This window comes from Zingiber officinale, chromosome 5B, assembly GCF_018446385.1.
Source record: "Zingiber officinale cultivar Zhangliang chromosome 5B, Zo_v1.1, whole genome shotgun sequence".
In the NCBI taxonomy this organism is placed as follows: Eukaryota; Viridiplantae; Streptophyta; class Magnoliopsida; order Zingiberales; family Zingiberaceae; genus Zingiber; species Zingiber officinale.
The window spans coordinates 126,682,372-126,967,440 of record NC_055995.1 but is presented as its reverse complement, the minus strand read 5'-3'; the positions used below and the strand labels follow the sequence as shown (position 1 = coordinate 126,967,440).

At 37.8% G+C, this 285,069-nt stretch overlaps 25 protein-coding genes, 1 long non-coding RNA gene and 2 pseudogenes across 37 annotated transcripts; 11 read left to right on the top strand and 17 right to left on the bottom strand.

Annotated features, from left to right (window-relative positions):
- Positions 1–2,379: 2,379 nt before the first annotated feature.
- Positions 2,380–4,193, top strand: LOC121987848 (protein LURP-one-related 5-like). Of its 2 annotated transcripts, none has more exons than XM_042541568.1 (3): positions 2,380–2,714; positions 3,407–3,652; positions 3,762–4,193. In XM_042541568.1, exons 1-3 carry the CDS (start codon positions 2,439–2,441, stop codon positions 3,894–3,896), a joined length of 657 nt encoding a protein of 218 aa, XP_042397502.1. In that variant the 5' UTR covers positions 2,380–2,438; the 3' UTR covers positions 3,897–4,193. The 2 variants fall into 2 exon arrangements, with proteins under 2 accessions (XP_042397502.1, XP_042397503.1); XM_042541569.1 differs by having other exon boundaries at positions 2,383–2,708.
- Positions 4,194–19,836: 15,643 nt separating this feature from the next.
- LOC121985897 lies at positions 19,837–35,533 on the top strand (annotated as a pseudogene).
- Positions 35,534–38,346: 2,813 nt separating this feature from the next.
- LOC121985895 (rapid alkalinization factor-like) lies at positions 38,347–38,949 on the bottom strand. Its single transcript, XM_042539606.1, has one exon. The coding sequence runs from the start codon at positions 38,894–38,896 to the stop codon at positions 38,546–38,548; it is 351 nt and encodes a 116-aa protein (XP_042395540.1). The 5' UTR covers positions 38,897–38,949; the 3' UTR covers positions 38,347–38,545.
- Positions 38,950–41,649: 2,700 nt separating this feature from the next.
- On the bottom strand, positions 41,650–42,206 carry LOC121985896 (rapid alkalinization factor-like). The gene has a single exon (XM_042539607.1). It carries the CDS (start codon positions 42,160–42,162, stop codon positions 41,830–41,832), a length of 333 nt encoding a protein of 110 aa, XP_042395541.1. The 5' UTR covers positions 42,163–42,206; the 3' UTR covers positions 41,650–41,829.
- An 846-nt stretch (positions 42,207–43,052) lies between these two features.
- Positions 43,053–45,622, bottom strand: LOC121985893 (pentatricopeptide repeat-containing protein At4g15720-like). The gene has a single exon (XM_042539605.1). The coding sequence runs from the start codon at positions 45,582–45,584 to the stop codon at positions 43,833–43,835; it is 1,752 nt and encodes a 583-aa protein (XP_042395539.1). The 5' UTR covers positions 45,585–45,622; the 3' UTR covers positions 43,053–43,832.
- A 2,038-nt stretch (positions 45,623–47,660) lies between these two features.
- On the top strand, positions 47,661–73,388 carry LOC121985892 (coiled-coil domain-containing protein SCD2-like). Of its 3 annotated transcripts, none has more exons than XM_042539602.1 (18): positions 47,661–48,201; positions 48,384–48,580; positions 49,550–49,625; positions 49,805–49,846; positions 50,023–50,079; positions 56,272–56,321; positions 56,395–56,422; positions 61,022–61,093; positions 61,170–61,280; positions 61,364–61,424; positions 66,978–67,100; positions 67,191–67,309; positions 67,609–67,666; positions 70,717–70,761; positions 70,972–71,012; positions 72,026–72,152; positions 72,818–72,914; positions 73,026–73,388. In XM_042539602.1, exons 1-17 carry the CDS (start codon positions 47,863–47,865, stop codon positions 72,886–72,888), a joined length of 1,617 nt encoding a protein of 538 aa, XP_042395536.1. In that variant the 5' UTR covers positions 47,661–47,862; the 3' UTR covers positions 72,889–72,914; positions 73,026–73,388. The 3 variants fall into 3 exon arrangements, with proteins under 3 accessions (XP_042395536.1, XP_042395537.1, XP_042395538.1); XM_042539603.1 differs by having other exon boundaries at positions 72,818–72,918; XM_042539604.1 differs by lacking the exons at positions 72,818–72,914; positions 73,026–73,388 and having other exon boundaries at positions 72,009–72,124.
- Positions 73,389–73,640: 252 nt separating this feature from the next.
- LOC121987037 lies at positions 73,641–75,536 on the bottom strand (annotated as a pseudogene).
- Positions 75,537–102,337: 26,801 nt separating this feature from the next.
- Positions 102,338–120,709, top strand: LOC121985891 (lecithin-cholesterol acyltransferase-like 4). The gene is made up of 11 exons (XM_042539601.1): positions 102,338–102,795; positions 105,429–105,520; positions 105,669–105,787; positions 107,291–107,426; positions 107,542–107,593; positions 108,055–108,155; positions 109,472–109,654; positions 116,360–116,517; positions 119,172–119,226; positions 119,862–119,915; positions 120,167–120,709. Exons 1-11 carry the CDS (start codon positions 102,555–102,557, stop codon positions 120,566–120,568), a joined length of 1,593 nt encoding a protein of 530 aa, XP_042395535.1. The 5' UTR covers positions 102,338–102,554; the 3' UTR covers positions 120,569–120,709.
- A 19,695-nt stretch (positions 120,710–140,404) lies between these two features.
- LOC121985890 (F-box/kelch-repeat protein At5g60570-like) lies at positions 140,405–146,202 on the top strand. 4 transcript variants are annotated; one of them, XM_042539600.1, is made up of 4 exons: positions 140,405–140,702; positions 140,794–140,957; positions 143,832–144,730; positions 144,908–145,658. In XM_042539600.1, exons 3-4 carry the CDS (start codon positions 143,875–143,877, stop codon positions 145,195–145,197), a joined length of 1,146 nt encoding a protein of 381 aa, XP_042395534.1. In that variant the 5' UTR covers positions 140,405–140,702; positions 140,794–140,957; positions 143,832–143,874; the 3' UTR covers positions 145,198–145,658. The 4 variants fall into 4 exon arrangements, with proteins under 4 accessions (XP_042395534.1, XP_042395533.1, XP_042395532.1 ...); XM_042539599.1 differs by adding an exon at positions 145,978–146,202 and having other exon boundaries at positions 140,406–140,702; positions 143,832–145,202; XM_042539598.1 differs by having other exon boundaries at positions 140,406–140,678; positions 143,832–145,658.
- Positions 146,203–147,222: 1,020 nt separating this feature from the next.
- Positions 147,223–163,476, top strand: LOC121985889 (nucleolin 1-like). The gene is made up of 16 exons (XM_042539595.1): positions 147,223–147,358; positions 148,281–148,342; positions 148,429–148,474; positions 148,562–148,626; positions 150,727–150,846; positions 151,405–151,491; positions 151,613–151,741; positions 156,120–156,218; positions 156,700–156,792; positions 159,805–159,882; positions 159,993–160,081; positions 161,995–162,112; positions 162,255–162,343; positions 162,579–162,654; positions 162,724–162,815; positions 162,964–163,476. Exons 2-16 carry the CDS (start codon positions 148,310–148,312, stop codon positions 163,247–163,249), a joined length of 1,500 nt encoding a protein of 499 aa, XP_042395529.1. The 5' UTR covers positions 147,223–147,358; positions 148,281–148,309; the 3' UTR covers positions 163,250–163,476.
- An 838-nt stretch (positions 163,477–164,314) lies between these two features.
- On the bottom strand, positions 164,315–168,259 carry LOC121985887 (glucose-6-phosphate/phosphate translocator 1, chloroplastic-like). Its single transcript, XM_042539593.1, has 5 exons — positions 167,304–168,259; positions 166,986–167,211; positions 165,634–165,856; positions 164,957–165,170; positions 164,315–164,638 (listed from the first exon to the last, which is right to left on the bottom strand). The coding sequence occupies exons 1-5, from the start codon at positions 167,832–167,834 to the stop codon at positions 164,627–164,629; spliced, it is 1,206 nt and encodes a 401-aa protein (XP_042395527.1). The 5' UTR covers positions 167,835–168,259; the 3' UTR covers positions 164,315–164,626.
- Positions 168,260–168,384: 125 nt separating this feature from the next.
- Positions 168,385–169,414, bottom strand: LOC121985888 (early nodulin-like protein 1). Its single transcript, XM_042539594.1, has 2 exons — positions 169,181–169,414; positions 168,385–169,111 (listed from the first exon to the last, which is right to left on the bottom strand). Exons 1-2 carry the CDS (start codon positions 169,353–169,355, stop codon positions 168,606–168,608), a joined length of 681 nt encoding a protein of 226 aa, XP_042395528.1. The 5' UTR covers positions 169,356–169,414; the 3' UTR covers positions 168,385–168,605.
- A 323-nt stretch (positions 169,415–169,737) lies between these two features.
- Positions 169,738–170,364, bottom strand: LOC121987036 (CRIB domain-containing protein RIC10-like). Its single transcript, XM_042540947.1, has 4 exons — positions 170,313–170,364; positions 170,134–170,222; positions 169,971–170,052; positions 169,738–169,895 (listed from the first exon to the last, which is right to left on the bottom strand). The coding sequence occupies exons 1-4, from the start codon at positions 170,356–170,358 to the stop codon at positions 169,738–169,740; spliced, it is 375 nt and encodes a 124-aa protein (XP_042396881.1). The 5' UTR covers positions 170,359–170,364.
- Positions 170,365–175,682: 5,318 nt separating this feature from the next.
- LOC121985884 (external alternative NAD(P)H-ubiquinone oxidoreductase B2, mitochondrial-like) lies at positions 175,683–180,465 on the top strand. The gene is made up of 10 exons (XM_042539589.1): positions 175,683–175,869; positions 176,063–176,330; positions 177,080–177,286; positions 177,560–177,810; positions 177,944–178,160; positions 178,279–178,383; positions 178,895–179,167; positions 179,276–179,397; positions 179,948–180,067; positions 180,216–180,465. The coding sequence occupies exons 1-10, from the start codon at positions 175,793–175,795 to the stop codon at positions 180,301–180,303; spliced, it is 1,728 nt and encodes a 575-aa protein (XP_042395523.1). The 5' UTR covers positions 175,683–175,792; the 3' UTR covers positions 180,304–180,465.
- A 16-nt stretch (positions 180,466–180,481) lies between these two features.
- Positions 180,482–181,877, bottom strand: LOC121985886 (probable histone H2A.3). The gene is made up of 2 exons (XM_042539592.1): positions 181,504–181,877; positions 180,482–181,280 (listed from the first exon to the last, which is right to left on the bottom strand). Exons 1-2 carry the CDS (start codon positions 181,693–181,695, stop codon positions 181,065–181,067), a joined length of 408 nt encoding a protein of 135 aa, XP_042395526.1. The 5' UTR covers positions 181,696–181,877; the 3' UTR covers positions 180,482–181,064.
- Positions 181,878–182,004: 127 nt separating this feature from the next.
- On the bottom strand, positions 182,005–185,685 carry LOC121985885 (60S ribosomal protein L10a-like). 2 transcript variants are annotated; one of them, XM_042539590.1, is made up of 6 exons: positions 185,543–185,685; positions 185,322–185,357; positions 184,249–184,468; positions 183,367–183,532; positions 182,566–182,771; positions 182,005–182,329 (listed from the first exon to the last, which is right to left on the bottom strand). In XM_042539590.1, exons 2-6 carry the CDS (start codon positions 185,324–185,326, stop codon positions 182,276–182,278), a joined length of 651 nt encoding a protein of 216 aa, XP_042395524.1. In that variant the 5' UTR covers positions 185,327–185,357; positions 185,543–185,685; the 3' UTR covers positions 182,005–182,275. The 2 variants fall into 2 exon arrangements, with proteins under 2 accessions (XP_042395524.1, XP_042395525.1); XM_042539591.1 differs by having other exon boundaries at positions 185,322–185,375; positions 185,543–185,638.
- Positions 185,686–188,635: 2,950 nt separating this feature from the next.
- LOC121985883 (probable uridine nucleosidase 1) lies at positions 188,636–192,860 on the top strand. The gene is made up of 9 exons (XM_042539587.1): positions 188,636–188,843; positions 190,874–190,989; positions 191,087–191,146; positions 191,396–191,578; positions 191,724–191,828; positions 192,126–192,222; positions 192,304–192,411; positions 192,506–192,641; positions 192,748–192,860. The coding sequence occupies exons 1-9, from the start codon at positions 188,768–188,770 to the stop codon at positions 192,854–192,856; spliced, it is 990 nt and encodes a 329-aa protein (XP_042395521.1). The 5' UTR covers positions 188,636–188,767; the 3' UTR covers positions 192,857–192,860.
- A 528-nt stretch (positions 192,861–193,388) lies between these two features.
- Positions 193,389–197,008, bottom strand: LOC121985882 (fructose-bisphosphate aldolase 1, cytoplasmic-like). The gene is made up of 2 exons (XM_042539586.1): positions 196,853–197,008; positions 193,389–194,689 (listed from the first exon to the last, which is right to left on the bottom strand). Exons 1-2 carry the CDS (start codon positions 196,878–196,880, stop codon positions 193,641–193,643), a joined length of 1,077 nt encoding a protein of 358 aa, XP_042395520.1. The 5' UTR covers positions 196,881–197,008; the 3' UTR covers positions 193,389–193,640.
- Positions 197,009–199,442: 2,434 nt separating this feature from the next.
- On the top strand, positions 199,443–200,428 carry LOC121987847 (putative protein TPRXL). Its single transcript, XM_042541567.1, has one exon. The coding sequence runs from the start codon at positions 199,550–199,552 to the stop codon at positions 200,273–200,275; it is 726 nt and encodes a 241-aa protein (XP_042397501.1). The 5' UTR covers positions 199,443–199,549; the 3' UTR covers positions 200,276–200,428.
- Positions 200,429–203,741: 3,313 nt separating this feature from the next.
- LOC121985879 (mRNA-decapping enzyme-like protein) lies at positions 203,742–217,436 on the top strand. 2 transcript variants are annotated; one of them, XM_042539584.1, is made up of 8 exons: positions 203,742–204,014; positions 204,139–204,179; positions 204,361–204,410; positions 205,808–205,952; positions 215,657–215,713; positions 216,151–216,256; positions 216,399–216,836; positions 217,158–217,436. In XM_042539584.1, exons 1-8 carry the CDS (start codon positions 203,856–203,858, stop codon positions 217,218–217,220), a joined length of 1,059 nt encoding a protein of 352 aa, XP_042395518.1. In that variant the 5' UTR covers positions 203,742–203,855; the 3' UTR covers positions 217,221–217,436. The 2 variants fall into 2 exon arrangements, with proteins under 2 accessions (XP_042395518.1, XP_042395519.1); XM_042539585.1 differs by having other exon boundaries at positions 203,877–203,983.
- Positions 209,127–209,748, bottom strand: LOC121985881. The gene is made up of 2 exons (XR_006113291.1): positions 209,481–209,748; positions 209,127–209,395 (listed from the first exon to the last, which is right to left on the bottom strand). It is a non-coding gene; the product is annotated as an uncharacterized LOC121985881 (long non-coding RNA).
- On the bottom strand, positions 209,750–211,971 carry LOC121985878. Of its 2 annotated transcripts, XM_042539583.1 has the most exons (3): positions 210,162–211,971; positions 209,940–210,058; positions 209,750–209,835 (listed from the first exon to the last, which is right to left on the bottom strand). In XM_042539583.1, the coding sequence occupies exon 1, from the start codon at positions 211,857–211,859 to the stop codon at positions 210,354–210,356; it is 1,506 nt and encodes a 501-aa protein (XP_042395517.1). In that variant the 5' UTR covers positions 211,860–211,971; the 3' UTR covers positions 209,750–209,835; positions 209,940–210,058; positions 210,162–210,353. The 2 variants fall into 2 exon arrangements, with proteins under 2 accessions (XP_042395517.1, XP_042395516.1); XM_042539582.1 differs by having other exon boundaries at positions 209,940–211,971.
- Positions 217,437–219,799: 2,363 nt separating the features above from the next.
- On the bottom strand, positions 219,800–220,591 carry LOC121987035. Its single transcript, XM_042540946.1, has 2 exons — positions 220,191–220,591; positions 219,800–220,034 (listed from the first exon to the last, which is right to left on the bottom strand). Exons 1-2 carry the CDS (start codon positions 220,589–220,591, stop codon positions 219,800–219,802), a joined length of 636 nt encoding a protein of 211 aa, XP_042396880.1.
- Positions 220,592–246,731: 26,140 nt separating this feature from the next.
- LOC121985877 (bZIP transcription factor 12-like) lies at positions 246,732–250,079 on the bottom strand. Of its 2 annotated transcripts, XM_042539580.1 has the most exons (5): positions 249,415–250,079; positions 249,115–249,186; positions 248,730–248,759; positions 247,248–247,308; positions 246,732–247,126 (listed from the first exon to the last, which is right to left on the bottom strand). In XM_042539580.1, exons 1-4 carry the CDS (start codon positions 249,979–249,981, stop codon positions 247,285–247,287), a joined length of 693 nt encoding a protein of 230 aa, XP_042395514.1. In that variant the 5' UTR covers positions 249,982–250,079; the 3' UTR covers positions 246,732–247,126; positions 247,248–247,284. The 2 variants fall into 2 exon arrangements, with proteins under 2 accessions (XP_042395514.1, XP_042395513.1); XM_042539579.1 differs by lacking the exon at positions 247,248–247,308.
- Positions 250,080–251,017: 938 nt separating this feature from the next.
- On the top strand, positions 251,018–258,376 carry LOC121985876 (polypyrimidine tract-binding protein homolog 3-like). 2 transcript variants are annotated; one of them, XM_042539578.1, is made up of 15 exons: positions 251,018–251,217; positions 251,437–251,519; positions 251,605–251,676; positions 251,780–251,856; positions 253,185–253,269; positions 255,798–255,930; positions 256,153–256,217; positions 256,295–256,344; positions 256,436–256,477; positions 256,809–256,860; positions 256,993–257,047; positions 257,125–257,138; positions 257,301–257,408; positions 257,491–257,634; positions 257,727–258,376. In XM_042539578.1, exons 2-15 carry the CDS (start codon positions 251,463–251,465, stop codon positions 258,114–258,116), a joined length of 1,344 nt encoding a protein of 447 aa, XP_042395512.1. In that variant the 5' UTR covers positions 251,018–251,217; positions 251,437–251,462; the 3' UTR covers positions 258,117–258,376. The 2 variants fall into 2 exon arrangements, with proteins under 2 accessions (XP_042395512.1, XP_042395511.1); XM_042539577.1 differs by having other exon boundaries at positions 251,019–251,217; positions 256,990–257,047.
- Positions 258,377–259,149: 773 nt separating this feature from the next.
- On the bottom strand, positions 259,150–259,983 carry LOC121987846 (ethylene-responsive transcription factor RAP2-6-like). The gene is made up of 2 exons (XM_042541566.1): positions 259,686–259,983; positions 259,150–259,610 (listed from the first exon to the last, which is right to left on the bottom strand). Exons 1-2 carry the CDS (start codon positions 259,939–259,941, stop codon positions 259,267–259,269), a joined length of 600 nt encoding a protein of 199 aa, XP_042397500.1. The 5' UTR covers positions 259,942–259,983; the 3' UTR covers positions 259,150–259,266.
- A 2,578-nt stretch (positions 259,984–262,561) lies between these two features.
- Positions 262,562–270,722, bottom strand: LOC121985874 (3-phosphoinositide-dependent protein kinase 2-like). Its single transcript, XM_042539576.1, has 11 exons — positions 270,119–270,722; positions 269,183–269,363; positions 269,012–269,064; positions 268,830–268,931; positions 268,654–268,759; positions 268,499–268,577; positions 266,413–266,578; positions 263,809–263,946; positions 263,554–263,720; positions 263,049–263,271; positions 262,562–262,966 (listed from the first exon to the last, which is right to left on the bottom strand). Exons 1-11 carry the CDS (start codon positions 270,293–270,295, stop codon positions 262,883–262,885), a joined length of 1,476 nt encoding a protein of 491 aa, XP_042395510.1. The 5' UTR covers positions 270,296–270,722; the 3' UTR covers positions 262,562–262,882.
- A 617-nt stretch (positions 270,723–271,339) lies between these two features.
- Positions 271,340–274,082, bottom strand: LOC121985873 (origin of replication complex subunit 3-like). The gene is made up of 2 exons (XM_042539575.1): positions 273,349–274,082; positions 271,340–273,277 (listed from the first exon to the last, which is right to left on the bottom strand). The coding sequence occupies exons 1-2, from the start codon at positions 273,803–273,805 to the stop codon at positions 271,563–271,565; spliced, it is 2,172 nt and encodes a 723-aa protein (XP_042395509.1). The 5' UTR covers positions 273,806–274,082; the 3' UTR covers positions 271,340–271,562.
- Between the last annotated feature and the right edge of the window lie 10,987 nt (positions 274,083–285,069).

Below are 285,069 nucleotides of genomic sequence, written 5' to 3'. Positions count from 1 at the left end.
AAAGTCCAACGGAAAGTTGGCAAAGACCAAGTGGGTCAAAAGGTTGATCGGGCACTTGATAGAGAAGTCCCAATATGTCACGGTTGATCCGAGATTGGGCAAGGGAACCCTAGACTTGAATTAAGCAAGTTAGGTTTGGGCATTCGATCAAGTGATTGATTGAGTGCTGCACTAATCGATTAGTGGATCAATTAACTGCACTTCTCCACGACGCAAAGGCATTCTTAATCAATCCACTGATCGATTGAGAGTTGTGTCAATCGATCAGTGGATCAATTGAGCACACTTCTTCGCGACTCACAGAGACATTCCCAATCAATTAAGTTGTGCAATCGATCACAATTGGGTGCATTTTCGTCGCGATAAACAACAGCCTCTTGATCGATCAGTTGATCGTTTAAGAGAAGTTTTTCATGAAGCACAATAGCTTCCTCATGAGAATGTGATTAATTAGGTAATCAATTGGGAGAACTCGCGAGCGAACAATGGAGTTCGTAATCGATTGGGTGATCAATTAAGAAGACTCGTAATTGAATGACTAATCGATTAAGTGACAAAAATAAGAGACATTGTGAAGTTTGGATGGCTGTATGCTCTCAGATAAATGTGATAATCGATTAGGGGTAAGGTCAATCGATTGAGAGCCCTAATTCACGGGATATAAAGGCATCAACGAAAATTCAAAAACAACTCTTCTTCTCCACTCTTCACCTTCGATCCTTGAGTTTTGGAAGACAAGTGTTGTTGCACTTTCCAATTGATCAAGAGGCATTTACAAGCTACAAGAAAGTAAATAAGGTTTTCATTTGTATTGTGTATTTTCTTCTTGTTTACATTGTATTTCTTGTTTGTGAGCTTGTACAAGGTTTCTTCATCTTTGAAATGTTTCCGAGAAGAAGTATTTTCATAGTGGAGAGTATACTCCGTGTGGATTTTTGGATTAGTCACCTCGTTGAGGTGGATACCAAGTAAATCTGAATGTTAGCATTGCTTCGAGTGTTTTCCACTATAACTTATCATCGAAGAAGCGATTGGAGGTAATCACCCCCCCCCTCTAGCTCGCTGAAGTGTCCTAATAAGACTCTCGATCACCAAACATCCGGTCCTTCTTGATCCACTTAAACTTTACCCTTGTCAACTTTCCATTAAACTTTCGATCACCAAGTGCCCATTCTTTCTTGACTCATTTGGATTTTTTTTTCCTAGTCAACTTCCCGTTGGACTTTTCAAATTAAGTATTTGGTCATTTTTAACCTACTTTAACTTTTTCCTTGTAAACTTTCTATTAGACTTCTTTCACATATTATTAAATATCAAAATTCAAACTGGAACTAACCGAGTTGATTAACCTTGACCAAGTTAATTACATCAACGTTATAATATACATACAATTAAAATTTTATCCAACTCAAGTCAATATTAATAAATAATATATTATACTAGCTTCGAATTATAGATGTGAAATATGATAAGGCTTACGTCAAATATCCTTCATCTTCGGTCCCATGCGATAAATTAGACATTGAGTAACCTAAATGGGAGGATTATTTATCACACTCACGACTTCAATCCTCTCCTAAATTCACCGGTACCCACTCAATTAAGTCGTGCGGTACTAGATATGAATTTTATATAAAAAAACTAGTGATAACTTTTTGTTTTGTTTTGTTTTTTTGTGTGTGAACTGGCTATTAATTATAGCTACCCTGGTAAATGTTAAGTGCAATTGTGATTCAATTTTATACTTATAGGTAATTTATATATTAAAAATAGTTTTAATATTTCTAATATTTTTTTTCATTTTTCACTTTTTAATTATGATAGATAGATACCTTTTCCTAATTACGTCTTGTCCATGCACGCTGTCGATGAAAAAAATTTGTAATATGATTTTAATTCAATAATATTTGCAAAGTTGAATATATAATATATACAAAGCTATTAATTTTTTCCTTGGTTTATATAATTAAAATCAGAAGAGGAAAGACGGTCAACTTAAATTTCATGACTAGAAATAACGAAACTTCACATTATTAGCGTAGTCCCCACGTTTCTCACGAACAAAGCAAATTATGGCTTCTTTTCTCTTGCGATTTATATTCTTTTTAGAAAGAAAAAAAAATTATCGCTAATTAATTCGGTCAACCAAAGCTTCACTGTTAAGAAATAAATCGATGTGCATTAATTAGGTGGTGATATTTGTCTATATTTTATTCTTAAATTTTATTATATTTTTATTTAAAAAATCATTTTTATATAATTTCCATAATATTTCTACCACTACTATTAAAACGTGCCCGATATATTTTTTTTGTCAGAAAAAGTGTGCTTCATTATTGACGACTAGAAAATCGATAATTCGATATTTATTATATTCACGCATACGCAGACGTCACGCGTATGGGGAGCGCGGTATATAAAACGCAAGCGGCCAGAATATGCGGCACGGACAGACACACTGCGTGCGGGAGCTCAAAAGCATGGAATCGTGGCCGGAGACGTGCAGCACCTCGTCGGCGCCGGCGAGGCGGCTGACGGTGTGGCGCAAGTCGCTGCTGTTCAACAGCCACGGGTACACGGTGTTCGACGACGCCGACGGCCGCATCGTCTTCCGCGTCGACAACTACGCCCACGACTGGCGCCGCCACACCCTCCTCATGGACTCCCACGGCAACGTCCTCCTCACCATCCGCCGCTGCCGCCCCAACGTACGCGTGCGCGCGCTCTCTCTATATATATATATATATAACTGTTATACTGCGCGTTTGAGCATAACCTTTCCTATGTCTCGACCATTTGCATTAATAGTTAATAGTCATCAGTGATTTACCTCTTCCCTATTGATTTAGGGACGGTTCTTATGGACACCGACGGCAACGTCCTTCTCACCATCCGCCGCTGCCGCCCCAACACGGGCTATCAGACCACCTTCTATTTTTTTTCCTTTCTCCCGTCACAAATCCGGCAACTCCTCCTCAACTATGTCGGCCTCAAGGGCCCGACCTCAGGATAAAGCCCGAGTAGGCCATAACGTGGCTCCGTCCTTGTCGACATCAATAGTGTTCGCAGCTGGATTACTTGTCGCACTATAACTTGTCGATCTCCTGCGCATGCTAATGTCAGAAAGGGAGATGATAAAATTTGATGAAAACATCAATTGTCGTGTACTCCAACTGGCATCTTGCAAGCTCATCATATTCTTTAATTAGGGTTTGCATGGCGACATGTGTCTTAACTTTTTTTAGGTCAGTGTAATACGTTGAGCACTCTTGAGTAGTACTGGTTATGAATATTTTGAAGATCGACTTTTTGAATGTGTATAAATTGTAGGATTAGTCGATGAACGGATACCTAGAATATTATCTCTTTGATATGTAACATAATGATTCTCTTGGCATTCATGCAGATACTGAACTTGAGGGAGAGTTGGAAGGTCTACGAGGGAGACGAAGATACACAAACAATGAGCAAGGATGAGAGGCTTAGGCCACTGTTCAAGGCGACCAAACACTTGGGGAGTTCGAGTTGCTCCATCTCCATGTTCGCGGACCGTGGATCGGTTAAATCGTTAGGCGGCTATCGAATGAGTTGGTCGAGGGAGAAGGAATGGTCCAAGATATATCAGGCTGATCCAAACACACTTGTAGCTGAGGTACATATTAGTTAAGTAGCTAGCTAGGCAAATTAAAGATATGGATAATTTGGGTGAATTGGGTGTTAGTGAATTAATGTGATTTTTTTTTCACTTGTTAATTTGGCAGGTGAGTAGGAAGTATGGATCATCGGTGACGAAGAATTTACTCGACAAAGATGTTCTTGCGCTGACGGTGCACCCGGGAATGGATCAAGCTCTAACAATGGCCATGATTATGATAACGAATTCAATGAGTGGGTAGTAATGCTTAATTAGAGCAAGTAGTTGGATCAAAGATAAGAGGGTTCATTAATGAGTTGCTTAATCTCCTTGGTGCTATACCATGCTTTGATTCCTTCATTTACAAATATTAATTAGTGTTCATGTATAGAGGAGAAAATTCTGGTATATGTTAATTACTTTGTTCATGTGATGGATATATATACAGTGAGGAAGGGCTATAATATATAATATGAGAACAAATGTACAATACAAAAGATCTCTCGGTTATCTTTTATCTACAAACATAATCTAAGATGTCTTCTAGGCTTGGGAATGATTGATTGATGAAATTTTCACAAGTCTAATCGTTTTCATATATAACTAAATCATATTAAATTCATCTCAAAACCGAACCCATATGTTACAATTTTAGATTGAGTTCATCAAGTTAAATTACTAGATTCTTTGCTTTTTAGTGAAACAATTAAGAAGCGGGCATGCATTAACGAGAGTTAAGCACACACCGAAGAAGAAGAAGAAGAAGAAGAAAGTTAAAGGATGACTCGAAAGTTACTTGAACTGAGATAAAGTTTACATTATTATAGGTCAATCATTGAAATGGGGATAAGCTTGAGAGTGATGGGGACAGTGTCCATGACTTTCTTACTAATTCTTAATTATATTCTAATTAATAATGGCGAAGTGGTGATGACAAATAGGGAATAGTTCGGGGATTGGATTTGACATTTTAGTTTTTCGTGGCCCTACCACTTCCAAATTTGCGTTTGACTTTCTCTCGTGTATGCATCGCGAGGGTAGGCAGGTGCATTGCATGCATGTACAAACTAACTCAGCCGGCATCACCTTTTGACTTTTGCATGCCCGAACCCAATCGGTTTTGGAAATTTTCCAAGGAGATGAGATGGTTGACTTAACCACTAGATGGTCGGTCAGGACACACGAAAACAATGTGAATTGAGGAAAAAAAGTGCATAGACATCATTACTCGAATTGATTGAAAATCACAATAAAAATATATAGAAAACATCATGTATTATAATTATAAGATAAAATATCATATAATTTTATTGGCATGAGATTTTTAAATAACATCTAAAATAAATTTATAAGAGTTTAGGTTCAAAATAAATTTTAAGTGATAAAAAGTCTAAGTAGATCAATGATGATCAGATGATTGATGGAAATTTTGAGGAGTGAATTCTAAATAATGAAAAATTTAAGTCAAGGATGACAGAATGGTTGGCGAAAATCCTAGGAAGGGAACCTTAGGTAGTGAAAAAATCTTAGAAGAGAAAGTGACATCGATTAATTGAATATTTAAGAAAAAATTTAAATAATATCATACTATTATAGAGATTTATAAATTATTTGTATCATCATAATTAATTCAAGCAAGGTTGTCTTTTCCTAATAGTTTGCCCATATAATATCCACAGGATTTATTTTTAAAAAAATATGATATTTGACTATGTCATAAAAAATAATAATAATAATAATAATAAAAAAAAAGAAGTAAGTAGCTAGGCCACTTTCGAAAGAAGTCATAGGGATGGTATGTGATAATGCAATAAAGGAGAAATTATTAAGTATATTTTTTGGAATAATTGCATTGTAGTACATAATTTTCATCAGACAAACCCTCACCCTCAATTTTGTTATCTTCTAGTATGTAATACATGAGGATAGGATTGACTGATGAAAAATGTTTGAAATTTGGATTAGACAACTTTATTAATGTTATTTTTTTCCCCTTAAAGCTTGATGAATGTATTGTATGGTGTTGTTGGAATGTCCACTTCAATTTGTTTCAATCAATTCACTTGAGTTTGCTTTTCAAAATTAATTACAAATTTAGAATTGACTTTTTTAAAATTTATTTAAAATTATTTCTAAATTGATAAAATCTTACATAATTTTTTCAAAAGTAAAAAAAAATAAAAATAATTATTATTTTCAAGATTTAAAAATGACTTTTAATTTTGTAAACAAAAAAATTATGTCTGGTATTTTTTAAAAAGTGATTTGAAGTTCTAATAATTTCAAAATTAATTTGAAATCCTTTTTTTATGAATTATTAAAGATTTTCATATGCTAAATTTAAATTTAAGACTATGGACTTTGTAACTTTGTTTCATCCCATGAGCTTTGTTGTGAAACCTTACAATGCTCCATAATTGCATTACTAAAATTTTAATAATTTTATTTCTAAAATTATCATAGTTGAGCATTTTTGTAAAGTCCTTTTGTTTCACAATTTTTTGATTAGTTCATTTATTAAATTAAAAATATTAATTTGCTGACGAGGTTGATAACTATTAGGGTGTGTTAGTGGGGTTATCTTTGATAATCTTGATTATCTATCTAAAGTTATCAACTAAAATCCTATTTTATTTAAGTAATCGATGGTTTCCGAGTAATATTCTATGTCAACATATCAGCAAAAAGGATATGAAATTTGGAATCAGAAAATTTAAGAAAATTGAAATTTTTCTTGATTTCTAGATTAATAATTTTTTTTATTAAAAATATCCTCCGGTAAGAGAAAAATGGTGAAAAAAAGGAAAACATAAAGGAAAAAAAAGAAAAACATAAAAAAATATAAAAACACTTTAAAAAGGGAAAAAACGTTAAAAAAATGAAAACACGTAAACAAAATAAAAAATTTAAAAATGTAAACAAAGAAAAAAATAAAAAAAATACATAAAAAACGTAAAAAGGTTTAAAAAAGGAATTTTTTAAAAACAGAAATACGTAAAAAAACATTAAAAAAAGGAAAAAAATTTTAAAAAAATATGTTGATTTTGTGAAAGTAATATAATAAAATATTAAATTAAAATTTCTAAATAAATAAATTTTTGTTAAACCAAATAATATTTAATTATATTTTATCCTCCATAATATTGATTATGTGATTAGATGATAATAATATAACTCAAATTATATATAATAATTTCAAACAGGCATACCATATTAGAAGACCTTAGATATAATCGAATCATTTATTCATATTATTCATTCATATTATAGTTAGAGGCAAAGAGATCATTTTCTAAGAGACGATTAGTCTCATGAACTTTGCAACATTAAAAAAAAAAAAGTTTGAAACACGTATTTTGATGTGAGACTAATAATTTTAAATGATAGCATATAAAAGATTAGATGAATATCACACAACTTTATACGAGATCATATATAAAATGTTGGCATTTCTACAGGGTACCTAATTGGTTAAAGATTGACAGATACATTATAATGAGATAAGAGAATAATTTCCAATAGGCACATGCTCTAAGAAGAAAAAATCTCTCCCACCTCCTATGCTAATATACAAAAGTTTGCCCCTAGGCAATGGTACAGCGACAAGGCACATTCTTAGTTTCTCAGGTATTTAAAGATCGAGCCCTAACTTTGGCAAATTAACTAATGAAATTTTCTTAATGGGCGATTGATCTAAGAATGATAGACTTATTAGAACTCGTGCGATCTAGGGGATCACTTCTTATCTTGATCACGTGTTCGTCATTTGAATGTAAATCAGAAACTTAATCAAACTTGACGTCACATGCATCACTCTAGGGGTACGTTTGGTTGGGGGTTATTCTTGATAACCTTGGTTATCCATCCAAGGTTATCAACAAAAATCCTGTTTGGTTTAGGTAATCGATGATTCCCGAGTAATGTTCCACTCCCGACACGTCAGTAAAAGGGGACATGCAACCAGAAATCGGAAAACCTCAAAACTGAGGTTTTTCTGGATTCCAGGGTTAACGAATTTTTTTTATCCAAAACACGCTCGGATAAGAGAAAAATGTGACAAAAAAGAAAAACGTAAAGAAAAAAAATGAAAAATATAAAAAATAAATTAAAAAAACATAATAAATAATAATAAATAAAAATTGTAAAAACACTTAAAAATAAAAAATAGAAAAAAATAGAAAAAACATAAAAAAATTTAAAAAAATGAGGGAAAAAACATAAAAAATAAAAAAAATAAAAAACGTTAAAAATTTTAAAAATAATAAAACAAAATGTTAAAAAAACATAAAAAAATAAAAATAGAAAAAATGTAAAAAAAACATTAAAAACCTAAAAAATAAAAAAAGTAAAAAAACTTTAAAAATAAAAACATAAAAAACAAACAAAATAAAAAAAAAATATATATATATATATAAATAAAGAAAAACATGAAAATATAGTAAAATATAGTATAATTTAAATAATAATAATAATAAATATTATTATTATTATTATTATTATTATTATTATTATTATTATTATGTATAGTTGGTTTTATAACTGAGGGTAATATAGTAAAATATTAAACTAGATTATTCATTAAAACCTTCAAACAAACAAGTTTTTTCTTGCATTACCTAGATTGATGTGTTTGGTTGAAGTTATCATGTATAACCTTGGTTATGTGAACCAAACGCATCCTAGGATTTTACCTAGTATCCACCTCATAGGTGACTAATTCAAAGTATACTCTTAGTGATCTCCCTCTACTATGAACATCTCCTTTTCGGATATCTCACGGAATTGGAGAAGTCTCTTACAATCTTGTTCTTACAAGAACACAATAATACAATAAGAAACAAGAATGCAAATATAAATGAAAGCGAAAATGATTGTACAATGAAAACCTTACTTTACTTGCTCTTTAATTGCTTTGGACTGCTTCTTTATGGTGGGAAATATAGTAGCATTTCATCTCCAAACTCTCAAGAACCGACCGCTTCAAATGTTCACAAAACTCTCTTTTATAGAGTTGCATTCAGGCTAATTTTCACCTACCAATCGATTGTCATATTGGATCCGGCCGTTTAAATCCACAGAACAACTATTTTTTACCTACTAATCGAATGGTGAGACTCGCCAATCGATTGGTTGCTTCCAATAGATCAAACCAATCAATTCGAAAGCATTATATTAGTTGTAAATAAGCTATCAATCAATTGACCGAATCGATTGGAAGCTAGAAATTGATTGGCCCAATCAATTGGAAGCTAGTAATCATTTGGTGTCATCAATTAGGTAAAATTATAGATAACGAACTCCGTTTTGCATAAAAAATTTTCTCGTTCTTATATCCGACTCAAAAATTATGGTCTTCAAAAGCTTGTTCTGTCGGAACTTCATCGTTGCCTAACATTCAATCAACCTTAATCTGCCAAAACTTCACGCCTCATGCTAACACCCTATTGGACTTCCAACCATCAAGTGTCTGGTCAATCGTGACTCACTCAAATTTTTCTTTTGCCAATTACCTGTTAGACCTCCAATCTCCAATTATTTGGTTAATTGTAACTCACTTGGACTTTCTTTTTTTCATGTCAACTCTCTGTTGGACTTTCGATTGTCAAGTATTTAGTCAACCATGACCCACTTGCAATTGGACTTCTTATCTTCATGTCAACTTCCTATTGGTCTTCCAATCACCAGGTGTCCAGTCAACCGTGACCCACTAGACTTTTCTCACATCATGCCAATGCCATGTTGGACTTCTAACATTATCTAAGATCTAGTCAATCTTGACCTACTTGACTTCTCGTGTCAACTCTCTGTTGGACTTCTGGCATCGTCAAGTATCCTATCAACCTTAATTTAATTGATATTTTACTAGCATATTGATCAAACAATGAAACTCAAACTTGAGCTAGTTAACTTGAACTTGGTCAACATTAACCCGAGATCGATTACACCAACATGGTTGATGGGTCGACCGCTGCGAGTGTTTCTTGATTTACTTTGATGGTCGTTTGAAAACTTTCGTAGAGTTGGACTGATATATATATATATATATATATATATATATATATATACATCCGTGACTAAGTGATCGGGGCGCTCAGAAGTAATTTGGGTTCCTCGAATGCATTCATATGCTCCCCTATCGCTTATTCGCAATGAGTGTTCACGACTGGGTGTTGGGGTGAAGGTTTAAAATCTCGACATGTGCAGAGGTTTCAGTCTCAAACGAAACGATATGGTTTCGGTATTATATCATGCTGATACGGTTTCGATATTTTTTTATTTATATATAGTAATTATTAGATAAATATATTTATTATGTATAATTTAAAATGAATTGTATATTGACTTTATATGAGTTCTCAATTATTGAACAACTTAATATTATTAGAAAATATAATTAAATATAATTTTATTTAAAGAAAATTGATTTATCAATAGCTCGAATTAAAATTGATACATCATAATTATATAAATTAATTATTTATTCATTAAAATAGTTAAAAAAATATCAAAATATCAATTATACTATATAAAAATATAAAATAAAAAAATTATCAAAATGTAAATATGATTTATTAGAATTTTTAAAATTAATTAAAATTTTTAAATAAAATTTAAAATAGTAAAAAATAAATTTGTATAATATCAATGAATAAAACTTATTATTTTTTTAAAATTTTAAATATATATATTTTTATATTTTTTTGGGATAATTTAATTAGAGTTTATGAAATATCACACCTCGGTTATGAATTATTTAAATTAATTAAATATATTTTTTGCAACAGCAACAGTATCGCATGCCCGATCTTGTGAGGCATTTGGGCACCCTGAGTGCATTCAATTAAGAACACTCCAATCACTCAGTTGCCGATGTGGGTTGTGTGTGTGTGTGTCTATATATATATATATATATATATATATATATATATATATATATATAGCTACCCATCTTACGCTGCACATCCCTTAAGCACCTAGTGTAATTATTTTATTTTTTTAGCTCTTGATTATCCTAATTAGATTTTGTCTTTAGGGTTTAAGGGTTATGTTATTAGTATTAAGCAAAAAAAATTCAAATAAAAAAAAATTAGGTGCACACGAGATGTGCGACGTAAGATGGACAACATATTAAAACTATATAATAGACATGAATGATACCTTACATAACCGTTGGCGAACATCCAACGTGGATGCTCTAATACGACCTTTAGTTATTTTTTTATTTCTCTCTCATCTGTATGCAATTTTTTTCTCTTTCCTGCATGCAAGGTAATGTTGATGCTAGTGTTTAAAGACCAGTACTGGTTTGAAACCAACACCAACCATCATCACATTAGTGCTGATCTTTACGACCAACATTGCATTAGTGCTGATCTTTAAAGACCAGTACCAAGATCAGCACCAGCTGATTGTCTTTGAAACACTAGCTGATGCTGGGTTTAAACTAGCATTGGTATTCGTCTTTAAAGATCGACACCAATGTAGTGGTACTTGGTGTTGGTTTCAAACCAACACCAATGCTGGTGTTGGTCTTTAAAGACCAACATCAACGGTAGTGCTAGTTTGTATAAATCAGTACCACCTTCCATGTTGCTTGCACTTACGAAAGAAAAAAGCTATATGCAAATAAGAGGGATATATATATATATATATATAGAGAGAGAGAGAGAGAGAGAGAGAGAAATTTGATATGCTAAACGAAGCTTTGTGCGCAATCGTGAGCGAAATCTGACGTGGGCTATCTTACACGGCTAAAATCTAAAATTTTTAATCTCTCTCTCATCTTCATGTAAAAAATTTTCTCTCTTTCTTTTTAAATTAAAATGAAATTTTATCTTCTCTCTCCTATTTTTACATGCAAAAAAATATTGTGGTAATGATGATACAACGTTGTAGCAGCTACTATGCAGTGGCTGCTACAACTTATAGCAGCTACAACGTTGTAGCTGCTACAACTTGTAGTAGTTAGTATGCAGTAGCTGCTACAATGGTGCAGAAGCTGCCACAACAGTACAAAAATTGCTACAACAGTGCAGAAGCTGCTACAACGATGCAGAAGCAGCTACAATGATGTAGTAGCTGCTTCTACAATGGTGCAAAAGTTGCTACAACGGTGCAGTAGCTGCTACAACGGTGCAGTAGCTGCTACAATGGTGCAGAAGCTTCTACAATGGTGCAGTAGCTGCTACAACGGTGCAGAATGTGCTATAACGATGCAGTAGCTGCTATAATAGTGCAGTAGCTGCTACAACCGTGCAGAAGTTGCCACAATGGTACAGTAGCTGCTACAACGGTGCAGAAACTGCTATAAGGGTGCAGTACCTGCTACAATAGTGCAGTAGCTACTATAACGGTGCAGAAGCTGCTACAACGGTGCAGTAGCTGCTATAACGGTGAAGAAACTGCTACAACGGTGTAATAGCTGTAGGACCGTTGCGGCCGGCTAGAATGGGGGGTTGGATAACCTGCAAACACAAAAACAAAACCAACCTTTCTCGAACTCTTTAAGCTAACACTTGCATAATAAACAGAGCAAATAAATAGAACATTAAAAGATGAGGCACAAGATATTTACTTGGTTACAACCGATGTGGTTGTTAATCCAAGGAAGATTAAGCACTAAAATTCCTTCAGGCGGAGAAACCTCTTACAGCGTTGAAGCACAGAAAACAGAAGCTCAACTACAACTAGAAGTGCACAAGAGTTGGAATTACAAGTAATGAGTTCGTTGTAAAGCTTGAAATAATTTATATTGCAATAACATGCAACAAGATAAAAAAAATTAAATTTCAAAAATTCCAATTTTCAATTTCTACCTCCCCCTAGACTTATACTTTTTCTTCTCCCCCTTTAATCACATAAAAAATTGGGGTTACAAAAAAATCTAAGGGTTGACACTTAAAAAATTGTGGAAATCTATTGCAATTGATCTTGTCCGAACGCTGAGTCGACGGACGCTAGGGACGTGGCGCTCTCCTCTATCTCCAACCAGCTACACAAATCTCCGGCGAACCTACAAAGAAGTAGAGCCGGGAAGGGGTTCCCGGCGACGACCCTTCGACGCTCAAGTCAGGCAAGAGGAAAACAATGAAGTGGCTCCAAAGATGAGAGATCGCATACCTCCGGTGAAGTTTGTGGGCTCTTATATAGAGCTCTAAGGAGGCTTGTGCACACCTACCGAGGCATACACGTGTCCTTTACCATACCGCAGTATGGGCTTACCAGAGGAGCATGTCTGACACCATGCTGCTACAGTCCGAGAACCTTTCTGATGGGACGGTAGAACCTTCCGTCGTAAGATTCTGCGTATGACTTGGTCGTCGAACATGCCTGTTGTCAGAACAATGTCCCCTTGTCCTTTTGTCTCCTCTCTCCACGCGCCGAGCGTCCATCCACTCGGCAGGCATCGGTCCGACCGGGAAGATTCCACTCCATCGCGTGCTTGGTTGAGACTGTTCCTTCACAGCATTGCTGCCTTACGCCTCGGTCGAGCGGTCTACCCGCTCGGCCCGGCGAACCTGTTCACCATGAGCGTCGAAGACCCGACTCCCCATCGGGTTGTCTTTGATTCCGCTCGGACCCGTTCGGCCGGTCGACCAACCCCTTCTCCGATCGGTCAGACCTCATGCTGACCCTCTTGACTTCTGACCTCCACGTGTCATTGGCTCGCCACCAAAGGGGGTCCTCCGATCTTACTGTCGGATCAGCAATGATTTTTTGGAAAACATTTCTAAGTCAAGGAAAATTTCTAAGTTCAAAATAACTTTTTGAAAAATTTCTAAGTTTTCGTCATCAAAATTAAGAACTTTCTTAAGCCGAAAACTTTATGCAAGAAAATTTAAGAAAATTGATAACATTTACACAAATTTCTATGCATTTATTTATTTATTTATTTTATTCTAATACTTTTATTTAAATTTCCATTTTAATTTATCATAACTTCTTAAATCACACTTTTTCAAATTTAAAGCAACCAATATTAAACATGCAAAAAATTATATCATGTTAATTTCTATTATTAGTTTGTCGAAATTCTTTAATCAATAAGCTATTTCTTTTAACTTAATACTTTTTATTATATTTTGAATTTCACAAAAATATTTTGATAAGAAGAGTTCTAACTTGATAAAGTTTTTCGACAATATTTCTAATTCACAAAATTCGTTTGACAAAATATTTTGTAATTTGCAAAAATCTTTCGAGAAAGTAATTTGTAATTCGAAAAAATATTCAAAGAAAGCTTTCGACAATATTTATAATTTGCATAATTCTTTCGAAAAAATGTTTTGTAATTCATAAAAGTCTTTCGGCAAAATTTCTATACTTGAAGCACCCAATATATTTTGGATATCATGCGCCACTCACACAATAAATCTTATACTTGAAGGAATTTCTAAGCTTCCTATGTTTAATGGAGTGATCAAAAAGGCAAAGTCTTTCACTATTTTCATTTATGCACACCACAAGACTTTGACATTGATGAGAAAGTTTACAAAAAGTAAGATAGTTAGGCCATGAGTCACTAGATTTGCAAGCTCTATCCTAACATTACAAAGTTTGCTAGACAAGAAGCAAGAGTTGAGAAATATGATAACTAGCAATGAATGGGATAACACTAAATGGTCTAGGAGTAAAAAGGGGAAAGAGGCTTTTGATGTTGTTGTTCCAAATGAATTTTGGAACTCGATGGATTTGTGTTTGCGGATATTCACTCTATTGATAAAAGGTCTTAGACTTGTTGATGGAGAGGAGAAACCATCCATGGGTTTTGTGTATGGAGAGATATTGAATGCAAAAGAGGAAATTCGAAAAACATTCAAGGAAGAGAATGATTATTTGTCGATTTTAAATATTATTGATTCCAAAAGCAAGGGTCGTCTTGATGGTCCGCTTCATACCACAGCTTATCTTTTGAATCCATATTACTTCTTCAAGATCAAAGTATAAAAGATGATCCTTTGATAACGGACAATATGATTGTTTGTGTTGAAAAGTTCTTTCGCGAAGCTCAAATGCAACATCATGTGATAAATATTGAATTGCCAAGGTACACTCAAAAAGAATGTGCTTTTGGGAAGAAACTAGCAATAAGTGGATGTCATTTTAATGATCAAAATTACAATCCAGGTATGTTGACATTATTCTTGATTTCCTTTCATATTAATATATTATTGTTATCATATTTGGTCTCTTTTTCAATATTTTCCAGTAAGTTGGTGGGATTTCTATGGCAATGAGACACCAAATTTAAAAGTGATGGCAAAGAGGGCCCTTGGCTTAACTACTATTTCATCCGCCTGTGAATAGAATTGGAGTGTCTTTGAAGGAGTAAAATATTGTTAATTGTCTTGTTATATTTTAATTTGATAGTTGTATAATAATTTATAAATTACTCTTAACTTTTTTTATTTTCTTCTTATCTAGATACACACCAAGAAAAGAAATAGATTAGATGCTACAAGGATGAATAATCTAGTTTATGTCCAATTTAATGCAAGATTGATGAACAAGAAGAAGGGCAAGGATAAATTAGAGACTTTACTTGCACGTGTAGAAAGGCACAATCTTGGATAGTTGAGGGTTGTGATGATGAAGTTGAGGTGGAGATTGTCACTTTACATCCAACAAGAGATACTAATGCTAATATTATAGGGGAGCCCGATGAAAACAAGTTTGTATCGGATAATACAGAAGATGAGATGAATGAAGATAAGGAGATTGAATTAGAATCAGACAAGGAATTAGATAATATCTAGTTTTTTATGTTCTTTTATTGTGAAAACTGAAAACTAATTGATATTATAAACTTTGTGACTTTTGTCTTTCTAAAAATGTGAAAAATTTATGCATGAACCTTAAATTTATCATGTTTAAGTATTATTTGATCTATTTATTTGTTTAAGATAATTAAATTTTATTTAAAAATAAAAAATACTTTTTTACGCTTAAAATTGTCCTAAGCTCTCTTAAGCTTATAAAGCTTGAAGCTTGGACTCAGCACTTTGTCGCGCTTCACGCTTTTTAAAATATTGCTATTAAAGTTTTAATTTGTTAAATTATAGTAGCTTATTATTTATTGAAAAAAATAAATTAATAAATTATCTTTATTGTTATAGTTTCTAATAACATGCGCTAGGATGTTGTAATTATATATGGTTGTATATCTATTTCCTTTATTTATATGTTTGATTGGTTTAGTACATTTCTTATATTGAGGTGTTTGTTATTTGGTTTAGTGCATTTCCTATGTATCAACAGTGGTTAGAGAAACACAAGTTTTTGTTTATGGAAATGGAAAGGACCTCCCTCCTTCTAAGGTATGTTTTTTCTGTAATTTTTGTATTAATAATTGTTTTCAATAACTTCAACAGTCTTGTCAACCCTCTCCCTCTATCTACACTGGAATTTTTTTATGTTTCTTCTTCTTCCTTTTCAGAATTGGCTAAATTTTTTTTTTTCAGAATGCATACTTTCATTTGCCTAACTTGTTGTGTGTTTCTTTCAGTGAATCCAGTGTTAGAGAAGATTTGCCTTGACTTTGGTTTTGATTTGGTCTCTTCCCTTTACTCCAGTGTCAGAGAAGCTTTCACTCAACGAGAATGAGTCATCAAAAACTTTTTTTGTTTGATTATATTGTAATCAAAGAATTGTGTTTTGATACCAAAGACGGGGTTGCAATGGTGGAGCTAGAAATCACATTATACCCAGGCTAAAAATGCTCGGGGCTGATATTGGGGGCTGATATGAACTGATGGTGATATGGTACCTGGGCTAATAGTGGATAAATTGACTTATAAATTAAAAAATATGAAGTAATAATTGATAAATTAATGTGACATTTGGATGGAACCCCGGGCTAGAGCCCGGGTACCATGAAGCTTGGCTCCGCCCTTGCGGGGCTGATATCTTATTTTTAGTTTACTGAGACTAGGAATAGAGCAACTGGAAATAGCTAAAGACGGGATGTATTGATGTGGAATGGGCATTCTGTTTGGTTTTTCTATATGGTGATGTCTTTTGTAGAATTGTGAGTTTGTGTTGAAAGGTGGTGGAGCATGTCCTTTTCGGATTGCATGAGTTATGAGTGATTTTATTTCTATCTAAAGTGTTGAAGAAATTGACTGGTTCCATATCAAGCCTTACCTACATAGGGCTTATGTAGATAAGCTCAGGGTCCATCTCCAAGCTCTTCTCGGCAACAACTACACGGATCGATCGTCAAAAAAAAAATTTACCTTGTCAAATAAAAATTTTGGATTGTTTGAAGAAGGTGGAGGCTAGTCAATTTTTGGATTGCTTGAGTTATGAGTGATTGAAGAAGGTGGAGGCTTGATATCATAAGATATCAGGCCCTCTTTGGGAAGGCCTTGCGGTGGGAAGAGGGCATGATATCATAAGATATCAGGCCCAAAGAACCGAGCCTGATCTCGGGTTCGAGCTCGGCTCGTTTAAAGGGTTCGCCAACATGTTCGTTTATATGCTCATGAGCATGATCTCATGTTCGAGCTCATCTCGTTTAAAGGGCTCGTGAACGTGTTCATTTATAAGCTCGCAACGCAAAGAGAATATCGATTGGAAACAGAAACTCATTGTGAATACGAAACCTAAAGAGGGCCTGATACAAAACCCATTGTGAATATTGTTAAGTTTCAGTAATGAGCACAAAATCATGCCATTGTGAATACGAAACTCAAAGAGGGTTTGATATCATCTTATCTTATTAGGCTCACCATGGGCATGAATATCTTATGATATCAGGCCCTCTCGGTGGGCCTGATATCTGGTTCGGGAAGTTGTGTTCATTTTGATACTAAAGTCTATAAACGAACATGCTTGCGAGCCTTTAAATGAGCCGAGCTCGAACCACTTTTATGAGAACGAGGAGATTTTTTTTCCCCTTTTTTTTTTTAAAAAAAGTGTGCACTCTGCCTGCATTTGGGAGGTCCATAAAAGGTTCCTTAGATATGCTGCTGTTAGCTTGTTCTGATCAACTTTTATGCATAGCCAAGTGTGAGTTTTTTCAATTTCAATGGATTGTAGGGAAATTTGTACTATGATTTTTAATTGTAGCATGAGAGGTTTTATCACTTTTACGAGGAAACTCTATCAAATACATACATTTATTCAAATCTGTCAAAAACATTCATTCAATTAAATAAAGAAGTCTACTGTCAAATACATTCATCCAACTCAATAAAAAGTCTACCGTCAAATACATTCATTCAACTAAATAAAGTCTATTAATTAATCACTGATATAAACAATGCCCAATTTTTTTTTAATCTCTTCACACATCTCGGCAATCTTAACTGCATTATGACGATATTCATCAGCTAAATCTAACTAAATTTTTATCAACTTCGCTAGTTCTTCAATCTGCTTTATTTTTTTTCAACCAGAACTTGAAGATGTAGTTGAAGTGGATCCCGAAGTTTAGCTTGAACTTTTTTGGACAGTAGGGGCAAAGAAAGCATGTTGTTTCTCCTTGTATGAATTAAAAGTTCTAAATGCTTCCTCTTTACTGAGATATGATCTGTGCAATGCACCGCTATATTTGTTAACTTGAGTATAAGTTTCTTCCCAACTAGCATAAACATCGAGGTTCCGTCCAACAAAAACCACATATGTTTTTCCCTACATTATAATAAACAAACATTTCAAACATAAATTCTACTCATATAATATAGATTGTGAAATTCGAATAGAAAGCTAAAATCAAATCAAAGGGCTCACCATTTGAGAACTGAAATCAAGCTACAACACCGACCTATTTAATTTGATATGAAAGTAAAAATTATTCGGATCAAACATATTGCAAACAATAGCATCAACTTATACATATGTACACTCAAGATTTATCATTCTCTTCCCATAATATGTATTATAAAAGGTCAAAAACCAGCAAGAAACAAATATGATTTGCATCCAAAAATCAAATAGAGAACTACATGAGTTCTTCTCCTTCGGGTATCATAGTTCTCAGTGTGATAAACTTCAGCTTTCTATTCCAAAATTGGATTCATTTATGGGCACTGCTACAATATCCTGATGTAAGACATATCTCAATTGTAAAAGTGTTCTAGTCGCAAAAACATATCTCAAATGCCAAACACTTTGACTAAGAAAAACAAATTGCACAAAAATTGGGCATCGCCAACATTAAAACTAAAAAATCATCACTCAACAGAAACTATAGAAGCTTTTACCGGAAAAGGATTTTCCAGGCGAGAAAAAACCTAGCTGTGCGGTTTGGTGCGGGGGGTTGATCGTGGCGTAGGGAGAGCTTGCGTCAGCAAGTGATGCCCTCATTCGTCGGCAAGTGATGAGAGACAGGAAGGAGAGGGCTTGCGTCGAGAGAGAGCTCGCTGATCGGAAGAGGACTCGTTGCGAGAGAGATAGTCGTAGCTTCATCAAGAGGGGGCGACACAAAGCCGGGAGAAGCAGGAGAAGCAACCCACCAAACCGCAGGAGAAGCACCGAAGGATACCAACTATATATAAAGCGGTTTCAAAACAGAAGCTCTAAGGAGAACGTGAAAAAATCGAGGAAAGTAGGCCACGCTAACTCGCACAGTGATCAACTATAGAGCATTCATAATAATAAGATATTTGAAGGCGAGCATACATCTCCTATTTGTATAATACATACCTAAAGTACTTAACATAGTTGGTTTTTATGATATTACTGTAATGGATCGGGATCAATTTCCATTATATGTCAATTCTTAATGTGTGTGAATGAATCGTGGATCATTTGACACGTATAAAAGATCACTAGATAAAAACCTCTGTTATTTATCTACCTGGTAGATCAGGTGAGACAGTCTTAGAGGGCTCGAGTAAGAATACTACTTATGTTATTTCCCGATGTTTAAATAATATTTAAACAAAAGATAGTAACAGATAATATCAAAGAAATATAATTAGTTGATGTATTGATAACATCAACTAAATTTGGATCACTTATCTATTAAATAACTAAAATCTACATGAACTAATTGATTCATATTATCATATAAGTGTTATCTCATCTCATATTTGACACAATATATTATTCATGTAAGCGTTGACCATTTCGGAGCCCAGAGTGGAATTTCCCCATCTTTTTGAAATTTAGAACCTAAATTGGAATATGACAAAAATTTTGAATCAATTTGAAATGTTCCTTTAAAAATATCAATCCCTCCCCGTCTTCCCTTCTTCTCCTTCTTCTTCTTCTTCTTCGATCGCGAACGCCGCCTGCGGCCTGTGGCCTGCCTCCCGCCCCTCTCTCTTTCTCTCCCATCTCTCGTTGCCTTCCACTCCAAGAAACCCCATTGTCCTTCCCCTTTCCCCAAAACCAATAAGGGTTCTCAATCGCCACTCCTCGATCTCCTTCCCCATTGCCCCTCCTATTCCTCAGATCTCGATCCGCCGCCGCTCCCCTCGCAAGTCGGATCTTCCCGTGCCAATTAGGATCCGAGGTCGTACCTCTGCCCGGCGCCTTTATTTCCCTCCGATCTGATTCCTGGATCTCGTATATCGCCTCCCGCGGTCGCCAAGTTGGCGCCCCAACGCAAGGCGCAGCGCCACATGGGTGGTGGCCAGTTTCAGCAGGGCGCCGTCGCCGCCGGCGCGGCGGCCGCCCTGTATGACCACCACCCTGGCGCCGCGGCTGGTCCTGGCGGCGAAGATGCTGTCATGGCGCGGTGGCTCCAATCCGCTGGGCTTCAGCACCTGGCATCGCCCATGGCGTCGTCTGACAATCGCGCGGTTCCAAATCTCCTGATGCAGGTGAAGCCACCTTCGTCTGACTCCATGCTTCTTGATTCTTTTTCGTATTGCCTGATGAATAGCTTTTGAATTTTTCTTTAATTCTGAATAGTTCAGTTGTAAATTGTAATATTTTCATGTTTATTTTTACACTTACTCGTTTTGTCTGGCATTGACTAGAAAAATTGTTTCATTTGCATTATTAGAATGCATTTCAAACTTTTTCTTGTTCTCTGTTGTACCTAACACACCGAACAAAAGATGATTTTCTTTCATTACTAGTCTGTCTGAATATTTTTCTTTAGACGTCTTAGTGAAAGGATCTGTAGAAACTTTGTTATTCATATTCGTTTGAATGTTTGAATCGAATGTTAGATTATTAATTTGGAATGAGTTAGTAATTGCATGTTTGAGAGATGGGTTTGGCAATTGGCAGGGATATGGACCGCAGACAATGGAAGAGAAGCAGAAACTTTTTAAGCTTTTTAGGAATTTGAATTTCAATGGGGAATCTGTTTCTGAACCCTATATTCCAACAGCACAAAGTTTGGGTGGCCCTAGTGCAGCAGATGGTTTTTATTCACCTGAATTAAGAGGGGAATTTGGAGCTGGACTTTTGGATCTTCATGCAATGGATGACACTGAGCTTCTTTCAGATGTATGTTCTCAGAGTTCTTGTGCATTCTTCCTTCTTTTAATTTCTTAGCAGAAATTTAATGGTTTAGGAAATTCACTGTTTGCTGTTTCAATATCCTAGTACAAATTTAATGTATGTTATCAATGAAAGTTTGTCAAATTAGCCTTGGAGCAATAACTTGTTAACAACAAAATGGCTATCTGCTTTCATCTAGTAATTTCTTGTAGTTATCATTTCTTATAAGTACTTGTTTTCTCATTTTCCCCTTCCTTTGCAGCACGTCTTTTCAGAACCATTTGAGCCATCCCCATTCTTTGCCACGAAAGGCCTTGATGATGAATATAATGGATCTCAACCACAAGGGCGTTTGGATGGTAATATCAAGTCATTGGACAATGAAAAAGAGATTAACACCAGAGAGAACAATGTTGCCAAGATCAAAGTTGTGGTATGCTAAGAAATTTGGGAACGTGCTTTCTTTAAAGTGTTGTCACCTAAGATGCTAACACTCCTTTTTATTTCATTAGTCACAGTTTCTTTTTTCATTTTTTTTTGGAAAGTGCATGCTTGAAAGAGCAATATGCTTTAATATCAGTTCAGCACACCTTTTTTTTTTGCGTAAATTGATCTGTTAATAGAATGTGATCATTAAGCCTTGAAGCAAAGAAGATTCAGGTATCGACTCATTTTATTAGGGCTATTTTTTTTTTCTTTTATTCTTTAAAACTAAAATAACATTGTTTGGCTAAGGAAATTCAGATAGATACCTATCTGTTCTTTCTCTAGCGACACTGGATATATGGCCACAAATAACATCTTATCCCTATCTTTTGCCTTGGGTGGAACTCAATAAAAAAAAAAGAAAGAAACAGTGTCCACGGATAATTTATTTTGAAGATTCGTCGCCTTGATTTCATTGTCTATAGCTTAATGTGCCACATATTGTATCTTATCTCTGTCGACATGCAAGAAGGCACGAGATCTCCAGAAAACAATCCACGAGTGAAGATACGGTTCTTGACGCTCCTCTGTGAGTGATGAAGAGGGTGCGAAGCTAGGGCTCCCCGCAACGAAACTTCTTGGAGGTACGCCTCTTCCTCAGCCTTGTCCCCTTCTTCGTCAGCCTTGTCCCCTTCTTCCTCCTCTTCCTCTGTTCCCTTGTCTGTCTCTTCCTCCATGTTGCATGCCTCCTCTACTTCATCATTCTCGAAGCAACCGACACCCAACCTGTTGGGATCTTTGTATTGGTGCAATCTGAGCGCGGGCAGAATGACGGTATACTACCGTTTTGGTTGAGTCGAGGTTAGAGTTAGACTCTATCTCTTTAAGACGGATTTGCCCCGTACATGGTGCTCACGGAACACGGCAATCGTCTCACAAGATACAACGACTTTATCTTGCGATAGCAATACTGCAAATCGCAAAACCTCCGAACCAAAGAAGGCTTCTCGAACTTTCCAATGCAAGTATGGAATGCAATGCTTGTTTTGCTTGGAAGGCATTGAGTGAGTGAAATGAGGATGTGAGGGACTTTATTTATACTAAATGAAGGGGTATAAGAACCTCTTGGTTCAATTAGATCTCATCCATCCATTTTGAATTGGATGATGTAGATCGCATCCTGAGGCACACTTCCTCTTCATAAGATGCCACCTTTTAACTATCCAAAAGGCACTTAAACCTTTTAATTTCTCATTTATAATTTCTAACACAACCAAAACAGAGTGATAGTGTTCTAGAAGCGTATCGTTCTGGTCTCTGGCTGCAACTTCAAAATTGGTTGATTTTTTTTTAATCGGCGCTCGGTATCAGTTTACGCAAACTAATTTTGGGGTGATCGGCCTAGCAAAAGTTTTCCACTAGCCATTAGAATAAATCGGAAAGCGCTCACGTTCTTAGGTCAATCGTCCATTAATAGAAATTCATCTGTTAATTCGTCGATTGAGACTTGATGCTTAGATGTCGGGAAACTGAGAAGGTGCCTTATTGCTGCACCATTCCCCAGGGTTGAATCTTTAAACCTTATAGTTTGTATGAAGACTCTTCATCATGATTACATCATCGATAGCTAAATATGCAGTATGACATTAACATAATCAGTTGCTACCTGATTATTCTATAGATAGCAAACTTGCTAATCATACTTATCTAGTTAACCCATAGTTACATAACTAACTTCTCTAATTGGTAGTAACTTGTAAGCAGGGTTGAAAAATTCATTAATATTTTGATTCTATGAGATTGATCATCTTATCAAATCAATAAGATTTTAATTTTGCATATCTTGTGATTGTGAATATTGGCAATGTTAGTGTACGAACACCAACATTTATTGATGTTGTTTTCAGAAGAATTTGTGCTGTGCATGCCATCTGAGAATAAATGGAATATTTCTAATGATGTGATGATAGTCTATGTGGTTTTTGTCAGTGTAATCATTCAGGAAGATGGATATTACAATTTTACCTGTCTAAGTGATAGTCTGCTTTTGTTCCTCAAAGCTTCTTAGCCCTGGTTCATATTGAAAGAGAAATGAAGTGGTGAAAGAAGCAGATCCATGGGACCTGACTTTGTTTAAAAAGTGCTTGATCAAAATGGAGAAATGACGTAAAAACATTTACTAAATACAATTGGAAGAACATAAAACATTCTTAAAATTTAAAAGCATCACATTTATGCACATGCTAAATTCCTTCCAAATGAGAATTTATATGTTGAAGTGCAGTAGTCCCCCTTCTATTTTTTTTTTTAATTTCTCATAAAATTTTGCTCACAGGTTAAAAACACATAGATACTCGTTATCAGCTTAAATATTTATGATATGAAGATATTTGTTAGTTTTTATAATTTTATACTGCATTAGATGTCCAGTTAATTTTTTTTCCTCCCATTTCTCATCATTTATTTTAGGTACGTAAAAGGCCTCTGAACAAGAAGGAGAGATCCCGAAAAGAGGATGATATTGTCACTGTAAATGACAATGCTTGCTTAACTGTCCATGAGCCTAAGCTAAAGGTATTGCTTTACTGCAGAAAATTTGACAGTTTGGCTCTAGTTAAACAGTTATCTGTCTGTGAGAAATGTTGTTGTTGAACTTGTTCTAAATGCATGACTGAAAATGTGGTTGGCAAGACCAAATAGTAAACACCTATAGTTGTTATAAGGTTACTTGGTTATTTTGCCATCATCCAACTTTTCATGTCTGTTTTAATGTGGTAGGTTGATTTGACTGCATATGTGGAGAGACATGAGTTCTGTTTTGATGCTGTTTTGGATGAGCATGTTACTAATGATGAGGTAAGTGAATTAGCTCTCTCTTTTTTCATTCTCAATATATTTGTGCACTCATGTATCAAATCATCAACAAGTTAACCCCTTCTATAGCATTAGAGTATTTTTAGCTGTTTCTGATAATTATTTTCCTTAAATATCTTCATGCAGGTATACCGTGCAACAGTTGAGCCAATTATACCCATCATCTTCGAGCGAACAAAAGCAACCTGCTTTGCTTATGGTCAAACAGGTATCTTTAGAAATATGATGACCTGGATCTATCATCTTTTACTCACAATAATTTACTGGTTGTTTTAGTCTCTTTGTCTTATCTTACTGATCTTGCTTCATTAATTTTAGGCCTTATTTCTCTTGGAGAGATAGTAATTTGAAAGAATGAATATATAAAAAGATGGAAAGGTGGAGGGAAGGAAGAGATAGTAATATGGAATGAAGATAGAAAAAGATGGAAAGGTGAAGGGGAGGGATGCCAAGAAAATTATTCTCTTTGAGTAGTATCCTTGAATGAATGGAAATGAGGAAGATGGATCATTTTGTTTAATTAACAAGTGTTAATTTGTTTTCCATATGATTTTGTGTGGATGAGTTAAGAAGGATGGTGTTTTTCATCTGATTTTGGGCAGATGAGTTAAGAAAGAAGGAAGCTTAAATTCATCTCTTTAAATGTGTGTCTATCATTTTCATTTGATGAAGGAAACAAGAATAGATGATTCATCCTTTGATTTGTTTCACGTTCTGAATCTATCCTTCGACTTATCTCTTCAAGGAGAGATACTTGTGTTTTATTGTAGGCATTTTAGACAAGGGACCACATGCGATATATGGTCCCTTTAAGTGGTATGGGTGCCTAGGCAGGCCAGCTGGTGCCTATGTGGGATTGATGAGCTATCTATGTGATGAAAAGAAAAAACATTTTCACTAAAGAAGGCTAACTCTTATTATTGTGAAAGACCAAATTAAGTTTGTGATGAGGTAGAACATAACTTGTCGCTTAGAAGTGTTAATTTTAAACATTTATTGAATAGTTTAGCTATTTAATTATGTGTGCTTCTAATAAATATTACCTATTCTACATTGTTATATTATATATGTTACATTGTTTGATTGACATATACTTTTCTATATGTAAATATGAATTGGATCAATTAGCATATTATGTTAGCTAGTTTTTTTTTCAATATATTTACTTTTATTTATTTTTGTAATACCAACCGTAATGCAGTGGACTGACCATCTGCTCTTTGAAACTACTCTTAAACCTTACATGGCAATTTACCTTTGTAGTGTTTTCCCCCTTTTATCAGGATGTTGAGTGAATACAATATTTTATGCCCTTCAAATTTAGATTTAATAATTTTTTGTTAAATTAAACAATATAGTACTGTGGAATTGGATGAAGAGAAAAAGAACTTAAATCTTTTTCATTATTTTATAATTTACAAGAAGTCCAACTTAAATAGGAGGATGCAAGAGACATTAGAAAGAAAGATTACAAACAAAAGGAAAATAAAAATCTCTCTTAATTACAGATTTAATTCCTTTCCTTCCATGTCAATCTCTATTAATCACAGATTTAATTCCTTTCCTTCTATGTCAATCTCTCTTAATTATCAAATCAAATCAGATCGGAATATTCTTTAATGTTGTCAAATCAAATCAGAATATTCCTTAATAATGTCAACACTCCCCCTCAAGTTGGTGCAAAGATATCTATCATGCCCAACTTGTTGACTTGAAATTCAAATGCTTGTTTCAACAAGCCCTTAGTCAACACATCTGCCACTTGCTGTGAAGTTGGCACAAATGGCATGCAAATTATCCCTTCATCGAGTTTCTCCTTTATAAAGTGTCGGTCAATCTCAACATGCTTTGTTCTGTCATGTTGAACTGGATTTTGAGTAATGCTGATCGCTGCCTTGTTATCACAGTACAACTTCATAGGGAGATTAATTTCCTTAGTAAGATCTTGTAGGACCTTCTTAATCCAAAGAACCTCACAGATACCTTGAGCCATAGATCTAAATTCTGTCTCGGCACTGCTTCTTGCAACTACACTTTGTTTCTTGCTTCTCTAAGAAACTAAGTTACCCCAAAGAAATGTACAGTACCCTGAAGTTGACCTCCTATCAGTGATTGATCCTGCCCAATCAGCATCAGTATACACTTCAATCCCTCTCTTATCAATTTTCCTAAAGAAGAGACCTTTCCCTGGATTCCCTTTCAAATATCGAAGAATTCGATATGCAGCTTCAAGGTGCTCTTTAAATGGAGAATGCTCACAGCAAAAGCAATATCAGGGCGTGTGTGTGACAAGTAAATCAACCTTCCAACCAATCTTTAGTACCTTCCTACATCTGCAGGAGTTCCCTGTTTGACTTCTCCAAGCTTAACACTAACATCTATTGGCGTTTCTGATGGTCTGCAGTCATTCAATCCAGTTTCTTTTAAAAGATCCAGAATATACTTCCATTGGATAACCACAATGCCCTTCTTGGATCTTGCAACTTCCATTCCCAGAAAATATTTTAGTTGGCCCAATTCTTTAATCTCAAATTCTTTTGCTAAGCTTTGCTTTAATCTGCTCATTTCTTCAGCATCATCACCAGTCAATATTATATCGTCCACGTAAACAATCACCACTGAAATCTTGTTTTTGGTGGATCTTTTAGTAAATAGAGTATGATCAGATTGACCCTGAATATATCCTTGACCTTTAACAAACCTTGTAAACCTGTCAAACCAAGCTCTGGGGGACTGTTTGAGTCCATATATAGACTTTCTCAGCTTGCACACTTTACCTCCAAATTTCTCAGTGAATCCAGGTGGAGGTTCCATATAAACCTCCTCTTCTAGGTTCCCATTTAAGAATGCATTCTTCACATCTAGCTGATTCAATGGCCAATTAGCAGCTATAGATAAAAGTATTCATACTGCGTTTAATTTAACAACCGGAGAAAAAGTCTTAGAGTAGTCTACTCCATAAGTCTGAGTGAACCCTTTAGCTACAAGGCGGGCCTCGTACCTCTCCAAGGATCCGTCTAAGTTGTATTTCACAGCAAATACCCACTTTCAACCAACAACTGTCTTCCCATTAGGAAAATCCACATTCTCCCAAGTAGAGTTCTTCTCCAAAGCTTTCATCTCTTCAAGAATAGCTTCTCTCCACTCAGGAACATTCAGGGCTTCCTGGATGCTGTTAGGAATGGATACACTAGACAATTGTGAAATAAATGTACAATAGGAAGGTGAAATATTTTCATACGACACAAAGTTTGACAGGGGATATTTTGTACAAGATCTAACACCTTTCCTAAGAGCAATGGGAAGATCCAGTTGACTAGTAAACTCAGGATTACCTGGAAGATTGGGTCCTTGTGAATCATGAATTTCATGATTGAACCTCTGATTGGATTCTTGAGGATGCTGGGAATTAGGGCCTTCCTTCTTCTTTGAATAGACCAGACCTTTATATCGTTTCCCATCCATTTATGTTATTTCATATTGTTTATTTTGAGATGGCATTATCACAGAGTGTTCTTGTTTGTCGATAGACTCAATATTTTCCCCATTTTCTACCTCTTTTAGTGATAGAGCATCATTAGGAACAAGTGCAAAGGTTAAGTCAGATTTATCAACACATTCATCTTCATTAGGTTTGTTCTCCCCCTGAAGATGAGTGTTTTGGTATGAAGTTTCCTCAAGAAAAGTGACATCCATAGAGACAAATATTTTTTTTTGAAATTGGATCAAAGCATTTGTAACCCTTTTGATTGTTGGGGTATCCTACAAATATGCATTTATGTGCTTTTGGATCAAGTTTTGATTTTCTAGGATCAAAATTTTTTAAAGGGATGTTTTTCACTAACCGAGAATTAGGAAAGCATTCTGTGAAAACCTGGATTGGACTTCTAAACGACAAATTTCGAGTTGGCATTCGATTAATCAAATAGGTTGCTGTCAGAACTGCTTCTCCCCAAAGATACTTAGGAACTTTAGTTGTAAAACTTAAGGCTCTAGCAACTTCAAGGAGATATTTGTTTTTCCTTTCAGCAATCCCATTTTGTTGGGGTGTATAATTACATGAACTTTGGTGCACAATTTCTTTCTCATCAAAAAAATTTCCCAACATATTGTTAAAGAATTCCATTCCATTATCACTTCGAAAAATTTTAATCTGAGTCTGAAATTGAGTTTGAACCATGTTATAAAAATTTTTGAACATCATTGCAGCCTCAGATTTTTCTTTTAGCAAAAAAATCCATGTGACCCTCGTATGATCGTCAATGAAAGTAATGTACCATCGTTTCCCAGAAAGAGTGGTAACCCTAGAAGGACCCAAATATCACTATGAATCATAGTAAAATGTGCTGATTTTTTGTATGGTTGAGGTTGAAAAACATATCGATGATGTTTTGCTAATTCACATTGAAACACTGACTGCTCTTTATTAATAAACAGCTTGGGAACCAACAACTTTAAATATTGAAAACTAGGATGACCCAATCTATAATGTCATAACAAAATTTCACTATTATTTGGAACAGAAATATAGTTGAAACAAGTTTTACGCTGAGCCTTCATTAAAGAGGTAAAGCCCACAATCCTGTTTAGCATCCCCAATCATCTTCCCCGAGGTTAAATCCTGAAATTCACAATGCGAGAAACAAAAATTAGCTCTACAATTATGATTATGGGTGAATTTACTAATGGATAGAAGATTGTAGGAAAGGGTGGGAACATGTAGAACATCTTTCAATGTTATAGATTGAGAAATAGGTACTAGTTCTTTTCCTGCAACAGTAGCAAAAGAACCATCTGCAATTTTGATTTTTTGATTCCCTGCACTTGGTGTATAAGAAGAGAAATATTGCGAAATACTAGTCATATGATCAGTAGCACCTGAATCTAAGATCCAGAAGCCATTAGATTTGGTACATGCAAGAGTACCGATGGAAACAATACCTAAATCAGCAAGGGCACATGAAGGATTAGAATTTCCTAAGGATTGGGACTGAAATAGTTTTTGTAAGTGCTCCATTTGTTCCTTAGTGAAGGGAAAAGGTTCTGAGGAAGATTGCTGCTTTGGATCAGAATGGTTCACATGAAGGGCACGACTTTCATGTGCTCCCCTTAACTTGTTATCACTGCCCTGTTTCTTCTTTCCATATGTTGGTTTTCCATGCAACTTCCAGCAGTTTTCACGTGTGTGCCACGGTTTTCTGCAATAGTCACACCAAGGCCTTTGCTTTTCTGCACCACGAACTGCAAGAGCGGACCCTTCCAGTTTTGGTTTTGATTCAGGAATATTTTTTAGCATCACATATCGTCTTGCTTCTTCCCTACGTACTTCTGAGAAAACTTCTCTTAGAGGAGATAAAGGCTTTCGTCTCAGAATACGCCCTCGAACCTCATCGAGTTCCTTGTTCAAACCAGCCAGGAACACAAATACCCGGCCTCTTTCTATTTTTTTTTTTATAGCGAGCACTATCATTTGGATTTTCCCAATCTTCTTCTTCAAACAAATCCAACTCCTGCCAAACAATCATCATTTCATTATAATAAGCTGTTACCTCACGATCTCCTTGCTCCATTTTCCACTGTCGAGTGTTTAATTCGAACAATTGAGAATGATTGTCCAAATCTGAATATGTGTCTCTAACAGCTTCCCACACATCTCGAGCTGTGGGTAGAAATATAAATGGCTTTCCAATCACAGGATCCATAGAGTTTATTAACCAAGCAGTGACCATAGAATTTTGAGACCGCCACTGCTCGAATCTTGGATCCTTTGTTGTTGGAGGTTTAATTTCACCATTTAGATACCCAAGTTTTCCTTTGCCGTTTATTGCCAATCGTACTGTCTGAGACCACTCAAGATAATTTTTTCCATTCAGTTTATGAAAAGTAATCTAGAGAGATCCAGTAGAGTTGTCAGGAAGAAAACCCGCCATCGGTTGAGCATTTGCTTGGGCTTTTGCCTCCAAAGGCATCATCTCACTCCCAGCATCTGAAGATGTTGGACCAGAGCCAACCATGGCTGCCTTGAAATTCATCCTTACATCCTATTGGTCTGATACCATGTGGAATTGGATGAAGAGAAAAGAACTTAAATCTTTTTCATTATTTTATAATTTACAAGAAGTCCAACTTAAATAGGAGGATGCAAGAGACATTAGAAAGAAAGATTACAAACAAGAGGAAAATAAAAATCTCTCTTAATTACAGATTTAATTCCTTTCCTTCTGTGTCAATCTCTATTAATCACAGATTTAATTCTTTTCCTTCTATGTCAATCTCTCTTAATTATCAAATCAAATCAGATCGGAATATTCTTTAATATTGTCAAATCAAATCAGAATATTCCCTAATAATGCCAACAAGTACTGATGAAATATTCCCTACCTTCATTATGAATGTTCGTATCAAACTGAGTCTTTAAAATGCCTTAAGGGTTGGATAAGAAAGTTTATGGGATAATTTATGTAGGTTTCAGCTGCTTAAGTCATATGTGGAGCTGGTTCTTTAGCTATAATATGATAGGCAACCCTAATTCTGAATTAGAGGTCAAGATAGCTTGTTGACTTCACAAATCGTATGTTACATGAGCATCTTTCAGAGATTATTTAACCTGACTTTCACTTCTTTCAATTAATTGTTCCTGTTCAAATTATATACTTTCTTATCTTGTGGATAAAATGAATGGACCTAACTTGGTACTAATTCTAGAACTGCTATCCATGGGCTAAATATTCCACTTGGTTTATATTTGTTTAGGTAGTGGAAAGACATATACCATGCAACCTCTGCCTCTCCGAGCTGCAGAAGATATTGTTCGCTTGTTAAAACAACCTTTTTACCGCAATCAAAAGTTCAAACTATGGCTTAGTTACTTTGAGATATATGGTGGAAAGCTCTTTGATCTTCTTTGTGATAGAAGGTTGGATTGTAATACTCTGACATGAACTTATTTTATTTGTCTCTATAGTGGTTATTTTCTAAATAGCCTACTTTGTGTTTACTTGCCACATTCCATGTTGTGATAGCGAAGGTGTTATTTCAAATGGTGCTGTGTTATATTCATTGATCAAAGTTAAAGGTGGTAACGACAAATTTCTAAAATATTATTAGATTTTGATACCATTGTCTATGGCATGGTGGTTTGTTTTTCTAGGTATTTATTGATATCCATCACCTCATTTCATTTACAAACTTATATTTATATTATCAAGAATTATATCTATTCAGTCATAAGATATATCATATCCTACTAAGTTGTTGTTCAACTGTTATGACATGATATCTCAACTAATATTAATTAAAGTCAACTTAGATGCCATATCCTTATAATTTAAACCAAAGAACATGAATAAAATTAAAGAGACCCATGCTCTAATTGACATAAGAGTATGTAAATAAAGGGTGATACATTTTAAGGGCAATTATTTGTTTGTTAACTGGGAGAACTAATTCTCTCTGAATCAATCAAAAATGTTTCTGCACAAATGGAGCTGACAGATAGCAATTAGCTATATTTAAATAAAAAAATAGCTATCACCATTTAATTTAGCATTTTCTTTAGCTTTTAAAAGAGAATTTTAGCCTACCCCACTTAGCGAGATAAGACTTGTTGTTTTAAAAGAGAATTTAATAAGATAATGATTCTTTCTCTTTTTTTCCCGTCTCTTTCCCTCTGGAGAAGACTACATGAGCGAATCATTATCATTTCTCTCCCTTTTGGCATGGCTTCCTCCTCATTTTCTACCCCTCTTGGGAAACATGGCGTAGAAGTATAATAATTAAGCTCTTTTGCTGTATCCCTTTTGGGAAACACAGTGTAGAAGTAGTGTAGTATGATAAGCTTTATAATTAACCACATTAAAACTAATTTCTTGTGAAGTTATTAGAATGAATACATGGAGTTATGTGATACCGCCATACATTTGGCAATAACATGCTTTTATCCTAACTAATCAATACACACATTTTTGAAAGAAAAAAAAAACCTCCTATGCTATACGAAAGAAAGTATTCTGATGTCTTCCTGATCCCCATTCCAAAAGCTATTTGTTCTTAGATTAGTGATAGCATTGCAATTCATTTTGACAATGTTGGCAGGAAGCTTTGCATGAGAGAAGATGGAAAGCAACAAGTTTGCATTGTTGGACTACAGGAATTTGAGGTCACAGATGTTCTGATGGTTAAGGAATTTATTGAGAAAGGGAATGGTGCAAGAAGCACTGGTACAACTGGAGCTAATGAGGAGTCATCGAGATCCCATGCTATTTTGCAGCTAGCTATTAAGAAGCATAAAGAAACAGAAGATAGCAGACGACAAAAAGAAAATAATGATTTGCGAGGTGTCAAGGTGGTTGGAAAGATCTCTTTTATTGATCTTGCTGGGAGTGAGCGAGGTGCTGATACAACAGATAACGATCGCCAAACAAGGTCAGTGAAGAAGGGGTCCATTTTTTGTTTGTTTCTGTATATGTTTGAGAATTTGGATCCATCACTTTAATTGGACTGTTATATTAGTTTTTTCACAGCTATCTTTTACATTCTTTAGAATTGAAGGAGCAGAAATAAACAAGAGCCTTTTGGCATTAAAGGAATGCATACGTGCCTTGGACAATGATCAACTACATATCCCTTTTAGAGGGAGCAAATTGACCGAGGTGCTTCGTGATTCTTTTGTTGGCAATTCAAGGACTGTTATGATTTCATGCATTTCCCCTAATGCGGGTTCGTGTGAGCATACTCTTAACACATTGAGATATGCTGATAGGTATGGAGGTGTCTTATAAAGTATGGATAAATTATTGTAGCCATTTATAATTTGAACTTTTGGCAGAGCAGGGTTAAAAGTCTTTCCAAGAGTGGCAATCCTAGAAAAGATCAGGCTCCTGCACCATTGGTTCCTTCGGGCAAGGAATCAGCAACTTCATCGCAATTTACAGTTGAAGTTGATGATCTTGCTGAGCAAAATCAAGGTTCGAATGTAGTGGAACTGCCGAAGGGTAATGTAGACAATCTTTTTCAAAGCTCTTCTGAGCTTGATAGAAATTCTCTTGGAACAATGAATTACTTCCATGGTGGAAGGGAAGAGAAAGTGCAAATTCCAGGTTTGCTTGATAGTGAAAGAGCTGAGGTGAAAAGTAAGAATGTTGGTTGTGGCAATAAACCATATTCTATTCAGAATTCAGTTGACATCCAAGTTGAAGATAAAGTACCAAAGGTTTCCCCACCTCGTAGAAAATTACCAAAAGAAGAGAAGGTTGAGAGACAGAACAACTGGTCTAGAAAAGAGAGTGGACCTCAGCTGCTATCTTCTAGTCATAAGCAACAACAGGTATTTGATTCTACTTCTGATATCCCATCAAAAAAGTATGATCAGGAAGTTTCATACCATGAAGATGAAATAGATGCACTACTTGAGGTATTAGTTATATGTCTATAAATTTTGCTGATTATTGCTGGTTTGTCCCCTCTGAAGTCCTTAAATGTTGTTGTGACTTCCAGGAAGAGGATGCTCTTATAGCAGCTCATAGGAAGGAAATTGAGAATACAATGGAGATAGTCCGTGAAGTAAGTTCAGCATTTGAAACCATTTTTTTCACTTAACTAGAAATTATCTTAACTTTCAAGTGCAGAAACATAAACAAAATTTCAGCATCATACTTCACCATTTGAAATCATTTTTTTCGCTTAACTAGAAATTATCTTGACTCTCAGGTGCAGAAAGATAAACAAAATTTCAGCATCAAAACAGTGAATGATGCTATCCGGTTGGCACACACATATATTTTGTGTGTGTTTGTTTTTAACCTTTTGGTTTTGTGTTGGCTGTTTATATTGCATATCTGGTGGCAAACACAGATTGACTAGATATTGGAGCTACCTCCTTTGGACCTGTCTTTTCAAATTTATTGAAATGCTTCATGAACATTTTATATGTTAATAAGCAAGCATCCCTAAATGGGTTGGTCCTAAGTGGATAAGAAAAGGAGTTGACAATAAACAAAATGGAGTAATTATAATTAACTTGAAGAATAGTCCTGCAATTCGCTACAAATACGAACCATTGTCCATACTCTCTTTTGTCAAGCATCATTGATAGGCATATTATGATGAGTATAGAGAAAATAGTGTTCATCGCTATTTGGTACCCTACAAAATGCCATTTTCAGTGGCTAGTATTAATTTGAAAAAGCTTAAGCATTGTAAAAACTGATATGTTATATGACCTTGGATCTTTAACCTTCACTTGACCATGATTTAAATACTAAACATCTACCTATAAAACCAAGTCCTTATTCCTTCAATATTTATACTTATAGGATACAGGTAGTCTTGCATGATTTCTTGTACTAGTCTTTTTAAGTGATGCATGTATTTGAATAACATGTGATTATGAGCACATCGCATGAATATGCTTTCTTTGCTTCTTTGGCGTGGATGTTTCATTGTCCTATACAAATAGAACTCACTAAACATTCAACGTTTTTTATACTTTATATCTGGCTTATTCGTATGGCCACAATAAGCTGCATTGACAATGCTTTCCAGAGAGGCAGTTTCATATTTGTTCACGTGTGTCTGTTGCTCTAACTCGGTTTGGTTTTCATTTCAGGAAATGAATTTGTTGGCTGAAATCGATCAACCAGGTAGTTTTATTGACAACTACGTGAGTCAGCTTAACTTTGTTCTTTCACGCAAGGCTGCTGGGCTGGTCAGCCTCCAGGCCCGGCTAGCAAGGTTCCAGCAACGCCTGAAAGAACACGAGATCCTGAGCAGGAAAAAGCCTCCCAAATAGTTTCCTTTCAGCGCGCCCATTTTTGGGGACTTCCTCCCTTTGCTATTCTTTCTGGCAGACCACAAGAACCAGCCACCCGTACGAGAAGCTTTTGCCTTCTTAAACTGGGCATTGGCTCGGAGGCCTTCTGGCCGGGTGGAAGGTGCATGGACCGAGAGTGTGCGGCGCTTCACGTTCCATCCGCTTGAATCCTGGATCATGTTGTTTATGATATGTTGTTTGTTCCAAGCTACTTTTAATGTGCGTATATGAATGGTGAGGATGCGTGCAAAGTGTTTCGTGATGTGAGATAATAGTGGTTACAAAGGCTTGGTTATCTAACCAGGATGTTATTTTTAATATCAGGTTGAATATTGCAGCAGGATGTGCTCGAACAATGTTCTATATAATTTGCAGCAATTACTTTACATGCCTCTTTCAGTAAAAGCTCATAAGATTGCCATCTTCGAATTTGTAGACTTGAATTACAAAAATCATCCGGAGATATAGAGAAGGAATGATTTTTTTTAAAAAAAAAATATTAGGTGCGGCTGAGTCGGAAGAGGCGAATTAGGTTGGTGAAGACGTAAAGATGACATGCCGAGCAAGCTGATGACTTGAGTTCACGAAAGAGATGATTTCAAAGAAAGGTAAAACTCGATTGATTTCAATTTAGATGAATTTTAGGGCCATTCTCGGGATTAGTCGGGCTGAAGAAAACATGTGTCAATTAATTGATAGTTGAGTTGACAATTTAATTTGCTCAAAGAAATCATAAATAGAATAATTCTATTTTGGATTAAGTTTGGAGTTAATTGACTGATAACATCATCTAATCAATTAATAGTGACTGAGTTGATCATTTATTAATTAATGAACTAAATGTTTCTATTTTTAGTTGAGTCAAGTGAACATTGATATTAAAACTGCATTTAATTAATTGATGTTATAATATAAAAAAATAGAAGAGAATCATATTGATACGAAAAAGGTCGGACGATAATAATTGGATGACCTAATGGTTATAATACACAATAGAATAGTTCAGAAAAAGAAACGGTCGAGGAAGGCTATAAAAAGGAATAAAAAAGAATATTCAAAGACTAGCATTCCATGACATAAGGTTTCTCTCCTTTTTAAAAATTATCCAAGAAAGTAAAAAATATAATGGTGCATTTAACAGTGATCACAAAAGAATTATACCCCATAAAATAGGAACAAAATTTTTAAACAAAGTGAAATCTAAGTATTAGTTTGATTGTTCTTGTTCATTTAATTTTTTACAGTATAATTTCTATTGGATTAACCTCCTTGCTAAATTATTTAAGCGAAAATGCTAGGTCCCCGGAGCTATGGTGTCGTGATAAAATATTCAAGTTGTCATCCAAGTACCCACGATTCAAAATTTTTCCTCTAAATGAGGAGTGTAAATAAAGGATGCTGGGCTTCTGGGCTGGCCGCCGCGTGCGCTTACTGATTTATCCTGATAATCGATAAAAAATTTCCGTGGGATCGAATCGATCATCCTAAAAATAGTTAATGATACTAACTGAAATTATTATTTTTTTTTAAGTAAAAATTCTAGGAAGCTTTGTTGTTGTTCATCTCCTTTAGGTATTCCGGCCACGCTCTAAGTCTACGCTGGTCCCAATAAATAGTTCTGTCGTCACATTCAGCTTATTTCGAGTTCTTCTTTTCTTCCATCTCGTGACCATTCTTTGCTTCAAATTCTCATCAGTAACTGAGCAAACAAGTTTTATATATTTCTTTAATAAAGATATACAAATTCAATTTCCCATTCATAATTTTTCTAGGTTCCATTCCCCCAAGTTTTGGAAATAATAGCATATATTTTTACCACAACTAATACAGTAATTTCGATTGAAAATGGTATACGAGTCTGCTTAGGCATACTCGTTAAATGGATTAAAAGGATAAATTTGATAGAATACAGAGTGTTTTGATTTTTGCCCAAAGTGAAAGACCTCTGTGGAATGGACCCTTCTCATCCTCCATTGAATAGGGCAAATCAAGCTGTGCTTTGTTCTCATAGAAATGAACTTGAAAACCAAGACAATGAACAAACAAGTATTTCCTCTTCGAGTACAATAGAATTTGAAAGTAAAGGTGAAGATTGATGGGCAAATGAACTGAGTCCATATTTATAGTAAAAAAAAAGAAACAGGAACAAGAATCACCAAGCATTAAACTTCATAGTTATACCATTGATTTTTCTTGGATCAGTAGTCACCACCAACAGCAAAGATAGCTGTATCATAACTTTTCTGTTCTTTTTAAAAGGAAAACCATAACAAGGCATATTCTCACTGAACAAAGAAGCTACTCTGACTAGTAGCAAGTCAAACTAAAATTGCAGCATCCTACTCTTTAACATCTTTGATAAGGTCCTTAATTTCAAATCCCTGATTTTGTCAAACAGGCAAATGAAAAGCTACAACAGTGAGATAAATACTAACAAGCTGCAACTCAACAAGAATTAAAACAAAAGCCTGCTCAGAATCTCCTTTGATAACACATGCAGTGAAGATGGTTGCCAATATTACTTAAAAGCTCCAAGTAAAACACAATTATTGAACTTTACAAGGTAAAATTTTGAAGTTTTGGAAGTTAAAAAAATTCAAAGTCGCAGCTTTTAATCTCTCTAAACACAAGTCATGGGCACTATATAAACTCTCATTACACGCCATGTCAAGTTGCACAGAGCAAGTACTTCAAGTAATTGTATCTGCCCCACTATTAAAGCTATCGTACAGTCACAAACAATTCAATAATAACTTATGCAACTAACTTTTCAATGCCATGTCCCCTTGCCTTTATCTTTGCTTTTCTCATTCTTTAAATTTCCTTGTGGTTCCTAATGACTACAAGGAAATCTTGGTCATTATATTAAAGATCAGAGAGGGGATCAACAATATCAATGGCTTCTTCTTAAATGCCAATAATTCACTCCCATTACCCTTACCAAGCTCAATGTGCTACCAATAATTAGAGATGCATAAACAAATCAACCAAGGTGAGGAATAGGTTTGCTTCAATTATCCCAATTCCTTTTCTCTCATCTCTTCCAGGTGAACTTCAACTTTGCACAAAACCCACTAACCATTAGAAGATCAAGGTGAACTTCAACATAAACAGTGGAGTTTCATAGCTAGAAGCAGCAAGAAATCCAGGAAAGATTAACCAAATAAATCTAGAGGAAGCGAAATAGTTGGAGCGCAGAGAAGGAAAGGAAACTGAATTTTAACAGAAAATGATTTTTACACCGTTAATACAGCAATAGCATCAGTTCATACCAGCAAGAATAAGAAATATTTTAAAAATCAAACACAACGACCAACTACTACATACCAAATTCGTCAGTTTTCTTCCACAAAAACCCCTCTTTCCCAGAACCGAGCAGAGATCTAGGATTTCCCCTTTCATCCACGGCACTGGCTGATGGTGGAGCAGCTGCGCGAGTAGGGGTTGGCCTGGGCGCCGGGGCGGCAGTTGTAGTAGGAGGCACCGCGGCGGGAGCACGGGGTGGTGTCGCGCCTGAGGGCGCCGTAGCTTATATATCCAGAGGTGGACAGGATCCGGCGGCTCACCTCTGATCCGAGGTCGAACTCGTCGCCGGCGAGGCAGTCCGCGATGGAGCCACGGCAACCGGAGATCCAGCCGAGGGGAAACGCGCCAGGAGCCCCGCCGGCGGATGCAGGGCCAAGGAGAGAAGCGCTTAGGAGGAAGGCAAGAAAGACGAGGGCGCCGGCGCTTGGTTGTAGCTTCGCCATTTGGAGTGGAGGGCGATTCCTTTCCTTGACAGGGAGGAAACAAAAAAGGAAGTTTTTTTTTTAACACTACTATAATTTAAAGGTATTTATAATATAATTTAATAGCTCATTAACACTACTAAAATTTACTCATGCTTCCTACAGTGAACAGAATGATAATATAATTATATTTGGAAAGAAGAAAATTACTTTCCATCCGATTTAGACAGATTAAAAAAAATATCCACAGATGAATTTGTAAATTCTACCCATTAGATACAAAAGAAAATAATTTATCATTTTTTTACAAAACAAACAAGTGAAAAGTTGCGTCCTAGCATTTTTTTTACAATTTTTATTTTCATCCTCGCGAAGAAACATCGAATTCTCTTGACGGTATCCTTTCATAGTTATTGAGTTTCTGGCACTTGAAGCTCCACCAACAATTAATTAAGCTACAGAGGAACCAGACAGATTAGCGACAATGGCACAAGCTATCGGTCGGTACCTTTTCTTTTAATTTTTGTCCTATTTATTGACTTTCTTTTTTTTAAAGAAAAAAAAAACTCTTTAGATTTTTTTTTTTAAAATTATACACTATGTATTCAATCCTTCAAACTTAGTTCCATAAAAAAATTTTACCTATTAGTAAATTTAAAAGTGCTCATAATTACGTTTGATTTGTGTGTTTTTTTATTTTTATTTTATTTTTTTAAAAAAACGTGCATTTCAAAAACTATAGGGGCTCTTTGAAACCTCATTGTGTTCCTTTGGATTGTGCCATGATGGCATCATCCCAAGCAAGTGAGCCTAAATATTATTGATTAAATTCCCACTTTATTAAATACATTTTCTTTTACATGCAAGCATAAGATTTTTTTTTCCCCACGGTAAAGAAAAATGTTTTTATTATTTATTTCTATGCGTAATATGAAATGCATGTATTTTAAATAATATTTTATTTTAAACAAACTGAGAAAAAAAAAAGACGCCCTTTATTATTAGAATAATTGGGCGTCTTATTTCACCATTATATATTTATTTTTCAAAAATATTTATATTTTGACGTTATTATAGAAATTAGAGGTTCATACATGTCAACTTTAATTACCACTGATAAATTATATTATAGCTACTCTACATCACAACTGCTGTAATATGAACATTTTATCTCTATTAATATTGATCAGAATTAGATTATAAAAACACTTAAACTCTTATAAATATTAAAAACATTGTTAAAAAATTATTGTATCACGTATTCTATCCCTTCTTTAAATTTAAAGTATCTATACCAATTTGTTTAAGATAAAAAAATTAATTTATTAAATTTAAAAATTCACTTTTCGCTATACCATATATCAGCTTTTTTTCTTTCTCCTCTATAATATTTAAGGAAATCATTTGTTAAATTTAGAGAATTACTATTCATAAATATTAAATTTAGGAAATGAATAGATAGCTGATGTAAAGATGTTTAAGTCATTCTATTCAAAATTTAGAATAAAATTTTTGGATAAGGTAACTAACATTTATAAATAGTATTTTTCTAAATTTAAAAAATAAATTTTATTTTTTAAATATAGGAGAGAGAAAAAATAGGAAAACTGATATATGATAGAGTAAAAAGTGAATATTTAAATTTTAACTTTTTATCATAAATTATATATTTTAGATAAGAAAATTGATATGGATGTCCTAATCCATACAATATATATCAATTATAATATAGATAATTTATTTATCATCTTACTATTTTATTAAAAATCTCCTCCCTTTACTAACTACTTTTGGTGAAGCCTAAAATGAATTTACGTTACTGTCATTTTTTTCTATTCACATTAAAAATAATTTCAAGGTTTATTAGTAATTTCACAAGCGAAACAATCAGTGATCTAGAGTTCAAGACTCAGCTACGACGTATTATTATGAATTTTTCTCATCATTAATTTTCTCTGGTTGTTTTATATAAAAAAATATAATTTTCTTTAGTCTCACATCTTAGAATTGACAACAATATGATCAAAGAAACTTCTATAAATATTTTAGGCTGACGATGTTAAAAAATATATTTTTCTTAGTTTTTTTTTTTAAATAAGTATAATATTAAATTAAAATAATTTTTTTGCATAGAGAAACCCGTTGTAGAAGTTTATTGCTGGGATTCTCTAGCGTCACCCTTGCACTATTGTATGGGTCTGACGAATCTTATCCAAATAATTAAAATACTAGTGCACGATCACACTAGTATAGATAATATATGCACAATAATAACTATGAAATACGAAATCATAATTATAATTATATAACAATTTTTTTTATTTTTTCTTAATGTTGTTTTGCAATGTTACAAAATGACGCCGACAAAGGATGGGAGGGGGAAACTGACGCATGATGGATTTGCTTATCCACTATTGTGGCCGTTGACATGTCATTGTGACTTGGCCTTTTCTTTTCTTGTCGCTCATCTACAAAATAAAATAAAATAAACTAAAATAACTTTCCTAATAAATGTCATAATCAAAATTAAAAATATGCTCGATTGAGTGACCGATGTGACTCGATTCCGAGATTTTGTTTTTATTATTACAGATTTGAATCTCTATAATGAGACTGAATAAATATAAATATTAAATAAGATTAAAGTTTATTTTTAATACTTCAAAACGAATAAATTGATCGAATCACATTTGACTAAATTGGACTGGAAAAGCAGGGGATTTTAGAAGACAAGTTAATGCTTATTGTTCTTTAATGAAGAATTAAGAACAAGATTATAGAGACTTAATTTGATTTCATAGACATATATATATATATATATTTATTTTTTACAGCGGCAGTAACACAGCACGCCAACTGTTCGACCAAAACACCCAACGGAAAAAAAAAAACAAAAAAGCGCGCGGCACGACATCGGAACTCTTCACCTGACGACCATGGCCGTCCGTCCGTCATCAACCGCGGCACTGGTTGATGGCGGAGCAGCTGCGGGTGTAGGGGTTGGCCTGCGCTCCCGGGCGGCAGTTGTAGTACGACGCCCCGGACACCGAGCAGGGCGTCGTGCCCGGGTTCAGCGCGCCGTAGCTGATGTAGCTCGACGTCGCCAGCATCCGCCGGCTGACCTCCGTCGCCAGGTCCAGCTCCTCCCCCGCCGCCAGGCACTCCGCGATCGTCCCGCCGCACCCCGCCAGAGACGGGATCCACCCGAGGGGAGTCCCGCTCGCCCTGCCGGCGACCAGGACGGCGACGAGGAGGAGGAAGGCGACCGTTGTGCCTCTAATCGCCATTGAGGAGCAGCCGAAGGCTTGCGAGTTGGGATTGGAACTTGGACGAGGGCCAATGCATGGCTTTATAAATTATGGAGCTATTTCCGCTTTGCTCTTCGTTTTTTTTATATTTTTTTTCATAATTAGCCCTCGAAATTTGTTGAATGGCTCTGTGCAAATAATGTGAATTCGTGGGACAAAGTAAAATCAACACGGGGAGAAGACTTCTCGACGTTTGGTTGGTAGATGGAACTAAAGAAGGTTTGTTTAAGGGCATATGTCTTTACTGTACACTGCCAAATATTTTTGTTTAAGTTGAGATCAGTGATATGGTGGTTAACAGGTGATGTATCTTTGTCGAACCTTTAATTATAAGGTAGTTAGTGCATGGTTGGTAAGGGTTTGGTGTGCTCCCCTAATAGTAAATGCTAGCTTCCACAATAGAGGTTTAGGATGTTCAAATCGCGCACTCGATCGATCGAGCTTGGGTTAGGTCGTTTATGGCACCTCGTCGTTATAAATGAGTCAATTCGGATCAAACTTAATAATATTCACACTCATTGAGATAATTTGATGAAAAAGAAATAGTAGAAAGAAAAACTTAACTAAACAAAATGATGCTTGCTAAATCAATAGGTTTGGCCACCCAATTTAACTGAAAAGTCTGAAATCTGATTCGGTAATCTACTTATAGATTCTTACGCAATGTTGCACTTTGCTGTGTTGTTTTCGGTCCACACTGGTAATAACTGGTCCCAAATCACTTTCTTTTTAAACAAAATTAAAGAAACAGTATCTTTTAATATCGAAAAAGCATCTAATTATTGGACAATTGCGTGAGGTTGGGAGCAGTTTGGGACTGTGATATCTCATCCACAACAAACGGAAGGTAACTCATCCACAACAAACGGGAGATAAACTAAGTAACAAACCATTGCGGCTAAAGATGTTAAGGCAGATAAATCAGAACTCTCGCAACTATTCTACCAAACTTTGTATAAACAAGATGCTAATCAAGTTATCATTCACCATAACAATCACCAGTAGTTCAGCAATTGCACTCACCGAACAATTAATGCCATGGCGCAATGGGCTGTAGCATCAATCTAACATACTGAAGTCTTTGCTAACTAGCTCCATCGGTAAAGACTAGGTGCAGAGATCAACTCCCAGCATTCATCAGTATCGTAGATTTGAAGAAACTAAACGTTGCAATCAACCGTTTGATCTTTGCTAATCGGTATGTTAATATATCATCCTGACTCAACTTTAACAACTGCATTCAGTTTCATCATGCACTTTAACCAGTAAATCTTATCGTAGCTATCCAGCACCTGCACTTAGTTGTATCATCCTTGTCATGCGGATGTAGTCCAACAATTGCGACTCAGCTGGATCATTACACAATCTACTATTGCCTCACTGGCCTCTTGATTCTTGTTCAAAATTTTCACTAAAAAAATTGCATCAGATATCATCAACAGCGAGTGAATCCGTGCCCCTCATTCAAGACAAATTTTCAATGGAATCATATTTCTCCATCCAGGTAACATCTTTAGGGGAATACCAAGTATCAGCCAGCATCAGTTTCATTCATGGCCAAAAGATACTGTTGCATCCTACCTTCTTGGCACTGTTGCATCTCTGAAATGTGAGATTTGAGAGAGACCACCACCATTGAATCGATGCAATCACCAGTAGTCCCGACAAGTGCATGACCCATTCCTGAATAGGTGGAACCTATTCAGGTCCCTCACCACAATCTCCCTCTCAACAATGTCACTGACCAGTTTAAATGCCTCATGGCAGTCCCTGCACATCCTCAAGTTCTTCATCACCCTGATGGTCATCCCTTTAGGTGTGACTACCAGCCCAAACCCCAGAGCCAGTCTCTCACTGTGCACTCCAACCATTACGCCTTTCCCTTCCTCTTCAAAATCTAATTCCCACCCATTTCCTCTGCCAACATATCCTCTCTCCCTCATTCTCACTTCCAGCTCCTTCAACAGCTCCATCACCTCATCCTGCCTCACGCTGGCCGACGACACATCTCCTGTACGGAACACATAAACCACATCCTTGATCTCAACCCAGCTACAAGCAGGATCCTTTTTGATCCCTCGCCTTTGCATCTCTGTCCAAATCCTTGTTGCACCATCCATCTTCCCTGCTGCAACATATGCATTTGACATTGCCACATATGCACCAGCCACATCTCTGTTGAACTCTGCAAGCCTCTTCCCTGCCTCAACTGCTATGTCCAGGCGCTGGTGCGTCCTGCAAGCTGAGAGCAGGGAGCTCCACAACATCAGAGCATCATCGCCTTCGGCTTTAATTTGATTGGACAATTCATAGGCTTCATCGAGACGGCCTGCACGACCAAGCATATCAACCACACTAGCATAGTGACTTGCTATTGGCGTTATGCCATACTTGTCTCTCATCGAGTTCAGGTGCAGAAGGCCAGTGTCCACAAGGCCACAATGGTTGCAAGCATGGAGTACGCCAAGAAGAGTGATGCTGTTGGGCTCAATACCTCGAGCAAGCATTTCGTCAAACAGTTGCAGTGCGTGATCCCCAAGTCCGTACTTTGCAGAGGCGACTATCATGGCGGTGCATGGAATCAAAGAAGGACGATCAATGCAATCAAACACCTTACGTGCAAGATCAATGCATCCGCATTTTGAGTACATATCGATCAATCCATTCAAGATAACCTCATTTGAAGCATATCCTCGCCGGAGAACCGAAGCATGCGCAGTCCTCCCCAGGCCAAGTTTTCCGGTGCTGGCGCAAGCGCTAATGACGCTGGATAGCATGAAGTGGTTGGGCAGCAAGTGCGCACAAGAGCTCGCTCCAAGGAACTCGCCGAACAGAGCAATCGCCTGATGCCCGCGCGCATTTTGGGCGTAGGCTGAAATCATCGAACCCCAAGTGACTGCGTTCCGCTCGACCATTTCGTCGAATACCATACGAGCATCGTCGACATGATTGGACTTCCCGTACATGTTGACAAGGGCAGAGGCGACGAAGACATCCGACCGACTCCCGCAGGTTTCGCTCCGGGCGTGGATCGCTCGACCCGACTCAATGTCAGAGAGGTGCGAGCAGGCGTTGAGAGCAGTCGCGAAAGTGAAGGCATTAGGACGGGCGCCGGATACCATCATGTCGGAGAAGAGGGATACGGCGCCGTGGGGCTGGGAGGCATGGACGTAGCCGGCCATCAAGGAGGTCCAGGAAACGACGTTCCGCTGGGGCATTTCGTCGAACAATCTGCGAGCATCACCGACGCCCTCGCACCGCGCGTACCCGTGGACGAGATGGTTGAAGGCGGAGACGGTAAGGGCGCCGGCCTTGAGGAAAGCCGCGTGTGAGGAGGCGACGACGACCAGATCAGACGAACCTCGTAGCTGGCGAACTACGGCGGCGGATTCGAAAAACATCAGGCAAGAAAATCTCAATGAGCGTGTATTTGGACATAATTAAATCAAATTAATTCGTTTTTAGCAATTTGGTAACCATTATTTAAATAAAAAAAACCGTCTCTCGATTATAAAGAAATAAAATTATTTGTCAGCATAAAAATTAATTATTTTATTTATCATAAAAATTTATAATTTCTAAAATTCACTTTTGATTATTAATATTCTATTTAAAAATTGAGCAAAAATAAAAAAGCGTCCATCATCTTATGATGGACGTCATATTCCTAATTAAAATTAAATTGGCGTCCTATTTAATTTGAATGGTTCAAAAATATTTTATATTATTTCATCGGCACAAATATTTTTATATTATTTCATCGGCACGTAGAAGTTAATATATTTTTCCTATAACCTACATAAGTTGGTTACTAATTTCTACTATAGTGACTATATAGTATTTGATTTTACTATTTTTTTTTATTTTTAATATATAATTTTACTATTTTTTTTTTAAGTGATAACATGATTAACATAATATTTAAATAAGTAAAATAATCCTTGAAGACTCAATACTCATTACATTTCAAATGAATATTATTTAATCACGATCGATCTTATAAAGTTAGCACATAACTTCTATACATTGTAGAAGATAGTATGTAACTTTTATACGGTGTAAAAACTAGGTTCTATAATTTTATAACATTTTAATTTTATTTTTCTAAATGATAATTTAATTAAAATAATATTTCAATGAGTAAAATAATTATTACATATTTTATGACACTCGTTATATTTCAAATGAATATTATGTTATCATGATTAGGATGATAATGAGTCAGATTTAAATCTGACCCCATATTAAATCTGTTCCATTTGGGGTCGGTTTAAACCTGGTCAAACAGATTACGGGATGAATCTAAACCCGTTGACCAAGTTTAGAAGTCGACTCGGGACAGATTAAGAGTTTCAATGAACCCACCCTAAACCCACCTTATATATATTATATAGTAATATTTATATTTTATATTTATATTATATAATATAAAATATAAAATATACAATAATAATAATTTATTGTTGACTTGCATCTTTATTTTTTTAGTTTAGCGGGTGGCTGGTCTAATCTGCAATGGACTCGTTGGGTTTTGACAAAGGTCAGGGTCAAGGCGATGCGGGTTGAAAATTTAGATAGGATGAGTCTAGGTTCGAGTCCATTTTTTCTGGCTGGGACGGATTCTGAGATTGGCCAAACCCGACCTAAATCCGTCCTGTTACCATCCTTAATCACGATCTACCGTGTAGAAACTAGTATTAACTTCTACAAATCTCATTATTGTGTCAAAAAGGCGAATACGCTCGCCCCCAGCACCCCCGCCAATCCGTCCTAGAGCCAACACGGAGGAGATAAATCATCGATGACTACTAGCATTTGGAATAGTGATTAGCACATAAGAAAGGTATTTATCTCGATTTTACCGAAATTCAAATCTCAGACCTCATGGTGATAACATCTCATGTGCTAGCCACTAAATCCATCCTAGAAGATTAGATCCGAAGGGAACACGATGGCAAAAGCCCCCATCAACCTGTCCCAGGGCTCGCCCCCAGCGCCCTCGCCAACCTGTCTCAAGGCCAACACGGAGGAGGTAAATCACGGGCGGCTACTAATTTTTGGAATAGTGACTAACACATAAGGGAGACATTTACTCAGCTTTGCCAAGATTCGAACCCCAGATCTTACGATGATAATATTTTATGTGCTAACCACTAGATCCATTCGAGGGAAGAGATCCAAAGGGAACACGATTTTATGAATGATGGATATCTAAATCAAAGGCGGATTTAAATGACCCAATTCGTAGGCCGATTTTTTACTGTATAAAAAATATCATGTAATATTAATCATTATACAATTGTCATGATTGTCCGGGACAAGATGACTGTCTTCACGAACATAATCGATTGTGAGCAGAGACACGGGACGACTCTCGCGCAAACTAATATACCAACTTTGGTTTAGCGGGGCCCACGCTCAAACTTAATACGGGACCGTTAAGGGGAGCTAGTTTGAGTAGGAGGACGACTCGAGATCCTACCCGTTGAGTACCTTTCGTTTTCCTATCTTTTTGTTCTACTCTCGCGTCAAGGAACGAACCATCATCGCCCCGTCTCTTTCGTTGCAACCGTTGCGCTCTCTCCACGCCCACCGCACACCTCTCCCTCCCTCCCACGACCCTTTCAATCCAGGAGCCGGAGTGAGGTGAAACCCTAGAGATTGCCGGAGGCGATCGAGATGGAGCGCTACAGGGCGGCGGGGAGCCCCGCGTACGGGCGCCAGCAGAGCATCTCGAGCCCCTCCGGAGAAAGGACGTCGCCGACGTCCATGTCGCCCGTCTACCCTAGCCAACTCAACCAGCAGCAACGTCATGTCCGCTCAGGCTCCGCAGGTGTTGGCACCTTCCGCCGCGCGCAGAACAACGCCGCTCGTGCCGCCGCCCAGCGTCTCGCCCGCGTCATGGCGCACCAGCACGCGGACGATGATGAGGAAGAGGACGAGGAGGACGACCTCCTCTCTGGCCCTCCTATCGAACTCTCCACCCCTCGCCGCGCAGCCCGGTCCCCGTCTCCTGCAGTACATTTCGCGCTATTGTCTCTGTTTCGTTAAAATATTTCGTACAATGTCTAATCATATCAACCGTTAGTCATTACAATGCATCTTTTTTACTTGTGATCTGAAGTCTACTTGGTAATTTCCATCACGAGGGAATGATTTGTGAGAAATTGAGAAATGATTGCACTTCTGGTTCGTTTTAGATAAGTCGCTACCTCGCCGACCAAACTCCTGTTCGTCCTACGCCTGTCGGTCGATTGGCTGTGGGTTCAAAGCCAGTTACAATTATCCCATCCATTAGGTCATCACAGAGACCTCTTACTTCAGCGGCATCATCCGACTCTCTCAGTAACAGTCAAAGATCAGAGGCAGCTTCACTTTCTGTTCGAAGAGACAAAGTGTAACGTTTGATTATGCAAAGTTTGCTTCTTTTTATATGTTAACTTTTAACTTGCTACTTATTATATTCCTCCATGTTATTATTATGGTTAATTGCTTTGTTGATTATGGATTGCAAACAACAAAGATAAACAATTAAAACTATCCAATCATTGCTGAATATTGGATTTTATGGGATTTACTGATTTTTCTGTTACGAATGTTAGAACAATTCATCAATTTGCTACATTTGTCAACATGATATACGATGAAACTTTGGACACTATGAGTGTCTAATTTATTTTCAATTGACATTGAAATTTTCTCAATTCATCACTCTTTGGATTCACTTCATTCTCTTGATTAACTATCATCTATTTAGATAACATTGAATTTCCACCCTTATTGATATGGATTTACATTCTGTTCAAATGGAACTAAACCAAACAAACGGAGTTTATCTTTGTGGTTTTTACATAGCGGGAACTGATCTGAATCCCTTAGAAAAGCTATGGAACCGAACCAAGCTTTATTTGGTTCAAACCAGCTTGAACCAGATAACTACAATTCTTATTTTCAATATATATGCCCGATCCTTGATAAAAAGAAATTTTATATATATATATATGCTCATAGTCTAAATTATAAAATAGTAAATATCTTCTCTTGCTTCATTTCTATTTGGAATCAAGAAAATTAAATCTAACCTAAATTTTGTACAAAAATTCCAAATCGCCACAAATTCTTGTAAGTGAAAACCAGGAAGCCACATACATTATACATTAAGATATGTATGCAATGTTTTTCTTATTGTGTAAGTAGAATAGTTTTACAGCCATTTTCATTTTCTTTTCGTTGAATTTGAAGTTTGGACCATTATCTAAGACATCTAAATATATCGACCTATGCATCATATGTTTAGATTGATATTACTTTTGGTTGTTGCATAGCTTTTGAGTCAATCTGATTCTTGGCCTATGTTTGTGTTTAGGATGTCTATTGACTTGGGTCATCTAAGTATGAGACAGCCAAGCAGTGCTCAATCATCATCCAAATCCCAAGATGAGGTAACCATCTTCAGAATTATTAATTTTTAGATGCATGTATCAAACTCTTGGGGTAAATCTGTAGAACTTCCAACAAAGTTTATCTATTAATAAAAAAAATAATGTATCATCAATGTGTTTTTTTTTTTGTAATTTAATATATATATTTCCAATTTAATTCATCTTCTTTTTGGTCTCAGATTGAGAGTCTACAGGATGAAAGTGAGAATAATACTGAAAAGGTGAGAGAATAACACAATCTTTGGTATTTTTTTGGATCTGGTGTTTTGTGTGACTGGATGACCCCAAATAGTTACGACTAACACTAATAGACAATGATGATTTGTTTGGTGTGATTAATATTCTCAGTTTTTTTTATTCGTTTTCCTCATGCTGATTTTTGTATTCCCATCTTCAGCTTGCAGAAGATATATACGATGAAGCAGAGTCAAAAGCTGGACAAGTTGAGAAACAGGTTCTTATTTTTTGTTGACAGATTTTATCTTGATATTTTAGATTTTTAGTTTTGTGTGTCATCTGTAACATCTGACAATCTGTTTTTAGATATGCCTTGGATTTTCAACAATGCCATTTGCCTTAAGCCTAGAGGGAACTTGTTCCATTTTTTCAAAAGAAACACATGCCTTATATTAGTTGAATTGATAAAATATAAGAGACTTGTTTGATTAATATTTTATTAAGATGTTCATCCCTGCAAAAATAGCTTGGGTTCAATTTATGGAAATATCTCTGATTTCCATTTGAAACAGCAAAGGTGGCCCCTCTATTGACGTGATATTGGCTGTTAATCTTGCTTTATGTTTAAACCAAGATATATATTTGATTATTCCCCATAACAGCTCAACCATGAACTTGATTTAGTTGAATTGGATTGTTTTTTTTTTCTTATTGGCAAATAAGGTTCATTTTAGCATCACCTCTGTCACGTTCCTTTTTTGGTAATGAAATAGTATAAATCTGGTTATACCTATGCAAGTGGAATTGTAGACTTTGAATCAGATTTAGAAGCAAAAAGTTGATGACTTTTAATTGAGTTGGTTGTTTGTCTTTAATACCTTTCTTTTTTTTTTTTTAAAAGGAAGCTCAGTTTCATTTCAAATGGATGTTTATGAAAAAATTAAACATATGAACTACTTAGGATCTTAGCTAATTTGTTAAGAAGACAAATTACTTTTCCTTTTTTGCACAAGTTGAGAGACAAAATGCACTTAGCAAGTGAGTCCTTCATAAAAAGAAGCTTTGTAAACCTATATATTACTACACTGTTGACAATTCAAGTTCAAGTTACGTTGAGCTAAGGTTGTCTTTCCCTTTATTCTTCTGCTTCCTAGAATCACATCCTGAAAAATAAAATTTGTCGGGAAAAATAAAATTGATGAACACCGACACCATCTCCTGAAAAAAGTATGTGGCAAAACAAACCTTATCATACCCTAGATAACCCAACACATCAAAAACTCCATCCACATTGTCATGCCAGTTATGTTCCTTTAGTTTGTATCCAGCTCTTCCATAAAAGATCGCAACTTTCAAGCTCTCCCGTAAAAGACCACAACTTTCTCACTAATACCATGAATCTACAAAATTGATCATCTTTAGTCTGCTTTATACAAATCTATTGCAACTGTTGAAGCAATCTCAGTAATTGGAAAGAGATTAGAAAATTATTTGGCCTCAATTGGCACCTTAGACAAACCAACAACTAGAACTTTGCTTCGTGCAACAGTTCTAGTTTTACATACACCTCACCAAGTAGTCACTCCACTACATCTAGTGCTACCAACTCTATGACCTTGATTTGTAATGTCTTCATGACCACGAGTGATGGTGGTGCCAGACCACCATAAGTTGGGCTTATGATGGTCTCACTCTCATGCTTCATATCTTGAGTTGGAAAACAATATAAAAGATTTAATTAGAAATGGAAATCTAATAATTTCAATTCCAACACTTCCTATGCTATGAGACTCTCTAAATATGTTGATATATCAAAACCAACGTGGAATTGTAGTATATTCACTAAAACTCTGCAACATTTAGCAAAATCATAAGCACTGAGAAGGAAATTTCAGATTCATTATCAAAGCATCTGGCTAAAATAATTTGATCTTTTAAAATCCATAGGAAAGGCTTTTTTTTCTTCAAACTAGAACAAAATAGAATCTGCTCTCACGCTTTGATTCCATTAAATTGGCAAGCCTCAAATGGGTTTACCTGGCCATTAGTATGGCATGTTCCACACAGTCACACGATGATCTCTTTATTCATAATCAACTATGCTATAGTTATTAAAGGTGCTCGTCTAGCTACGCCTAGGAGCAAGGTGTAGCCTGACGAACCTCTTGCTCTTGGTCGCCTTAAGCGTGCATTTTATGAGAGGTGACAAGCGCACTTGAGGTTCAATTTTTCTTGCCTCATTGAGTGAGACCTGCATGCCAAAAAAAAACTTTTTAAAGCCCAACCCATACCTTTAATTACCTTTTTAATTAATTACAGAGCATGCACGTGACACTTATTTATCTGCTTGTGAATGAAACTAGAGTGACTTTGAACATGAAAGTATAAATATTTAAGGAAATATTAAATAAAATTATTATAAAAAATAAATTTTAAATATTTTTTTGTTTTGTGTGAAGCTTCATTCCAAAAGAAGAAACATGTTGAAGCAAAAAAGACTAAATGATTTAATATTTATCAAGTATAATAGGGCTTTGAGGTGTCGATATGATATGCATGACACTGTCATCTTATTTCTTTGGATTAGATAGACGATGGTAATGAATGGTTGAAGGGGGGATTGAATGATAACAGTAAATAATTTAGTATTTGATGATGACAATGTAACTTGGAGTGAAGTTGCACGAGCTTCTAGAGTAGGTGGAGATGCCTACAATATCAAATCTCGAGTTTCATCTTCTTCAAAAGAAGTAAGGACAACTACATCAAAAGGAACTAAGAAAAGAGCTTCTACAATTCAACTTATTGAGGAAGAGGAAGAAATCGGTCTTGAGGAAATTGATGAAGATTCAACTATACAAATCTAAAACAAATGTAATGATATGATTGAGGAAGATGATGAAGATTTTGATGATTTAGATATTTGAAGTTTTTTTCTTCTTTAATTTGAATTATGCATATAATGTATTTATTTGCTATGAATTTTATATTTATATTATTGTTTAATATTTTATGGACTATGGATTTGTTAGTGAAATATTCTGGCAGAAATTCTCTATATATGTTTGAATTGTAAAAAATTATACTTAGAGCTCCTTACTTCAGTTAGCCATGCGCCTCACCTTGCATCGTGCGCCTCAGGCCCCATAGTACCTATGCGCTTTTGGGTGTCTCGTGCCTTAAATAACTATGAACTATGCATCAAGATGAACACATAAATAGTACCTCCACTTACTATTTGAAAAATTAAATCTTTTTATAATAGTAGCACATCAAGATCAAAACATTTCTTCTATACTTTTTGTTTTCAAATTCAATAAATGTGGTTGATCATATATTTCATTAGTTATATGATTTAGAGTATCATTTCCTATATATGGGATCCTAACCCTTTTTATACATTGATAATACAACTTATTCTTTATAAATAATTATAGACTTCTCTAATAAAAACTCTTATCAAATTTTTCTAAACAAAACTACATAGACTTTTAAAAACACTAGTTATGCTATCATATCCCATAATTTAAGGAATATTTTTAGCCAATATATGGTTACAAAATCACGTCACACTCCCCCTCAAGTTGGTGAATCGATGTTCATCATTCACAGCTTGGGGACATTACTTTGAAACACTGAGTGCCAATTTCAATGTGTTTTGCTTGAATCATGTTGCATAGATTGAGAGCTATGCTAATCGCAGACTTATATCACAATAAAGTCTCATTGGACCATCCCGCTTAATCTTCAAGTCTTCTAAGATGATCTTTAACCAAAGTAATTTACACACACCATGAGCCATTGCTCGGAATATCATCTCTGCATTAGACTGCACTACCATATGTTATTTCTGGCTGCTCTATGTCTTTTAAATAGAATATGGTTTCCTCTTGATACTATAATACTAAGGAGTTACTTGCAAATGAGTTTCTTTTGAGTTATACATAGTCTAATCAAACTAACTGTGTATGCTATGTCAGTTGTGTATAAGACAAATAAATAATTTTTTCTACCAAATATTGATACATTTCTTTATCAACTATGGCCATTGATGCATCTTTATCTACCATTTTAAATTTGAGATTTGAGTCTATTGGAATACTTGCTACCTTGCATGCCGTCTTGTTTGTTTCTTTAAGGAGATCTATAATATATTTTTGTTGAGAGACAAAGATGTCCTGCTTAGAGTGAGTCACATCATTTCTGACATATACTAAGAGTGTTGTGACAATCTTGAATAAGGTTGTTTAATAAACAATGTATGATCCCCTTGGCTTTATCTATACCTCATTACAATCATATCTCTTGCAAAATCATGCCCGTGGTGATTACTTAAGTCTATATAAGACTTTCATACAATATGAGCTTCTAAATTATTTCCATATCCTAGTGGGACCTCCGTATAATCTTTTTCCTAAAGTTTTCTATGTAAAAATGCATTCTTGATATCAAAACTCATTCTCAAGATTTAGGTTGGATTCTTGGATTTTTATTAGTTCAGGGCAATCATCTTCTTCTTCAAGTATGTCTTGTTAACCCTCTCATTCTCAATGATAGAGTTGGGATTTAATGCATAGATTCAAACATAAGTTTTGACATGGATTTATATACTGACTTAGACATTGGAAGTATTGACAGGTTGAGCATGAAATACCCACATTTATTTTCTATTATGGAATTTTCACTTGAAGATAAGGTGTGGTGAAGTAAGGCATTTGCTCATTGAAAGTAACATCCGCTGACACATAAAACTTTGATGGAGGATGATAACACTCGTACCCTTTTTGAATTGAGAAAGAACCCAAATATCCTAAGTACAAGATTATTTGTAGTGTGCATGTTGTCCTTGTACTTGCCAATGCCTACCGTCATGTTTTCTTGTGCTATATTCGTGTGGTGGTGCAACACACTTCTTAGACTATTAGCAATTATAGAAATTTTATTCCTTGTACGTTGGCCACATTGACGAGTGTGATGTGTTGGATGCAGCAAGCCCAAACTAACTTTGGTAGTTAGAAACATCTTGGAACATATGCATCACAAAAGAGGAAAATGTAGAAGATAGCATTGATAGATGGATTCAGTCATGCAACTTCATTACCATGGTCACACGTGGCATGATTTACAATTTATAACAATGCATGCTCTTAGCTTTTTTTATTTTATGTTTTCATATTAATTGCATGTTCACTTGATGATGCTTGCATGCTCAATTTCCAAGGCCACAAGAAGAGGGTATTTAGGATTCTTTGGTTGAGGTCTGATCTTACTACAATGAGATTTCTTTAAAGACACTTCATGTTCTTTTTGAGGATTTCAATTTTCTTTAGGTTCTACTATATTTAGTTCTATTAGGATTTTATGTATATTTTGTTGTTCATGTTTCTTTTGTGTGTGTCATCACTATTATTACTAGTTATTTATGTAGTTATGTTTTCTTTGCGAACTTTCATTATGATATGTAGTTTTTCAAGTTGTAGTTATGGAAGTATTTATTGTGTGATCTTGTAAATAGTATTCTTGTTGGACTATTGATTTTCGTTCAGAAAGTTCTGAAGAGATTATCACATGGATATCATGTGACTCATGTGGCCATGGAGGCCCACTTGTGGTGTGGCAATGGAACATTTCAATTTTGTTTGTATTTGTAAGAAAAAAAGAAAAATTATGTTCCCTTTAGATTGTATTTGATCTAGTTGTTTTATTGGATTTCTTTGCTGAGTGTGGAGGCTTTTGTATCAAATTTGTGAGTGCCTCAAAGTATATAGATTAAGTTGGGGTTCAAATTAATCTATTATGATCTACATGTTCAAAAAAAATTAAAGCAGTGGAAATGAGGATACTAAGATGAGGGTGTAGAGTTATTAGAAAGGATAAAACAGTGTTAATACTTGAGAGTGTAGGATAAAGTGAGAAAATAAGTTGAGATCATGAACATGTTCAAACGCAACCCATAGATTTTATAGTTGGAAGAGTTAAATCAATTGGACCGGAATGTGTAAGCAGTTGAGGAGATCAAAGAAACATTAGTCATGTGTAGATTTGAATATTACCAATCCTATATTATTGCATAGAGCTCAATGGAAGGATAACACTCATGTGGTTGAGCTCAAATAGTTTAGAAAATTATGACCTAGTGATCACAATAATGAATGTGGCCTTTTTATGCACTTTGCTCACAAGCACAGCTGTGTACTCACTTGCCATGGAAGCACAGGATATAATACTCATTTCACCTTTTGCAGAACAGGATCTAATACTCTTATCATTTATGTTTAATTCACATTCTTAAAAATTGAAATGGAGATATATATACATGGTTACCAAGAGAAACTTAAACTCTTGAAATGATGCATTTGATATATGGTTTTTGAGTGATTGAAAAAAGTGGTTTCCATGTTCCTTTTAGTGGTTATATTTATGTCAGAACAAACAATAAAGCATGGATAAATTTTTTGGCACATCTCAGGTAGCTTCTGTTGGTGAGGGTCTATCTGTGGAATCTCGCCTCTTTGCCAGGCAAGCAATTTTTGGATGCATTTAATTAATGATTTTGTAGCTTTTGTAACTGGATTATCTTTTTTATTTTCAGAAAACAAGAGGCCTTGCAAAAAAGAGAGGTATTTTTATTATATATTCTACATCCTATTTGTTATTTTGGAGGTATTTGTATCAGTTTCTGGCAAGGTGTTCTGGTGATGGTCATGCTCAGAGTTATAATCACTGATTTTTCAAGTATTATGAGAACTTCAGTGTGAAAATATGGAAAGTTAAATTGTACACCAAAGGTGAAGCAAACAACATATATAAAAAGGTTAATAGAAGAGGACTGAAGTGGTAATGACTGAAATCTTATCTTTATAACCAAAAAATTAATGTTAGCCCCAATCAATCCATTACATCTACATAGAGAAAGCATGATTGTTTGGGATTCATTGATAAGAGGTAAAAAAAAATTGCATTTGCTTGCATACATCAGCTAGCCAGCAGATGAACAATCTAGTTATTATGTCATAAAAAAGTAGCTCCTCGTTTTATTCTGTCTATGTTTCTGTATTTTTGTGAAATAATAATGAATTGGGAACTTTGAAAAGGTGCAACAATCAGATGCAAAGTTTACAATGATTTTAATTTTATTTACCATAAACTTAAAGGCATACAAGTAATGATAATATTACTCCATTAGTACTGCATCTGAAGTGCTAGGAAGGTAGATATAAATACATGCAAAATGTGGAGCTGTATACTAGAAATGTTTAACAAATATCATTATATGTTTTAGAAATGTATGAAGAAAATAATTATTTTTAGTTTTACTAGAATTTGATGATGGAATTTATTGATCATAATGTAAGACTTTCAAAAGTGGAACATAGAAAGGATAGTTTTAAATAAAGAGATTGATAATTAATGCCATATGGATTTGATGATAAAGAAAATAAGAATATGAAGAATTTAATTTTTGGAGGGTTTAATGATACAAACATAAGATATAGGGAGAGTAGGTGGTCGTATAAGGAAGTGCAAATTGATATTTGTTGAAAAATGAATATCATATGGATTTAATGATAAAGAAAATAAGAATATGAGAAGGTCAATTCTTAGAAAGTTTATAGATTCATGCATAAGATATAGAGAAAGTAGGTGGTGGTATAAGGAAGTGCAAATTGATATTAGTTGAAAGACAACATGGATATTGACACAATTGTGCAAAAGTGAAATTTGAATAAGTATAAAGTAGTCAATACTGAGAAAAAATGGTCAATATAGTAAAGTTTAACATATATGGACAATTTTTAGTAATCTAGAAATTGAGAATAAAGAGTAAGATAATTGAGTATCGTGGACAATTCTTGTCGATGATAAAGTAACTAAGAAAAGATTAAAGAAAAATTAATTAGCATTTTATAGTAAATGTAACTTTGGAGATTGAAAATTATGATAAATTTAGGGCACATAGATTTGTTTGTCACTATTTGGAGTTTGTAAGATTTAATAGTTATAGGTGTTAGGAGTTTAGTCTCACAAAGAGTGTTTTAGTTTTAGGGGTGGTATGTGTTAAGTCCAATATAAACACTATTTATACTCCAATAGTAAAACAACCAACACAATATTTTCTTTCCCACTTAACATGGTATTGGAGCCACTATTAAGGTTAGGTTTTTAGAAAAGTAAATAGGGGAGGTTTCAGATTTTAACGATTTGCAGTGCTCTCATTCTGTCATTTATCGATCTCCTATTACTCTCATTAGTCATCAGCGCTTGCAATATATTCCACTTACAAGTACTTGCAACATCTTTCCACTCACCATCTAATACAAACTCTAGTTTCCTAATGAGTGATGAAGCTACATTTTTACCTCATGCCTACACTTGGTCTTTATCTCCAGAACACCATCGCTATCTTCTCATTAGCTATGGTAGTAGTTGTCACTATATGACCTCATAGGTGCCAAAGCTTTTGGGCCATCAGATTTGCCTTATCCTCACCAATGTCATTATATTAATTGAGGATGAACCACTAGGACGTTGAGGTTAAGAAAATTGAGTGAGAGAGCAAAATCATTGATGGTTGGCTACGAGGACTGTGCATCTAGTCTCACCTGCACTAGGAGAGATGCACAAGTAGCCTCACCTACACTAGATTGACTAGTGGCCTTGCCAGGAGTAGTTGAAGCAACTGCTTCATCTCCTCCAAGCCTTGTCATAGTAGTAGATTGTGGACCAATTGAATAGGCACTTTTGCCCATTACCATAACGTTGTCTTCTGACCCTTTATCTACCTTGTCAACACCATTGATGACAAGAAGTCTAGGGCTCTTTATTCTAGCATCTCTTTTGTTGAGACAACACCGCTAGTGGCACCTCCATCCGTTGCTTCTTTGACCAACTATATTTTCTCCCTCTCTACTTTGCCATTAACGACCTCTACATGCTTCTTTGGCAACGTGCTTTGCTCGATTAGAGCATAGGTTTGTCACATCCCTTAATGCCTTCTTCTCCATCACATAAATTCCCTTGCCGTCTTTCTTTTGTCCACCTCCCTCCCATTCTTATCTCCTCCTTAGTGACTTACCTTTATGTTGAGAAAATATTTTCACCTAAATCTTTGAGTGAGAATATGTTGACTTTCAGCTTCATAGTCATTACTCATTAGAGAGTCATCACCCATTATGATGATATCAGGTGATGAATTACTTCCTTAATAAAGGTGAGTCCTAATAACAAGGTAAATGCATTTCTGAATAATTTAAAACAATATTTTAAATTAAAGGTGAATACTATTAATTTACCAAATCATGTATACACGGACTTCTTCAGTTTGTATGTCGGATCATTTTGCCCTCTCTTGAGCAACAAACTTTGAAGGTTTCTTCATGTATATTTCTTTTATAAAGTTATGTAAGGAAGAGATTCTTGAAACTCAACTGATGAAATTGAGGCAAGTGAAAATGATTGCTAATGCAAGGAAGAGAGAGATTGAATCAATCTTAGCTATAGGATAGGTATTCAGGTAATCCACTCTATAGGATTAGGTGTTCCTCTTAGCCACCCATCAAGATTTTAGATGATCCACATTCCTAGGCAGTGATGTATCCACTATAAGTCCTTATTTATAACTTGTTGTGGACTCACTAGAAGTAAGAGGTAATGTTTCCCATTTAGTATTAAAATATAAAGTTTGCATCTCCTGGATTATAGCTTTTCTCCACTCTAGATATGAGAATATCATTAAAAAAAATTTAAAAATAAAGTATGAAGCTATGAAAAAATGAAGGCAGAATAGTATGGATGATAATGGATAGGATTTGGGTTGGATTTCATATCCTCCGTACCCATCTCCATACTCATCTCCATACCCATCCGATATTTAACTTTCAGCCCCATTCCCATACCCGTCGGAAGATCGGGTATCCATACTCTACCCATCATCCTATTACTACCTGCAATTCTTTTTTTTAAAAAAAATAAATAAATAATTTCAAATAATTTATGAATATTTATTAAATTCTTAAATTCTTGTATTCCCTATGCTCCTTTGATCAGGTGAGGATTTCTCATAGAAAAGAAGCTGAGATACATGCTGGTGACCGAGTCAAGAGACAAACTAATTTTTTTTCCGTGGCGGGAAGTGTGTGTGTGTGTGTGTGATGGATAGGATTTTACCACATCTGTCTCCATATTCAAACTTGAAAATACCCATACCGAATATCCGATTATTTAATCGGGTCTACAAATTCCCTCCATACTCTCCTCCATTCGGGTCAGATATTGGATTTGGGGGATATTGCCATCTCTACAGAATAGGTGCTAGTGCAATAGAATCAAGTCAAGCATTGAAGTAGAAGACTTAGTGAAATCTATCATAGATCTAGTAGACATAATTCCAGAGACATCTATTGTAGCATAGTGTCGAAGAAAACATAATAATCCTAAAAAAATATGATAGTAGAGTTAGAGCCAAAGGAGATGAATAAATCAATCTCTTGAGTAGTTATGTATATGTAACAAGTATGCTCCTTAATAAAATATGAGACTTGAATCTACTCGATCATAGCTTGTGTCCACTCTAGATGTAAGAGTCACTTAAACCATCTTAAAAAAAAGAGTATGAAGCTTAGAAGATATGAAGGTAGGTCTGATTCAAATATCTATGTAGAAGACCTAGTGGAATGTCATAAATATAGGGCTTCCATAACAATAGAGAACATTTAATTGAGATGAGACATCTGTCGCTGTTTAGAGCCGAAGAAAATAGGTATACTCAATGAAAGCTATGATAGTAGATCTAGAGAGGAGATGAAATCAAATGAACTATCTTGAGTAGTTGTGGCTCTACTATATGATATAATGAGAATACAGATTAAGTTGGAATGGACATAATTAAAGACAACCAATAAATTTTATAATTAGAGGAGTTGAATATAATAGAATGGAAGTTGTATGAGATTGAAGAGACCAAAAAGAGATTAGTCTATTTACTAAACATAATTTTATTAATATAAATCACTAGTGATATAATTTTACATAGAACTCAATGTAGAGTTAAGATTCTTGTAGCTACCCACAAATAGTTGGGACAAGTTCGGTTGGATGATAATGATGCATAAATTTAATGGTGAGGTAAGATCTACGTCCAACCCAAAATAGTTGGAGGTGACAAGATATTTGTTTTTGTTATTATATTATTCTTAGTACTAAAATCTAGACTTTTGCAGGCAGCTATGAAAGCTGCCTCACAAACGGGCAATGCCACAAAAGAGATTTCTACGCTAAGAGCTGAAGCAAAGGTAATAATTGGCTGTGTATGTGATTTCCCTCTTTGATCCAATTTGTTAAACTATATTTAATAAAATATCTTTTTAGATCGCAAGGGATGAGGCAGCATCGGCATCCGAGCAACTTCAGGAGGCAGAATCAGAACTTAAATCTCTTAAGACAATGGCCCATAAGATGATATTATCACAAGAACTAATGGTTTGTGTTATGTGTTTATTCTTGAAATCCTATAAGTTTTCATTCTGACAACACATTTTCCATTTTTTAATGTATTTTAATAGGAGGAAGTTGTTCTCAAGAGGTGTTGGCTTGCCCGATACTGGCAACTATGTGTTAATTATGGTAATTCATTTTCCATATGATCTTTTTCAGACTGTAATTTACCTTTGATAATATCCTCTTACTATAATTTTCGTTAATATTCATTAACTTTCATAGCTTAATCTAAGATAAAATAAAATGTTAACATAAGGTATTCATAAGCAAGATGACTTATATGATTCTAAATAACCGACATCTAGTTTAACCAGACTACATAGGAGCTTTCTTATCATCAGGGCTCAACAAATTAAACTGAAAATATTTTTACCTGTATGGCTTTACCATGCAATGTGTCATTTCAGAAGAGCTAGCTAAAAAGTCTACATTTTGTACACTGGTATGAGAATCAAACATTAGATTATTGATCCAAGTGTCAAAAGTATTACATTGTCATGTGAGAACATAAAGTTTAAGGAATGGTTCTGCTTGAGATAACCTACCAAGGTTATTTCCTGTTGATGCAAGTTAGAAAACGTATAAAAAAGTCCAGTAATAGGGTCTAACAACTAGAATAGAGTTATAACTGTGTGCCAGTAATAGGGTCTAACAACTAGAATAGAGTTATAACTGTGTGCATTCCTTGGTAATTTTAAAACAAATATGATTCATACTAAGGTGTTGCAAAATTTTACATAGACTAAGCAATAATGTAGATTTATGCTTTGTTTGCCATCAGACAAGTATGACAATGGAATTTTATCTTAATAATGTTACTCTTCAGCTATGGTCAAAATTATTATTGCTAACTGTGATAGACCTAGACCTAAATGTAAATATCATTTAGCACTATGGATTCATTTGCAATTCTATAGTTATGAACAATAAACATAGGTAAAGGGAAATTAACCCTAATAATTTTTCCACTTCCATGGTATTAGAGCGAAGTCATCCATGCCTCTTGTTACTCTACCTATAATTTTCCTTGACCTTCCCTCTTTGTGATTGAACATCGGTGACATCTTCTCCCCTAGGTCATGATATTCTTCTTGTTCTTCCTCACGCAACACCACAGGAGCCTCCAGTCCTTCACGTATGTTGTGACTAGCATGAGCCCGATGTCACCTCCCTACTGCTACTGTATGATCTGGAGTAAATAAGTGCCACCTCCCTATTTGTCAACCAGTCCATAGCCTTTGGGTTTGGAAAATGATCTCGAAGAAATCAATCAGCTCAACCAGACACCTCTGACATCAATCATCTTCTGATTAAATTATTTTGATGCAGCCTCCTTTCGCCACTTTTTTCTTCCTTTGATGTTGTTGATTAATTGAATTTGATGACTAGGCGTTGCTTTCTTTTTCTAACACTGCTTCTTAAATCTTAACTAGATTTGACAACCCAACTGGATACACCCAACTAACCCAATTGCTCTAGTGGATCTACCTCTGTTGTTCTAAGACAGCAGAAGTTTAGGAAGAAGATTTTGTTTATTTTCCTTCAAACAACAATTTTTTTTTGCCCATTTTGTGTTTTCAGGTCATTCATCATGAGCTACCTTTAATTTATAATTTCATTGTCTCTTTGATTATTTCCTCAATGTTTCTCACCACTGATCATTCTAGTTTCACTAACTCTATGACGATTGCTGTAGAGAAATTAAATTGGAATAGTTATGCTTCATAGTTACAGCTATTCAAAATTGGTTACTGAATCAAGCTCAACTAGAGTACCTCACTACTAGGATATCCAGATTTCATAGTCCACTAGATCCTCAAGGGAGTCAATTTAATGTGCAATTACTTGCTCTTTTCTGGCAGTCCATCGATTCTAGCCTTATAAGCATCTTTAACCGCTTCTCCCGCTACAAGACTCAAACATAGGCTAGAGATTTGCATATCTCTTTGTCTAAGATAATGCCCCACACTAGTTGATTACGATATTTGTGGAATCTTTTATATCACTCCATATCTTAAACTTATGTTAAGCTTATGCAAAGTTCCTTTAAGTTGCTCATCTTGAATAAGAGCTAGAGAAAACATATGTTTCATGAGGTCATCCATTTTGCCTTTATCGGATGTGTACATATGGATGTTCCATCCTATAATGCTCAGTAGAAAAATCTACATTGGTTGTTCAATTATCCTCTAGGGGATAAGTGACTTAGGAAAGGCTATTAGACTTAAGTTTTCCTACCGTAGGAAACTTGGGCATATCAAGGATGTTTGTTACTATCTCCATAATTACCTACCTAGTCATCCTTTCATTGACTTATATACCTAGATCAAATTCAACATCTCAAGAGGGCCCATTAGCACATACTTTGAATCTAGCTCCGCTATTGCAACTCCACAAAGTTGCATTCTCACTTATTGCAATTAAGTTGTTGTTAGTTTTTCATTTCAATCCTCTATGGCCTATAATGATACATCTACTCCTTGTTTACTCAATACTTTTAGATTGTTTTAAATTTTGGCCCTCTGAGTACTTCTTTTGTAACATATCTACTCTCTCTATTCTTACACTTCCAACTTCTCCTACCAATGTTACAATATTCAATGTGTCTTACTCATGGGTTAAAGGTATTCGAGATGTTTCTCTTACACCTTTGTTGTTACTTTCCTATGTATTTTTATACATCTAAATTTTCATTAAAGTATGTCTACTAGCAACCTCACTAAATCTTTAGATTATTGCATAACATTCAATGTCATTTTCATTGTCATATAATATTTGAGGATGGCCAAGGTGGTTAACATAGGGCATGAGTCTGGTAGGTTGTGCCAATTGCGAGCTACTTAGTTGTTTTAGCATTTGTATCCAAAATGATAGTAGTGTCATTAGAGAAGCATAGGGATGCTTACATACAAAAAATGGAAGTAAATAAATACCTCTATGACACCGAACTATATTTTTGCCAAAATTTAATTTTACACTTCAGAGTGTAAAAAAACATTAGAAATATCATTATTAAGTTGAAATTATGCAAATACAAAATGAAAGTCATTAAAAACTTTTATGACTCAAAATTATATTTTGATCAAAGCATAATGTTGGTAAGCTACAAAATATATATTGAATTTATTCCCATGTATGAGTATTGTCCCTGCCTGAGATCACTAGAGGATGAGCCACCGGTGAGTTGTCCCTGATGTTGACGAAGTCATCGATCACCAAGAAGAGGAATGAGACATCCAAGATGTCCACTAGTCTGAGAAGGAGAAAAAGAGAGAGAAGGAAGGAGGGTTAGAATGGAGGCCAAGGGTGTGGCCTGGCTCAGCCACTTTGACGCTCAAGTCAATCTCTGGTGAGGGAGAAAATAGAGAAGATGAGCAACACATGATTAATTGAGTGTATATGTGCTTGCGCGTGCGAGAGGCAGAATGACTTAAGTGTTGAAGTAGACAAGCACATGCACACTCTCAATTAATCATCGACTTCTCATCCTCTCCATTTTCTCCTCCACCGGAGATTGATTTGAGCGTCGAAGTGGCTGAGTTGGAGCACCCCCGACATCCATTCTAATCCTCTTTCCTTCTCTCTTTTTCTCCTTCTCAGGATCGGTGAACATCTTGGACGGCTCATTCCTCTTCTTGCTGATCGGTGACTTTGTCAACATCAGGGACACCTCATTGGTGGCTCATCCTCCAGCGATTTCAGGCAGGAACAAGTATCATTATAAATTCCAAATGATAAGACACTTATGTACAATCTTTGACTAGGGATAGTGTAAAAATTATACTACCAAGTCAAAATACAACCTCTCGTGTTATAGTAAAATTCCAAAATTTGGAAAGTGTCTCAATACTTATAAATAAAATTGAAAGACAAAGAATACTAGTATGGCATAGAATCATATTTTGATTAAAAAAAATGCTATAACACTTCAAAAGTGTAAAAAAAATTAAAAAAATAAAAATGTCCTTATTAAGGCATAATTATGCCACAACAAAAAAAAATAAAAGACAGCAATAATTTTTATTGCACATAACCATGATTTGAGCAAAATACGGTTATGTATTTCTTGAGTGTGAAAATAATTTTAAAAAAAGGTTATTGAGCTATAATGAAGCCTATAAATAAAATAGAATCCAATGAATATTTGTGTTGCTCAAAATCATGATTTGAATGTATGACTTTGAATATAGACTTAGTGGCTATTGCAACTGTTATAGTCGCCGGCTAATTGCTGCTAACATTGTTGTAGCATCTAGTTAATGGATTCTAGAACAATATTACGATGATTTTGATTATTTTGAAATAATGTTGATTAAATTTAAGCAATTTTGACGAAGTTGATAAAGAATTTTTTTTATAAAAGTACTATATAGATTTTTTGATGGATTTTTTTTACACGTTGTAATAGCTACTTCGCGGCTGCTACAATAATGCTTGAATGAGAATATTTTTTATACGAAAACTATGGTGGGATGCCCTTTTGACTTTTTAAAATCAAAGGGCACTTTTTGACAATTCTGATAATTGATAATTAGGGGCGCTCTTTTGATATTTTCCTTATATTCTATCCCCAACTGACTTGGTGGCTAGGGTGTTTTTATTAATGTAGAGGTTCTGGATTTGAATCCCACCCATAAACTTTGATTGTTATATCAAAAATAATTATTTATTCATCAGTAAATGGTGCTTTGATCAACTCCGGCAATCAATTGATTGTCTGATCATCAAAGATGTATTGTGATGAATATTCTAGAGTATTTTTGGAAGTTCATGAAAAAGGAGTCTCAGCTGGAACTTTTTGATAAAGAGGGTCTTATTGGTGGGGGTATTAATGAAAATTAGAGCTCTTTTCCCAATATACTCATGACTAAATTAATGCATTACTCCTTTTCCTTGCTAACTTGGGGCCCAAGTTGCTTGTTGGCATGGCATTGCAACGTCTGAAACCAAGGTTGGAAACACTAAAGATTGGATCCAAGATTAATTAGTCCAAGAGGAGGCAAATCTCCTTGGATTCATTTAGAGAAAAGAACTTGAATCTTCATAAAGAGAGGGTAAAGTTGTTGTGGGAATTAATAGTGATTAAACTTGTTTGATGAATATCATTTCTGTAGAAATAAAAATATATTATATAACCATCCTCTGTATATCAGTTTGACTTCTGTAGACCTGCTTTCTGCTTTGACTCTTTACCTAGACCACTATAATAAAGTGAACTCCTTTAAAATAAATAGGTTTTAATACCTTATCGAATTTGGATCGACCTCACACAGAAACTATTAATAATTCTGTTACAGTGACTTCTCAAATGAAATTCATAAAAGAAAATTAAGATTACATTAAATGTCTAACTCAGGTTCGAACCTGAAATAAGAAGCTAGGCAATTTTCAAAAGACTAGTTGCACCTGATGTTTTCAAAATCAGGCTGGCAGTGAATTTGTGGCCCCGTGAATTCTTGACATTTTTCACTTGAACCAGGCCTAAATATGGTTCAGTCCCATTTTCTCCATTAATGGAATTAGACCAGTTTTGCTTTCATTTCCTGGACAGTTGAACTGACAGATCGATCTGGGTTTCAAACATTGATTGCATCTTTAAAACTATCCTTAGATGTGGACAATTTTCCAAGCAAGTCCATATCTATTGGCTGAAAAAAAATAACAGATACTTCTTTCAAGGCATATATGCTGATATTGCGGAAAGCAAGTTCGAATTTTGGTCATCCTTCTCTCCTCTTCCACTTGAAGTTGTGTTATCTGCTGGACAAAAGGCAAGGGAGGCCAAGGATGGGTATTCATCAGGTCAAATCTCTTGGTTCTGCACTACTGACTCAATGTTGTTGAACAACTTTTCACTCTCTTTATTTTTATTTCCTCTTATATATTCAACAGATAAAAGTGATCAAGAGGATAAGGAGGTTTCATGGAATGCAAGTGATCTTTCTGGAGAAGGAACTATTGAGAGCATGCTCTTGGTTGAAAAAGGCTTGCGTGAACTGACTTCTCTGAAGGTTTTTTTATCAACCTCATAGCTAAGTAATATAAATTGAAACCTTGGTTAAAGAAATAACAATAAAGCATGCAGGAGTTGGTATATGTGATCTAGAGTTTATAGAACTTTTGCACCTGAAGCTCACTCTATGGTACCTTTACAGAAAAATTTACATTGAATATATAATTGTGACGTTTGCTTTAGAGAAACAAAATCTGCAAAATCGTATGCTTTGTAGCTATCTGAATGCTACGGGCTGTCATCTTATAATCCCTATTTTGTGATTCCCAGTTTATTTATTTCATTGTTCCTTTGAAGGTAGAGGAAGCGATCCTGTTTATAATGGCTCAAGAACGACGAGCAAGCGCTAAATGTGGTAATGCATACTTTAACTATATTATATAACTAATTGTTCCCATTTCCATTGCTTTTGTTTATTAGCTAAGTATAAAATGGCACCATAAAACTTTGACATTGACATATTTGACAACATGATGCTATAAATCCGAAGTAGTCATAAATGTGCTTAGACCCATTTTACTTGTCAACTAATGCAAAAGATTAAAACAAAAATTAATTTTATAATCAAACTCTACTATTTGTTCAAAAACTATGAATCCTTGAAATTCTTTCCACAATGTAATTGGCAATTATAAAAATATTTATGGTTGTAACAATAATCTTTTGCTCACTTAGTGAGATAAAGGCTTGGTTGTTGTTCTTGTTGTAACAATAATCTTTCATGGTAAATACACTAAATATATTAATCAATATATGTGTAAAAGAGAAAGAGATAATTTATTTTCCACAAAAATAATCTGCTTACATGTAGGTATTTATATACATAAGGAGGGAAAGAGGATCCTATAATTATGATATGTCTGTCAATCATTAATTACAATCAATCTAATCTTTATAATCAAGTTAATATAAATCAAACATGATCCCTACAATTAAGGGACCCTCTCAAGTTGGAGCATATATGTCAATATATTCAGCTTGCCACAAAGTTTTGAAAATCATTTTCATCCTAATGCTTTAGTGAAGACATTGAAAACTTAGTTGAATGATTATGTGAATGAAGTGACAATTTTCAGACTCATTACACACCCATGAATAAAGTGACAGTTAACCTCAATATGCTTAGTCCTCTCAGGAAAAACTGGATTACTTGCAATGTGAATAGTTGCTTGGTTATCACAGTACATTATAGTGGTTCATTGTAGGTGAATTCTAATTCTTCAAGAAAATTCTTCAGTCATACATCTCTGTTACAGGGTGAGCCATGGCTCTGTACTCTGTTTCGGCAATCAACCTAGCAACAATAGTTTGTTACTTACTTTTCCATGTTACTAGATTTCCCCTACATAAATGCAATACTCAGAAGTAGACTGTCTGTCGGTCTTAGATCCAACATAGTTAGTATCAGAATAAGCTTCAATCTTTAGTGCCCATTTCTCTTAAATGACAACCCTTTTCCTGGAGATTTCTTAATATACTTAAGAATCCTAATAGCAGCATCCCATGAACTTGCTTCGGTTTATCCATTAAACGAGATGTCAAATCTCGTTACTGGTAAGTAGATGTCTATATTTTGCCTTATCCAAAAAGAACTCTCCAGTATCATCTGGCTTTGTTCCGAGAAATCCAATTTCTTTGAGTATCTTTAGCATACTTCCGTTGGCATAATGAAACTCCAGATTTATTGTGAGCAATTTCAATTCCTAAGACATATATAGGATGTCTCATATCCCTCATCACAAAGTGTTTATGTAAATACTTCTTAGTTTCTTCTATCCCACCTATATTACTGTTGGATATTAGGATGTCATCAACATAAACAATAAGGGGCATTTGGTTCTTTCTTAGGAATAGGAATCGGAATGGGAATCATAGTATTGTGGAATGAGAATGAGTATGAGTATGAATATCATTCTTAAAAGCAATGTTTGGTTAGTTGAATATTTTCTATTGGAATAAATCACAATTTTCTTTTTTACCCTTAAAAGAAAATAAGAGAAAAAATTAGATATGAGAGAAAAATATGATGAGAGAGAAAGTGTGATGGGAAAGAATGAAGAGAGGGAAAGTGTGATGAGAGAAAATGAGGAAAGAGAGTGTAATGGAAGAGAGCATGATGAGAGAAGATGAGAGAGAATATATGATAGGAGACGATGAAGAGAGAGAAAGTGTAATGAGAAAAAATGAGAAGAGAGAGTGTGATGGGAAAGAATGAGGAGAGAGAAAGTGTGGTGAGAAAAAAGAGGAAGCGAGTGTGATGGAAGAGATTGATGAGAGAGAAAGTATGATGAGAGAGAAAGCATGGTGAGAGAGAAAGTGTGTTAAGAAAAAAAAGGGAGAGAGATTGGGGAGAGAGAAAACATGATGAGAGAGAGTGCGATAAGAAAAAAAGAGAAAAGAGAGTATGATGGGAGAGATTGAGGGGAGAGAAAGTATGATGAGAAAGAAAGTGCGATAAGAAAAAAAAAAGAGGGAAGAGAGTGTGATGGAAGAGATTGAGGAGAGAGAAAGTGTGATAAAATAAGGAGAGAGAAAGTGATATGAAAGAAAAATTAAATAAATATATTTTGATATTTGATATTAAGAGGGAAAATTTTAGTTTTAGGTCAAGAGTATTTTTAGAATAAAGGAATATTTTGATTGTTGAAAATAGAGTAATGACTCATTAAAGGGGGACATGAGAATGAGTCATTACCCAATTATAAGGTTTCATTCCCTTATTTGTATTTCCATTCATGTAATCCAAACATTAACAATGACAATCAATGATTGTTATTCTCATTCCCCACTCTTATTCCCCTAAACCAAACGCCCCCTAAGAATAATAATCACATTCGTGCTCTGTCATACAAACACAGAATGATCCGATTTGCACTTTTTGAAGCTAACAACACTGATTATATTATCGAATTTATCAAATCAGGCGACTTAAGACCATAATTATATTAAATCAAATTTATATTCTTATATAAATTTTTTTTTTATAATTATATAAACCATAATTATATTATATTTAAAAAATTCTATTAAATCAAATTTATATTCTTATATATATATTTTAATTATTTTATATTTTTTACTGATTTAATGTTTAAATAAAATTACCGAAACCGTATCGGCACGGCATGATACGATACCGAAACCGTATCGTTCCGGTCTCGGACCGAAACCTCGGCACGGGTCGAAATTTTAAACCTTGATCCAAACTATTATTCCAGTCAAAGACTAGAACTCCAGGAAGGCTCAAAATTTTAAACCTTGTTTTGCAAATATAGACTATCTTAATTATAATCCTTTCTTTGTTCTTTTGATGATAACTAAAAAGAAAAACTGAACCATCAATTTCTTCAATCATGCTGCTTTACTAGATTTATCTTTCTGGTTAACAGAAGTATTTTCTTACAGGTACACTGATTCTGCCTGAAGGTCAAAATCCTGTCGAAGCATTTGGTCAGTATTCCTTCTTTATTACACATTTGACTGCAGAGAAAAAAGGACAAAAATGAAGCTCATAAAAATAGTTCAATCGAATTCTTTCTTTATGTCTGTGTTTCTTTTCCTTGTAATTATGCCATTTTATCACTCAGATGGTCTATTGTACTTTCAGTGGCATATATACTATTATCATTCAAATTGAAGTCATTATACTCTTCATTTCAGAATTGAATCAAGAAGAATCTGAAGATGTGGATTTTAAGCAGGTATACTTGTGGATTTTACTTCTAGTGACTTTTGTGTTCACTTGGTTCAATTTTTTTTCTGTGCAAAAATTCCATCAGTTTCCAGTAAGATCATAGTGGTTTTGGTTGCAGTCTGATAAACTTTAAATTTTCAATCACTTTCATCTGTATTTCTTGTCCACTATAATCTCCTTTTCCAGAAAATGTGATGTTCCTATGATGCTACAGAAAATTTAGGCTGGTTGATATAAAAAACATCTTTTTTTTTCCTGCTGTCTGTTATATTTTGGATAATCAATATGGTTTATTGATTTTCTTTGTTCAAAAACTTATGATGGGTGTTTGATTTGAGTTCGTTACAAGCTCATTGTAATAATCTGCCCTATGGAGGACTAAATCCTGTCCAGTGAGATATCAATTTAGTGATTTCTTTAATATCTCAAGGTACTATGTTCACCTTGAGAAAACTCAGGTGCATCCTTTTTCGTTCAAGAGTTCTGTTGAGATGGGATTTGTATTCCATTTTTTTAGTGCTCTAGGGTAAGTTTCAGATGTTTATTCGACTATTGTAGCACTAAGATTTTGTTCATGGTAGTCTGGGCAGGAAATGCTCAATGAACGTCTATGTTCAGAAGCAAGATTTGCTTTACTGATGACTTATTGAAAGTTTCTATTGGGTCTGGACAGGAACAAATTAATGCAACCAGCTTATTTGATAGATTTATCTTTAGATAAATAAACTCACACCTTGATCAGCTTTTACATCTTTCATTTCTTGGGCAACGAGTCATATACCATAAGATCAATAAACTAACCTTGATCAGCTTTTACATCTTTCATTTCTTGGGCGAGAATTATATTACCAATTTTCTTATAGTGATCCCTATAACAAATTGTGTTTTTTTTAATCTTGTTTTTGATGGGGATCACGTGTTTTATACATGCAGTTTTTACAACTCATTAATTTTTAAATATGGACAAATCCAAAATAGGTTCTTAACTTCTGGTTCACTTTAGATACTTTTGTAAATTAGGCTTGGTTGACATATTTCTGGAGGAGAGCAAAGAATCACGGTTTGGAAGAAGATATTGCAGATGAAAGGCTGCAATTTTGGATTGAGCAAAGCAACCACTCTCCTACATCACATGATGCAGTTGAAGGTAATCCGTGTGCCATATAACTTATTTTTTTCTTTCTTCGTCTGGCAACACAGACATGTAAGACTTAACATTGAATAATGTTTAATTAGAAAATTTCCATAGGAAACTATTCACTTGCATCTCTTGTTAATTATTACAATGCAAGATAAGTTGGTCATTAGCGCACAGGCTTAAATGTTAGGTGTAATGTTTCTGGAGCCTGCACATGAATAAATGCTTGCCTTAACAGAGTCTGCACATAATAAATGCTTGCTTTTAACACAATCGGCAGGGCCATACATCATGGGTCCTGAAGACCTGGCACAGTCAAGTGATTGGTACAATCGACAGGGCCATTGTTCTGCTTTAAGTGCATCAGGAAAATTATGAATCAAAGAATAAAAAGAGTAGAGACCGGTGGAATTCGTTCACCTATGTATGCTATTTAAACTATCCAGTTTGGTCTAGACACAGTGGGGTTTTCATTCTGGTTGCTCAACCTCGTTCGTGTAGTTGTGGTCCATTTGATAACATACTGCGGAGTTAAAAAGATGGGGCACTGTTCCTAATTGCCAAAAGAAATAAGTGAGGCAAAGGGTGTTAATTTGATTGCCATGAACTAAGTGAGAGTTTTACATCATTTTTGAGAATTCCTGACTAATCCTTCCACATTTCCAATTCTGCAGTTGAGCGTGGGCTTGTTGAGCTGAAGAAGTTGGGGATTGAGTGGCAATTGTGGGAAGTCTGCCATCGCTGAAACCAATCTTCTACTACAGCTTTGAGTTTAGTGAGATAATATTATTCATAGTTCCTTTTTGCATTCCTATATGAGTTCCTTTTTTTTTTTCAAATTCAACTATGATTCCTTGATCACAATGCATATATTTTTTACAGATATTTATTATCAAAATCTCATGGTTGCTAACTACACAAAGGAGGAACATCAATGGTGAGCTGGAGACCAAGAAAAACATAGGAGGTTTTTAAGACACTAAGCTAACAAATAATCCAACCCATTGGTGTTTTTTATATCGTATATTTTAGTCAAGTATCAACATTGTTTTGCTTCTCCCAATAGATTTGGTAGGATTTTGAGTTCACATCTTGTGTAAACCCTGTGGCCAAATCTTGAACAAAATGAAAAATTTAATGGAAACGGTCATGTTCTAAGGTAACCCGAGTCTCACATTAAGATGCCATTGATTTGCTCATTGCGTTGTAGATTTGACAATGTAATAATAACTTGCAACCTAATCAAGGGAGATTTTAATTTATTCCTCCCCATTTTGCTAATGAATGCGAAATGCAATGAATCCTCTGCTTCTCTTTTACTTTTTCACTAATGAATGAGCTGTGCTATTGAGCTCGCACAGTAGAATATGCATTATGTTACCAGTAATAATAATGTAGAACATAGATCCTTGGAAATATATGATGGTTTAAGAAACAATATTCAAAGATTCAGTGCTTAGCCTGATTATTCTAATGATTAATATGAGAATAACACAACTACAACTTGCTGGATGGAATACCAACTGGAGATTTTCTCCATTTCTTCTCCACAACTAACGTTAACTTTTTCACCTCTTCCTTGGGGATGAGCCTGGGGCTGCTCAGCATCAATCCTCCATCGACGACCATTGTAGTCCCGTTGACAAATTTACCTACAGAAAGTAGTAAAAGGTTTGCCTCAACCTACACAACTTTGGTGGTGATCTGATAAGATGAATACATGCAATACACAACACAAACCTGCATCAGAAGCCAAATATAAGGCAGCCATGGCGATATCCCATGTCTCTCCCAGCTTATACAGAGGCCTCTCAAATCCAGAGACACCATTCTGCATTTCTGCTGGTCCAAGCTTCCCCATCCCAGGAGTGTCTCCGATCAGCCCCAGAGCAATCCCATTGACTCTTATATCATAATCAGTGCCCCATTCTAGGGCTAATGACCTTGTGATGCTGTCGACGGCTGCCTATTTACGCAAGAGAAAACAGCTTGAAGTGTGTTTACCAATTCCATATAGAGACGAAGTTTAACAACACGTACCTTGGCTGCAGATACATGGATCTGGTACCAAGGAGCTGTGTAGTGCAAAGTTGCACTAATGTTCAGAATTAGTCCCCCGGCCAATAGGTCTTTTCCTTGTCCTCCTTTCTTTAGATACTTCAAAGCCTCATGGCACATAGTGTATGTGCCAACCGAATCAATGTCAAGGACTAGGAATTTCAGACCAAAAAAATATAACTGTTTGATTAGCATCTACCAAATATAGTTTCATTGAAACCATAACTAATGAACTAAAAGCTTAGATGATTGTCCTCTTTGCATCATATTTAAATGGGGTACGCAAGTATGAGCAGTTTAGTCATCCTATATATATAGGTTCTAAAGAAACAACTAAACTAACTTCCAAGATTATGCAATGGACAGTATCATCGAATATGAAGGCAGTTACCGGTTTGAAAACTGTTTGGTGATAAATCCTCTGGTGATGCAAGAAAATTTGCTGCTGCTCCATTTACAAGAATATCAAGCTTTCCAAAATGCTTAAAAGCTTCTTCCAAAACCCTAGCTGCATCCTCCTGCTTACGTACATCACCCTCAAGCCCAATGGCCTGAGAAAACGTTAAGTAGACGATTCAGCGTAATGTAGATCATAATCTAAGAGGTGATCATATATCTAAACCTTGCAGAACACAACAAAATTTAACAAGGCAATTCTACTCGCAATTCGATTTGATGCCTCATTGGATGTTTGAAGCTCAGACACAAATCAATCTAACTAAATGACTTTGTAGAAATTCAAGTAGAATTAAGAAGACTACCATTGCGTTAAGAAAACAGTCTTAACTTGGATGTTGCAGTGTGTTGTTAGATTGGAATGATCTCATCATTCCATTACAGTGTGTTGTTAATTCCACAAACACATTACCCCATTATGAAGCTCCAAGTTAGTTCATTCTATGTGTTATTCTTCACAATCATGGAATACAACATAATCAAAATTCCTAGATTTGAGCAACAAAAGCATCATAAAAGCATCCAAATGATAGAAAAGTATGCTCTGATATGTTGGTGTTGCCGAGTTTTGAGCTCAATCAAATTTAGGGTTAATGTCTATCAAAAAACTAGACAAGAAGTATAATAAAAAAACAATTGAAGAAGAAGAGTAATGTTCTGATAGGGTGTATCCCTAATCATAAGAATCACAAAAGGAGAAGATGATGAATAGGTGCTCGAGACAAAGACGGCTCACTCGGATCTCCTTAGACTGAAGCGCGGCAACCATAATGTTGAGACCTGGCGGCGGCGGCCCATGATGGAAACGACAGCTTTGTTCTTACCGAATTGCCTCGAGATCTCAAAGCCAATCCCGAAACCTCCTCCGGAGAGCCACATTTTTTTTTGGATGTCGGCCTTCGGGGTGACTCCATCGACTTCCCTCTTACGATTCAGCGATTTGATTTGAGTGTGCGCTCCGTCGAGGAAACTAGTTTGGCCTATCTATTTTAAAAAATTAGTTTGGCCTTTTAAAAATAGATAGTTTGGCCAAACTAATTTTTTCAGAATTAGTTTGGCCAAACTAATTTTTTCAGAATTAGTTTGGCCTATCTATTTTAAAAAATACTTGATTTAAGTGCGCGCTCCGTTAAGAAACTCTCAGAATTTAAGTTCGAAGGATCGTGTGCGACAAAAACCTCCACGGCCCATCCCAAATGACATGGCGGTTTTAAGTAAGAGTCCATGGCAAGCCCGGGGTAAAGCAAGATCAAGGTTTGGTCAACATATGACCATGTGGGTGTTACAGGATGCAGTCAACATATCTTCAATGTGGCAATGAGTCGAGTCGAGCCGATCCGACCAAGTTCCCGATCTCCTGAATTACTGACTCATCGACTGCCCGACTAGCCCACTCATCGAGCAACCAACCTCAGAACCTCCGGAACTCCAGGCATGCAACAACTAATTTCGGATTTCGGATCTAATTTCACAATCAAAATGCTAATATGTTTGACTTCATTTGGTTAGGGTTTCGATGTTAAGCGTGCTGTTTATTTTTGTGGTGATTATATTGTAGATGGTTCCCCTGGTAATTACTTATCAATTTTGTTTCTGAATGACATATATGTTCTTTGACTTCTATCCATCCTCTTCGTTCTCTATAGTTACTGCTTAAGTTAACTGGGAAATCATGCTATTATTAATAAGGGCAGTGCGCCCTCTCTAAGCTTGGGGATATCTATTTCACCGTCAGGGCGTAGCGCAGATGGTGGGCGCATGACATCTCTAGTGTAATGGCTAGGGGTCGATTCTTAGAAACTGACGACCGAAGATTTACCTAGCTATCATGCGCCTATAGCCTATGCACCTGCATGTACCTCCCTTCATATCTGTGGGGCCGACACTAGGAGAGTCGCTAAGATAGTGAATCTACCTTTGGGGATATCTATTTCATATGCATCGCCTTGCAATTTTGGCAAATAGGCTTCCTCGTGCTTATCGATTAATTGTCTATGCTTTACAGCGATGCCATCATCCATAGCTAGAACAGATCTGGTGATATATATCCCTTAGAATCTCGATTTCAAGCCTATTACACTATTCTTCCCTCGACTCAATAAGTATTCGGGAGTCAAGGGATCTAGTTTATTATTATATTCTCCCTAACTTTATTGGTATATGAGAGTTGAGAAATCGAGCTATTATCTTATGGACAATGGAGAGGTCACCTTAAAATTGTACTTTTGAGCACATTTAATTCTATATTTTGAATATGAATGGTAGCTCTTCCACGTAGTTTTACTTGAAGGTACTTCACCGTAGCTGTCATGTGCCCACAAAATCCAACTCACTCGTCATACACCGAGCCCCATCCTATTATCTTCCGACTCAAACATAGTCATGGATTAAGTTATTCTCTCTCCGGCACCACGGGTACTCGGGAGTCGTGAGATCGACCATTATTATTTCTCCTTCTAACTCGGACGATTATTCAAGATATGGATACATTTACCTAATGCGCCGCAAGTCTGAGTGTTTTGATAAGTTCAAAGAGTACAAGGCTGATGTGGAGAAACGTCTAGGTAAAAGTATCAAGACACTACGGTCTGATCGTGGTAGCGAATACCTCTTAGGAGAGTTTAGGAATTACTTATCAGAGGTCGGGATTCAATCCCAATTATCCGCACCTGGTACATCCCAACAGAATGGTGTGGCAGAACGAAGGAATATGACTCTTATGGAGATGGTTAGATCGATGATGAGTTATTCAGAATTACCAAATTCGTTTTGGGGATACGCTCTGGAAACAGCAGCGCACATTCTGAACTTAGTACCTTCTAAATCAGTATCTTCTACTCCCACAGAATTATGGAATGGGCGGAAGCCCAGTATAAGACATATTCGGATTTGGGGTAGTCCAGCACATGTGCTGAAACAAGATGTTGATAAGTTAGAATCTCGTACAGAAGTTCGTATGTTTGTGGGGTATCCCAGAGGAACGAAAGGCGGTTTATTTTATAGTCCTAAAGACCAGAAGGTCATTGTTAGCACTAATGCCCAGTTTTTAGAAGAAGACTATATAATGGATCACAAGCCTAGTAGTAAAATTGTTCTAGAAGAACTTAGAGAGGACACGTCTACTTCAGTACCAACAGTACAAGATGAAGTACCACAAGAGACTGCAACACGTGTCACACATGATACACAACCACAGACGGTGCCTCGTCGTAGTGGGAGGGTTGTAAGGCAGCCCGAGAGATTCATGTTTTTTGGTGAGTCTTCGGACTTGATCCCAGGCAAACATGAACCAGATCCCCGGACATATGATGAAGCACTCCAAGATATCAATGCAGTATCTTGGCAAAAGGTAATGAATTCCGAAATAGAATCTATGTATTCTAATAAGGTTTGGGAGCTTGTAGAACCACCTGATGGTGTAAAAGCCATTGGATGCAAGTGGATCTATAAAAGGAAAAGAGGGACAGATGTGAAGGTAGAAACCTTCAAAGCAAGGTTTTTGAATTTTTAAATTTCCTCAGATATTTACAATTTGTAAATAGAGAGATTTTAAAAATTTATAAAATTTTCCTAATTTAAATTAGGCCACAAGGTTTTAAAAGAGAGTTGTAAAATTTATAAAACTTTCTTTTAAAAAGAAATATTATTAGAGATGTTTTAAATTTTAAAACTTGGTTTTAAATTTTAAAACTTTTCTTTTAATATCCACATTAGAAAAAAAAAAGTTTGTAAAATTTTATTAGAAGTTTTCTTCTTTTAAATTTTATAAAAGATGTATTAGTAAAGTGTCTCTGACACAGTACCTTAACGAGCCGAGCATATCTCTGAAGTGACAGTGGAAGTTTCTGCCGTATGATCTTCTATCTGAACTAATCGCCAACCATGCCGCCTGTCAGCAGCGCATGCTCTCAAAAAGATAATATCCAGCTAGCAATGTCTTTTACTGGGCTGAGCAGGATAGCCGCTTGAAGGATAATCGTTCGGCTCGGGTTCTTACTTTCTGCTCGGATGAGTGTATTATCTGGCCGAGCGGGACGGTCGCTCGACCGCCCTTCTGTTTGTGTAGTTTGGTCATAAATCAGTTCTGTTCTTATAGCTCTATATAAGGTCAAGCGGGGAAGCCGCTCGGTGTACCCTTGCAGATACCTAGTAGTCTTTCTGAGCATCGGAAGCTCGGAACCCCGCCGAACTGTTATGCTGTCAGATCGGGTCTTCATTATCCCGATCGGGCGAGCGTGCTCCCCGATCGGCCAGTGGTACAGGGGCGTTTCACCACCTTGACTCTGACCTCCACCATGGTAGTGTGGATGGGGCCTTCCCAACTTATCACCGCATCAATATATATATAATACTATTCTTAAATATTCAGAGTCAAGTATTAATAAATAAGGACAATATTAATGCGTTAAGACTAGCATGTAGGTCAACTGATGATTTGACCTCACAAGTTATAAATATAAGATATCAAGTTGATACATGGGTATATATTAGAAAATATGTACTGAATTGATCCGCCACGAGAAGTTTTATGGATCGTTATATGAGTATCATAAACATTCTCATGGTAACTATTAGTATAAATAATCCTTAAATCTGAAGTCACTACAATTCCTTACATAAGGAGTTGTGTGCTTTGACATCGACAAGCGTCACCTGTAATAAGGTGAACTATAAAGTCGTTCACTGGTATATAATGAGCTATGTAGAGGAATGTGAGTATGTAGATGGAATTTATCCCTTTTGTATAACGGAAGAGATATTTGTAGGCTCTTAGATTGAGTATGACTACTAGTGCGACGATAAAGGGGGGGCCCGCCTGAAGGGTCGGCCAGAAGTATTTTTCGAGCCAGCACGCGACCGCTTGGATGACCCCTACAAGAGCCTTGGTGTACCTCCTTCAGGATGTAATCGACGTCTTCCGGTCCGACGCATTTGAGTAGGGGTCGACACGAAGGCCTTCCTATAGAGTTGGTCGCCGATCAATATGAACCGACCGACCCTCTTTTTTATTAGGCGAGCATCCTCTGGATCAGCAGGTATAGTTCCCAAATGCAAGAACTCTGTTAGAGTCGTCCTCCAGTCGTTCGGGAAGATGATTCCCACCATATGGTCGATGTGGGCTACCAGTGAAACTTGCTCGATCGACTGACTTATGACGATCAACACTAATGAACTGGCTAGCTTTGCTAGCTCATCCGTCGCTTGGTTCTCTGATCGAGGGATTTTCTGTATCACCACTTCTTAAAAGTTGGCCTTCAGCTTTTCAAAAGCCTCTATGTAGAGCCTTAACCGTGAGCTACTTATTTAAAAGGCCCCGGATAGTTGCTGGGCGGCAAGTTAGGAATCCGAGTGAATGAGAACCTTTTCCGCTCCCACATGTCGAGCTGCTTGTAGGTCAGCTATCAATGTCTCATACTCTGCTTCATTGTTAGTAGTCCGACAGTCCAGACGGATGGACAGCTACACCCGGTCCTCTCGAGGTGAACGACTGCCCTGCCGAGTAGATGAGCCATCCACATATATTTTTCATGTCGCTGGCGACTCGTTACTCTGGACTTCTATAACAAAATCCGCCAAGGCTTGAGCCTTGATCATCGCGCAGGATTGATATTGGATGTCGAACTCGCTAAGTTCGGTCGTTCACTTGATCAGTCACCCGGATGCTTCTGGATTGAGGAGGACTCTTCCCAGAGCATTGTTAGTCATTACTATGATTGAGTACGCTAGGAAGTACTGGCGGAGCCTCCATGCTATGAGTACCAGTGCATAGGCCAACTTTTCGAGACCGGTGTAGCGAGATTCATCATCTTTCAATATATGACTCAGAAAATATACAGGTTGCTGATCCTAGCCGTTTTGCTTGACTAAAGTCGATCCAACAGCATGTTCGTTGGATGATAAATATATCCAGAGCGACTCGCTCGCGATTGGCTTGGCTAACACAGGTAGTGAGCTCAAATACGCCTTCCGCTCCTACCGCGCTCGATCACACTCGGCGTTCTATTAGAATTTTGTAGATCAGCACAGTATCTTAAAAAAGGGCAGACTCCGATCGGATGACTTGGATATGAAACGGGACAATGCCGTGATCCGACTGGTCAGCCTCTGAGCTTCCTTCAAATTCTGAGATGGAGGCACGTTCTGCAAAGCATGAACCTTGCTGGGGTTGGCTTCGATGCCCCCTTCAGTGACAATGTAGCCTAGGAAGCGACTACTCTTTGCACCAAACAAATACTTGCTCGGATTCAACTTTATCCTGTATGCTCTTAACGTCCGACAAGTTTCGTTGATATCTGCGCATAGGTCGGTCACTCGAAGGGATTTGATGAGTATGTCATCGACGTATACCTTCATATTACGACCAATCTGCCGTTGGAACACTTTATTCATTAGCCTTTGGTAAGTGGCCCCAACGTTCTTTAGTCCGAACGACATGACGTTATAGCAGTATGTTCCGTCGGCCATGATAGAGCTGACATTCTCTTGGTCCTCGCAGGCGAGCGACACCTGATGATATCCTTGATACGCGTCGAGCATACAGATCAGCTCGCAACCCGCCGTCGAGTCCACCAGTTGATCTATCCTGGGTAGCGGATAGAAATCCTTCGGGCATGCCTTGTTTAAGTCGCGAAAGTCGATGCAAACCCGCCATTTGTTGCCCGGCTTGGAGACTAGCACCACATTGGCCAACCAACTTGGGAATTGGACTTCCCTTATGTGGTCGACCTCTAATAACTTTTCTATCTCCGCTCGGATGATCACGTTATGCTCCGCGCTAAAATCCCTTTTTGTTTGTTTGATCGGCCGAGCGTCCGGTCGAACATGCAGCTCGTGCTGGGCCACACTTGGGGAGATGTCGGGCAACTCATGTGTCGACCATGCAAACACATCATGATTCTTCTTGAGGCAGACGATTAATTCGGCCTCTTGCTTCTCCTCCAGGTCGGCAGCCATGAAAGTCGTGGCTTCTGACCGACTTGGGTGGATCTACATCTCTTCCTTTTCTTCATATACCATGGTGGGAGGTTTCTCGGTAATAGCATTTACTTCTAGCCGTGAGACCTTTCGTGATGCTTTGGCCTCGGCCTTGGCCATCTCCACGTAGCATCGCCGAGCAGCCAGTTGGCCGTCCCTGACCTCGCCCACCTGGTCATCTACTGGGAACTTTATCTTCTAGCAGTAAGTGGATACTACCGCCCAGAATTCGTTGAGGGTCGGTCGGCCCAAAATGACATTGTAGGCCAATGGTGCGTCCACAACTATGAAGGCTAATCTTGCCTGGTCGATCGACAAGACTTCATTGTCCGTGAACCCGTAGAGCGGGGTCGCCATGGGCAGTAGCTCACTGCGATCGATCTGCAGCTGATCAAACGGCTTCTTAAAAATGATGTTCACCAAACTCCCTGTATCGATGAAGGTCCGGTAAACGATGTAGTTGGCAATCATCACTCAGATGATCAAAGCATCATTGTGAGGGATTTCGACCCCTTTTAGATCGCTGGGGCCGAAGCTGATCTGAGGTCCTTCGACCTTCTCTTTGTTGCATCCGACGACATGGATTTCCAATCGTTGGGAGTACGATTTCCTGGCCCGATTGGAGTCTTGCCAGTCGACCCCTCGGCGATCATGTTGGTTGCTACTCGGAAAGCCTAGAGGTTCCACTGTACAAAAATTTTGTACAAAGGTCTGAACCTTTTCCTAGCTACCATGTGTTCTTTTAAATTAAATTTTGGATCGCCTGCGGAACTTAACACGTTTGATCCAAAACTTAATCTATTTGTTCTTTTAGGTTTTGACTTGGATCTCCTGCGGAACTTAACACGTTCGACCCAAATCACCTTAAGTTATTAATTCCATTAAATATTAATTTCCATAATTGGTTCCCAGTACTGACGTGGCGAGGCACATGGCCTTCTTGGATATGGGAGCAACCACCACCGACTAGACAAAACCTTTTATGGAAAGCTAATATTTAATTTCCTAAAATAACTTTAGGTTAACCGAAAAGAACAATCAAATCACAAGGAAAAAGAAAACAAAAGAACACAACATCGAAAACATATTGAAATACTAGAATCGCATGCCTCTTGTATTTGGTATTATTTCCAAAAATAACTAGTATGATGCGGAAAGAAAAATTACTAGTTATACCTTTTAGAAAGACCTCTTGATCTTCTACCGTATTCCTCTTCTAACCTCGGACGTTGTGTGGGCAACGATCTTCCGAGATGAGAAACCACCAAAGCACCTTCTTCTCCTTTCTTCAAATTTCGGCCAAGCACAGAGCTTTCAAAAGATGATAATCTTTTCCACCAACCAAGCTCCAAGGGATGTAAGCTTTCTCTCCTTCTTCCTTAAGCTAGATCCGGCCACCAATTAAAACTCCATGAGGAGGAAGAGGTCCGGCCACAAGATGGAGAGAAGAGAAAGGAAGGAGGCCGGCCACACCAAGGAAGAAAAGAGGGAGAAAATAATAGAGGTTGTTCACCCATGAAGGCTCCTCTACCTCCTCATTTATAATCCTTGGTCTTGGCAAATAAGGAAATTTTAATAAAAACTTCCTTAATTCTTTTGCCATGAAAAGGAAAATTTTATTTTAATTAAAATAATTTTTCTTCTCACTTGAACATGGCTGGCCACTTATTTCCTCAAATCAAGGAGAGTTTTAATTAAACAAGAATTAAAACTTCCTAATTTGTTTCCGGAGATTTATAAAATTTCTCCAATAATTTTATCCCTTCATGATTGGTTTATAAAAAGGAAATTTAATTAAAATCTTTCTTTTAAACATGTGGATAAAAAGAAAGTTATCTCTAAAAATTAAAATATCTTTCAATCTACAAATAAGGAAAGATATCAAATCTTTTCTCAATCTTTTGTAGAAACTTATAAAAGAGAATATTTAATTTTTAAACTCTCTTTTAAATCATGAACATGTTTAAAAAGGAAAGTTTTCTTAAAATTTAAAATCCTCCTTTAATCAACAAATAAGGAAAGATTTCAAATTTTAAACTCTCTTTTAATCATGTAGATGATTTACAAACAAGGAAAGTTTTTACCAAAAATTAAAACCATCCTTTTAAACTACAAATAAGGAAAGAGATTAATCTCTTCTCTTAATCTTTTGTAGAAAGTTATAAAAGGAAATTTTAATTTTTTTAACTCTCTTTTAAAATCATGATATCCACATAAGAAATAATTTTAATAAAAATCCTTTTTAATATTCTAGTGGCCGGCCACCTAAGCTTGGGACCCAAGCTTTTGGCCGACCACCTTCATGGCTCATCCACTTGGTCTTGGCCGGCCCTAGCTTGGGTTCCAAGCTATCTTGGCCGACCCCATTGGATGGGTAAGAAGGTGGGTATGCGGTGGGTATAAATCTCTATATACTAGAGGCTACGATAGGGACCGAGAGGAGGAATTGGTTTTGGTCTCCCGATAAAATTAAGCATCCCGTGCTCGCCCCGAACACACAACTTAATTTTATCAATAATAATTCATTCCACTAGAGAACTATTATTGAACTACCGCACCAATCCCAAATTACATTTTGGGCTCCTTCTTATTATGAGTGTGTTAGTCTCCCTGTGTTTAAGATAACAAATGTCCACTAATTAAGTAAGTTACTGACAACTCACTTAATTAATATCTAGCTCCAAGAGTAGTACCACTCAACTTCATCGTCATGTCGGACTAAGTCCACCTGCAGGGTTTAACATGACAATCCTTATGAGCTCCTCTTGGGGACATTCTCAACCTAGATCACTAGGACACAGTTTCCTTCTATAATCAACAACACACACTATAAGTGATATCATTTCCCAACTTATCGGGCTTATTGATTCATCGAACTAAATCTCACCCATTGATAAATTAAAGAAATAAATATCAAATATATGTGCTTGTTATTATATTAGGATTAAGAGCACACACTTCCATAATAACGAGGTCTTTGTTTCTTTATAAAGTCGTAAAAGAAGCGACCTCTAATGGTCCTACTCAATACACTCTAAGTGTACTAGTGTAATTATATAGTTAAGATAAACTAATACCTAATTACACTACGACCTTCCAATGGTTTGTTCCTTTCCATTATGGTCGTGAGCTACTGTTTATAATTTATAAGGTACTGATAACATGATCCTCTGTGTGTGACACCACACACCATGTTATCTACAATATAAATTAATTGAACAACTACATTTATCATAAATGTAGACATTTGACCAATGTGATTCTTATTTCTAGATAAATATTTATACCAAAAGCTAGGCTTTTAGTATACACTCTAACAATCTCCCACTTATACTAAAAGACTAAGCTGCCATATCTGCTGCCATTCATCTGATTCCCAACCCTTCAACATGTCCATCAAAAGCTCTCGCCTTAAGGACCTTAGTGAAAAGATCTATAGGTCATCATCTGATGCATTCTAGGCAGCAACAACTTCTCCTCGTTTATACGATTTCTCGTATTGGGTGGTACTTGTGCTCTATTGTGTTTACTTGCCTTTATAGACTTATGATTTCTTCGAGTTTGCTACTGCACTAATATTATTACAATAAATTGTAATAATCTTTGGACAAACCAGAAATCATATCTAAGTCTATCTTGAGGTTATTGAGTCATTCAGCTTTTATGGCTACCTCAGAGGCTTGCCATATACTAAACTTCTATGGTGGAGTCCAGAAAAACACCTATGCTTATCACTCTTCCATAGTTATGACTTTACCTCCTAAAGTAAACACAAAACCCCGAGGTTGACTTATTATTGTCCCTATCCGATTGGAAGTCAAAATCCATGCAACCCACAAGGACCAAATTAACTGCCTTGTAAGCTAGCATATATTCTCTAGTGCCTCTAAGGTACTTCAATATATGCTTTACTGCAATCCACTGTCCTTGTCCAGGGTTACTTTGATATCTGCTAACTATGCCCTTGGCAAAACAGATTTCTGATCTCGTGCATAGCATACATTAGGCTTCCGACAGTCGAAGCATAAAGAACTGCCTTTATTTCCTTTATCTCCTTTGATGTCTAAAGTTACTCCATCCTGAAAAGTTAAGAAACTTTTCTTGGAGTTTTGCATGCTTAAAACGAGCAAGGATTTTTCTGATATATGAAGCTTGGGATAAGTAAAATATTCTTTTCTTGCGATCACTTATTACTTTGATATCAAGAATATATACATTCTCCCAAGTCCTTTATATCAAATTATTTGGACAACCATACCCTTACTTCTGACAACATTTTGATATTGTTTCCAACTACCAAAAATGTTATCTACGTATAGTACAAGAAATACCACCACGCTTCTATCACACCTTTTGTATACACAAGACTTATCCGGTTACTAAATCCATAGAATTTGATAAACCGGATGTTCTAAGACCTTGAAGCTTTGCCTCAGTCCATAGACTGATTGAGCTTGCACACAAGATGCTCTTAGCCCTTTGCAATGAACCCTTCTGGTTGCTTTATATGGATGCTTTCTTCAAGACTTCCATTAAGGCATGCTGTCTTGACATCCACTTGCCAAATAGATAAAAGAATCCGGATAGACTTAAGCATGGCCACCAGTGAAAAAGTTTCCTTTTTTCATCAAGCCTTGCTTTGAAAGTTACTACCTTCCTGTCTATCCCTCTTTCCCTATTATAGACCTTTTTACACCCAACGGCTTTTACACCATTTGGTGATTCTACAAGCTTCCAGATTTTATTAGAATACATATATTCTAATTCTGTTATTCATTACTCTTTGCCAAGATGCTGCATCTTTATCTTGGAGTGCTTCATTATATGACCGGAGATCAAGTTCATGTCCTCCAGGGATCGAGTCCAAAAACTCTCCCAAAACATGAACCTATTTAGGTTGCCTAACAACTCTCCCACTACAACAAGGCACTTTCTGTAATTGTGTATCATTTGTGATACGTGTTGCAGTTTCCTTGTGGTATCTCATCTTGTACAGTTGGTACTAGATTAGACATGTCTTTTATTATTTCCTTAAGAACAAATTTTCTTATGGGCACATGGTTTATTACATAGTCCTTTTCTAAAAATCGGTCATTGATGCTAACAATGACCTTCTGATTTTTAAGACTATAAACCTACTTTCATTTCACTAGGATAACCCACAAACGAGTGAATTCCTGTCCAACTTATCATTGTCTCTCTTCTGCATATGTGCTGGACTACCCGAATCCGAATATGCTTCGAAATAGGCTTACGCCTATTCAGCAATTCTATATGAGTAGAGAGTTCTGACTTTGGAAGGTACTATATTCACTTCCATTTCCAGAGTATATCCTTAAAATGATTTTGGTAATATTCTAAATAACTCATCAATCTACTTATTTCCATAAGAGTCCTATACCTTCCTTTTTCTACACCATTCTGTTGGGGTATACCAGGTGCAGTTAGTTGGGATTGAATCCCTACTTCTGATAAATGACTCCTAAATTCTCCCAAGAGGTATTTGCCACTACGATCTCACCGTAGTGTCTTGAAACTTTTACTTTTGACGTTTCTCCACATCAGCCTCGTACTCTTTGAACTAATCAAAGCACTTAGACTTGCGGCACATCAAGTAAATATATCCGTATCTCAAATAGTTGTCTATAAAATAGACGAAATATTTGAAACAACCTCTTGCCTGGATGCTTATAGGATCACACAAAATAGAATGAACCAATTCCAATATATCTTTGACTCCATACCCTTTAGACTTAAAAGCTTCTTGGTTATTTTTCCTTCCAAGTAAGACTCGTAGGTTGGAAAGATTTCCACTACTAATGAACCCAAAAAGTTCATCAGCTACCAATGAATCCTACTCAAGTATAACCTAGCTTTAGATGCCAAAGATATAATTGGTTCATTTCCGAAGGTTGCTTTCTCTTAAAATTAGAAGATGTGTTACTAATTTCCATTTGTTGCATCGTGGGAGTTATTGGATTATAAATTGTCAACCAATATACCAGAATAGATAATTTCCCTATTTTTCTTGATAACAACTTTGTTATCAAAATAGACACAATATCTATAATAGTTTAGAAACTGAAATCAGGTTCTTTCTAAACTTGGCACGTAAAGGCAATTACTTAAAATCCATATTTTATTCTTATCAAAGGATAAACATCTCCCACTGCAACAGCTACCACTTTTACAGTAGTGCCCAAGTGGACGGTGATTTACCTTTCATTTAGTTGTCGGGTTTCCTGGAACCCTGCAATGAATTACAGACATGATTAATGGCATCTTGTATCTACACTCCAGGTTCTGGTAGATAACACCACTAGACATGTTTCAACTAATGAATTAAATACACCTAAATTGTTCTTAGTTCTAAGAAGACGGTCTACCTTAATGTCCAAGTCCTATTTCCAATCATAACAATTGGGACTACTAAGTCTTTTTCTATAGTATGACTACTAGGGATTGACAAACATCCTAAGAATCACAAAAATATTTGGTCAAGATCAACTCCTTAAAATCTCCATGAATTTTGTGTATACAAAATCGAAGAGGAGATTTTATTTTATTATCTCGTCAACTTTACTTTATGACGAATAAAATTAATAGTTGATCTGTCTTTGATCAAATATTTGGTCAAGACTCTTTGAATTTAAAATAACATTGATTCCTCAAACAATATTATTTAAATTTACCAACACCTCAAACACCGTGAATTTTGCATGCCACGTTAGTGTGGACGTATACAAATTCAACATTTGTAAAAGGAGGGTTTTACCCATTAACTATCTTGTCAACGTATCTTTATGACAAATAAAATTATCTCAAACACCGTTAATTTTGTATGCCACGTTAGTGTGGACGTATACAAAATCAATCATTTGTAAGAGGGGTTTTAACCCTTTAATTTTATTATCTTGTCAACCTAGTTTTATGACAAATTAATAGTTGGTTTCATTTGGTCACACAAATAATAGCAGTGACTCCGATGGGGAGGATACTATTAGATGTGTCTAAGTGTATACCATTACTTGACACTAAGTCCATTAATAAGATTATGCCCCTTCCGTTGGGGAAGATCACACGCTCTTAATTAACTTCCTATAGTCATCCAAAATGAAAGTCTATTCTAGTGATCCACAAACAAGCTCATCCGTTATGGAGGAAGGCACTCGAGCCAACGCAAGCTTGTTTGCATCACTTACAAACCAGTAATGGAGACCATGGGATTTATTTAAAAATCCCTCTCCCACTTAGTTATTTATAAACGAGGAATTTTAACTATGCTAGCCTACTAGTCATGTATACTAACATGCACACACAGCACAATATAAAAGCAATAAATAGAAAATCTAATTTTCAACTATTATGGCTTTTATTTCTAGTTATCTTCCGTGTGTTGTCATCCCAAGCTACTGCCACATTTGGCCACCGCCACCGGGTCTAGATCTTGCTCCTAGTTCCACTGCGCCTCTGGTCCTTAGAAGGTTCCACGCTTTGCAAGATTCGATCCATGACATAAATAGAATTTTACATTTTGATCCTATATTCCATAAAAGGAATGTACATGTATCTAGATCAAAATAAAATCCTAATAAAACTAAATACACTCCTGTATTTTAATACAATCATGCACACAGATAAATGCCCTTGACATGTCCAAGGGTCCAATCACACACATAATAACTAAAAGTCATAATAGTTGGATCTGCGTCCACAAAGTTAGCACATCCTACTAATACATTCTGAGTATACTAGTGTAATTAAATAATACCAAATAAACTGAAACCTAATTACACTACGAATTGTTGGTTGCTACTCGGAAAGCCTAGAGGTTCCACTGTACAAAAATTTTGTACAAAGGTCTGAACCTTTTCCTAGCTACCATGTGTTCTTTTAAATTAAATTTTTGATCGCCTGCGGAACTTAACACGTTTGATCCAAAACTTAATCTATTTGTTCTTTTAGGTTTTGACTTGGATCTCCTGCGGAACTTAACACGTTCGATCCAAATCACCTTAAGTTATTAATTCCATTAAATATTAATTTCCATAATTGGTTCCCAGTACTGACGTGGCGAGGCACATGGCCTTCTTGGATATGGGAGCAACCACCACCGACTAGACAAAACCTTTTATGGAAAGCTAATATTTAATTTCCTAAAATAACTTTAGGTTAACCGAAAAGAACAATCAAATCACAAGGAAAAAAAACAAAAGAACACAACATCGAAAAACATATTCGAAATACTAGAATCGCATGCCTCTTGTATTTGGTATTATTTCCAAAAATAACTAGTATGATGCGGAAAGAAAAATTACTAGTTATACCTTTTAGAAAGACCTCTTGATCTTCTACCGTATTCCTCTTCTAACCTCGGACGTTGTGTGGGCAACGATCTTCCGAGATGAGAAACCACCAAAGCACCTTCTTCTCCTTTCTTCAAGTTTCGGCCAAGCACTATGCTTCCAAGAGATGAAGATCTTTTTCCACCAATCAAGCTCCAAGGGATGTAAGCTTTCTCTCCTTCTTCTCCAAACTAAAATCCGACCACCACTTGATCTTCAAGGAGGAAGAGAGGTCCGGCCACAAGATGGAGAGAAGAGAAAGGAAGGAGGCCGGCCACACCAAGGAAGAAAAGAGGGAGAAAATAATAGAGGTTGTTCACCCATGAAGGCTCCTCTACCTCCTCTTTTATAATCCTTGGTCTTGGCAAATAAGGAAATTTTAATAAAAACTTCCTTAATTCTTTTGCCATGAAAAGGAAAAATTTATTTTAATTAAAATATTTTTTCTTCTCACTTGAACATGGCCGGCCACTTATTTCCTCAAATCAAGGAGAGTTTTAATTAAACAAGAATTAAAACTTCCTAATTTGTTTCCGGAGATTTATAAAATTTCTCCAATAATTTTATCCCTTCATGATTGGTTTATAAAAAGGAAATTTAATAAATTAAAATCTTTCTTTTAAACATGTGGATAAAAAGAAAGTTATCTCTAAAAATTAAAATATCTTTCAATCTACAAATAAGGAAAGATATCAAATCTTTTCTCAATCTTTTGTAGAAACTTATAAAAGAGAATATTTAATTTTTAAACTCTCTTTTAAATCATGAACATGTTTAAAAGGAAAGTTTTCTTAAAATTTAAAATCCTCCTTTAATCAACAAATAAGGAAAGATTTCAAATTTTAAACTCTCTTTAATCATGTAGATGATTTACAAACAAGGAAAGTTTTACCAAAATTAAAACCATCCTTTTAAACTACAAATAAGGAAAGAGATTAATCTCTTCTCTTAATCTTTTGTAGAAAGTTATAAAAGGAAATTTTAATTTTTAACTCTCTTTTAAAATCATGATATCCACATAAGAAATAATTTTAATAAAATCCTTTTTAATATTCTAGTGGTCGGCCACCTAAGCTTGGGACCCAAGCTTTTGGCCGGCCACCTTCTTGGCTCATCCACTTGGTCTTGGCGGCCCTAGCTTGGGTTCCAAGCTAGCTTGGCCGGCCCCATTGGATGGGTAAGAAGGTGGGTACACGGTGGGTATAAATCTCTATATACTAGAGGCTACGATAGGGACCGAGAGGAGGAATTGGTTTTGGTCTCCGATAAAATTAAGCATTCGCCCCGAACACACAACTTAATTTTATCAATAATAATTCATTCCACTAGAGAACTATTATTGAACTACCGCACCAATCCCAAATTACATTTTGGGCTCCTTCTTATTATGAGTGTGTTAGTCTCCCTGTGTTTAAGATAACAAATGTCCACTAATTAAGTAAGTTACTGACAACTCACTTAATTAATATCTAGCTCCAAGAGTAGTACCACTCAACTTCATCGTCATGTCGGACTAAGTCCACCTGCAGGGTTTAACATTACAATCCTTATGAGCTCCTCTTGGGGACATTCTCAACCTAGATCACTAGGACACGGTTTCCTTCTATAATCAACAACACACACTATAAGTGATATCATTTCCCAACTTATCGGGCTTATTGATTCATCGAACTAAATCTCACCCATTGATAAATTAAAGAAATAAATATCAAATATATGTGCTTGTTATTATATTAGGATTAAGAGCACACACTTCCATAATAACTGAGGTCTTTGTTTCTTTATAAAGTCAGTATAAAAGAAACGACCTCTAATGGTCCTACTCAATACACTCTAAGTGTACTAGTGTAATTATATAGTTAAGATAAACTAATACCTAATTACACTACGACCTTCCAATGGTTTGTTCCTTTCCATTATGGTCGTGAGCTACTGTTTATAATTTATAAGGTACTGATAACATGATCCTCTGTGTGTGACACCACACACCATGTTATCTACAATATAAATTAATTGAACAACTACATTTATCATAAATGTAGACATTTGACCAATGTGATTCTTATTTCTAAATAAATATTTATACCAAAAGCTAGGCTTTTAGTATACACTCTAACAGATCATGCTTATCTCCACTCAGGAAGCGTTGTTCCTATTTTCCTCTTCCCGGGCAGACGACCTATTTCGCTCGGTCGGGATCCTGGAGGGATTGGTTTCCTCCCTCCGTTGATGAGGGTGGCGCTTGGACTCTCGTCACTCGGTCGAGCGGCGACGATCCCATCGGTCAGGGAATGGGGAGCAACGGTGATATCCACTGGGGGTCGATCGCCTGACGATCGACGTAAGTCCTCAGTAGTCTCGCGTGTTGTGCGTCGTTCACTGGTGAAACGAACAAAACATAGACATCCATACCTTGCCCTTGGACGCCTTAGGCCGACCAAACGCAACGTGTTGTACTGCATGCACTCTGGTCTCCTGATGTAGCCATGCTCCTTCAGCCCTCGATCCTTTGGGTGGCATATGGCTGCTAGTCGGTCGACGCTCGGTCGGCGCCTAATGCTCGGTCGACATCTCCTTCCTTCTAGCGGCTTAGGCCTCTTCTACGTTGATGTATTTGTTGGCCTTTTTCAAGATGTGGTCGAAGTCCCGAGGCAGCTTTCAGATGAGCGACCGAAAGAAGCCCCCTTCGGCGAGCTCCTGGGTGAAGGCATTTGATCCTGTCCGAATCAGGAGTCAACGGACGCTGGGGACGTGGCGCTCCCTGCTGGATCCTCGAGTGCTCCGGCGAACCTGCAACAAAACTGAGCCGGGAGGGGTGTCCCGGCGACGACCCTCCGACGCTCAAGTCAGGCGAGGAATAACAAAGGAAGTGGCTTCAGAGATCTAGATGCCCGTACCTCCGGTGAAGAAATGGGGGCCTTATATAGACCTATTGAATAAGCCTGAGCACGCCAATCGAAGCGATCACCTGCTTTCGATCATGCCCAGGTATGGGTCTGTCAGAAGGACATCCCTAAGGTCATACCGTTACTGTATCCACCTCTCCATGATGTGACGGTGAGATCCTCCATCGTGCGATCTCGTGTACGGCCTAATCATCAGACATGCTTCTGCTGATATCCCATATCCCGAGCCGAGCGCATAGGCCGCTCGGCCACCTTTGTACCCTCGCCCTTATCTTGGCCGAACGGACAACCCGCCTTCGATCCCAGCCGAGCGGACTCCCGCTCGGCCCTTCGATCCTCCTGCCTTGGCGTCGGAAACCCAAGCCCATGGATGGGTTATCTCTAGCTCCGCTCGGACCATTACCCGCTTGGCCAGCCCTCCATCCGTCCTTAGGCTGGGACCCTTCAGAAGGTGGGCCCCCCATTCTTACCGCCGGATCACTTGCCTCTCTTTCAAGTCTAGTCGAAGGAGGCAGTGAGTCCGACTGACTAGACTATGTGTCCGAACGGAGCGGTCGTCGCCTTACCGTCGCTTATAATATCCCTTGAGCCGTTCGGCCCTTACGCCACATTCAGCCGCTCGGCTCTTTGTTTTGGATGTCTTGGCGTTCAACGTGGATGTTCGCTTGTCTAAATCTTCTCGAACATCGCGTAAATCCTTTTCATTAAGTCGAAGCATGCGCGGTATGGGTGCATTAATTGCGCCTGGTGACAGAGCGCCACGTGGCTCTTCTCGCGTGGCGGTGATGATCCGTACGATGGGACGCCGGTTATTTCGAAACGGATGATTAGATGATGACTTCGTCTTCCGTGACCTGCATCCGACGGATGAGGCCGACCAGCCTCGTTCGTATAAAGCCCTCGTCTTTGCCTTTTACGCCGCATTCTCTGTTTCATCGCGTATTCTCCGTCGAAGGTGCCCGCAGCTGCTGCATCATTCCGGCTGTCCCAGCTCTCGCCTCTTGGTGGTCTTCGGCTCTCTGGTGATCCTTTCTGTCTTCCTTCCTTTCGGCCTTTCCCTTTCGCGGGGAACTCCTTTCATCTCCTTGCTTGCGAACTTTCATCGGTCCTCTGTTTCCGAGTGTCTTTCGGCTTCCTTCTTTCCTCTTCTTGGGGCTTTAGTCATGGCGAGCACTTCCGCCCCCGCCGTTGATGTTCACAATCCCTGGTATGTGACCATGGAGAGTAGATTTGACGAGGAGAGCGCTCGACGTCTTGTTCGGACGTATGGGATCCCTGATGACCATGAAATAATTATAGCCGACCCGACCGACCGGCCACATGACCCGCCGATCGGCACCATTTGTTTCTTTTTAGACCAATTCCAGGGCGGCCTTAGGTTTCCTACCCATCCATTTATTTTGGAGGTTTGTAATTATTTCCGCATCCCGCTCGGCCAGCTGGTGCCGAATTCTTTTAGGCTGCTGAGCGGGGTGGTCGTCCTCTTTAAGCTGCACAGTATCCCTCTTGACCCCAAAATATTCCACTTCTTCTTCTACCCCAAACAATCCGAGTTGGGCACTTTTATCTTCCAAAGTAGAATAGGCTTCAGATTTTTTGATAACATGCCGACCTCCAACAAGCACTGGAAGGAGTTTTTCTTCTACATACGACTTCCCGAGCGGCCAGCATTCAGAACCAATTGGCAGACTACTGTGCCTACCCAGCCGAAGCTCGGCAAATTCAGAAGCGATCCGGCCTATCTTCATGCGGCCAACTGCTTGTCCGGTCAGCGGTACAAGATCGACCAGTTGCTTCTCAAGGGGGTGTTGTACATTTTTGGGTTGTCTCCCGTTCGGGCCAATCTTCCCTACCGCATGAGTAAGGACTCTTTACTCCCTTCGCCTTTTTTGTCTAACTGATTTTAATTTCTTTCACTGCAGCTGAAGTCATGTGGCGCTCCAAGGCTACTGATCATCTGAAGTTGAAAACCGTGGAAATTGAGGCGGCCACCAAAAGAGAACTCACCGAACGGGGTCTCATTCCCAGCCGCCCGGCAGATGCGGGAGAGGGGGGGGGCGCAGTCCGCCCCTGAAACAGAAGCTGCCCCATCCGCTTCAACGGAGGTTGAGGCGGATCCTGTTTCCTCGGCCCCCGCCGAGTTGGGCGTCCCCCAGGTCGGGGATCCACCACTGGAGGTTCGGCGAAAACGTCGAAGAGACTCCAGCCTTCCACCGTCTCAAGAGGGGGAACCACAAGCGCCGATCGGCGTAACTTCGCCTGATCGCACGCCATCTCAGATCGGGACCCCTGTGGCTTCGCCCACCGCACAACCCTCCGGCTCTCCTCCCCAGACTCGTCGCCGCTTAAGTCGGTTGGGCGAAACTTCCACCATAGGGGAGTCCTCGCGTCAGGCGACCGCGACTGAAGAAGCGTCGGCCGGCCATCCGACCATCAAGACTACCCTCCGATTCCCATCGGAGGAATATTTACTGTCCGCCGATCGGCCATCGAGCCCCGTTCACGAAATAACCTTGACGGGTCCGCTCGCCAAGCTTTTTGAGGACGCGCAGATTCAAGTGGCCCTCATAACGCCCAAGCAGCTCGGCGACAACAACATGCAGCAGGCCACTCAGGTAAATTCATTTTTCTTCCCGCACCATGCTACTGTTTGGTTCCTGATTTCATTATTTCCCTTACAGCGTTGGGCTGAGCAAATCGCCACTAGCCATCGGCTAGCCGAGCTGGAGGAGCTCCTGGAAAAACTCCAAGTGTCAGGAGGTCCATCGGCTGAGCGAGAGAAACAAGCCTTCGAGGCCGAACAGAAGAAGGCTGCCGACCTGGCTACAAAGGTGGCTCGGCTAGAGGGCCAAGTCAAGAAGCGCGAAGCGGATGCCAAACTCGCTACTGCCCGGAAGAAGCGAGCGGTAGCTGATTTGGACAAGATGAAAGTAGATGTCCGTGCGCTAGATCAGCGATCCAAGGATCTGGAGGCCCAGCTGAACGCCGAGCGAGAGGACCGTTCGGCAGAACGCACAAAGGCCGAGGTGGACTTGAAGGCAGTCCAAGATACCTTAACCGCTTCCCGAGCGGCACTCAAAAAATATAAGGAGGGAGAGCCGAACCGCCTAGCAGCAGCGCGCCAAGAATACCTCCGCTCGGAGCGGTTCGGCACAAAATTCGGTGGCAACGTCTCCTCAACTTTCGCCGAGGCGGTCAAGGTCACCATGGTGTACTTGAAGAAAAGGGGGCACCTTCCTGCTGACCTAAGCATTCCCCCTTCGGATCTGGCTGTTATGATAGACGACATCCCGGACGCCTTTTTTAACTTTGAAGACCCCGAGTGAGGAGTGTTGCCTGTCTTGTTTTTGTGTTTTTCATGTCCAGTACAACTCTTTGTACTTGCCGTTTCGGCATGCTTTCCCTCTAATGCAATTTATCTTTGCTTGCGTCTTCCTGGTTATTACTCATAATATTCTTCTGTTTGCTTAACGCTTATGCTCCGAGTCATTCATGCTCCAAGTGTTCTTTGTCAAGCGGCTGTTTAACTTAACCCATTAAAGAAAGTCCGAGCGGAAGGGCCTACTTGCTTGTATCTGGAAAGTTTTGAAAGACTAACACCTGCTCCCCGAGTGGGCCTAAATGTTTTGGTACCTTTGGTTTCCGCGGTTTCTTACTCTTGTACTCGTTCGTCCGCCCGGGGTATTTATAGTCGTCGGACCGACTCTCGATCTTTAACGACGGAGCTCGTCGGCGCGGATATTTATAGCCGGTCGGCGCGGCTCTCGATCTTTAACGACGGAGCTCGTCGGCGCGGATATTTATAGCCGGTCGGCGCGGCTCTCGATCTTTAAAGACGCGGACCGCTCTCGATCTTTAACGACTGACGGCGCGGATATTTATAGCCGGTCGGCGCGGCTCTCGATCTTTAACGACGGAGCTCGTCGGTCTTCTGCTCGGGGATTTATAGACGCCGGCTCGTCTCCCGGTTTCCCGGCCGGAGGGTTTATAGACGCCGGACCGTCTCTCGATCTTTAACGACGGAGCTCGTCGGCGCGGATATTTATAGCCGGTCGGCGCGGCTCTCGATCTTTAACGACGGAGCTCGTCGGCGCGGATATTTATAGCCGGTCGGCGCGGCTCTCGATCTTTAACGACGGAGCTCGTCGGCGCGGATATTTATAGCCGGTCGGCGCGGCTCTCGATCTTTAACGACGGAGCTCGTCGGCCTTCCAAGGCTAACTCCTTACCGGGCCGAACGGCCTTGGCCTTCGTTCGAGCGCGTGGCTCGTTCAATATACCTCCGGCCGAACGGCTCGGGGCCTTCGGATAACCAACCGTTCGGCTATGAACACAGAATGCCTTGGGAATAATTTACTTCCTGCGATAAAAGGAGTACAGCTATTTTGAATTCACACAAAATAGAGCAAAGCGCACCTCTCACCCAGCTCTATAGGGCTGAAGGTGATTGGCATTCCATGGCCGGTCTAGCATACGACCTTCCGCATCCTTGAGGTAATAAGCGCCCGAGCGGAGCTTCTCGACCACTTCAAAGGGTCCTGCCCAGGGAGCTTCCAACTTGCCGACATCCCCAACCGGCTTAACTTTCTTCCAAACCAGGTCGCCTACTTGAAAGGCCCTAGGGATCACGCGTCGGTTGTAGTTCTGCTTCATACGCTGTCGGTACGCCATCAGCCGGACGAACGCTTTAGCTCTTTCCTCTTCGACCAAGTCTAGCTCCACGCTCCTCCGTTCGGCGTAATCTTCATCGTAGTTTTGCACCCGGACGGACTCCACCCCAACTTCAATCGGGATGACTGCTTCGCCTCCATATACCAAGTGAAAGGGAGTAACGCCCGTTCCCTCCTTTGGTGTCGTGCGGAGAGCCCATAAGACGCTCGGCAGCTCGTCTACCCAGCTACCTCCTTCACGGTGAAGCTAGTGATAGAGCCGTCCGGCAGTCTCCGAAACCACCTATGTACAGATTCCGATAGAGTGGTGAGAAATACCCGGCACTTTACGCCATCGGAGTACTGATGCAAGGTGGCGATGCTGTCGAACTTCCCCAAATGATCGTCGGGGTCGGTCATTCCATTGTAAGCTCCGATCGGCGGTGGTGTATAATATTTTGGTAGCGGATCCCGATGTATGGCTTCAGAGAATTGCCGGTGAACCTGCTCGGGCGGTGCGTCCGCTCGGGGAGCTTTGCCCTTTCTATGATCCCGAACGGGAGGCTCATCGGACGAAGATCCTTGCTCCCCGTGGGCGGGTGCGGTTTCTGGGGGAGTACGGAAGAGAGCCCGAGGGAACCCTCCTGTTGAAACATATTTCGGGCGGTCTGCTTGCGGCGGATGCAGTACCAATACCATTGTCATGTCATGTATCTCCGACTATAGGGGCAAACCCTCTTGATATAGTGCTCTAGTCTTCCAGCCCATTGCTTCTGCGGATGCGATTCGTTCATGATAAATGATCCTGTCCGAATCAGGAGTCAACGGACGCTGGGGACGTGGCGCTCCCTGCTGGATCCTCGAGTGCTCCGGCGAACCTGCAACAAAACCGAGCCGGGAGGGGTGTCCCGGCAACGGCCCTCCGACGCTCAAGTCAGGCGAGGAATAACAAAGGAAGTGGCTTCAGAGATCTAGATGCCCGTACCTCCGGTGAAGAAATGGGGGCCTTATATAGACCTATTGAAGAAGTCTGAGCACGTCAATCGAAGCGATCACCTGCTTTCGATCATGCCCAGGTATGGGTCTGTCAGAAGGACATCCCTAAGGCCATACCGTTACTGTATCCACCTCTCCATGATGTGATGGCGAGATCCTCCATCGTGCGATCTCGTGTACGGCCTAATCATCAGACATGCTTCTGCTGATATCCCATATCCCGAGCCGAGCGCATAGGCCGCTCGGCCACCTTTGTACCCTCGCCCTTATCTTGGCCGAACGGACAACCCGCTCGGCCCTTTGGTCCCAGCCGAGCGGACTCCCGCTCGGCCCTTCGATCCCAGCCGAGCGGACTCCCGCTCGGCCCTTCGATCCTCCTGCCTTGGCGTCGGAAACCCAAGCCCATGGATGTGTTATCTCTAGCTCCGCTCGGACCATTACCCTCTTGGCCAGCCCTCCATCCGTCCTTAGGCTGGGACCCTTCAGAAGGTGGGCCCCCCATTCTTACCGCCGGATCAGCATTCATTATGGTCTCGGATGAGATCGAGGGGATATCCATGACTACCTGGTTGAAATGCTCGGAGTGCTTCCTTGGGCCCTTGTTTCAGGGCGAAGAGACTGACGCTCGTCTTCTGGTAGCGTTGGCTGCTGGCGAAGTGGTGCTGAAAGGCAGCTCGGAAGCCTTTGAAACTTCATATCGAGTCGTCCGACAGCCTTCTGAACCAATGCTAGGCCAATCCGGAGAGAGTCGTGAGAAAGACTCTGCACTTTACTTCATCCGTGTACTAGTGCAGCGTAACCTCATTGTCGAACCGATCTAGATGATCATCTGGGTCGATCGCCCTGTTGTACGTCCTGATCGACAACGGGGTGTAGTGCCGAGGCAGAGGGTCTTGTAAGATCTCCTCTGAGAACTGTCTGTTGATCCGTTCGGGGGATGTGGCGCTTCGGGGCGCTTTTCCTTTCCTCGCGTCCCGAACGGGTGCCTCGTCAAAAGATTACCCTCGCACTTGAGCTATCTCCGAGGGGGTTTGGAACAGAACCCGATAGAAGGGGATCGGCGCGGGCGGCGCTTCCCCTTGAGTGTCGGTCGACCTACGATTCTGTCCCCATACGGAGAATTGCTCCGCTCGGTCTTCTTGCCCCACTCGCTTATCGACCACCAAGGTTGTCGATTGTGGTACTAGCCGATCGGCTATTGCTTGTTGTTGTTGCTGCTCCATCATTTTTGCTGCCCGTGCCTGCACGAGCATTTCCAACTCCTCTTGCGTGAGCGCCATGGTGGTTAGTCGTCCAACGTCTTCCATTTTCTCGACTCAGATTCAGGTGACGTTCCCACAGACAGCGCCAAATATGATCTTGTCCGAAAGTCGAGAAGACGGATGCTGAGGACGTGACGCTCTTGCTGACCTCCGGTGGACTCCGCTCATGCCTGCAACACAAGCAGCGTCAGTGCCGAGGCAGGGAAGGGGTCTCCAGCGATGACCCTCCGACACTCAAGTCAGTCTTCGCCGAGGCAAGAAGCAAAGAACTGTAGCACAACAGTAGAAATCGCGAGAAAAAACATCCTCCGTCGATGTCTGGACCCCCTTTATATAGGGCTCCTGTAGCGTGTGTGCACGCTTCTTAAAACAGACACGCTATCCCACGCTTTCCCTGAAGAGACATATCAGTAAAGTGTTTTGACACAGTACTTAACGAGCCAAGCATATCTCTAAAGTGAGAAGGTTCTGCTGTACAATCCTCTGTCTGACCATGCCGCCCGTCGGCGACACTAACTCCCAAAAGGATGTCGAAGGATATCCTGCTGTGTCTGTTGCTTGGCCGAATAGAATGACCGCTCGGTTGAAAGTCCCTTGTCCAAGTGTTGTTTTTTGCTGGGCCGAGCGGGATGACCGTTCGGCCGGAAGCCCACTATCGTGCCGAGCGGTAGAGCCGCTCTGTTGATCAACCTTGGTCCATGTTGTCCGCCGTCGCATCGAGCGGAAGAGTCGCTTGGCTCGGCTTCTACGCGTCCCTTGAGCGTCGATTAGATTACTTCCTGTCGGAGATGGTGAGTCGATGTTTAACTCTCGGTCGGGCTATGCCCCACCTAACCGTCCAAGACCCTCCGTCCGTCGACTGTCTTGACTCTAACATTCGTTAACCTCCACCGTGTCAACGGGACAGGATCCCTCCTTATATATATATGTTTATAAAAAAAATCTATTATTGTCCGTCTCAAAGTATGAATGAAAAAGCGTGATATTTTTTTTTAAAAAATAATATCAAAGTCTTAATCTTTTTTCTATCTAAGACCTTAACTAGACTTGAGCCAATCCTACTAAGGAGTCACATTGTTGTAGCAATCTTTTTTCTATCTAGGCCTTAACTAGACTTGAGCCAATCCTACTAAGGAGTCACATTGTGCTCGCATGGTCGAATGACTAGATCCAGCAAGTTGAGTAGTCGCACGGTCAGATTGCCCGAATAGGGCCTTAGCAAGGCTGAGTCGCCTCGCTAGGGCCACCACCGCGTGGTTAAACCGAGCAGCCATGGCTGCCATTGCGCTAAGGAACATTTGTTTGTTTAAATAAAAAATATATTTTAGAAAAGAAGTTTGTCTTTTAATAAATTCGAATAACGGTACGCCCATTGAAAATTCGAAAACTAAATGCGCCCTTTTGGAAAATGTTCAAAAAGTTTAGAAAAGTGAAAATATAGTTGTTTTCAGTATTAAAAAAAAAAAGCAGAATTTATATTGCCTGCCAGTTGCGACGCATGCAGGGTGGTTTAATCAATCTGCCACTTGGCATACGCCCAGTCATTAACAATCTACGTGTCTGCGGCATAGCGTTGCTATGTTACGCACGCACGTGGCGTTCCCCCACGCATGCACGCACGCATTCTCACCCTGCATTATACATCTCCTCACTTTACGTACGTATATATATATTATACGGTCGCGATCTACTCCCAAATACAGTTGTGAAATCGCCAAGCGAGCTTGCTATATACAGCCATGGGGGTGAAGAAGACGACAGCAGCCTGCGCTCTCCTCATTGTCCTGCTTCTCCTTGCTACTGGTAACTATACTAATGAATAATGATCGATCAATCTCTAACCACTACTTAGTTTTCCAGCACCATGTATTTCTAAGCTTCTGCTTGAATCTTACGTAGATGGAACTGGAAAAGGGGCCGTGGAAGCAATCTTCCATCACCATTGCAAGACACCGAGCCGGACGTTCAAAGGCCTCTGTGTCTCCGATAGCAACTGCGCGCAGGTGTGCCGAAGCGAGGGCTTCCCCGGCGGCGACTGCCACGGCGTTCGCCGTCGTTGCATGTGTTGCTGACTACCTACTTCTGTTTTTCTAATAAGCCAATCAGCTTACTTGTACGCTGACGTTTGCATGAATAAATCCTAAATTATTATGATAAAACAATATTATCATAATAATTATATATTTTGGCTCTTCGTTTGACGTTTTGAATAAAAGCCAGTGACGGACACGTTTGCATTTACGTCAAATTTAGATCACACGACTATGGGTGAACCTTACTAAATCCGATCGAAGTGGGACCCAAGATGGTCTTCTCACCGACGTTATCCGAGTCGTGGCTGACTTCGCCGACGACACCTGCAGTACCGACTACCGAACCGCCACGATGTTGGCGGTAACATTACCGTAAGTGCCGGCACCCAAAGGTGGTGTGCCGTAAACGAATCGACGAGAATATCGAACGGCTGTAATTAATTCGAAAATTTTCTATTATTATTATTATTATTGTATATCTCTTTAAATAGTTTTTATCTTACGTTTCCCCTGCGGAGGGGAACTCCGAGCCAGATTGCTTTTCGTCCCCTCTCTCCTCTCGTCGCATTTCTTCCTCGGAACCCTAATCTCGCCTTAATACTCAATCTGGATTCGTGAAATTGTCTTTGATCTCTTATCTTATCTCGATATTGGTATCCTTTTTCAATTTTCGCCACCGGTTGGTTCTGTCTGCGAGTCTACCGTTCTTTAATCTTGTTGGCTTGGTGTCCATGCGAATGACGATACTGGACGAACTTATTCGGTCGATCGAGTTATGGCTGAGGCTGGCCAAGGAGCAGGTGCCTCTGGTGGATCCTAACCTCGATCCTGTTCTGCTGGTTCCCGGGATCGCAGGGTCGATCCTGAATGCCGTTGATGATGATGGGAAGGAGGAACGGGTGTGGGTGCGAATTCTTCGTGCCGAGCATGAGTTCCAGGAGAAGGTCTGGTCGCATTTTGATCCTGCCACAGGTAAAGCGTTGATTCCCCGCCCCTAATCCTTCCAGCTTTTCCGGCTTCACGTTATGGGGGTGTCCTTCTCTTTCGATAACTTTTGTGTTTGCTGATGCTTTTTGAAATTTACTTTTTTAATGATCTAGGATGGTTAAAATACAATGGTTTATATGAGTGAGTGATTTGTGGTTTATATGAGTGATTTGTTCTCAGTTATTTGATGTTGCTCGGATTGACTTATGCTATAATTGAAAAAACATTCGAGTTTGTAAATACCTCAAAAAAATATATCCAGACTCCAAAATTATATCTGACTAGTTTTAGAAAGTTGAGTAGTCTGTGGAGGGAACGTGCAGTTTTAAAATTTTAGTTCCACGCCGCATGTTGCCCAATTGCAATTTTCCATAACTAGAGTTGTTTAACTAATTTTATGAATTGAGTAATTTATGAAAGGGAACGATGGAAAATCAACTTTATGAATACTTCATGATTGAATGAAATAGCAAGACTGAAGATTGATCACGTAAAAATGTGTCTTTCATATTTTTGCCCAATTGAATTTAGTATTGGATATTTATGATGTTATAATAGTGTATAGAGTTTGGGACTAGATCTATACAGCCGACTTCAAATGGTTATCTTGATTGACATTCTATGAGTTAGATAACTTGAATCTATTGGCATGCCAAATATTTCAGACACTAGTAATTCCTGTCTGAAGTACGGAAAAAAGTTTGAGTTGCATTGGACCTAGATGATCATCATAAAACTATGTTGAATCTCATACAAATGAATCTTAATTGCACTTACTGCATGGTAAGGTGTTACCCTGAAATTAGCACCACATAGAGCTCAATAGTAAGATTAAAAATAACAGCTTTGTAAATTGTAACCATCACTGAAGAGTTAAGAGACACAGCAAGTAGTAGTTGTTTTTGCTGAATGCTGAAATTTGAGACATGTAAACTATGGAGTTTTCATGTTTAGCACCCTAAAAATTCCGTAGTTTCTGTATAATGATAAGATAGTAAGAGTTTGTTTGATTCAACGACCTTTTTTAAGATTTCCTTTTTTTCGTCAAGATTCTTGTTGGCCTTTAGAGGAACTACAGCAGTGATATTTAAGGTCACAATAAGTGTTAAAAAATATATAATTTTAGATAAAGATTCCATTAAGAATTATTCATGGTACTTGTGCTGCCATGGATCATTCATCTTTTTTAGTCAATGTGCTCAGTTTTGCAGACTATTTCTTTGTATATTTATAAGCTTCAGTTTCCCAGGTTGATTTCTTATCGCAACCTTATGGTGTTGAAAGTTGAAACCATGTCAAATATTACTGTTCAAAATGTTCCTGATGTTTTGTGTAAGCTAGATAGCATTGGTTACAATATGGTAGACGGAACTATTCCATATACTCGTCTCAAATTTATTGAGAGTGAAACCTGGTTCAATTGTTAGGATGTTCCATGGCTACATAGTTGGCCAAGTTTCAAGTGAAAAAGACCTCTTTGCTATGTGAGGATTAGGATGCATGCATTTACCCTCTAGATAAGCCCTTTTTTTTGGTGGAAACTAGCATGATTTTAGTAGCTCTAGTCCCTTGAGTGTAAGATATGGATCTAACTGCAACTAACAATGAGAACATCAATATCTAGAATATCGGTGCAATCAAGAGGTAGCTATGAAGGAACCCGTTGACTTTGTCATAATTTGACTAGTCTTTATGTGGGTATCCAATTTTTTATTTCTTAGTGAATCATTTAATGTCTTATAAGGGTCATTATTTACTGATTGAAGATCGTACCTGGGAATGTGAAGAGTCCCATAGATTCAAATCGCAAAATGGAGTGTAAAATCATAAGATCTTAAAATTTCAAATAAAATATTTTAGAATTATATTCGACTTTTATAATTTATCTTATTTATTATCTTTCAATATATTATGCTAATACCAACTTTTCTAACACTATGCTTGCTGTGTCGTGAAGCATGAATAAAATTATTTATATTATAAATATATGAATAATATAATAGAATTCATAGTATTCCATTAGTTATATAGTAAATAACAACAGTTAAAATGAATCATAGTTATAAAATTTAATGATAATTATAAGATGGATGATAATGACAATAATTAAAAACTATTGTTCTACTTGAGAGTTAAAAAGATTCTTTTATAAGAGTTAAAAAGAATCTTATATAATTGAAACTTTTCTCGAATTGTGAACGGCAAGAAAAAATATTTGCTATAATGAATAGCAATTTTTAAAATATCTAATTGAATTCAATTATATTCTATCAAGATATTTAGTCATGATTGTTGGAACTAGGATTCTATGTAGGAATCAATAAGCAAACACAGGATTGGATCATAGGTCCATACGATCCTAACATAATTAGATTTGGATTGTTTAGCTTAGTTTGGATTGAAGACTGTAGCATTTGGATCATGATCTTAACTAACATGGATTCAAACACTGTTAATAACAAAAATAAATTTGAGCAATGATGTTACTTTTTAAAAAAGGAAATTGTGTTAGCAATTGGCATTTTAGGTGATTCGATAGTTAAAAACTGCCAACATTATGGTTACAGATAGTAAGTTTTTTCTGTTGACTGACCTCTATATTGCTGGTTCATGTCCAGGTAAGACGGTTTCCTTGGATGATAAAACAAGAATTATAGTTCCTGAAGATAGATATGGATTATATGCAATTGATTGTTTGGATCCAGATATGGTAAGCAAGTCTTCAGTCCTTGTGATATTCATAATTCCTAAATAGTTAATAAGTTGATAATATGATGGCAATTCTTTATTTCTTCCCAATAGAAGTCATTATTGATTTAAGTTTATCTTTCCTGACTTCAAATGCTTATTCTTTACAGATTGTGGGGAGGGATGGGGTTTGCTATTATCATGACATGATACAGGAGATGATTAAGTGGGGTTATCAAGAGGGCAAAACTCTTTTTGGGTTTGGATATGATTTTCGCCAGAGTAATAGGTAACTAATGTCCTACATTCTTCTCACTAATCCCTTTGTTATTACTCTACTATCACATCGTTTCTGTATGATTTTCACTATTATGCTATTTGCACAATCATTTTACAATAGATAGGCTTCTTACTTTCAGTGTTCTTATCTATTAAAGTTGTCATTGCTGTTTGAGTTCTGTATCTTTATTTCCTCATTTCTTACGTCCACATTCATCCTTTGGACATCTCAAAAAGTGTGGGATCTGTTCAGCCGACCATCTTGAGGATTCTAGAATTTTTCCATCTTCCGAAGTGGGCACAACGAAGCCCTCCGTTACCGAGAGCCACATATCAATCTCAGTCATGAGGCAGTGATCCATAAGGCAAAGTTGTTTCCTTCAAAATAAGGCGGTCTTGTAGTGCTATGACCCTCTTTCAAAGACATATTTGCAGCTGGAAACTTTTGCTCTGGATGTGAGGCCTCCGATTGATTGGACCAATCAATTGACGAAAAACAGAAGGTTTCTGAATCAATTAAGCAATGGCCAATCGATTGGTGATGCCTCACCAATCAATTGGGATTCAAGATGGAATAATCTCAACCGTTGATCTAGAGTTAGTGACCATTCAACAGATAGTCAAACAGTTAACAATCGATTGGTGGCGACAAAAAGCAGAGAAACAACCCAATTATGAGGTGTTTAAACGAGGGCTTAGGGCACGAGATGAAGTTATTGTTCTTGCAATTCTCCTGCTCAAAATCAGTTTTAAGCTCTCATTTGCAACATCCTCAAGCAACCAAAAGGAGAACCGAGCTAAAGTTGTTATCTCTTTTATTTCCCCTCTTTTGTTGCTTCTTCATCTTTGTGAGAGTTGTAAGCTGGTGTAATCGTGCTGGAAGAAGGTTTCTCCGCCTTTGGGTTTTGTCCGAGAAGGAGAAGTTTTAGTGGAAGAAGAGAGCTAAGTGTGGACCGTTGGCTTAGTGGCCTCAAGGAGGTGGACACCAAGTAAATCAAAGATGTTAGCATTTTGTTGGGCTTTGCTTCAAATTCCGATGCAAATCAAAATCTGAGGAAGAGAAGCGAGCCCGAACCCCCCCCCCCCCCCCCCCCCCCCCCCTCGTGTGGGTCCTAACAGGATTGTCATTAGCTGATTTTGATCCAACTCGACCTATTTGGATGAGAGTTGTCTTATTGTACAAGCTATGCTTACACTGTATCTTGTTCTCATTGATGCAGTTATAGTTAACTTCTATCAACTTGACTTTAAAACATTGGCATAACTAATCCATTTGTCATATTTTTTATGAGGATCATTCGTAGTAGTGGTTTTTGATGATTTTGAACATTGAGATTTTTACAAAGGAAAACTAGCTACTTCAACTAAGAGTGAAAATAGAAGGATATTGGAAATGCATTAGTGATTGCGCAATCAAACGCATGCTAGCATGATAATTTGTTTAAGGGGAAAACATCAATATTGATTTTATCTAAGGGTTATTTGTACAACTTATTTGCATGCTTCGTTGCAGATTTCAGGACACTCTTGACAAGTTCTCTGCGAAGCTAGAATCAGTATATGTCTCATCTGGTGGAAAGAAGATGAGCATTATAACCCACTCTATGGGAGGGCTGCTTGTGAAGTGCTTCATGAGTCTTTACAGTGATGTAAGAATACTTTGTATCATTTATCATATTCTTTTCTTGTGCAATTTTCTTTCTCTTTTTTCACATCGTTGTAGCAATTATTTATGGATATTTTATTATTTGTGTGATGTTCTAGATTTTTGAGAAATACGTAAAGGGCTGGATTGCAATTGCTGCACCATTTCAAGGTAATTTATTTAGACTTCTACTATTACACTTTTCACAGAAGAGGAAAGAATGAAGAATTTGAATTTTAGGCACTCAGGTACTTTTAGTTTAGATGCATGGAGCGGTAGCTTATTTGTGAAAATTGAATTTCAGGAAGCTCATATGGTTTATTTTCAGTCAAACTAGCACTTATTAGAAGATAGCAGTTTTCTTCTCACTTGCCCTTTTCATTTCAATTGTCTTCACGATAAGATGTGAGATATTTTAATTGCTTCTGTTTTCTGAAAGAAGTTAAATTGAAAGAAAGATCCAAACTTATTACGAGTTTAGAACTTAAGATATTCTCAAGATGGAAAACACAGTTTTTTAAAAGTTAAATGTTCATGAACGTTCCCATAATATTGAGATTTTGTGGTAGAACTACATGAGTATTCTTACTTTTAGAAGATGTATATGTGTATTTTATTCTCAATTTCAACAGGGGCACCTGGATACATTACCACCAGTCTCCTAAATGGTATGTCCTTTGTAGAAGGTTGGGAGGGGAATTTTTTCATCACCAAATGGAGTATGCAACAACTGGTATATTTTTTTTCAATAGTTTGTTTATTTTTCATTAATGGATGTTAACAATCATTGTTCCATGGATCAGTGGATATCATTATTTATGATTGAATGTTTAATAGTAAAATATCTCTTTTATTTTCTTCCTCTATTGATGAACTCATAGTCAAAGAAAATTCAATTTTGATGAATATTATTCCTGTTACACCAGCATGCATTCAAATCGGCCCATAATAAGTCCTTACAGGCGTGTGCATTTAGAACAACTGGACTGGTCTTTGTTAATGGGGCATTTGGGTGGTGAATTAATTTCTGCATTTATTAGCTAATGTAGCCTGGATTGGATGAATTTTGTTGTTGTGATACTGTATTATAATCACAATGATATGAAGAGTTGCATAGGTTTTTGTCTTGAAATTTCTGGTATATAACCAGAGAAAATTGATCATTTTTCTTTTACAATTTATTTGAGAAAGGGGAAGGCTAAGGGACAGGATGCCTTTTATATAATACTATAAATGGGAGTTATTTCCCATTTAGTTAAGGAGGGTCCCAAAACCAGGATCTTGGCAACAACTTTTAATGTCTTCACCAAGATTGTAGAATACACATCTCTATCCAAATGTGCATGGAGGATTAAATCCTAATTGCAATTTCTCTTCTACTTTTGTACACCATAAAAGCTTTTTGGTTCTAACAGTGACGCAATGTGAGTTTACATGAAACTTGACTCTTCTTTCTCACTTTCTTTGCTAAAATTGGTTATTTGGTATCAGATTATTGCTCAAAAAACTAAGGTACATGCAATTTATGTACAATTGATGTTAAGCTAATTACAACTCATTTAAAAGGTTCCTAGGGATATAAAGGTTGAAACTATAGAAAGTGTTTAGAGCATTCTATTGCTCTTAGATTATCTCCATCTTGGTTTTGTTAGGTTCTACCTATTAAGGACAGAAAATTATCTGAGAACCATTTTTGAAAAGAAATGTATATGCAAAAAAAACTTTATTAGGTCTATCCCTGCATTTCTTTGACGGCATTATTTTACTGTATAAATAATCACTAGCCATCTTTACTTGGGACCAGATTCAAGCATACCTGACTCGACTCACTGAATTCTATGCGATATTCAAATTCATTTCCTTTTTGCATTTGTTATTGGTAACTATTTGAACGTTGAATACTTCTGAATTAATAGAATATTTTTTGTATTTGACACCACAATAGTTTCATCTCGGTGATCATGTTATTTTAATCTCCTTTATTTGCTAGTTATCTTTCATGAAATTCATGTCTATATATTTTACTGGCCATGAACATTTCTGTTTCAGCTTATTGAATGCCCTTCCATATATGAGTTGATGGCACGTCCCAACTTTAGTTGGGATGTTGTTCCTCTTTTGCAATTATGGAAGGAGAAGCATGATGATTCCGAAACACCTGGTACATTGCTGGAGTCTTATGAACCTCTTGAAGCTATATCTTTGATTAATGAAGCTCTTGCAAAGAATACGGTAAGCAATGAATATCAATCAGATTGTATGTGCACTGTGCAGTAATTTGTTTCCTGTACAACTTTACTGAATGGAGAGTAGGGGATAATCAATCCTAGCTGAACCTATAAATATGGGAGAGCAAAGAGAAGCGAGTAGATTCATGTTCCTCTTACTCGGAGGAATGATAAGATTAAGAGAACCAGGTTCAAATTCCAAATGGGATGAATATTGAGAGATTGACTTCTGTGTGTGCATAAGTTATGCTTCGGATTTTTCCTGTAGGCGAACTAAGGGGGGGAGGCCGTCTACCTCCCCCGGGCAAAAAAAAAAAAAAACAAAACAAAGACAAATCATCATTATTAAGCCATATTTGTCCCAAGTATATGAATTTTATCTTAGTATTGTTATTTCTCCATTGAGCTCTATGCAATATCGGGTAATATTCAAATTAATTAATTTTTTTTTATTACATTGAATTTTGGTCTCCCTTTATGCTTAAACCATTTGACTATGAGTTTTTTTCATTGTTTTTGAACATATGCATGTCATCTCAAAAAATTTTTAATTTTTTTATATCATGTATTGAAGGTTCACGTAATTGTTCTCGAATATTTGTAGTTTTTTATTTTACTTCTAGTAACTACATACATGAAGGGGAGCGTGTGACTTGCGGGTCACAAGCTCGAGTTGTAAAAACAACCTCTTACAATACAGGGTGAGGCTGCATATAATAGACGCTTCCTCGGACCCCTCATTGGCGGGAACTTCATCCGCTAGGTTGCCATGAACTCCATAAATCCATATTGCATTCTGATCTCTATTGCATTAACTTTTTTTTAAGATGTTAGTTTGCAACAATCCTACACGTTGATGCAAACAAGGCAGATTGTACCACAGATTATGAATCTTTTTTTTAACCTAAGCAATACACGAGGAACATGCAAGACAACTCTAAAAGGTCTTTTCTATTTTGACTGTTTTTTTCTTTATTCTATACCTTCATTGATATCTTCAGTTTGTTAAATAATAGTCCTAGATATTGAAAACTCTTATAGGAATTTCATGTTCATCCATATTAACTTACCTTTGAGCTCTTATCTTCTTACTTATAAAACATATTCATATATTCACGGAAATAGGTACATATGTATAAAAACTGATTTGAGAGGTAAAAACTCTCAAACCGCATAACAAGCATACAACCATCATGAGTTTAATCCTCAAAAGATGAGGTAAACTCACCAAACAGCCCACTCTCATGTCTCATGATCAACACCCTTGAGCACATGTCACTCAATGTGGTGCACTCACACTTGCATGCAATCAAACACAACTCCACATCCACTTGAGCACATGTCACTCAATGTGGATCATTCACACATGCACTCACTCACAATCCACATCACAGTACACGTTCATATCACATCACATATACACTTAAACTCTCTTTTGCATGTAGATAAACAAAACAAAACAAAACAAAACATGCATCAAAACAAGGTACCCAATCAAACACGTTGACCAACCAAGCTTTCCAAGCCTTGCATGAGTGTGAAGCAAGCTCCCAAGCCATCACGCCAAGCTCCACACAGCTAGCTTCATATAGAAGTCCTCATCAGCAAGCAAACTCCAAGTGCAATTGTCAAAATATCAAGCTTCGGACACCAAGTGCAGTGGGCTCAAAAATTCGGACAGCTAGTGCTTTGAGCACCAAAATTCGGACAGCATCTAACACCTCCCATTTCCTTCAGTACAGTCAGCTTCATACCTTCAAACCCCCTCCAACAATAGCTTATAACCTGCAAATGAAGAGCTCTATGGAGGTTTTAAGTCTACAAACCGATAGGTATGTATTTGGACCTTCCGAAATAGCCAATTCACATCCGGTGCAATGCCTTGATACCGGCACGTATTTCTAGCTTCCCATATGTAATAGATTGAGCTAGAGATGCCTAGATGCCGGGCCTTCGCCTTTCTTCCACCACCCTTGTAATGCCTTCCAAAAATATGATGCAACTCCTCAAAGGACTTGAAGTTGTACTTGATCTCCAACCATCTCTTTACCTTGCTCCAAAGTTCACAAGCTATCGGGCATTGAAAGAAGAGATGTTGATTTGTTTCATCTTGTTGATGGCACATGTCACAATTCTTGTTTGGCTCATACTCCATTCTATCCTTGGTTCTCAATCTCCCATGAGCTAGCATCCATAATGCGAAGCGGTGTTTTGGCATGATTTCCGGTCTCCACACCATGGATTTCCATGGAACCTCCGGCTCTCTTGGCATGAAGAAAGTGTATGCATTCTTAACTCCACTTTGTGCCCCAACAAACCATTCCATCATCCTCATATTTGCACTTCCAACGCCACTAGAGGTTCTCAAGATCTTGTTCCGAATTTCTATAAGCCTCTTGATCAAAGGGGAGTCCGAAGCCTTGTTTTCCCATGCCCAAAAATCTGCACCTTTTACATAATGATGATGCACCCAATTTATCCATAAAGAGTCCGTTTTGGACTGAATATTCCATAAGATTTTGCTCAACAAAGCCTCATTCCATGCAAGAAGATCCCTAAGACCATATCCTCCATCTTGTTTAGGTAAGCAAATTTTTTTCCAAGATATGGGAGGACATTTGGAGGACCAAACAAATGTACGGCAAAGTGCTTTGATCTTGTCTACAACTCCACTAGGAATTGGAAGCATAGAGAGCCAAAAGCATTCCATTCCTTGTAGGACCGTACCTATCAATTCCAATCTTCCGGCATAAGACAAAGTATGTTTTGGCCACGCATTTATCTTCCTTGTGATAGCCTCTAAGAGCGGTCCATAATTTGCAATCCTCAATTTTTCCGCCGCCAATGGAATGCCCAAGTATCGGAAAGGGAAAGAACCTTCTTGGAAACCCAAAAAATCAAGAATTTGTGCCTTCACTCTTGCTTCTACACCGGCCATGAAAATCTGCGTTTTTTGTGGATTTGCCTTTAGTCCCGAAGCTTTTCCAAAGAAATCCAAGCAATCCGCTAAGTGTTGTGTAGAAGAAGTATCCGCTCGACAAAATAGCATAAGATCATCCGCATAAACTAGGTGAGTAATGCCCACCTCCTTGCACATTGGATGGTAATGAAAAGATGACAAACTAGAGGTAGCTTTGAGTTTTCTTGATAATACCTCAATACATAATCCAAACAATAGGGGAGAGAGGGGATCCCCCTGTCTAAGTCCTCTTTGCCCACTGAAGAAGCCATAAACCCCACCATTAAGAGAGATTGAATAAGAGACCGTTGCGACACATTCCTTAATCCAATTGCAATATTGTTGGGGAAAACCAAAACCAACGAGTGCCGACATAAGAAAATCCCAATCCACCATGTCAAAGGTTTTTTCCAAGTCAACTTTAATCATGCATCTAGGAGAAATTCTCTTCCTTGCATATTTCCGAAGCAATTCTTGGGTCAAGTATATGTTGTCGCCTATGGAGCGCCCCTTTATAAACGCTACTTGAGCCGGATCCAATAAGAAATCCATAACTTCTGATAACCGGGCAGCAAGTATCTTTGAGATAACTTTATAAAAGACATTGCAACATGAAATTGGCCTATAGTCCGCTACCCCCACCGCATGGTCCCCTTTTGGCACAAGAGATATCAAAGAGTGGTTCCATTGCTTTAGTAGTTTGCCACTATGAAAAAATTCCTGCACAGCTGCAATAAAATCATTACCAATAATATCCCAAGATGAGGTAAAGAATTTCGAACCGTAGCCATCCGGACCCGGGGTTTTTCCACACCCAATGTCATGCAAAGCGGCTTTTATCTCTTCTAGCGTGACCGGCTTGCTTAGGTTCTCAGTTTGCCCCAAAGTGAGCTTCCTTCCGGTGATCTCATTGCTGTCCAAAAAAATATTTGCCTCTTTTTTGCCAAGTAAGCCATGAAAGTAGTCAACAAATTCCAACGCAACTTCACCAATAGTTGTGGTTTGGTCCCCATTCCTTTTCTTGAGTGTGATGATTGCATTCCTCTTATTATTCCTCTTCACCACATCATGGAAAAACTTTGTGCATTTATCCGCACTCTTCAAGTATACATTCTTGGCCCTTTGTTGGTAGAATTGTCTTTCCGCTTCGGCTAAGAGATTTGCTTTCTTCCTTATGTGAGTATACCCCATAGGAGTTGGGCCACCATCTAAAATGCTTCTTTGGACCTCCTCTAATTCTTCTTTTGCTTTCTTTGCCTTTTCCGAAATGTGCCCAATTTTGTTCTTGTGTAGCTCCCTTAAGCACCTTTTCAAGCGGAACATCTTTGCCTTGAGGATATATTGAGCTTTACCTTGCATAGGGGCTGCCCAAGAGTCCTTCACAATCTTCTCAAAGTCTTCGTGTAGTGTCCACATGTTGATGAATTTAAAAGCTCTATTCGGGGGCCGGTCTTTGGCCAAAGTGTGCATAATAGTACATGAGTGGTCCGAGAGACACCCCGGTGCCGTAAACTCCGCATATGCATCATAATCTGCCATCAACCAAAAGGAATTAACCAAAGCTCTATCTAGCTTGCAAGAAACGTTACCATTAGACCATGTAAAGCGGCATCCAATGGAACGAAGATCCACTAATCCACAAGCTTGCGCAAAAATCTGCATGTCTCTCATCTCATGATTTGTGACCGGAGCACCACCTTTCTTTTCATCAATAGATAGAAATGAGTTGAAATCTCCCATGACCATCCAAGGATCAGTAATAATATCCCCCAACTCCATAAGTGACTCCCATAGAGGTCTTCTTGTGACAATTGAATGAAGTCCATAAACAAAAGTTACAAAGAAGCTCCTGCTAGAGATGCGACATCGAATATGACAATGTATATATTGATTCGTGGTCATAACAATATCCATATCAACCTTATGCAAGTCCCAAAGAAGAAGTATGCGGCCATTATTAGAAAAATTAAAGTTATGTGCATGCCCCATACCTGAGAACCTCCTTTGTAATATAGGATTTAGTGCCTCTTCCTTGAGTTTCGTTTCGATTAACGCCATAACTTGAATGCCTTTTTGCTGAAGGAGATGTTGCACCCCTCCATGCTTTAGAGGCTTGTGAAAGCCTCTAATGTTCCAAGAGGCAACCTTCATTTGTGACCATTTCGGGCTGCTCGCACCCGTTGTCTTGTGCCAATCGTAGGGGCCGGTGTACTACTAGCCGTATCTCCACTAGTAGATGATGTAGTAGTAGGCAATGAGGAAGATGTAGATGCCTCCGATACTGTATGAATTGTCTCACTTGCTGCCCTATTTTCATGTGATGCCGTGGAGGAAGAAGTAGAGGCGGAGGAGGATGAGCTCCCTTCACTTGAAGTTATCGACCGTTGGACCACATTTGATGGCTGCACTTGCACATTTTCTCTCGGCACCTCTTCATTTGCTTCCGCCTCTCTAGGGGGCTGTTGTTGAGGCATATGACCCTCTCCTTGATCAGCCACACAATTAGGAGGAATAATATCCACCGGTATAGGGTTCGCAACGACAATTGCAAGCTCTTGTTGTTCAACCGGCACTTCAACATTCGGTCCTTGTCGCATAGGTCGCCATTGTTGCCTTGTAGGATTATTATATCTTGATCTTGCTCTCCCACGACCCCTAGCTGATTTAGATCTTGTTCTCCCATATCTTTGCACGTTTGGATCAGTTTGGGGATGGTTTGGTTGCTGCCCCACCGGTGTGCCTTTTCCACGGCAATTTCCCGCTAGATGACCCAATCTATTGCATGTTTGACAAAAATCCGGCACCATTTCATATACGATCTTCAAATCCACTTGAACTCCAGTAGGTAGGGTGATAGGGACCTCATGAACACGCTCGCCAATAGCCGGAATCTCTACCATAAGTCTTGCATACTCCAACCGTTCCCTTGTCATAGTCAAATTATCCGTGTACAACGGTTTGCCAACTTCCGATCCAATTTTGCTTAGCACAAATTGGCTCCAACAATCCGGTGGAAGGCCATGAATTTGAATCCATGCCGGCACAAAGCGTCCATCTTCATCAAATAGAAAACACTTGGGCATAATCTTCAAGAACATCGGAATACCATAGGCAAAGTAAGGACCTCCTTGAAGAACATTTTGGCGATCCTCTTCTTTATCAAATTTGAACACTACCCATCCACTCTTGTGTAGGAAGAATTTGTGAGGTGTCTTCCATTGGGAACCAATATATCGAACTCCATCTTTACCCGGATGACGACCCATGAAGCATCCAACCAAACAAAACCCCATTGCATCCTCCACGTTGTCTATGTCTTCAAACTGGATGGCTATTCTTTCTCCTTTTGCTTCGTACTGATCTAGATTCATAGCGAGCTTAGTTTTGCGATTATTCTTGAAGAGTCCAGCCCAATCTTGCTTCTTTGGTGGCTGATTAGTCGCCTCCTTGTTCACCTCATCATTCCCTTGGCCCGGCAAGTTGTTTGGCGCCGGATCTTGGTGTTCTTGCTCCTCCGGCAAGGTTCCCCTCTCCTTCATATATTCAACTTCTGTTATACTTGGTCTTAAAAGTTTCGGATTTTATTAAATTCATTTGTATAGATGCTAGGTGAATGAGTGTTTATCTAAGGTATAGTTCAGTGAAAAATTGTGCTATTGTATATAACACCTACTGAAAATTTAAATGGCTATTAAGAATTTTTTTTCTTTCATTTATTCAAATATATTTTCTTGACATTGCATGTAGCAGGTTTCATATGGAGACATGCAGGTTCCTTTACCGTTGAATATAGAGATTTTGAGATGGGCAAATGAAACTAGTGAAATTTTATCACGTGCTAAGCTCCCAAACAGTGTGAAATTTTACAACATATATGGGACTCATAATGACACACCACATAGTGTCTGGTATGCTTTTCATTTGATGCCATTTCTGAATTTTTGGTAGGTTTCATAAAGTTTTTATTGTCTGATTTTTTTTTTTTTTTTGCTTCTCTAAGATCTGAAGTTTCAAGTGTTACTATCATGCTCAAAGATAGGTAACTAACATGTACTTCTAATTTGACTCATACACGTGAATTTAAGTGCATATATTTCAGATTTAAGGCCGAGAACTCATGGTTGTATAAATACTTGGATATATATAGGATTTCCCTTTTTTCTTCAAAAATAAATGCACACTAAGCGCCAAATATTCACACCCAAGGTGCAAATTTGTTAGATCGATCCTGATACATATTGCCAAGTTCAGCAGTCAGAACCACTATATCAATTGTGCGAATAGGAAAGATTTAGGACTAAAGCTGTAACGACCTTAGCCAAGTCTAAAATTAACCAAACTGCTGGAATGGTTGTTCAAACTCATGTTAGTTTGTTTTTGCAGCTTGAAGTTGGCTTGTTTGGATGTTATTGAACTCGTAATTCAATCTTGTCTTTATTTTGTTTGATCATTGAAGCTTTACAAAGTTTATTTTGTAAGATTGATAACATCGTGCTTATAAGCTTGATAAGGATTGTCACAACCCCCGGGGCAAGGTTGAGTTGGCTAGTGCGGAGCAGAGTTGCTACCATAGGGCAAGGGTTCGAATCTCGACAAAGTCGAGGGAAAAAAAAGCCCTCCTCCACACTGGTCAACTACAGCTTCTCGATTTACCTCCTCACGTGAGGTCGACCATATGGAGCCACTGGGGTGGCGGATTCCACCTTTTGCTATTATTGATATGGCTTGTCACATGCTTATTTAGAGAAAACATATCATATAAAGATTTTTTTTTTTTTTTTGAGAATGCTTATATACATTTTAACATATCAAGACAATCATATCACAATAAAGATATATCATACATAAAAATTGAACAAACCTATGTGGACAATATTATGAAAAAGATAGGTAGGTAGGACGCGCTAAAAGATAGTTTTTCTTGCTTTAAATTTTTTATAATATTTAATCAAAATATAAGAAACTATTAATCAAAATATTATATCCATGCATTTGGAGAAAATGGATAATGAAGTGAAATATGTACGAAATAGATAATTAGGTTAAAAAAAAGGGTAGCCCGGTGCACGAAGCTTCCGCTATGCGGGATCCCTGGGATGATCCATTGTACGTAGTCTTACTCTGCTTTTTTGTAAGAGGTTGTTTCCAGGATTACTGTTGCACCAAGCCTCCCCTTCAAATAGATAATTAGGTTAATTATAAAAACTTATAATATTTTTATAACATTATCAATTGTAAATTCTCTATGTTGTTTACTTCACTTGGCAAATGTAAATTAACATGGCATCCTATAGCTCATTAATGAACTTAATTATGAACATTGTTCATAGGCTTTGTTCTTGAACATTGTTCACGAACTTTGTTTATTCTAACATATATGTTCAAGCTCTTTTATTTGTTTAGTTTAACAAATTGGTTAAGCCTGGTTATTTAATTGACTTTGAACATGTCAAACGAACATAAACAAACCCTTACCGAGTTTAACATCAAATTTCTTCACAAATGTTTGATCTACTTACCTAGGACTTGCCTGTTTATATATGCTTTGCAGTCCTCAATTTAAAGTCTAGCTTATCTAATTAAGACAAGATCTCAATCAATGACTTTGTTCTCCATAGGCAACTATTCAGGTTCCAGATTTGGATATGCCTGTACTATTGAGTTTCCTTTACTCCTGATTATAGATTTCAGCAACTCTAATTTGTCTTCGTCACCCCATATTGACTATCCTACTGCATGAACTAGGGGTAGCAAAAGGTAGTTTACCTTCAAACTTTTTCACTCCCTGTGCCCCACCCACATGATACATCCAAATCTACAATCATATACGAACTCAACTCCAGTTTAATATATTTATAGACTCTTATATTGAATATACTAACAAGCTGAATCTCTAAAAATGACTTCAACATTTTGTAAATAAATTTTGTCAAAAAGCATGAATGTCGACCTCTAATGATGCTATGACTAATAAAATATTAATATCCATCACACATACACTAAACATACATGATTTTTTTTTACAAATATGTACACATCTGAATGATAACTCATCTCATTCCTGTGACTGGTATTTTCCATTTCACCTAAATATATTTTTAATGAGTACCTGAACCCGATTAAACAAGTTGGGTGTCATTTTTCCTGAAAAAATCCGCCCTGTTGTCATCCCTACTCGGGCATGACTAGGAAGCAACTGTCTTCCAAGTAGCTAGAGTTGAGTTAGCAAGCAATGTTAAGTACTAGCTCGATGATCTGGGTACTATTAAGGGGAACCTTGACCCGAGTAAGGGTACATTTATCTTGCTGAACATTCAATGTCTGTTGTGGTTCCCCATCTTGTTGAAGGATAATCCTCTAGTCTAGGTAGCATTTACATTAATGCTCAGGATGCTACTCTGGGTTGTTAATCATTTTGGTGGAATGAATAACCCTCCAGTCTTAATTATATATTGCCATATATTCAACATCTAAATCAGTGGTCTTAATCTTGCATCTGTAATTTTGTGCAGCAACTACAACTGTTATTTATATGTTTCTGATTTATCTGATCTGCTTGCAGTTATGGGAGCCAAGAATCACCAATTTCAGATGTAGAGCAATTAGTGTCTGCCGAGGTAAATTTTTTCTTGCTGAAATTCTATCTTCAGTTTAACCCTGAGGGCTTTGTATAGATTTGTTCAAAATTGTAAGATACTCGAGCTTACAGACCAGAGTCCTTCAGCAACTGGATACTCAAGCTTGTATGAGTTAGATAATTTGTTGCAAGAACTTATAAATTTGCTGCCGTGTCCCAGTCCCCATTAACAGAATATATGCGCTTAATATTTCGAATCAAGCATCTTCAACTTCACATTGATAGTGAATGTGTAATTAAAATTGCAAACTTGAAGTAATCTCAATATCTGTTGGATAGCTTTGCAATCTTGCTAAGAATCAGTATTCATTGTGTTGGGGTGCTCTTCTATCAATAAAATAATTTCTACTGTTCATCAAATGGTTCTATTTATTTTTTTTCTGTTCTTTTCCTCACTGTCGAGGACCTTTTATCTATGCAAGTCATGCTGTACATTTTTTTGAGCACTTTATTTTTTTCAAGTAATTAATTTTAATGTCTACGTGAGAATTTCTTTACCAGACATTTTGAAGCACACTAATTTAATATGTTAAACATGCTACTATTTGAAAGTTTTAGATTTGTCATTGCAACAAACATTATGCCAAAATATTCATTCACATTGTCGATTTGCAGGCTAAATACATTTGCGTCGATGGTGATGGAACAGTCCCTACCGAGTCGGCAAAGGTTTGTGAACTTATCAACAATGCTGTCCAGTATACATGTTTCTTTTATGCATTGCGTGATATCGAAATATGCAATTTAAGGGACTTGGAAAAATTCAATATGGTCGACAAACTAAGGTAGCTAGAGATATGAAAACACTATTGCTCCTTGGATACTTGTGCTCTAAACTTTTCTGCACTGAAGCTAAATGGAAAGGACTTTTATTTTCTTCTGAGCTTACCAATTGTGCAAGCTTACCTTATATTTTGCAGGCGGATGGCTTTGATGCGGTCGCAAGAGTTGCGGTTCCTGCAGATCACCGAGGAATAATCTACGATCGGCATGTTTTCCGGATACTTCAGCACTGGCTGAATGCAGGCGAACCAGATCCGTTCTACAATCCTCTCAACGACTACGTGGTCTTGCCCACTGCATTTGAGTTTGAGAAGCACACCGAGAAAAGTATGCAGGTGACCACCGTGAAGGAAGACTGGGAAATCATATCGTCGGCAGACGCCAACGAGAAGAGACCAGGTGATCTTCCAGCCATGGTAGGTTCTGTATCCGTGTCGTCCGGTGGGGACAATGAGCGAGCTCAGGCCACTGTTGTTGTGCACCCTCAAAGCCACGTCAGGCAGCATGTTGAAGTCATGGCAGTCAGTGTAACCATGTAAATACTAATTTAATACCAGGAAGGTGAAATATGCAATCTAGTGATAATCCATGTTATATTAAAATAAATCATGTACAAAAATATTTGTTATTTGCTGTATGCATTTGTAACAAAAATAAAATGAAAATTAATTGCTTCTGTATATTTATCACATTAAATTGAAATTGATCAAATACACCATTTGTAAAATCTAAAATCTCACTCTTCCTTCTTAAACCAGTTCCCAAATAATATTTCGAATTATATTTGAAGATGAAAAGGTTATTCAAATGAAGTAAAAGGCAAAATGAAATAGAGATTTAAAAAAACTATGAGATTGTACAAGATTTAAAATTAGAATGTAATTTTAATCAAATATCACAAACCAAAGTCTGAGTTAAATTAATGGTGTATATAAGAGGCTTGCAAATTTGTTAAATTTTATAATGGCAAATAGTTAATTTCATCACCTTAAAAGGATGAATCGAAGATCATTTCACTGCATATGGATATCCCATTTGTTCTTAGAAATGGTGTCAAACAACATCGATCGAGCCAGAGAAGAAAAGCAAGACGAAGAGGAAGAGGAGACAAAGCCCACAGAACACCTTGCCACAACAGTGCTCTTGTCAATCTATAAACACACTTAGCATACAAGTGACCAACCTAATACAATACAACAAAAATATCCAAATTGAACTCATTTTCAAGTTAAAAATAAGTAGAAACAGAGCCAGTTGAGTCATTCCCAACTCTGATGCCATGAATTGATGGTTGCAAGCCTTGTTCACTTTCACATATCCATTCCTTTGCCTTTGATATGATAGTGAGTTAGATAGATGGATCTGTGATGGCAACAGAGCAGGTCACTGTTTACTATCACTATTTCAACAGCTAGCTTACATATGTCAGGTGGCAGAGCACAGAGTTTAGTTGAATTATTACTCCATTATTGCAAATGCACAACTCAGTCTCTCAGCGTACTTGTAATTAACAATACTTATTTGACAACAATAATAATAATAACATTGATTGAATATGAAAGATGATAGAGACCTGATCGAGTGTTTAATTGCATTAATTTCAGAAGAAGCTTGTGGATGAGATAGCAAGATTGTTGAGAAGGTTTAAGATAATGACTTGGCATGAAGCACTTTAGCTAGCAAGGGAGACATGATAACACTAGTGAAAGCGACTAATAGTCACTGCATATGTCTTCAAGTAGCACGTCGATCGATTAACTAGTTGAACACGAACTTAAATGAGATTGAGTAAGGGATGTGGATTGCATGATTTTAACATAATGTGAAGTGACAAGAGAAGAATAGGAAGAAGATAGATAGATCTCTATATCATCCCTTTCAAGTATAAATTGGATAAGCAAGCAAAACGACAACACATTGAAGTTGAAAATCGTTGGGTGGTCGAGAATGTTTACTGAGTGTGTTGGGATTATTTTATATAGACTCTGAAAAATTTTAGATTAACTTACTTGTGCACTCTTATTGCCTATTTTCTAAAATATATATTCGGTAATTAATTTTATTTTAATTTGATAAATAGGTGCATCTATTTTATAGTGTGTGTATATATTATATTTTATTGCAAATCATTTTTGTACTTATATATAAAATTATGTACCTATAAGAAAGAGAATAGGGGCAAGATTACTGCATTGGACATAATTTAGTTAATAATTCAGTAAAGAGTTTAAAAGGCAATTAAACAAGACAGCACTGAGGAGAAGTGACATATCCAGTCCAGCAGTGATTCCAGCTTTTGACGATTGTTAGTGACAGTTTTGGGTGCCCGGCTAGCGGCAGCCCCATCAAATGAGTGGAGTGGAGTGGAGTGGGGCAAGGAATAATTAAAAGACTCACATGCTTCTTAATAAAACATGTCTGGAATCTATTCTCAACGGGCGTGGAATACTTTGTTAGTTGTTTTACCTCCTCTTTGTATATGTTGTTATTATCAGACGAAGTTTCTCATTGATCCGGTGATAAGAACCCGGGACCCCCTAACGAGGGGTCAACGCTACGTGGAGGTCAAATGGCCATGTAGTCCGCTGGAGAAGGGTGAGCCGACCGGACTTGGAAGAAATGGATAAGGCCGATCGGCCGACCAATGGACATTCGGTAGTAAAAGGCGCCCTGACCGGATTGGGGTTCCGACGCTCAATGAAACAATGTCTCAGAACCGAGAGGAAGTCACTCGCCTGGAAGTCTCCCCGGCATCGCAGCACAAGCGACAGGCGAGATGTGAGGGGCGTGCCGTCCGGCCGGCGCAGGGGATGAAGGCCGTCCGGACGATGTTCTCCATCCAGCCGGCCGGACGTACGTCCCGGCCGACGGTAAAGGGGAACAGGAACATCTCCTGATAGCCGTCAAGTCACATGACTAAGCCATACTCTTAGTCTGACAACGGGGTGTCTTGTTGTCCCATCGAAGGCGCGATGGGACTGTTGCAGTATGGCGTCAGGTAAGTTTTCTGACAGGCACGCACCGAGGCATGGGCTGCGGATACGCACGCGCCTCGATAGGCGTGTAGGAGCTTTTTCATCGACCTATATAAAGAACCGTAGACTTCACCGGAGGTACGCATTCTACAAGTTTGGGAGCTCCTTTTTCCACTACTTACCTGACTTGAGCGTCGGAGGGTCGCCGCCGGGAACCCCTTCCCGGCCCGACTTCTGTGCAGGATCGCCGGAGCTTCGGAGGCCTGTGCCATTGACTAGGAGAGCGCCACGTGCCCAGCGTCCCTTGGTTCGGCGATTCGGACAGGATCAATTTGGCGCCGTCTGTGGGAACGCTCTTGCATCCGATCGGAAACAATGGACGAGGCTGGACGACAACACGCGGTGACACTTTCGACTGAGGAACTCGACGCTCTGATCGAGATAAGGGCCGCCAAGCTTGTGGAGCAAAAACAGAAGGCAGCAGCCGAGCGGCCGGAACAGCAAGCAACTTCAGCGTCTGGCGGCCGAGCGGAAGCACCACCTGCCACCGTCGCATTTCATCGGGCTCTGTTCCGCACCCCTGAAGCTGTGGCAGCCCACCGGGATAGGGGATCTTCTTCGGATGAAATGCCTAGACGAGATAACAGAAAGGGGAAAACCCCCCGAGCGGGCGTGTCGCCCGAGCGGATCAATCGCCAATTTTCAGAGGCTATCCTACGAGACCCTCTGCCAAAGCACTACGCGCCTCCGACGATCGACGAGTACAATGGAACAACCGACCCGGATGATCATCTAGGTAAGTTCGATAACACAGCTACTCTCCATCAATACACAGATGGAGTAAAGTGCCGAGTTTTTCTTACCACTCTCTCGGGCTCGGCTCAACGGTGATTTCGGAGATTGCCGGACGGATCCATCACAAGCTTCAAAGATTTCCGAACGGCCTTCCTCCACCATTTTGCGAGCAGTCGACGCTACCAGAAAACGAGCGTGAGCCTGTTCGCCATCAAGCAAGAAGCCCGTGAATCGCTTCAAGCTTACATCCAGCGGTTCAACCAAGTGGCGATGGACATTCCAACGGCCACCTCGGAAACTATGATGAATGCTTCACACAAGGCCTAGTGGATGGAGATTTCTTCCGATCGCTCATCCGAAAGCCGCCCCGGGATTATGATCACATGCTACACCGGGCGAACGAATACATCAACGTGGAAGAGGCACAAGCGGCCAGGAAAAAAGAAATTCCAACCGAGCGGGCTCCTCTGGCCGAGCGGAAACCACACGCCACTCATCAGCCGCCCAGAGGACCAAGGGCCGAAGCAATTCGATCCCCCCATGCCAGATCCCACGTGCAAGAGGTATCCGCCGCTCGGCCCAAGCCAAAGAAGAAATGGACCCCGATGTTCTGCTCCTTCCACCGGACGGACACGCACAATACAAGGGATTGCCGAAGTCTTCCCTTCGTGACTCATCCTGTGCCCCGGAATGCCGGACGACGGTCTCCCTGAGTCGACAGGCGACAAAGAACTCATGAAGCCGATCGAACTCGAGCTGGTAGGCCAAAGCAACAAACTCCCGATCGGCATCGTTCTCCAAGGTAGGAGAATCGCCGAGTGTCCAGGGAACGGTCTCGACCGTCCGCTCGGGAAGAGGAAAATAAAAGCAATACTTCTCGAGGCGAGATCAACGTTATTGCTGGCGGGCCGACCGGAGGAGACTCCAATCGAGCCAGAAAGGCGAGCGTCCGGCAGCTCCAAATCCATGTCGTTGGCTGCAGCCAAGAACGGGCGAGCGGACCGGAAATCAGTTTCGGGCCAGGGGACTTGGAAGGAGTTGAAGTACCCCACGACGATGCTCTGCTCATCAAAGCGGTAATAGCCAATTACACAATTCACCGCGTATTTGTTGACACAGGGAGCTCAGTCAACATCTTATTCAAGAAGGCGTTCGATCAGCTGCAAATTGATCGAGCCGAGCTATTACCCATGACAACTCCGCTCTACGGGTTTACGGGTAACGTAGTTCAGCCGGTCGGACAGATCCGACTGGCTACCTCGCTGGGAGAAGAGCCGCTCAGAAGGACAAGAACAACAAACTTTGTGGTGGTCGACTCTCCCTCGTCCTACAACGTCATTCTGGGACGACCGGCGCTCAGCGAATTCCGAGCGGTCGTCTCAACATTCCATCAGAAGATCAAATTCCCTGTGGAGGACAAAGTGGGAGAAGTACGAGGAGATCAGCTAGCAGCTCGGCGATGCTACATAGAGATGGTTCGAGCAGAAGTCAATTCCGCTCGGAAGGCGTACCGAATCGAGGTGAACGCCATCACCGAAAAGCCACCCTCTTTAATTTATGAAGAAAAAGAGGAAGTGCAGATTCACCCATCCGGATCAGAAGCTACAACCTTCATTGCGTCCGATCTGAAGGAGAAGCAGAAAGAAGAGCTGATCCAATGCCTCCGAAGAAATCATGATGTCTTCGTCTGGTCGACACATGAGCTGCCCGGAATTTCGCCGAACATAGTGCAACACGAGTTACATGTCCGACCGGACGCTCGGCCGGTAAAGCAAAGAAAAAGAGATTTCAGCGCCGAGCAGAACGTCATCATCCGGGCGGAGGTGGAGAAGCTTCTGGAAGCCGGTCATATACGCAAGGTTCAGTTCCCGAGCTGGCTGGCGAACGTAGTGTTAGTCTCCAAACCGGGCAACAAATGGAGAGTGTGCATAGATTTCCGGGATCTCAACAAAGCTTGCCCGAAAGATTTTTATCCTCTGCCCCGGATAGACCAGCTGGTGGACTCTACGGCCGGCTGCGAATTAATCTGTATGCTCGACGCCTACCAGGGCTATCACCAAGTGCCGCTCGCCCGTGAAGATCAAGAAAAGGTCAGCTTCGTGACGGCCGACGACACTTATTGCTATAATGTAATGCCGTTCGGATTAAAGAATGTGGGGGTCACATATCAGCGCTCGATGAATAAAGTATTCAGAGAGCAGATCGGAAGGAATCTAGAAGTTTATGTGGACGACATTCTCATTAAGTCCGTCCGAGCGGCCGATCTCTTCGAAGACATGGAGGAAACCTTCCGAACGCTGCGCAAATATGGAGTCAAGCTAAATCCCCAGAAGTGTCTGTTCGGAGCAAAAGGAGGGCGCTTTCTGGGGTACATAGTGACCGAGCGGGGAATCGAAGCAAATCCCAGCAAGGTGAAAGCTCTACAGGATATGCCGCCTCCAAGAAATACAAGGGAAGTGCAGCGTTTGACCGGTCGGATCACCGCTCTGTCCAGGTTCATCTCCAAGACCGCCGACCGGAGCCTTCCTTTTTTCAAGATCTTACGCAAAGCTACAAAATTTCACTGGGACGAAGAATGCGATCGGGCGTTCGAAGAATTGAAGACGTATCTTAATTCTCTGCCTGTACTTGCCAAGCCGATCGGGAGTGAGTCACTTCATATTTATCTGTCTTCAACTGAGCATGCTGTAGGCTCAGCACTGGTGAGGTCGAGCGGCGATGAGCAGCCGGTGTATTTTCTGAGCCACATTTTTAAAGATGCTGAATCTCGTTACACCGGGCTCGAGAAGTTGGCCTTTGCTCTGGTTCTAGCCGCTCGGCGCCTTCGACCATATTTCTTGGCTCACACCATCATTGTCCGGACGAACAGTCCACTAGGAAGAGTACTGTTGAATCCAGAAGCGTCCGGACGGCTCATCAAATGGACTACAGAATTAAGCGAATTCGATATTCAATACCAACCCCGCTCGGCAATCAAGGCACAATCTTTGGCAGATTTTATCACCGAAGTGCAAAGGTCAGAGCCAGAAGCCATGTGGAAGATATTTGTGGACGGATCGTCCACTCGGCTCGGGAGTGGTATTGGTGTATTATTGCTATCTCCGCAAGAAGAAAAGATGCATTTATCCGTCCGGCTGGATTATAAAGCTACAAACAATGAGGCAGAGTATGAGGCCCTCATAGCTGGTTTGCAGGCAGCACGACATGTGGGAGCCGGTCGGGTAACACTCCACTCGAACTCGCAGTTGGCCGCTCAGCAGCTCTCTGGTACCTTCGAAATCAATAGCGCGCGGCTCAAGCTCTACGCTGAAGCCTTCGAGAAGCTCAAAGCTGATTTTCGAGAAGTTATTGTTCAGAAGATACCCAGAGCAGAAAATCAAGCGGCCGATGAGTTAGCCAAGCTCGCGAGCTCAATAACGTCGGTCGCCATTCAGCAGCCAATTGAAAAAGTACTGTTGGTGGCGCACGTCGACCGGATGGAAGGCCTCACATTTCCAAGAGACTGGCGGACGCCCATCATATAGTTCCTCCGCTCGGGCGCCACACCATCCAATGAATATGAAGCCCAGCTGCTAAGGAGGAGAGCCGGTCGGTTCACACTCATCGGCGATCAGCTTTATAAAAAGGCTTTCTCACGCCCGTTGTTGAAATGCGTGAGCTCGGAGGACTCGACTTACATCCTCCAAAAAGTACATCAAGGATCGTGCGGAGGACATCCGGGTGGACGAGCACTAGCTAAGAAGATCCTGCTAGCTGGATACTTCTGGCCGACTTTACAAGCAGATGCCGCTCGGACAGTGTCGACGTGCCTTTCATGCCAAAAGTACCATAACTTCAACCACCGATCGGCAGAAGAAATGAAGGCATCAACAGTTTCCTGTCCGTTCGATCAATGGGGAATGAATATTGTTGGTCCATTCCCGATGGCGACCGGGCAGCGGAAATTTTTGCTAGTGGCGGTTGATTATTTCTCCAAGTGGGTGGAGGCCGAGCCACTAGCCAAGATCACTGAACAGATGGTCAAAAAATTTATCTGGCAATACATCATCTGTCGGTTCGGCATCCCTTGCCGCTTGGTCTCAGACAATGGGCGGCAATTCACAAGGAAGATGCTAGAGGATTGGTGCAAAAGCTACGGCATCGAGCAACACTTCACGTCCGTGGCTTATCCCCAAAGCAACGGTCAAGCCGAAGTGGTCAATCGGGAAATTCTTCGTATTTTGCGCGCTCGGCTCGACCATTTGGGAGGAAGTTGGCCAGATGAAGTGCCGGGCGTCTTATGGGCCATCCGAACGGCTCCAAAGGAAGGGACGGGCGTCACGCATTTCCACTTGGTGTATGGCGGCGAAGCGGTCATTCCTGTTGAAGTCGGAGTCGAATCCGCTAGGATCCAAAGCTATGATGAGGGCAACGCCGAGCGGAGGAACACAGAGCTGGATCTGGTCGAAGAGGAAAGAGCCAAGGCGTCCGTCCGGCTGATGGCGTACCGGCAACAGATGAAGCAAAATTACAATCGCCGCGTAATCCCCAGATCATTCCAGGTCGGCGATCTTGTTTGGAAGAAAGTCAAGCCGGTCGGCGACGTAGGCAAATTGGAGGAACCGTGGGCGGTGGGCGGGCCCCTTCAAGGTTATTGAAAAGCTCCGCTCAGGCACATATTATTTGGAGGATGAAGCCGGGCGGCAGCTGGATCGACCGTGGAGTGCAAATCATCTCCAGCCTTATCGAGCTGGATGAAAGGTGCACGAATGTAATTCATTTTTGTGTATGTGCTAGTCGCCTATGTACTTGTAATGCAGGAAGCAAAAAGATGAGAACACATTGAGCATTCTCCGCCGAACGGCTTACTGCGTGAAGAACCCGTGTCGTTCGGCCGGGGCATATAAATGTACGAGTCGCACGCTCGATAACGAAGACCCCTCGCCCCTCGGCAGGGCGTATATAATCAAAGTTAGCCGTAAAGGCCGTCGAGCTCCGACGTTAAATATCGAGAGACGAGCCGGCGTTTATAAACGTCCGAGCGGAAGACCGTCGAGTTCCGACGTTAAATATCGAGAGACGAGCCAGCGTCTATAAACGTCCGAGAGGAAGACCGTCGAGCTCCGACGTTAAATATCGAGAGACGAGCCGGCGTCTATAAACGTTCGAGCGGAAAACCGTCGAGCTCCAACGTTAAATATCGAGAGACGAGCCGGAGTCTATAAACGTCCGAGCGGATAGCCAGTCACATGATGCAATCAACGATAGCCGGGTTATACGGCTGAGCGGCTCGCTTATCAAAAATGTACGGAAAAACCCTTTGGGGGTAAGGCACCAAGAAAAAGTGGGTCAGTGGAAGTTAGAGATATTAGCATGTAAATGCCGAGCGGTTACGTTCGAAGGCCTAGCAGCTGCGCGGTCGCGTGATAGATGACATTAAGACGATCGAATTGAGCCGGACAGAAGCGTGGTGCCGAGCGGAAAGGATATAAAGAACACTTTGGCGTGACAACGGAAAAATGCCTTGCTAAAACAGAAGTGAAAGGAGCAGAAGGTCATCTATTACTCATTAGGAAAATCAAATAAGTCATTACAGAGATAAGTTGGGTCGAACGAAGGGAATACAAAAAAGTTCATAAAAACGCTCCTCACACATCAAAATCAAAAAGAGCGTTGGGGATGGAGTCCATCACGCTCGCGAGGTCCTCGGGGGGGATGGTCAGCTCGGCATGCAGGTGGCCTTTGGTCTTCAGATAGCCCACCGCCGCCTTGATCGCCTCCTCGAAAGTGAGGGATATCTTGTCGGTAAACTTCTCTCCGAAGTCTTCCGAGCGGAGGAACGCCTTCCTCCCTTCTTCGGAGCGAGCCGACTCCCCCTCTTGATATGCTTTGAGCGCGGCGTGGGCAGCGTCGCTGGCGACCTGAAGATCCTTCAAATCTCCATCAAATCTTTGGAGATCGGCCGAGCGGCTCTCCTTCTCGGTGGCTAGCAGGGCGTCCAAATCTTTGATGCGTTGTTCCAGCCCCCTGATCTCCACCTTCATGTGATCCATATCATTGATGGCCTGTTGCTTCCGAGTGGTCGCCGTTTTGATCTCCTTATCACGTTGCTTGATCATCGTTTCAAGCCGAACGACCTTGCTCGCCAGATCGGAAGCCCTTTTCCGTTCGGCATCCAGTAGTTTTTAGGCCTTCTCCAGAGCGGCCGTCGACGGCCTGGCACCCCCCGCAGCTTTTTGTTTTTTCAACTCGTCCTCCAGTTCGGCCAATCGATCGCTAATGGCGATCTGCTAGCAAATGTGGACAGGTTAAAAACATAATTTAAATACGTAAATAAAGAAACAGAGTATACCCCGGTGGCCTGTTGTAGATTGCTGTCGCCGAGCTGCCCGGGAGTCATTTTGGCTATTCGACGCCGAGCGTCCACCCAAGCTTGGGCCAGAGGGCCTGTCAAGGTAATCTGCTGCTCGGGGACCACAGGCCGATCAGCAGCAGCCATGTAAGCCTCCGAAGGAAGGCGCAGAACGGTTTTAATTAAATTTTGGCCGCTCGGCTCGCTCTGGGAAGCGTCGGCTTTACCGGACGGCCCACCGGTGGACGAGGAGGGGAGCTCGCCCAAGCGCCTGCTACAGCGCAAAGTTCTTGAAGGGCTGGACGGCTGCACCTCAGAGCTGGCCCTCGGGGAACCATGAGGTGTCGGAGTACTCTCGAAGGAAACCGTCCCGGACAGCACCGGTGCATCCGCGCCCCGCTCGGGCTGTGGCTCATCAAGTGTAGTCGAGGCAGATGCGGATTCCGGTCGTCGGCGTTTCCGAGCGCGTAGCGGCATATCATCGGCCGAACGACCCTCCACCTTGGCTTCGGTAGGAGGTTCTATGTCACCCGCGGCCTCATCGTGAGAGGCAGGGGCGTCTGAGGCTTCGGGGACAGTTGGTGTCCCCTCACCTTCTTCGTCGGCCGGATCAGTTGGAGCAAGGTCCCGTTCGGCGGCCTCCTTGTTCGTCACCGCCTCAATCTGAGCGGCCTTCAATTTGAGCTTCTCGGTAGTTTTGGCGCGCCACATGACTTCAGCTGCAGGAGCAAAAAATAAATCAGTTAGAACAAAACAAACAGGAAGATAAGGAAACTTACTCATGCTGCAGGGCAGATTAGCTGTGGTAGAGGACAAGCCGAATATGTGCATTACTCCCGGGAGGAGTAGCTTGTCAATATGATAGCGCTGGCCAACTAGCCGTTCGGCTGCATGAAGGTAGGCCGCGTCACCTCTAAATTTGCCGAGCTCTGGTTGCGATGGCATCGCCGTCTACCACTTGGTGCGAAAAGTTGGCCGCTCGGGAAAACGTATATAGAAAAAATGCTCCTTCCAATGTTTGTTGGAGCTCGGCATATTATCAAAAAGGACGAAGCCTATCCTAGACTGGAAAACAAAGGTGCCCCACTCAGCTTGCTTGGGATAAAAAAAGTAGTGGAAAATTTTTGGTTCTAAGGGGATGCCGTTCAGCTTGAATAAAACTATCACTCCGCTCAGCAGCCTAATAGAGTTGGGAACTACTTGGCCGAGCGGAATGCGAAAATAATTGCAAACTTCTAAGAAAAACTTGTGGGGTGGAAAACGCAGTCCGGCCAGAAATTGGTCTCGGAAGAAAAGAATAGTGCCGGGCGGCGGTTCGTGAGGCCGATCGGTCGGTGTGGCTAACACTATTTGGTGGTCGATCGGCAGGTCATAGGCTCGAGTGAGGCGCAAGGCGTCCTCCTCGTCGAACCGGCTTTCCATGTTCGAATACCAAAGACCCGGAGCACCGCCGGTCGGCTGCGAGGTGCTAGTCATGGTCGACAGACAAGGATACGGGACTAAAAGGGAAGGTTCAAGCAAGGAATGGAGGAAAACCGACTGAAGGAAACGATTAACAGAAAGAAGAAAACGTTGGGAACGAGAAGGAGGGTCTTACGAGCAAGAAAGATGATCGACGGGGGCCTGGGGGTTGCCGAAGAATGGAGGGGCGAGGTCTCCGGAGAAAAAAACGAGCAGAGGAGCGCCGGAGGAAGATGAAGCAACAAGGCGGCGGAAACGGAGTCGCGGGCTTTATATCGCCACCCGGGAGCAACCTCCACCGTCCGATCCAGGTCGTCGATAACGAGGTCATCATCCAGCCGTCCATTTCAAACGGCGGTTGTCCCATCGGAAGTGACGCCACCGCCATACTCTGACAAACGCATGATCGCCACGTGTCAGCTGGATACTGGCCGCATTTAATGAGCTCCCCTTACTGTGCGCAGTGCACGTGATGAATAGTAGGGGAGAGCATAGGACATGGAGTCCAAGAGACCACAAGGCACGGACCAGATACCGCCGAACAGGCGAGCATCATTAGACCTGGCCGAGCGGCCCAATACAATTATCGTTGTTCTGTCAGATCGACAGTCCAGTCAGTCGGACTTCGCCTCCTTCGACTAGACTCGAGGGGAAGACAAGTGATCCGGTGGTAAGAGCTTGGGACCCCCTAACGAGGGGTCAACGCCACGTGGAGGTCAAATGGCCATGTAGCCCGCCGGAGAAGGGTGAGCCGACCGGACTTGGAAGAAATGGATAAGGCCGATCGGCCGACCAATGGACATTCGGTAGTAAAAGGTGCCCTGACCGGGTTGGGGTTCCGACGCTCAATGAAACAATGTCTCAGAACCGAGAGGAAGTCACTCGCCTGGAAGTCTCCCCGGCATCGCAGCACAAGCGACAGGCGAGATGTGAGGGGCGTGCCGTCCGGCCGGCGCAGGGGATGAAGGCCGTCCGGACGATGTTCTCCATCCAGCCGGCCGGACGTACGTCCCGGCCGGCGGTAAAGGGGAACAGGAACATCTCCTGATAGCCGTCAAGTCACATGACTAAGCTATACTCTTAGTCTGACAACGGGGTGTCTTGTTGTCCCATCGAAGGCGCGATGGGACTGTTGTAGTATGGCGTCAGGTAAGTTTTCTGACAGGCACGCACCGAGGCATGGGCTGCGGATACGCACGCGCCTCGATAGGCGTGTAGGAGCTTTTTCATCGACCTATATAAAGAACCGTAGACTTCATCGGAGGTACGCATTCTACAAGTTTGGGAGCTCCTTTTTCCACTACTTACCTGACTTGAGCGTTGGAGGGTCGCCGCCGGGAACCCCTTCCCGGCCCGACTTCTGTGCAGGATCGCCGGAGCTTCGGAGGCCTGTGCCATTGACTAGGAGAGCGCCACGTGCCCAGCGTCCCTTGGTTCGGCGATTCGGACAGGATCACTCATGATTTATCTTTCTTTTAGCCGGTAGTGAGGATCATCTTAAAGAACTGCTTAAGTAACAATTTCATCATTTACTATCAATTAATACACTCCATGTGACAAAAAAAAGGTAAAATCGCTTGTCCCTAGCGCCCCCGTCGTACCCGACCTAAGACCATCACGAGAGAGGTAAATCACAGCATCCTGAACTAGCATGTAATTAGTACACTCCATGCCCCTAACTATGATGTGTGTCAGATGAAATTTTTTTATAAAATTGAATTGATCACTTCCGAAATTAATCGGATGATAAAAATTAAATACCTACAATACGGAAACAAATTAAAAAAGAAAAAAATTAACACCTCCACCCTCCTCTTCCTCGCTCCAATGCCCTCTGCCTCTTTCTTTGCTTCCCTTTCCTGCCTTGCCTCCTTTGGCAAGGGACACCATGGAGTGGAGCCATCATCTCCACCTCACCACAACCACCTTCACTTCCTTATTTGGATTGCAGAGGGTTATAAAAAGTAAAGGATAAAAATCAAAAGGAATGAATGGTCAAATAGATTTTTTTTTTTTAAATAAAAATCATCAAATGAGAATACCGTATTTCTAATATTATCATAGCAGAGATAGCAGTTACGAGTGACTGTTACAATGTACAAGAGCTTCGACTAAATATTATACTACTGTAATAGCTTTTATTTTTAACTAAGGGGTGTTAAAATTAACCTGATCCATCAACTTGACCCAAGTTATTCAAAAAATATCGAATTTGAGTTGGAGTTTTGAATTTGTATCGGATTTAGATTGAGAGGTCCAACTCAAATTTGTATCTTGAGAGGTTTTCAGATTGTGTTAAGATTGGATCAGGTTCGAGTTGACCTAAATTTAGTATTTAGTGATTTTTTTAGAATTAAATTATTTTTTTAAAAAAAATTAAGATATTTTTATATATATATCAATATTAAGATTAGTATGATAATGATGAAGTATGAGATAAAAGTGAAAAATTATAGGAAAATTAATAATAAAAAAAATAATCGGATTATTCGGGTTGGTTGGGTTATTTGGGTTCGAGTTTAAGGTTTTTGGGTTATGTTTAGGTTGGGTTTGAGATATTTTTATAAAATTCTTGCTTCAATCCAATTGAAACTCATCCGATTCATCCGAATCAACACTTTTACTTTTAGCACTATAATGCTACAATGTGTAGGTCCCTTAGCGACCGGCTAGAGGAGGTGAATAGCCCTGTAAAAAAAATGAATCTTCCTCGAACTTTATAACTTTATTAAATTAACACTTGCATAAAATAAATTTAAGAAGTAAACTAAGAGTAGAGGCACAAAGGGGTTACTTGGTTATAACCGAGGAGGTTGTTAATCTAAGGAAGTTGAAAACTCAGTAAACAGTTATCTTTAGGCGGAGAAGCTTCTTACAGAGTTGATGACTCACAAATAAGTAGTAGAACAAACTAGAAGCGTTTACAAGTGTTGTTTTGAACCATTGGGACCAAGGCTGTATTTATAGCCCTGGTCGGGAGGTCTAGAAGATTTCAGACGCCTCTTGAGGGATAAAATTTTATCCACATCGCAACGCAACGTGCCACGTCGCGTTTTGGATAAAATTCAATTTCGGGCACTCGGACCATAAAGTCAACTTCTAGTTGACTTTTTGATCTGTCTTCCGCTTCGGTTCCACTCGCATTGGTCTGGGTCTTCCGCTCTGGCTTCTCATCCCTCAGAAATGTCACGCACCTCATTATCGTCCGCTCGTGTACTTTTTCGCAACACCTCGTCCCTTGGATGCACCGAGCCCGTCGACTCTCTCCTGTGCTGTCCTTCTCACTAGCTGCGTCTTTCACTCGACTTCCTGTGCTCCTAAGTTCCTGCACACTTAAACACAGGAGTTAAATACCAACAGAATCTAACCTGACTTGGTTGATCACATCAAAACTACCTTGGGGTACTAACAATCTCTCTCTTTTTGATGTGAGCAATCTCAAGTTAAGATGGGGTAAAAACAAAAACAAATAATAATAAGGTAATAAATTTGCAACTCGATAATGTGTAAAAAATTAAATTATCCTCCCCTTAGACTTAATCTTCCCTTCTTCCTTTTTGATCACATTAAATAGGGTATTTTTAAAATAGCTTTGGAAAAGCTAAAATTAAAGTCTAAGGAAAATCAAGATTTTTTTTAAAAATTACATTTGAATAACTAATTCATAGAAAATTTTCTAACGGTTAAAAAAAATTCTGAAGAAATGTTTAGATATAGAAAAATAAATTAACTAAAATAACTCTAAAAAATATGATTTTTGTTAAATGAATTCTAACGATCAAAATATTTCTAACAAAAATTTTGACAAATAATTTAAAACATTAGTTAAAATAATTAAATATGTTACATTTAGTCAATTAAATATTTATTTCAGTAATTGACTTCTAGGTTGTGACGAGACACTAGGTCTTCTTAGTTATTGGAACAATAACCACTTCTAGACAAAACCATTTAAAGAAATTAAACATTTAATTTTTTTTCTGAAAACCTCAAGTCCAAAAAAAACAGTCAAACTAAATATAATTTTGGAATCCAAAATAGATTCCTTCCTACAAGATTAATTAAGAATTTCTTAGGAATATATTTCTATGATATTTTCCTAATTTGGCCCTTATGGTATTTAAAGTGTCAATTTAATTCATTGTATTTTCTAACATTTTGACTATGTGAGCATGTATGATTTTTTAATTCTTCTATTTCTACTTTCAATTTTTTATTTTTTATTTTTCATTTTTATTTTATCGAAGTCTTCTAGTCGACAAAATGTTGCTAAAATCCTTTTAATTCATCATTTCCATTTTTTAGTTTGTCGAAATCTTCTTGTAATTTTTATTCTCAATTTCTAATTTATAAGACGTTTTAGTCAGAAACTTTATAAATTTAAATAGCTTATCAGGCGGTAAGGATTGTACTTGATTTACCTTGTCGATTTCATCATCTAAGACTCCCCCTGTAAAGCTGCTCTCTTCTGATGTTGCTCCCCCTTCATCAATGCTCTCAATGCTTATTGCGGAAGAGCTTGCTTCGTTCTCTTCTTCTTGGTGACATGTCATTAGCGTGATTCTGACGTAGGCCTCGATTTCTAATTCTGATGAGGTTTCGTCCCACATCGCTTTTAGGTTCTTGTGCCTTTTCCGTGTTGGTCTCTTGTCCGTGCTTGTGCCTTTATTCTTGTCCTTGCTTTTTAGTTTTATGCAGTTGTCTTTTACGTGTCTTTCTTCGTTATAGTGGTAGCATTTTACTTTTCTTTTTCTTCTCTTATCCTGCACTTGATTAAACTTATTGAATTTAAATAATTTTTTAAATCTCCTTACCATTAACATTGTTTTGTCATCGTCAAGTGATGTTTCGGAATCTAGTTCGTCCATTTTAGCTTTTAAGGTAATGTTTTGCCTTGATTCCTTCCTTAGACCTGCACATCTTGACTCATGAATTTCAAAAATTGAAAAAAAAATCTTCTAAAGTAAATTACCTTTAAATCATTAGAGATGAAATACGCATCTACTATGGTCGACCATTTTGGAGTCCTAGAAAATGCGTTAAGTACGTACCTTAACGAATCTCGGTTGGTTACCTTTTCTCCGAGATTCGTGAGTCCGGTGATGAGCTCCTTGATTCTTGAGTGGAGGAGTGCAACGACTTCGCCTTCTTCTAACCGGAGGTTGTTGATATGGTTCCAGAGTAGGTCCCGTCTCGCTAGTTTTGCCTTCAAAGTCCCTTCGTGTAGTTTCAGAAATTTCTCCCAGAGCTTCTTGGCTGACTCGTAGTCTCCGATACGGTTGACTTCTTAAGATGGTAAAACACTAAGCAGATGGAACTCTGCTTTGCCGTTTGCCACAAAGTCGGCTTGCTCCTTTTTCGTCCACTGATATTCTTCTTTGTCTTTCGGGGCTACAAAACCATATTTTATAATGATTAATAATTCAAAATCTGTTTTAAAAAATACCTCTATCTTTTTCTTCCAACTCGCGAATTGCCCCTGAAACTTCGATGGGTAGATGCTTGGTCCGACCATCTCGTGTGTTTCGTTCGGCGATTAGTTCTCTTGAAGTGAACCCACTCTGATACCACTTGTAGATCCCTTGGCGACCAGCTACATGAGGGTGAATAGCCTTGCAAAGAAAAATAAACCTTCCTCGAACTTTATAGCTTTATTAAACTAATACTTATATAAAATAAGTTTAAAAAGTAAACTAAGAGTAAAGGCACGAAGGGGTTACTTGATTACAACTGGGGAGACTATTGATCCAAAGAAGTTGAAAGCTTAGTAAACAATCTTCTTAAGGCAGAGAAGCTTCTTACAACGTTGATGACTCACAAACAAATAGTAGAACAAACTAGAAGAGTTTACAAGTGTTGTTTTGAACCATTAGGACCAAGACTGTATTTATAGCCCTGGTCGGAATGTTTGGAAGGGTTCCAGGCACCTCTAGGGGGATACAATTTTATCCTCGTCGCAATGCAATGTGTCATATTGCATTTCGAATAAAATTCAGTTTCAGGCGCTCGGACCAAAAAGTCAACTTCTAGTTTACTTTTTGGTCAGGGTCTTCCGTTATGGTTCCACTCGCATTGGTCTAGGTTTTCAGCTCCAGCTGCGCTCGTTTGAGTGATCTCGGCCATTCGGAATAAGGCTCACCCGAACCCAACTTCCGGTCTTCGAGCAGTCTTCCATTCCGATTTCTCATCCCTCGGAAACGCCTCGCACCTCCTTCTCGTCCGCTCGCATACTCTTCGACAGCACCTCGTCCCCCGGACGCACTGAGCCCGTCGGCTCTCTCCCGTGCCGTCCTTTTCACTAGCTGCGTCTTTCGCTCGACTTCATGTGCTCCTAAGTTCATGCACACTTAGACACAAGGGTTAAATACCAACATGACATAATCTGACTTGGTTGATCACATCAAAATTACCTTAGGGTATTGACATAATATATAATAACTAATATTATAGTATTATAGCTGCTATAATTATTTTATAATGATTTTATTCTATTTAAATATAATTTTGATGAAGTTCATAAATAGTATGTTGGGTAGCTGCTATTGAGTAACTACAGGAATACTGAAATAAATGGTATTTTGTTATAAAATATCTGATGATACTTTCTTTTAATACTTTTTAAAAGGAACGTCCCTGTATGATTTACATAATTTGATTGCCCTTTTGATTTTTTTTCTCAAAATTAAAAGTACAACTTTTATTAAAAGAGTGTTCCATTTTTTTTAAAAATGTTGCTCTAGTAATTTTTCATTTTAAATTATTTTTGTTTTGATGTTGTTGCAGTAGTTAAGGTCGAAATTGCTATGACGTATAGCAGTTATGACAATACCTATTATAATATATTAAAGTCCCTGTTTTTTTTTTTTTTATCAAAATTTGTCAAAACTATATAAACTTAGTTAAAACTGATTCAAAACTGTGATAAGTTGGAGTTGTTTTGCTTAAATTTGAGTAATTTGATTAATTTTGTAAAGAGTATTTTGATCTAGTAACCAATTAGGGGAAATTTAAGTATTATGATTAGAGAAAAAATAACTATTTTTTTTATAATCTAGTTATCTAGTGGTTATGATCTAATTAATCATAGGAATGATTAGTTCGATCTTATAAAAATTTCCTATCGATTGTTAGAGTAAATTAAAAAGCACAGGATCCAACAGATGATCTAACGTTACAAATAATTTGAACTCTTCATAAGGATCCGGGATAAAATTTGAATTCTTGTTATCTAAAAGTCCTTTTCACAGTTTACAGAGGTGAAAAATAGTCATAATTTTTATAAAGATATATTTTTCATTAATTCGCACCTTGCACACATTTATTCGCTTAAATAAACTAAGCCTAATTAATCAAATTTCTTTTATCCGAGAGAAAAATGGGTATAACACTGTCTTATACGGAAAAAAAAGAGTACAAGAAGAAAAATTCACCATCAAACAGTGCTTACATATGCAAAATAGCGAATATAAAACTTAAAAAATATTTATAAAATCTCTTTATAAGAACGTCTTTTTACTGAAAATGAATTTCTAAGTGAAAAATCATGCCTTTAAGGGCATGTTTGATTAATTATTTAAAGAAACATATGACATATAAAAGAAAAGAGACAGCAATAAAGAGTTTCATCAGATTAATTCTAAAAATAGACAATTAATTTTATTTGTAAGAAATTCCAACTCCCAACAAGATAAGAAACTACTGAATTTAATAGGAAAAAAAACATTTCAGTAATTGAAGTAGCTGCCAAATAATTAAATGCATCAAAAACAAAACAGTGCTCGACCAAACGATATCGTCCTTTTTCCCAAAAGACTGTTTCATTTTGTTTTTTTATAATTTTTACCTATTTTAAATTAATATAAAATTAAATCAATTACTTTTTGGGAAATAGAGTAGACAAGAGCAATAGAATATATGATTTTTTTTATATAATTTACCTATTTACAAAATTTATTTAAAAAATTAATAAAAAACCCTAACGGCGAAAACGGGAATCTACGAAAAAAATCCGTCACGGCATGCTTCGGCAAGTTAACGGCGGGTCAAAAAGCGAGCGGAGAAACTACTAAAAAAGGCAAAGGGGAAGAGAGGACGAGGGAGGCCGAGCAATCGGCCTATCCGATTCGGTGGCTTTCTCGTAATTCCCTGATCTTTCTGCGCCTGTTTGTGGCCACCTATTTCCTTTTATAGAAATATGCCGTTATCTCCCCGTTTACCGTTGAGTTGAAAATAGAATTCCCCGCTACTCTTCGCTTATCCACTCGACAGCCTGGCGAAAGCCAAAGGATAAAGTCACCCATCTCCACTCAAAATCCACGCCTTTCCTGTCGCAATCGATTGGAAGACGCAGACCCAGAGGGGGAGCGTGGATGGAGTGAGCGGGGTGAACATATAACTCCCACTTTGAAACAGTAACGTGTACCTGAGCGTATCTACCCGCAGCCGAACCCGAGTCAGGCCGGTGGAGTGGGACCCGCTGTTGTGACGCCGGGTGACGTCGGTGGTCCCGTGGGTGCAGAACGAGGAGTTCGATTTCCAGCGTCCGTAGAGGGTGGTGGTCCGAGCAGGAAGTTAACAGCTACACTGGCCTCCCTCCCGTGCGGCCGTGAATCTAGATTGACACTACGCTGGTCAGCATATTTTTATTCTATACGGACGACATGCCTGTCGTGCATCTCCTGGATCGTAGGGAACGGACGGTGGCTGATCAGTTTGAATTATAACGCTATTTATTCTCGTTTGTCCTTGTAGGAAAGTACCGTTTTGCCCCAGATGCAAACCCCCAGGTTCCGGCTTCCATTTAAGTATCGACTCGCAAACGGGGGATGTCTACCCCCCTCTGTCTTCCGCTCTGCGGCGGCGAATCGATCGCTTCTAGGTGTTCACGATGGTTGTTTCCACGACCTGAATCTGATCTGGTGGTGCCGACTGACAGATCTCGTGTCTCGGCCGATTTGCTTCGCTCGATGGCCTGTTCTTGGCGATCGGACGGACCCTCCCTTCGATCGCTGTTGGTGGATCTGGGACCTTGGCCACGCCCTTGATCGATTCCCCTGGAGGTGTTTGGCTTGAGATCCTTTTGTCAAGGTCTTTGATTTCTTGCGGATGCAGGCTAGATTCCTTTCTTCATTGTTTTTTTTTTTTTGCGACTTTCGATTATGGAAGTGGATTTGATTCTGATTCATAGGGTTCTTTTTTTTAGCTGGTCTTCTGATGTAGAAGCTCATTCTTGGATCTTGAGATCTTGGGTTCCTTATTAGTGTCTTAGATACGGAATGCCGTTTGTGGGGAATTAGGGAAGGAGCGGATGATGCGCTGGAAGTGTTATCGTGAATAATTAAGACTCGATGGCTATTATCCAATGAGGTAAAATCACATCTCTGATAATTTATTCGATCATTTTCCCAGCAACTCTTCTGTTTTTTCTGCGTATTGGTATAAGACGATCTGCATTTGACTCAATGCTCATCCATAGAGTGAATGCCGCAGCTTTAAACCCAAAAGATGTGAGCTTGCTATAAAAAAAAAGTATGACAATGTGTTTCCATTCAATTAATAAGAAAACATAGAAATAATAATTTTAATGTGTATCTTGAAAATGAAATATTTCCTGAGCTGGCCTCTGGAGAGTGTATAGTGATTTTCATGCTCTGTAGGGACTACCTTGCTGTTTCGCCGCAATTTATGAAATTCGTATATGTATCACTTATGTGCACAAGCGGGGGTGAATGGGACTAAACATTAAGGAGTAGGCCTATGTTGTTGATCAGAGAACCCATCCCAATCTCAAAAAGGGCCTCACTTATATCTTATAAATGCTGCCTTTTCTGAACTCAGGTTGCTCATGTTCAGAATTTAGGTGAGAAAAAGCTACTGTTTAAGCTGGGTTTGTGGTGCTAAGGGATCCAAAGGAGGAAAACTTGATTCTTCTTAGAAATCACATTATTGTGTCACATAAACATAACTGCATTGAATAGCATCAAAGAGTAGATTTAAACGTAGACTCCTAGAAATCACATCCGAAACAGGGTAGTTGTTCTGACTTCCCACACTCTAAAATAGATGTTAGGTTGTTTTGTGTGCTCTTTTATTTGGAAAGGGAATATGAAATCTTGATGGGATCATGTCACTGCATCTTAAATCTTGGTGAAGTAATGGTAAGAGAAGGTTTTTGAAGAACAAATGTTGCCATTTTCGCCTATTTTTTTAATGTCCCATACAATTCTGAAATCTACACACAATGCTGTTCCTGGGGTGCTAAATGTTCCATGAGACCTTGATCTAGAACCTAAATTGCAAAAATGGAAAAAAAAAAAATTTGCTACTTTGAGTGGTGGTTGATTATTTACAGCTCAAACCTGGAGGTGGAGGGAAACTCTTTTGCAACATAATGTCAATCTTCTCCCAGAGGATTCCATCTCGTAAATGAACTTCTTGGAAGTGTGCCTCATACAAATATTCCTGCAAATCTACAACTCCCAAATTGTCAAATGAAAAGTAATATACTAGGTACCTGAATGCTAAAAAAATGTGGTTGTTGTATCTCTTTTATAAATCCCACTACTATGAGATCTATGTATGGAAGAAATATGCCATTCTAGTTTGGTTGCTTTCATGTTGTCGGACCTCAGACATGGTTTAAGAAGGCTGAATGTTTACTGACTTGCCTATTATTTGGCTTGATGCTTTTGCTACTAGCCTTCATGAGATTGATGCTATTTGAAAGTTCATCTCTGTATAGATTGTATCTACCAACCAACTAAATATTGGAACTTGATGTGGCCAATGAATTAATTTGATTTATGTATGAACTCAAGAAAATTAAATCGTGGTCCTACACCGACGATCATCCATGATTGAACCCATCTAGCTGTCAATGCTATAGATGATACTCATACTACTCACTTCCAGCTCCAGGATTCAATTGGGGAGCCAAAATTTGTTCACCTCTTTAAGTAATTTAGCATTTCAAGTCATCTTTATCATGAATTTTCCAACCATGACATGTTTCTTCACACATGCACCTAAATTTCTGTATGTTCAGTCAACAGTATATGCTTCTTTGTATATATTTACTCACTTTTCCTCAATTCTTTATTGTGATTCAGTGATGAGTATGTAATTAATTCAATTATGCATTCCATATTGCATACATTATATGAAAAACATAAGAGTGGAACAACAAAATTCTTGTTTAGAAAACCTTATTGATACAGTTTGTTACAATCCACGCTGTTTGGTCTTTATCTTTTTGGTCCAACTTGAGCATCCTTGTACTGGATCCTCTTTCCCTATATTTTACTATAAGCATGATATTTTGGACATATGTGTGCACTATTTATCATCTTCGTCATTTTTTTGGGGTCCGACGTTAACATCATTCTATTGATACTTTTTCCATGTATCTGTCATCTTATTTTTGTAACCTTGTTGTAATACATAATAGTTATTTTGACCTTGGTGTGCCAAAGTATTGGTAGTTTGAAAGCAAAATCATTTAGGCAAAACTCAAATGTAGTAGCAGTAGTTCAAAAGGAAAAGATTCATTTGGGTAAAAATGGACAAATTGATCGAAATGAGTTATATGATGATTTTTTTTCTTCTTATTATTAGTACAAGACATTAATTGTCACCATCCCTAGCACTGCCCAAAATTTATATAATCATGCCCCATTCATTTCTAATACATCTTGGTTTGGTTCTTCTTGCTATTTCTAGTACTATAGTTGCCAAAGTTGTGTTTGTGTGTACCCTAAGAATAGTGTTACATTCTGTTTTCTAGCATTATACATTTCAAAATGGTTGGAACATAATTGGTACAATAGTTCTTTATAGACAGTTGTCCTCCGCATACCATTCTACACTAAAATCCTCAGTTAAAAGATTGAATTTCTCACACATTTGGGATGTAGAGGTCTATTTATACAACCTTGGCCTTGCAATAAGACTGCTTCCATCATACGAATTGTAGTAGCCCAGATTACATAGGCCAGGTTGCATCAGTTCTGATTTGTGTGATCCATTCTGCATTAGCACAATGTCTGATTGTTGTTTACCCAACTGTGTGCCCATGATACTAAATTAATAGTGATAACTTTTGTATTACGCTTTTTTGCTAGTCTGTAATACAGTAATAACATTAGATTGCATATGACCTTAATGTTTGTAATACAGTAATAGCTACACGTGATTTAATTATATTTCCTTTCTTTTTTGAGAGCTTAACATTGTTTTTTTCAGCGAGCTGGGTATAATTATATGATTGCTGATAGTCAAACTACTCATGCAAGCAATCTTGAGAGAAAAGGAAATACATTGCAAACTGGGAACCATGGTTGCCACTCCAAGTTATCTGTTACAGCTTTTAGGATCCTTTAGTCAGGAGTGTGGTTCTTTTCACATGTATTTATTGGCTTGCCTACCTTTAGAAAATAATGGGAGCTTACTGGTGAAGGAGGAGGACAAGGATGCATTTGATAAAGTTGTGAATGTTGATAGCTTGAGTGTTAAAAAGCTTATGGTGAGCAACCAAACTGGAGATAGTTATACTGATCAAAGATCTAATGATAGTTTTTTTCCTGGACTCTGTGATGATGTTGCACTAGTTTGTCTGGCCTTCATATGTAGGTCTGACTACCCTTCACTCGCCTGTCTGAACAGAAGGTTTAACTCACTGATTCGTAGTGGTTGTCTTTATAAATTAAGGAGACAGCATTGTGTTATTGAGCACTGGGTTTACTTGGCATGTAGTCTAATGCCTTGGGAAGCGTTTGATCCTTTCAGGCGTAGATGGATGAGGTTGCCAAGGATGCCATGTGATGATTGCTTCTCTTGTGCAGATAAGGAATCTCTAGCTGTGGGAACCCAGCTGCTTGTTTTTGGACGTGAAGTATCTGGCTTTGTTATATGGATGTACAGTTTAGTAAGGCGTGACTGGTCTAGATGCCCACCTATGAACTTATCTCGCTGCCTTTTTGGATCTGGGGGCTCTGGGGAAATTGCTATCGTTGCTGGTGGAAGTGATTCACATGGTCGCACTTCAAAATGTGTGGAGATGTACAATTCAGAGACTGGCACTTGGGAGACTCTACCAGATATGACTGTCCCAAGGAGATTATGTTCTGGCTTCTTTATGGATGGTAAGTTTTATGTTATAGGGGGCATGTCCAACCATACAGATTCTTTAACTTGTGGTGAGGAATATAATCTTCAAACAAGGGTATGGCGAAGAATTAGGGATATGTATCCTGGCGGTAATAGAGCTACTCAATCTCCACCTCTTGTTGCAGTTGTAAATAATCAGCTTTATGCTGCAGATCAATCTACAAATGAAGTTAAGAAGTACGACAAGGCAAATAACACCTGGAATGTCGTAAAACGATTGCCTGTGAGAGCCGACTACTCCAATGGTTGGGGCCTTGCTTTCAAGGCATGTGGCGATAAACTGTTAGTGATTGGTGGTCATAGAGGGCCTCAAGGTGAAGTAATTATTCTGCATTACTGGCGTCCTGAAGATGGAAATGCAGGTGGAGCAGAGTGGGATGTGCTTTCTATTAGAGAAAGAGCTGGCGCTTTCGTCTACAACTGTGCAGTAATGGGTTGCTAATTCAGGTATCACATTCATATAATTCATGGACTTCTAAGGGTTGGGCATATTCAATTCATGGAACTGCTTATTTTACTGGGTAATTTTTTTTGCTTCCAAGTGCCAACATGATAATTTGTAGTCAGATGATTTACGCTACTTTGTGCTCTTGCAATTTAAGGTCTCTAGACACAAAGTAGACCATTCAATTGATCTGAATGCTTCTTTAATCTCACACGCAGTTGCATGAGATTAACGATTGTTAATGTCGCATCTTTTATGCCTTTTCATTTGATTTCTTAAACTAAGATTTGCTTAGCAATGCTTCGAGTTTATATTACAATGGAGTTGGCTTATCTTTTTGTGTTGTGCTCTCTTAATCGGAGTTTAAGAAAAGAGAAAAAAGTGATTCTTTTCTATCCTTTTTCTGTAAATTGTTGTAAAACTATCAGAAAGTTATATAAATCTACTGGTTGATAATCCTCGTATAAGGATTCTCATTTTTGTTCTAACCTGAAACTTGAGAGGTATCAAACTTTCTATGGCACCTACTTACGCTTACACATGAGTTTACAGTTGGGCTAGTTTTCCCCGCACTCAGCTATTACATTTGTTAAAGTTATAGAGTATTCCTCTTCTTTTGGGTGATGGTAAAGGTTGGTTTTCAATTCACGGCTTTAATAACATTTCAAGTTCCTTGTACTTAATTATACTACATAGAGAAATAATCTTTACTAACTAACGTGGATGATTAGTAATAATGTATTCAATTTGTTAGTTAATCATGTTCATTTCATGTAGGGATCCTACCTGTTGGTGGGGTTTTGGGTTATTGAAGGTTCAGATCCATTAAGAGTTGGATTGCGGTGCGTAGAATGAACGCTTGTCTGGGTCTGATGTCTAGTAGGTCAATAAATATTGGGTTAGAGGGTTTGGATGAAGATTTGTATCCAACACGAGTGGATCTGAATTGGAGTATATGAGCAGATGAGATTTAATAGATTTAATTTGGGCCTTTTGGATGGACTGGAACTTGATTTGATTTGATTTAATTTTTTTTGAATTTTATTTTCTTTGATCGATTCAGGTCAAATATAAATTTTTATAACTTCATTTGAAATTCTAATTGAATTATAAATTTCACTAATAATTTTAAAAGGATCAGTTTCATTTTTTTCATAATTTTTAAAAAAAATATTTCGGTCTGAGTAGGAGAATTTGTTTGAATGTTTTCATAATTTAATTTTAAACCACCAGGGAAATACTGAGTGCTAATCTTTAAATTTTCTAAGAAATATTAACTGTATAACTCAAAAAAAAACAATAAATAAATTTGAAGATTAAGTTGTACTGGTTTTAGAATTTAGATTTGAAAATTTTCTTAATTCAAGATAATAATAATAATAATATCAAACTCAACTTACAATAAAACAAGTGACTTTCAACTTAGTGATCTTGCCATCATTATATTCATATTTTCTTCAAGTGGTTTTTTAAAAAACAATAAAGAAATTCATTGCGCTAAAAATCTCTTATCTCATACTAAGAATTACAATTGTACAATTCTCTCCAACATACTCGAACAAAAAAAAAAAAAAAGGAAATCAATTATTTAAGCAATTTGTTTTAAAAAAAGGAAAGGAAACAACTCTAGCAAAATGTTAAACATTGAAAAATTAATGAAAAAATATATAAAAGTTGCTGCCACAACATCCTCATCTTAATATCTAATTTTCAAAGTATCAAGAATAGAATAAGTTCACAAATAAAGTATTTAAAATCAAAATTACAAGTTCCTAAACAATTCAGCAATGATCTAACTAAACAGCATTATGGAAGCAAATGAACGAAAAGGGGTTACAGACTTATAGATAATTCATAGTCAATAAGTTTGCGATATCTTAAGCTCTCAGGAATTGCCATTGCAGAGAAATATTTGTTTTTCTTAGTGCAATTTCAAAACCTTATAGGGATCATTATGAAAAAAACACATGATGCCACGTAGACAAGAAACAACGGCCGCCCACGGCGCACCTGCTTCGCACTCCCTCCAGCTCGACGAGAGCGTTCATCGCAGTTCGGTATATAAGAACCTCGGTCCCTTTCTCGCAAACCCTCTCCAAAACCCTAGCGCTCATAGTTGGGGCCGAGACTCCGCCTCTTCCTCGCCTTTACTCTTGGCGTAAGTGATTTGACCTCGATAGCTAGCTAAATTCTTGCTGCCTTCTGTTTTATTGCAGCGGCTCTCAAATCAGATCTCTGTTTTATTTTGATCTTTTCGTATGGATCTGTGTTACACGGAGAACGTTGCTCCAAGGTCGCATACCTGGTTGATACGTATGCTTTAGTCGGTCTGCTACAAGTTTCGATTTTTTATCATGCTCTTATATAGATGATAACATTTGTCTGATAACGATAAGTAAGTAAATATAGCTAAGAGTTTTGGGTTTCCATTTGTTGTTTTCTTAGGCTCTGTTTACTTGGGAGAGTGGAAAGTAAAATTAAGGAAAAGTTTCCACGGTGGAAAAGTTTCCGTCGTTTACTTCATTAAAATTTTTCGAAAGAAAAGTAACGCAATCCATCAGCGGATAATTTTGGAGCCAAAATCGATCACCTCAAAATCGGACGGAAAGCAGCGGATGGGAAAAAAAATGACGCATGTACCCCTTTTGCATTAACAAAATTACATTATATACCAAAACAATGCCGCATGTAGCCTTTTTAACTCACAAAATTACACTATGTACAAAAAAAAATGACGCATGCACCCTTTTTTATTTACAAAATTACATCACAAGTATTCACCTTCCTCTATCAAGGTAAACAAGTGTGCAAAGGAAAAGATTTCTTCACCCTTTCTTTTCTCTTCTTCTAAAGATAACTTTCTATCGTTGATTCCTTTCTTTTCCTCATCCACACTCTAGAGTAAACATAGCATTAATGAGCATTTTATCGAACTGTTTTTTTTTTTTTTTTGCCACTTTATCCGTGGTTTTTATTTGAAACATCTGTGTTACGTTACCTACATCTACAATTTGTCAACTATTCCGGGCTCGGTGAATTTGATTCGGCCTTTATGTCAGCAAGTTTTTTTTTGTTTCCAGCCTAAACTCAGTAACTTGAAGTATCAGAAATGGGCAAGTCAAACAAGAAAACTAATGTTCAGGTAATGTTAAATTTTTAATACTGGAACTCAGGAAGTAATGGAGACACTTCGTTGAAAAGTATTTATTGATGATTGTTGCCATGCAGGTCGCGCCAGCTGTTTCAGCAGTATCAGGACAATCTGGTAGAAAAGGTTAGGATATCTTATTAGTCTGAGTTTCAAGGCTCTTACATTTTTTCCCCCTCTATGTTAAATTTGTTTTATACTTCCATTCTCCAGGCAAGAGGGATGCTGGAAAGGTATTGGATTCAGTGGTAGCCAAGAAGCAAAAGACAGAAACTGAGGTGGTTCCAGACTAGCTACATTGTCTTACATGGTGTCACTTGGACTCGAAAAATACTAGCATGCGATAACAAAAAATTAATCAACTGAACCCATTTTGTATTACTACTTGACATCTATACTCCTAAATTTTAACTGGTAATATAGAGCTTCTTTCCAAAGACATGACTTCTTTATTTATCTTATTACTTTTTTTTTTCAATTTATTCATCAATTTGTTATCTTTCATGAATGAAAATTGCTTCGACTGTCCATGCAAGATAGACTGAGTAAATATGGAAAATGAGGTATTGCTTGCAGAAATTCTAATATGTATATATCAAATGTTTTTTAATAGTTTGTGTTCATTTTACATAGAGTTTTTATCAGCAATATTATGTAAAGGCTGATCAGAATAATCCATTCTTATCAGACGTGTTTTCCTAAACACAACCCATTAAAGAATTTAACTGGTTAGGAGATAAAAAGAAGGATTGAGAGAAGGGGACAAGCTCTTGGGTTGTGGGGAGAAGGGTGACGAACAAAAAGAAGACGGAGCGAAGGCTAGGGAACCAAAACAGCTAAGTGTGATGAACAAGAAAGAAGATCAGAGAAGAAAAGGAGAGAAAGGGAGAGTGAGGGTTGTGGGGTTTTTGAAGAAAAAACATTTAATTGCTGAGCTTCCTACAAAACCATTATAAGTAGGTCTCTACACATGTATACATATAAAAAATTTACAAGAAGGCTTTCTAATAAAAAGTCCTTGCAAGAATGACTAGGATACTCTCCACTCAAGTTTTGCTTTACCCCGTGTCTCTTGAAGCATGTATTCTTTTATTGGTAATATTTTTTAACCACATAATCAGTATAGACCAAGTAAGGGCTGGTAGCACATAAGCAATATTACATTTTATGTCAATTTTTACCTTCAAACTACTAAAGCTTAAATAGAAAACCATCAATAGTGTTATTCCAAGTAACTTAAATTGACGTCGTAGTAAAAACAATAACATAAATTCAATCCATTCACCAAATAAATATTGTCTTAGATTTAGGCTAAAACCACTGACAGATCAAAATGCAAAACTAACCCAGGTAACCTGTGTTAGTTACTTGATAATTGGATTAACTCCATATAATAGTATACTATCATGCGAATATGACCAATGTATAACCTCTATTGTGGGTTGGCCTTCACCTCAAAACTAGTGATTCAAATAAATCATTTCTCATTTTATTTGAAATATAACAAGTAACATTAATCAATAATGTAAATAGTGTTTTAGTGGTTGTATCATCTTATATTTTATTTACTTTAATATATCAATCAAACCACGATATGGTGTTAAAAATTGATTCTTTATCCTTCGGAACAAATTTTTTTAGCACAAGTCTTCAAGATGATCCTCGTCGAAGCCTTAATCCTTATTCAAGTTCTCCCTACTAAATAAATTCCACAATCAAATAGAATCTATATCTTATGTTGCAATTATAAGAAATAGAATCTATATCTTAGACCTTGGTATCAGGATGTTTCCAAAGTTAAGGAAGAGAGCTTACTTAATCAATGAACACAAAAACAGCTTCCTCTCTTTTTCCCTGAAGCTAGAAAGTGTATTCTTTCTCAACTCATCCCCTTATTTTCCTCAATTCCAGAAATGCTAAATTATTTCTTTTTTTGTGCTTTTCCTCTCCTTTATTCTCTCTCTTTTTATCGTCTGGTTCCCTCTTCTCCTCTGTTTACTGCAGAGTTCTACCCCAAGATGCTGTTTGCAGCTCCCTCTTCAATCCCCACATTCTTTCCCCTCCTCCCTCTTATTCTTTTCTCCACCTTCATTCCCTTTTTTTTTCCTTTCCTTCTTTCTATGTGCTGCACTCTGCCTCTCCGATTCTCTGATGAAAGAACCCACAAGCTTGTCCTCTCTCCGTTATTTGAATCCTTCTTTTAATCCCCTCATCAATAGTTTTAATCAATTAAATCTTCTTAACAACTTAGTTGTGGTCTTTTGACTTTTCTTTACAGGCAACCATGTTTAAGCATTATAATTATGCATATTATTATTTTCCATATAAAATATCATTGCACAATTCACCCATTCAAAGAATTCTGCATCTATCATTAGATGGTTGTCCAGAAGGAGGGTATCAAGAAGCTTAAGAAGGCTCAGCAGGAGGTCCCATCTAAAAGAAAACCAGAAGCTAGTAATTCAGATTATGAGATTTCATCCAACTCAGAAGAAGAGGTTTGTTTAGTGTTAACTGCTTTTTTGATTTTTTTTTTTAATGTAACATGTAATTGATTTAAACTCTGTAAAGTTATCTCTTGTGATTAATTTATTTCTTTCCCTTGCGAACTCAAGGAGCTATTCAGCGTTTACCCAACTTTTTACCAATTGTTGCCAATGCTACTCCATTGGTGACAATTAGCTTCCATAAATTAGATAAATCAAAATCAGTACTTTTACTATTTTTTCCTTTAAAAGTTCAAAAAATACTTTTTATTAAAAAATTAAAATTTCATATGCACCCAAATAAGAATTTAATTTTTCATCTATGCCATGGACGATAAAAATTAACTATTATCAGTAATGATTAATTTTAACTTAAATGCTCAATAGACTTCTAAACCTCTAATATGCTAGTTTGCATGAACTCCTAGTTTATCTTGTATCATTAGCTACTCTATCCAATCCTACTTTTTAACTTGGTACATTCTAACTCAATTATTAATTTTGTCAAATGTTAATTTTGTACAATCAATCAATTTTTTCCCTCCCGACATGAAATAGTTGCCAATGCAGGTTAAAGTTCCTCCAAAGAAGCAAAGTAAGTCAGCAAAGGCTTCTACCAAGGAGTCTAGTAGCAGTGAGGATTCTTCTTCAGATGATGTAAAGTTCTTCAAACATAACATTGCGTTTCACTTTTAGTCCCTCTGTCTCACATTCTTACATAAATAGTCACTGAGACAGACTTTGATGCTCTTTAGTGATTGTTTTTGTATTGGTGCAGGAACTTGCTAAAACTGCCTCCACTCTAATTAAAAATGGTGCAACTGCCAGTCGGAATGGTTCTGTTGGTGCTGTATCCAAACAAGGAGAAGAAAGTAGCAGTTCAGAAAGTGATTCTGATGAGGATAAAGTGAGTCAACTATAAGGATATTGTTACTGAGTTTTATGGTTTTTATATGGTTAATTGATAAAGCAATCTTTCTAGGTTGGTAGAAGATCAAATCCACCAATTATTGTGCTAGTCATAGTGGGTTATCCTAAGACATTGTCATGTTCAAAATACTCCGAGTACTCACTATACTAGAAGTGAAAAAATAATTCATAACATTGGAGCATAAGAGAATAAAAAACTTATTACATGCCACATGGTGAAGTCAAATCTTCAATATTGGTAGGAAATGTCCAAATTCCTTATTATATTGTTTAATCATGAAAACATTGACTACATATAGGCAACATTCTTAATCTCAATTTTCTTATTGGCTTCTATCTGCGCTGAAAAAAAAAAACATAAACATAACTAATTCCATAAATTGTTGTGTAGGTCTCTAGAAGCAATTGAAAAAAAATTATATAAATTACCTTCAAGAGATCAAGTTGCAAGATAAAATAAGGCAGGAGGATCTACAAGTATATGGTAGAAGCATAACAGAATATGCCATAATTATGGTTAATAATCATAAACATAATCAGTAATGGTCCTTGAAATTGATTTCAATCTATTTTCTACTTTCTGGTTCATTTGCCTTTGGATGTTGATCAACTCGTGATTCATATGAGACACTTGGTTCTTTCCTCTTATAGCTTTGCTTGCGGCATTGAGACAAGCATTAGCAGTTCATGCATCAGATACTTTTGTTACTATATCATGCAAATTTGTGTATAATTAAAGGAGATTAACAGGGAAAAAGCATGGAGGTATCAATAAAAAAACTAATTTGGTGAACTGAAGAGGGAGAAGCCTTGATCTAATTAACCTCTCTCGTCTTGTGATTTATCTTGACCTTTGTTGCTAACACATTGCACCACATTTTGCTAATTAATAGAGTAACTAACTTTGATCACTTCACCATTGCTAGCAACATATGAACTTTAGCCTCCTTTAATGTTGGGTTATGTTATATTTGAGAGTGTCTAAGGCAATCACCTTAAATATTGTATTATTTATTTATTTTATAAATAAAATTCATTATTTGAGTGTGCATTCTATATGTATGTGATTTAATTTTAAACTCAACTAATGAAGTCCACAATAAAATGTATAGCATTTCTCTCGCAATTAGTGGGAATCTCATCATGTTTAATTATGTACGTATTTTTCTTAGTCGATGAATTGATGAGACTGAACATCGTATTCTGTGAGACTAACACTTGTTATACTCCTTGGTTTAACCAAACAACCGATCCTCGCTGATTGGAAATATTAGGATGTTAAGAGTTAACATGTGGATGCTAGTTAAGGGTAACTAGTTGATTGAATGTGACTTGCTATGAGATTTCATGTGGTTCTTTATATGTCAATGAAGATCTCATGGCAGCTCAAGTGCAAGTTTCTTTAGACTCGAGGTATTTATGTCATCTTGGTCGTGGAGGTTTATACTTTGATATCTTAGTAAAACATCTCATAGGAGGTATAGGGATGGGATGATTGGGTATAAGTCAATATGCCCGAAGATGTTTGAATAGTCCATCGAGGATTCACCACTCCTTTGATAAAGGAGACGTTTACCCTAAGGCCTCTTGTCAGGATTATTACTCGTAAGTCTTTGATCAAAGTAAAACATATCAAGAGGATGATTTTCTTGGACACTTGTTTGAGTAATTTGAATCTACAAGACAAGGAACTATTACTTAAGCTAAGTGTGACGTAGTTAGTCTAGTGGGGACTGACACATAGACATGTCCTGAACTAAGTGGGTATAAAATGCATGAAAGGAATAGACGCATTGATAAATATAGCTGCTTTAGAGTTTAGAATTTGTTATGGAATCAACTGAGATTTTATGATGTACTACTAGGTGTCATTCACGATCAATTTATAATTAATAATTAATTATGAACGATCAACATAATCAAGAACCTATTAAGTCACGCGCACTATGAGAATATCCGAAAGTCATAAAACAAGTTTGAGAATGAGATTCTCAGATTGAAAATGATTAAGTCTGGTAGCACCAAACGAAGGGCAAATATGGAAGATATTTATTGGGTTGGGAGCATTAGTAAGCCACGCCTCTTGTTGGCGAGTTGGATCTATTTTAGTTTAGTCATGAACAAAAATTGGTTTGGTTTTGAACCAAACCTATTGCTAATGGATAAGGATAGCTTATTGGGTATGAGTTTGATCTTACTTATTAAACCCGGATGGAGATGTATAAATACATCTTCATGGGAGAAGAAAAGAAAATAAGAGATTTGACTTTTAGTTTTTCTCTCTTCCTCCCTCTCCTCCCTCTCTTGTGCCACCGACCATCAAAAGGGGCTCCCCCCTTTGTGCTGCCACCTCCAGCCTACCGTCGGCCACCTCAGCTGCTAGGCCTTCCAGTCGGCCACCCTGTTGCCGGCCCTAGCCGCCGGACAGCCCCTGCTGCTGGTCTCACAGTGCTAGACAGCAGCTCCTACCGCCGGACAACAACTTGAGTTAATGTCCCAATTTGTGCCGTTGGGTTGAACTAGCCGCTGGGCACAAATCGGGCTTTGAATTTTTCTTTCGTATCACGTCGTCTCCTTCCTTCGGCTAGTACCGAAATGGAAACATGACTTGTGGCTTTGTGAAATCGTCTTAAAGGTATCTCAGCGTGGATACCAATAGAAGCAATCTCGTGAGGTTTAGTAGTTGATGTCGTTTCCGTTACACATCATCCGACAAGTATAATTTCTAAATGAAATTTTATTCTACGATTATGCCTACACATGCATATTCTTGTGGATGTGTGTGATGTGTGTCCTAATGATTTAGGAAATTATTATGCTTCCGTTGTGTGTTTTTCGAAAAACATACTTTTGTATGCGCATAGAAACACCAACATGTTGGCCATCATCAATTTCGGCTGTAAAGGAGTATGTACCAATGGAGAATCTAGGTAATATTATCCATGTAGTTGTGATCTGAGTATCACTATGCGTCTCATTAGTGTATTCATGGACCTCTAGCTACTACAATCCTTACCTGTCATCTTACATTTTAAGTACTAATGCCCTTGCCAATGGCACCTTCGGTGTCAGTGGAATAGCAGAATATAACAGTGACTTTAGACTTAACGGTTGAGAACCAAAATTGACTTGAGAGATGGGAATGGAGAATGAGAATTCAAAGATGAGAATGAGAGATGAGGGTGAAAACCATGAGAATAGATGCAGAACTTGATGGATGAGGGGTGGATGGTATTTAGATTGAATTCTAAGAATTTTTATTTAATTTTTAGTATTATTTTAGTCCCTCTAATGATAGAGTTACTATAATGCCCCTGTTATTTAAAATTTTATATATTTTTGAAAGGCTATGTTGTGAAATTCAAGGGGATAATTGTTGGGCTTGATCTTGGATCGTGCCCATCACACAGGCTGGATTTGGTTTGGCATCAAGAATGGACCAACCTGAACTGAATCTGGGATGTAGGTCCATTGAGCACTGCCTCAACCTGCTCTATTTTCCCATTGTGTTGCTCTTGTAGTGTTTGACACCTCTAATTGCCAGCCACATCAACCTTTGCTTTCTCCCTTGAGTTTTCTCTCTTATGTGTGAATCACATGGTTTAAATATCATTTTGCCCTAAAGTGTTCCGACTAGTGTACATATAGGGTTTAAATCACAGGGATTTGGTAAAATGGCATTTAGTATGCGACAGGGCAATTCGAAGCTATACTCTGGAGGATGAGCTGAATTTTTTTTGACTGATCTACATTTATTACACTTGGATGCAATTAAAAAATTAGCCGACTCCACCTAATGGGATAAGACTTGGTTGTTGTTATTGTTGGATGCAATTCAAAAATTGATAAGTTTCGAGGGGGAAAAAATGTTATTGATGGTCAAAATCCCTGTGATTTATAGTGCACAGTAGTGCTGACATTGAATCCCTACCCTTAGTATCTTGAGTTGTGAATTCTTAATTGTTATTGATGGTCAAAAGTTAATATATTTATAGTGCATAAATCTATTTTGAATTTTGAAATCTCTGTTGTCACATATGCTTATTTGAAATGTTATGTAATATCAGAAGCCAATTAATGCTACATAGTTTAAAACAACAGCTAGTCTGACCTGCAGCTTTAAAAAAGGATAAGGAATCAAATGAAAGTACAAACTCTGACAGTACTTTTGATGAAGCAAGCATGATATTATTTTATATTGCACTACTATATGTTTTCTCTTCCAGATATATTTTATGATCCTTTCAGATGTAATGCCTCTAGTTGCTCCTTTTAGCATGAAAGAAGCATGAGATGTGCTCTCTCTTCTAGCCCTTTTGTGCCTTTTCATTGAACAAGGCTGCATAATTTTGCAGGAAGATGCATCTGGAGGAGTAAAGAAGCAAACAGCTGATACTAAGATGGAAAAGGAAGATGAATCAAGTCCATCTGAAAGTGACACAGACGAGGGTGATGTAAGTCCTCAATGTGTTGTGTAATATTCCTTTGATGGATGATATCATGGTATCTTTTACTTGTTTGTTGAATGAAGTATCTTAATATCCTTCAATGCATGTGATTGAACAGAGTGTTTTCTCCTCTAGTTTCCTTTTCTCTGGCTCATTTCTGATTTATTTCTTTTAAAATTAACTACTGTACATAGGCATTGATGTTATTGCAACATCTGATGCAGGTATACTTTGTTTAGCTTTAGAATGTGTATGTGATCATCGTGTATCTTTTGGCATCATTAGTCATCCCCCCTCCCCCCCCCTCTCTCTCTCTCTCTCTCTCTCTCTCTCTTAACTGTTCAAGTTGCTTGCTCATCTTGTTTTTTTCCCCCTAGTTGTTTTGTTCATTATTCTTTATTTTTCTTGACTATATTAGTAATCTATTTGCATATTTCATGGTTGGTCCACAAACTTGTATGTTTGTGATTGCTTCCATTTGATACAGGCATCTACAGGTAGCAGCAGCTCTGAAGAATCATCTGAGAAATCTTCAGATGTGGAAAGTGAAGATGAGAAGCCATTGAAGATTTCAAAGAAGGTTTTTTTTTCAGTATGCATGATAATATTACACATTAAGCATAAAGATCTTCCCGCAAGGTTCAAGTAAAATTCTATCTATTTTTTAAATGTCATGATCTAGGCATGTGATTCCACTTACTTTGAGTTTCCCACACAATATAAAAAAAGATAATCACAATACATAACTCAAGGTAGTCAAGGTAAAGAGGCAGTAATCAACAAAAGTATGCATTCATTCCTTTTTTTAAAGAAAGTACAGTAAGAATATATAATAACGAAATGTCAAATGAGCAAAATGAAAAGTAAAGTAGGTATAACAAAACTCAATTTTCAGCATCACAGAATCCTTGAGTAACTTTATATACCAATTGAAACCAAATAGGAATTCAATATCAATCGTTGCTTGCAAATTAGAGACCAAAGCAAGTGGGGAGGAAGTAAAAATTGCTAAGTGGATAAACAAGAAAATTTGCATAAACGCCAACCTTGATTAAGAGTACAAAAAATCTAGATAAGTCATCCTTCTCATCACAACACTAGAATTGTTAGTTGGGTTTATAGTTTAATATAAAGTTATCTCTTATCTATATCTTATTAATTATCACAAATTCATTTAATCTTAACCATGTTTTAATTATTATCAATAAATCCACTTTTGTGAATCATTAAAGATAAATGAGTATAAATTGTGTTATGTGACCTCATTGGCGATAAACAAGGATATAACATTCTCACGCAAATAAATATTGCCCACAGGTGACCCACACTACTACATTTTTAGATGCTTTGTTAAATGGCTGGGCTTAGAGCTTTCATTTTTTTTATCACCATATATAATAGCTATTCTTTTACTTTTAAGTTTTCACTCAATAATTGTTCAATTTTTAGTTCACATATCATTTAGCTGTGTTATACTTGAGCAATAGTTAGTTTGAAGAAATAACCTAAGATACCTTTTTAATAAAGGCTGCAGTAATTTAGATATTAACTGGCAATATCTAGATATTGGAGCAAAAGGTGATATCACTCACCCCAAGCGGCTTAGTATCGCCATCCCCACCGACAAGATATTGGCAGTTAAATCACGGGGGTATTTTGCCCTAGCGCTGGATATTGATCTATAACATAAGAGAAGTGTAAAATTATCAACATAAAAAATTAATATATAATGTATAAGATGCAGTTTAAAGAAATGTACCAAACAAGAGGAATCAAATGTCAATATTACTTTTTTTTTTTTAAATAATGCCTCCATGTTAATCCCCTTAAAATCACTCGCACAACACGTATATAGCAAGCAAAGAATATCATTTGATTAAATCCCCTAATAATCTAGTTATAGTAGCATATGTATAATCTTTTCCGCATAGAATTTGTGCATTGAAGAGTATATGAAAGTTCATTAATAGATTTACCCATCTCAAATATACACCAAGGATCTAAGGATTTGCAAGTCAGTATGCACTCCTTGAGTATCTTCATAATCACCCACACAAGTGTAACTTAGTGAAAACCTAAATATAACTAATATGCAATAAAAATATTGGCCGAAACTCTACCTATTTCCATCTATTTTAGATGTTAATGGATTTAATTTTGATTATATTATTTTCCTCATTATACCTTAATTTTAAAGACAACCATCTTGTTTGGACGATAAAATCTTCATTTTAGAGAAATCTAGTTTGCTAGTATCACTATTCCAAATCCTAAAATAGGAGTTAGATTAAACAAGCTCTTACTAACAAATTCTCCTAGGCCAAAAAAATAGAGTAGGTGTTTTGGTGGTATGGAAAACTCAGGCCAATTTAATCTAAATACTAAATAGTTGTTAGTCTAAATAGGGGATCATTTCACAACATCAACAAAGAAACTACTCACTAAATCCTTACCCATAGATTGATTATGAATGATGCCCCTCCATCCTTAGAAAGTGAATCCGTGCAAGCCACAATTTCATAGAGAGGAGCAAGAAAAGAAGAGAGAAGGGGCGTTGGCTACAATAATTTATAGAGCCCCAAGTGGTTGTGACACATGAAAACAAAGACAAGAGGGAGAGAGATAGAGAAGGAGAAGGGATGTTGGAGGAGAGGGGAGAAGGGGTTGATGCTTGCCAACAGCTTTGGTTGAGGGTGAACAACACGTATGCAGCGCCGTAAAGGAAAAGGATAGGAAGAGGAGAAAAGAGAAGAATGCATGGAGAGAGAGGCGGCTCATACAAATAATCCTAACCACTCAAAAACTCCACTAACCCAACTAAACATGATTGAGCTGAACAAAGGGAGAAGACTGGCCTTAGTGAGACAATAGACTTGGCAATATTTCACACCGTGAGTGGGTGAGGGTGAGGAAGACGACGGGCTGGTTATTACTTACCTACAGGTCCAGTGTATCTAATCTTGAAAATACTCTTGTAAAATTCTTAATTCTTGATAAATTAACTGTTGAATTAGAAAATATACTGCTATCGTGTTGCTAGCTGAACTTGTATATAGGTAATAGACTGGCTCAAGCAACTTTAGTCTTCCACTGGGTTAAGTCACTGCCTCTGCATCTCCAGATAACACATGATTCTACGATGATAGATAATAACTCTCCCTACCCAATTCAATGTCATTGTATTCTGCTTTCAAAGAAGCAACTATTTTCACAATTCCAATAGGTGGTGACTAGAATTCCAGATCCCATTTCAAAAATTATCATGGCTCTGGATTATCTGGCTACAGCCAAACCAGGAAGGAGCTAGCAACGTTCAATGATGAATTCAGGCGCCATTATGATCCTATGAGACATTGATTTCCAAGTGTCTTAAAATTGATGACCTTATTTGCTTGTGAAGCATCATGTTTAGAATTATTGCTGCTAAATTGGGAAAGCCGTAATTGTAGGAAGAACAGCAAGATTAGACTTACAAAATGAAAACACAAATTACATTGAGAACCATGCAATGCAAGTTTGCACTTTCTTGAGGTTCTAGTTAGTTGCTTTTATTAGATGGTATATTATTTCTGAAACACTCATGTTAATCCAGGATAAGGATGTAATGGTGAAGGGTGCAACAGTTGATAGCGCTCAGAAGCAAACTACTAAAAAGTCTGAAAAAACAGCGGTAATGTCTGTCTATTTCTGCTGTTTTACGTTACATTCTGGTAATTTGAAGTGGTTCTCTATGTTTATTGTAGTTCCATCTGCCTTATTTTTTTCATGCTTTTGTTGTAGCCTAAAACCCCTTCCATACAAAATCAGACATCTGGATCTCGAACATTATTTGTTGGAAACTTGTCCTATGATGTTGGTCGGGAGGATCTGTGAGTATGATATATCATATATCATTGTTCATTATTGTCATGCTCATATACTATATAGCATATATGTTTGTTGCAATCCTTTAGATATTTTCATAGATACATGTAATGATTCTCTGAAGTTTGGAGAAATGAAAGTGTCTCTGTTCATTATGAAATAGATCTGACATGTATATAGGATTCATAGTAAGACCTTTGAAGTGTGAAAGCTGGATTAACCCATTATGCCTAATAAGGTAATACTTTTTAACGTTTTCTCCCAAACTGTCTCCCGAGCTGGATAAATCCTACTTGTAGCATGAACTAGAAAAGCTCTCAAGAAAACATAGGTTAGATGCCACAGAAACCAAAATATTGTTCAAAGCGTTGGAGATTATTGACAAAATATGCATGCAAGCAAGCCCTTTGATGTTAGATCAACAAAGAGGGGAATAATAAGAAAATGGATGACATGAAATGAAATGAGAATGAATAGAGATCTATGGAACATAACTCTTGAGTTTGTTCCCTGAGGTGGTGCATATAGCAACAACATGTAGCCTGAGAGAAAAGTAAAGCATTCAAGGGGTTCTGAAAGAAAGATGGATAGCACAGTTCTATTTGTCGCTGGAATTAACAGAGAACAAATTGGTTTCTCTGTTGTGATCTTCATCAGAGATGGATAGCATAGCTTGATCCTTTGCTGAAGTAGAAAATTGAGAACACAATATTTTCTCTATTCAAATATTAGGTGAAACTAGTGTCTTTACATATCGAAATTGGCATACTGGTTCAACCTTTTAAATCTGAAATTGACAATAAATTGATTCTGTTTCACTTGTAAAACCTGGCAGATCAGTTTAAATTCAATAATTAACAAAGGCAGATGTGATGGGGCTTCTACACTAATGGTGGGGCATCTTCACTTCCATTTGGGATTCATTGGTTTGCATCCCAATCTGGTTTGAATTCCAATTAACATTGATTTTCTCTATTTTTAGTCTTCTTTTCCATTAATTGCTATAGTTTTTCACATAGAGTTTTTATAATTGAGTTTTATATATTTTCCTATATAATATAAAAGTATATATAAGTTGAATAGGTTTAATTATGTATTGACTCTGATTGATCATTAATTTTTCATATGATTACTAAGTTATAAAACATTTTATGTATAAAAAGTATAATGGATATTTTGGATGTTATTTGTCAAGATGAAAGGTCAACCAATCTATTTATCATTATTTTAAATACATTTACTAAAATGATATAAAATTATTTTATAGTTATAAGAGCATAAATTATGTCTATAATGTTATTTTTCTGGTCTATCAGTTAGACCTACTGTAGGTAGATGAGTGAGGTTGCAACTAGGTGGACTCCCCTTAAAGAGGGATACTATTTTAAAAACCTTTAGTTTAAATGGGTATATTGTGTCAAGTTTGGAGAAAAAAGCATTAGTCATTATAAGTTAACCATTACATGTTTATATAATATGATTCATGATTTAAGCCCACTTGCTTGCCTCATGAGCAACTATTGTTGTGATGGGCTCTATGTTTGGAAGATATGTACCCCCACGGATATGGTGTAGTGGTAAAACACTCAGAGGAACAAATAAGAGGATAAGAGTTTGAATCCCAATAGGGATGAATATTCTGGAGGTCAGTCTTGAGTGGGCATTACCTGGTAGACAAATCAGGAGGAACGCTGTCTATCTCCACGATTAGTCGGACAAAGCCCGCACATCTAGATATCAAATAAAAAATAAAAATGATTGGATAAAACTTTAAACCTAAAAGTGTCATTGCGAGACTGTAATCCAAAACACCTAATAACTTATTTAACTCTGGAGCTCTTCCCATTGAATTAAATTCTTTGTACATAAAATTGAAGTGATGTAAATCTTTTGTTTATGTTAGATTGTTCCTTTTCAGGTCAGAATTTTTCAATGCAGCAGGGGAAGTTGTTGCTGTCCGGTTGGCTACGCGACTTGATGGTAGCTCCAAGGGATTTTGCCATATTGATTTTGCTACCGAGGAAGCTGTCAAAAAGGTTTGCAATCTTTCTTTCAATTACTGGTGAAGCTGTTTGTCATCATTTCCATTTGTGAATTTTGTGTGAAAATTAACATTGTTATGATACTATCAGTATGTAGATTGTCTAACTCAGAGATTATTATTTTCCCTTGTTTTAGGCTGTTGAATTGAATGGCCAGGAGTTTTTTGGACGTGCACTTAGACTTGAGGTTGCACAAGAAAGGGATTCACATACGCCTCTGAGTGGGTATGTTTCTCAACTAAAGCTGTTCAAGTTCAAGTGTACATGAGAATCTAAGTAAACTGATATTTATGAGAATGGTGCTATTCATTTAAACGATAATATCCTTTACAATTTCAAGGAGTGTTTCGATCTAAAAAATCTCTTACTAGTGACAAAATAGAAGGAAATGAGTTAAGGAGATTTATGCTTCTTGAAATGATGGCATAGTTCTCTGTGCTTAAGTTCTTCCATTTTGCAGCAATGGAAAGGACAGCAAAGGTCAGAACTATACCATATTTGTAAAAGGTTTTGATAAATCAGTTGGACAGGATCAGGTATTTTTTGATATTACAATGTAACGGGAAATTTTATTGTCACTTCTATTAATACTAGTACTCCTACAGATTAGGAATTCCCTTCAAGAGCATTTTGGATCATGTGGAGGCATCACTCGTATTTCTCTACCGAAGGACTATGAAAGTGGTGCCCTTAAAGGGTTAGTTCCTTGACTCCTTACTCCCATTTGCATTTAAAAATCTCACGTATAAGATGGCTCAGTGAAGTCAAATCTGTTGTAAAGCTGCATTAATCATTCTGATGTAGAGTTTAATATACCTTTTGTTGTTGTTTATGTTATTTTACAGGATTGCATACATGGATTTCAAGGACCAGGATGCCTACAATAAGGCATTCGAGCTCAATGGTTCTGAACTTGGAGAATACACCCTAACTGTCGATGAAGCAAAGCCAAAAGGTGACAATAGCAACAGAGGTTGGAACAGCGGTAGGGATGGTGGTGGTAGAAGCGGTGGGAAATTTGGAAGTGGTGGACGTAGAGGGAGAGGTGACCGTGGTAGAGGACGCGGCTTCAGCGGTAGGGGCAGGGGTCGCAGTAGTGGAGGGAAGAAGACCACCTTTGGTGATGATTAGGCATGTTGGGATATTTAAGGATTCTATGGTGGTTGAGCACAGCAGCTGTTATTGCCATGCTTTATGAATTGTATCTTAATTTTTTCAATTTTGATTGGTCATCTCTTTCAGTCTAATTTGTGAGTGAAAGGCACATGAGGTAGAGTTTCTTTTGGTGTCTGTTTGTTTAAATTTAACATCAGGTAATAGTTTTATATGGAATAGATACTACCCTGCATATTTGGCAACTTTCTCATTGCTTTCATGTCCTTGGCCATGGTTATTTGAAATTGCCCTGCTTATGATAACGCTCATTTACGCTATCAATCCTTATTTTTAATTTTGTTGTTTCTTTAAAATATATGGCTCTTATTCTATTGGCTTCCTGTGTGTATGAATGGATTTGTTGTGTGAATGATTTTTTTCATAAGAAATCACTGTATTTTTTTTTATCATTAAGCATGTTGATACAGATCTCTTAGGTTAGCAGGGATTGGAACACAGTTTGGCCTCTTTGATGACGTTTGAGCCTGAAGCAAATTGTGCAAGGATTTAGTAAGTGATCTTAACTAGTAAAGTAATTAGATGATCATTTGGGTGCGATTAATTTGCTAAAGAACAAGACTAGCTAGTAACTATTGGCGTGTTGATTTAGAGATAAGTTGAGAACTCGATTATAATTGTTTCAGAGGATATTTATTCATTCATTAGCAATATTTGTTTATAGTTGCAAGTTGCAAAAACATAATGTTATCACCTATCCAGAAGTGATTTCTCCATTAGTCACAGTAAACATTGTCTAATTGAGTTAAAGATTTACCTTTAATTAACATTAATAACATAGATTTTGCACGCTTGCAGTGATATAAATCATATATTACAACTTTGTCAGCTGAAGGAAATGATCTATATCAAAGTAACCTTAAACAATTTAAATATTACAATTGTTCAGAGAAAAAATTCAACTTCATATATCATCATTTGGTGTAAAAGAAACGACAAACCCATTCATTATTTTTTTTCCATTAGTTTGCCTAACCAATAAACAATTATGTTCAGCAAGAAAAAGCGCACAGAAAAATGGCATTACTGCAAACAATTCAACTTCTGTTTTGCTAAAGGATCTTCTTCACCCGATAATACAATTATGTTCAGAAGGATTATTTTAGTTAACTCCCTTCTGTTAAGGCATCCCTTGAACTGTCTGATTCAAGCACCAAAGTGAGCATGAAAATTAAAGATACAAGCAAAAATTATAATTAATATGTTGAGTCGATGAATCTTGGTATATTCTCAAGAGAAGGCTCTTGTTGGAACTCTACAAAAAAATACCTATGGCCAAATCCTATACTACTGGAGCAGCTTCACTTTATTATCGCATCCCCTTCGAATCATCCCTTACAGCTTTGCCTGCATAAAATATAGAAAAAGGAATCTAGTTAAGGCTCACACAACAAGAACACAATGTGCCTACAAAGGAATAGCAATTATGCATAGGTACATGTACTGATGGATCTATATGCATAGCTGGTGCATATTCTTTCAAGCAGTTAAAAGAGTAGAAATATCAGATGTGTCATTTAAACAAAGTAGGAAAAGATCTCAAATGTGTGCTAAGATTTGTTGTTATGCTAGCAATGCATTAGTGAACTTATGTTTCACTGATCTCTTCTTTGATCTCCAGACAACAGAAACACAACACAGGTTTTAACAGTTAAAAAATATTACCTGGGAATAGATGAAGGTTCCGAGGATGGCGATGGCAGCTCCAAGGGCATTGACAGGCTGAACAGGGGTACGGAAGATTATGATGGATGAGACGATGACGGATATTCGCTTCATAGTATTGCCAATACTGAATGTCAGAGGTGAGATCTCATCCAAGGACATGTAAGAGACTTGGTTGTATAAATGGTAGAAGACACTTTGCGCAGCTACCCACCTATTAAGAAGTCCATATCGAAGCTAAAAATTTCTTATTTCAACAAAGGAAACTTCCTAATTGATAGACAATATTTATCTAACATGGGAAGTTACAAAATACAAACATAGTTACGAGAAATTCAATTTGAGTTTAATCATTCAGGTGTAGAGGTATTCAAAGAGAAGGGCAAGAAACTAAACTCAAAGAAAAGTAGTGTAAGCTTTCATTTTGAGATTGCAATTATATAAAGTGAACCTAAAAGATGTTCCTTTAGTCAACATTACTACAATAGTAGTAGCAATTAGACGTTAGAAGTGCTTTAACATGCATGTTAAATCATAACCTTCATTTCTAAACTACTCTTAGATAAACTAGGGTTCAATTTTTTGCCATGTCAATTATAACATGAAAGAATAAGTTACTGCAGTAAGATGTTAGTGTTGTGAGTTTGTTACAAAGCTAATCAAGAAAATTTTCTCACCATACGAAGTTAGGACCAATTTGTGAAAGTGCAGTCTGCCATCCAGCAGCCCACACCTGAGGTCCTTCAACCGCAATAGCAAATGGTGTGAGTATCACCAGGGACAGGATGGAGAGGCAAGCATAATAGTTCATCCCACTAACAGACAACCCTTTCATTCCTCTTTTTGAAAAGATGTTCCGAAAGACAAACGCAAGGTTTGAAATCATTGCACCCATGAAACCTGAAACCAAGACAAACACAAACACCTCCGTAATCAACCTAAAGATGTTCAAGTTATTATAAACAGCCTCAAGCTTCAATTGGTCAAATCACACTAGAGAATCTAATCAAAGATTATTCAACAACACTGACTCAAAAATTAAGCCAAAAGTAACGCAATCAGAAAACAACAGAGGCAAAGAAAGCACAGACTATGAATGGTTTTTCTGTAAATTTGAACAGCTAAAAAGGATTATGTTACTAATAAGTTTGAAGAGAAGAGAGAACAGAAGTAGCTAATAATAAAGAATGTATTGTCCTTCAAGTGTTGAAAGGAAGAAAAATAATAAAAAAGGATATAGTGGAGATATATCTAAGAGTTCAACCATTCCTGCTGAAAAGATTTAATTTCTATATTAGAAAAAATTGCCTATCAATTCAAGTTCGAATTATTGTGTTTGGATATATCTGGTATTACGTTATAGAGGTCTTTAGTATCATGAATTCTTGAGATTTCTCAAATATAAATCTGACTAGCTGTTTACTGAATTTCCTTTTCATTTAAGCTAATCTATTTTCAATTTTTGTTTACAAATACAAGAATCTAGGACAACACTAAGAATAGAACACCTACCAATATAACTTGATATCTCAAAACAAGATGTAAGTGATATATTGGCTATAATTAGCAAAAGAAATGCTGTAACAACAGTAGTCTTCTAGTGGATCATAAGAGAATCATATTTTAAACCATAAGCTATCTTAACTCCAAAGGAGAATAAGTTCAGATATATAGATCAAAATTAGCATAGGACATGCTGTGGCAAAAGTGCTCATCTAGTAAACAGCAACAGGATGAGTAAAAGAATCATATTTTAAATGTTAAACTATCTTAACACTAGAGGAGCAAAGGGTTATGGATCATTGTGTCATGCTTTATCGCTACTTGTACCATTGAAGATATGCAGTTTATTTGATACTAGTTTGAGGCCTTGCTATTAGAAATTAAAAAGGAAAGAAGGATCAAACTCTCACCAAAACATGTGCTAGAGGTTGAGACGCTGAAAGAACCTCAAATAACGAAGAGAAAGAAGAATTTTGAAAAGAGCGACAAGCTTTACAGAAGAATTTTAGCTAATTCCTGTACTAACCAATCATGTTAAAGTTAAGCTCTGTAACTGCAGCCAAAGCACATCCACCAATGATAGGCACCAGCGAGAGGTACACCGGCACGGGGAAGGTCTCTCCTAGCAGAAACCTTGAGACCAACACGCTGAAAGCTGGCTCCCCGCTCTTGATTATATGGGTGAACGAGACCGCCACCTTTGACATGCTCACTGTCGCCGCCACATGCCCGATCGTGTGCGCGACCGCCACCTGATCGAAGGAATTCAACATACAACGCCTTTGATCTTGACAAGATGTAAACGTAAAGATGAAAAAATTTAGAAATTGAAATTTTGCCTTACCGGCGCAAGGGCTTTCCAGAAATTGAAATCGGTCTTGGGGGCCTCGGCGATCCTTGTGGCCCAGGAAATGAGCATTATGAGGGAACCCGCCGCCAAGGAGAGGGTGGAGGTCAGCCAAGGGTAGGGGAAGGCGTTGAGGACCTTCTTGTTGTAGATGTTGAAGACAACGTTGAGAGCCCACCAGGTAGCAAAATAGACGCTGATCTTTACCCTTTGGGCCGAAGTCGAACGAGCTTGCTCAGGGGAGATCTCAGGCACCTCCGATCTATCAGCTTCGTAGGCCTCGCACTTGAAATCATGACCACGGGGCCTGATGGCCGACAAGGTCCCATCGCGGTGGAGCAATCCAAACCCAGACTGCTCCGGCGACGCGAGATAAAGTGGTTTCCTGGTGGAAAGCGTCAAATCAAGGTTTTTGATCGCAGACACGGCGTGAACTGGCGCGATCCGAGGCCTGACACAAGGCGCCTTGAGCCGGACGAGATCGCAAACACCAATCCCGGCGGCGGACTGACTCACGGATGCGATCATCTTCACAAGCAATGCGATCCCCAGAGGCGATCCCAGGAGAACCTTATGAACCGGAACGGCGGAGAAACCGATAAAAACCCAAACTACAAAAAAGAAATCGATTCGATCGAGACCTCACGCCGATAACAACGAGGAAACCGACCGAGAACCTCAAAATCTAGCAACTTCGATGCTTCCCACAGCAAAAGAACCCCCAAAACCCAATACAAAAAAAAGAAATCGCCTTCAATTTGCTCTCCCAGCCGCAGCCGCCGCCGCAAGAACCGCGATCGAGCGATGAACCAAGAACACTGCGAGGATCAAGCGAGAAGAGTATACATAAATACAAACCACGGAGATCACGTGAAGTGCGGTGAGGAATTGATCGTTCGACCAGGAGAAGGAGAGGAAAGCGATCGCCGAACTGGTTCAATGGATGGACGTTAAAATCCGGCGTTGAGTATTTAACGGGGTTGCCACGGTCAATACGTCGCCAAAATATTCGGATATTGCCAAAAATAAATAAATAAAAAAAAATCTGACGAGTTCCATAAATTGCTTTTTATTTAGAAAAAAAAAACCCGAAAAAAATGTTTAATTTCCCGATGCATTGAATTCTGCATACAAATGCCGTACCCGTGCCGTCGTCCCCAGGAAGCTACCCACAAAGAATATTCTCAAATTATGCTCCATGTTTTAACTGGACAGCTTATTCAAACCAATCACACTCAAAACAATAATAATAATAATAATAATAATAAATTATTAAAACGATACGCCGCCATCTCATAGTCAAAGGAAGAAGAAGGCAGGCCCAAATAAAGGCCCGACTAGGCCCATGAAGCCCACCACCCTCAAGCCGGCCCCGTTTGGAGGGGGAGGAGGTGGGTTGTTGGGTTCCTCCCCTGCCGGCGCAGGCTCAGCGGCTGGTACTGTGACCTCGCTCGGGCTCGGCGGCGGAGACGGCGGCGAAGGCGGCGACGACGGAGACGGAGACGGCTCAAGCGCCTCCGAAGGCGGCGGAGGGTAGGACGACGGCGTTGGAGCCTCTGCGGGCGGCGATGAGGGACTCAGTTGATGTCGGTTGGGCCGATTTGCCATGACGAGAATCACGAGAGATTCATTTCTAAGACAGTTCGATTCGACGCCGCTGATGAAATAGAAAGCACCCGATCGAGTGAACGTGAAAACGGTGTTCCCGTCGTCGTACTTCTTCACGTACGTGCTCGTGTTGCACGTGTCGTAGGCATGTTGGTCGACTTCGAGCACCGAATCCTTGTCCTTCGGATAAACAAACACTACGACACACAGAAGAATTGTAAATGAGCTGAATGTTCATGAGCGAGTAAGTTTAATATTGAACTTACATAGAGAATCTCCATCGTGGAATCTATTCCTTTGGGCCCACTGGTTGTATGACATGGCATTAGGGTCGGGCAGAGACCAGCCCCGCGACCCTCCGACCTTGAACTGCGTGGCGCGAGCCGAGGACAAGAACAGAGCGACGGCGAGCAAAAGGAAGAGGGCACGGGACTTCGCCATGAGCGAGGATGAAGAATGAAAAAACTGAGGTCGAGAATGAGGCCTGAGGAGGAAATGCAGTGTGGTTTAGGGTATTTGTAGACCCTTCGAAAAACTTAGCCTCTGGAGCAAAGTATAAAGGCCGCTGCTTTATTTCTTTATGGTACAGTGCGTCAAAGTTATGCTTTGCTTGGCGCTGCTTCAAGCTCATGCATTACTTGTTCTTTAGTTCATCTGGTTGATGATTTATTTATCTGTATTTTGTAACTTCAATGTTGTTCCAAAAGAATATGTAAAATTAATTTACCTTTCATTTCACTTTTACAATGAACCGTGGTTGTTATCAAATATATATGAAATCAAATCAATTGACACTCTGACGATCGAACTCATAGTTTTTAAATCAAACCAAAGACTCCGTCGGCTTCACCGACGATTGCTCCGACGACGACGACGACGACTCCGTCGTCTTCTTCTTGCTCCTCTTCTTCTTCTTCTTCGGGGCCTTTGGTATGCGCGGCAAAGGCGGGTCCATGAAGATGTCTCTCTGCCGATCAAAATCTGCCATGAACAAGTTAAGCCTCGTTAATTAGCAGATTGCAGTGATGTGAGCCTTAAAACTGAAGGCAGGCATACCTTGAGAAGCCCAGGAATCCCCCACAGAGCCATAATTGCTAAGGGAACCTGAGAAATCTGATGCCGATTTGAACTCCTCCATCTGCATTATTAATGTATGCACACATTCAAATTAAAATTCTAATCTGTTCATCTCTAGCTAGCTATTGGAAAGAACAAGTACCCAGAAAGGACTGTCAGAGCCAATATGAGCTACGTGCTTCACGTCTGTAGGGTACCCTATTTCCATCTCATGCTCCTTCTGCTGCACCACTGCACTACTTCATGTGGTAAGTAAGACACACAAGAAGCTAAACGAACATCAAACTGAAGAGCTATCCAAAAGAGATAATTATGAATCACCAAAGATTTGAGAGATGTATCTCATCCCTTTGAAGATGCCCTTCATCTTAATGGATATATCGAAGCTTTGATCAGTAGTCTCTCTGCAGCTTCTTAATTACCAACAAATAAACTACTAGAGAGAACCAAATTAATACAATGAAATTAGACTCAAGATATATAGTCAAATTGATACCTTAATGGAAGAAGTACTATTCATCAAGATCATCCATGATAACTTTCCAAAAGATCATAAGGAGGATGAGATGAAAGGTATATATAAGTGGAATTATAGAAATATTTTTTGGGGAATGTGGAAGTGGGGAGTCTCGAAGGATAATGAATGTCCAATCAGACAGTGAATAGCTATATGTTTATAGCTGTCTTTTAAGTATTACAAAATGAGGGTCAAATTAACTAGAAACATCATTGAGGTCCATGTCCAAAGTCGTGCAAACTATTCATTATTTGTTTTTCAAAAAGGGGAAAAAAATGAAAAATTGATTTGGTCAATTAACTGGAGGGGACTTAATTCAGTAGACCCTATCCGTTCCTGTGAAGTAAACAATAGGTTTGTGTGCCATGCTCAACCTCCCATATTTGCACCATTGGTTTCTGCTCTCCCTCAAAGTAAACATGTGGCAAAAAAAAAAAAAAAAAAAAAAAAGAGTGACGCTCTTGCCCTAAGTGCTCTCCATACCAGCCCAAAGGTATTTAAAATGAAGATAAATCAGGATGACTGAATGAGTCTTTTTAGGTGGGAGAGATTTTATTTTTTAAAATATTCGATCTCTATTTTTATATAATAATTTATCACCTGAGTATTTAACGTCAGATAGGATAACGATTAACTTAAGAATAAGTCAAAAAAGGAAATTAGAAGATAAAGTAAAAAAAAAAATACTAAAGAAATAACTCACTATTTGCTAAAAAAAATATTAATGATTGAGAGAAATCCTAAAATATCAACTTAAATTATCTTATAAAGAAAAAGTATTTAAAAAAAATAGATCATTTTAAAAGAAATTTATTGACAGAAATTAAAATTAAAATTAATATAATAGAATATTAATATAAACAAATTAAGATCTGTAAATATCAAAAATATCAAAATTATCTTAAATATCATAAAAATATAAATTACTAAAAAAAATAGAGATGCTAAAAAAAATCTAAAGTTCTAAATGGTAGAATTTGGATCTAAAATTTGATAGTTATGGGTTTCCTTATAATAAATATAGATTTTAAAATTTTACATGTATGATTATTGACATATATAGTATGATTCTAAATTTTGAATCAAAAGTTACGGTCTTTTTACAATTTAAATTAATCCTGCTTCAATATAAACTCGACTATTCATGGGAACCTCTCTCAAAATAAACATGCTAATTTGATAAACTATCTTATACAGACATAAGAACTTGTAATTAGAAAGAAGTAGTTAACATATTGTATTTCCCCACTAATCCTAAAACAAGAATGACATTTATTAATAAATTAAATCGATAAAGCATTACAAGTATGTTTTTTTTTCTCTCTTTGTTTTCTTTTTTGAAGAAAAAACAGCTCAGGAATAGTTTGTTTTCCCCTATTTGTTGCTCCAGCTGGTGGACAAATATTTTCTATAAAAAAATGTTTTTTTTTTTTGTGTCAATTGAATTGGATGGATTTATAAAACACATGAAAAATAATTAAGTCGCATTAATTGCGCTCAAACACATCATTAATTAAGCTTACTCCTTTTATTGAAAGCTTAAACCTTCCAACCTTTTAGGGGATTAGGGTACAGTTCGGATCCTCTGTCTTCATTTCTCTCTGTCTCCGTGTCCCACTGTCGATCGGATGGGCCAGATTATATCTCAATGCATCATGACATCTTTAAGATGTGTGCAGTATCCTCGTGATATGTAAGACATCCTTGAGATGTAATCTGGACCGTCCGATCGATAGTGAGACACGGGGACAGAGAGAAATGGGGACAGAGGACCCGAACTATTTAAGGTAGGTTTTGTTTTTTTTTCTAAAAAGAATATTTTAAAAAAAATCAAAACCTTTGATTACATCAAACAGTCCATCCACAGGTTTTGTTTTTTTTTCTAAAAAGAATATTTTAAAAAAAAATCAAAACCTTTGATTACATCAAACAGTCCATCCACATCAACGATAACTCAATCCACATTGATATATAATACTATGGGTGTCAATTTGGATAGGTTAGATTGGATAATTTTTTATTTTTTTAATCCAACCCGAACCCAAGTTCAACCCAAAACATCTAAACCCGAACCCGAACCCCACCAATCCGATCAACCCGAACCCGACCCATATAATTCGAAAATCCGATTCAAAATGATTTTTTTGGACTATTTTTCCTATAATTCTTCACTTTTATCTCAATACTCCATCATTATCATACAAACATGATATTAATTTACATAAAAACATCTAAATTTTTAAAATAAAATTTGATTTAACCCCAAAAAACTCCACAAAACTCTATATTTAAGTCAACCCGGGTCAACCCGACCCGACCCAACCCGAAAATTTTTAACTCTCCAACCCGAACCCGACTCGAACCCGAAAATGTCTAACCTGAATCTGATTTTTTTCGGATCGATTCAAATTGAATTATCGGGTCGGATTCATTTTTGACACCCTTATATAACAGATCGATCATCTAAACACAATAAACAACTAAACTAACAAAAAAAAAATATTTTGATAATTCCATGCCTTATATATATATATATATATATATATATATATATATATATAATACAAATATTCTAGTTTTGCTCCGCTAATCTTGCAAGTAAATTATCTTTCCTGTTAGTTCGTCTATTAAATAAATTTAGAGTATAATTTATAAACATTCATTTAATATATTCATTAGATTTGAGATTTTCTAATTCTTTTATTATTTTTATGAATATTTTACCATTACATTACTTATACAAATATTGAAGCATTGGTAAATAATGTAAAATAGAGAAAAGAAAAGATTATATTCTCTGCTAAAGCTGCCGTAACGTGATGGACCGTTCATTTAACGGGGTGAGACAAGTGGTTCAGTCCAAGTCCAACTCAATCCAAGATGAATTAGACAGATCTAAATATACAAGTTAACTAAATAAATATAAAAAATATAAAAAAATTTAAGTTTAGATTATAAATTAGACAGATCAATTTTAAGTTTTTTTTAAAAAAGATTTTTTTGTGTTTCAATTCACGAATTAATCTAAATCTATGATGGGCTGACTCACTTTTAAATAATAAATTGATAAAAATTTAATTCAATCGATTAAATTATTTATCAGGATAGATTAATGGACGGACCCAACTTAAATTAACGGCTCTATCGTCCATTCTTTGTTTTTTTTTTTCGAATTTTATTATTTTATCTACTTATATTTTAGAGTCTTATTTGAAAAAAAATATATCAAACATGTTTTTAGTTTATTATTTAAAATAAACATTTAAAATCAGGACGGTTAAAAGTGTTAAGTGAAGTTAGACCTGTTAATTTGGATTGGGTCTATCGACTTGATCCGTCTTGTCAAATAATTTAAATAAGTTTGGTTGAAATTTTATTAGTCCAAGCCCGCCACGGGTCGACCCTGCTCCTAGACCCGCATAGGTCGGCTCGCGACGGGCTTGGGTTGACCCACGGGTTGAGAAATACATATAAGCTAAGTTTTTTATTAATTTATTATCTTTTTTTTTTTGTTATAATTTTGAAATAAAAATAGTACTTTTCATCCAACATAAGTACTCTGCTATGTTTATTTATATTTAAAATATATGTTTATGGATACATTAAAATGTTTATGTATACATTGAAACTTTTCCGAAGTAAAATGTTTAAAATATAAAATATTTTTTAATTATTTTAAAAAAATTGATGGGTCCATGGGTTGGCCAGTTAAACCCGCAACCCACCTTAAATTGGGTTGAGTTAAAAATTTCTCAACCCGCCAAGTAAGCAGGTCGGTCCGCCCCGCCCCTGCCAAATGGTTGGTCCGTCATGGGCCGCCCTGCCCCGTCACGGGTTGACCCGTTTGACAGCTCTAAGTGAAGTAGGTGTCGATGGAGCAAGAGATTAAGACACGTGTCACGTGTGTAACGTCGATATGATGACAAAAAGCGAATATGTTCGTCCCAGCACTCCCGCCAACTTGTCCCAGAGTCAACATGGAGAAGGTAAATCATAGGCGGCTACTAACTTTTTAGAATAGTGACTAATACATCAGAGAGACATTTACCTTTATTTTATCAAAATTTAAATCACAAATATCACGATGATAATATTTTATACGCTAGCTATTATCACATATGTCACACCGATATGTTAAGATGTTTGGTTGCCAATTCCAACTTTATGCACAAAAGTCAAAGGTTTGAACTAAATTATTATAAACAAATATTATTATATTAATATATTCTTTACTAATTTAATTAAAATTGTTTAAATTTAATCAAAATTACTTAATACTATTATAACAATTACATTCGTAGCTATTATAATTATAATCATAGCTCTTATAATGTATTATATATTATACCAATTATCTATTACTTTTCACCCGGCCCCCAGATTAGGCACTAATAACTAACAAATATAAAATTCAAATCTTATTAGCGATGCACGGTAGAAAATTGTAGAAAATTTTCCCCCTAAAAAAAAGATGTCGGCCGTCGGATATATGGGTCCAATAAAAAAAATAATCAATTTTAATAAAATTTATCATTTTAATTAATTTAATAAAAAATATTTTTAGTACGATAACATATGATAATTTTGATTGAATTAAAATATATATCAAATTAATTTACTTTAATACGTCCTTTCTATAATAATATTAAACTAATAATAAATTACTTAACATCGAATTTCCCAAATCATATAAATAACTCTGAAAATATTTGATATTTATTTTACCTCTCCCCTAATTAACTTTTGCTCATCGAATCTATTACTAAAGCATAACTATCGATTCAGTATGTTTCTGAAACGTAGCAATCAATTAAAAACCTTTTCTTTTGTCACATGAACATGTTCAATCTATAATATAGCAATTGATTCTGCGAAAGTGAACGAGCGGAGGGGTAAAATGACTATCGGATCCTCGATTGGGGTATTTTTAAAGATAACTATGCAATTTAGATAATACAAAATTTAAACTACGTGATTGAATAATTTATCGTTAAAATAAAGAATATGCTAAACGCTATTTTATTTTTTTTTTAAAAAAAAAATGTTAACCAAAACAATAATAAAAGACGCATTTTGATTTTATTTTTTCATCCGAAAGCGATGAAAAAATGTGTTGCGACAGTTAACACGCGAGAGCGTAAAACACGTGTTTCCCCTTCCTAATAAACGGGAAAGTCCGCAATGCGGAAGGCCTCCTCATCCTCCTCCGTGAGTCGTCTGCATCTAACCTCTCTCTCCAGATCGCTCCTTCCCTCTCTGTCGATCGGTGGACGAATCAACGGAAATGCGTCTCCTCGCCTCCTTACTCGACGGCGCTGCTCGCCCATCCTTCTCCAAGCTCGTTCTCGTCTTCTCTGCCAGGTCGGTTTTTTTTCCTCCTCGATTAATGGTTCCAATCACTCTGTTTCTTGATCGATTTTCGCCTTCTCCTAGCTCGTTGTGGTCTTCGCTTCCAGATCCTTTATTTCTCCTCTATGCATCACTGTGCTCTTCGATCGAATTTTTTGAGGCGGTTTTTTGGCCGGTCTTAATTGTGAATCTCGGTATGTTGCAGTGGTGGAGGATTAGTGGCATATGCCGATGCAAGGTCAGATCCAGCTCCGGATGAACTATCTCAGGTGCCTCCCAAGAAGAAGGTGTTAGTGCTTGGAACTGGTTGGGCTGGCACGACTTTCTTGAGGAATGTTGATAGTTCCATGTACGACGTGCAAGTGATATCTCCACGGAACTATTTTGCGTTCACGCCTTTGCTGCCGAGCGTCACATGTGGAACGGTTGAGCCCCGAAGCATCGTCGAGCCCATACGAAGAATCATAAAGAATGTATGTGAGTTTCGGAGTAATGAATTCTCATCTGTTCACTTTAAGACAGGATGAATGAATATGTATTGATGATCTTTGTTGCACAATCACCATCAAGCCAAATTGGAAAGAGAAAAAAAAATTCCATATGTCTACTGTGATATAAAGGATTACTGTTGTTTTCTTTGGGAACGTTCATTGTTGCTGGAACTATATGGTATGGTTTAACGACAACTCCAATTGAATTATTAGCTCCCACTTGTTATCCTTAAATTCTTAAGCCAAAACTACCTATCTCATACAACCTCCAAATGAGTTCCTAACTTGAAACTCTGAAATAAGCTGGGTGGCTTTGTTCATGTTTACACATCACTTCCTTGATGAGCTGCACAGAAATTTCTGTCACAGCTTAACCTACGAGAAGTTTGCCAATGCTCTTAATGAGGATTTTTCCTATCAAATCAAATAAGTATTAATTGTTAGACTCTGATGATCCCGCACAAGGAAATTTTGCACTTACAAGAACTTCATTTGACATAAAAAGGGTGGTTTTGTCCCAATTTCGATTATTATTTAATGTAGTACACTGCTTTAGCATGGATCACATTATGATAGGATGGGGATAAGGTTGGAATCAAGAGTTTCCTTATACTATTTGTTGTTGCTTTTGATCATTATCTTTCTCAATTTGGTTCATTTTTGCTCTGAGATATTCTGTATCATAACCAAAAGATTTATTATGATTCTTTCATTGATCACAAATTTGGTAGAAAGGTGGAGAAATTAAATTTTGGGAAGCTGAGTGCTTGAAGATTGACCCGGAGAAAAAACAGGTTCTTTGTCAGACTGACATTGGAACAAATTTTGAAGGAAATGGTGAATTTGTTGTCAATTATGATTACCTGGTTATAGCAGTTGGGGCGAAGGTAAATACCTTCAATATACCTGGCGTGGAGCAGCATTGTTATTTCTTGAAGGTAATTTCACATGATGATTGATTTCTACATGAATGATTGGCATACCCTAGTTTGTTAGTGAAAAATACATGGGTCTTTAATAGGCTACAAAATATTTCTTTTTTTACAGATGTGGAGTACAGATTGTCCTTTTCTTATACCTAATTCATTATATAGGGATATATACATACTAATGTTGTACTTTTTATTGTTACAGTCTTCGATTAATAACACAGAGCCAATAGTTAAATTATGTGAATTATTCATTCAGATGAAACTTTTTTTATTTTGCAGGAAGTAGAGGATGCCCAAAAGATACGGAGAAGTGTGATCAACTGTTTCGAAAAGGCTACACTTCCATACCTTGATGAAGAAGAGAGGGCAAGAATTTTGCACTTTGTTGTTATTGGTGGTGGCCCATCTGGTGTTGAATTTGCAGCAGAGTTGCATGACTTCGTTACTGAAGATTTGGCTAAATTATACCCAACAGTACAAAACCTAGTCAATATAACAGTTCTTGAAACTGCAGAACACATATTGACCATGTAATACGAAGATTAATCATTGTTTGTTGAAGTATTTCAAATTTATTTTGTCTGTAATTGCTCCATTACCTTAGTGTAGAACAACTAACCTCTTTCTCACATTATTTTATTTGAATTGTCCTATCATGTACAGGTTTGACAAAAGGATCACTGAATTTGCTGAAAAGAAGTTTCAAAGAGATGGTATTGATCTGAAGACAGGATTTAAGGTTGTAAAAGTGTCTGATAAGGCTATCACTACTGAAAATGTATCGCGTGGAGAGACTTCTATACCATATGGAATGGCGGTTTGGTCGGCTGGCATTGGCCCCCGTCCTGTGATATTGGACTTCATGAGAAAAATTGGTCAGGTTAATTGCTTCTTTCCTCTCATGACGTTTTGTTATTCTTGTAAACCTGGTTCAGAGATTTCAACTGGCTTTGTTTCTTAGCCTGGATATTTCTTTTGTCTTTTGCTGCTATCCACAGGGCAATAGAAGGGCAGTAGCTACTGATGAATGGCTTAGAGTGCGTGGATGTGATGGTGTATATGCTGTTGGTGACTGTGCCACTATGAGCCAAAGAAAAGTCATGGTATATATTCTTCTGGTTTTGATCCTACGATCTGTCTTACCATCGAGAAGCATTAGTCTTATCATTGCACATGGAATGACACTCTTTCTCTATTAATGCCTTTTGTTCACTAGTATCTATGACTTTACTCTTACCAGTCTTGATTATCTACTCTATTCCTTCATACAGAGTTCAAATCATGTCTTCTCTATCACAAAGTAGTTGTATAAGTACTATAGAACGACCCTCAGTTAAAGTTAAATTGATATGCCCTCTTAACCTTAAATAGAACCATGTTGTCATAATTTTGTAGACGCATTATCTGAAGAAGACGAGTTATCTATTGTATGCTGGGCTACTATAAGAACAGAACACATGCAGTGTGTCTTCAATATAGATAAATTCTATTGGAACCATGGAACTATTGTATGTTTTAATTATGGTTTCTGCTCTCTTTTTTAGATCCGTGCGTGACAAATGTATTACATGAATTATTATTCTAAAACATTCTCCTAACCTTACCTGTATCCAGGAAGACATCTTGGAAATCTTTAGACTTGCCGATAAAGATAATTCAGGAACTTTAACCGTGAAAGAAATCAAAGATGCTCTAGAAGATATTTACATAAGGTATCCCCAAGTTGAACTCTATCTAAAAACCAAGCAAATGAAAGACATTCTTGATTTGATAAAGGCTTCGAAAGGTGATGTTAAGAAGGAAGATGTCGAAATCACCATAGAGGAGTTCAAAAATGCTCTTGCTGATGTTGATTCCCAGGTCAAAAATCTTCCTGCAACAGCTCAGGTATTTATCTTTCTGGAAAGATTTTTCAGAGTTCATATGTGGAATTGGTTGGCACATGTGCAATACAAGGTCCTCCCTCATCTCATTTCCGTTTATTGCCACTTGCAGGTTGCCGCACAACAAGGAAATTATCTTGCTAGATGTTTTAACAAAATGAATGATTCTGAAGAGAAACCTGAAGGTCCACGGCGGATAAGAGAACCAGGCCGTCATCGCTTTCGTCCCTTTAGGTACTTATTCGAAGTATATGCTCTTAAAACAAGAACCTTTGGAGAATGAAACTCCTAATCGAGTTTTAGAATGAGTCAATATACATTCCACTATTTATTGAAAAGTTGACTATGTGGCTCACTCCTCGCTACCTGATGATTATCAACTTTGTTGAATCAAGAGCATTGGAGTATGGCCATTGTGATTGTACGGCAACTAAAAATATATATAAACTCCTTGAAAATAGTATTATGGATTATAAATTTATGACCATAACCATGAAAATAATATAGAAGTATAGCTCTCTGACTAGTCAAAGGAGCAAAGCCACTCTGTGGATGGAGAGCAGACCATAAATAACAGAAGAAATAAACCAGAAACATAATATAGGAGATATAGCCCATTAACGATCTTATGCTTTGGTGGTAGTGCAATGTTTGATTTGGTTGAGTAACCATACTTCAAACCCTCGGGGAAAAAAATAAATTCACATAACAAGGCACACTTTCAGAATTGGTTCTCTTTCTGACTTTCTCTGTGTCTCTAATCTTGGTTTGTTCTTTCTTAAAGATACAGGCATCTTGGGCAATTTGCTCCTTTGGGAGGAGAACAAGCTGCTGCCCAACTCCCAGGAGATTGGATTTCCATAGGACGAAGCACACAATGGCTTTGGTACTCTGTATATGCAACGTAAGTGATTTCTTTCTTCCCTTTTGGCATGAGTCAGGTTTCTGCCTGCCCTAGCTTCCACAAGATACTATGCACTGATATCACCTAAACTACCGACAAAAGTACGAACACAAATTTGTTCACTTATTATTTGAATCAATATATGCAGCAAACAAGTGAGTTGGCGCACAAGAGCACTGGTAGTATCTGACTGGACTAGGCGATTCATATTTGGGAGGGACTCAAGTGGCATATAATTCTGCAAGAAAATATAAACTTGTCTTCTCATACAATGGTTTTGGTGACTTTGTAATAAATCTTGATGTAATCCTCATTCACGTTTACCGTGGATAACTTTCTTTTTGACCAAATAAAATATGCATGATTGTTTGTTCCTCGAGTAAATTGTTCTTCAGCTATGTATGTATTGTTCTCTTTTATTAAAAAAGGAAAGAATATAATTCTAATCAATATACATGTTGAATATGACAGATGAAGATTTACATTACCTGTATGAAAATTGAAACAAGTCTACAATTACAATTGGCAGATGAATCAAAGGGGGCGATCTAAAATTCCATGAAAAAGAATCTAGCTAAAAGGGAAAAGACCTTAGATCACACAGAATAAAGATTTAAAAATCACCCCCTCCCTGAGTTTCATTCAAGATCCAAGCGGAAGAATCAAAGATTGAAAAGGAACGAAGGGGAAGGAGAGCTTGGTGGAAGGATGGATCAAGCTTCAAACTTTTATCATTTCACAAGACAAATGCACTTGTGGCGGTATCAAGTGGCAAAAAGGCGAAATCGCTCGCTCCCAGCGCCCCCGCCGCACTCGACCCAAGGCCATCACGAGGGAGGTAAATCATAACATCCTGAGCGGTATCAAGCCCAATGGCAAGGAACAATCGCAAAGCTAAAAAAACGCAAAAGCGAAAATAATCCTAAAAGCAATGGATAACAAGGATCCGAGCAGATTTTCAATTCTGTGCTAGTCTGCAAAAAGATTGAATCTTTTTTCAGTCATAACCTCCAGGAGCAGTCTTTGAAGAGCTGCCTGTCTTCTTAGAGAGGAGGATGTTATGGATGTTGGGCGTCGCGCCGCCGCTGGCGATTGTAACCTCTCCCAAAAGTTTCGCTAACTCCTCGTCGTTCCTCACCGCAAGCAGGATGTGCCTGGGGACGATCCTGGTCTTCTTGTTGTCCCTCGCTGCATTCCCAGCAAGTTCCAAAACCTGAATAAATGAGGCACTTTAGATATAACAAAAGTATCTTTAAAAAACAACCACATTCTTTAAGTAATGCTGTATGAAACTGTCGAAGCCCGAGACGATTTTCAGCAATCAAGATGAAAATTTTCAAACCAAAACCAAAGATTAGCGGCAGGTTCAGGAAACCGAACTTAAATTGGGTATAACAAACAAAATCGCAGAGGAAAAGAGGAGAGTAGATCCAAACCTCTGAGGCGAGGTACTCAAGGACGGCGGCTAGGTATACGGGAGCGCCAGCGCCGACGCGCTCCGCGTACTTCCCCTCCTTGAGGAACCGGTCGATCCTACCGACGGGGAACTGGAGCCCGGCCTTGCTGCTCCTCGACGTCGACTTTTTCGCGGCAGCGACGGAGGCGATCGACTTCCCCCTTCCGGCCATGGCGCCAAACTCTCAAGGGCTGGAGACTCACCGAGCGCGGGAACAACAGTCTGGTAGAGCCTTCGAAGCGCCCGGTGAAGCTGCAGTCCAATTTATATTCAACGGCGAGAGACCGCGCCATTAGCCACGATTGATATCACGCCGAACTATCTTTCTAGCCCTCCGATGAATTAACGTTCGAACGTTTGGATCATTTATAAATTAATATATTTACCAAATCAAATTTTATGTTTGAAATAAATTTTTTTACTTATTAAATTTACGAATAATTTCATTATCACTTTCGACTCACAGGAACTTTAAATAAAATATACAAATCTGCAGCACATCGTCATCAACATTAAAACGAAACAAGAAAATCAACATGAATCGCAAACCATTCAAATAAGGTTACATTTGGTGCAAGATCTAGCAAACTATAACAATGCAAACGCGAACATGATATAGATTTTTTAAAGACAACTCAGAGACTACGAAAAAACTGAAATTGATGTTGGATATCACTTGTCCTTCCATATTGATTGATAAACAAAATCTTTTACCTAAGAATTTTCATACTCTTGATTGCCGGAGAAAACACTTAGAACACACGGTATGGTTTTCCCATTGTGCTCTTCAGGTATAGGCATCTCACCTGTGAGGACACACAGACAAGCATAAGAATGTTAAAACAATGAGATGAGGAAAATTTTGAGAATAAAGTTGAAAACAAGGGAAGAAGAATTGGAACTATAAAAAGAATTCACGAACTAGAAAGTATCCTCAATTTAGCATGTCAATTACTTCAACTGCTAACTTAGATTGAACAAACGGAATGCAGGTTTCGGTAAAGTGTCTAAACACGAATTGAAGGGGCAATGGAGAACTCACGTTTTGCCAGTTCTTCTTCAGCAAAGACACGAGTAAATTGACACTCGTTTGCACATTCTGAAAAATATGCTTTTCCTCCATGCCAACATTGGCAACAGCCACGCCCATGCAGAGGACCTTCTTGAGTTGAAATTTCACCGTCGCCTTTGTCTCATTTACCTTCGCCTCCAACGGTTCTTGGTGACTAACTAATGCAGGAAACTTCCCTGTGAACACAATTAGCAAATCTAAGTGAAAATTATAATCTAAAAGAGACCAGAGTAAAGAGTTCACTGGTAATAGGTTAAATTGGTAAAAGGAATACATTGTGCATGCTGCAAACTAGTATGAAAAAAATACAATATCGAATTCCAATTTCCAGCCTTTCTGAAATTAAACTGGTAAAACAATGTCACCCTCAAAAGCATTTTGTTTTGATATAGGAGTAAATACATGTTGCATTTTGACATTAAGCATTTGATATTAACATAATTTCATCAGTTCAAAGCTAATATGGCGTCAGCGCAACTAAGATAAAAAGCCAAATCCTTAAAATTTCAGTAAAGCTTGCTTAAATACATTGTAAAACGTTTGCGATATATTGATTTTTAATATGCATATTTAAGCTTGTTTTCATGAAGAAGCACAGCATTTATATGACACCATTTGATGTGCAGTAACATTCAGTCGTATTCAAGTATAGGAAATAGCAAACCCAAAACAAAATTATTCTCCTCAGGTCACTGGCAAATGGGGAAAAAACAGGGCTGCCACTTGCAGAATCATATATATTAAATAACCATATCAAGAATCAGAGCTTGCCTGCCTTGTTAAGACCAGGACCAAGAAGACGAGGAATCTGTTTAATGATAGCTTCTGATGCTAGGAAAGCATGGTACTTCTTAGCAAGTTTCTTCACAAGCTTCTTGTTTTTGTTCATCTTCTTCAAACTCTCAACGTCCATGTAATCAAGCCCTATCTTCTCTGCCTGAAAGTGACAAGCATTATTAGCACAACATGCTTTAGTCAGTTGCTCATTAACACAAGTCGCAGCACATCTTGATCAGAACTCTGGAAGTTGGAATTTTGCAAACTTAATAAGAAACTACTTAACACTTACATAGATTAATAAGATAATTATTTAAGCTTCAAATTTTTTTAAAAAAAAATCAGTCACAATACTTTTATATTGTGTTTACTTTGAAAAGACTCTGATCAAGAGGACGGGGCAAGTTAACCAGCTCAAGACAAGCAATAACACACATACAATTGACAAGATTTAATTAATTACATTTTTCTTTTGACAATAAGATCAATATTGTTAGTCATAGTTGATCAAAAGCAAAAACAGAAAATCCATAAAGCTCATCCAACATTATATACATGATGAAACCAAAGTTTCTTCAGACTGTTTACATGAGATGATGGAATTCAAAAAAAATGATTTACAGTTTAAATTTATTCTAAAGACAAATACCCATTATTTGGGTATGATTTATCAAAGAATAAGGTTTTGCTAATCTTTTCTACACAGGTGACAACTTTCTTGGAATATTTCGACCCAGTTTTCAATCATTATTATTTCCTACCATCCAACTTTCTTCGTTGGAAAACAATCATAAATGACTTCATAAAGACAAAAACATGGATTCTAGAAAATCAATAGTTTGAGGAAAGGATGATAAAATGTTCCAATATGAGTACCTCTTCAACATGTTGTGCATCACCCAGCATGCAAACTTTCATTTTGGGGCGTGGAATATGTTGTAGCTTCACAGAACCACTGAATCGCTTATCCTTTTGAGGATCATAATTTTTCAAACCAATCTGTAGTTCGATTGTCTCAGTGAAGTTCCGTTTCTTCTCTCGAGAATCAGCAAGAATCTGTGAGATAGCTTCCTTCACAACATCACTCTGCAACTTACTGTGATTGTAATAATATTTTCAGACGGTTAGTTCAACATGATAAAAAAAATAAAACTGTAATTGAGAACTATTGTAACGGCAAAGTATGTGTACAATAAGAAATTTTTGGTAATTCGTTGCAAATTTCCAGAATGTGTCAAGATTGCTAATGAAGTTGACAGGAATTAGGAAGATTGAAAATTAGTGCAAATGTATACAGAGCAAGAGACAAGTACTTGATGTAACAGAAAACAAAGGAGTTTTGCAAAACAAAGCAGTCATGAAGCTCAGAAATAACATACTAGGATATAAAAAAAGGTTGCACAATAATATAGTGTCATAATAGAAGCAAATAATAATATGCCAGGCAAATAATGAATTATCACAACAAACAGTAGGCAACTGACTAATTTGCAAACTAAATTGTAGCAGAATTAACATTAGGCCAGATGCTTATTGTGGTTAGCAAGCATAATAGCTAATCTATAGAAAAATAACATGAAATTTGATATCCATAAAAAAAAAAACAGAACATCTTGGGATTTTTTTGGAAGAATTACAATAGCCGATTTTGTACACTTAGCTAGTCCACAACCCATAAAAATCGCTTATTTTTTGTCCAAAAATATAACTACAGAGCCATAGAGGAAGGAACTCATACGTACTGAACAACTTTGATCTTTATAAATACTTCCAACCATTTTAACCATAAGAACTACACTGGCATTTGAGCAACATACAGGACATGTAATATGAAAAAAAAATGCGGATTCAACATGCGAGAGAAATAAAAGAGTCATGTAAAAGAAAACAGATAGCATCCAAAAAGGATCTAACAGCAGCTCTAAAGGGAATTGCAGACTGAATAATACCTCATTTTTCACGCGTACGTCTTCGTTTCTTCGACCCTTCAAAGAAAAAACACACTGACAAAATGAGCTCCACCACAAAAAAACAAACAATTTTTAGGAGTAAACGAATCAAAATCAAAGCAAATTTTCACTGTTAAGACCAAACAGCGGATCAAAATGCGGGTAAATGCTTAAGATAAGAAAAGGGACTAAACGAGCATCAACTACTTTGGGAAGCACACCTCGGAGCTGCTAGTAGGACAAGATCGCCGAACGCCTCCAGGAGCGCTACGGGAGCAGGAAACGCGCTACTTATGTATCGCGAAATGTGAAATTGGAGGCGACCACCCTAGAACCCTAAAATTTCCAGGGATGGTCACTGCTGACCGTTGGATTTAGAACCAACGGACAAACTATCTGGGCCTGGTTAGCCGGCTGTGCCGGGCCGTCTCCATGGCCGCGTTAGAGAAATCCAACTTAGTTCTAGAGAACACGGGCAATTTATCAAAATAGCCCTATTATTTTCATTTTTTCCAAAACGCGTCTCGGTTAGCTGTTCTTCCGGTTGAAAATTTCCATTTCTACTTTTTTTATCCGAAAATTTCACAAGAATCTAAATCACTGCTTAAGAACAAAGCAAGAAGATCTAAAAATAAGGATTATTGATAGACACAAAAGCTCGTGTTTATATTTATAAAAATTTATTTATGTTCGTACAATTTAAGTTGATTGAAATAGATAAATTTGATTATGTATTGAATTTTTCTACGCAAATAAATAAGTTATAATGATTTTGAGCTCAGATTATTAATTTTTATTAATATAATATTTACAAAAAAATTATGAGAATTACTTATGACAAATTAAAAACTTAAGGAAAATATTAATTTAGGTTATTATGGCAACTCAAACCTAAACTTATTGGATTAAAAATCTGACACCTATTATTTTCAGTATCATTTAAAGAAAAATATATATATACTAAAAATATATTGTTGTACCATTTTTACCAAAACTACATCAGTTGTATTTGACTAATTTTAATGAAATTGGACAACTTCGACAAATTAAAGCAATTTTATTTAATAGTTTAAATTTTTTTAATCAATATTATGATAATTTTAAACCAATTACAGCACAATTTGCGAGTAAAGTTGGTACAACGACACGTGGACTAGAATATTTTTAATACCCTCTTTGTTTTTTGCCGACTTAATTTCCAAGATCCAACGATTCGTAATATTTAAATGAAGTCTTGATGCGGTTCACCGTTCACATGCCGATGCATCGTGCCACTTAGGCACTTATCCATCAAATAAGATTTTTTTTCAAATAAGAAATATTTAAAACAAAGAAAAAAATCATAAATTTATATAAATAATTCCTTTTGATATTCCACCCCTATATTTTTTTTTTGTTTTTGCTGTCTTCTGTGGATGGCTGTTAGCGCAGCGAAAATATATATTTTTAAAGTACGTTTAAATTGATTTCTTTTTTCTCGTGATCTAACTGTCACATGCATGGTTGCTGTTCGTAAAGGTGTAGGGCGCACTATAAAATATTTTTTTGGAATAATAAATTTGGACTATTGGACCATACAAGTATTTTTAGATTTACCTTGATAATTAATTGAAAATTCGGTAATTCGAGGATTAATTGACTTGATACATAGTATTAGTTAAAAAACATTCAGATGTTCTATGAACCAAACCTATGCAATAAAATTGGTAACCCATATATCTAACTATTCAAATCAATTAATTCATAATTTTAGTCCATCAAAATAAATCCGAAAGTATTTAAAACATAAAATATATCAAGAGGATGAAGACTAAAAAATATTAATATGTCACTCATTCTACCTAACACTATCACGTTAGGCAGTAGCGATGGTGCTAATAATAAAGAAGATGAAAAAATAAAGATGAGATTTTGTATATAAATAAAAGTGTTAAGTTGATTTTGTTCGACTCGTAAGTTTAATAATATTTCACTCGCTCTAAACTTCGTGTATATTGTATTTACCGTAATTTATGAAAAGATGTATTTTATATTTTTGAATTTTCTAATTAAAAGATGTATATTATTTTGTTATTTATCAAAGTACGTATATTTTTATAATATTTTTTCCATTTTATCCTCCTAATAAATTTAGTTCTTTTTCTTTTATTTTATCTGATATTTTTTTCTCCTTTTTCTTTCCTCCTATACATACATGTAACATCTCTTATTTTTCATCATTTTTTTTTGTCTTTCCTTTATTTATAGTGCTCTTCCTATACATACATGCATGATAATATGAACTTAAAAAACTTTCTGAGAAGTCAATTCTTCTAAAGACATTTTAACACTCGTGAGAAGTCAAAATAAGCAATGATAGTACCGTTTAACTCCCTACAACGCTAAAAATCCACAAAAACGGGAATAAATAGAATTAGAGCTCTCGAGGTCCATCAGTGGATTTTGATTGAAACTCACTGATGGATCTAGTCAATTACACCTATTTAAGTTCATGTAGATTTTTGAATTGCAAGGAGTTCAAATATATTATCTATTATTTAATTTAACTTTTTAGAGGTGTTAAAATGTAATAAGAAAGAATCGTCAAAATTTTCCATGTTGGGCATGATATGAAATCATATCAAAGCCAACGTGGAGAATTTTGGTGATTCTTTCTTATTATATTTTAACATCTCCGAAAAACTAAAATAAATAATAGATAGTATATTTGAACTCCTTACAAACTCAGAAATACACAAAAACTTAAATGAGTGCAATCATAGTTCTGTTGCAAGAAATTAAACGGTGTTATTCATTATTTATTTTGATTTCTCAATGTTGTTAAAATATTTTTAGAAAAATTGATGTGCAAAAAAGAGGAAAGAAAAAAAAAAAAAAAAAAGAAAGAGAAAGGATTATATATATATATATATATATATATATATATATATATATATATATAGAGAGAGAGAGAGAGAGAGAGAGAGAGAGAGAGAGAGATGGTAAAAAAAAAAAAAAAACTAATTAAATTTATAGGAGGATAGAGATACGTCCTTGAATATAAATTTAAAAATTTAAATACATCTTCTCATAAATTGCAACCCAAAATTAAATTTTATATGTCATAACTTAGTATCTCCGTTGACTCCAAATTCAGGAATCTAAAGGCATCCCTATTCAACGGCATTCGGTAGGTCCAACGAGTCTCTGCCAACCGATAACATTTGACATACCAAATTTTACCGGAAAGGGTACTGGCGGGTGCACCATTGGGTATCCCTGCACATGTTGTGGCTGTGGCAGCCAATGTGTTGCCCAGTTGCCCCTTACACTCGAATGCTTTCGTTTTATTGGTCGTGGTTCTTGTCGGCGCTCCTCTCTCTCTCTCTCTCTCTCTTCTTCCTCCATCTCTTTTGATCGACGAGTGAAGTTCCCAGAACGCTATCAATCTGCAGAAGGGAGAAGCGATGGAAGCGAACTCTTCCGATGCATCATCCGCATCTAGGAAAATGAAAGTCATCATCGACACGGATCCCGGAATAGGTCCGTACCCTCACTGTTCCTTCCCTCTCCGTAGATCGGCAGTTTTCTTTTGATTGTGTGTCCTTTCTGCTGCGATTCAGTTCTTTGAGTTCATTTCCTTCTTTCTACTTTATTTTTGGTCTCCTTTTAATTTTCACAATTCAAAGTGGATTCTGACTAGCTTGTTCAGTAACCATTGTTCAAAAAAGAAATATGGGTGTAAGAGATATATTACTATAATAAGTATGTGACAATGGACTTATATTTTTTGATAAGATGGTGGATGTTATAACGATGATGAATTATAGATGCCCTTAGTATTTATCATCAGACTTTTTACATATCCTTCATTATTAAAATATGTCTAATTAGATTAAAATATCTTTTAAAATTATTTTCTAAATTACTCGCTTCTCTTAAAATTAAAGATTATTATTATTATTATTATTATTATTATTATTATGTTCTACTGCCGAAATTTATAAATCATCATCTTGCCACCTCTAATTCTTAAATAAGTTTCGTTTCACACATGATTTAGATCGATCTCTATCATGAGGAAGCTGGAGAGAAAGGGTATGATTGAATAAATTTAGAAGCTTTAGGTTGTAAATTGATAACAGGGAAAAGTTAAATATTCTCTACTTAACACTAGCTCTTTTTTACGGAAATGTTAATTCGTTTCATGATGTATTTCTTAATTGTGTGATCATACAAGAAGATCATATAACTTGTCTCTCAGTAAAAGTTATATTTTTAATTAATAGAAAACTATTTTCCGGGTGATATGCAAGATATAAGTAAAAATTGGTCGCAAGTCACTAATGTGTTTCAGAAGAACAAATTTATTTGACAAATACTTTATTTGGACCCATTTGAACATAATTCTATATTCATATTCAAATGCTGTGTCATGTGACTTTCTATTATATATACAATTCATTTTAGTATACAGTTTTGACATTGTCACAAGGAAATTTTATTCTATTAATCTATATATGTTTGTTATATATTATTATTTAGATGATATGCAAGTATATTTTCTGGTTCGTAAAAATATACTTTTCATAATAAATTCTATAATGCTATACAAATAGCTAGGATAGATTCATGTTAATACGTGGTCATCATGTAAAAATATTGTATAATATTATATTGTTAAAATTTATTAGATATATTTCACCAAGCATAGCACTATTTCACCCACAAGTTCTCGTAATTATTATTTTCAGCAGTATTGCTTTTAGTTAAATGTACTAAACAAGTTTTTAAATATTTTGTAGAAGTGAAAATTTTGGAATTTTGTGAACCAAAATAATCTTAGATTTTCCACCTTAAATTATTTTTTAAACTGGATGATGAATCTGATACCATTTGTTGTAATCAAAGGATGTTCACATATTTCCACAATATATAATATTGTCTATTTTAGACCTAGACCCTCATGACTTTACTTTTGAGCTCTTTCAAAAAGTTTCATGCTAATGAAAATATCATACAAATGACTTTGATTGAATCCCAACCATATGACTTTCTCCACTGTATCTCACATAAAACATATACCCTTCTAGTAATTCTGATATTCTTTCTACAATTTGGAATTTTATATTTGGCCGTTTGTTCTTTTGAAAAAATAAGCTTTAAGTATCTTAGCCACGAAATCCTTTAGTTGCTTTAGCATAGTTGGAAACCATGATGAGGAACATGAGAAATAATAGTGACTTCCCATCAATATTGCAAAGCAGAACTTTACACTTCTCAGTTACTAACTAAATCTTTTCGGATATGGCATTAGATATCCTTAATAAAGAGTATGGAGGCATCCTATGGTTTTCCAACACTTATCTGCACAACAATTTATTGGATTCGTCTACTTAATTCTAGCTCTTCTCCCTTTCTAAGCTAACAAATAATTGCTTTTAGTATGTTGCAGCACTTCTTTCGAGTATTTTTATGGGGCCTCCTCTAGTATAGCAAACATTGCATAACAAGTTCATCGTGAAAAAATAATAATAATAAATACTTATTGCGTATTGTTACTTTGTCAGCAGATGATAGCATGGCCATTTTGATGGCACTTCAATACCCAGAGATTGAAGTTGTAGGTTTGACAACAATATTTGGAAACGCTAGCACAAAAGATGCCACTCGCAATGCCTTGCTCTTGGTACTAGTCCCCACCTTTCTCAAGTAACATGTGTTCCTTCACAATGCCATCTGAAAATTAATTTGGTTACTTGCAATTTTTAATGTGAGATGGATAGTGTGAGATTGCAGGACACTCTAACTTGCCAGTAGCAGAAGGCAGCCATGCTCCTTTAAACGTAAGCATTTGCCGCCATTTACTATGTTTATTCATAGTAGAACAACTGACTGGGTATCTGAACTAATTTAGTTTCATTGTGTATGATTTTATCTTATTCTTCTTCAGCATATTCTGAATAAAAGAGGAAATAAGTCATGCATTCCTTTGTTTAATCAACTACAGTTTACGACGAGTCACATGTTTGATCTCTATTTAGCTATGAGTATAGACCTTAATCAAATTTTCACAATTTCATTTGGTTCTATAGGGTGAAGAGCCATGTATTGCTGATTCTATTCATGGATCTGATGGCCTTGGCAATATATTTCTCCCACCCCCTATTGCAAAAAAGATGGACTTAAGTGCATCAGAGTTTTTGGTTGATACAATTTCTCAGTGCCCTGGTGAAATATCAATCCTTGCATTGGGACCTTTGACAAATTTAGCACAGGTGCCAATATTTGGATGCACATGCTTCTTATTTCAACTTCTTACTGATAATTACAACAAGATAAATATAATGATGAACTGTCTGTTTTGCTCAATATTCTTGTTTAATTGCACAGCAAATATGACACTATACTTTCACAATCTAGGCCATCAAAAAAGACTCACTCTTTGCAAGCAAAGTGAAGAAGCTGGTCATTCTTGGTGGTGCTTTCTTTTCTCCAGGAAATGTTAACCCTGCTGCTGAAGCAAATGTAATGCAATTCACCTAATATGGACACTACATAAGTACAATTTTTTTTATCTTTATTACTGAAACTTATAATATACTTCCTGTTATTTCTGAACTTAGCAATAATCTCATAATTTTAGATACCATTTATACCATAGGAAAAAACTTTATATAATCCTCCAAATTGATCCTTAGAACTCTGCTCTATGTTTTTCAGTTAAAGAACACTTTTGTGTAAAGAGTGTCCTTGTGCGTCCTCCAATACTTAGCCATCACGCTAGTTTTATCAAATACTGAAGCTTTACTTTTCCAATTTCAGATTTATGGCGATCCAGAAGCAGCCGACATTGTTTTTACATCTGGAGCAGACATAACAGTGGTAGGAATAAACATCACAACACAGATCATCTATTCAGGTATGCAAGCTATGCCCTCTGCATCTTATTGTTATTTCCATAAATTCAGGAACTTGCATTGATAAATTACGGTTTTCTCAGATCAGGATCTCTCTGAGCTTAGAAACTGTCATGGAAAACACTCGCAAATCCTATACGATATGTGCAAGTTTTACAGGGACTGGCACGTAGAGTCACTCGATGTTTATGGTAGATCAGCACATAACCAAAGCACTCATTTTACTTCAACTGGAAATCTGGAATCATGGAATTCTTAAGAACAGAGATTGATTTTGTTGTGCAGGTATTTTTCCCCATGATCCTGTCTGCTTTGCAGCCCTTGTTCGTCCAGATCTCTTCACATTCAAAAAGGGTGTTGTCAGAGTTGAGACACAGGGTATTTGTAGAGGGCAAACAGTAATGGACCTAGCATTGAAAAAGTATTGCACCAGAAGCTTTTTGTCAATCAAATCTTATAATGTCTTTCCTTTCTTTTTTCTTTCTTTTTTTCTTTGATTGTTTTTCATGGATTTCGATCTCTTGCAGGTGGAACACTAGCAATCCTTGGACTGGCTATTCACCTGCTGCAGTTGCATGGACAATTGATGTTCCTGGAGTTGTTGCTTTTATCAAACAACTAGTTATGAAGCCATGAAGTGGAAAACACAGGAGACCTGAACGGCTTAAGGTATTGGAAGGTATAATATTTGGCGATGCATGTATTAGAGGAGTTTAAGTTTATCACTTTTGCCACCAAATGAGAATAGTCACATTCAATGTGTTATGGGGGATACCTTGTGATCAAGAGAAAATAAAATAAAATAAAACAAAATTGCACTATTATTTGTACAACTTACAATTTGTAGGATAAGCCTTTTTCATGATCCCATTGTTGGTTTGAGCTCCAGATGCTAATATTATATTTCATTTGTTAGGGACCATGAATACCTGCCTTTTTATCATATGATGTTGTTGGAGACAATTTTAACTTTACTTGTTAATAACTTTATTCTCAAATCACACACTATTATATTTTAACATTTTAAAAAATATAACATCATCTTCATTATGAAACCACATGGTGAAATATTTATTTTCTATACTAAAACATTAGCATCATCTGTGAGAATTCCAGTAGCACAAGAAGCAGATTTATCAAGGTCTAAAAAATACTTGATAAACACATCTATGAGAATTCCACTAGCATAACAAGCAAACTTATGAAGTTCTATAAAATATTTGATAAACACTCACAAGGCACTGCATGTAATGACATGTTTAACAGCCCTATTATCAGCACCCCTCAAACTGCAAGCATTAATGCTACAACGACATATTATCCTATGGACTCTTATTATCAGAAAGACATACCAAATTCATCTTCAATGCCTACACATACATTACCTGAAGATGAACAAAGTACCCATGAAAGATGTCGATCAGTACTTGTAATCCTTCACATGAAGACTCTCGGAGACTCCTTCACCCTTCACAGCATCTCCCTTGTATGCTCCCAGAGTGGCCTCTGAGTTTGCTTTGCATCTTGTGAGGAAGGCAGCTCTTGCCTTCTCCACATTTTCCTCCTTCCCGACCCATGTCTTCAGTGTGCTCTGCTGCAGTGCACGGCCGAATGAGAAAGAAAGCGACCAGGGTTTCTTCGTTGCCAGCTTGTTCATAGCATTCAAGTTCAAAGTCGCCTCTTCTTCGCTCTGCCCGCCTGAGAGAAAAACAATGGCTGGCACGGCCACTGGGACTGTCCTCTGAAGGGTGCGAACGGTGTACTCTGCCACCACCTTTGGTGCCACCTTAGGTGCATCTGAGCCCGGAGTCACCATGTTAGGCTTTAACAGAGACCCTTCAAGAAGCACATGGTGATCGTTTAGTGCTTTGTAGCAGGCAGCAAGTACCCGCTCTGTCACCTCTGCACAGCGATCAATACTGTGAGGCCCATCGACAAGGATCTCTGGCTCCACAATAGGCACAAGGCCATTTTCCTGGCAGATAATAGCATATCGAGCAAGCCCATTGGCATTCTCATTGATCGCAAGCTGGGAGGGCTCAGTATGACTGATCTTAAGGACAGCGCGCCACTTGGCAAATCGAGCACCTGCCTCATAGTACTTGGCACAACGCTTGCCAAGGTCATCATGACCTTGAGTGGTAGTCTCACCATTAGTGCCAGCAAGTTCAACAGTTCCCTTGTCCACCTTGATTCCAGGAAGAACACCTCCTTCCTTTAGGACATCAACAAATGGTTTCCCATCAGCAGTCTTTTGATACAAGGTTTCTTCAAAGAGAATCACACCGCTAAGGTACTGGAGTGCACCAGGGGTGCAGAAGAGGAGTTCCCGTAGTGCTCGTCGATTGGCTTCAACATTCTCAACATTGATGCTGGCCAAACGCTTACCAATTGTTCCAGTGGATTCATCAGCAGCGAGAATCCCCTTTCCTGGTGTGCCAATGTAGGAAGCATTCTCAATAAGCTCATCTACAATTTGAACAAAATTAGCATCCATTAGATAGAGAGAAACAATTAATGAATGACAACTTCATCAACACTTCACTTCCTGACATCATTACGATAGGATCTTAGATAACATCCAATTTTCTCAGAGTGAAAACAAAGGGTTGAATTCTTCAACATGATCTTTTAAATCCCAGCATCAAAAACTACTTATCAGATTGACAGTTGCATTTCTGTAAGAACTCTGTTGCTAGTGATGGTGAGAGGTTGATGCTTCCTAATTCCTGTGCTAACTATATCATAGTTCCAAATAAAAGCTAATTCCAACCTGAACCTACTGTGCTGAATTGGGCCATCAACAATTAATCAGAAAGAAATATAAAATCAGACGGAATTAGATTGAACCAATCCAAAAAGATGGAAAAGAGAGGTCAAATTGCCTAATTAAAGATTATTCAATTCAAAGATGAAGAGAAAGGGGCGCAGAGTAGCAATGCAGAAGTAATTAAGTAAAGGTGCTGAAAGTGCATGTGGTGACTGTTTATGCTTCTTTAATGTGCTAGAGAAGATTCCTTTATCATCTGAACTTTGAAGTCGCTATGAACATTGAACTTGTGCTCTGGGCTCAACCTAGTCCAAGCAAATCTATCGAACTTATAAAGGTGCGTTAATTTATCTACATGAGTATTGCATATAGAACATTAGTTACTTGGCTGTTTATTGTCTCTTGAAATTTAGACTAATCAACAATGTAGAGTTATAATATAAGAGGCAATTTTCAAATACACATTAGATCTTATCATATACAGTGAATTAAAAAATCAATATTCCAAAAAACTATAAATACAAAATATTAGAAATAACATTTTTTAAAGGAATACTTCAAGTTGTAACAGTTAAACACTACTAACTACTTGAAGACTAGATCATTTTGTTCCACTATTAACTATTTGTTTACTAAATCATTTCCTTTAGTTTTGTCAGAAAACTTAAACAAAATGCTGCTATGAAGATAGTAGATTTTAGTTCAATTTTTTTTTAACCCCAAAAACTTGAGTCAGGACTTGGGAAAATTTTAGTTTGAATACTGGACTACCTGACCCATGTTCACCTCTAATTCTCAGAACAAAAGAACTGAAGTTGATTACTAGAGGAAGAAAGAACATGGCCGTCATGATGAAACAAGACTTTGATTAGAGAAAACTAGGTACACCTCACAAAACGAAAATGCCATACCCATAGCTGTTTCTTTCTAGTTGACTCGATGTGTCTTGAAGGTCATTTGTGCATATAATTGAAAACAATGACTGAGAATTTCAAGCTATTGTTGTCATCATGAGTGGTTGATACCCATACTTTGTGAAAATGTGGTTGATAGTTTCTGGAGCAGTTTATATAGCAAGGTAATGTCAATTTGTTACCTTATCGGTAAGAGATGTTCTGGCAGATTAGATAACCTATCCCTGAGAAATGGCATTATTGATTTGTCTAATTCAACCTTTCTGATGTTACCTTTGCCTGATTTACCAGTTCTTGGATGATAAATCATGATTCATGTTATAGATCTATGTTACCATATCTGTGCGAGCTATTACTTGTTAGAACTAGAGTTCTTTCTCCAAAAGGGATCTGGAGATTTGATCAGTTGAGAATACCCCTTGGTACAAATTGAAATTCTCTTCAAGAAACACTCCCTATTAGCTTGAAGATATAAGCCTAAGAAATTACTTCTTTTGACATATTGTCTCTATACAAAGACTTTGATTTGGATGACAAGCTAAATTCTTGCTGTAGACATCGAAGAGCAACAATGAAGAAACATGATCAGAAGGAAGTTTAGGGCAAGGAAATAGTTATAAAGATAAGGCCAAAAGAAAATGCACTCCATCAATAGAGATGAACTGGATTGGTACAAAAATATAAACTAATAGAGACTACATCTGTGTGAAAGACACTCATTTTCATACAATCCTACAGACAAGGAACACTAATTACAGCTATGTTTTATCTAATCTTATTCCTATTAAATCCAAACTATCCAATAAAATTAATCGAAACAGCAGTAAACACTGAAAAGTAAATCCATCGCCTAGATCAGACAGGAGTCGATCAATTTCAACAACTTTTACAAACTAAATCCCTATTTACTCAACGAGGAACAAGGAGATTAGACGAGGCATCGCTTACCGTGGTACTTCCCGCAGAAAGCCGCCATCTTTGCTCGATCGCTGGACAGATCACAGATGGAGTTCGGACTGCAGAGAAGAATATAAGAAGAGGAGGATTCGAGAATGGTGGTGGCGTCGTTCCAAAGCGGGACGTGGCGGGATCGAACCTCGAACTTTCTTTAATGGACTATTTCGGCCCATTGGTTCGTTTCACATTTGCATTAGAGAGAGAACCATTTATAAATTAATTTTAAAGTGAGTTATTTAAAAATTTAAGAAATATTTTTCCGAAAATATAAAATAACAAAAGCATTTTAAAAAAAATATTTGATAAAAAACACTGTTTTTTCCGAATCAGGAAATGATGCTGCTGCTTAATCAAAAGGCCCCTTTCTATTATTATTTTCGATCTAAATTTTGAATTGGTTGAAAAATTATAATAAAGTTATTATGGATATAGATATGATAGTAGTTATAATTTTATAACTGCTATAATCCAAATTTAATCTTGCTCATCTATAATTCACATTATAATCATTATGATTTTATAGTTATTACGACATAGATTCAACCAACTCACCTACCGCTACAAACTAGGTGAACAAGATTGAGTTCGTATTGTAATAATTATGAAATTGTAGTTATTAGAATGTGAATATTTTTTAACCAAATAAATATACTATGTTGTAATTATGAAATCATAACTGCTATATACATCTGACTAATTAAAGATTTATGAAAGATAATAATAGAAATAATATGTAGGAAAGTAAATATATATACTATTGTATCATAAATATGATTACACTCATTTTACACGTTCTCATAATCCATAGATTATGCAAAAAGAGATAAATTAAGAGATTAGTTTATAACCGATTATCAAGTTGGCTAGAAGATGAGAAGAGCTTTTTTCGTGGGTGTCATGTTCTATTATAGTAAGTCTATCACCATCTAATAACTAGATATTCCGTGAGAAAAATATACATACTATAATAAATAATTATATTCATCTAGATATTTTGTACCGTTTATTCTATTAAGAATTTATTTATAATCGATCGTTAAATTAAGTAGGAACGATTAAGACAGGAAAGGAATAATTTTTCTTCAAATATGCGTCTGTCTGACAAAATATACTATGAATGTTCATTATTTTACACCAAATGATATTGGTTCATACTGCTGGATCCACGACAACGCGACGGAGTCCATCATCGTATATGTAGCATGCTCGTTATGCCCGTATTAAAAAAATTGATCCATTGAGTTTATTACTTCCTTTATTTATTTTCAATGTTGGACAAGTAATTAATTTATCAAGACCTTTCTAATAAATCTTCCTATAGTTTAATCTGTCGACTACGCGACGTGGAGTCCATCATCGTATATGTAGCATGCTCGTTATGCCCGTATTAAAACAAATTGATCAATTGAGTTTGTGGTTTCCTTTATTTATTTTCAATGTTGGGCAAGTAATTAATTTATCAAGACCTTCCTAATAAATCTTCCTATAGTTTAATCTGTCGACTTTTTTAAATTTCTATTAAAAAACTTAGGCTGATAATATTAGAAATTATACTTTTCTCTATTTTTTATATTAAATTATTTTTTTATAAGATGAAATTTATTACAGTAACTTATTGCTAAATCATCAAGCAGCGTCATTATTATGAGTATAGAGTCCGTTATATGTAGGTCGCTATTTTGAATAAAAAAGCGTCCTTTAAAAAAATTAAAATAATATTTTTTTTTAATATATAAAAGGTATAAAAGGATCAATATTTGAATTTAAAATGCCATAAATATTTTAAAGGTTGGTTCGGCGAACAGTCAATATATTCAATATATCGAATATCGAAGGCGTATGATATATCCTGCCATTCGAATTCTCATTTGATGGGAGTGTCTATCCTACATATTTTGCCATTGCTTTTAAGGATTAACTTTGGAGTTTACATAACTTACCTTACTATTTTAGTGAAAAATTAGACTCTTTACTAATTAACTCATAATAAATTTAGTAAAATTTAAAATTAAATTATTTATTGATAATTTTTACAGACGTATTAATCAGGATCTAAAATTCAAAACTCTATTACAGTAGTTCTCATGGATCTAGAAAATATACCTTTTTAACTTTTTATTAAAATTAAGTATTATATTAAATTAATTTTTTATAAAGAGGAGTTACATTAGCTTGATGTTGAAAAGTTATCTATGTTTTTTTTTATCCATTTAATTAAATTTGTCTTGACTTAATTAAAATTATTTTAACATATTTACAATTATTTTAAAATTATTAGAGCCGTCACTATTATAATTATTATCACAGTGCCCTGCTACAATAATTATAAATATTTTTTTACTTTTCAAAAATAAAGGACGATCTTGTAACTAACAATTTCGAAAATTAAGGCCGTGCTTTCGATATTTGCTATATTATGGCGTAAAAATAAATGTTTATTTATTTATTATTATTATTATTATTATTATTATTATTTTTATTGAATTTGATCTTAAATACAAACCATCAAAACCTAAAAATAGGAAAATGCAGCTCTTCTTGCCAACTTAAATACTAAATAAGGTTCCATTTCTCAACTGCGGACTCCCTGCTGATTTGTCTCGAGCGGCTGCAGTGACGTAATCCATAACCACATTTTCGCCGTCGTCCCCCGCCCTAATCGCCACCCTCGACCCGACTCCTCCACCCATGGACGGTCTCCGCCACAGCCGCACTCCCAGCTCCGAGCGCTTTCTCGGCCTCTTTTCCACGCCGCCCTCCGACTCCTCCCCTTCCGCCGACGGCGTCGAGCTCCACGAGGCGGAGGTCCTGTGGACGTCCCACGTAGATGCCCCCAAACCGAGCCCACGGGCCACTGCGACGCCGATCCAGATCAGTGGCACCTTCCATTCGCCCTCCGACCGCACTGCCACTCTCCGCCGCCCCATGGACCGCAACTTCGGCATCCTCGCTGCGCTGCCCGAGGACGGATCCTCAGACCTGGTTCCGGCCCCTCCTATTCTCCTGCGTAAGACGTCCATTTCATCCACCTCATCCTCCACTTCCGACTCGCCCTCCTCCTCCTCCTCCTCCTCCTCTACTGCCGCGCGGATGATCCCCACGATCCCCAAGCCGAAGCCGGAGTACTCTCTCTCGATGCCGGCGGCGAGGATGCGCCAAACGCAGTCGCTTCCAGTCGACGTGCCGGTTCCTCCCCGGCAGGCGAGGAGGTTCGACCTGGAGGCCTCCGATGAACCTGATGCTGAGGATGGGCACGAGATGATGCCGCCTCACGAGATCGCAGCGAGGACTTACGGAAGGGCTTCTCCCACCACGACCTTCTCGGTGCTGGAAGGGGCCGGAAGGACCCTCAAAGGGAGGGATCTCCGGCGTGTCCGTGATGCTGTGCTCAGACAAACTGGGTTTCTCGATTGATTCTGTAAGTTGTGTTCTTCATTGATGAAAATCTGGATCTTTTCTCTGTCCAGTATGAATATTTATGGCATATGATTCTGAAATTGTATGAAATCAAACTGCAGTTTCTTTTGATGCGAATAATGGACAAAAGCAATATGCTTCAGTCATCAATTCTTTCTCATTCATTCAAAAATAGATTCTTTTGTATGACCAATATGAATATTTGTTGTGTACGGTTTTCGATTCTATGAAATCAAACTGTATTTTGATCTGCTTGATGGAAGTTAGTGGGTGAATTGACTGTGCGTCAGTTATCATATTTTTCCTCATTATTCCAAGGTTTGATAAATTCTATAGCTTGAATGAATACCTGTGGCTTATATTTGTGGAATTGTATCGAATCAAACTATATTCTGCTCAGTTACATGGCGATTTACTTGGTAAGAAATTATGCTTCTGTTATAATTTCTTTCTCATTTAATGATCGATCAGATCTGTAAGAGGCTTTTGCTAAGGGAGAAGTTCCATTCTCTCCTTTCTTCCTTTAGCATGGATTCAACATTCCCCCTCAAACCCAAAATTGCTGCAAGTGAGGAACTGGTTCAAAATGATACCTATGGAATTACATCCTCTACTTTAGTGTGGTTCACTAACATTTTGCGTTTCAGTTATTGTCCTGTAATTTGTTCCCTTGAATTGAAGGTTTTGACCTTTGAATAGAAAAGACAACAAGACTTGCAAGTTCATTTCATTTGGATTCCCACCTTGTTGTGGAAACACAGCGCTCCTGGTAACCAAGCATAACTTCATTTCATTTGCAAGTTCAGATAACAGATTTTGTTATTTTCCTGTACTGCACTCTGTTATCAGCTCTATTTGGATCGGCAGGTTCCATAGCGTCAAAGCTGTGCAGTCAAAAAGAAAGTACTGACTAAAATGTTTCCATCTTCATGACTATAGACATTCTTTTGGAACAGTATTGCTAGCAACAAATGAAGGATAGTTATAACTCTTAGAAACTTTGGTCTTGAACCTGTATTGAGTTTCCATAGAAAATGAATAGATTGCATAGACCATAAAGCAGAAGTTTTCATGATTTATCAAAACCAACAGCGAAAGGGTTATAGTCAGTTCCTTTAATTTTTTTGGCTTTCCCTTCTATATCTAACAGGCTAGACTGAAACCCCAATATGAGATATGGAGAAGGGCGAAAAAGTGTTAACAATGGCAAACTTCAGTGCGAGTGTCACTATAATTAGAGGGGAAGTAGAAGAGGAGAGGATAATGGGAGGAGGGGAAAGGGCAATGGAAATGACTGGTTCAGGTGTTTGTATCCATTCTGACATCTAACTAGTGCCAAAATTTGTTGGAATTTTACTTTATTATTGGCTAATATTTATTAAAATTTTAAATTTAGATTGATAAGTTGCATTCAAAGTGTTAGTTGATATAGTGTGATCAAATTGGATTAAGACATCATCTCCTCTGGATGTAATGGATGGCTGTATTAAGTATAAAACCCTGGTACCTCTATATAACAGGTTTATTTACATTTTGCATTTAGACAAAGTTTAGCTCCTCTTGTCTTTCTCATTAGATTATGTGTTTGGCCTGGCGAAAGCAATCAAAGGAGAGAGAAGAAAGAGTAAAGCCTTGCCGGGTATGATTTCTTTCTTACCATTTATTTTCTTCCTAAAAATCTTCTATGGTGTATGATTCTGTCCAAAAACGGAGATGACGGCAAATTAGGGATGTAGCTAGAAGTTTGATGCAGTGAAGACTCCACATAAACCTGCAACATGGGAGGCATTAGTATCGGGCTGGGAGGGTGTTCTCGACGATGACCCTCTGACGCTCAAATTAGTTTTCGATGAGTAGAAAAAATGAGAACCGTAGCAAGAGCGTGTAGAAAACGAAGTTGCGCATATCTTCGCCTGTAGATGAGAACCTTCTTTTATAGTGTTACTGTAGTGTTCGCGTACGCATCTCAAAGCATAGGCATATTTTCCTAGGCGCCCTAGGAAAAGACAAGTTCAAAAGTGTCCTTGACATCATTCTTTAAGTAGTCATGTAATTTTCTGATATGACAACTTGGAAGTTTTTAAAGTACGATTCATCTGCTGGACATGCTCTGTTGTAAGGGACATCAACTCCCATAAGGATATGATGATGCAGTTAGTGGGTCCCACTAGGGTCAATAGATGTCTGCTCGGCCGAGGTGCCTCGCTTGGCCGTGCCTTCGGCTCTACTGGCTCATGCCCTTCCTTGTTTCCCGGAAGGTCCTTGATTGCCTTCATCAAACTGGCCATGTTGTCATGATCGGCTAGAATGGCGCGTCATGGCCTGCCATCTGGAAACTATGGTCGGTCGGACTTCTTACTTGGTCGATCAGCGCCTTTCATTTGCCCGCTTGTTTGGTTGTCCGACCCGGCCGAGCCTGACCATTCTTGATCATAGCTTCCACGTTAGTCGGTCTCCCTTACTTTGACCTTCCTTTGGTAGGACTCCTCGTCATTATTGAATCAGTGTATTTGGATTAAGGACTACCAGCTTATTGTGGCCTTTTGCTGCATCTCACAGTCATTGATTGTTTCCTTATTGTTGTGAGCATTGGGCAAGAGCATGATAGATGTTTCCATGTTCATCCATAGCTACTTGTCGTAAAGTTCTTGAAAGTGTAGGTAGACCAAGGGCATCACAACATCACTCGGGATTGCTTATTCTGGATCAATTTGATCGATCGAACATACAGGAAAATGGGAGGTAAACTAAGGAAATGTGTCGTAACCCCTCAACCCTTGTATAGCTCGGCCTTCAGGGGGGGTTTGTTTTATCTTTTTGTCTTGTGCTTTCATTGTTAAGTGGTAGTTAAGCAACCATCTTCACAAGAGCAACAACCTCCTTTGTTAGTAGAGGAGCTAAGAATTCCTTTGTAATCATCTTTACAAGTCTTTAGTAGTTTACACAATAGTAAGAATCGACGGCCTCTTAGTTTTTTTTTTCGTCTTCTATTCGTGTTTGCCTTAAGACCCTCAATCTTCTCATTTAAGGAAGTGTTTTTTTAGCAAGGAATCTTTGTGTTTCACAAACAGTGAGCATCAAGGCTTACTTTTGATCTTAAAGCTTATTATTGTTATTGGTATAGTAATAAAATGGAAACTTTTTAGCACAATTGGTCAATTCTGTATTGACTTTATTTACATCGATTTTCCGATAGTTTTCGATAAAATTGGATTTAATTTTACCCAAGAATTTTAAACAACAATCTAATAATAAAGAACGTGTTTACTCGAACGAAAAGGACTATCAAAGAATTATCCTTCTATATTTCCTTCTCCCTTTTCATTTTCTTTTTGCCTTCCCACCAATTCTTTCCGTCGAGGCAGGAAAAAAACATTGTGATAAATCTAGGGGGCATATTGAAGTTTTTTTTTAAATGTTTATGTTCTTTTTTCGAATCTTGTAAATTGAACCGGAGTAAGAAACCTCGTACCCGCTCATAAAACTCGGTGCGCTTTCCGCTTCTTTCTCGTTTTTCGTTGCGTACCCACCGACCTCGTATTCGGATCGGGGTTAGGGCTCCGGTGGGGAGTCGAAGATGCTGCAGAGCAGGAAGCCGGTGCCCAATCTGGATCAGCAGAGCACCAAAGCGCTCAATCTCACTGTCCTCCAGCGCGCCGACGCCTTCGTTGAGGAGATCCTGTTGACCGCCACACATGTCGCCTTGTACGCGTTCAGCGTCGAGATCAACCAATGGGTTCATCCATTCGCCCTTTGGATCCTTCTTTCCCCTCTTTTTTTTTTTTCTTTATATGTGTTTTTGTGAGTTCTGTTTGGTTTCTGCCGTCTGATCAGTGATTGGTTTCTTTCCTTCATTTCAGAGCCGAAAGGAGGTTGAGGGATCATTGTTCGTTGTAATGAGGTATGTTGCTTGCTTGCCCTACTTTCTTATGATCAGATTACCTATGGATATCGGGAGTTTTGAGTCGAAAAGCATTGGTGCTGGCTTCTGGATCCCCCTTTTGTTTCCTGTCCTTTGGAACTGGTTCCTTTTTTATTTGTTTTTATTCTTCCTGCTGATACCAGAAACTTTTGGGTTGCAGGAATACACAGCCTAGATTCCAGTTCATTGTCATGAATCGACGTAATGCAGGTACCACAGTGATCCTATTAATGGAATCTATGTAGTGCCTTATATGTATTTTTTCTATAGCTAACTCTACTTCGGCATGTAAAAGATTTGAATTTTTATAGTTGTTTAATTGGCCAATTGAGATAATTTGAAATTGGAGCAGAAGAAGAGTGACGGTTCCATGTCCGTGTCCCATATATTCTTGTTATTGGCTATGTGTGAGCTGAGTGGTCGTTTTCCTCCGTTAAACTGAATCATTTTACAGCATTACAGCTAATGAGAGAGAGTAACAAATTTAAATATAATTTGTTTGTTTTAGTGCTTCAAAATTATAGTTAGGATACTTACTGAGGGTGATTTCTGCTAAGAACAATATTTGGTTTGGTTTCAAATTCTGGATTGGTTATCAATGGCTTCACATTTTAGTGTTACTCGGACTCAAATATGAATGTCGAACACTGGTGTGGATCCAAGTTTGAAATGGCTGTTTCTAGAAAAAGTTTTCTCACGGATTGCCATTGTTGGAGTGTACACAAATACAAAGGCAGTAACTGAGAGTGTATCGGTGTTCATGTTTTTTTTTTCTGATTCAGAACTATAAATTGAACATTGTCAATTGTAATCACTTGAATGTTGATAGAGATTGGCATTTCAAGTTGTTTACATTAAACAATACAAACTTTAGCTTGATTCATTAGTTGGTAGAAGGAAAACAACCCAATATAAAGCATTCACTACTGTAGATATTTTAATGGTAGAAGAAAAGTAAACCAATTTTGTCCTAGTCACTTCTCTTTTTGTCCAGGTCTCCAGGAATTACAAAAGGAAACTTATCAACAAAGATGTGAAACAGGAAGGATTGACCAACAATATAAACCATAGACTGAATCTTGACATACCTTAGAACAATGCATTTTTGTCACCACGAGATGTATTAGATATTGCCGATCATTTGATCACAATGAAATTTTGGATGGGTACACTTGATGATATGAATCACTTGAAAAATAAGCATATTCACTTTATAGTTCTATAGTGGATTCACTACAAGATCTATTTGGATTGGCTTGCTGCTTTCTGCAATTAAAATGCTTGTTTCCATGACTTAAATCCTAGTTTACATGGTGATAATTAAATAATGCTTCTCTGTTTGATCATGATCCATGTGAATTTTGTGCTCTTGAAAGACAACAGAAAGGTTGTGTTTTTACTCTCTTATTTTTTTGCTTAATGCTTTAATGAGAATGATCCAATCAAATATAATAGCAACTTGTGTATACACTCTTTGTTTCTGTCCAAAGTATATGTGGAAAATGTTGTAAGATAGTCAATTTAATTAGATTTTTATGTTATACAGTAGTTTGTTTTCTTAACACTATTCATCATCTTGTTCTTGCATTCTTTCCCCCTATTAAAAGATAATTTAGTGGAGGATCTGCTGGGAGATTTTGAATATGAAGTCCAGATGCCATATCTCTTATACTGCAATGCTTCTCAAGAAATAAACGGTATATGGTTTTATGATTCACACGAATGTGAAGCAGTAGCAAATCTTTTCAGCAGGTATTTGGTTGTTTACATTCCTTTTACTTCTAAGTTGTTTTTCAGGTATTGCCAAGTATATTAAAGGGTTCTTTGAAATATCCAACAGTTTTAATGATAATTCAATGACATAATGTCACAACTTGGTGTAACAAATTTATCCCTGCAGTTGCTTGTTGATTTTCTGGTTCTAGTTATTTCAATCAATCATCATTTGTTTATACACAAACCAAGATTTTGATGGCCAGTCCTGTCATGATATCATCCTAGATTAAACTGGTATATTAAAGGATAAATTGGCAAGATTGAATGACTCCATATGAGAGCAGTGGTAGCAAATGGGATGCTGATTTTTTAGATAGGGTGAAACTGTTGAGACTTCCAGGAACGTAAATATCTTGAATAGTTTGGTCAACGAATAACCTTGTCCGCTGGGTGTGAGAACACCAATGATGAATACTTCCTCCTGGTAACTCTCTCAGTGCTCTGCAACTCGCTCGATAAAGTCCCACACAGTCAAGCTTTTGATGAAAGGGTGCTCTTTCTCCTTAGATGTTTGCATAATCTGTGTCTCCTCTGGTGAGAAGGTCTCCATCTTTGGTGAGGGTGGCATTTGCAAGGCAGATTGATGCTGATGTGGGTGGAAATTCAAATGAGAGAAAAACTGGTATGAGGTATGCAAGGAATGATACAGTTGGTTTGGTGCAAGACTTCCTTTTTCATACTACGGAGCAGTGTCCTTCACCTGTAGAGGAGATTTAGTGTAATTTTGAGGTTGTGGACAATTGATTCCAACTTCCACCTCAGGGATTGGAGGGGAGCAGCTGCTAAAAAAGTTTCAACCCTCTCTTTTTTGGATCTGGACCTTGAAGGTTGGAGTTTGGAGCATTCTACTCTGGATCTGCTTCCTTTACCAGACCAGCTTACCCATATAGTGGAGCATGGTTTGGGGCAAAATCCTTCTCAAGATGGAAATGCTGCATCTCTGATTAACTCAGTAAGGCAAAGCCCATACTTATTGGCCCTGGTGGAGGAGGGCAGCATGATCCTAGAGAAGGCAATTATATACAAATGAAGGATCTTCCTTGTTTCTCCAAGCAGTTGGGGTGAAACAAGAGATGGAGGGGCTTCTTCTCAGGCTCTGTCTAGCAGCATCCCTATCGCTGGATCTATTCAAATTCTTTCTTGAGGGCCAGGATGTTCTTCCAACCTCAGGCATAAATATAGCAGCAGTTTGTGAGTTGGCGGGCTTCGTGTTTTGGGATAGAAGGACTGACACAGATGTTGTTCTGTTGGTGTTGAACCTGGACTAATATGTGTTCTTTTGCTATGTCTTCTTAGTGTTTGTTTTCTTTGAGTAATGAAAGTTTGAATTGTTGTGAATCTTAAATTTTTATGCTGGGATGTTAGATGCATTAATAGACCCTAAACGTCAACTTGTCATGGATCTCATTGCAGAACATCAAAGCAATTTGTTAATGCTGCAGGAAACAAAAGCCCAATATGAGGACCTTTTCACTGCCAGTATTTTGAAGTGAGGAGTCTCTTTTGTATGCGTTTTTGAGGAAGGTGGTGTAGGCTGTTCTGGAGGCATGACAATTGGCATCTCCAACAGATGGTTGGTTCTGAATCAGCACTGTAGGCAACCCTTCATCATTGTGTCATTTAAAGATTGTTGCTTCTGACAGATCTTCTCTTTTGCTCCAGTCAATGGGTTGCATATCCACTCAGATAGAAGGAATTGTTTCTCTGAGATTCAGTTCTTGGGAGGACCGATCAAGAGTCCTTTGATGGTATGTGGACAGTTTAACTGCATGCTGTCTGCAGAGGAGAAGGAAATTTGCTTAGGGCAGCTGAAGATTTGTTGCTTGAATGGATTTTCAATAGAGAGATGTAGGAGATGCCTCTTTTAAGGAAAGTGGTTCACTTGGTCATGCTCAAGGAGAGGCAATCCTTGTTTTGCTAAATTGGATAAGATGTCTTAATATTATGTCTGTGAAGATATTCCAAGGTTCCTTAGCTTATATTCTCACCTCAGGTCTCTCTGATCATGTATCCATCCTTTTCTGCTCTTGTGAGGTCAGTTCCTTAGAACTCAGCTTCTTCAGGTTTGAAAATAACAAGTTACTCCAAACAGATTTTCTGACCCAAGTTGAAGGAGTCTGGTGAAGGTCTATTGATTGCAGATCCTAGTCATCCACATGGGTGCAAGAGGCTTGGATGTCAGATCCAGCCTCAGAAAATGGTCTGTGCTCGTAAGAAAATGGTAGTGTCTGAGGAAAAGTTCCTGCTTGTATTGCTAGTCCTTAACTCTAGCTGTGGAGGAAACTAAGTGTGGATTGCTGGCAGATCTAGAGACTCTAAAATTAGGAAAGGCGCACAACAAAGAGCCAAGGTTCATTGGGCTTGTAAAAGGGATGAAAATTTTATGGAATTTTCATATGGTGGCTAATGGTCAGAAACAACCAAACAATTTCCACCTTGCTTGTTGGTGGTGAACTATTTCAAGAACCTTGGGTCATCCATTCAGCTCCTGCCGCTCACTTCTCAGGTCTAATGGGTATTCCTTCTGTACCCTTCCACTTGTCTTTGAATCCAATGTTTTTAGTGTTCACAATGAGTCCTTGAAACATTAACTTCATCTTTCTCAGTGAATGAGATTCTATATGTCATTTAAGGACTTAACAAATTAGAGTTCCGGCCCAGATACAAGTTGATTTTAATACCAAATTCTTATTAGCATCTTGGGATCTGGTCAAAAAAATTATGCTATTTCAGGACATCTATTGGGGATGAGAATGTACTGGGTTGTGCCAACAACCTTAGACTAAATCTGAGGAAGTCATCCATGTTAAAACTTGGGCAACTTCACTGAGGGACTCCATTCTAGCTGCCCCCTCCAAAATTTGTGGATTCAATACTTGGGATTTCAATTGGAGGTCGGTTGACCTAGTTGTGCTTTTTGGGATAAATTACTGAGGGACTCCAATCTAGCTGACATTTTTAAATGTCCCCTCTAGAATTTTATCGATTCAGCACTTGAGATTTCAAACAGTGTTTTAAATCGCGTAGCGTTGGTTCATAGCGTTTTTGTCTTGTCATTGCGTAGCGTAAATAGCGTAGCGTATAGCGCAAGCTTTTCGTGCACGTCAATGTTTAAATTTTAAAAAATAAAATATACTTATATAAGTAAAATAAAAATAACATAACCTAAAATTAATCATAATAATTCATTACATGTCAAAATATCCCATACCAACAATTTAAAAAGTCTTATAATTAAAACAACATAACTTAAAAATAATCAGTATCATCCAACTCTATATCACTATCATCATCAATAGTGTCTATGGTTGGAAAATTTCCACTATCAAAAGTTGGAATTACTCCATAATTTTCAGCATCAAGATGATTATCTTCCACATCAACAAGACTCAACCTTGCTTGTTTGTCTTTGCTTCCACCTATTATATAAGAGATACAACATTTAAGAATCAATTATAGATGAAGTAGATATAAATAAATAATTTGCATATGCTTAGTGCTTACTTGAATTTTCAGCAACTCTTTTTTTTGAATTCGTAGGAGGAACTTCAACTATATCCTCAACATCTTCGACTCGCTTATCTGAGTCGAAAAGACTTTCAAAGGTAGCAGATGGCACACTCACAATAGGATCACTTTCAAATAATTCATCATCTTCAAGCCATTTAGTAGTTACGGGGAGAACTGGACCTTCTTTCTCAGTTATCCATTCATCATCTGAATTAATTTCATCAACTACAATGGGATCAATCTTGTCTCTCCTCCTAATACTACTCTCCCTAAGCTTGAAGTTATATTTCACAAACACCAACGCATTCAACTTTGCATGTTCAAGCCTATTTCTCTTTTTTGTATGAATCTAATATTACAAAAAAGAAAACATATATATATAAAAATAGACAATGATATGAAAATTATAAAACAATTAAAATTCAAGTAGAGTTAGAAACTTAGAATACTCACCGATTCAAAAGTGCTCCAATTTCTTTCACATCCCGAAGCACTACAAGTGAGACCAAGCACTCGAATTGCAAATGTAGTAAGCTCGGGTGTCTTACTTCCAAAACGTTCCCACCACGAGACTAATAAGTAATAACATTAAAAAAAATTACAAGAATGTATATAATTTTAAAATATGAATGCTAGTATAATTTTACAAGAACGGTTACAAGAAGAAAATTTTACCCGGAGTTCGCAACATTCTTGTTCGTTTTGCTATTGGAGTTCCAAATTCTCCTTCAGCTTTATTATATAAGTCCAATTGGATGTCTGCTTTAAGACGATCATCAGAAGACAACATCCTATCCATGCAAGTATACAATCCATCTCTAACTTCATCACAATAAGAAAATCTTTCTTCATAACGCAATTGTGGATTCAAATAGTACCCGACCGCGTGTAGAGGATGATGAAGTTGTGGAGTCCATCGTGAATCAATTTTTTCCAAATGGGTTTGTATTTTCTGTCAACTCCCCCACAATTAAATTTTATTGTCTCTTTTGCCTTATCCATAAGTTCATAAATATATCCCATGGCCGATCTCTCCTCCGAATCAACTTCCCTTAACACACTTACAAGAGGAACAACACTCTTAACACAAAATGCAACATGTGGCCAAAAGTTGGGATCATTAATAACAATTCTCTTCACGACCTTCCCCTGAGTTGTTTGAGATAGTGGTGAACTAACCCAATCTTCGGAAGCAAACATTTGTTCAAGTGGCCTTTTAATCTTATACATACTCTGAAGAGTGAGAAATGAAGTAGCAAAGCGAGTAACAGCGGGACGGAGAATTTCTTTACCGTTTGTATACTTTCTCATCAAAGAAAGTATAGTCCCATGACCATAAAGGAACTTCACAACCATCTTAGCATGCTCAATTGTGTCAGAAAAAATCTTCAACTTTGCAATATCCTCCAACATTAGATCAATGCAATGCGCCGCACAAGGTGTCCACCAAATTCTATGTCTAGTCTCCATAATTTTTTTCCCCGCCTTAATGCAATTCGAAGCATTATCCGTGACAATTTGAATTACATTTTCCTCTCCCACCTCATCAACAATATCATTAAGATATCTAAAGATCAATTCCCCATTTTTAATAGAATCTGATGCATCAATAGATTTCAAAAAGAAAGTGCCGGCGGGACTATTTACTAAAAAATTGATCAAACTTCTATTCTTTCCATCCGTCCAACCATCGGACATAATAGTGCATCCATATTTTTTCCATGCCTTTTTATGCTCCTCATATATTAGGTTGATGCCATCAACCTCAGCTTTAAGTATCCAAGTTCTTAACTCATGCATTGAAGGAGGCTTGAACCCTCTTCCATATTCCGCAATGCCCTCAACCATAGGCAGCCAATAAGGATCATTCACAACATTAAACGGAAGTGCGGCAGAGTAAATAAAACGACCAATTCTACGCTTCACATCAACCAACAAATCTTTTTTGTATGTCGAATTTAGGGTTGTTTGTCGAGGTTCGGAACTAACAAACCCATGAAGAGTACCTTTACCTTTTGATTCACCACTACCAGAACATCCAATTGAATTTCCCCCTACACTTCCAACTTTTGATGATTGCGTACTCATACTTTGGGGACCTTCACCGATCTCTCGTAACAATTCAGTTTGTTTACTTTTAGATGCTCTAATTTTGTCAAGTGATTCTCTAATTTCTTTCTTAATATCATCCGGAACACTAACACAAGGTGCAACCCCTTTATGAGTTTGAGCTAAATGTTCCTTCAAGCGAGTAATCCCTCCATTCGATATATGATGACAAAATTTGCACCGAACAGCTTTTTCCCCTTCATTTTGATAACAATACTTCCAACCAATATCTTTTTTATCTTTTTTTGATAAATTCGTAGACATTGCAAATTCTAACTAGACAATCAAAATCCTAGAAAAACAAAAGAAAAAAATCAGAATAAATAATTAATTAATTAGAAACAAATCAGCAAAAAAAAAAAAAATCAATCCAGGGCATCTGGATCGATCATTGCATCGATCCAAGGAATTCGATCGATCCAGCGATCGATCCAGGGTCGAACAGAAAGGATCTGGATCGGTCGCTGGATCGATCTAGATCCTTTCTGTTTGACCCTGGATCGATCGCTGGATCGATCCAGATGCTCGACTTCTGGAAATCGTGAAATCGTTTTTGCTCCTTCGAGAAAAAAAATGAGAAGGAAAACCTAAACGAAAGGAAGGAGAAAAGCTTACCTCCAATCGCTGTCCCTCGCCACCACTCACAGGTCGCCGCTCGCTGCTCGCCGATCGCCGCCTGTCGCCTCTGCAGTCTGCCCTACCTTCGCCTCTGCCACAGTCACGATTCGACTCACCTTTGCCTTAGCTATTGGTAAGCAATTTGTAATTTTAGCGCCCGCTATGGGGCGCTAGGGCATGATAGCGCACGCTATGTGCGCTATCGACGCTTTTGTCCCGAATAGCGTGGGCTATTCGGGACAATCGCGATTCAGCGAACGCTCTGCAGCGTTCGCTGGTCGTAGCGCGCAATAGCGCGCTATGTAGAGCGCTATTCGCCGCTATTGAATACACTGATTTCAAATGAAGGTTGGTTGACCTAATCGTTGTTATTGGGATTAATTACTTGCCGATGTTGCACTGCCTACAAAAATGGCAGTGAGTTTTTTTTTTAATAGGGGCGATTGACATTAGATGGCAGTGTCCTTATGGGTAATCGAATATCCTTGTTATGTTTATTTACTACCAACCTAGGTACTTGTGTCAGAACAGAGATTGGTGATGTTAGAAGAAACTTTTTTTTGGTGCCACCACTGAGATGCTACTCTATTCTGCAACCTTGCTAGATGGGATCTAGCAAGTTAACCGACAGCATTAGGGGATCTCAGTATTCTAAATTTACAGTACTGTAACTTGTCTTCCTATGCCAATGCTGTTGGTGGTTCCTATCCTCTCCTAATAGCACTTAGTACATTGCGGTTCATCATTCATATTTCTCCCTACGCGTTGGGAACTCACACTCACCATCTCTGTAGAACTTGGTCATACATTTGGAAGAATATATGACATACTTGAGACTTTTGTTCCATCAACATCTCATTTCTGGCAAACAGGTCCTGCAGGTGGCTTGATGGTATGAGTAATCAAATGGTGCTTCCCATTTCTTTTCTCTCTTTTTAATCAGCATAATATTCATCTAATGGTTCTAGATTTTAATTCCCCTTCACTAGGATTGACTTTTCAGCTTTCAGCATTCAGTCCCTATACAGGACTGAATCTGATTCATCTGGAAGTCCATTTCTTCAGGCCAAGAAGAGATGGACACATGATGTTATCACATAGTGGGGCTGAGATATCTATGACACGTGGTTATCTTGTTTCTTTTTCTCCAAAAGGCTTTTTCTTGGTTGTTGATACATGGAGAGTTAGACACTAGATGTGTGTTAAGAAGAAAGAGGATTGAGCTGACCGACAATAATTGTGTCACTGTACAATGGGTTTTGAAGAAATTCAGGGCATCTCTTTCGTGAGCTGGAATTGTCAGATCAGATGGATGCTCATCTTCAGATCTGTTGGTTTGGTCTGGACAGGGGAATTCAATTATAACTGGGGACGGTGAAGCAGATATCCAAAATGTATTGGTGGTTTCTCTGCACTTTATACAAGCTTGGCTTCATAGTATGTGGTGTCTGTGTTCCGCAATTATCTTTGATAGGAGCTCTCAGCCAGCTGACTGACTTTTACTGGATTCATTGTGTCCATGGAGGATCAGAATATCAGTTCATTCCCAGGCTGAATCCCACAAGATTCACTGCATTACTTATGCCCAGAGACATATTCTGCTGCATTCTCCTATGTCAAAATCTGTTACACTAGCTTTTGCTCTCATATTCTTGTTCATAATCTCTTGATTCTACAATCTGCCTGAGTCACTCTGTCCCACAGTAGCTGATGTATTTGTAAGGATCGATGAAAGAATGGATTGCCCAACTAGAGGGGAGGTGGCAAATGAGTGTTGCTCATGTCAAGAGTATGCAGCGAAAATAATAAAGATACAGACACAAGACTCTGAGACACTGATATAATGTGGTTCGGAGGCCCCACTTCTAATCCTTGTCTTATGACATGTTCAGTGTGTCACCTCAGAATTTTCCACTAGAACCATCAGAGATTGGGGCAAATTCTTACAATCTCAGTCTTGGGATGTGTATAAGAATCACTCCTCTCAAATACAATGAAATGAATAGCGTAAGTAAAGGGTAGTTTACCATTAATCCAAGTCTATAGAAACTTGAGCAATGTTAGCACTTGCTTCAAGGAGTGTTAAGAATGATTTCATGCAAGCTTTTCAAGCTCAAAGCTACCTAAGAGCTTATATAGGAGCACCTCTGTCCACCTTCAGTTGTTTAGAAATGCCCTCTGGATGACGACAAATGTTACCCTTGAATGGCAATGGCTATATCGCCGGTCAACTAGAATTCCTCCTCTAGTCGATTGAAATTCCTTCTTTAGTTGATCGGTCAGCCTCTAATTGACTGGAAGAAAATCCAATTGATTGTTTTTTGAATATAAATATTTTGTTCACCAAATTTCACAGTTAGTCAACCTCCCTATCAGCTATCATGATCCAATTTAATCCATTGAATTGAGTCGATGGTCCCTCTTTCACTCAACTTGCACCCACTCTAAGCCTACACAAAGCCTTGAGACTAAGCTAAATTAGTAAACCACAACTTGGACTGCCCTAGAGCCTACCTTGTGTTAAGCCTCTGGTTTATCGAATGTACCAACCTCCTCAAGCCGGCTATATGCCATCCAATCCTCCACACCTGTGAGTCCACCTCGTATCACCACTAAGCCATCAAACATACAATTTCCATGATTGCATCCACAACCACTTAATGTTTCATAGCCATGAGTGTCCTCTAAGCATCTCCAAAGTTCCAACTTTCTTTCAAGGCTTCTGAGCCATCAAACATACGATTTCTGTGATTGCATCCACAACCACTTAATGTTTCATAGCTTTGAGTGTCCTCTAACCATCTCCAAAGTTCTAACTTTCTTTCCAGGCTTCTGAGCCAATGAGCAAAGACCAACTTAACCCCATTGAGTAAAAAACTTTACGAGCTCCATGTGAACCATGCCAAGTCCTTGCACACTAAATGTACACACCAAACATGGGCAAAACTTAACTTAAACCTATCGCTAAACACATCAAACCAAGTTAGTTTGTAAGACCACCAACTTTTGTAAGCTCCATTAGTTTAAATATATAAAATTGAGTGAGTAATCTGCTGTCTCAAAATCTTTTCCAAAAAAAGATATTGGTAGCACACAAACTCAACTGGCTCTTTAAAGCCTGTCTTTGTACCCTAAAGGCATTTGGGCTGTTCACAATTTGCGTGCTGATTTGCATTACTGTCATATGAACTGTGATCATGATGTGCATATTCTTTCTCACCTTAATATATAATTCATTACTATTGCATATGAGGGTACTTTTGTTTTCCGTATGCAATAGATTTTCTGATGCTTTGGTTAAAATATGTTTGTTTTGGGTTACTTAGATGCCACAATCTTGTAATTATTTATAGGCTTTCTTTTTACTTGCATCACATTGAGTGCAGCTCTGCTTCTTAAATGAGCTTTTAGTTCTTGACACTGAAGTTTCTTTCTTGGTTCAGAATACTTAATGCCTACTCTAAAGTACAACCAAAGCTGAAACCAGCATCAAGTAAAAGGTAATTTATGAATTAATTTTCTGTCATATTCTTTTGTGACTGTTTTAAGATGTTGGATGGGACTTTAGTGCCAATTTTACGTGCTTTCCGATTCCAGTATTTTTCTCAATTATCTACAGTAAATTTTATTGAACTTAACTTGGTATATTCATCCGGTGCAAGTAATTAGTTGGATTGTTTTCTGAATAGAGTTTTAAATTTCCCAGATGTTTCATCTAATGTTGGTTCTTGCTTATTCCAACTCATTCATTTAAGCCATAGGAAACATTATCCTAGGAAAGGAACCAGTTAACAATGGATATTTAAACTCTAGATATGCATACTGTTTGTTCAAGGTGGTGTCTTGATCCATACCCTCAGACACTTATTTGTAGTCTAATTTTTTGAATCAAGATTTTTTTCCCCTCATGATTTATATCTAATCAATTCTGTGACAGTGAGTTTGAAGAAGTTGAAGCAATGCCCGGTTTATCTGCCGCTACACCAACTACTGATGTTCCTCATGATAATTTCCTTAAGTTCTTCGATGTACATACTCATACCGTATGTTTCTGCTACTTGTTGTATCAAACTATATCTTCTGCTATGCAAACCATAGAGATTATCAAATTGCTTAACTGCTTATATAAAAAAGTTATCCTCCTTTTTATTTAAGAATGCAATGGGATTTGATTTGATTTTGCAGGCTGCTACAGAAGTTGGAAATACAACAATTGCAGGGCAAGCCCCACTTGTCTCTACGGCTATTCCAGTATTGAATAACATACAAACCACACTCTCATCCACTCAGCCTACCCCTATTCTCCCAACATCCTCCATCCCTCTAATAGTCCCTAGAGGTTCACATGAATCTAGTATTGGCAACATCAACCTTACTACAAAACTTGTGAAACCTTCCTTCTTTTCGGCAGCACCATCTTCAATATTGGTGAAGCCACCTATATCATCTTCTGTGATGGATGTTCTTCCGGTCTATCCTCGAGTGGCAGTCCAACAACCAAGAACTACTCCATTATCATTTCCACCAGCTACTCTATTTGCCTCTCTAACTCCTGCCCCAAACTATGGCCGCGTGCACATTACCAGAGACCACATTGGTGATGCACTCTTAAGGCTTGCGCAGGTAGAACTCTTCGCTTCTTGGTTCCTTCCATCCAGCTATCTATCATAATTTCAGATACTTTGTGGTTTCCTTTAAGTTTTCTGTTGAATGATTATTGCATATATCTACTCATCTCAACTTGTGGTCTTCTAGAACATATAATTCAAACTGACAATGTAGAAAATTTCCAACTTCTCCAATGTCCCACGCACCCTGATGATAGATATTTTATCTGTTACTCATGATTTCATTGCAATTCTAGCTTGAAGGCCTGAATTATAATGCTTTTGGCCTTCCACTTTTTACAGAAGCAATTTGTTGACTAACATATTGTTCTTATAGAATGATAATTTCATCGATATGGTTTATCGAGCAATGTTCAATGCACACTATCAGTATCCATGACAGATAGGAGTGTGTTTACTGCCACAGCTTTGCTGATGGGTCATTGTAAGTGTTACGGTTCATTAGTAAAGTCTTCATAAGTTTTCTTTACCTTTCCCTTCATGTTACCTTTGAAGAGTTGAGGTCGACTGTACTCATAAACACTCTTTGATTTGGTTTATGTTTTTTAGGAACAAGTTTATTTTAATGCTAAAAGAACTCATTTCAATTAAGATTTAAGGCAGAATTTTACTTAGTTATTTTTTATGCTCTCGAATGCAGTAAATTTTTGCATGTAATTTCGTTCTGTAAATGTTTCAACAGTAATATACATTTTTATATCTGATTGACGGAATTTTAATCATGGTTGGCTGTAAAAAATAAAAAGAGTTCTAATATAATTTTTTACAATTTGAGTAAACATTTCAGTTTAATCAATGTTACAAATTCGAAGATACTTTTAAATATGTGTTTTTTTATAATTTTTGATGTGATTGAATATATATATATATATATATATATATATATATATATATATATATATATATATATATATATATATATATATATATATTTTGGTAGATCAACGATAAGAAAGCAAAAAGGAAATAAAATAAAAGTTACACCCTTAGAAAAACAACCCTAGAAGCATCCGGCAACAAGAAGGTCGAGATGGCGTATGGAGGAGAATGAAATTTTTTCAACCGGCTTGTATCCGATGTTCAAATCTTGGCCGTAAAGTCAAAGTACCCTTTCCTTGAAGTATGCTCTATTCTAATTATCCAGTCCTTGTTCAATATGTACCGAATATCATATACAATAGCTATAAACTTATGCATAGGAGACACTTGTCCTCAGGGCATAGTATAGTTGGGGGTGTATCATGATCGAGAGATTCAGACTTTGATCCTCAGAGTGTCATAACTTAAGGTTAACTGTTGGATCGAAAGCGCTAGGGAGGGGGTTGAATAGCGCTCGTGCTATTTCACTCATTTCGTATTCGGAAATCGTTCGAGAGTTTAAGCAACGGAAATAAAAAGAACAACATACAAAGACACAGATTATTTACTTGGTTCGGAGCCTGTGGCGACTCTTACTCTAAGGCCCACGTTCGTTGAACGTTTACTTTGGGCAACACCTACTATTTCGTAAAATGATTACAAATGAAGTACAATTAAATATAGAAAAATATACTGACAACAATAGAAATCGCAGATTCAGAGCTCTGGGTTGTCGGTGTCAAGTCGTAGCTTCGTCGGAAGGTCTCTTTAGCAGCTCGTAGCAGAAGGGTTGCTTGTAATGTGATGATCTTGATGTTGCCTCGAGACTGCCTTAAATAGGCTGTTGGAGGCACCTCAAATCTCCTCTAAGGCGCCTCAAATATGAAGTTTTATCCCCGAGTCGTGCGCTGCGATAAGCCCTGCTGCCTGCTCGTTATCCCTGTCTGGAGGCGCCTCCATCAAACCTTTGAGGCGCCTCAAAGCTGTCCAAGGCACCTCAGACTCCATTTGAGGCGCCTCAAGTCCCACTTCATAGCCAGCTAACCCCTTTGCACCCGAGGCGCCTCCAAGCTCCATGGAGGCGTCTCGGACACTGTTCATCCGAGGGAAAACCTTGTTCTTTTGTACCTGCAGGACATGTTAGTCCCAAAACACAAACATATCCTGCAAAAACAAAGTTAGCACGGATAAATATATTAAATGAAGTGTTCGACAGTCTCCAGACTGTCTGGTTCTGACTTCGGATTTCCTACCGGAAATCCTAGGTTGAACCGACGCCTACTGTTCCCTCTTCCGGGGAACGCGTCCTCACTTACTCCCCTCACGAGAGATTACTTGATGCCAGAACGATCCTCCAGACCGACTGGACTTTTCCGCCTAGGGTTATCACCCCCTAGGACCTAGGGTTACCGCCCCCTAGGACCTAGGGTTACCGCCCCCTAGGACCTAGGGTTACCGCCCCCTAGGGTTTTTTGCCACCTAGGGTTACCACCCTTATGACCTAAGGTTATCCCCCCTTAGGATTTTCCTCCACCTAGGGTTACCACCCCTTAGGACCTAAGGTTGTCGCCACTTAGGTTTTTACTCCACCTAGGGTTACCGCCCCTTAGAGCATCCATAGTGGTTAAAACCCACTGTGAGCTCCTTCGTTGTCACGTCTGCGCCACATCAAAAGTTAAAAACCTCACACCTCTTTCCACTATCAAAAAACCTCTCAACAACTCCTTCATGGGTCCCACACTTTTCATTATATATAATTCTCATTTCTCCTTCATATTTTACATTATACACCATTAAATTTTTATAAAATTTAAATTTACCACTTGCTAACATGAAATAACATTAATAATTTAAAAAAAAACATAAATATTACAGTGCATCAAATGAAAAGACATACATTATAATAATATATAAAAATAAACGTAAACTCATCTACACCAGGCCATGTCTCTGTTTAATTTTTTCCACCATTTTCTCATGTAAATAAAGTTGTCCTGGTGTTATCTTACTAGTATCCTTCATAAGAATTTCATAATCCTTATGAAAGATCTCGGCTTCCCACAGAGCCATTTTTTGCATTTGATATTCTTTAATATCTTGTCATTCTTTGTCGATGTTATGTTCCATTGTGTCGCTCTCTCTGGCTTTAGATTTGCCCTTCCTCTTCGCTGCCTTTTGCCCTATCGGACGAATGCGGACTTCAGAGTCATCTAAATCAACACTTGTATCTGGATTTGATGTTGAAGTGTTTCCTCCTAACTCGGATGTCCTTGCCTTCTTGTTAGAGTAATGAGCAACTGATTGTGGAGTATATTTCTCGTAGTCTTTGAGAACCCTCCACACATGCATATACTTAAAATCCTTGTTATTGTTGTTGGCTTTCCACATATTCAGTGCATTCTCCAACACATTCTCGTCACTCCAACTGCTTTGCTGATGAGTATAAAAATTATTATAAGTTACAGAAAATTCATTTACCATCGGTGCAAACCTGTAATAATGTGATTTCATACGCTGATAACTTCTCGTCATAGATCCAGTGGGGCGATGTTTGTTGTAGTAATCAGCAATACGTTTCCAAAAAGCTTGATCCTTCTGGTCATTACCAATGATTGCATCAGTGCTTATAGTTGCCCATGACTTCGCAAGGACCACATCTTCATCGGGAGACCAAAATCTTCTTTTCGATTCATTTTCCTCCAGCTCAACTTCACACTCTTCTTGTGATGAGTGTGGTGGCACCTGAGTTGCTGGAACAGATGATGGCGTTAGAGATTCTTTGTCGCTGATAGATGGATCAATAGTCGCCCTTCTAGATTCATTCGAAAGTATGACAGGTGGTTGAGTAGGAGAAACCCCGTAAGGATAAGGCATCCCAAGTTGGCTACCCATTGCTGACCAGTTTTGGGATGGATACATACCAAATGGAGCTGAGGCAGTGTTACTTGGATTCCACGGTTACAAAAAATTTTGAGAACTTTGGGAATTTGGAAAATTTGGAGAATATTGTGGAACATATGAAATATTTTGAAAATTTGGAGGATATTGTGGTTGAGAGAAAAAATGAGGATATTGGATATTTGGAGAATGCGAGTATTTTGAGAAGATGTATTTCCTTCCGTATTTGAAGAATTCAAAAGATTCGTAAAGGAAGTATTGCGATTTTCATCCATCTCGAATACAAATAAGGAATGAAAGGAAGAATTGAGTTGAGAGCAAAGATAGCAATGGAATGAATGGAATGAATGAAATAGATCTCATATTTATAGATTTTTTATATATTAAAAAATTAAATTATAACCGTTGAACAACGGCTAAAAATTAGTCGTTGCTCAACGACATACAACGGTTGTTCTCATTGAAATGAGAAGTAGACTTTAATGACCAGGCTTTTGATTTTTTTTTAATTATTAAAAAAATAAAAAAAAAATGAAAAGACGAAGAAGCGGCTTCGCAGCGTCGGAGCCGCTTCTTCGTTTTAATCAAAAAACCTCCCTCCACTATGGGAGGGAGGTTTTTCGCCAAGTCCACGTCACAGTGGGAGCTCGGAAAGAGCTCCCACTGTGGATGCTCTTAGGGTTTTCTACCACCTAGGGTTTTTCACCTGCCTAACCGCAGTTAGGACTTGCCTGTAAACTTATTCAAGCACATTAGATAACAAAACAACTTAACTTGAACCCTTTGACATAATCAAAACACCGGTTCGATCGTCGGATGCTTCCCGCACCAACAATCTCCCCCTTTTTGATTATGACAACATGGTTCAAAGTTAAGTAAAAATATGACAATTAAATATGAAATTATTAAGAAATTTAAACATGAGCATGAATGTAAAAATTTGTAAAGCTTATGCTCCTCTTTATGTTTAAATTCTTAATTCTTAATTTTCTTTAACTTTGACTTTTCTCTCCCCCTTTGACATAAATCAAAAAGAATACCAGGAAGAGAAAAGAATAATTATTTTATTTTAGTTTAAGCTCCCCCTAAGGAGTAACACTTTATCTAATGTCGTAGTGTTTCAAAAAGAATTGTTTTACTTAAATTAGGAAATGTCTTGGAAAATGCATAGTGCTTTTAAAAAACTTAGCAAAATTTAGCATTTGAACATAATTGCTTTGGTAAACACTTAGCTAAATTTGAAAAACCTTTAAAAGATTTTCACAAACCTTTAAAAGTATTGATAAATACTTAACTTCTTAAAAGGATTTTCTTTTAGTTTGAGTACTTAACTTTCAAAACTTAAAAAAATACTTTGATAAATTTAGTACTTAGTTTTTGTGGATATTTTTTTTTGAAAATATTAAAAAAACTTAGTTCAACTCCCTTCACTTCTCCTTGATCAATGCCTTAAAAGTTTTGAGGATTCTAGAGTCCAAGCATGTTTTTAAAGATAATTATTTTCCTAATTTATCATCTCACTCATTCTAGGTTATTAAGCAAGTTCAGCTTATGAGTGTGTATGAGACAAAATTATCTTTGTTTAAATTGTAATTGATACTTAAAATAATTTTGAGTTTGAATTTCAAATGAGTAATCATTTAAAATTATGAATATTTTGAAAATTGAATTTAAAATTATAATTTGACAATATGATTAAAAGTTAATTATCATTAAAACCCTGAATATAATTTAAAAATTAATTATTATTAAGATTTCGAATCAAATATAATTTGAAAATTACTCGACATTTTAAAATAATTAAAATTTTGAAAGTCATTGAAATTAATTGTGATTAACTCAGTTAATTAATTTTGAAAGTCATTGAAAATTAAATCAGTTAATTAATTATGATAGTTATAATGATTTGTAAGATACTTTAAAAGTTTTTTAAAGTAATTTTTTAAATAATTTTTGAAAGAATTTTTAAAATATTTTTAAAATATTTTTAGAGGGTTTTTAAAAGGTTTCTAAAAGGATTTTTAAAAATAATTTTAAATAAGTTTTTAAAACAATTTTAATTTAATTTTTAATTTAAGTTGAATTTTGATTATTAATTTAATTTGAATTATTAATTAGATTTGAATTATTAATTATCAATTCAATTTAACTCTTAGCCATCTCATCCGATCTAAATTTTAAATCAGGGACTCCTATAATTTCGTGAGATGAATTAGGTTCAATTATAGGGTTTGGTTTAACTTTGTGTTAGATTCAGGTTTAGTTTTAGGCTCAACAAATAGACATTCTTTGAATAAACTTCTGGGTTATGGTGAGTCACTTGGACATCATTAGAGTAACCATGCCTTCGAGGTTTTCCAAATAGTCCTATCCACTGAACTTAATACAAAACCTTAGTCTAACTGGTTATGATCCATAAAGGGTAACTTCGGTTGGTTTCACTTAGCCAAATGCACCAGGTCGAAGTCATATCTTCCTAGACTTGCATAGACTAAGCTTCCCTAACGTACTATCATCCAAAATTTCACCAGTATCATAGGTCAAGTTAAACTTGTTCCTTTTCTAATTAGTTCTAATTACCCTGCCGGGTAGCTTGGTTTGGGTTACCCTGTCGGGTAAATTATTTTTGGAGGTGTCAGCTATTCTGAAGCCTCCTCCTACTTTATTGATTTACCTTTTAGGATTTGTGTATACTTTTACTTAATTTATAAATTCGATTTAAGTTTTAATTTAATTTTATTTAGTTTAGTTTAGTTTTAATTTAATTTTAATTTTAATTATGTTCTTTTAATGGTTTATCTTTTTATTAATACAGTTTTTCTTTTGGCTCCCCCTGGATCATAGTCTCGATATGGTCTATCAAGGTAATAGACTTAATCCTTGAGGACCTAATATTGACCAAGTCCAACTTGATTAACCAAGTTGTACTTAGGTACCCATTCTTGGACTACCTTTCTATTTGATCTATTAACGAGTGATAAATATGAGTGGTATTTCCTTTAGTCTTGAATCCAAGTCTGGATCGGTTGTAAACGACTTTTTGTTTTCCGAGAATTAGATCAAGATTCTTGGAACCCAAAGTAAATCATTCCAATATGTTCTTGAGTTCTTTAACTTGAGTTTTCAAATTGGAGTTTTCTTCCTCAAGTTGTTGGACTTAGGTTGAATTTACAATTTGAACTGGCTCAGTTAAAGGACTCGAGTTAGTCACTTCCTTAAGGGCTGTTACCTCCTTTTGGAGTGACTTGATTCGGACGTTGGATTTATCCAACTTCTTTAGTAAGTAAGGAACTAAATTTTCTGAATCATCTAAGTTAATACTAGAAATTAAAGAACTCACAGTGGGTTTAGAACCTTTGGAAACGGATACGGATCCGTGGCTTCGCTCGGACTCGGTGTCTGATTCGCTCTCGGTTTCTGAATTAGACTCGAACTTGGACTCAGTTTCAGCAACATGTGCTAGTACTGGTAGAGAGAGAAGGCTCGCTTGCTCTTTTTCGTCAGATTCGGATTTGTCTGATGACTCGGACCATGTTGCCTTCAGTGCTTTCTTCGTCTTGCTTGTTCCTGCAAATAACGCAACACCTTTCTTGGTCGGAATAGTATTAGTCTGCTCAAATAATTTGTTTATTAAAACATGCTTACCTATTTTCGTATCAGGAATACCTTCGTGTAGCTTAATCAGATTCTCCCATAGCTCTTTTGCAGTTGAGAATGGGCCAACGCGGTTCAGCTCCTCATTGATTAGGCCGCACTGAAGTGTATACATTGCTTTGGCATTTACCTCGACTTTCTTGATTATGTTCGCCCCCCAGTTCTCAAATGGTAGTGGCTTGCCGGTGCCGTCAGTTGGTAGTTCAAGCTCGGTCTTGGTGATCATCCAGACTTCGAACTCGGTTTGCAGGTACGACTCCATTCAGCCTTTCCAGTAGCCGAAGTCTTCGCCGGAGAAGAGCGGTGGACGAGTGGTGATATAGCCTTCTTGGAGAGTCATTGAATCTTGCACGAAAAAGTGAACAAAAAACTTGTCACAGGACTTAATCCTGAATTAGTAGTGTGGTAGAAGGATAGAAATAGAAATTCACGAATTTTGAGAAAAAATAATAAAATATTATTAAAAAATATTAAAAAAATATTATTTCAAATTTTGCCAAATTCGATATTTTAACAATACTAATAAACCGTGAAGAGATAAAAATGAATTTTTCGAAAATAATTTTGGAGGGAAAAATCGAAAGGCGTAACACTCGTGGCTATTTCCGTGAAGAGATAAAAATTATTTTTATCCTATACGAACGAGAAAGCGACGAAAAAAATGCTCGAACGGTAGTTGTACCAATTCAGAGCAACTCCGCTCTGATACCAATTGTTGGATCGAAAGCGCTAGAGGGGGTGAATAACACTCGTGGCTATTTCACTCGTTTCGTATTCGGAAATCGTTCGAGAGTTTAAGCAGCGGAAATAAAAAGAACAACACACAAAGACACAGATTATTTACTTGGTTCGGAGCCTGTGGCGACTCCTACTCCAAGGCCCACGTTCGTTGAACGTTTACTTTAGGCAACACCTACTATTTCGTAAAATGATTACAAATGAAGTACAATTGAATACAGAAAAATATACCGACAACAATAGAAATCACAGATTCAGAGCTCCGGGTTGTCGGTATCAAGTCGTAGCTTCGTCGAAAGGTCTCTTTAGCAACTCGTAGCAGAAGGGTTGCTTGTAATGTGATGATCTTGCTGCTGCCTCGAGATTGCCTTAAATAGGCTGTTGGAGGCGCCTCAAATCTCCTCCAAGGCGCCTCAAATATAAAGTTTTATCCCCGAGTCGTGCGCTGGGATAAGCCCTGCTGCCTGCTCGTTATCCTTGCCCGAAGGCGCCTCCATCAATCCTTTGAGGCGCCTCAAAGTTGTCCGAGGCACCTCAGACTCCATTTGAGGCGCCTCAAGCCTCACTTCACAGCCAGCTAACCCCTTTGCACCCGAGGCGCCTCCAAGCTCCATGGAGGCGTCTCAGACACTGTTCATCCGAGGGAAAACCTTGTTTTTTGTACCTACAGGACATGTTAGTCCACACAAATATATCCTGCAAAAACAAAGTTAGCATAGATAAATATATTAAATGAAGTGTTCGACAATCTCCAGACTGTCCGGTTTTGATTTCGAATTTCCTACCGGAAATCCTAGGTCGAACCGACGACTACTGTTCCCTCTTCCGGAGAACACGTCCTCACCTACTCCCCTCAAGAGAGATTACCTGATGCCAGAACGATCCTCCAGACCGACTAGACTTTTCCGCCTAGGGTTACCGCCCCCTAGGGTTTTTCGCCACCTAGGGTTACCACCCCTAGGACCTAAGGTTACCCCCCCTTAGGATTTTCCTCCACCTAGGGTTTCCACCCCCTAGGACCTAAGGTTGCCGCCCCTTAGGATTTTCCTCCACCTAGGGTTACCACCCCCTAGGACCTAAGGTTACCGCCCCTTAGGATTTTTTATCACCTAGGGTTTTTCACCTGTCTAACCGCAGTTAGGACTTGCCTGCAAACTTATTCAAATACATTAGATAACAAAACAACTTAACTTAAACCCTTTGACATAATCAAAACACCGGTTCGATTGTCGGATGCTTTCCGCACCAATATTAACGTCTTTGCTATGCGTTTTCAACTGTGTATCTGCATTTACCTCTGTCCATATTCGTGGGATCAATTCTAGGGGACTGATACGATGGTTCCATATTTTTTTTAATGCATAGGAGACACTTTAATTAAAGATATAACATTGCTTGAATCTTAAAAGCAAATAATTTGTCTAAATTCCAAGGATCAAGATAACGAGAGATCGTGTAAAATAACTACTAGCTCTGCATGAAGGATATTAGAAAATCCGATGGAACCAACAAACCCTTTAATCCAAGCACTATGCGAGTTGCGAATAACACCTCCAAAACCTGCTATACCCAGGTTGCTTATGCAGCTACCATCCACGATAAGAACCATGTGTCTAGTGTCAAGAGAATGCCAATGTACCCACTACTCCATAATATCACTTCTATTATCCAAGTAACAAGCTTGAAGAGTGGTAGCAAAGTTACGAACATTTGATAAAAGAGTGCATGAATATAGTTTCCTTGTCAATACAAATAATGTTCTAGACCCTCCAACCCCACCACACCCCAGTTATGAAAAGAAATGTACTAGGACAATGTGAATCATCTCTCTCTCTAAAAAAAATGATTAATCAGATTAAGTAACGTTGAATCTGGGATGACCGACTCGGTCTCATGAAAGTTTTCCATCGATTATCAGGGTAAATCGGGAAACGTTCGCAGCCAGCGGCGCCGGATCCAGACAAACATTTAGAGGGGTGCTTGAAACATCAAATTCATTTATTGGTTTGCGTAGTCCTGGGTTACTAACAACATCGTCCTGGTTGAATTCAACACGAGAATATTTTTTCTTACTATTTTCTTCCATAGAATTCTTAGAAAACTCAACACTTCGTTTTAAAAATTTCTCCATAACCTATATCAATTCATCAAAATTATTAATTTATGCAATCAACATAACAATTGAGCACTATCAAGTATAAATCATGAAATTAGGAATAAGATGAAATAAGGAACAAGATTAACCTAAAATTGAAGGGATTTTACTTGTCGTAACGGTGGCGGAGCACAGTGGTAGCGACGTCGACGGAAGAGGCGAAGTGACGAACAGCAGTGGCGTGAGGCGCGACAAAGATGAGGGCAACAACTTGAGGAGACTGAAGAGAGAGAGAAAAGATGAAATCTCTTAGCGATTAGGGTTTTTGGTTTGAAGAAAAAAGGGTGCTCGGCTTGTCTTTGGTTTGAAGAAGAAAGGGTGCTCGGCGGAAAAAGAAGTTCGGCTACTGGAAAAGGGTTAGGGCAGGGATCGAGCAATGGAAAGAGGAAACGTTATTTTTAATGGTACTTTTGAAAAAAAAAAAAGTCCAATGAATTTTAAAAATTACAAGTAGGTCCTTTAATTTTTTTAATAACCATTCCTAATTCCTTCACTTTTTTCCAGAATCAAGGGGGTGCGGAAGCACCCCCTCGCGCCCCCTTGCATCCGTCAGTGTTCGCAGCGGGCAGTTCAGGAACCCAGCATCCTTTAGTTGCGTGCCCCATTTGGAGAAAAAAATTCTGTAAATTCATTATAACTGGAACTTGAACCACGGATACTTGGATGACAACTTGAATACCCTGTTACTACATCATAACCCCGGGGCTAATCATCATCTCTCAACCAAGCAACCACATCTTGTCGCATGCTAAAGCTATCACAGTAAGGACCAAGAGCAACCCATAAATTTTTTTGACGTTGGGCAATCACGAAAACAATACAAAAAACTTTCAATGTCCATCATACATCTTTGACAGGATGATGAGATGCAAATTCTGTTGGTGCAATATCCCTTAGGTCAAGGTTGACTGGTTTGACCAAGCTTGAGTCTTGGTCATAGTTTCGATATTTGACAATACATGTAGACACATGGACAATGCAGGTGCAGTTGTTCATATGGGGAGATTCTGATCAGGGACTGATCAATGTGAATGAAGAAGAGTCAAGTAGGTCAAAAGTGACCGGATACCTGACTGGGAAGTCCTAATTGGAAGGTTAGGCAGAGTGAAAGTCCTAGTGAGTGAAGCTAGGCAGAAGGAAATCCTGGTGAGTGAAGCCAGGTGAAAGTCCTAGTGAGTGAAGCTAGGCAGATGGAAAGTCCTAGTGAGTGAAGCTAGGTAGAAGGAAATCCTGGTGAGTGAAGTCAGGTGAAAGTCCTAGTGAGTGAAGCTAGGCAGAAGAAAGTCCTAGTGAGTGAATCTAGGCAGATGGAAGTCCTAGTGAGTGAAGCTAGGCAGATGGAAAACCCTAGTGAGTGAAGCTAGGTGAAAGCCCTGGTGAGTGAAGCCAGGCAAGGGAAAATCCAGATGGATCAAGGATGATCGGACATCTGGTGTTGGGAAGTCCAAGTAGGTCAAAGGATTGACTGGATAATTGGCACGAGGAAATCCAGATGGGTCAAGGTTGACCAGACATCTGGTGGAAGTTCAAGTAGGTCAAGTGAGTGACCGGATACTTGGCACGAAGAGAAAAGTCCAAGTGGGTCAAAGGGATTGACCGGACACTTGGTGGGGAGTTCTGGCAGGTCAAGGGAGTGACCAGATGCTAGGAATGATGTACCAACAGGTCAAGGTTGACCAAATGTTGGTTTGAGAGGCTTGGGACTTGGTTTTGGGCAAAAACCAAGAGCTAGATCGATCAGTGGATCGATCCAGGAGCTGAATCGATCAGTAGATCGATCCAGGAGCTGAATCGATCAGTAGATCGATCCAGAGGTCCCAATCGATCAGCCGATCGATTGGGACGCTGCTGCTTCGCGCGATAAGCACTGGATCGATCCGTGGATCGATCCAGGCATTTTTCCAGAGCACAGAGGCGCTCTGGATCGATCCGTGAATCGATCCAAAGCCTCCCCGATCGATTGAGAGTTTTCAAATCGATCAGGATCCGACCGTTGCGTCGTATTTGAGCTGCAGGCGGGCGTCTCCTTCAGCACATCTTCACCGATTCATTTCAGATCTCTCGCCAGCTCCTCCAAAGTGCTCTCAAAGCTCAGATCGCCAGTTCTTGAAGGATCTTGGAGGTTTTCCAAGTCAAGAGGCGGATCAAAGCCAAGAAGAGAAGTTAGGGTTAGGGTTTTCTGTACTCATTGTAAGCTTTGTGCTTGTATTTTGTTTCCCTTTCCTTTCTTCTTGTATTGAGAGTCTTGTAGGGCTTCTCCGCCTTCGGTAGTTACCGAAAAGGAGTGTTTCATAGTGGAGGTGTGTGTGTGTGTGCGTGGATCCTTGGACTAGTCACCTCTTGTGAGGTGGATATCAAGTAAAATCCAAGTGTTAGCGTTGTATGTTTTTGTTTCTTGTATTTCCGCTGCACATCTTCAAAGAAACAAGCAACATCAACCACGAAGCACGCGATAAGCTATTCACCCCCCCCCTCTAGCTACTTTTCGGTCCCAACAAGTGGTATCAGAGCGAGGTCGCTCTTCACCGGAATCATCGCCGGAAGTGTCAAGCATAACAAGAAGAGCTAGAGGGTGAAGAAGTTGAAGCAAAATTGTCAAAGTCAAAGAAATTCAAAAGCTCAACTTCTACAATGGAATTCCGAGATGGGCTCGGATTCGACACGAGGGTGGCTCCACCATACACTTCCACGAGCTTCGATTCTTGGAAATCGAGAATTGAAAATTTTCTTATGATGGAGATAGAGCAATGGTTTGCTCTTATGGAAGGCTTCAAGGCTCCAACAAATTCAAAGGGCAAAGTTCTCAAGAGGAGTAAGTGGAGCCAAGAGCAAGTTTAAAGATGCGAGGCCAATGACAAAGTGACCAAGCTTTTGGTCAATTTATTGTCAAGCACCATCCTTTGCAAAATTGGAGAATTTGAAGATGCAAAGGAATTATGGAGTAAATTGGCCAAGCTTCATGAAGAGATCCCCTCCACTGTACAAGAGCAAGAAGAATCTAGAGAGGGTGATTCCTTGGAGCAAGACCAAGAGGAGGACTCCGAGGTTGAGAGATGCTCAACCTCTGAGGAAGAAGTCCAAGAAGAAGCTTTATCTTCAAGGGAGTGCAATGAAGAGAACAAGGAGGGAGCATACTCCTTGTTTCATGTACAAGATGATGAAGCCTCCACCTCTAGGATTGAGGGGGAGCAATATTTGGTGACGCCGGATCAAGAAGAAGGAGAAGCTTCTACATCCGGGTCAAATGGAGAAGAGGCTTCCACCTCTACAAGTCAAGCAAAATCTAATGGAGGAGCATCATCATCGGATCAAGAGGAAGCCTCAACCTCCGGATCCAAAGGAGAAAGTGTCATCCCTACACAAGAAGGTATAAATATTTCAATTAAAAATAAAAATCATATAATATGTTTTGAGTGTAGGGAAAGTGGGCACTACAAGAGCAAGTGTCCCAACTTGGCCAAGAAGAAGGGTCAAGTGACACAAAAGGGCAAGGAGAAGCCCAAGGAGACCACCCCCGGGACAAAGAAGAGCAAGGAGCACATTGTGTGCTTCTTGTGTCAACAAAAAGGGCATTACCGAAGTTAATGCCCCAAGGGGAAGAAGATGGTCAAGGCTCAAGGAGGCACTATTCAAGGGGGAGCCTCCAAGGTAAAGAAGAAGGTAATGTTTATTGAGCCTACCCCTTTACGTTATGGTAAAAAGCATGATAGTTCAAATTTCTATCATTTTAATGCTATTTACCATGAAAATAGGAAGCATGATAGTGTTAAGGAAAAACATATAGCTTTTCATGCTAAAACTACCACACCTAGGGTTAGGAAGGTAGATGAAAATCTAGGTAAGAAAACTAAGGGTTTTAGTTATAAGCCTAGAAATAAAAATGCTCATGGGTTTAATGAAAAACCAAAATCTAAGGATTTAATGGTAGAAAATCAAGCCTTGAGGTCAAGGCTTGATAAAATTGAAAAGACTCTAAAAGGGATGAAAAATATCTTATTAGGGCAAAATGAGCATAACCTAGGTTTAGGGGTACAAAAGTCATCCAATGGCCATAGAGGTTTGGGATACAAACCCAAAGCTAAAAATGATGTGCCTAGTTATCATAGGGTTCCATATAGTTATGGAACAAGCCCTAAGTCTAGTGGGCAAGCCAAAAATACAAGGGAAGATATCCCTAGAAGTATCTTTGCAACCAAAGTGACTAAGACTTCTAAGAAGTCTAAGAAAGTCACTAACAAGGTCACAAGGGAGGCTATCCCTAGAGTTAACCTAGAAAATGTGACCAAGGCTTCTAAGAAGCCCAACAAGGTCACTAGGAAGGTATCTAGGGAAGTTATCCCTAGTGAATACCTAGAGCATCCAAGGAGCACCAATAGGTGTTGGGTTCCTAGGAGCATCTTCTCTACCCCATAGATGGGTTAGAGAGTGTCAACTCCGATTAGAAGGGTAGTTAACCCAACTTTGAGGAAATTGACACTCAAGAAGCATTTTCAAGGTTTTTGTTAACCTTTGAAAATGAAATGGAATTATTATTTACTCTTTGAAAGAGTAAAATGTGCCTAATGGTGGAAAATTGATTTTATCTTTAATGGCATAAATTGGGAAAACCTAGAGAAATACCAAGTTGGGATTTTGGTATTCTCTTAGAAATTTAAGGCAATCCGGGCCTTGATTTATGTGTTTACTCTTGAGGAAAAATGGAATATGCCAACATTTGAGGATATGCTTAATTTTTAAGTGGCATAAACAAATCAAGAGAAATAGAAATGTCAATTTAGGTTTTGACACTTCTTTGAAGCATTTAGGGCAATCTAGGTTTAACGTTTTAAGTTAAAACAAGTGGAGATAGCTAAGTGGTTAAGGATACTTAGATAGACAATCTAGGTATATTTTATTTATGCTAAACCTTGTCATGATTGTTTGCTCATCATATGTCATGACATCATGTCTATTTTTGCATTCATGTTTTATTATGAAAAATTCAAAAAATACCATGTCATGACATTCATACATCATGTAGTTATAGGATATTTTCTTTTGAAAAATTATTTCCTTTTGATGTATACCATAACATGTTCATGCATTAAGCTTAATTCCTTGTAATTAAGGACAAATAGCATTTAACAATATTTATTAACAAGTGACATCCTAGGTGGATGTCTAATATCTCTAAAATGCCTAGATATATATGCATGATCCCTAGAATAGGGCAAAACCAAAATCTCACATCTCACAAGGACTATAAGGTGACTTGTATGTGTTTTAGTGCACATTAGGTACAAGTGAGATGTTAGGAAGATGAACAAAACTCAAGATGTTGATTTAGTGCATTCTTTTGAGTTTTAGGTTCATCAAAACACATAGTTATGTGTTTTCCCATCATTGGGAAAGCTAATGTACAAGTCATGTGCATTAAGCCCAAGGAATGTGATGGGATATTAGTTTTGAAAATTATTTTAAAATACTTTTGGAAAACCTTGGTGAAGGCTAGCTTTTGACAGTAATCACCATTGAATAGTTAGACACAAACTTGAAGAAAACGCTAAAGTTTTTAGCAAGTTTTCAAGCATGTGTCAATCTTTGAAAAATATGATGTATTTTCATAGAAAACTATTTTTCCATGATAAAGTATGCCCTAAATAATGTCTACACGAAATTTCATGATTTTTTGGATTTTTTTTAGAATTTTCTAGGGATTTCTGAAGTTGGCTGAATTTGAAATTCAGCAACTATCAGAGCTCCGATCGATCCATGAATCGATTGGAGTTCCTGAATCGATCAGTGGATCGATTCAGAAGGCAATTCTAGCGAGCAGAAGCTCGCTGGATCGATCAGCCGATCGATCTACACATCCTGAATCGATCAGTGGATCGATTCAGCAAGGTTCAATCTATTGGAACCCAACTCCAATCGATCCAAGTTGCTGATTTTGGCTGGGAAGGCCTGATTTCAGCATTTTGAACCTATGTTAGTCTAGGTAACCATTCCAAACCCCTCAAAATACATTTGTATACATAAAAAGGGAGTTTTCATGTTGAAAACAAGGATGGATTGGTTAAGGAAGACTATATTGAAGTTAGGTTGAGGTTTGTTTCAAAGTTTTGAATATTTGAACCTCACATCTTCAAAATTTGGGTTTCCTAAAGGTTTAGGGATTCCAAGTCATTGTTGGTGCAATGACAGAAGTTACCACCATGTCTTTAGGGGGAGGGACTTTTTAAAGACATGAACACTATTTTTTCATGAACCTTGGAAGGTGGTTAACCTCCTTTTCAGAAAATGCTCAAGGTTGAACGTTTGAACTTTAATGGGGGTTGGATATCCTCATTGTTCAAGTGGTTTAAGTTAAAAATGCTTTAGGATGGGCATTTGACTACATTAATGGGAGAATGTAGGGTTAAGGATAATGAAGGGTATGATACCTTCATTATGATGTTGATCACGACCTTGAGAAACTCTTCAGGGGGAGAGTTTAAAAAGGGATAAAGGTTCAACGAGTGAAGTTGTAACAAATGATGAGTATCTCTTCAGGGGGAGAGATAGTGGTTGTTTGATGTGTGCCAATAGGGGGAGAATGTGTGGTTTAAGTTAGGCCTTCATTACCTATGGGGGAGGTCATAGGGGGAGAATGAAGGGAACCAACATTCATACTTTGGCATGAAGAGAGTTAAGGCTGTGGGATTAGCTTAACTCAGAGTAGTCCTAACTTAAAGGTATTGTCAAATATCAAAAAGGGGGAGATTGTTGGTGCAATATCCCTTAGGTCAAGGTTGACTGGTTTGACCAAGCTTGAGTCTTGGTCATAGTTTCGATGTTTGACAATACATGTAGACACATGGACAATGCAGGTGCAGTTGTTCATATGGGGAGATTCTGATTAGGGACTGATCAGTGTGAATGAAGAAGAGTCAAGTAGGTCAAAAGTGACCGGATACCTGACTGGGAAGTCCTAACTGGAAGGTTAGGCAAAGTGAAAGTCCTAGTGAGTGAAGCTAGGCAGAAGAAAATCCTGGTGAGTGAAGCTAGGCAGATGAAAAGTCCTAGTGAGTGAAGCTAGGCAGAAGGAAATCCTGGTGAGTGAAGCCAGGTGAAATTCCTAGTGAGTGAAGCTAGGCAGAAGAAAGTCCTAGTGAGTGAAGCTAGGCAGATGGAAGTCCTAGTGAGTGAAGTTAGGCAGATGAAAAACCCTAGTGAGTGAAGCTAGGTGAAAGCCCTGGTGAGTGAAGCCAGGCAAGGGAAAATCCAGATGGATCAAGGATGATCGGACATCTGGTGTTGGGAAGTCCAAGTAGGTCAAAGGATTGACTGGATACTTGGCACGAGGAAATCCAGATGGGTCAAGGTTGACCAGACATCTGGTGGAAGTCCAAGTAGGTCAAGGGAGTGACCGGATACTTGGCACGAAGAGAAAAGTCCAAGTGGGTCAAAGGGATTGACCGGACACTTGGTGGGGAGTTCTGGCAGGTCAAGGGAGTGACCAGATGCTAGGAATGATGTACCAACAGGTCAAGGTTGACCGGATGTTGGTTTGAGAGGCTTGGGACTTGGTTTTGGGCAAAAATCAAGAGCTGGATCGATCAGTGGATCGATCCAGGCCTTTCCTAGCGGACAGAGAGCCTCTGAATCGATCAGTGGATCGATCCAGAGGTCCCAATCGATCAGCTGATCGATCCAGAGGTCCCAATCGATCAGCCGATCGATTGGGACGCTGCTGCTTCGCGCGATAAGCGCTGGATCGATCCGTGGATCGATCCAGGCATTTTTCCAGAGCACAGAGGCGCTCTGGATCGATCCGTGAATCGATCCAAAGCCTCCCCGATCGATTGGGAGTTTTCGAATCGATCGGGATCCGACCGTTGCGTCGTATTTGAGCTGCAGGCGGGCGTCTCCTTCAGCACATCTTGACCGATTCATTTCAGATCTCTCGCCAGCTCCTCCACAGTGCTCTCAAAGCTCAAATCACCAGTTCTTGAAGGATCTTGGAGGTTTTCCAAATCAAGAGGCGGATCAAAGCCAAGAAGAGAAGTTAGGGTTAGGGTTTTCTGTACTCATTGTAAGCTTTGTGCTTGTATTTTGTTTCCCTTTCCTTTCTTCTTGTATTGAGAGTCTTGTAGGGCTTCTCCGCCTTCGGTAGTTACCGAAAAGGAGTGTTTCATAGTGGAGGTGTGTGTGTGCGTGGATCCTTGGACTAGTCACCTCTTATGAGGTGGATACCAAGTAAAATCTAAGTGTTAGCGTTGTATGTTTTTGTTTCTTGTATTTCCGCTGCACATCTTCAAAGAAACAAGCAACGTCAACCACGAAGCACGCGACAAGCTATTCACCCCTCCTCCCCTCTAGCTATTTTTTGATCCCAACAAATTCTCCTCTGATGCAGAAGTTTGAAAGCTGGGACAACATCATGAGTCATGACAAGCTAGCCAGAAAAGAAATTTCACTTTCTCAAACACTTTTAGCTTCCATACAGCTCCACGCCTCTTGACAAAAGGACGCAACATTAGAATATTTTAAAAGCCAAGAATAGCCTGCTTTAGTTGAATAAGAACCATTAATATCTTTCTCGCACGATAAAACATCTGGAACTTGACTATTAAAATGAACCCTCATGTTATGAATAACCTCCCTTATTCTTGAGTCATCAGAGTTATCACCTTATTCATATCCCGATTAGCATCTTATATATCAACATAGGATACCAAATTACACAATGGTTCAAATGGTGTCCAAGAATGGTATCAGAAAAGAGTCACCTACTCCAATGCACATGCTATAACCCTTTCTAAGAACAAGTTTGACTTTTAAAATTGAGTTCCACACATTAAGAGCCTCTAGCCTATCGTCATAAAGGAAAACACCATTCTGGACATATTTATGAAATACAATTTGGATCCATAGTTTCTCTGGCTTATGCTGCATATCCCATATTAACTTACCAAGGAGAGTAGTATTAGCCTCCCTAGCTCTACGAATTCTGATCCCACCATTTTTCATTTCTTTTACTAGATTAGCTTATCCCATCCAACAAGATGCATGCTCTTACTGTTATTCCCCTTCCAAATAAAATTACGGGTGACTTGATCAATCAAAGCACAAATATTTTGGAGAAGCTAAGAAACCTACATATAATACGTGGGAATAGAAGATAGAACCGAGGATGCCAAAGCTATTCTACATCTTTATTTAAGCACCTTTGCTTCCAAGCTACTAGACGAGCTTGTATTTTATCTATAATAAAAGTAAAAATCCTTCTTCTTGGTTCTCCCTTTGAGAACCGGAAAACCTAAATACTTGCCCAAGTTAGTAATACTCCGAATGGACCATATAACAATAAAATGTTCCACTTTTTGTCTTGGTACACTAGAAGCATAGTAAGCCCTGGATTTTGTTATATTAACTTTCAATCCCGAAGCTCCTGAAATTCTCAAAAAGATTAGCCATCATTCTGAATTGAAATTTTTTTATTTTACTGAATAGGAGGATATCATTAATGAAAAATAAATGGAAGACACCCAATCTATTTTTAGAGACTTTAGTAGGGATCCATCTTCTCATAGCAACCTCATTATTAATAGTCAATTATAATTTTTTTCATATTATTAGACCCTTGGTGGTCGGCTAGAAAGAGATGAATATCCTTGTAAAATAAAATGAATCTTTCTCGAACTTTTATAACTTAATTAACATTAATACTTGTATAAAAATAATTAAGAAACTAAAAAAGACGAGGCACATAAAAATTACTTTATTACAATCGGGGAAGTTGTTAATCTAACAAAGTTAAAAGCGCACTAAACAAATTCTCCTTCAGGCGGAGAAACCTCTTACAACGTTGATGGCTCACAATAACAAGGTTGGAATTAAGTAGAATCAATTACAAGTGTTCTCTCTAGACTTCAGGGACCAAGGTTATTTTTATAGCTCTGGTCGGGGTGCCTGGAAGGGTTCCAGATACCTAGAGGGGATAAAACTTTATCCCCGTCGCAACGGATCGTGTTTGACATGATCTAGATAATAATGCTGGTCCCGGCGCCTGGACTTAGTTCGGACGCCCGGACCCAAGTTAACAGCTTGTTAACTTGTTTGGTCTGAGTTCTTGCTCCGGCTCCGGCTCCGATCGCTTAGGTCCGGATCTTCCGCTCCGGCTCCGGTTCCACTTGGGTGATCTTGGCCTTCCAGAATATGGCTCACTCGAACCCAACTTCCAGCCTTCGAGTAATCTTCTGCTCCGGCTTCTCGTCCCTTGAAATGTCGCACGTCTCCTTCTCGTCCGTCCACGTACTCTTCCGCAGCACTTCGTCCCTCAGATGCACCGAGCCCATCGACTCTCTTCCGTGCTATCCTTCTCGCTAGCTGCGTCTTTTGCTCGACTTTCTGTGCTCCTAAGTTCCTGTACTCTTAGACACAGGGGTTAAAACTAACATGACCTAATTTGACTTAGTTGATCACATCAAAATTATTATAGAATACTAATGCATACAAATTACAAAAAGGTAGGGAGAGAGAGACTCCCCTTATCTAAGCCTCTAAGCCCTCTTATAGATGAGAAATTTGGAAGCTTTTTTTCATTCCATAAAATGGAGGAAGAAGAAGAAGAAAAAAAAGACAGTGCATGGATAATTTGACAGTCGTGGAAGGAAAGCCAAAAATCGTTTAAGTATGATTCCAAATAACCCCAATCCACTTCATCAGTCTTTTCAAGATCTATTTAAAAGCATTATATGAATAAAAGGGCCAATAATATCTTCAAGAAGGGGCCTCAATCTCAAAACCATTACTTTGGTAATAATTTTATAAATTACATTACAAAAGCTAATGCGGTGGAATTCTTTAAAATTACCTAGGTTATCAACTTTAGGGATAAGTGCAATAAGAGTTTCTGTAATTATTGGGTCAAAGATACCAGTAGCAAAGACATCCTTAACAAGCTTCCAAATATCATCTCCCACAATATGCCAGTATTGTTTCAAGAAGATACACTGAAATTCACCCGGTCTCAATGCTTTATAAGGCTTTATAGAGTTTAACGTCCTTGATACTTCTCTTTACAAACAAAATCTGTAAGCACAGTTTTACCCTGCTCATCAAGTGAAGGCATATTAGGGACCACAAACCGTTGATGATTACCTTAAGGGAAGAGTAAAACAAAGATTTAAAAAACTTGAGGGGTTCCTCTTAAAGAATAGTTTCATCCGAACACCAAATGCCATTAGGGAGATTGAAAGCATGGATTTTATTATGTTTTCTCCTTATTATTATTTGTGCATGGTATTTCGGTCACCAATTTTAACCCACAACTCTCGGGACTTCTAAAACCAAAGAAACTCTTCCTTAAATAACACCTAATTCTATTCATGCTTAAGAGCATATTCAAGATAAACTAGAGCAAAGGAATCTACACTTTCCAGCTTCTTTTGGATCCCCTTTAATCTAGCCTCAATATCTAGCTTCTTTGAATCAATTGATTTAGGGGCAAAATAAAAGTGCATCCCAAATTATATAATTTGACATATTATTTTTAAAATAAAAAAAAAGATATTCCATGTATATTTTATATTAAAATAATTTTTATTTGGAGATGCCAGTCATTGAATATAAAAAATAACTATTTTATTTTAATCAAAATTACTATATATATATATATATATATATAATATTATATTAAAATATTCTTTATTAATTTAGCTAAATTTATTTATATTTTAAAAAATAATTTTAAAATATCAAAATTATTTTAAAATAGTTGGACTCTTTATTTAAATAATAAATTTTCATTTTTATCAATAAATTAGAATAAAAGATGATATCATTCATTTTAAAAAGTGTAATATCATCCATCTCACTATAAAATAAATTATAAGAAGTATTTTACTTTAGTATAATAACCTTTTATACGAAGGAGATTAGATATTTGACAAGATATTTTATATTAGTTGGAAATTGACTTTAAGATTATTAAAATAAACATCCACATATAAGTATTAATTGCTTCAATTGGTAAAAATATTTTTTTTTCAGTAAATGATTAACTACCAAAAAGCTTTTAGAGTTTTTTTCTCCTTTTATTTTTTTTCAGAAAGAATATCCTTTTAACAGATTATATACCTCCTTTTCCCTAAATTTATCATTCATTATAGTCTACCACCCCTTCAATATTCGGATTGGCATTGATTCTTACTTCTCATGGTATCTTTATTAATTTGAATGTTGTCCCAGGGCAGGGTATATAATGTAGACAGTACATAATAGTTTTGATGTAATGATCAAAAGTCAATTTGTAAAGATTGATGATCGAGAATTTATCACATCGTGCACTTAACAATCTGAGATTTATCCCAATATGTACTTATATAATGTCTATGTATTTATATTTACTTTTTTTTTATATCTATTGGATCGACATGAGAGTCATTAAAGACCCTCATTATTTATACGACCCATTCATCTTTATTTTTTATATTCAAAATTTATTTTTTATATTTATTTTTTTATAAAATCTGTTCATTAATTGTGTTTAAAAAATTGAACATGATTAATAATACGTGAGTATTATAACATTTTCCCATATTGGTAGACCGGTAACACTATTTAAATGTTATAGTATCCGTATTAATACCAATGTGATGCTTTTAGCGTTCCAGTTTAAATAGTCTCTTTGTCCATTATTTGTTAGCAAAGTAAGGTTTTATGTAAAATAAGTATTAGTTGACTTGTATTGATACTCACAAGAGCAATGATATACTCAAGAAAAAAAATTCAAGGAAAAATTTAAGAATAGACACATAAAATCATGGTTCATCATTTCACTTTTTGTGGGCTTCATCATTTTATGTGTTTATCCTTGAACTTTTCCTTAAATTTTTTTCTTTGAGCATATCATTTTTCTACTCACAAATACTTTTTAAAGATCCTTGGTCCACTTTTAAGATGATCCTTTTGTATATATTGAGAGAGATAGATGATTTTTATAAATAGGGATCATTAATTCTCATCAATATATGTAAAAAGATCATCCTTTGATTTATAAAATAAGGACGAGATGATCCAACCTCCTTTTTAAAGACATCCATTCATAATATTTATTTTAAATATATTTTTGTAAATTCAAATATTAAAATTTTATAAATTTTGAATTTATAAGTTCAGTTCTTTATAAATATCTCGATTCCAAATTTTATTAATGCTAAGGTCAATTTTGTTAAATTTGAAATGTTTAATACAACCTTGCACAGATTGATAAATCTGATTTTATACCATAAAATTTAATAAATTTTCAAATTTAATTCTTTATAATAAAGTAAATCCAAGCTTAATATTATAAAATATAAATTCATTAACATTAGAGTTATTCTCATAAAAACTTAAATTTTACAAGAAAACTAAAATTAACCTTTTTATATATATATTTTTTATATTAAGTTTATGGAAGAGCAAAAGAAGCATTAAATAAAACTAGAGGTAAAAATCTCTTTCCATGATATTAAAAAAAAAAACTGGACGCTTAATTGCCAGGCATATAAGTGGAATCCCAATTTTAATAAATTATCAAATATTTTTTTTTAATAAAGAATTGGTATAATAATGTTGGCTAATGAGTACTTTATCCTTTATATCAGTTGGAGTTTTCCACTCATTGCCCCCAATGAAGATGATTTATAGGATTCATAACTACTTTTACTATAGGATATTTATTTAGTCAACACTTATACCTTGTTTACTTGGGAGGATGGATATAATAAGTGAGAGAAAAGTTTTAGTTAGAAAAATTTTCACAATTTACTTTACAAGGAAAGATGAATTGCACTTCCTTTCTTTTGTTTACCTGATATCAAATAATGAACAGATAGATTCATAAATTCATCCGTGGATAATTTTTGCGCTCATTTTTATTCGTCCAAATCAGACGAAGCGCCTTTCTCTTCTCTTCCTTGGCTGCATCTCCACAGTGCCACAAACCAACTGAGGCAGTCACCCCGACGGCTCCACCGCTTTGCTGTTGCATCATTGGCTTGCAACTTGCAACTCTTCTTATCCTTCATCATCGTCGTCCTCCCCGCATTCCTCCTCCACGGCCTTGCTACCACCTAAGAAGTACTAGTGCCTCAGTCACAACTTTGCTGGCACCATTGCCACCCTCCGGAGCTCCCTCTCCCTCAACCTAGACTCCATCCATGACTTCTCACCTTCGCGCTTCGACCGCCTCTTCTGCGACAGACATAAAATGGGCTCTTAGTCGCTGAAGAGGTTCTTCTCAAATTCTCGCCGTTGTTTTGATGCTTTTCCCAACAAGTGTGCACATGTGACAGTTGTTATCTTTACGAAGTTTTGATCGGCTAAAAACTTATCTTTTGCTTGAATCGATGCCACAGCTATGCGCAAGAAGAATTCGACATGAAAAATGTGCTTTTGCATGTGCGATTGGTGGAACAGGGTGCGGCAGACGAGCACCCAACAATCAACCTTCGAGAGATTCACGACCACTCCAATGATAGCCAGGGAGTATTTTTCAAGGTCACATTCGCCTGCTACTCACCCCTCTCATGGACGGCGATGTCGAGATCTCTGGATACTTCATTCATCTGCTACAAGAAGATCCAAATCTTTGAGAAGAAAGGTTTCATGCTCGGTGTCGTTGCCGTGCTCGTCAGGAAAGGCAGCGAGCGACAATCGAAGGCCAGGATAGAGGCTTCTGTGAAGACGATGGTGAAGAAGCCTGATCCCGTCCGAAAGCTGAGTCAGATGGGGGTACCAGTGACGATAGAGAGAACGTTGATGAAGAGAGAAATCTGGAGCTTGAGGGAGAGAATCACCGATAGTACCCACTAACCTGCAAACACCACAAATCAAACACCTAGAAGCGTTAGAGCAAGAACCAGGAAAGAGATCCCTAACGTAAGCCCTCTGACGCTCCAATAAGAAGAGAGGCTGAGCAGAAAAAGATGAAGAACAGTAAATGTGTGCACGTAAGTAAGACTGATGCCTAGCGTGTACCTGCCCAACGGAGAGGGTTTACCTTATTATACTACCTTTTGTAACATTTATAATCATAAGGTATCAGAGAATGCCACATGTCAGGGGTGTTAGGTGAAAGAAGATTGATGCGGTGATGATGAAGGGTCCCACCCCACGGCCACGATGGAGGTCAGAGGAGGTCAATGTCAATGCGGTCAACACGCAGATGGCGTCAACCGATCGGGCGAAGCATGTCCCGACCGGGAATAAGGCTCCGACCCGTCGCCGCCTTCAACACGGGGAGCAATCAAACAACTGACGCTCAAGGGAGACAATGTGCAGAAGCCGAGCCGAACGGCTACCCTGCTCAGCCAAACAGCAGAGTCGGATGCGTGCAGAGTTCAACTTCGGCCGAGCGGCTATCTCGCTCGGCTTGGCAATAGGTTTCGACCGAACGGCTACCCTGCTCTACCTGGTAGCAGGTTTTGACCGAGCAGCTACCCCGCTCAGCCTGGCGGTAGGCTTCTGCAATAATAAGGTGGATCTTTGGTCGAGCAGACATACACTGGGGGACAACGAGGTTTTGATCGACTAGACTGAGCACCAAGGCGGTGGAATTCAGGCCGAGCGGTCAACCCGCTCGACCTAGTAGTACACTCCTGACGGTATCCAGTGATATTCTTTTGGGAGTTGGTACCGCCGACACCGGACATGAGCTGCCAGAAGATTGTACGGCGGAAGTTTCCACTGTCACTTCAGAGATATGCTCGGCCCGTTAAAGTACTGTGTCAGGGACACTTTACTAACAAGTCTTTTCAGGGAAAGCTTTGAGAAGCATACTCACACGCTATCAAAGCTCTATATAAAGGGGGGGGGGGGTCCAAGCATCAACGGAGGTATGCGATATTCACTATTTGTGCTACAGTTTTCTTGTTGCTCTGCTTCATTCCTCATCGTCGTTGACTGACTTAAGCGTCAGAGGGCCAATGCCGGGGACCCCTTCCCTGGCTCGACACTGACGTAGTCTGTGTTGCAGGTCCGCGCGAAATCCACAGGAGGTCAGCGTGAGCACCACATCCCCAGTTTTCCGTCTTTTTGACTTTCAGATAGGATCAAAGATGTATGACAGACTTGAAGTATCGAAGAATGCGATAGAAGGGGGGGTGAATATCGCACGTTAAAAACTTTTCTTTTGTTTGTAAAACAAATCAGAATAAGTAGTGGAAATCAAAACGAAAGCAACACAGATGACAAAAGTTAGTTACTTGGTTCAGAGCCTAGGTCGACTCATACTCCAAGACTCGCGATCCTTGACCGCACCGTTAGACAATCCACTATGATTTTCTTTCCGAAATCTTCGGAAAGAAGCAATGCGTACAAATACAAGTAGAAGATAGTAACAACCTATTATCTTCTTTTCAATTTAAGTACAAAGCAAACTTAAATAAATATATCGACAAAAGTGAAAGACGAAACTCGGTCGACACTTGAACGACGCAGCAGCTTGTTTGAAGACGAGTAGTAGAGTAGTAGCATGAGCAACTTTGCACAGAGATGAACTGGCGAATTGATTCGTTCCCTCATCCTTGGATCTCGAGCTCCTTTTTATAAGAATGTCAACGATCGATCGACCGATCTTTGGGTTCGGTCGATCAAACCGCTCCCTTCCTTCTTTGCTGAGATCCGATCTTCGGGCATTGATGACATTTAATGATTCGGTCGATCGATCACCTTGTTCGATCGACCGAACAGTGAATTCTCCTGTTCACCAAGATTCGCACTTAATGCTTCATTAATGTAGCGAGTGTTTAGTTGACCGCTCTCCATGTTCGGTCGACCGATCAGCCTGACTTCCTTCTTTGCTTTGGGTCGAGTCTGTTGTTTGCCATGTTATCATTGTTCGATCGACTGATCTGCTAGTTTGGTCGACCGATCAGTCTTTGATTGGACTTTACCCTATTCTGTTGTGGTCTGATTTCTGATCTGAATCAACTTGATTCAGTTGACCGATCCCTGAGTTCGGTGGATCGATCAGGCCGTACCTGCAAAATAGAGTTAACCAAAAATACATTTTTGCAAAACAAATGTTAGCACGATAATATAGTAAGATGCATGAGTAGTAATTGACAGTAACACTGTCTTGATCTCAACTTGAAAATCTTCTCGATTTTTTCAGTTGAATCAGCGACCTAGGGTTGTTCCCTTCTGGAGCATGACCTCACTATCGCTCCTCCAGTTGCTTACCTCAACTTACCTGCTAAACCTTGGTCTTCCAGACCTGTTTGGACTTTGTCACTTAGCATTGGTTCGGCCACCTAAGACTTTCTCTCGATCTTCGGTCCTCCAAACCTATTGAGCTTCCCTGCAAAGTGTCGAATCCTCTTGACCCACTTGGTCTTTCCGCCTGACTTCCATGATCTGCTAAGACTTTCTCCAGATTGAGTAAACAGTCTGCACACTCAGTGAACATGTTAGTTCACAACAAGACTTAACTTGAACCTTTGACAACATCAAAACTTCGATTCTGGTGCACCCTGCACCAACAGGACTTCCATTTGGTAGAGGAAGGTTCCACGATTTGTATATGGCAGGGTATTGGAATATTTCCTGACGAATATCTATTACTCTCTTATAAGTTGTTGTGATTCCCTAACAGTGTTGTTTCCTTAGGGTTCGACTGGCTAAGAGGCCAATGGGGAGTAAGACCGTGATGGTTCCCAAGAAAAGTGAGGGGACTGAGCTCTGGGGGTCCGACCAGAGTAAAGCCGACTGGAAATAGATTGGGAGCTCTACCTATGAGAAGTAAGAGGACTGAGCTCTAGGAGGTCAGATCGAAGTAAAATCAGCTAGGATTATATTGAGAGTCTTGCCCATGAGAAGTATGGTGACTGAGCCCTGGGGTCCGACTGGAGTAAAGTCGGTCGGGATTAGATTGAGAGCCCTTCCCATGAGAAGTGAGGGGACTGAGCCCTGGGGTCTGACCGATATTAGATTGGGAGCCCTGCCCATGAGAAGTGAAGGGACTGAGCCCTGGGGTCCGACCAGAGTAAAGCTGGTCAAGATTAAATTGGGAGCTATACCCATGAAAAGTAAGGGGATTGAGCGCTGGGGTTTGACCGAAATAAAGTGCCAATTGTGTATCCAGGAATGAGTAATACTTTACAAATTGAGTAATAAATTTTTTTATTTATGTATTTATGTAACAATATTTGCATGAGGGAGTTGAAATAAGTAATACTTTACATGTAGAGTGGAAATAAATTTTTTTTTGATTGAGGAATGCATGTAAAATTGTGATTATGATTAGGAATTTTTCTCTACTTTACCCAACTTATATTTTATTTTTTTAAAAAATAAAATAAGAAAGTACTTTTTAATTTCTGCCCGTACAAATTTATCTTTGTACTGATGCCATGACATCAAATCGGTTAAAATCAAAAATTAAAATCAATTTTATCGGATCCGCGCTCCTTCGACGGCCGCGCTATCGGCGAAGCCCGCCGGGAAAAACCCACGACGATTTCGTCGTGGACACAGCAGTGAAACTCCGGCTTTCGACCTTCCTCTTCTGCCGCATCGCACTCTGCACATTCCGCTCGCGACTCCGACGATAGAGGCAACGCGCAGTGCTCCGCGGCTAAGCGAGGCGCCGTCTCGCGTGGCCACGGCCGCCTCTCCCTCACATCCTTCCACTCGAAGACCCGCGCCGCCATCTCGCTCCGATTCGCAGGGCTGCCTCGCCTCCTAGGGATCCTGATCTCCGGCTCCGCGGCGGCTGCGCTCTCCTCGAGGCGTCCTCCCTCGACGACATTAGCAAACCCTCTCGGCTGCCGTGGTCTCCTCCTCCCCCGCCTCCCGCGGCTCCCCCGGCAGAGGGCCGCGAGCACGAAGCAGTCTTGCTCGCGCGCGATCGCGGAGAAATCGGTCCTCTCGTTGATGGCGATCCGCCTCTCGCGGAGGACGGCCGGCGGCGGAGACTGGAATACGAGCGAGAGGGAGATCCGCCGCGGCGACACCCCCATCAGCTCGCTAATGGTCGCCTTGAAGGTCCTGAAGCCGAGCGACGAGACGAGCGGAAGAGGACCGAGATCTATCTCTCGGGCGCCGTCGACGAAGACCACGCGGAAGAAGAGGGTCCCCTCCGGCGCCGCCATATCACCAACGAGTCAGCGGGAGGAGGAGATCGAGAGGAGCCGGTGGCGGCATTAAAATTGTGCCAATCTGCGGCGACTCGACGCAATTTGCTTTATAGCGAGGTTTATTGTAGATACGCAGCCAAAGGATTTTTCTTTCCTTTTATGGTTTTATCTTATTTCTTTATTTAGTACATTAAAAATACTTTTTTTCCGGAAGTGGGCCACCTGATCGTAGTAAAATTAAACAATTTTGAGATGGACTGCCAAATTTAACATCTGCACTGCTCGACTTAGATGGTAAAACCACGGTTTTTTTTTATATAAAAGTAAATTTATATTTGGCATGTAATAAATTATTAATAAATGAATAGATTACCTTCCGAATTTTTTCCTTTGATTTAGATCTCTTTAGGAGTTTAATTATTGTTGTTTCTACCTCATTTTGTGCCTGATTCAGGCTGGAAATTTTCCATATTCTCTTGGAGCAGCACAAGAAGACATGTAAAAGTTGAAAACTTAACTACCAGAGAAATAAAAACAGAGAAATTAATTAGCAATTTTCAAATGGCCTTGCGGAGCAAGTGTTTTTTTTTTGTTTTTTCCTTCCTATTTTGACTATTTGAATATATTAATAAATAAAAGATTAAAAAAAATCGCACCTTTCATCAATCCAGACCTTGCTTTGCATCCTTGTGCAATCCTGTATACACTATGCAAGTTTTGCTTCGGTTATATTTGGAGACGATTCTGAGAATGGTAACGGCTGTAACTAAAAGGTTATGACTCCTGACACTTTCAAAGCTCGAACTTTAATTTCAGACACTCCATGGAGCTGGTTCTTCGCAGCGATGGGCTCGGTCTTCGCTTCTCTGTTACTGGTAGTACGTTTTCCATAAGCTGCAAAACAGTGCTATGATAAGAGAAGACAATTCAGCATATAAAGTTCAGAAAACTCTTCTCAGTTGTAGATGTCTCAATGTTCTGTTAGTAATAAGACCTAAACTGTTTGTTTTCTTACATAAGCCTTTGGAGTTTGAGGATCTGTATGCTTCTTTCTATTCTACTTGCAAACTGCACAACTGTAACATAACAGATACTCTTACTTCAAAGGAAAGGCAATAAAAACAAACAAAACATATCGGCAGGGGCGGTTGTGAGATGTTCATTAACAGACTGAAACGAGTTGGGAATTGGCATCATGAACTATCATCATCATAAGTCAGTTGTCAAAGTGGACCTAAAGTCACATAGGGAAGTAAATTTTAGATCAGAGTTTGAGAAATAATTTCTCATTCCATCAATGCTACATGAGATGGAACAGAATCCTTTCTGTCTCCTACATATAAGCTTGAATTCTCTCTTACATGAGATAATTAACAGTTCAAAAATACCCAAAAAAGGAAAACATTATACTATGCGTCATAGTTAAATATAAAGTGAATATATTGACAAAAAAGTGTTAAGTTGGATTTGCTAAGGTTCCATCATACAATCACACTATAGTAAAGAATACTACTCACACCAAGGATGAACATTATATTTAGGAAAATTTTGCTAACATATAAAAGTATTAATGTAGCAGGAACAAAAAGTTGATATGGGCGTGCAGGATTGATAGGGGAAATTTATAAAATATGTTACTATTTAGTAATTGTTAGGTAAAGTTATTGATTATAGACTATGGTACAGATATGTTCAAATACAACAATGATTTTAAATTAATTAGAGTCGAAGATTAGAGGAGTAAGGAGATAACAAAGATTTTTTAATTAACATAGTTAATATAGATATAAATGAACTGTGTGTTACTGATGATGATCTATATAGACCACAATAAAAAAAAAGTCCATTTAGCTTAAAAATTAATTAGTTGGGGCAGTTGATTGTTGTTGTTGTCCTAGTGCATTTAGTATTGAACATGGTGTATTTCAGTGAATGTCTTAATTATGGAGACTAATCACATGCCTCGGTCCAGCATATCAATTATAAAATATCAACAAACAAATTAAATTACTAATCAAAACGTAAAAAGTACACTGTAAGACTTCTTGTCTAATCTAGCAATATATATGTGTGAAACTGATTTGAGCTCGCATGTACAACAAACATCAAATTACAAGTTTACAACAAGAGACACATAAACCTCAACTCGTAAGCTGATATTTGCTTTAGGAGAAAGGAACATTTTAAAAAACACAAAGCGGTAAACTTTTCCCCAAAATAGTATAAAGGAATAAATTGTTTGAATTTTAGATCACGACACAAGAAAAAATGTAATAAGTTCTAATGTGGCATGGCAGGTAGGACCCAGATTGCAATATACATAAAACTATGAGGAAGTGGCATGGCAAGTAGGACGATGTTGCATATAAAAATAGCCACAAAACTATAAGAACATTAACAAAGTATAAACGATCAAATTCAACTATAAATGAATACTTAGTTGTGAAAAACTGAAAAGGTAAAAAAAAACTCAAGTCATATTTGCTTTAGCTCATACCTTCTTGAGCCTCATCCTTTGCTGCTGCTCCTGCATTTAATCATTTAAACAGGACTCATCAATAGAGAAACATCACTTAGTTTTTTAAGAACTCAAATATCTGGAAGATACTGAAAGACAGAAGATTGTTCATTCCTCATGATCCTACGCACAAATGGTTTACTTAAAAGTAATTAATAGATATCACTATTCTAAAGCCTAATAGACACTCGAACTTGTTAAATTGTAATTTGTCACCATTGACAACTGCAGAGCTGTAAGCATTTTTGATTCAGAAGCGGATTTCCAAGAAGAAATAATAATTATCATAATCTCCGTTAAAGAAAAAGACAATCAAACAAAGTATCATTTCGATTGCAACATCTTTTGAAGGTAGCTAAATTACCAGGCATCTCAAAAGCCGTGCATTGTCCTCCTCTAATTTTGCAACTGAAGCTTCAAGTTGATTAATATAGGCCTAAAACACAGAAGTAGTACAAAGATGAAAGCTCTAATGATTATCTTGAATCCAATGAACTTAGATAAGTGAGGAATGACCGGTTGATTCGATGCTGCTGTACAGACAGTGTCCTCACCTCTCGCTATCTCTCCTACTGGATGAGAGAGAGAGGAAGGTCGGGAGGAGAGAGATAGAGATAAGGGCACAGTCTGTACAGCAACATCGAATCAACCGGAATGACCTCACCTGTTTCCTCTCCCTCGATCTTGCTGCAGACTCCCTGTTTTTGATCATCCTCTTCTCCCGTTGTATAGCCATTCTATCAACCGGATCCGACAATGGTCTCTTCCTCCCTCTCTCCGCCCTTACAACGCCTTCCTCTCCATTCCCGAACCCTATGGCCGGGTTCTCCAAGAGCAAATTCCGCGGTTCCCCAAACCCTTCCCTTGTCGCATGATTCGCTGCCAAGGCCACCTGACTCCATCCGGTGGGGATTACGACATCCTCCATTCCAACCACGCTCGCCTTCGCCAGGAAGTCCTCCAGCGTCATCTCCCCGCCGGATCCGTCCGCTCCCCGATTGGGCGCGATCTCCCACCGCATATCCTCCACCGTCCTCCCGCCGACGCTCTTCGGCAGCGGGAAGCTTTTTCCTGCGCCGTCTAAGCCCCCGCCACTCGCATTACGCAAAAGTTCCTCCACGCTCATAGATCCGAAGCCCTTGACCGCTACGGCGTCAGGCAACCGCGCCAGATCGGAAGCTGGAGAGGAGGAGGAAAGCATCACCCGCGACGAAGCCATGGAGGAGGACATGGGAGTGACAAGATGCTCCGCGATTCGCCTCCGCCTCTCCCCGGTCGCCGGTTTCCGTTCTCTCTGCGTGGCATTCGCGGAGGATCACGCAACCGCACCACTGCAATTATACACCTCATTGCAATGCAATTAAATCAAACGGTCCTCGCGAATTTCACTAATTATTGAAACACCTCTGAAACTTAATTTAATAAACCCTTTAAAATAAAATACAATATTCGAGGACTTATATAAATTTTATGATAAATTATGGGCGCATTAGATAATGCAAAAGCCGGCGCTTCCCGTATGATTAAATAATTAGTTTTATTTTATTTTATTAACAAAGAAATAATCCAATAATCCAGCACGGGGACGGCAATAACCCGTAGATTATTCATTCAAATCGCCCTTTTAAAAAGTGGGTTAGTTCAAATGTCATACATGTCGAGACATAAAATATTCAGAATTATATTTTTAAAATTATTTATGTATTTATATTTATTAATTTATAAATTTTAAAGGTTAGACATTAATATTTAACTCATAATTGAGTATCCATCTAATATACGTTGATATCCTTCTTAGCACCTATGATAACTTAAACATCCGAATCTTATCAGGATGGCTCCTAACGTTTGTGTCAATCCATATAAATAAAAAAAAATTATAAGATCTTTGACGCAACGATAAATTTTCGTCGATAATTCTATCTACATTTTTTTCAAAATATAAAGATATTCATAAAAATAATATTTAATCATAACATACAATATAATTCTTTAAAAAAAAATATAAAAATAATTAAATTTATTTATGTATATATTATTAAAATATGAGGGGCAAATTGCAAACTTAGGAATTGTTAAGGTCAAGAGTTTTTCTTTTGGAATAAAATGTTTTTTTCTTTCCTTTTTTATTTTGCATTTTGTTTATTGAGTTTGAAGTCAGTTCCGATACTTTGCATCAGACGGTTGTAAATGACGATTTCCGAAGGGATCCACCAACTGGACGGTCTAGATTGGGAAACGAGGGATTGCTTCTCCATGTCCCGCAGGAGCACTCCACCTGCTGATTTGGCCACACCCCAAGTTTGTGTCGATTTAGGGCTTACGGCTGCCGCTCCCGTCGTCTCTTTTCCACCTGCGAGTGCTGAAACCCCTCGATTTCTATGGATCGTCAAGGATCCGAATTTGCGTGATGCCATTTCCACTCCATTCCATCAGCTCGATTTGAGATTTCTAAAGTTACCTCGGTGTAGGTCCGCGTTTCTTTTTACTCTTTGGTGTGTTTGTGTCAGATTTTGTTTATATTGTCGTCCCCTGCCTTGGGTGGAGTTAAATCTTGTTCCTTTCGGAATTATTTCGATTCCAGCTGTGTTGCGATTTCGTGGGGAATGGAGGATTAGTATTTCTTTCCCTTTTCTGCTCCCTGCCTGATTAAAAGGCCGAGTTTTTGAGCTTCTTTTGCTTTCAGGATTGATCTAGAGGGACAAGTGAACAATGACGGAGCCCTCCAAAGTCATTCACGTCCGTAATGTTGGCCACGAGATATCTGAAGTAATTTTCTTTGTTTTACTTGCTTCTATTGTATGCAAATTTTGTTCTTTACCAGAGCTAAATCCAAGTCTCATACTTTTTGCAGAATGATCTTCTTCAGTTGGTGCAGCCTTTTGGGGTTGTCACCAAGCTTGTAATGTTACGAGCCAAAAATCAGGTTCACTTTGTTTTGCTTCTATTATAGGCCAATGTACCTGACTCTTCTTTCAAATTGGGTCTTTAGTTTTCAACGACCATTTACTTGTTTTGTGTTCTAACAGGCACTTCTTCAGATGCATGATGTAGCTTCTGCAATGAATGTTATTCAGTACTACACGAATGTCCAACCAAGCGTCAGGTTAGATCCAGGATACCCTCTTTTTGACTATTTTACTCCGCTTTGATCTCATTTGTGATGTGCAAGATTATAACTGAAAAAAAAACCAGTGCTTTGGTGCAAGTTTACATTTTTGTTTAACATCATGAGGTATCAGTGCAAGGTATTGATCCAGTAAATGAGATTTATCTTGATGCAAGGTTAAATGATCTAAATATAGTGAGAGAAGATTTTGGAATTACCAATTGCGAAGTCACAAAATAATGGAAGTTATTAGAAACTTGTATCAAGCAATATAAATTGGACTGGGTTTTGTTATACATAAAAATAAATTAAATGATTGAAAATAAGATGAAATACCAAAGCGTAGGACAGTCAAAATTAGTTCAATTGAGAGGTGTCTCAGTAGTTATGCTTCTCCAGTGATCACTATAATGCCAAAAAGGGTGTCTTTTCCTGATAATTAAGAAAAATTACCTGCCGGCAAAAGGTTCATACCCACAAACCTACCTAAATCTATGTTAAGGAGTTGCAGGACTTCTGATCCCTACTATTCCCCTGACATCCCACATACTTTTTTTATGAGAAATTTTGAGATTATCTATTGGTATGTGAATATCTGCATTTTAGATGATGATATAATAAGAGATAAAGCTCAATGGTGTAAAAGGATTCATATAGCCGACCCACCCAGTGGTCAGTGGATAAGGCTTGGTTGTTGTTGTATGTGAATCTCTGCATTTGCTATATGAGGCATGGATTTATCATGCATTGTATCCTTTCAATAGTCTCATCACTTGAAGACAGTTTACTTCTCTCAACTTATCCAGAAACTTGGTGGAAATAGGAAAAAAGAATATCTCCTTCTATATCTTTGCCCTCTATCAATTCTCTCCTTCTCCCTGACATGCTCTCTACCCTATTTTTAACCTCACGATAAACCAAGGCTTCAATTTAATTATACAAGTCGCCACTACAATTGGCTCAAGCATTTTGAAATCTGTTTACTTTGTAGGCTGTTGCCCTGACAATTTATCTTAGATCTTATTGTTATAAGAAGTTTTCCTTTATGGATTCAGCATTAATTATAAAAATCTTAATCCTTATGTTGGCCCACTTGTGCATCATAGCTTCTTCTCAAGAAAAAAACCTTATCTTAGCTTTCAATATCATTTGAACAGTTTGCTCCTAATCAATTTATGTTTTTCTTTTATATTTCTAATGTAGCAACTAACGGAAATGTGATCGTTCATGTTTCTTGCTATAATAAGGTCTCTTATATGTCTTCAGTTTTTTGCTATTATATGGCATTGTGAGGAGTTAATTGTACATTGATTGTCTATTTACAGGGGACGAAATGTATATATACAATTTTCTTCACATCAAGAACTTACAACAGCAGATCAAAACTCTCAAGGACGCAAAGGCGATCAGGTTTGTAATCAGCTAAATTGTCTTTAACTATTTTGAGACAGTTATTACGACATGATATCTCATGTTGTAAACTGTTATATTGGCTTACAATGTCAATCATCTCGACATTACTATTATCCTTTTTTGTAGAATGTGTGAATTAGCGTGTTGAACATGTGAAATTTGCGTGTGAATATTCAAAAAATAAAAAATAAAATAATAATCCAAATCTGTTGCTTCATTTTTTTTTAATTCATTGAACATATAGTGTACCTGAATTTGACTCTGATATATAGATATGAAAGATGGCTACAATCAACAATGCTATGCATTCTATACATATCATTTTGAGTTCAAAACCATGTTTACATCAGTTTATCTATACATATCATTTTGAGTTCAAAACCGCGTTTACATCAGTTTATCCTTATAACAAATTGGGTAAATTCTCATTATCTGTCACACTAAGCAAACTTTTAAATAATAAACAGTGAGTCTTAACTATATGAGGTCTGGCTATTTGGATTGCAATATTATTTGTATATAAATTAGAGTTCGTCTTTGGTTTCCTTTCCTTTACATCTTCAATTTTAATTGAATCAATCTTGTTATCTGTAACGTCTGTTAGTCATCTTTGGACATATCCTTACCATCTAAAATTTGTTCCCAGATATATTTTCCATCATCTGGAAGTGAGCTTCTCTATATAGACGCTGTAGATAAATGTTTCCTTCTTTTATAATAGATTTGATTGAATGAATCTGTTTGACAAATCATAGTTATTGTCAACCAACTGGTTAGAAAGTACTGTTTTGCCATCTAACTGGCAGATAGGATTGTATTACTTCACAATCTAGAGGATATCACTTTTTCCTTATCAGCTCATCAATCTAACTCTGAAAAAGGATATGTACTTGCTGAGAAGCCAGGGTGTTACATCGGATATAAGCACTAAATATAGCTATGCATTTAATTCTCTCTTCTGCCCTTATTATCTCTTACATGTTCTCTCTTTCCTGACTATTGTAATCTATCCATTTGTTTTTGTCTGGAGACTCAAGTAAATAGGAATATAACTTTTTATGAAGTTCTTTAAAGATCCAACTTCATGTCTATCGACTTGCTTTCTAGAAGATCTAAACTTGCTAGCCAAGCAGGTATACATTTACTAATAGTAGATCATTGTCAAATCCTTAATTGGGGTCTTGTAGGTTTCTTTAATTTTTGGTTGCTAGGATAACCTCCTATTCTTCTAAATTATCATCTGGAGCAATGATCAGTTTTGTTGAGAGGATCCTTCTTTTCCTTTATTTTTCCTGATTTTGTCTCTTCTATTTATTGGAATTGATTCTTAATTGTCAAATATTAGAAGTTATCTTACTTTTAGTACTAATGCTCCACTATTAGCAGCTTCTATAAGCTGACAACAAGCCTGCTTCTTTTACTTGTTGGAGCACTTACACTCGGTGAAAACATGGTAGTAAAATTACTATAGTAATGATCGTTAAACAAATATAAATAAAATATAAATAAAGTACTAATAGGGCCGTGGTCCTTGTGTTCTTACTTGATAGAATTTGAATTTGTCATTTTCTTTAAATAATTTACTTTCATTTGAGCAAGTATTTTTGCCATCTTTTGTTCAGAAGAATTGAGAAAAAAAATGCTTGCACAGGACTTGATTTTGTGACCTGAGAAAATTGTATTCAAGAAAGATGTCATGTTTGTCTGTACTGGTCTTGTATAATATTTATTGAAATTTTGGTTATTTCTGAGATTACATTCTTTTTATTTTTCAAGAATCAAGATTTCAGTTTGGAAGCTTAAACACAACTTTAAGTGATCAGTTAATAACTTTGCAGTGTTAAAAGACTAAAAATTTTAATTTAAGAAACTGGAGTATCAAGAAAATATTATGCTTCTGTAATACCATTGAGCGTTGTATGGTTGTTTTGTGGCCTATTTGTTTTAGCATATGCAGAGAGTGGAGGTAAGCAGATCTGTACACTGTAAATGATTGGTGTAAGACAGTAGGTAGAATTTGGTTGAGTTTATTAATTTCCTTTTTGTATCATATGAAATGTTAATGTTACTCAAAAGTTTGTAGTCTTGTTTATGCTACTAAACTTGTGTTTAAATTTTTTGCAAATGCTGACATCCTTGGATTTTTTTTATGGTTAGAATAAGTTGATTGTTTTGTTAATCATGTAGCAGAATTGCACTAATAAAAGTGCCTCATTTTGGCGTTACACTTTGGACAGCTGTCCTTCACACTTTGTGTTAAGGGTTCCTAAATTCTACACTATCAGTCTTAGATGAGCATAGTTCAATTTTACGATATACTAGTAAATTTCCTCAAATTTATCCATGGTTATATCACCACAAAGAAGTGCCTGTTCTTACATATACTGCCTTGTTGTTTCACTTGCCTGTTCTACTGCATCGAATATGGTTTGCATTAATATCTGTCCTGGACTACATAACTTTTTTCTGTTTACTTCTTTCTTTCGCTGTTCTATTGTCGTGATGAATTGTTGTTGAACATTCAGGATTCACCCCCCAACCGAATTCTCTTAGCTACAATTCATCACATGCTTTATCCCATCACAGTAGAAGTGCTGCATCAAGTTTTTTCTCCATGTGGATACGTGGAGAAAATTGTGACGTTCCAGAAGTCAGCTGGTCAGCACCTATAAGTTCTCTTGCTGATTTGCTCTTTGGGATTTTAATATGCATCGACACCGTTAGGCATATATAATACTGTTTTCTTTTTTTCTTTGATTCCTTGCTCATTTATAGAACAAATAGCTTTTCATTTATGTTGGCAAAGCAAACTTCGTGTTATAACCTTTATATCGTGGGCATATGCTTTTGAAACCATGAGTAGCATATCATTTTTTATAGGTTTCCAGGCCCTTATCCAGTTTGACGCACAACAGAGTGCAGTGCAAGCAAGAAGTTCTCTACAAGTAAATATGAATTTATAAATTCTAAGATGTTTAGATGTCTTACGATCTGAATTCATATGGTTTTGTTATTTATGTAGGGACGCAATATATATGATGGTTGCTGTCAGCTAGATATACAGTTTTCCAAGTTAGCTTCTGTCTGAATGTTCTACTCGCTTGGTTTTGTTATTCTGCTTTTCTAATGTCTTGCATGTTTGCTCTTTGCTGTTCAAATCCAGTCTCAATGAGTTGCAAGTAAATTACAACAATGACAGGTCCAGGTATGCACTTATAATGTATATGAAGTACTGGTGCGTTGTTTGGGTCAAGGTTGCACGAGACTACTGTAACATGGACTACTATATAAGCTTACTTTCTTATCTGAATGAGTTAATATATTTATTTAGATCAATGTTTCTTTGTGGCCGAAGATATCATCTTTAGACATTACCAATGCCAGATTCTGGCAAAAGGTTGTTAGCCGTTCAAACTTTCAATGGTTTATATCACCTTTATTGCACTTTATTCTTGTCCACTGTGTTCTGAATTGGTTATTTATAATTTTTTTTTTTGAATAATTTACTGAGATCTCTACCTTTTGTCCTTATTTAGAGATTTCACAAATCCATCTTTGCCCACTGATCAGAGAGGTAGATCTTCACAAGTAAGTTATCTTTCCTATCTTTAATACACCAACTATTTCAGTAGCTGTAAGATACTAGGTAATGGATACTTTTCTACTAGGTAATATATTTTGATCGCATTGTTTTCTCTTCTGCTTACCAATGTGCAGCAGCATGGTTACGGTGATGCTGGAAGTCTCTATGCTCTTCAATCATCTGGCGGCAGAGGTATGCATTTTTCTAATGTTTTCTTGTTCCTGTGAAGTTCCTTCTGTTTACTGACTATCATTTTCCCCTTCTTTCAGCTGCATTTGGTCAGGTGAGTTTGACCCTATTTGCCCATACAGGTTTTGTGCTATTTCATCGCGGCTAACAAATCTATGAACGCCTGATCGAGTTATATTTTCCTTGCATCCAAATATAGTCTCTGTGGCATTGCTTACTCGTATTCTATTGCAGTGCTAACATTTTGTTTCATTAGATGGGTAATGCTGCAGCGATTGCAGCTGCATTTGGCGGAGGATTGCCTGCTGGAGTTACTGGCACTAACGACAGATCTACAATCTTAGTAACTAATTTAGATCCTGATGTAAGTTAGTCTTTTAGTCGACATTCTCTTCCTAGAATTATTCATGGTATACTTTCTCAATCGATGCTTCTATGTAATGCAGAAAATTGACGAAGATAAGCTTTTCAATTTGTTCTCGATGTACGGCAATATCATAAGAATAAAACTACTACGCAACAAGCCCGACCATGCTCTTGTTCAGATGGAGGATGGTTTCCAGGCTGAATTAGCTGTACATTTTTTGAAGGTTAGCTTGTGGTTTGAGTCATTGTAGTTTATATACGCACGAGTGTAGTTTGAGTTTTTTTTTCGAACTCATGAAGTTTGTTTGTATCTTAGGGATCGTTATTGTTCGGGAAGAGATTGGAGTTGAACTTCTCCAAGTATCCGAGCATCACTCCCGCATCTGACACCCATGAATACGCCAGTTCGAGCCTCAACCGCTTCAACAATAATGCTGTAAAAAACTACAAATATTGTTGTTCCCCGACGAAGATGATCCATTTGTCATCCCTTCCGCAAGACATCACTGAGGAGGAGATCCTCTCGCACCTGGAGGAACATGGCACGGTGGTGAACACCAAACTTTTCGAGGTGAACGGGAAGAAGCAGGCGCTAGTTCTGTTTGAGGACGAGGCGCAGGCCACTGAGGCCCTCGTGTGTAAGCATGCAAGCTCGATCGCACGGTCGGTCATCCGGATTTCCTTCTCTCAACTCCAGAGTATTTAGGGCGGCTTGGATTTCCTTCTGGCAAGAGAGGGACATGGGCATTGCCTCTTCGTTTGATTTTGGCTTCTTGCAGTTGATTCATGGCGGGTAATTAACGCGGCACGATCTGAATCTGTTTCCTCAGTTGAAATTAGGGTCTTGTAATGTGAAAGATCGATGGATGTATCCCAAAGTTTTTTCTTTTCTTTTTTGTGATTTCAGTGGCCAGATTTTATTGTTCTATCTGAAAGGTTTGCTCTGAGGCATGGAGCTGTGTGTCAGGATTCTTCGGATTCTTCTGCTAGATAGAGTTGAATATTTAGTTAAAATTGAATAAATTATTTTTTTTTTCAAACCATTCTATAAAATTGAATGGATTAAATATCAATTAATTTGATTTGGGATGGGATTTACCAAATCAATTAAAATTTTAAAATTAAATTAATCAAGTTTAAATTTATTTAATTAAATATATATTTTATTTAATTAGTGATATTTTTAAATAAAAATATTTAAATTAATATTTTTATTCAATCTATTTAGTTTATTAAATTTTAATCAAATCAAATTAATTAAAAATCCTCACTTAGTTTTGATTTTTTACTTTGGGGGTAGAGTTAAAAAAAAAAATTTCAGTTAACCATATGGATAAAATTAAGACTACGTTGGTTGGGTAATTATATTTTTTTTTTTTTGATATTTATTATTTTTTATAAGAAATATAATTCATATTATTATAAAATGATAAAAATATCCTGCGATTTCTATCGACGGTCGCTGCACCTTTGTCGAAGCTTGCGGTCGTCGGCGATCGGTGACGACGGTGGCTGGCGACTGGTGGCGGCGGCGGCCGACGGCGTGACTAGGGGTATATTCGACATTCAAATTTTAATTAAACAGTGACCTCGTAATATAATTGGATTACATAGTATTTACTTTGTAATCTAAATTACAAAAATTCACTATCATTTATAATCGAGATTACATTACATTACAGGTTTAAAGATTACAAGACAAATTACAACCTATCAAACATAGTCTAAGTAGCGGCGAAGCTGCGATGGGTCATGAGGTTGTGTTTACTGGGAGCATAAAGCTTATTCTACAAATTTATGATTTTACGTCCCAGCCATTCCGCCGCAGCACCGGAGGAAGTCGTCGGAAGCGCAGCCTAAGGATCACAATTCAAGTAGGTGAACTGATCCAATGGCGGCGCCACCTGCGACAGCCTCGAGTAGTCCCCGGAGACTTCCGGACCCGGCGGCAGAGAGGATTGGCGGCGGAGGACGGCTCGCTCGGGGAAGTTGAGCTTGGCGCGGCTGCCGCGAAAGCGGAGGGCGGCCCGGTCGTAGGCGCGCGCCGCTTCCTCCGCCGTCTCGAAGGTGCCGAGCCACACGCGCGCCGCCTTGCTTGGGTCGCGGATCTCCGCCGCCCACTTTCCCCACCGCCGCTGCCGGACTCCGCGGAACTTCGCCGGCGCCGCCGTCGGCGGCTGTAAATGCGGCTGCTCCGTCTCTGCGGTCGTTTAATCAGCGGACTGAGCGAACAGAGGAAGAATCAAACCAAAAAACCATAACTCAATCGAATCACCTGCAACGGCATGCGACCCAGTCGCCCTCTCACGAGGCGGCGCCGCCGCCGCCCTCGCCCTCTTCATCCCGCTCCCGCCGTCGCCACCACCACAGCCACCGTCCCGAGACAGCAAAGAAGAATACTCACGCAGGCACACCGGCAGAGGCGGAGGCCTGCGCTCGCCGGCAATGACGCTGGCCAGCGTCGTCACCATGGCCGAGTTCTCCGACACCAACATCTCCTGCGTCATCAGGAGCGCCACTTTCTCGGCCATTGCGCCGGTCGACGACGCCACGAAGCGATTTCAAGCGGTGGTTTCCCCCCTCTCTTTTGGTGTGAAAACACGTCACGAAGATATAAAAGACTCGAACTGGATTAGGTTGACATTTTGGCAACGTGGCAGCCTTTTTTTAGCGTGTTCAAATTGTACTTCATGCACGAGCGGTCGTTGGTAGTAAACGCGACCAAATCGGTTCCCACTTCCGTATTTACTTGGACGGTCATCAACGTTTCTTTTCATTTTTCATGTACGAAAATGGTTTGTTTGTTTGCGTGTGTGTGTGTGTTATTTTTACCTAATCATGTTTGTTCAATGATTTAATTATGTTAATGTCATTAACCGTATTAATTAAACAATAAAATGATATTAATTCCTTGGAAACTTTCCGATCGTGAGCGAGGTTTATCAAGTTTCAACTTCAAAATCGACATGCTCCGGTCTTTTAACTAGGGAATAAAGTCCACGTGTCTTAATTAGTAATTAAACTAAACAAGTGTATCAAGCTAAAGTATTTATTATATTGAAGATTAGATTATATTATAATTGTAATGTAGACAAATACGGTCCAAATGAAGTTTTCTTTTCACACCACTTGTTTACTTGGAGAGAAAAAATAAGGAAAATAGTAAGAGAATATAGATTTGAAAAATTGTGATTTACTTCGTCATTTTTATATAATCTAGGAAACAAATGGTCTTTTCCTTTAGTTTGCCTACCAAATGAGTTAGCTTATACACAATTACTTAAAGATATTCGTCCTGATATTCTATCGTTACATCACAAATTTGGGTTTAAAGACGATGAGATCAAAATATATATCTCTTTCACTATTATTGTTAATTTTACTCGTCCATGTATAGAACTATTAGATAGATTGACTGTCAAAAATTCATCATCTGAAGTAGACTGTAGATTAGACAAATCAACACATCAAAAATTTTAAAAAATATATATATAATTCTCAACCCTCGAACCAACTCTATCTCGCCCCACCGTAACCTATCAAGATCTTCAACTTGTGCAGATTGACCCGTTAAGGTATGCCTTTAACCTAAGTTATTTAGCGGGATGGATCAATCCAACAAGTTTAACTTAACTCTATCTGTGGACCAAAATTTTTTGATCAATGGAGTAAAAAAATAATCTCAGTAATTTCATATTTCTTTCCATCTCTAGTTTCTTCCTTTCTTCCTCCCTCAAGTTTCTCTCCTCCCAAGTAAGCAGGGGAACTTGTTTCCATCAGTCAATGATTAATGGCTAAATTAAATGATCATTCTCCCAGTTAACAATAGGCCCCCCATAAATTATTATATGTCAAATTTCCCCATGTTTTCCTTGTAACACCTGGTCAAACCTCGTCACCTTCCTTTTGAAATAATATTTTTATTTTGTCACAACAAGTCTTATTTTATCCCCAAATCGTCCTCGGCAAACTTTTTTTTTCCCGTCAATCCAAAATTATTAATTTCAAAATGGATGGATACACACACGATCAACACATGTCCGTGCTCTTTCCCGAATGGATGGGTGTTTCTATCATGAAAAAAAAAAAATTCTAGTGTTGAATGTCAAATTCCACACATTTTAGATTTGAAAGCTGGCTACTTATTCTAGAATAATAGGAAAAAGAATAAAAAAACAAAAGGAACTTTCTGCTCCTGCAATGCCGGAACAAAGTTGTTATTTAAAAAAAAATAATTGATTGTATTCTTACAATTCTTGGAAAATATTCTCTTTTTTTTTTTTTTTTAAATAATTTAGATATTTGGATTTCCCTAGATTAATCTCGAAGGTAGATGATTTTTTTTTTTAATTCGTCTAGATTCATGTAGCTGCTGATTGTGTTTTCGTATCGGGTCGGATGTTTAGATTTCGCGAGATTAATCTTTAAAGTCCTACGCTTGCGTGGCCCCTGCCATCTCCGCCTCATCATCCAGATCACTACTTATACACACTCAGAAATAGACCATCTTATTCAAAATATTCATGGCACATGGTGGAAACAAACACTCCAAAGTAATTATTGATAAAAAAGTAATAGTGATGGATGGAATGAATCAATGTTACCAGATGGTCAACAAAGTGGAAGCTCCGTTTAGAACTTCCTGCAAAACACAAGTTTCAAAGATTCCTAACTTTTGACAAACTTCTGGATTTGATGAAGAGAAAGACAAGCAATTCCAGCCACATTGTGTAAAGTTGATAGAAGAGAAAACGCCTCATCTTGAAAGGAATACTTTTGAGCTGGATTGTACAATTTATCTGCCTTTAAGAAACTTTTAACCTCTTTCCAGCTTTACCTTTTTAGAGTCTATTTATCTAATAAAGAGAGAAAAAGATAGTAGATTGAATCTATTGTCCACAGGCTGTATTACATTAAGTTATTCAGCTTTGTTCATTTTGACTAACTGAAATATCTTGATTCCTGAAATTTTTACAAGTAAATAGTGAGCAGAGGCTCATTTTTATCTCGACTCATAACCTTCTACTTCTATGAAATGGCGATTCTACCTTGAGCACAAATCAATGACACCACAAATTCAATGGTCGATGTTCTAAAAGATGGAGATGATTTTGAAGCTTAAGGACTCCTTTTGAAAAGAACCTTAAGTTGTGAGCATGAAGTGAAATTTTTGATACAAAATTAACAGAATAGTATAAAACAATGATTTCTGGTACAAATTAATCGACATCATGCCTGAAGAGTCGGGTATCTCTAATTCAGCCTGGTCTTTCAAATACAAAATTTTTGAGACGTAATGATGCTTCTTCATTTGTTGCTGCAGTGTAAACAACACTTTTTTGAGGAGCTGCAATGGCAAGCCCTGCAGCAGAACTGAATTGGTGCTCCAGGACTGGTGGTGGTTTCGGCCTTCTCAAACCGATCCACAATGCGAACAGCAGTGTTTTAATGAGTTTACAGCGGTCAGAAAGTTCATCGATGTTGAAGCCCTTCGATTGCTGTCTTCCATTGCCATGCCCGGTCTTTTGGATCCTCGAAAGAAATCACTTTTCTTGGCTGAAACCAATGTCAAATTAGAATCAGGAATGGAATGGAATATGTGAACAGTGCCTCAAAAATGCTAGATGGAGAATCATACTGTGCATATCTTGAAATGCGACGAATTTGCTACTTGGACATTGAGTTCGCTTGGCTTGTCAGACCAAATTATGCTTGTTTTGGCTGTCATTTTTGAGGGGTCGACGAAGAGCAACCTGGGCTTGTCGGTAAGGATGAATTGCACTTTCTTGTTACTGAACTTTTGAATTTTCTTCAGCTTTGAAATCATGACAATAGCCTCACCGGACTCCAGAAACTCTTGCCTGACATCCACAATTTAGAATACATCAGTAATGAACTCATGAATCTTTCTAAATGGCATAAAGAGCGACTGAATGAGAACTGAGGAATTAACAACGCATACAGTGCATTAAGCTGAATGTTTCAAAAATTTCAGAATTTTAAATCAGCCAAAGATAAGCAAAGTAAAGATTACTTCAAAAAAATATTAAAAAACCACATAACTGTTATTTGCTGAACAAATTTCTAGATATTGATATATGACTGATTAGTGATGTCGTGAGCTTGAGATTAGAATTTGATACCATCTTGAATCAAAGGAGTCAATTGAAGCTAGTGAAGAAATAGACAGCACTTCAGAAGATGATGCGGGACAAGCATTTGCATCTGGTATGTCATGATGGTAAGTGGCATCACCTCCAACGTGCATAAGACTCCATGGATTATCATGAGTATTGTAGTCCACACTGACCTGAAAGAAAACAATTAGCTGAGTATGTGATGCTTGACAAGAAATTAAAGTATTCATAGAAAAATAACAAATGGAGTTAGGTTATTACATCCTGAACTGGAGCTAGTCTTGGTGGTGGTGGTGTCTTCCATATATTCTTCCAATCAATTCCTTTGAAAAAAGAATGCTTTTTCATAGAAGCATAACCATCAGGCCCAGCACCTAGTCTTTTGCTGGGATCTGTATCCTGCAACAAGGAAGCCATACGGGTTGAAACAATAGAACGACTTGGAATTCAGGTGTCCGCAAACTGCAGCAATCACTAGAATTTTTTGCAACTAAAAAAAAAGAACTAGTGTAATTTTGCAAAACCTCTTAAAAATGGAAACGCAGAATTCACTAACCATATTAAGCAATTTTAGAGTAGCATCTGCCATCAGGTAACATTCATCAAAAGAATTAGTGCAGACATCATACTAACAATAGATGATACAAAAAAGTGAGAAGTGTTTTATAGATATCTTACAAGTGATATTAGCATGTAATATTTTGGCATTATTTGATAAAATTGTCTTCTTTTGAATATTATTTTTTATATGTTTTTTTTAATGTACTACTTATCTAGCTCGTAGATAGGGGCGTAAACGAGCCAAACCGCTTGTGAGTTATTCGGGTCTTGGCTCGAAAAAAAGTTCGTTCGATTAAGTTAACGAGCCAAACTCGAGCCTGATTTCAAGCTCAAAAATATTATCGAGCCGAGCTCAAGCTTAACAGTATTTGGTTCATGAGCTTGTGAACATGTTTGTTTATAGGTTCGCGAACATATTTATTAAGAGGCTCACGAACATATTCGTTAAGAGGCTCGTTTATATATATATATATATATATATATATATATATATATATATATATATATATATATATATATATATATCACATAAATAATAAATATAATAATATATTATTAATTATTATAGCTAATTATCTTAAACGAGCTCAAACTAAGCTCGTTTAATTTTTAAATGAGCAAATTAAATGAGCTTTTTTTGAGCTGAACTCGAGTTATTTAATTTTATTACGAGCGGAGCTCGAGCTTAAGAACTAAAGCTCAAATCAAACTTGAGCCGAGCTCGAGCTTAGGGATAACAAGCCGAGTAACTCGAGCCTCTTATTGTTCAGCTCAGCTTAGCTCGTTTACAACCCTACTCGTAGATCTTGCACCAAGATTGTACATAGAGATTATATTCCATAATTATGAAACTTGTTAACCTACACCACGATTTATCAAAGATTCATTAAGACTGAAGATCTCTGAATTGGAGCAGAATTGGAGCAACTCTGAATTGGATAGACCGACACAATTTGTTTAATGATTGGGTGAAATCCTGTTTCATGAGCATCATGTAGGGAATTAGTTAACTAAACAAACCTGTAAGAGAAACTTGGATATAACCAAATATGAATTCTCATGCCATGCTACTGCAGATTAATCCAGTGACCTAAAGCTCGATCATAACCTTGTTTGAGGCTATTTATTCTTTAATAGTGTTTTTATTTTAAGTCACCCAGCCTATGCCCTTGCCATGTTCCAACCGTAGCACAAATGCCATTCCACATTCTAGTCCATATTCATCCTGTAACAAATTATCGTCCTATTTCAATTCCCCTTCACCTAGACCAATATGGAAGGACACTATGTCAACTATTTTCATAAAAGATCCTCTTGTCCCTAAGTAAAGAACCTAAACTTGCCTTCTAATTTTCCATTCATCTTGTATAACATAGATCAGAAAAGTATGGGGAAATTTTCAATCTGTTGCACAAGATGGCCACCACCATAAACTTGATAAGCTTAAAGGGCAACAAGGAACTATTTGGCCATTTTAACACCAAAAAAATTCTTAAAACATGTGTCTCCGCAATGGCTTGTGTTTGAAACACAACTAGTCTGTTTAAAATAGCTTATACATTATTGTAGCAAAAGGTGATTACGCTCACCCCCGGACGCAGCTCACAACTCGTCACCAGGTTATGTGAAGGGAGGTAAATCACGAGATTAGCTTATAACCGAACGCCATTTTTTTTTTTTTTTTTTTTTTTTGGGGGGGGGGGGGGGGGGGGGGGTGGATGAGGGCATGAAATTGATCCCTTGCCCCATTGTAGTAAGTCTGTCACCCTCTAGCCAACTACCCATCCCGTGGGGACAAAATAGCTCATACACTATGTTCAATATTGTGGTTGCATCCCTATGCTATACCATAAAACTTAAAACTTGAAGCTCAATATCCAGTCTTTCCAATCTCATCCAACTGAGGGAGTACAATAAACTTTGTTTCCCTTCACCAGAGTTTAACATTGAAATCTTCTTTTAATTTCTATGAGATGATTACAAAGAATGTTTCCCAAGACCAATCAATTTTGCTTTGATGTTAAAAAATGAGAGAGAAGCTCCAGATAAGCCTAGTGATTGCTAGGCTACCATATAATCCAAGCCAGACAAAACAAGTATAGAAAAATTTGAGCTACCAATAGAGGACTAATAGGATGTTACACGTAAAATTATTATCAAGTAATGATAAAGATTACCAAAATTAGTTTAGGTACCACAAGAAGCTAAAAGGGCAATGAATTAATACCACCGTAAAAGGAATACAGAAAAGGATAATGATTGATAGTGGCATGAAGGACTTCCTGTAGATTTAGTGTTGCTTACCAATAATTTATCAATGAGGTCTCTTGCTTCATGTGAAAAGTACTCTGGAAATTTAAGGTTTCTTGCTATAATTCTTTGGAAAATAAGCCATTCACTAGCATCTTTAAAGGGAGATGAACCAGAAAGCATCTGATATATGGTGCATCCAAGGGCCCAAAGATCATTTCTGGTAGAAGCTAACATCAATCAGAGAATATTGCAACAGGATTTGTGAAAAAATTAGCATTATGAGTCATCGTGGCATAAATTTCTCCTTTAAAACAGATAATTCACAATCACTTTCAAATTTCTAAGTAACATGCTTCCAATAAATGGTTACCACACCAGGGCTTTTACAAATTGTTGTGTTCAGCCTTTAGAGAAGTTACATATGGACGCTATTGTTTGGCTAGATATTCTAACATAGTATGTTTGTAATCAAGATTAACATGAAGCAATCCCTCGGGGAAGTTGCTTTTTCTTTAATTCAGAATTTTGTCACTGAGGTCTTTGAAGCATCTCCAATATCACGCATTGATAGCACACTTAGAAAATCCAATGGATATCAAAAATACCTAAAGGGAAAAGACTATATTTCCAGAACTACAACCATCTTTCTTCCAATCACAGCAATTTGTGGTTGTCAGAACAAGGCCTATATAAATCAGCATTCAGATATATATGTATATTAGAAAAACTGATCTTGATGATGGTGGTTAGATAAATACGCATATTAGAAAGACTGAGATGATAGTGGGTCCTGATGACACACATAAGATCAGGTATTTATCTTTATTTTTTGCAATGTTACAAATTTTACTAATAAGCATCAAATTACGAGCAATGGCAATTTCCTTAGTGTTACAGTTTGTATGTATTATCAATCTACTATTAAACCTAATGATTGAAAAAGAAGGCCTTAAAATATCTGAGCAAATAGTTGACCAAATGCAAGAAACCAGAAATTCATTTTGTACCTAATAGAAATATGAGTTTTATAAGCAAATGTGGCCCATCATTCAAACTAAAATCTATATCTGCTTCCAACATTTTACTAATAGCATATCAACCAGAAAGGGTATACCAATCTCATGTTGCCCTTATCTTCAGAATCACTGGAGCAGCATGTACCAGACTTTAGACCAATATAATAGATTCATTAAGCTTGTATGGGTAAATCATTTTAAGCCTTCCTCTAATAATACTTTGTTGGTAGATATCAATTGGCCTTCTTGAAGTTTAGAAGGATTCATTGACTTATGACAGTAGACCAAAATCTCCACCACTACTACTTTACAAGTCGATTTTGCATTGCACTAAAACTTGATTCCATTACTCTCTATGATACTGTTCCTTATACTAACTCTTGTATTATACAGGGTGTAGTCGAAGTTGGCATCATCTGTTGAGAAACATCTATCTACTGATAAATGTGTTAACTTAATTGCCAACCTAGAGTACGGATTTAGAGCAGAGGCTAAGACTAGATGAATGCCTCTTCTTATACCTGTTTCTTATGATTATCGATCTACTTCACAAAATGCTAAAATGTGTTCCACACCATGCTTATTGCTGGATTGATAGGGGACATATTGGAAGCTAGGCCATGTTAGTTCAATACTTTAATATACAGAAATTACTATTTCCTTGCTAATATTAGCCAATCAACCTTCACACTAATTCTCTTTGAGATAGATGTATTATATGATCTTTATTAACAACTAACAAGACTAAACTGTAGCTCTGATCAGTTGCAAATTTCTTTGTATGGCAACTAACGGCCTACAGACTGCTTAGCTGATACAAGTAAAGTCTAGAGAACAATTTGCTAACACAGGAAAAGCATGGGCAAATTGAAATGTTCAGTTAAAGATAAGAAAAACGAATAATATTCTAGATGAGCCAATTTATATATTGCAGTATTTGTTTAATGCCTAATACACAATTAAGTTGCTTATATTTTTCCACATGTATATGTTATGTATACATGAATGCATGACCATACAGAAGACACATGGATGGAGACACAATAGGTAGTTAAAAACTTTATCAATTTTACTAAGATTTAATGAGACGATTTTTCTAGTTAGAAAATAATTCTCCTTACCCAAAAGTTGCAGGAGAAGAATTAAGAACCTCTGGAGGGATATATGCAGCCGTTCCAACAAAAGTACAAGCCTTTTCATCTAAAATATGATTGTGAAGATTAAAGTTTATGGTTTTTCTTTGAGAGAGAATATCATGCTCGCAACTTAATCATACTTGCTGAATTTGGAAGAACAGTTATCTGACTCTCTCTGGTTGGCTTCACACTACCAAAGTCAGCAATTTTAATGTGCCCATCAGATGTCAGTAATAAGTTCTCTGGCTGCAAGAAACGAATACAGAAAAGCAATTTTTCAAAACAGAACCAAGGTAGATTCACATCTGTTACTTACCTTAATATCCCGATGAATTAATCCCATGCTATGAATATATTCCAAAGCATCAATGACTTCAGCAGCATAAAAGCAAGCCTCCTTCTCAGTTAGACGGCCTCTCTGCAGTCGTCCCAATGAAATATTATGAAAATGAAAGCATAAGAACATAATGAGAAAAAAATGCAGTCACTCAGAATTACCCTAGTTATTTGATCAAATAACTCTCCTCCTTCGCAACATTCAAGTGCCATGTCTTCAAAGTAACACAGTGTCAAAAATCTTATCAACCAACTTTCAAGGAATACACAGATTATAAAAAAAAACAGGTCTCAGTGAAATCTAAATAGTTTCTATGAGAAATATAAACTTACAAAGAGAGTAAGCATCTTGGAATGTAAAACACAGACTGATTATCCCAGGATGATCTAACTGATCTAGAACTATACGCTCCATCTTTACATAAGATACTTTATTTTCTTTTGCAATGAACTTCTTGTCCATAATTTTTAAAGCATAAATATTTCCTGTGTCCTTTTTCTTTGCTCTGATTACCTGTGGTCGAAGAATAAACCATCAATATAACCACCTCAACCACTGTTACCGAATTTTTTTTTAAAAAAAAAAGTAAAGGCATAAAGATTAAGGTAATGCCCTCCCGGATATAACTTCATAGTAAAGACTGAAAAAAATAAAATTGAACATTATACTAATATGTAGCTTAAATGTGCCCTAATATGTAGCTTAAATGTATACAGGGCCATCGGCGGAGTAAACTGAATACAAAATACATGTCCTAAATCCCCTTCATGCTGCTTGCCACATGAATATTATGATTTCTCCAACTTGTTATACACAAGATAAAAAGTCATAAATATTGACACGGTGGATGAGAGCTTTGAATATCTAATACAGAAGGAGGCTTAATCGGTGTTTTAAAACAACATCTTATCCTTAGCTACCTTAACTCCTAAAATTAAGATAGAACACGAATCTAAAGTTTATGGAGATGGGAAAAATCTTTAATGAGTTCTGAATGAGAGGTAGATTATGTTTTAACTATCTGCTCATAAGGTATAAAGGAGAAAATATATGAAACGAATAAGTTAAAGTGTGGTATTACTCCAAGAGACAATGAAATGATGTTAGAAAAGAAACGAGCAGAGTTTGAGACATCCATTCAGGTCAAAAGAAAGAGAATACTAGAAGAAATAAAGTAGGATCCGGGGGTAAACGCCAACTACTACTACGGTACTAAATGGGGGCAGATCTAATAACACAAGACTAGTTGGAAGAGTAAAAGACCTTACCTTTGAGTAGGATCCGGTACCCAGGAGCTTCCCCAGCTCGAAGTCATTGACTGTGAACTGTTCTTGCGGCGCCCTGAAGGTAATGCTATTGGTCCTTTGCACCGCCTTGCTCCCAACCCCTCCAAGCTCTGGCTGTTGCAACTGAAGCTTCGTCTCGAAGTCTCTCTCCATCTCCATTCTCCTCAACACCACCACAAAAACCGCCTCCACTATCTACCCACCGATCTGCATCCTTTCCTCTCGGGGCGAGCGACGCAGGGCCCGTTACGGCCGCCGAGGGCGGGGGGCGGTCAACGAGGACCTGCGAATCATTTCTTAGACCACCTTTGCCAACTCCGCCGCTGAACAAAGGGCAAAAAAGTGAGGTTTTCGCCTGCTACGGCCGCAGCCTTAAACCGAATCTCTAGACGCCCCCGAGGAGATTGCTGGTAAAAAATCTCAACCTTTGTTCAGTTTGGCCAGAGATTGCAATTTCTGATCTCTGTTTATCAGTTTATCTAAAAACAAGGATTTGAAGAAGGAAGAAAGCTGGGTAATTTGGCGAAAGATGAATCGAGTTAGAACACGACGAGAAGAGGAAATGATGACGGGAAACATTTGTTTTGTGGTATATTATTATTATTATTATTATTACTACCCTTTTATTTATTATAATATTAATAAATTAAGATTTTTTTTTAAAAAAAAAACAAATTTAAGCTTAAAAATATTTAAAGGATAATTTACTCCTAAAAATATTAAAAGAAATATTGCTATTTTTATTTTAAAAATATCTTTATTTTAGTAAAATTATAGTGATTTTTTTTTTTAATGTCAAAACTACTAATATAGAATAAAATTGTTGTATTATATATGAACTGTTATTACATTAAAACCCCTTTAAATTAAAGTTGTTCCAATTTAATTAAAATTGTTTTAATTTATCAAATTTTAAATTAAATTAATTATAATTCCAAATAATTTAACAAAAAATGTTATGCTAAACTAAAATAAAGATATCTTTATAATAAAAGATATAAAAAAGTATAATATTAAATAGTTTAACCAAATAGTTTTTTTTAACTTAAAACTACTATGCTAGAATTAAAATAAAAATATTTTCAAGATAAAAATATATAAAAGCAGGAGGAGAAACCTTTTGATAAAAATAAAAGAAAGATATCATTTTAATTTTTTATTAAAGGAAAGAAAGCATATATAATATAACTAAATACCTATGGGTTGACAAAGTAAACATTATTTTAGATTTCAGAATTGAACAGACTCAATTCATTACCTCTCCACCAGAGATTAAACCGAATCGCCGTACAAATACTAGAATAGAATAGATGAACGTTGTGAATCACGACCCAGATGAACATAAGCAAGCATGATCTATAAGATAATAGATTTTCAAGTGCAAACCGTCTTCCTACGCAGAAAAAATGAACATTTGAAGCCCAAGTCAGAGACCAAATGCAATTCTCTGCACGAAATCTGGTCTTCTTTTGCTAGGCATTCGAAGAAGACCAGTGATCTGTAGTTCTATAACCGCGCTGCAAAACCTTGCTTGTATTGAAGCTTCACTTTCTGAAGCAAGTCTTGCTTTCTTTGACACTGGCGAACGGCATTTCAAATTATTACGACCACGCAAAACTGTTTCCCTGAAAGCATGATACCAATCCCGGAGATTGATAAGATCACCATATTCTTGAGCCAGATTGTACATAACTGATGAATCGTGCATAGTTGGTGACAATGCATTGTCACTACTGCTGCAGCAACTGCACCTAATATAAGAGTTAGACTTCAGAAGATTGACCTGAATTTCTCTTCTTGGATTGCCAATTAAAGCTGTTCGTAGAGTACCAACATCTCTAAAACAAACAACTTCATGAAAACGTCTACTCTCGACTGGTATCAAAAACTTCCTGACCATGTCATCTAATAAAGCAGCTGCTTTATCATTCCCCGAGAAGGATGTCTTTCCCACACCTGAAGGATTCTTCATCCTATGGCAATCAACCTGTTTTCCTTGGAAGTCTGTGCAACTCTTAGTAGATTGTACCATCAAATGGAGTTCTTGGATTTTGCTATGAATCTCGTCCATTTCCTCAGTGTGGATACTCCATAAGTCAAGCACCTTAGATAGAGATGCTACAGGTAGTTCTCTTACTGTGTGTATTAATTGAGAAATAGAATGTCCATTAAAAGCTAACCTCCCATCAATCAGATTCTTGCTATTGGATGAAACTCTACCCAATTTATTGTTTGAAGACCTCAGCCTGCTCAGTCTTAAGTCGGTAGCTTCACAGAAAATATCTAGCAGTTGCATTTTCTTTAGCTTTCCAACCTCATATAAACACAGGATAACTGAAGCCCAATTCTTCAGAAGCCTCCTAAGCTCAGATAACCCTGCTGCGAGGTCATCACTGCTGCTCTTACTATCTTTTTCTCTTTTACAGGACGGAAGATCAAAAGCATGCGTAAGAACAGACACAGGCAGTAAATTGCACTTTCCAAGCAAGGAAACCTCATAATTTATGTCAAGCATGTGAACAACCAAAAAACTCATAGTCTCCATAGAGAAGTGTTTAGCGCAAGCAAGCTTTAGAGCCTTTATAAAGGAAGTGATTGTCGCATCATGTCCAAGGAAATAATTCCTTAGAAAGACTGTAACTTCATGGCCAATGGTGAACCCGCAGCACGATTTTACAAGGACAGCTTCCACTAAAGCATTCATTCTTTGGAAGGGGGATGCTAATGTGAACTCACAAGGTTGCAAGTGCTGCAGAGCATCTGAAGGAAGAAACTTCCTAGCAGTGTTAGAAGAGGCTACTCCCATTACAAATATGACAGGAAGCTTGCTCACCCAGTCACTGAGCATCCTTATGAAATCGGCAAGTACTAAGCCACTGCATCGCTCCATGTCATCGATTGCAATTATGATTGGGTGATCATAATTGTCCGGCTCAGAGTACCAAGAGAATAGTACAGAGAAATCAGCCACATCAGGAGTCATCATAACTAATTGCCTCAGCAAACTTCTTAAACAACCAGCAATACCATATTTAGCAGAGAAATCGAGTGCTGAGAGGTTAGCAACGTGGAAGCCCATAGATTTCAAGTAGTCTCTAAGCTCTTGGAAAGTCAGCAGATAATCAACAAATTCAGCATTCTCTGTAAGCATAGTTTGATTAGCACTCAACAATAGAGGGTGAAAAAAAGGAACCAAAATAATGAGCACTTACTTGTTAACAACATTGCAGTAGGTATCTGTTTGCAGATGACATCGTTTCCAAGTGGATAGTGGCTATGAATTTCAAGTGCACTGGTAAGGTAGCAGGACTTGATGATTGAAAATGATTCGAGAACCCATTTGTGCACTTCATCAAACACGCTGACATTGATTTGCCTCAGAACCTCATTAATGGTAGAATCGATCTTAGACCATACTGTGTTGAATGCGTCGAGGCGTAACTGCTCGTAGATCGCATGATTTGGTCCGACTGCCAACTTGTCCGCCGACGTCGGCGAAGAAGTAGATAGATCAATCTTTCTCTTAGCCGATGCAGGAACTTTCTTCTCGGGGTTACGTGACAATGCTTTATGGAGAACGAAGAAAGGCTGGAGATCGTCTCCAGTAGCAGGCGCGGCGGTGTTGATGGACGGTGAGGGGGGAGGATCGGAAGTAGCCGATGATGGCATGGCGGCGAGGGGAGATGCCAGTGGAGGTGGAGATAACAATGGAAGGATACCCTAGAAAAACAGCGCCAGAGTCTAATCTTTGCAAGAGAACAAGTAGTCGCCTGAGTCAACGAGGCCGGAGAAGAGTCGATGACCTCTCCGGCACTAGGGATGTTCTTCGGCGGAGGAGAAGCCTAGCCGAGATGTGGAGTCGACGCTAGTAACTGTGCGGAGATGTGGTTTCTATCGCTGCGGCGAGGAATTAGGGCAAGGAAAAGGAAAGGGCGCGCGCGTCGTGGGGGAGGGCGGCAAGGGACAATCAAACGCTATTATATCTTTTTTTTTTTCTGGAAAAACAAAATCATTTTTGCCACGTACTTTTCCCGGATATATATATTTTTCCCCCAACGATCGGCAGTAGGATATTTAAATTATAACTCAGTTAAGAATTTTTTTTCTTTAAATGAAGTGTGCACCAAGGGACATTGGATTTTTGGACTACTATATCCTAAGATTATGATATAGTCGAAGGATGTCTAGTTGTAATCCAAATATTTATGGTTCGATTCTCAGTTACGATGTATTTGTAGAAACTTTTCCTCCAAATAAGACTAATCAAGGGATGTTTGGCTTTTGGGCTGCTTGTCCAAGTGCTTCCTGATTTATCCCAGCAGTCGGTGGAAAACTTCTATAAGGTCGGGTCAGTCATTCCAGGTTCGATGTTACCTAACCTCGTTAATCATTTTTTTGGCCAGTGCGTGGCATGTCCGAGCATGTCCTCTCGGGGTGGTGCGATGGTTAAGACATGAGGTGTTGTCATATTAGGTCATGGGGTTGAAACTCGGCGTGTCCGAGCATACATTTCCCTATACATTTGCCACTGCACTAATGGTTCATAACCACTCGTAATTTATCTCCTTTATGTTGGCCTAGGGACGAATTGACGGGGGTGCTGGGTGTGATGAATCGTCTTTTGTCACATTTGGCCAATGCGTGGCAGAACTTGCTATAATGGGCAGAGATCGATTCTTGGTAAAGCTGAACAAACAATCCTCCCCCGTAGTGGTCAACTACAACTTCTCGATTTACCTCCTCACAAATAGTCGTGGGGTTGATTGTGTGGAGCCAGTGGGTGGCAGATTATACCTTTTTGCTACAATTTGACTAGTGCAAGGCAGAGTTGCTATCATAGATGGTTGTGGGATTCGAATCTCGACAAAGTCGAGGAAAAAAGCCCTCCCCGCACTGGCCAACTACAACTTCCTAATTTACATCCTCACAAATTATTATGGGGCCGACCCTATGGGGTTGTTAGGGTGGCAGATTCCGCTACCATTTGCTACAACATCTTCTTTTTTTTTTTTTTTTTTTTTTTTTGCGATACAACAATTGATCCTCTAGGGCATAGTCGAGCGGATTTCACTTTTATTTTATAGAATTTTCTACAACAATTGACACTGAGGAATTACCCTCTTATGTGACAATTAACTTTAGTTTCCTAATTTTCACTCCCTTCCAATGGTGTGGGACAGTCGTTGGGAGGGGGGGGGGGGGGGGCCAGGGTGACAGATTTCTTTTTTTTTTTTTTTAACATAATTTGCTACAACAATTGAGGCCTCCAGAGCATAGCCGGGTTGGTTATCACATGACAGGTTTTACAAAATTAAGCAAAGATCGAATCATAGTAAAGATCGAGGAATTACCCTCCCATGTGATGACTAACTTTGATTTTCTAATTTACTCCCTCATAATGGTGGGGGAAGGGAGTGCAAGATGATAAATTTTACCTTTACAGAAATTGCTACAACAATTGAGCCCCCAGGAAATAGCCGAGTTGGTTATCATATGATATATTTGCAGAATTGAGAACGGGTCTAATCTGGGTAAAGACTGAGAAATTACTCTCCTATGTGATAACTAGTTTCAGTTGTATGATTTACTCCCTCCCAATGGTGCGTGAGTATGCGGAGAAGTCTCTTACAATCATTAGAAGTACATAAAATGTAAAATGAATAAAGAATTTGAAGTACAGAAGTATTGTGTTGAATCTTGAGCACTAGGGCTCCTTTTATAGGCTCACTAGTCGAAGTGACCATTTGATGATGTGGCCCGATCCGGGCGTCCCCAGCTGGTCGCCCAGTTGGTCATCTCAATCCACTTCGCAATAGTAAAGGGATAAGTATTTATCAACTTTCAAATGCTTGGACCGTTTCTGGATGCTCGGACCACTGCTGACGTGGACCTAAAGTTGATCCACTGTGACGAGACGCCCATTAGACACCAAAGTGGTCTGGGCGCCTGGACTTGGTCCGAATGCCCAAATAAGGTCAACTAAGGTTGACTTTGTCCGATCTTTCACTCCGGTTACTTGGGTGATTTTTCAATCATCTAGAATTGAGCTCACCCAAACCCAACTCCAGCCATTTCTCCTTGAGCAGACTTTCGCTCTAGCTTCTCGTTTCTCGGAAGCGCCACACTTATCCTTTTCGCTCCATCAGCGCACTCTTTCGCAACTTCTCATCCCTCGAATGAATTGAGCCCGTCGACTCGATTCCCGTATCATCCTTCTCGTCCACCACTTCTTCCGCTCGACTTCTTGCGTTCCTAAACTCCTGCACACTCAGATGCAAGATATCAAACACAAACAGGACTTAACTTGGTTGACCACATCAAAACTATCTCGAGGTACACTTAATCTCCCCCTTTTGATATGCATCAACCCGAGTTAAAGTTAGGGTTAAAACAAAATGCAATATTATAAATAAGTGAAAAAAATTCAACGACACTAATTATTTTACAAATAAGTATAGAAATAAATTTTCAATTATCCCACCTCTCCCTTAACTTATACCTATTTACCCCCCTTGATCATATAAAAAAATAGGAATAAAATAAAATAAATAGTTAGAAAAATTTGGAAAAAATTCTAGGGCTACATAACAAGAATTACTAGTAGGATAATATTTTCCAGAAATAATTTTTAAAAATATTCTACTTTTATTAATTAATTTTCTATTTTGATAAAAATAATTTAAAAATTACTCTTCGATTTTAAAAAATCTAGATTATTAGAAACAATTTTACATAAAGATAATATTTAATCTAACAGAAATAATTTATTTTAGTAGAGTAACCTAATTTTAGAAAATAAATCTTTAAATGTATATTTTCAACTCTAAAAATTCTGCTAATTTTCCTGGATATATAAAACAGATAGTTTAATAGCAGAAAAATTAAATTTTCTAAGTTTCTATTTTCTTAAATTTTTAATATTAAAAATTAATTTTTTAGAAAATAATTTATAAAATTTTTATTATTTATCAGAAAATTCTGAATAAAATTTCCCTAAACAAAAACACTATTATTATATTAGTTTACAAGTTTTGAATAGAAAATTCAATTAGAAGTTTATTAAAAAAATTCTAAGTCAAATAATTTCTATCGTAAAAAAATTGTGAATTCAATCTAAAAAGGATTTTGGAACCCAATAAAAGTTCATATATACCAGATTCACTAGAAAATTTAGTAGTACATAATTCCTAGGGATTTTTCTTATTTGTCTCTTATGATTTCTAATGTACCAGTTAATTCTACTATAATTTCTAAATATTGATCTTTGAAAAACATTTGAACATGTATAGTCATTTTCCAGTTTCTTTATTTGTGCCTTTAGTTTTCTATTTTCTATTTTTAAATTATCATATATTGTTAAAATATATGATTTTGCTAAGTTTAATTTTAGATTAGCATTTTCATTTTCTAATTTTAGCATGTTTTTGGAAACTATTTTAATAAATTTAAAAGATTCTTCAAGAAGCAAGACTCATACCTCACTTACCTCGTGGTCTGATGCTTCGTCTTCATTGTTGTTTTTTTCTAAAGATCCTCCCCCTTTGTCGATGCTCATTTTAAGAAACTTTCGTCGTTCCTCTGGTGGTCTGCCATCAGGGCCAATCCGTTGTACTCTTCATACTCTGATTCCGATGACGACGAGTCATCCCATGTCACCTTCAGGGTCTTATGCTTCGATCTTGTTAGTTTTTTTGCTCTTGTCTTTCTCTTTCTTCTTTAATTTAGGGTTGTCACCCTTGATGTGCTTTTCTTCTTGATAGTTATAGCATCGAACTTTCTTTTGCTCCGAAGGTGCTCCTTCTCCTGTGACTTATTAAATTTATTAGCTTTAAGAAATTTACTAAAATTTCTTACCATTAAGGTCACCTCATCTTCGTCGATTGGTGCTTTGAAGTCTGGATCATCCGCTCTTGCCTTCAGGGAAATTGTTTGACTTGACTCTTTCTTTAATTTTGCACATCTAGATTCATGAAGTTATAAAGTTGAAAACAAACTTTCTAATGAACTTACCTCTAGATACTTAGAAATGTAGTAGGAGTCAATTATGGGCGTCCATTCTTGTGTTCTAGGGAAAGCATTCAAAGCATACCTTAGTGAATATGAGTTTATTACCTTTTCTCTGAGATTCGTGAGTCCGGTGATCAGCTCCTTTAGTTTGACGAGCAGTTACGCTGCTAACTCTCCTTTCAGCCGGAGATTCGTCAGTTGGTTCTGGAGCAGGTCCCGTCTCGCGAGCTTTGCTTCAGACGTTCCTTCGTGTAGCTCCAGGGATTTCTCCCAAAGTTTCTTTGCTGATTCGTAAGCATTGATCCCGTTGACTTCTTGATGTGGCAGCACGCTTAGCAGGTGGAATTCGACTCGTCCATTTATCACAAAGTCCGCTTGCTCCTTCTTTGATGCCTTGTGTCTAAGTATGCAGGAACTTAGAAGCACAAGAAGTCAAACCGAAAACACAGCCAACGAGAAAGATGACATGGGAAAGGAGCTGACGAGCTCGGTACATCTGAGGGACGAGATACTGCGAAAGAGTACACCAGCGGATGAAAAAGATGTACGCAACATTTAAGGGACGAGAAGCCGGGAAGGAAGCTTGTTTGAAGCGAAAGTCGGAGTTGGGTTCAGGTGAGCTCCACTCCGATTAGCCGGAGCATCACCCACGTGAAGAGATCAGCTAAGGAGCTTCTCTACCTTATGGAAGGCGCCTTCTATGGCTTGGAAGGTGCCTTCGATGAACAATGTGAAGGATTCTTCCAGCCCATAGAAGGCATCTTCCAGCCCATAGAAGGCGCCTTCCAGTGATCGTTAGTGAAGATAGAGTTTTATCTTTGATGGATAAAACTTATCTGATGGAAGGCGCCTTGGACCATCTTGGAGGCGCATTCTAGCCTCGGATAGAATTTTCCAGAAGCTAAAAAAAGACCCTTGGAGCTAGAAAATAATCAACAACTGAACTACAACTTGTGTATTCACTTCCTAGTTTTTTTCTTAACTTTTAAAGAGTGTAAGAGACTTCTCCACCTTCAACAAAGGAGAATTTTAGTGCGCTTCTATTTGCCTTGGATTAATAATCACCTACATTGTAATAAAGTCATTCCTGAGCCTTTTTTCATTAATTGTTCAGTTTTATTATTCTATTTATTTTAGTTGTGTTAGTCTAATCAAATCAAAAGAACGAGAAAAAGTTTTTTTTATAGGCAATTCACTTCCCTCTTGTCGACCCCCGCTGCACCAACAGAACTCCCTCTCGAACTTCGACGGGTAGATACTTAGGTCCAGTCATCGTCTTGTTTGCTTTGGTCGGCAGTTAGTCCTTTTGAAGCTCCCTCACTCTGATACCAATTTTTGATCCCGTGTGGTAGACAAGAGGGAGGGAGGGAGGGGGGGGGGGTGAATTGCTTGAAATTATAAACGCACCCTTCTCAAAGCTTTTGACTTAAGTTATACAAACACTTTAATAAACAAAACTAAATTGCATAAAAATAAAAGAGGCTACCAGATTTTACTTGGTTACAACCGGGGAGATTATTAATTCAAAGCGTTAAAAACACTAACAAAATTCTCCTTTTGTTATAGGCGGAGAAGCATCTTACAAGCATTGGAAGTACATAAAATGCAAACTGAATAAAGAATTCGAAGTACAGAAGTGTTGTGTTGAATCTTGAGCACCAGAGCTCCTTTTATAGGCTCACTGGTCGAAGTGACCGTTTGACGACGCAGTGCGATCCTAGCACCCAAACCCAATCTGGGCACCCCCAGCTATGTTGGTGCAGGGAGCACCAGATGATCGAACCTGAATTTTGATTATGTCAAAGAGTTCAAAGTTAAGTTGTCTTGTGGTCTAACATGTTTGAATGAGTTTGAAGGAAAGCCCTAAGTGTACTTATGCAAAAGTCCTAGCTGCAGTTAGGCAGGTGGAAAACCCTAGGGGGCGGTAACCCTAGGTGCTAGTGTTGGTTGCTACTCGGAAAACCTAATGGTTCCACTGTACAAAAAAATTTGTACAAAGGTCTGAACCTTTCCTAGCTACCATGTGTTCTTTTAAATTAAACTTGGATCGCCTGCGGAACTTAACACGTTTGATCCAAAGTTTAATTTACTTGTTCTTTTAGGTTTAGACTTGGATCTCCTACGGAACTTAACACGTTCGATCCAAATCACCTAGGTTATTAATTCCATTAAATATTAATTTCCAGAATTAGCTTCCAGGACTGCATGGCGAGGCACATGACCTTCTTGGATATGGGAACAACCACCACCGCCTAGGCAAAGCCTTTTAAGGAAAGCTAATATTTAATTTCCTTAAATAACTTTAGGTCAACCAAAAAGAACAATCAAATCACAAGGAAAAGAAAAATAAAAGAACACAACATCAAAAACTAATTCGAAATACTAGAATCGCATGTCTCTTGTATTTGGTATTTTTACATGAAGATAAAACTAGTATGATGCGGAAATTAAATACTAGTATACCTTTTCTTTTGCAAACAAAAACCTCTAGGTCTTCTACCGTATTCCTCTTCTAATCCCGGACGTTGTGTGAGCAACGATCTTCCGAGACGAGAACTACCAAGGCACCTTCTTCTTCCTTCCTTCAAGTTTCGGCCAAGCATATCTTCTAAAAGATGAAGAACTTTTTTCCACCAACCAAGCTCCAAGGGATGCAAGCTTTCTCTCCTTCTTGCTCAAGCTAGATCTGACCACCTCCTCCAAGCTCCAAGAGATAAAGGATTTCGGCCACACAAGAGGAAGAGAGAAAAGGAGAAGGGCCAGCCACACCAAGGAAGAAAAGAGGGAGAAAATAGAATAAAGTCGTTAGCCATGAAGCTTCCTCTACCCCCTCTTTTATAATCCTTGGTCTTGGGAAATAAGGAAAATTTAATAAAAACTTCCTTAATTCTTTTTCCATTGAAAAGGAAAATTTATTTAATTAAAAATAATTTTCTTCTCATCAATTATAATGGCCGGCCATATTAAAGCTACAAACAAGGAGAGTTTTAATTAATTAAAACTTCCTAATTTGTCTCCGGAAATTTAAAAAAAAAATCTCCAATAATTTTCATCCCTTCATGATTGGTTAATAAAAAGGAAATTTTATAAATTAAAATCTTTCTTTTTAACATGTGGATAAAAAGAAAGTTATCTTTTAAAAAATTAAAATCTCTTTTAATCTACAAATAAGAAAAGATATCAAATCTTTTCTTAATCTTTTGTAGAAACTTATAAAAGAGAATATTTAATTTTTTAAACTCTCTTTTAAATCATGAACATGGTTAAAAAAGGAAAGTTTTCTTAAAATTTAAAATCCACCTTTTCAACAAATAAGGAAAGATTTCAAATTTTAAACTCTCTTTTAAACATGTCGATGATTTACAAATAAGGAAAGTTTTTAACAAAAAATTAAAACCATCCTTTTAATCTACAAATAAGGAAAGAGATTAATCTCTTCTCTTAATCTTTTGTAGAAAGCTATAAAAGGACATTTTTAATTTTTTAAACTCTCTTTTAAAAACATGATATCCACATAAGAAATAATTTTAATAAAAATCCTTTTTAATATTCTAGTGGCCGACCACCTAAGCTTGGGACCCAAGCTTTGGCCGGCCACCAACTTGGCTCATCCACTTGGTCTTGGCCGGCCCTAGCTTGGGTTCCAAGCTAACTTGGCCGGCCCCATTGGATGGGTAAGAAGATGGGTATGTGGTGGGTATAAATCTCTATATACAAGAGGTTACGATAGGGACCGAGAGGAGGAATTGGTTTTTGTCTCCCGATGAAATTAAGCTTCCCGTGTTCGCCTCGAACACACAACTTAATTTCATCAATAATAATTCATTCCACTAAAGAACTATTATTGAACTACCGCACCAATCCCAAATTACATTTTGGGCTCCTTCTTATTATGAGTGTGTTAGTCTCCCTGTGTTTAAGATAATGAATGTCCACTAATTAAATGAGTTACTGACAACTCACTTAATTAATATCTTAGTCCAAGAGTAGTACCACTCAACCTTATCGTCATGTCGGACTAAGTCCACCTGCAGGGTTTAACATGACAATCCTTATGAGCTCATCTTGGGGACATTATCAACCTAGATTACTAGGACACAGTTTCCTTCTATAATCAACAACACACACTATAAGTGATATCATTTCCCAACTTATCGGGCTTATTGATTTATCGAACTAAATCTCACCCATTGATAAATTAAAAAAAGAAATATCAAATATATGTGCTTGTTATTATATTAGGATTAAGAGCACACACTTCCATAATAACTGAGGTCTTTGTTCCTTTATAAAGTCAGTATAAAAGAAACGACCTCTAATGGTCCTACTCAATACACTCTAAGTGTACTAGTTTAATTATATAGTTAAGATAAACTAATACCTAATTACACTACGACCTTCTAATGGTTTGTTCCTTTCCATCTTAGTCGTGAGCTACTGTTTATAATTTATAAGGTACTGATAACATGATCCTCTGTGTGTAACACCACACACCATGTTATCTACTATATAAATTAATTGAACAACTACATTTATTATAAATGTAGACATTTGACCAATGTGATTCTTATTTCTAGATAAATGTTTATACCAAAAGCTAGGCTTTTAGTATACATCCTAACAACTAGGGGATGGTAACCCTAGGTGAGGAAAAGTCCTAGCTGCGGTTAAGCAAAGGGAAAACCCTAGGGGGTAGTAACCCTAGGTCCTACGGGGTGGTAACCCTAGGCGAAAAGTCTTGGCGGGTCAAAGACTTCGGACAAAACTCCTAGAGTCGAGAACTCTAGGTGGAAAGTCCTGGTGTCGCGAACTAGGTGGAAGACTGGACGAGTTGTGGAGCGGACGCCCAACAGAAAGTCCTGGAGCCTTGGGCGCTGAGCAAAAGTCCAATCGGTCTAGATGACTGGTCTGGTAATAAGTAAACTCTCCTGAGTGGAGTTGGTGAAGACGCGTTCCCCGATGAGGGAACAGTAGGCGTCGGTTCGACCTAGGGTTTCCGGTTGGAAATCCGAAGTCAGGATCGGACAGTCTGAAGATTGTCAAATATTTTATGTATCATGTCTATATTGTGATAACTTTGTTTTGCAGGGTATGGTTGGTTTTTTGGACTAACATATTTTGCAGGTTTCGAATCAGACATGATTGCCTCGGATAAACAGTACCTGATGCGCCCTCCATGGAGCTTGGGGGCGCCTCGAGCACCCACGTCAACATTGTTGGTTGCTATGCGGAATATCATACCGGTTCTCCTATACAAAAATTTTGTACAAGTCCTGAACCTTTACTAACAACCTATTGTGTTCTTTAGAAATTAAATTAGGAATCACAAACGGAACTTAACATTATTGATTCCAAATTTAACTTATCTATTCTTAGTGGTTTTAAACTTGGATCGCGAACGATGCTTAACATTATTGATCCAAATCCACCCATGTTACAAATTCAATTAAATATTAATTTCTAAAATTGACTTCCAGGACTGCATGACGAGGCACTAGGCCTTCTTGGGTATGGGATCATCCACCACCGCCTAGACAAAGTCTTTTAAAGAAATTTAATATTTAATTTCCTTTTATAACCCTAGGTTTAACCAAAAGGAACAATCGAATCACAAATTCAAAAAATAAAGAAAAACACAAACTCGAATCACAAATTCGAAACCTAGAATCATATGCCTCTTATGTTTGGTATTTCAAAATCTATACAAAGAAAACTAGTATGATGCGGAATAGAATTACTAGTTATACCTTTCTTTGTAAGCAACAACCTCTTGATCTTCTACTGTATTCCTCTTCTTATCTCGGACGTCGTGTGAGCGACGATCTACCGAGATGAGAACCACCCAAGCTACCTTCTTCTCCAAGCAAGTTTCGGCCACCACAAGAACTCTAAGAGAAGATGAGGTTCGGTCACCACCAAGCTCCAAGGGATGCTAAGAAACAAGACCTCCTATCTCTCCTTCTTCCTTAAGCAAGATCCGGCCACCAACCACGGTCCTTGAGATGAAGATGCCGCCGGCCAAGGAAGAAGAATAGGAGAGGGAGAGGATGTGAAGGGCCGACCAACAACCAAGGAAATAGAAGAGAGGAAAACTAGAACATAAGTTATGAGGTGAGGCACCTCTATCATCTCTTTTATATTCCTTGGTCTTGGCAAATAAGGAAGGTTTTATAAAAACTCCATTATTCTCTTTGCCAATGAAAGGAAAGTTTAATAAAACATTTCCCTTTCAAACTCAATGTGGCCGGCCACCTCTTAATCATCCAAGCAAGGAAAGTTTTAAACACAAAATTAAAACTTTCTAATTTGTTTCCGGAAATAAAAATTTCTCTATTAATTTTCCCTTCATGGTTGGTTATAAAAAGAAATTTTATAAATTAAAATCTCTCTATTAAAACATGTGGATGATTTCCAAAAAGGAAAGTTATCTTTAAAATTAAAATCTTCCTCTCAATCTACAAATAAGGAAAGATATCAAATCTTTTCTTAATCTTTTGTAGAAATTATAATAGGAAAGATTTAAGGGCCGACGGTCGACCTGTCGTCATGTCGGACTAAGTCCACCTGCAGGGTTTAACATGACAATCCTTATGAGCTCATCTTGGGGACATTATCAACCTAGATTACTAGGACACAGTTTCCTTCTATAATCAACAACACACACTATAAGTGATATCATTTCCCAACTTATCGGGCTTATTGATTTATCGAACTAAATCTCACCCATTGATAAATTAAAGAAAGAAATCTCAAATATATGTGCTTGTTATTATATTAGGATTAAGAGCACACACTTCCATAATAACTGAGGTCTTTGTTCCTTTATAAAGTCAGTATAAAAGAAACGACCTCTAATGGTCCTACTCAATACACTCTAAGTGTACTAGTGTAATTATATAGTTAAGATAAACTAATACCTAATTACA

Coding starts and splice junctions, on each gene's coding strand:
- LOC121987848 (XM_042541568.1), top strand. CDS start 2,439: ATGCGGCACGGACAGACACACTGCGTGCGGGAGCTCAAAAGCATGGAA. Junction 2,715..3,406: donor GCTGCCGCCCCAACGTACGC/GTGCGCGCGCTC, acceptor GCATTCATGCAG/ATACTGAACTTGAGGGAGAG. Junction 3,653..3,761: donor CAAACACACTTGTAGCTGAG/GTACATATTAGT, acceptor TTAATTTGGCAG/GTGAGTAGGAAGTATGGATC.
- LOC121985895 (XM_042539606.1), bottom strand. CDS start 38,896: ATGGCGAAGCTACAACCAAGCGCCGGCGCCCTCGTCTTTCTTGCCTTC.
- LOC121985896 (XM_042539607.1), bottom strand. CDS start 42,162: ATGGCGATTAGAGGCACAACGGTCGCCTTCCTCCTCCTCGTCGCCGTC.
- LOC121985893 (XM_042539605.1), bottom strand. CDS start 45,584: ATGTTTTTCGAATCCGCCGCCGTAGTTCGCCAGCTACGAGGTTCGTCT.
- LOC121985892 (XM_042539602.1), top strand. CDS start 47,863: ATGGAGCGCTACAGGGCGGCGGGGAGCCCCGCGTACGGGCGCCAGCAG. Junction 49,847..50,022: donor GTGAGAATAATACTGAAAAG/GTGAGAGAATAA, acceptor TCCCATCTTCAG/CTTGCAGAAGATATATACGA. Junction 50,080..56,271: donor CTGGACAAGTTGAGAAACAG/GTTCTTATTTTT, acceptor GGCACATCTCAG/GTAGCTTCTGTTGGTGAGGG.
- LOC121985891 (XM_042539601.1), top strand. CDS start 102,555: ATGCGAATGACGATACTGGACGAACTTATTCGGTCGATCGAGTTATGG. Junction 105,521..105,668: donor ATTGTTTGGATCCAGATATG/GTAAGCAAGTCT, acceptor TATTCTTTACAG/ATTGTGGGGAGGGATGGGGT. Junction 107,427..107,541: donor TCATGAGTCTTTACAGTGAT/GTAAGAATACTT, acceptor GTGATGTTCTAG/ATTTTTGAGAAATACGTAAA.
- LOC121985890 (XM_042539599.1), top strand. CDS start 143,875: ATGCAAGCAATCTTGAGAGAAAAGGAAATACATTGCAAACTGGGAACC.
- LOC121985889 (XM_042539595.1), top strand. CDS start 148,310: ATGGGCAAGTCAAACAAGAAAACTAATGTTCAG. Junction 151,492..151,612: donor AGGATTCTTCTTCAGATGAT/GTAAAGTTCTTC, acceptor GTATTGGTGCAG/GAACTTGCTAAAACTGCCTC. Junction 156,793..159,804: donor CATTGAAGATTTCAAAGAAG/GTTTTTTTTTCA, acceptor ATGTTAATCCAG/GATAAGGATGTAATGGTGAA.
- LOC121985887 (XM_042539593.1), bottom strand. CDS start 167,834: ATGATCGCATCCGTGAGTCAGTCCGCCGCCGGGATTGGTGTTTGCGAT. Junction 165,857..166,985: donor GCTTAACTTTAACATGATTG/GTTAGTACAGGA, acceptor TCTTGGTTTCAG/GTTTCATGGGTGCAATGATT. Junction 165,171..165,633: donor ATTGGTCCTAACTTCGTATG/GTGAGAAAATTT, acceptor ACTTCTTAATAG/GTGGGTAGCTGCGCAAAGTG.
- LOC121985888 (XM_042539594.1), bottom strand. CDS start 169,355: ATGGCGAAGTCCCGTGCCCTCTTCCTTTTGCTCGCCGTCGCTCTGTTC. Junction 169,112..169,180: donor CCACGATGGAGATTCTCTAT/GTAAGTTCAATA, acceptor TGTGTGTCGTAG/TGTTTGTTTATCCGAAGGAC.
- LOC121987036 (XM_042540947.1), bottom strand. CDS start 170,358: ATGAAGGGCATCTTCAAAGGGATGAGATACATCTCTCAAATCTTTG. Junction 170,223..170,312: donor ATACATCTCTCAAATCTTTG/GTGATTCATAAT, acceptor GAAGTAGTGCAG/TGGTGCAGCAGAAGGAGCAT. Junction 170,053..170,133: donor GCTCTGACAGTCCTTTCTGG/GTACTTGTTCTT, acceptor TTAATAATGCAG/ATGGAGGAGTTCAAATCGGC.
- LOC121985884 (XM_042539589.1), top strand. CDS start 175,793: ATGCGTCTCCTCGCCTCCTTACTCGACGGCGCTGCTCGCCCATCCTTC. Junction 177,287..177,559: donor AGCATTGTTATTTCTTGAAG/GTAATTTCACAT, acceptor TTTATTTTGCAG/GAAGTAGAGGATGCCCAAAA. Junction 180,068..180,215: donor TGGTACTCTGTATATGCAAC/GTAAGTGATTTC, acceptor CAATATATGCAG/CAAACAAGTGAGTTGGCGCA.
- LOC121985886 (XM_042539592.1), bottom strand. CDS start 181,695: ATGGCCGGAAGGGGGAAGTCGATCGCCTCCGTCGCTGCCGCGAAAAAG. Junction 181,281..181,503: donor TTGAGTACCTCGCCTCAGAG/GTTTGGATCTAC, acceptor TCATTTATTCAG/GTTTTGGAACTTGCTGGGAA.
- LOC121985885 (XM_042539590.1), bottom strand. Junction 183,533..184,248: donor ATGCACAACATGTTGAAGAG/GTACTCATATTG, acceptor TGTCACTTTCAG/GCAGAGAAGATAGGGCTTGA. Junction 182,330..182,565: donor TGAAGAAGAACTGGCAAAAC/GTGAGTTCTCCA, acceptor GTGTCCTCACAG/GTGAGATGCCTATACCTGAA.
- LOC121985883 (XM_042539587.1), top strand. CDS start 188,768: ATGGAAGCGAACTCTTCCGATGCATCATCCGCATCTAGGAAAATGAAA. Junction 188,844..190,873: donor CGACACGGATCCCGGAATAG/GTCCGTACCCTC, acceptor CTTTGTCAGCAG/ATGATAGCATGGCCATTTTG. Junction 190,990..191,086: donor CTCGCAATGCCTTGCTCTTG/GTACTAGTCCCC, acceptor TGAGATGGATAG/TGTGAGATTGCAGGACACTC.
- LOC121985882 (XM_042539586.1), bottom strand. CDS start 196,880: ATGGCGGCTTTCTGCGGGAAGTACCACG. Junction 194,690..196,852: donor TTTCTGCGGGAAGTACCACG/GTAAGCGATGCC, acceptor TTCAAATTGTAG/ATGAGCTTATTGAGAATGCT.
- LOC121987847 (XM_042541567.1), top strand. CDS start 199,550: ATGGACGGTCTCCGCCACAGCCGCACTCCCAGCTCCGAGCGCTTTCTC.
- LOC121985879 (XM_042539584.1), top strand. CDS start 203,856: ATGCTGCAGAGCAGGAAGCCGGTGCCCAATCTGGATCAGCAGAGCACC. Junction 204,015..204,138: donor GCGTCGAGATCAACCAATGG/GTTCATCCATTC, acceptor CCTTCATTTCAG/AGCCGAAAGGAGGTTGAGGG. Junction 216,837..217,157: donor CACTCTTAAGGCTTGCGCAG/GTAGAACTCTTC, acceptor TTGTTCTTATAG/AATGATAATTTCATCGATAT.
- LOC121985878 (XM_042539582.1), bottom strand. CDS start 211,859: ATGTCTACGAATTTATCAAAAAAAGATAAAAAAGATATTGGTTGGAAG.
- LOC121987035 (XM_042540946.1), bottom strand. CDS start 220,591: ATGGGTAGCCAACTTGGGATGCCTTATCCTTACGGGGTTTCTCCTACT. Junction 220,035..220,190: donor ATGAAATCACATTATTACAG/GTTTGCACCGAT, acceptor GCATGTGTGGAG/GGTTCTCAAAGACTACGAGA.
- LOC121985877 (XM_042539579.1), bottom strand. CDS start 249,981: ATGTCCTCCTCCATGGCTTCGTCGCGGGTGATGCTTTCCTCCTCCTCT. Junction 249,187..249,414: donor GATCGAGGGAGAGGAAACAG/GTGAGGTCATTC, acceptor TCTGTGTTTTAG/GCCTATATTAATCAACTTGA. Junction 247,127..248,729: donor AAAGGATGAGGCTCAAGAAG/GTATGAGCTAAA, acceptor ACTGTTTTGCAG/CTTATGGAAAACGTACTACC.
- LOC121985876 (XM_042539577.1), top strand. CDS start 251,463: ATGACGGAGCCCTCCAAAGTCATTCACGTCCGTAATGTTGGCCACGAG. Junction 251,857..253,184: donor AATGTCCAACCAAGCGTCAG/GTTAGATCCAGG, acceptor GTCTATTTACAG/GGGACGAAATGTATATATAC. Junction 256,218..256,294: donor AAGCAAGAAGTTCTCTACAA/GTAAATATGAAT, acceptor TTATTTATGTAG/GGACGCAATATATATGATGG.
- LOC121987846 (XM_042541566.1), bottom strand. CDS start 259,941: ATGGCCGAGAAAGTGGCGCTCCTGATGACGCAGGAGATGTTGGTGTCG. Junction 259,611..259,685: donor TGGGTCGCATGCCGTTGCAG/GTGATTCGATTG, acceptor AAACGACCGCAG/AGACGGAGCAGCCGCATTTA.
- LOC121985874 (XM_042539576.1), bottom strand. CDS start 270,295: ATGGAGATGGAGAGAGACTTCGAGACGAAGCTTCAGTTGCAACAGCCA. Junction 268,932..269,011: donor TATTTGATCAAATAACTAGG/GTAATTCTGAGT, acceptor GGACGACTGCAG/AGAGGCCGTCTAACTGAGAA. Junction 263,272..263,553: donor GACTCCTTTGATTCAAGATG/GTATCAAATTCT, acceptor TGTGGATGTCAG/GCAAGAGTTTCTGGAGTCCG.
- LOC121985873 (XM_042539575.1), bottom strand. CDS start 273,805: ATGCCATCATCGGCTACTTCCGATCCTCCCCCCTCACCGTCCATCAAC. Junction 273,278..273,348: donor TACTGCAATGTTGTTAACAA/GTAAGTGCTCAT, acceptor CTATGCTTACAG/AGAATGCTGAATTTGTTGAT.